A 255,780-nucleotide genomic window follows, 5' to 3' on the forward strand; every position below is an offset into this window, starting at 1 on the left:
TTGAGGGGTGGGCATGTGCCACTGCTCCCTACTTCTTGGCTGTTTAATAGGTTGTAATTTTCATAGCCTGGATCTCCTATACTTCTCAAGGGAAGCTGTTTTTTCTAGGAGTTCTCAATCTCTACTGCTGGAACTTGATTGAGGCAGACAGTGCTTGTAACCCAGCAGCATCCTGAAGTACAGTTACAGATTAAATAAAGGGGATGAAAGTTTTTTCTGGTATAGGTAGTACATCTGTGGTTGAAACATAGGGTTAATCCATGGAGTCAGAGAAGAGAAGTCACTGCAATTTTCTTACATGCTATGAAGTTGCACATCTTGGACCCTGCAGCACTTCAGTGATCAGGAGGAAATGTCTCTTGAGCACTGTTCCTAATGTTACAGCCAGCACAGCACAAAAGTAATGAAATCAGATACCTTACATTGTAACCTTCCAGTAATAGTAACTGTAGCTAAAGCAGTTATACACACAGAGCACCACTAGATCATTTCCACTTTCCCAGAACGCTTCCCTTTGGCTCCAACCTCACCACTACTGGCTCCAATGATGTCACTGGTAGTTTTCTTATCATAGAGGGAGTTATTTTCCTCTTAGCATGGCAAATTTGAGCATCATGATGAGTTATTGGCTTGTGTGGTGAAACAGACTTCACTCCATCTTTCACTCAAGGGGATAAGGTCTTGCAGAATGAATGGCCTGCCTGTACCTCTTCCTTTTAGATGTTTTGTCACTTAATGGGCAGAAATCTTTCTCTCCCATGGGGGAGGGCAGCCCCTTGGCCAGTTCCAGTTGGAATGGAAGCTGCATTTGGGTAACTGAATGATTCCACAGCTGGAAGAGAGAACGTTGTGTCCAATTTCAGGGAATTATCAGTGCAGAAAGTTGTCATAAGAGACTCTCAGATCACAGCTGAAACCATGAAGAATGAGAACCGCCTTTGTTTCTCCACTTCCACAGTCTCCTGTAACATCTAACATCCCCCCACCCATGAATATATGGTATAGTCCAATAAGTTTGCTGTGTAGTGTCTGAACTTTCTACTAAAACTCAATGATGCAAGTAGATGGATGAACATTTAATCCTTATTAATATGGACACCTCAATGGGGAATAGAAGTCTTGTGCCCTCTCCGGCCTGGAATGGTTTGAGACACTCACATTAGCAGGATTTTCAGGGGTCACGCTAAAGCTGGTGTTGTGACTGGTGTTGCTGATGGCACATTCTTGTCCAGTCATTAAGCAAGTCCATGTGTAACAGTGAGCTAAGTAACACTGAGATGTCCACTGGCTCTAGGTTCACAATGCCAATGGGAGGTTGTGAATACTGTTTATGTGTTACGCACTCCCAGAGACTGTTCCAGTTCCTGCCGGCGCTGTTGGATCTGAAAGAATAAAAATTATAGGTCTGTACAATTCTGCAGATTCACACATTATCAATCAGTAGGTGGTAAGATTCACTCTGCCCACGCCCAGTTAGCCAGAGTGCATGACACAAGCAGGCTAAGTTACATTTCCTCCTTACCTTGCAGTAGAAATATCTGCTCACAGCCTCCTGGGACCAGGGCTCATGATAAAATTCAGCTCTACGCTCCTCCTCAGGGTTCCCAACCACATCAGTCATCACCTGTGACAGAGATGCAACGATTCCTTACCACATCTCTTATAATCTGCATGTTAACCCTCTAACATACCTGGCATCAAAGTGTCCCAGCAATGGCTATGCGGCTCCCTCACCAGCATTAAATTGTCAGGATCTTAACTAAAAATCCTTACTACAGTGCTGTCCTTATCTAAAATCCATATCTCTCCTGACCCCACTCCATTTCCCAACAGGGAAAGAACTGCTATGGAGAAAGTCAGTCAATTAATAAATTAGGAAAGGGGAGAAAAACTGAAGGCTAAAAATTGGCCAGAAACTTGAGGTACTTTTTCAATATCTGCATGAAAATATAAAAAGATTTGAACAAATTATGAGGAAAGAAAAATCTTTAAATGGTTGAGATTTTCAAAGCAGTGCAGGGAACTTTAATTCATTAAAAGCAATGACCAAATCCCCTGCACTGCTTTGAAAAGCTGAGCAAATATAACTGTTGTTGCAGAATAAGGCAGGGGACATTTAGTGCATTGCACAGTCACAAATACACAGAATCCATGCTATGCCCTGGCTTGTAATAGTTCCCTAGGAGGACCCCTTCAGCGTGCAAAACCCCCAAGGGTTTACACTTTTCCACAAGGATACACTGTATGGCCTCAATGTCTCCTAGACTGTGCTTCCAGGCTCCAGCACTCCCGCTTCTCACCTTAAGCTTTGCCCAGCTAGTCTGGCAAAAGAGCACTCTTGTTAAGAGACTTTACACTCTTCAGAGATCAATGCACTTCAGCAAGTATCTGCTGCAGCTCCATGCAGCCTTCTCAAAAACAGAGTAGGGTTTATTAGTCAACACAGCATCAGGAAGTTCTTAAGTTAACACACAGAAGCAAAGGATAAGGCTATGTCCAGACTTTAAAAACTACAGTGTCACAGCTGCACTGCTGTATTTTTCAGTGTAGACACGTACTACAGCAATGGGAAAGGGGGGTCTTCCATCACTGTGGCTTTGGCTACACTTGCAGCTGTACAGCGCTGGGAGTTAAAGCTGTCTTCGTACAGCTGTGTAGGGAAAGCACTGCTGTGTGGCCACACTGACAGCTACCAGTGCTGCAGTGTGGCCACATTTGCAGCATTTGCAGCGGTGTTGGAAGTGGTGTATTATGGGCAGCTATCCCAGCGTTCAAGTGGCTGCAACGTGCTTTTCAAAAGAGGGGGGTGGGGTGGGGTGTGACAGGGAGCATGGGGGAGACAGAGAGAGTGGATTTTTGAAGCTGACACTGTGTCAGCTCCCTGCCTTGCAAGTTCTAAGGACTTGAAGATACACAGCACCAACCTTCAATCATTTTAAAAGTTTTGACCCCTTCCCCCACCCCTCTCTCATTCACTAAATGCAAACAGCCTTCAGACCAGATAAGCAGCTGCTCCAAAACGGACCCCCCGCCACCCCGGGCTGCTTCTCTCCTCAAGCAAACACTAGCTGTGGACATTCATCCCCCTGCCTGCCTCTGCTCAAGCAAACAGTAACTGTGTTTGTTTTTTAGATAAGCAGCTCCGGGAGCCCCGAGTTCACAACAAAACAAAGAGTGTTATCTTTACTTCAAAAGCATTATGGGAAGGTTCCAGAGGTCAGTTACAGCGTAGTAAGATTAATCACTGTTTACACTGGCACCCCAGCGCTGTTCTCTTTATTCCTCTCGTCGAGGTGGAGCCAGCGCTGTAGCCAGGGAGATACAGCACTGTATGTGCCTTGCCAGTGTGGACGGGGAATAAGTTACAGTGCTGTAAAGCCACCACTAGCGCTGTAACTCTCAAGTGTAGCCAAGCCCTGAATGTAATCCACCTCCCTGAGAGGTGTTAGCTAGGTCAATGGAAGAATTCTTCCATCAACCTAGTGCTCTCTACTCTGGGGATTAGGGTGTTTTAACTATGTCTCTCCCTCAGTGGTGTGGATTTTTCACACCCCTGAGAGACAGTTATGCTGGTGTAACTCTTCACTGTAGACCAGCCCTAGGACAGATTTTAGACTGGCCAACCTCAGGGTTCCCTTGAGCCATGATGATGTAGGAACCATTTGGCTTCCTTTCTCTGTCTCTGTTCCTTTGTCTTAGTCTCAGTTGAGAGCTCCTGTGTCTTTGTGAAGCCAGCTCTTAACACAGATACCTGACACCTCTTGTTTTTAAGAACATAAGAACGGCCACACTGGGTCAGACCAATGGTCCATCTAGCCCAGTATCCTGTCTTCCGACAGTGGCCAATACCAGGTGCCCCAGAGGAAATGAACAGAACAGGTAATCATCAAGTGATCCACCCCATCACCCAGTCCCAGTTTCTGCCAAACAGAGGCTAGGGACACCATCCCTGCCCATCCTGGCTAACAGTCATTGATGGACCTATCTTCCATAAACTCGTTCTTTTTTGAACTCTATTATAGACTTGGCTTTAACCACATCCTCTGGCAAAGAGTTCCACGGGCTGACTGTGCATTGTGTGAAAAAATACTTCCTTTTGTTTGTTTTAAATCTGCTGTGTATTAATTTCATTTAGTGGCCCTTAGTTCTTGTGTTATGAGAAGGAGTAAATAACACTTCCTTATTTATTTTCTCCACACCGGTCATGATTTTATAGACCTCTATCATATCCCCCCCTTGGTTGTCTCTTTTCCAAGCTGAAAAGTCCCAGTTTTATTAATCTCTCCTCATATGGCAGCTGTTCCATACCCCTTGTTATAAACAGATAAGGGTTAAGGTCTCTTTTACCTGTAAAGGGTTAACAAGCTCAGTAACCTGATGAACACCTGACCAGAGGACCAATCAAGGGACAGAATAATTTCAAATCTCCGTGGAGGGAAGTTTTTGTTTGTGTCCTTTGTTTGGATTGCCGTTCTCTCTTTGGATTTAAGAGAGACCAGACATATTCTTCAAGTTCTCGAAGATTTCCTGAAGTATTTTCTTCTATTCAGTATAGTGAGTATTAGAAGGCGGTTTAGTCTTATAATTGATTTCTACATTTGCAATTGTGTGTTTGCTGAAGAAATATCTTTATTTCTGTTTGCTGTTACTTTGATTATTCTGAGAAAGGAGTGGGGGGGAAGCCTCTCCAGGTTTATAAGTTAGACCCTGTATTTTTTCATCCTGATAATACAGAGACAGTGTACTTTTTTTTTCTTTCTTTAATAAAATCTTTTCTTTTTAGCACTTGATTGATTTCTTCCTTTGTTTGGATTTTCAGGGGAAGGGGAGGGGGGAAAAGTGAATCCCTCTTTGTTTTGATTCAAGGAGGTTGCATCTGTGTTGATCTCTCCTAACGGCTAGGGGAGGGGGAAAGAAGGTGGAGGGGAATAGTTTATTTCCCTTTGTGTTAAGATTCAAGGAGTTTGGATCTGTGTTCCCCAGGGAAAGTTTGGGGGAACAGGGAGTGTGCCAGACACTAAAAACTTGGCTGGTGGCAGCTTTTACCAGATCTAAACTAGAATTTAGTTTAGAGGAGTCCATGCAGGTCCCCATCTTGTGAACCCTAAAGTTCAAAGTGGGGAATAAACCCTTGACACCCCAATCATTTTTGTTACCATTTTCTGAACCTTTTCCAATTCCAATATATCTTTTTTGAGATGGGGCGACCACATCTGCATGCAGTATTCAAAATGTGGGCGTACCATTAATTTATATAGCGGCAATATGATATTTTCTGTCTTATTATCTATCCCTTTCTTAATGATTCTCAACATTCTGTTCGCTTTTTTGACTTCTGCTGCACATTGAGTGGATGTTTTCAGAGAACGATCCACAATGACTCCAAGATCTCTTTCTTGAGTGGTAACAAGTTAATTTAGACCCCATCATTGTATATGTATAGTTGGGATTATGTTTTCCAATATGCATTACTTTGCATTTATTAACACTGAATTTCATCTGCCATTTTGTTGCCCAGTCACCCAGTTTTGAGAGATCCTTTGGTAGCTCTTTGCAGTCTGCTTGGGACTTAACTATCTTGAGTAGTTTTGTATCATCTGCAAATTTTGCCACCTCACTGTTTGCCCCTTTGTCAAAGTTCCTTCCCCACTCTGGACTTTAGAGTACAGATATGAGGACCTGCATGTGAACCCCTAAACTGAATTACCAGCTTAGATCTGGTTTTGCTGCCACCACTCCCAAGTACTAACTCCCTTCCCTGGATAGTCTTGAGAGACTTCTTCATCAAGTTCCTGGTGAACACCGATCCAACCCTTGGATCTTAACACAAGGAGAATTTAACCATCCCCCCTCCTTTCCCCCACCAATTCCTGGTGCATCCAGATCCAATCCCCTTGGATCTTAAAACAAGGAAAAATCAATCAGGTTCTTAAAAAGAAAGAAAGAAAGAAAGAAAGAAAGAAAGAAAGAAAGAAAGAAAGAAAGAAAGAAAGAAAGAAAGAAAGAAAGATCATCTCTGTAAAATCAGGATGGAAAATAACTTTACAGGGTAATCAGATTCATAGAGCCCAGAGGAACCCCCTCTAGCCTTAGGTTCAAAGTTACAGCAAACAGAGGTAAATCCTCTTAGCCAAAAGGAACATTTACAAGTTGAGAAAAAAAATAAAACTAACACGCCTTGGCTGTTTGTTACTTACAAGTTTGAAATATGAGAGACTTGTTCAGAAAGATTTGGAGAGCATGGATTGATGTCTGGTCCCTCTTAGTCCCAAGAGGGAACAACCCCAAAACAAAGAGCACAAACAAAAGCCTCCCCCCCACCAAGATTTGAAAGTATCTTGTCCCCTTATTGGTCCTTTGGGTCAGGTGTCAGCCAGGTTACCTGAGCTTCTTAACCCTTTACAGGTAAAAGAATTTTGGTGTCTCTGGCCAGGAGGGATTTTATAGTATTGTACACAGGAGGGCTGTTTCCTTCCCTTTATAGTTATGACACCCTTCTTTCCAGATCATTTATGAGTATGTTGAATAGGACTGGTCCCGGTACAGACCCCTGAGGGACACCACTATTTACCTCTCTCCATTCTGAAAACTGACCATTTATTCCTATCCTTTGTTTCCTATCTTTTAACCAGTTACCAATCCATGAGAGGATCTTCCCTCTTATCCCATGACAGCTTACTTTGCTTAAGAGTCTTTGGTGAGGGATCTTGTCAAAGGCTTTCTGAAAATCTAAGTACACTGTATCCACTGGATCCCCCTTGTTCACATGCTTGTTGACCCCCTGTGACGTTATTGATATAAACTGGGACCATATAGAACATGGTTTGCAACCAAGGTCCTGTAGTGGCACCAAATCTTAGGTAAAGGGGGTCATATAAGCTGTCTAAGACCAGGTTATGGGTTGCTGGTTATGATTATGCTGTCTATATGTATGTATCATTTTGTAGTTGAAGTTATAAGTATTGGCTCTATACTGTCTGTATTTTGTATTTGTGCTCTGCTTCAGGGTGACATCCCAGACAAGTTGGTGTTAGCTCTGCCTAGCCTGCTTGATGGCCCATTAAGGACCATCAGCTACACAATTGACCCATGGAGAGAAGGCAGATACACCTTGTGACTCAGCAAAGTATGCAGGGACTGGCCCATGTGACTTCAGACTCCATGTTGCTGTAATTTTCCACAGTAAGGACAAAGAGGTTCTTACACCTGAAAAAGCCTATATAAGGCTGATGCCTCATCTCCATCTTGTCTTCAATCCTGCTTCTTACCTCTGGAGGGACTTTGCTACAAGCTGAAGCTCTACACAAGGGACTGATGACCCATCCCAGTGGGGGATGTTCTCCAGAGACTCGATTTGAACCTGCAGTTTATTCCATCACTGCTACAAGCCTGAACTAAGAACTTTGCCATTACTGTATGTAATTGATTCCATTTAACCAATTCTAGCTCTCATCTCTACCTTTTTCCCTTTATGAATAAACCTTTAGATTCTAAAGGATTGGCAACAGCGTGATTTGTGGGTAAGATCTGATGTGTATATTGACCTGGGTCTGGGGCTTGGTCCTTTGGGATCGAGAGAACCTTTTTCTTTTATTGGGGTGTTGGTTTTCATAACCATTCATCCCCAGGACGAGTGGCACTGATGGTGATACTGGGAGACTGGAGTGTCTAAGGAAATTGCTTGTGTGACTTGTGGTTAGCCAGTGGGGTGAAACCGAAGTCCTCTTTGTCTGGCTGGTTTGGTTTGCCTTAGAAGTGGAAAAAACCCAGCCTTGGGCTGTGACTGCCCTGTTTGAGCAATTGGTCCTGAATTGGCACTCTCAGTTGGGTCCCGCCAGAACCACATCGTCACAGTGGCGTGAGGCATGAGTTCCCTTTATAAAAGCCATGTTGACTTTTCCCCCCAACAAATTATGTTAATCTATGTGTCCGACAATTTTGTTCTTTACTATGGTTTCACCCAGTTTGCCCGGTGCCAGGATCACTTCTGTAGTGATGGCACCATCTGAAGACAAGGAGGTGCCTGTATAGACTGGAGGTGGCAAAGATACCACCAGTACTGTCAGAGTGGGGATGGCCAGAGGTTCTGTAAGACAGAGGGAGGGGCTGTGCATGACAGTTGGTGCTGTGAGCGAGATGGCATCCCGCGCTCATGGCAGGGGTTCCAGGCTGCCCAGTAGGGCCAGGCGTAGGGGTCACCAGGCAACAGCAGCACCTGCGGGCAGTAGAACCATGGGTTGGCCAGCGGAGCATACACCAGGGGATATGGTTGGCAAAAGGTGGGGTCTGGTAGGCTGGACCACTCGGAATCGGACGACAGGTCTGGTAGGGATAGAGTCATTCGGCCTGTCGGGGCAGGAAAGATGGGATCGTCCAGGAGCAACAGAGGTGCACCTGTGGAAAGGCCCGGGGGAGAAGTGTGGAGCGGAGTGAGAGGCTGGAGCAGGAGCAGTTCGTCCGTGGGAGATGGTAGGCAGAGAGCAACTGGAGGCGTGGAGTGGGCAGGGGAGCCTGCACAGAACAGCATGAGCTCAGCCATTGGTGAGAGGGAGGGACAAATGTCCCGGCATGCACAGCACCGCGCGGACAAATCCGGATGGGCACGGCGGAGTTGACAGAGGCAAGGGCGATGGCAGTGGGCCAGTCACCATGTCTGGTGGCGGCGCTGGTGGAGGGCGGTGCTTGAACTTGTGCTCAGAGTGGGACTTCTTCAGAGCAGGAACATCTGGGTCAACCAACTTCTCAGCTGACCTGGCACAGCTTGTGGCAGCAACACTGCATTTGGGGGCAGTCCCTGTCGGGGAGCCACTCTTGTGCCCACGAGTGTGCTTCTTATGCGCATGGTGGGCTTTTGGCGGGTGCATCAGTGCCGTCAGTGCCAGTCAGGAAGGGCGTGAGGAGGTGCTCACTGCCAGTGTTGAATGTCGTTCCAGAGGATCAGTGAGTCCCGAACCCAGGAGCGCATGTGCTTGCGGAGGCAGAGTTCTCTGGCCTCCCATGTGCGCGGCGGGAACGATCGGCAGATGGAGCAGTGGGCAGCGATGTGAGCCTCACCAAAGCAATAAAGACAACGTTGGTGCTTGTCACTCACAGAGAAGTAGCATGGGCACAAGCACAGTGTTTTAATCCTACTGCCAGGCCATAGTCCCCGGGCAGGGGGGGAGTCCCCAGAGGGGAGAAGTCCAACAGAAAACTAACTAACTGATGATGAACAAACAGACAAACAAACAACTAAAACTAGAAGAAAACTATGTACAACGAACAGAAGCAGTTCTCTTAGCAAGCTAAGAGCACTAAGGAACAGGGGTTGCGACTCTGGCCACGTTGCAGTAAGAGGGAACTGGAGTGACGTCGACTCGCACAGCCTCTTAAAGCCTCAGATGCGCCAAGCTGCGATGCACGATGTATGCGCAGGTCAATGGACACTACTATTAACAGTTCTTGCTCCAGCACATGGCATGCATGCTCACCCATGTTTAGAATCCACATAGGGACCATCACTTGAAGAAGAATTAGAGTCTCCATTTGTTTAATGCTCATTTTTAAATGTGCTGTTCTTGTCACATATTTCGTATAAGGGTTCTCATTTCTGTTTGGTCTAATTTTACACTGTAAATTCTTCAGCCATTGGGCTACTTCTTTTACACATTTAGTGAGGTGCATAGCAGTTTTGGGTGAGACAAATAATTATTGTTATTTATTGTAACCATATTAAATTTAATTTGAAGTTTTTTTTGAGGGAGCTATTAATGATAAGATAGTGGTTTACCATAGCATACAGTGTAATAATCTAACTAATAATTAAAAATCCTACCTAAGTACAATGTGGGAAGTTAGTATTACTCAAAAAAAAAAAGACTGAAATGTCTCAGTTACTGATTTTTGTATATTTAAACTGGCATCTTCAATATTGCAGTAATAGGGCTTGTCATTTAATCTCCTTTTTTTATTGTTTTAAGGAAATTAAAATCAAGCAAAAGTTATACTGAGACACTGTGGGATTGTGTGGCTGTGTTTTGTACAACTTCATAGGATTTAATTTCATAGCCAGAGGGCCCAGCTCAGCCCTACACCCCAAACTCATCATCTGCTCATAGCAGTTTAGTTATTAACTCCATGCAGACAACTCAAATATACATCTGCATTCAGGACTTCTGCGGGTAAGGGAAAGTGTCTTTACTTGTTTCTGTGAATCATTATTATTCATTATTGTACTGCAGTAAAACCTAGAGTTCCCAGTCAAGGATCAAAACTTCATTGTGTTGGATGCTATAGTCATGAAATAAAAGACAGTCCCTGGACCAAGGCGAAAACACAATAGGTGGACAAAATAAACAGTGTTTTTCATTAAAAACGGTAGTCAGACTTGCCCTCTAACTAGTCATTATCACCTGGCAGCTTTTTGTACACATCAAGGCAAAGGTGAGTCTTAAAGGGGGGTTTGTGTGGAAAAGCACCTACCATGCTCTGAAGTGCTCAAAATAGCAAATACTTTACCAATTTTTTAGTAAAGCTACATGGATCAGATCCGATCAAAAATATTTGTTGAAACCTTTGTGAACTACAAACACTTCTCTCACATGACAATTTTTCTAAAAGATCTGCTCTAGGAATTATTTTGGGGAAGTTCTATAGCCTGTGTTATATAGGAAGCCAAACTAGATGATCACAATGGTCCCTTCTGTCCTTGGAATCTATGAATCTGAAAATGCACAGCTCAAGCCCGTGCTCCACTGCCTCCTCTTCCCTCCCAGAACACCTGCTCACCTTGAGATCCCTGCTCTGGGATCGGAGAAGGTCTTGAATGTATCCTTTGGGATCTTTGGAAAAACTCAGCATGAAATCACGTTGTATCTTTAGCTGGTTTATAGATTCGATTGTCTCATGAATCTGAAAAGTAGAAGAAATAATATGGACGTTCTTGTATTTAAGTGTCCCTAAGCCACAGTGAGTCTGAGTTTATCCTCTTCAGCCCATCTGTAATTCATATGAAACACAGAACTGTCATTTTGACAAATAACAGTTATTAAGGATCCGAAGGCATCTTTCCCATGAATAAGCATGTTAACTATGATATCTTGGCCATGTTCTGCTTTCCTGACTACTCATACACTTCACCTAGTTACAGAATTCTTCTTCACATCCTGCCCTAAACTGTTGGATAGTGAGAGGCATGCACTGTCAAAGAGCTAATTTATTACACTAGAGGATGCAGTGATTCCTGTGTACACTGAGCAAGTTTGCTAAGTCGGTAAGATATTTTGGGATCTTTCTGGATGAAAGATGCTATATAAATATTTAATTAGAATTGTTTCTATTAAAACAAAGCAACAAATATAGGCACGGATGCAGGAAAACACTAAAGCACAAGGGGCCACAACAGTGGTACCCTTAACTCACCCAACAATATTGTTAATCTATCCAGCTATACTCTTAGCCTGGCAGAAGAGTCTGTCCTATCTTGGGGCCTCTCCTTCTGCCCCACCACCCCCACGAACATGATACAGTTCTGCAATGACCTAGAATCCTACTTTCGCCATCTCCGAATCAAGGAATATTTCCACCACACCGCTGAACAGCACACTAACCCACAGAAAAAAAAACAGTTACTCACCTTTTGTAACTGTTGTTCTTCGAGATGTGTTGTTCATGTCCATTCCAAGCAGGTGTGTGCGCGCTGCATGCACGCCAGCCGGAAGATTTTCCCTTAGCAGTGTCCGTGGGGTCGGCCCTGGCACTCCCTGGAGTGGTGCCTCCATGGTTCTCTATATAGGGGCCCGCCGACCCTCCACCTCCTCAGTTCCTTCTTGCCGGCACTCTGACAGAGGGGCAGGAAGGTGAGTATTGGAATGGACATGAACAACACATCTCGAAGAACAACAGTTACAAAAAGGTGAGTAACTGTTTTTTCTTCTTCGAGTGATTGTTCATGTGCATTCCAAGCAGGTGACTCACAAGCCTGAGTTTAGGTGGTGGGGTCGGAGTTCACTGCAGATTGGAGCACTGCCCTGACGAAGGCTGCATCGTTTCTGGCCTGGTGTGTGATAGCATAGTGCGATGTGAATGTGTGGATTGAGGACCAAGTGGCAGACCTGCGTATCTCCTGTGTCGAGACCTGAGCCAGGAACACCGCAGAGGAGGCCTGTGCCCTTCTGGAGTGGGCTGTGATTGGCGGGGCAGGCACCTTGGCCTGATTGTAGCATTTGCGGATGCAAGCCGTGCTCCATGAGGAGATACGCTGTTGGCCACAGCTACAAAGAGTTGGGTTGATTTCCTGAACGGTTTAGTTCATTCAGTATAGAATGCCAGGGCCCTGCGAACATACAGGAAATGCAGCCTATGCTCTGCATTGGAGGAGTGTGGTTTAGGGTAGAACACAGGGAGAAAAATGTTGTGACCCATGTGGAATTGGGAGACCACCTTAGGAAGGAACGCTGGGTGTGGCCTGAGTTGGACTTTGTCTTTGTGGAAGACTGCATATCTTGAGGAGTACCCTATGGACCATGGGGATCGGAGGGAAGGCGTAAAGCAGGCTGCCTTCCCACGAGAGGAGGAAGGCATCCGTTAGAGACCCTGGAGTGTGCCCCATGAGGGGGAAGAACCATTGACACTTATTGTTGTCCCTCGAGGCAAACAGGTCTATCTGGGAATAACCCCAGAGACGGAAGATTGAGTGTGCCACGTCTCGGTGAAGGGACAATGCATGACCATGGAACGAGCAGCTGAGGGCATCCGCCAGGCTGTTCTGCACTCCCAGAAGGTAGGATGCCGTTGGGTGAATTGCGTTCTGTATGCAAAAGTCCCATAATGCGAGGGCTTCCCGGCACAAGGGAAAGGAGCATTGTGACGTTATTGATATAAACTGGGACCATATAGAACATGGCTTGCAACCCAGGTCCTGTAGTGGCACCAAATCTTATGTAAAGGGGGTCATATAAGGTGCCTAAGACCAGGTTATGGGTTGCGGGTTATGATTATGTTGTCTGTATGTCTATACCATTTTGTAGTTGAAGTTATGAGTATTGGATCTATACTGTCTGTATTTCAAATTTGTGCTGTGTTTCTGGGAAACATCCCAGACAAGTTGGTGTTAGCTCTGCCTAGCCTGCTTGATGGCCCATTAAGGACCATCAGCGACACAATTGACCCATGGAGAGAAGGCAGATACGCCTTGTGACTCAGCAAAGTATGCAGGGACTTGCCCATGTGACTCCAGACTCCATTTTGCTGTAATTTTCCAAAGTAAGAACAAAGAGGTTCTTACACCTGGAAAAGCCTATATAAGGCTGATGTCTCATCTCCATCTTGTCTTCAATCCTGCTTCTTACCTCTGGAGGGACTTTGCTACAAACTGAAGCTCTGCACAAAGGACTGATGACCCATCCCAGCAGGGGATGTTCTCTAGAGACTTGATTTAAACCTGCAGTTTACTCCATCACTGCTACAAGCGTGAACTAAGAACTTTATCATTACTATATGTAATTGATTCAATTTAGCCAATTCTAGCTCTCATCTCTACCTTTTTCCCTTTATGAATAAACCTTTAGATTTTTGATTCTAAAGGATTGGCAACAGCGTGATTTGTGGGTAAGATCTGATGTGTATATTGACCTGGGTCTGGGGCTTGATTCTTTGGGATCGAGAGAACCTTTTTCTTTTATTGGGGGTGTTGGTTTTCATAACCATTCATCCCCAGGATGAGTGGGACTGGTGGTGATACTGGGAGACTGGAGTGTCTAAGGAAATTGCTTGTGTGAGCCTCCTGAGCCTCCACCTGTGCCTTAGAGTGGCCCTTGATGAGCCAATCGTCCAGGTAGGGAAACACCTGAATTCCGTGCTTGCACAGGAAAGCTGCCACAACTGCCATGCACTTTGTGAAGACCCTTGGGGCCACTGACAGGCCGAAAGGCAGGACTGTGAACTGGAGATGGGTGTTGCCCACTATGAACCTGAGATAACGTCTGTGCTGAAGGATTATTGCGATGTGGAAGTACGCATCCTTCAAGTCGAGGGTGGCGTACCAGTCTCCTGGATCCATGGAGGGGATGATGGAGGACATGGAGACCATACAGAACTTGAGCTTCTTTACAAACTTGTTCAGACGCCGCAAGTCCAGAATGGGTCTGAGGCCCCCTTTTGCCTTTGGTATTAGGAAATACCGGTAGTAAAAACTTCTGCCCCTGAGTTCCTGAGGAACTTCCTCCACTGCCCCTACTACGAGGAGGGACTACATTTCCTGAATTAGAAGTTGCTCATGAGAGGGGTCCCTGAAGCGGCACGGGGAGGGGGGTTGGTGGGGCGGGAGGGAGCAGAATTGGATAGAATATCCCCTCTCTACTGTGCGGAGCACCCAACTGTCCGATGTGATTCAGAGCCAGGCACGATAGAAGGGGGACAGACATGACAAAAAGGTAGGGTTGGTAGGATCCAGAGTCCTGACTGGTAGGTCGTCCTCGACCGCACCATCAAATTTGGGGTCTAGGCCCCGACGGAGGCCATGGCTGGCCGGACGACTGGCCGGAGGGCTGTTGTTGCCTTCTTCTGCTGTTTCTGCTTCGCCTATGTGAGGGCTCTGGGCGGTTCTGGGGCTGGTATGGCCGTGGAGCCAGCTGCGGCCTGAATTGCCTGCGTTGGGTGGCTGGGGTGTGCAGGCCTACCAAGCATAAGGTAGCTCTTTAGGCTACGGAGCCTCTTACCCGTCTTCTCGGAGAAGAGCATGGGCCCCTCGAAGGGGAGATCCTGGATGGTGTGTTGGACCTCATGTGGAAGGCCTGAGACCTGAAGCCAGGCTCCCCGCCGCATGAACAGCCCGGTTGCCAGCGTGCGGGAGGCTGCATCCACCGCATCCAGGGCCGCTTGGAAGGATGGCTGGGAAATTAGCTTCCCCTCCTCTACCAGAGCAGAAAATTCTGTTTGCAATTCCTGGGGAAGGAGTTCAGCTAACTTGGACAAGGCCGAGCACGTGTTATGGCTATACCGGCTCACTATAGCCTGTTGGTTGGCTATACGTAGTTGCAGACCCCCCGCTGAGTACACCTTTTTACCAAAGAGGTCCAACTTCTTGGCCTCTCTGTTCTTTGGTGTAGATCCTTGGAACCCATGACGCTCCCTTTGGTTGGCCGCATCCACAACCAGAGAGTCCAGGGGAGGGTGGGTATATAGGTGCTCATGGCCCTTGGAGAGTACAAAGTAGCGTCTCTCTGTCTTTTTGGCCGTAGGGGCCAATGAAGCTGGCGTCTGCCACAAGGTGCAGGACGTATCAGCTATCATTTTGATCAATGGTAGGGCAAACCTAGACGGGCCCGAGGGGGCCAGGATGTCCACTACTGGATCTAAATCCACCTCGATCTCCTCCGCTTGGATCGCCAGGCTCTGAGCGGCATGCTTAAGTAGCTGCTGAAGCACCCGGTTGTCCTCTAGGGCTGGTGCCGCTGACGTTCCCACAACCGCCACATCCGTCGAGGAAGAGGAGGAGATCACCTGCAAAGGACCTTCCTCTGTACCCGCAGCCGCCGCAGGGTTCTGTGGCACATGGTACTCTGGTTGTGTGGCTGGTGCGGATGTAGGATGCGGCACCGTGGCTGGTACCGGGGTCGATGCCGAACAATGAGGCGTGCTGGGCGGTGCCTGCGGCATTGGAAACATGGTCCCCATCAGTGCCGAATGTCTGACTAGGTGGTGCCAGGTTCTGTTGTGGCACGCTCCTGTCGGACAGCAGTGCCGGTGGTGGAGGCATTTGCGCCAGAGCTACCAACGTCGAGGAGACTGACGCAGACCTGGAGCATGGGCCGTGCGCCTGTCCTGCTGCTCAATCTAAGGGAGTGGTAGGATTCCGCCTCCAAATCCAAGGTCTCCGAATAGGAGGACCGAGGGGGAGCAGTACCCACTGTCACCGGGGAGCGGTGCCGCGAGGCCGGGGAGTGCTCTCTCTGCACCAGTGCTGCCAGAGCGGCACGGGGCGGGGACAGGGGTGACATCATGGCCGGCTTGCCCCTTGATTGGATCGGGGGTCGGGCTGTGTCTGGAGGCTCTTTCCACCAGCGCGTGGAGGCTGGCACCAGGAGGCTTAATATGTCAGAGGCCGCCTCGAACGCCTCCTGCATCGATGGGAGACGCACATCCTCGCTGAGGTCCGGGGATCTAGACCAGTCTGGACTCGACTGCACCCCCATTGGAGCAGGAGTCAATGGGACCTTGGGAGGATGCGGTTGTGGCTCGGCTTGTCCCACCGCCATCATGGATGCCGCCGGCCTTTTAAGGTCCTGGTGGGGTGATCGGTCCCTCACTGGCCTCTTCTTTTTCGTGGGTACTGGAGATGGTGATCGGTGCCGCATGGAAGCTGATTTTCTATGTCCTGATTCTCTCTGGTGCGGGGACTTAGAGGTCTTAGACTGGGCCTCCTGTCTTGTTAGCGGTGCTGGAGCACTGCGCACCGAGGATGAGGTGCTGAGTGCTGGATCGGCAGCCTCAGGGTCCGAGTGTGGCCGTAAGGCAGCCTCCATCAGGAACACTCTGAGTCTCTGCTCTCTGTCCTTAAGAGTCCTGGGACAGAATCCCCTGCAGATACTGCACCGGTCTCTTTGGTGGCTCTCCCTGAGGCACCTCAAGCAGGACGAGTGCGGATCACTCTATGGCATAAACTTCCCGCAGTCCATGCAGAGTTTAAACCCTGGGGACCTGGGCACGCCGGGGGGGAAGCCCCCCAACAACTATTAGCTATCTACAACTAACACTAACTCTAAACTATGAGAGAGGAAACAACTATATACATTTATATGAGACACTGCTAGGCTTGCTGCAAGAGCGAGCAAAGTTCCAGCTAGCCGTCACCAGCGGTAAGAAGGAACTGAGGGGAGGTGGAGGGTCGGCGGGCCCCTATATAGAGCGCCATGGAGGCGCCACTCCAGGGGACGCCAGGGCCAACCCTACAGACTCTGCTAAGGGAAAATCTTCCGGCTGGCGTGCATGCAGCGCGCACACACCTGCTTGGAATGCACATGAACAATCACTCGAAGAAGAACCTTCCTGCCAACGATACAAAAAGAAGGATTCTGTGTGGACTCCTCCTGAAGGTTGAAACAACAGACTGGACTTCTACATAGAGTGCTTCCCCTGATGTGCATGGGCTGAAATTGTGGAAAAGCAGCATGACTTGCCCCATAACCTCAGCCGTGAAGAACACAACACCATCCACAGCCTCAGAAACAACTCTGATATTATAATCAAAAAGGCTGACAAAGGAGGTACTGTAGTCATCATGAATAGGTCAGAATATGACCGAGAGGCTGCTAGGCAACTCTCAGGCCATTACCCTCTGATCCCACTGAAGGTTACCAAAAGAAACTGCACCATCTGCTGAAGAAACTCCCTGAAGAAGCGCAGGAACAAATCTACACAGACACACCACCCCTAGATTCGTGACCAGGGCTATTCTATTTGCTACCCAAGATCCACAAACCTGGGAATTCTGGATGGCCCATCATCTCAGGCATTGGCACCCTGACAGCAGGATTGTCTGGCTATGTGGACTCTCTCCTCAGGCCCTACGCTACTAGCACTCCTAGCTATCTTCAAGACACCACTGACTTCCTGAGGAAACTACAATCCACTGGTGATCTTCCAGAAAAAAAACATGCTAGCCATTATGGATGTAGAAGCTCTCTACACCAACATTCCACACAAAGATGGACTACAAGCTGTCAGGAACGGTATCCCCGATAATATTACGCCAAACCTGGTGGCTGAACTTTGTGACTTTGTCCTCACCCACACCTATTTCAGATTTGGGGACAATTTATAGCTTCAAGTCAGCGGCACTGCTATGGGTACCCGCATGGCCCCACACTATGCCAACATTTTTATGGCTGTCTTAGAACAACGCTTCCTCAGCTCTCGTCCCCTAGCGCTCCTCCTCTACTCGCGCTACATTGATGACATCTTCATCATCTGGACCCATGGGAAGGAGGCCCTTGAGGAATTCCACCAGGATTTCAACAATTTCCACCCCACCATCAACCTCAGCCTGGACCAGTCCACACAAAAGATCCACTTCCTGGACACTACAGTGCAAATAAGCAATGGTCACATAAACACCACCCTATACTGGAAACCTACTGATTGCTATACTTTCCTACATGCCTCCAGCTTCCATCCAGACCACATCACATGATCCATTGTCTACAGCCAAGCTCTAAGATACAACTGCATTTGCTCCAGTCTCTCAGACAGAGACAAACAACTACAGGATCTCTATCAAGTGTTCTTAAAACTACAATACCCACCTGGTGAAGTGAAGAAATAGATTGACAGAGCCAGAAGGGTACCCAGAAGTCACCTACTACAGGACAGGCCCTACAAAGAAAATAACAGAACGCCACTAGCCGTCACCTACAGCTCCCAAAACCTCTCCAGTTCATCATCAAGGATCTACAACCTATCCTGAAGGACGATCCCTCACTCTCACAGACCTTGGGAGACAGGCCAATCCTTGCTTACAGACAGCCCCCCCAACCTGAAGCAAATACTCACCAGCAACTGTAGCCTGATTCAAGACGAACTTTATCTTCTGATCACACATATTGGCGAGCCATACCCATATTATTAATATCTATTAATTATTATTAATATTATTAATTAATTAAAAAAATAATTATTAAATAAAACTAAATTAAGTGGATAAATTCCACTGTCCCTACTAACCCTCCCCAAATCAGGCTACAGGCTGGCGAGCCAGCCAGGAGGAGATTTGAGGAGTGTGTGACAGGAATTTCAGGAATTCCAGACGTTTCTGGACCTTTTAGAGAATTTTTCTTTGAAACGTAAGTAAATAGTTAATTTTAAGTGCTCTGAATACTCTGAGTATCTCTCTCTTAAACAGAGTCAGAGTCAACTTCCTGTGGTTATTGCTGCTGGCAGCACGCCCAGTATTTCCGTTTTGTATTATGGTTAAACATCCTACGGTTTTTACTTTCACTTTTGCCTAAAGGTTTTAACTGTATTGATAACTGAATATTGAAGTAATATTGTTTAAAAGTGATACGCGCACAGAAAGGGGTTTTATAAGTTGAAAATAAATGAATGGTACCGAATAAAATAATAGCAGCCGCACCTGGATCCGGTGACCCACACTAGTGGTGGTGGGGAGTTAATAAAGCAGGGTATTCATAGCTGCCAGAAAGGCCGCAATCAGTCAGAACTTGAATAGTTCAAAGATACCTTATCTTAGTCCCCTTAACTCTTCCGGACTGTACCTCTGATCTGTCTGCCTCAGTATTCCCCCGATATTTGGCAGGTCCTGACAGAGGGGAAAGACCTCTCGATCTGCTATAAGCCATCGAGAGAAGAGAGGGAACATATCCCCACTCCCTCTATTTACTTGGGACTTTTATGATATACAGTGTTAAACCGGTGTACAAGGGGTGTTATTCCTGTTGTTTCTGTAAAAGGGACGCCTTTTTGGATCAGAATTAAATCAACAGAGGATTGATTCTAGTGAAGATACTAGAAAAAAGAAAGAGATGAATTCTCTATTTCGTATTAAGAGTATTAAAAGTGAAGATAGAACAGGAATGGAGTCTATTGGAGTTGCTAGCAGTTTGGCTTTGGAAAACTTTGCTAGGAGATATATTCAGGAACACGGTGGTGGTTTGGAGCAGCTGAGAAATAGTGGAATGATTTCTGAGCAGAGAAACCCGTGGGGTTTTGTGAGTAATGTATTTGAGGAAGAAACAGAGCAGAAAAAGAAAAGAGCTAAAGTGGTGAAGGGAATAGCTGTTGAATGCTTGCTTGTAGCTTGTAGTTCATTGGGAAAGAAATTGGATAAAAAGATGGAGCTACTCAGGGAAGTTCAGCAGATGCTGGTAACCTACAGAGTAGACCGTGGTCGGTTGCTGGAAAAGATTAAAGAACTAGAAAAGGGAGAAAATATAGCAGAGGAGGTTGAAGAATTGATTCCCATCCCTATTGGTATGGTGGAACTGACAGAGGTAGAAAATCCTACTGGACCAGTGACTAGAAGTAAAACAAGAGAATTAGCTCAAGCAAACACAGTACCTTCAGAAGCGGAGTTGCAGATTGAATCTGTGGAGTCAGAGGAGGAAATTGGCAGTGCAGAGAAAACTGACAGTCTGCTGATAGAAGACGGAAACTCTGAGGTGGCAGTTCAGGAGGTGGAGACAAGTGTCACAAGTGAAGCAGCCAGTGAAGCAGGGAAAGAGAAAGAAATCTCTGCTTCTGTAGAGACAGTTTCTGTGAGTGAAGAAGCAGTGCCTTTAGAATCGGTCATTGTTCAAGGATTAGAAGAGGCCGTATCACAGGTAACACTTGTAGCTAATGCATGTGATATAGTGATCTCTAAGTTACAAAGAGAGCTACAACAAGAAGCAGGGAGTAGAATTCCTGCTCCTCCACCCAATTTTACATTAGCACCATATAGAGTAGAAGATCCAGTCCCTTCGGGTGGACATTTATTGGCATTTGGGCAATCAACATTGCCTAGACCCCAGGAATTTTGTGGGTCCTCTACACCCCCGTGGTATATGCTGGTATCACCTAGTGTATCGGTAGAACGCTCTACCACATCAGATTTTAGTGGACTAAGGGATGTCCTGCATCAGTGTGGAGACGCTCTGAATGTAAGCCATAGACATTTCATGGAAAATTATCCTAGATACCCAGGATTATCTCCAGTGGAAAGTTTTGATGGTTCAGATGAGGAAAATGTGAATCTAGGTAGAAGGAGTCAAGGAATAGAAATTGTAGATTTAAGTTCAGATGAAAGCTCAGATTCAGATCCAGAAGAAGGAACTGCAGGTTCCAATTCTGATTGTCCTGTAGCAGTTGTTACAGATATTAAAACCTTAGACCTGGTAGCTAAGCAAGTAGGAATGATGGAGGATTCTTCAGTTGCTATGCATGCACAACGTGTGCAGGAGACAGCAAAAGTGTTTGGCTTACCAAAGGAAGATTGGGTTAAAATCTTACAACTCACAGTGAATCGAGCATTGTGGAGTACTTTGCCACTTAAGTTTAGGGTAGGAGAGAAAACTTTTGAAGAGACAGTAGCCCTATTGGAACATAATCAGCACCCAGGGCAAGCTGGAGTAGCAATTCTGTCTAACTTAAAGCAGAAACCTAATGAAACTCCACATCAGTTTCATTTACGGTTAAGTGCAGCTTGGCAGAGTCATATCAAAGAAGAAACAGATGAACTGCCATACATCAGTTTGCTAGTTAATAATTCTCTCCCCCAGTTAAGAGAAATGGTTAATATGCATATCACTGATGATATTTCTTTAAAAAGAACATTAGCCTTGTTGGCTAAAGCATATGCACAGGGAGGCTCTAAATTAGGTTGGCGTGGAGCCCTGGTTGCAGTACTTCAGGAACCACAAACTAATCCTACGGTGAGGATTGAGGGACCTCGACCTCAGCCAGGATTAGGACGAGGAGTTCCTAAATTCCCTAAGTATCAACGTTGGCAAAATGACCCTAACCCACGTAATAACCCTGGACCTTCGAGTGGCCAGGCCCCTCGACAGGGTTATGCGTTTGGATCCTATGCAGGAGACCGGGATCGTGTTCCTTTCTTTTCAGATGCTGCACAGAACAGTTCACGTCTGCAGAGACCTAAATCACCGCCTTTGCACAAAACTGAGGACTCAGTTGTGAAAATGTTTAGAACAGTGCAAAAGACGCTTGAGGCTCAACAACGGGCTATCCGAGAACTTCATGCCCGTGTGAATGAGCTGATGATGATGGAAGGCCAAGGCTCAGCAACCTTGAACCGTCCAGTGGCCTCCGTTGATCCATCCCCTTTTCCCCAGTGGACAGCCACTCCTCCAGAATTGGCTGCCTCTGAGGAGATAGAGGAGGAACCCCTAGATTATCTGTCAGCATATGCTGCATGACTACAAACAACCCCGAGTGTAGTCATAACCCCTTTAGGCAGAGATACAAGTGGAAGACCCACAATATCTGCAGTGATAGAGGGACTCGACAGGAATCTCATTATAGATACTGGAGCAGCAATCAGTATTATTCATGTCGAGGATCCTAGATCCTCTCCTCTATCATCAGGATGTACCAAGACACTTGCAACTTTTGCAAGTAATCAGGTTACTACCACACTTTCTACACCCCTTGAAGTACAAATAGGTCACCTAAGAAAGAATCATACTTTTGCATTAATGAAGTTAGCAGACCCAAAGAATTCCTTATTGGGAACTGATTTCTTATACAAACAGGGATGTGTTCTTGATTTGTGTAATCAATTATTGTGTCTTTCAGTAGAACAGGAAAAGGATGTCTCTCCAGTAGTCATACCTGAGTGTGGCATGGTATCTCCAGTGGAGGACTTTGAACCTGAAGGGTATGATTTGGATAAAATAGTGGCTAAACATGCAGACCAACATGAGTTACAGGCTTTACTGTACAAACATGCAGATGCCTTTGCTAAACACAAACATGACTGTGGATGCATGGCCGTCACTATTGTTGTGGAAGGAGGAGAAATTTCAGCCCAAAAACAGTATCCTTACCCAGAACAAGCAAATCCATACATAGAAAAGACTATTAAGTCTTTGCTGACACAGGGAGTACTACGAAAATGTACTTCCACTGCAAATTCACCCATTTGGCCTGTCAAGAAACCGGATGGTTCGTGGCGTCTCACAATAGACTACAGACGCCTAAACCAGGTCACACCAACTTGTGCCCCCACAGTGGCCAAAATGCCAGATCTAATCAAATCCTTTGATCCAGAAGCTGTATGGTTTACTGTATTAGACATCAGTAACAGCTTTTGGACATTATCATTGGCACACATTTCACAGTACCGTTTTGCATTTAGTTTTCAGGGAGTGCAATATTCTTGGACACGTTTGCCCCAGGGATATAAAAACTCTCCAGTTTTATTCCATGCACAAATGAGACGGATACTGTCACCATTTTCTAAATCAAATGTTCTATTTCAATATGTAGATGATCTGTGTTTAGCAACACAGATGAAAAAGGAGCATTTAGAAAGACTTGACGAGCTTCTGCAAATTCTAAAAGAAGCAGGGTTAAAGTGCAATCCAGCCAAAGCCCAGCTAATGGCTAATTGTGTCTCTTTCTTGGGCCTCACCCTGAAAAAATGGGGTAGAACCCCAGCGCAACAGAAGGTGGATACAATCCAAACATTGCCTTTACCACAGGAACCTACGGCTTTAAGAGCTTTCCTAGGTTTAACTGGGTACCACAGGGATTTCATCCCTAATTTTGCTTCTATTGCAGGTCCTTTGTACCAACTACTAAAGAAAGGTGTACAGTGGGAATGGTCTGAGCAACACACGGAGGCAGTATCCCAGCTAAAACAGGCCATTATCAGGGCTCCGGTGTTGATCACACCAAATCCTGAAATACCCTATCATCTGGAGGTAGCGGTGAGTGTTAATGCGTTGGCGGCTGTGGCCTCACAAGAAAGGCATGGGAAAATCAGACCTGTGGCCTATGCCTCACGTTTAATGTCATCAATTGAACTCAAATATGACAATTGTGAAAAGTATCTATTGGCAACCAGTTGGGCCATACAACACTTTTCTTTTCTAATTGGCCTCAGCCCGATCATATTACACTCATCACACACTCCTCTTCAGTTTTTACTGTCCAACAGGGTAAAAGATGGGCAAGTTTCAAATGCTCGCCTTGCTCACTGGGCATTATTACTGCAAGGGAAAGATATCGCAGTCAAACCTATTAGGACACCATCCTTGTTACCAACCGCTCTATTGTATCAGGGAGAGCCACACAAGTGTCCCAACTTTGATCAATTGGATCTAAGGGGGGAGGAAAAACAAAAGCTCTTTCAACCTTTAATCCAGGAGACAGATTCCATTAATAGGTATAAATTCTTTGTTGATGGTTCTAGTTATTACCATCAAGGCAAACCCTATACTGGGTTCGGAATCTATGCAGTTCCCCCTGAGGGGAAAGGAGAGCCTTGGGAAAAGGCATATTCATGCATTCCACATTCGGCTCAATATGCAGAATTAGCTGCAGTGGCTTGTGTGTTGGAGTACTGTGTGCAGTTCTCCATCACCACCACATACCAAGATATCTGTCTGTTTTCAGACTCTGCATGGGTATGCAATTCTCTCACAGAGTTCCTACCATATTGGGAAACAAATGGTTTTACATCTTCTGATGGCACACCTATTAGGTATGCATCATTGATGAGATATATCCATTGGTTAACAGTAATAGTTACTGTTTCAGAGCGGCCAATCAAAATAAAAAAAGTAAAAGCTCACTGGAAATTAGACCCTTATGCTATGGAAAATGAGAAAGCTGATAAATTGGCCCGTGAAGGAGCCCGATCAGGAGAATTTTGGGAAGGTAAGGATCAGGAGTATTCTGTTATTACCCCTAATCCTAAATGTCCTATAGCTGCAACTAAATTGGTACAACCCAATATACCAGATCTAAAAGATATGCAAAAATTGGATAAGGACATAATAAAAGTAATTCTAGAGCTTTCCAAAATAGACAAAGAGGGATCACTAACAATAGACCCTTTGTATAAACGACATGAACAGCAGTTACAAGTCGTAGATGGAGTTCTCATGTATACAGGAGGTCCTTTCCCTGTGTGGGTAGTTCCAGCTCACCTACGGAGGGAAATGATGTATATGGTCCATGACACTCCTACAGGAGGACATCAGGGAGTGGACAAAACTGTCCAACGTCTTGCATCTGTAGGGTGGTGGCCACTTCTTAGGATGGATGTGCAACAATATTGTGAAAATTGTCTGGCATGTGCCCAAGCTAATCCTACTCCATCCAAAAGAAATGCGCCACTAAGATCCCAGGTGTATGAAGGTCCGTGGATGGCTTTGCAGATTGACTTTGTAGGTCCTTTGCCAAGGACCCAAAGAGGTAACCAATATTTATTGGTGATTATCGATCCTTTCTCAAAGTGGATAGAGGCATTTCCTCTTAAAGCCAATACTGCAAAAGCCACTGCCAAGTCTTGGTAGAACAAGTCTTCTCTCGCTGGGGGATCCCTGCAAAGGTAGAATCAGACCAGGGATCACATTTCACAGGACAGTTCTTTAGGGATTGTCTTAAATTGATGGGAGTCCCGCAGAGACTACACATCCCATACAGACCACAGTCATCTGGGATGGTGGAACGAACCAATCGGACTATAAAAGTGATGTTGAGGAAACTGGTTGATGCCAATGGACGTAACTGGGACACCCTCATGCCTTTAATTTTGATGGCATTGAGGGCGACACCGACTGCATCTACTGATAAAACACCTTTTGAAGTGATGACAGGCCGAACAATGAGGTTACCAGAACATTTAATTTGGCAAGCTAGTGGCACTCAATTAGAGGGAATAAAAATGGATACCTACCTGCAAAATCTGCAAAAACATTTAAATCACATTCACTTGCAGGTAGCTGCCAAATTGGGAAAATCCAGACGTAAGGCAAAGGCTTACTTTGACAAAAACCAGAGAGAGAATACTTGGGAGGTAGGAGATCAAGTAATGTTATTGTCATATAAGTCACCAGAACATGGGTTGTGTAATCGATGGATTGGACCTTTCCAAATCATTGATAAACTCAGTTCAGCAGTATATAAGATCAGAATAACAGGAGGAAAGCATGATAGAGACAAGATTTATCATGCTAACCAGTTAAAGCTGTATCGATCGTCCAGGTCTCAGGAGCAACTTCCTCCTCAGGACTTAAGTGATCAGACGAAATCGCAACAATTGGAGCCCAGCAGTTTGCAACCATGAAATTGACATTGACATTTTTGACTTATTACACCCTTATTGTTGCTCTAAGGGTAGGACTATGCCAAAATATTAAGTCTGAAACTGAACTACTGCAACCCCAGGAAACCAGATGACCGGATCGTACTCAGTTGTCTGAGCCCAAGCAACAGAACATACCAACAAAGAAGGAACGGACTATTATACTTAATCCAGAACTGGTCAACAACCCGATTCAACAGGTTAAGGGGATTTGGGGAAAGAAATTATATGTTCTGCATATGGGGAATATGTTGTAAGCACAATTACTGATGCATTACGATCCTTAAAACTAGGAGAAGTCCCTGACTTAATTAAGGATGAACAACTAATAAGTTGGTATTGTCCTAAATGTTTTCAAAAGCTGGAAAAGGAAAGATCCACTTGTTTGGATGCATGCCAGCATTTGTCAGTGGGTGCTATGAGAGAGATAGGATCTGTGACACCTCACCCCAACCGAGACAGTTGTTCTCTTACAAAAGATTGTATAATGGCACGATCTTTGTATGTTTCATTCACGGTCTCGTTACCAGTGTTTGACCCAGACAGAGATGTGTACAGGCAATTGGCTGCTATCCATTCTATAGGTCACCTCGAAGATGACATCTACAGGGAACGCGTTAATGCACCTCCCCTGGTAGTCTATCACACTCCAACTCAGACTTGGAAGGTACCACAGATGGCCTGTTGTTCTGAAAAAGGACCCCAGCATATCTGTAGGTGTAATGTGTTTGAAACAGACACTGTTTTGTGTGGACTACAGGGAGAGAAAGCACAGAATTCATCATCGTCATGCCTGGTGAGGCTGACCACATGGAAGACTCCGATGGAGAGGGTGACCTATGCTGGAAGGAACCAATTTTGCGTGGTTATCAACCAAAAGAGGTACCAGTATGGTCCCTTGGAGTGTCCTGTCACAGAGCCAAATTTCTGTTTTACCCCAAAGCAACCCACGGCAATAGGAAATCAAGTTATTTCCCCTATCCCTACTTTTGAGAACATTACCATTATTCAGTATAACCCTGATTACCAGAATTTAACTATTCAAAGCACACCCACTTTTCTGGCCTATATTCCACCATTAAGGTTGCAACTGAAATTGTTAATGACTCGTAAGGAGACTCACCTCATTCAAATTACTAATAATATGGATGAAGCCCAACAAGTTATTACCCAATTAATGAATGAAGGGAATGAGCCTGCAACAACTTCTAGAGAAAATTTCGGATTAGAAGTCTGGATGATTATCCAAGGAATTGGGATTGGGATTAATTTCCTTATTTTAGGTTATATGCTGTATACACGTAACCAACCCAAGCCAAAAACTAGGCAGAGAAAAAAACTAGCTAGCTGTAATAATTTGATAACAGGGGGAAGTTTAACCTTGTATAAGCTTGAATATGAGGACCAAGGGCGATATGAGGTGCTCATCATAGCTACCTTTCAAACCAAAACAGGAAACAAAAAAATATGTCCAGAATATGACATTTGAACTTAGAGTTCAGGACCCAGTTATTGACTATGATTTTGATCAGTCAAGAACAAATGATGTAAATTTGCCCAGGTATGAAACTAAAAAGGGTCCCACAGATATTAAGTCCTAGGTGACGGGGTTTCATTATGTAAACCACCCCGTCAAAGGGGGGCGTGTAGCCCTGAGGATTAATCTGTTGGTCTGTATAAAATGTCTTTTTGATAAAAGTGTGTAGGCTGCATAGATTAATAGAATTATTTACAATAAGCTGTAATGCAAGATACCTAGAAACTTCTAGGCCAGACATCCTGGCCAATTTCCTCTGTGACGCTGAAAGCAACCTTTAAGACCCTTACTCAGAAAAGTAATAATAGGAGACAAACCTACGCAAAATATCTAGGGACCTTTTGAATGTCTGCTAACCTTTCACCTAAATAGGGGGAAAACGGGGGAATTTCTGCCCACAAATTTCACACATATATACCGCAGATGCGTACATATCTGTCATCCATACGCACATACAAGGTCAACCTATGAAAACAGGTACCCTCACCTTTCCATGGGGGAAAGACAAATTTGGGCATAGGAGGAAGGATTTCTCCCTATAAAAAGGGTGACAATCCACCATTAGACAGGCGATACATCTTTCTATTCTCCATCGTCTCACCCTGCCTACACCTACGTAAGCTGTCAAACTACTGATATGTCGTAGTGTTCTGTCCTTTCACAGTTGTAAGTATGAAATAATTCTTATTTCTGCTAAAGCATCTAAACTATAAAGGGTTTAACTCATAACCAGTTTCTTTATAACTTCCTCTATCAAAGGTGTGAACAACACCCTATTTGCTACAGAGTGCATTTAGAACTGTGATATTTGTAACTTTGTAATCTCAAACTGCTTTTAACATTTTACATTTACTTATTGTTTCATTGATTTTAAATAAAAGGTCTTAATTGACTAATTTTGTCTCAGTGTAATTTCCTGTCATATTCCCCCAATCTCCTTGTATAAATTCTGTGAAGCCTGATTCAAGACGAACTTTATCTTCTGATCACACATATTGGCGAGCCATACCCATATTATTAATATCTATTAATTATTATTAATATTAATTAATTAGAAAATTAATTATTAAATAATGGATAAATTCCACTGTCCCTACTAACCCTCCCCAAATCAGGCTACACAACTACACACCACACAACAAAAACACTAACTCAGGAACCAATCCCTGCAACAAACCCCGTTGCCAACTCTCTCCGCATATCTATTCAAGGGACACCATCATAGGACCTAACCACATCATCCACACCATCAGGGGTTCAGTCACCTGCACATCTACCAATGTGATATATGCCATCATGTGCCAGCAATGCAATGCCCCTCTGCCATGTACCTTGGCCAAACCGGACAGTCTCTACACAAAAGAATAAATGGACACAAATCAGACATCAAGAATTGTAACATTCAAAAACCAGTAGGAGAGCACTTCAATCTCCCTAGACACTCAATAACAGACTTAAAAGTGGCAAAGTGCATGTATTCATCCATGAAAGCTCATGCTCCAATACGTCTGTTAGTCTATAAGGTGCCACAGGACTCTGCCGCTTTTACAGATCCAGACTAACACGGCTACCCCTCTGAGACTTAAAAGTGGCAATTCTTCAACAAAAATACTTCAAAAAAAGACTTCAACAAGAAACTCCAGAACTGGAATTAATTTGCAAACTAGACACCATCAAATTAGGCCTGAATAAAAACTGGGCTTATTTAGTCTGCAGAAGAGAAGAGCAAGGGGGGATTTGATAGCTGCTTTCAACTATCTGAAGGGGGGTTCCAAAGAGGGTGGAGCTTGTCTGTTCTCAGTGGTGGCAGATGACAGAACAAGAAGCAATGGTCTCAAGTTACAGTGGGGTAGGTCTAGGTTGGATATTAGGAAACACTATTTCACTAGGAGGATGGTGAAGCACTGGAATGGGTTACCCGGGGAGGTGGTGGAATCTCCATCCTTAGATGTTTTTAAGGCCTGGCTTGACAAAGCCTTGGCTGGGATGATTTATTTGGTGTTGGTCCTGCTTTGAGCAGGGGATTGGACTAGATGACCTCCTGAGGTCTCTTCTAACCCTAATATTCTATGATTCTATGATTGGGAGTGGCTGGGTCACTACAAAAAGCAATTTTCCCTCTGTTGATACTCACACCTTCTTGTCAACTGTTGAAAACAGGCCACTTCCACCTTGATTGCATTGGCCTTGTTAGCACTGACCCCCCACCCCCCACCACTTGGTAAGGCAACTCCCATCTTTTCATGTGCTGTAATATATATACTGCTTACTGTATTTTTCACTCCATGCATCTGATGAAGTGGGTTTTAGCCCACAAAAGCTTATGCCCAAATACATTTGTTAGTCTCTAAGGTGCCACAAGGATTCCTCGTTGTTTTTACTAAAGCAAATGTTAAACTTGAAGCATGACCTTGAGTGCCACTGACTTCAATGGATCTAAAGCATATGTTCAATTGTTTCCTGAATCAGGTCTACAGAGAGAAAAAAATTACATAAACATATATATGGGCCAATCCCTGCCTCTGTGCTTGTGTGGGCAGGCCTATTGACGCCAGCAAGACTATTCATATAAGAAGAGCAGGCTGTTGGAGAAAGGAGCAATCAGCAGCATTGGAAGTTTATGAAGAACTCATTGTATAAACATTGTTCAAAAACTAGATTGTTTTTCTGATCCAATTACAAAATTAGTAAAGGAAGAGAAAACAGTAACTGTGATACAGCAGAATTTCAGGAAGCATGATATATTCATTTAAAGTGGGCTTGGCTGGCCATAGGAAAGTGGCTGAAGAAACATAAATAACAGGTAATAAGGACACTGAATGCTGCTTTCCCTATTCTGGGCTACCAAATCACTGTCCTTTTGCACTTTTTTCATGATGCTCATCATATGCAAGTCACTGTGACATGAAAGAAACTCAAGTCTGGCTGCAGAATCTCTCTGTTATTTTGCAATACTACATTTGGAAGCAGAGGTAAAGTCTCGGTCTGGGAGCTGACAGGTTCAAGAGGTCTGGAAACCTAAAACGTCTCAGCCAGACTCAGGCTCTGAAGATCATCCTGTTTGACCTTGTAGAGCACTCTAGGAATCATAGGGAAAGGGGGTAGACATACACCGAAGCTCATGATCATGAGATTAGGAATACGTCAGGTAGGAAACCTCTGGAAGAGAACATTTGACACTTCTTGTTGTCTATCATGCAAAAGTCCACTAGAGGGCGGCCTCATATAAGAACATAAGAACATAAGAACAGCCGTACCGGGTCAGACCAAAGGTCCATCTAGCCCAGTGTCTGTCTACCGACAATGGCCAATGCCAGGTGCCCCAGAGGGAGTGAACCTAACAGGCAATGATCAAGTGATCTCTCTCCTGCCATTCATCTCCATCCTCTGACGAACAGAGGCTAGGGACACCATTCTTGACCCATCCTGGCTAATAGCCATTTATGGACTTAACCACCATGAATTTATCCAGTTCTCTTTTAAACACTGTTATAGTCCTAGCCTTCACAACCTCCTCAGGTAAGGAGTTCCACAAGTTGACTGTGCACTGTGTGAAGAAGAATTTCCTTTTATTTGTTTTAAACCTGCTGCCTATTAATTTCATTTGGTGACCCCTAGTTCTTGTATTATGGGAATAAGTAAATAACTTTTCCTTATCCACTTTCTCAACATCACTCATGATTTTATATACCTCTATCATATCCCCCCTTAGTCTCCTCTTTTCCAAGCTGAAGGGTCCTAGCCTCTTTAATCTTTCCTCATATGGGACCCTCTCCAAACCCCTAATCATTTTAATTGCCCTTTTCTGAACCTTTTCTAGTGCTAGAATATCTTTTTTGAGGTGAGGAGACCACATCTGTACACAGTATTCAAGATGTGGGTGTAGCATGGATTTATATAAGGGCAATAATATATTCTCCATCTTATTCTCTATCCCCTTTTTAATTATTCCTAACAACCTGTTTGCTTTTTTGACCGCCTCTGCACACTGCATGGACATCTTCAGAGAACTATCCACGATGACTCCAAGATCTTTTTCCTGACTCGTTGTAGCTAAATTAGCCCCCATCATGTTGTATGTATAGTTGGGGTTATTTTTTCCAATGTGCATTACTTTACATTTATTCACATTAAATTTCATTTGCCATTTTGTTGCCCAATCACTTAGTTTTGTGAGATCTTTTTGAAGTTCTTCACAATCTGCTTTGGTCTTAACTATCTTGAGTAGTTTAGTATCATCTGCAAACTTTACCCCTTTCTCCAGAACATTTATGAATAAATTGAATAGGCTTGGTCCTAGGACTGACCCTTGGGGAACACCACTAGCTACCCCGCTCCACTCTGAGAATTTACCATTTATTCCTATCCTTTGTTCCCTGTCTTTTAACCAGTTCTCAATCCATGAAAGGACCTTCCCTTTTATCCCATGACAACTTAATTTACGTAAGAGCCTTTGGTGAGGGACCTTGTCAAAAGCTTTCTGGAAATCTAAGTACACTATGTCCACTGGATCCCCCTTGTCCACATGTTTGTTGACCCCTTCAAAGAACTCTAATAAATTAGTAAGAACTCTAATAGATTAGAAGAAGATGTTCTGAGAAGATGTTCTGAAGAATGGTATTCTTGATTTCCCATTCACATTTGGGGGAGAAGTATCTGCTAAGATTGTGTGCTAAAGTGTTCTACATACTAAGTAAATGTACAGCTGATAGAAAGCTCTAATATCTGTTGCGCTAGTTCCAGTCTGATGGCTTCCTGGCAGAGAGGGGAAAAACCTCTTGCCGTCCTGCTTGTTGATGTAGACTATGGTGGTCATGTTTTCAGTCATTATTTGGATTGTCTATTCCTTGATTTATTGGAGAATGGACTTGAATGCTTTGAACACAGCTCTGAGTTCCAGAAGACTGATGTGCATTTTTGTTTTCATTGCAGTCCACAGGTCTTGTACACCAAGGTCTTCCATGCACATTTCCCAACCCAGAAGTGAAGCATCTGTTACTAAGGTCCTGGATGGGAGAAAGGGGTGGAAGGAGACCCCTCTGCAGGCATTTGTGAGGGCCTTCCATAATTTCAGGTATGACATGAGTAGAGGGAACTCACAGAGAGGCATGTCTAGATGACGTCTGGTGAGTTTGTAAACCTGTCTCAACCAACCTCACATGCAATTGAGGTGAATGTGTCACAAAGGTACAGGAGGCCACATGACCAAGTGTGGTGAGAGACATCTTTACACACCCGTATCTGGGTTTGATTCTAACTGTAGAACTGGCACCAGCTAGTTCTCAAACCTGTCCTGAGGGAGGTAGGGCATGGATCTTATGGAGTCCAGGATCACACTGATGAATCTGATTCACTGGACTGGGGGAGAAATGGGGCAGTGCCAAGTTCATTTTCTGCACATTGACTTTCATACCCAGGCTCTGGAACAGAGCCTGAAGCACACAGACTGAGGACTGATGAAAAGATCTTCCCCGCACCAGCCAGTCATGCAAGTGTGGCTTGTAGGTTATAAAGCCTGCTTGCTTGCATATATATCTTTTGTGTGAGTTTAATCGTTTGTTACATTATAGGTTTGTTATTTGTTATTATAATAGGTTTATCAATTTGTATTAGAGTATTTTAGCTGTCACAGAAGGAACCTATAGGTAACATTCTGTACGTTAAGCTAAGACAAGTTAACATACATCTATTCGAGACCTTTACCCTAGATAAGTGGTGATGAGCTAAAGCATACAGTATATATGTTTGTGACCTTTCACATAGATAAGTGAGCAAGTTGTTAGGTAAGGCCACACAAGTTCATGGCCTGTTTCAGATTTAACAGGTACACCACAAAAAACATGGAAATAACTGGTTAGGACAGAAATAACAGAGGTGAAGATGAGCTCATGGTCTCTAATAGTTACAAATATGTCATTAATACGCAGGAACATACCAGCCTATAGAGTAATTGTACCCTAACATTTTTGTGGGTGAGAAAGTTAAATTTGGACATGGAAGGAGGGTACTTAGGGTTCAGGCAATCCTATAATAGGGGCAACCCTCCATGTTGGGGAGGTTCCGCTTGTTTATTGTTAGTTTTAAGTAAACTCTAAGTTAGCTTCTATAGTCTTTTATAGCTTTTAACTCTAGCTTCTTCTAAGTTCTTCACCTCTCACTCAAGACTTGAGGAACCTGGACCATTAAACTCACTTGGCATGCCAGAGGCAAGGCTAATCCTGTGTCTCTTATCACCAGGTTACTAAGGAAGGGTGTGAGTATATTAAATAAAAAACTTTTATAGTATACAATACCACATGTACTGCTAGAACAATATCATTGCTTTTGTAATTGGTTGATTATTTGATTTCTCTTCTATTACTGTTCCACTTATCTCAGTAAAAGGCTTAAAGCTGCCTTTGGTTCTCAATGTGAGTTTCCTTGTCATACAGCCTGAGGGTCCCTGTAAATCTGTGTAGCCTGATTCTGGGACAAGAACCTTATTATATTCTGATCAGATTAACTGGTGAACCTATACCCATATTATCTAAACAATATACGGCGCGTAGCAAAGTGCGGCAGGGCCCCCTTTGGCTTCTACCTCTGCTAGGTTCACAGTCACACTGGGAAAATGGGTTTAGTAATTACTGGTGCACTTTATTCTCAGGCTTGTTCCCACCACCATTTCACCATGTACAAGTAACCCTTCACTGTCTGCAGGCAGAAGGGAGGGGAGAGCTACCTCTCTACTTCCATGCGCTGACTTTTTCCTTTTCTCCTGCTCTCCCCTGGCTTCCTTCCCCTGAGACTTTTATGCAGCCCCAAGCTAATTAGGTAGCAGCTGTCTCCGCTTCCCCAGTTAGGGCCAGGTTACCTCCAGCCCACTCTAACTGGTTCTCCTAATGAGGAGTGGGCATGGCAGAAGGCTGAATCTGCAACCCTTTGCCCAGCACCCTGTCACACACCTCCCCACTCTTCTCAAACTGCCAGCTTCACCACTCCACGTCCTTTCCTTCCTCTACCAGAGGGGCCTCTATGGGGGAGTCTTTTCCCCTCTTTCGGGTCAATCCCAGGGTTTTCCGTGTGGGTTTCCTTCATCCCTCACCCACAGAAATTACATTGTGTGGGGGATGGATGGCCCCACAGCTCCGCTGTGACCCACAGGTCCTCACACCATTGACAGCCCCTTGGGTGTTCCCCTGTTCCCCCCCCCTTTCTTTCCATCAGGGGTTCGGGGTTCATCCTGGCCCCCTGCTGGACACTCAGGGTTTCCTGTCCCCCAAGCTCATCCAACTGGGCCTGGGTCTCTTCCTTTGGGGGTTCGCTAAGAAGGGCCTCCACCAGGTCTTGCTCTCCAGTCAAGGACCCTGGGGCAGATGTCTCGCCCATAGCTTCCCTCTCCATTCTTGGGCTCTGTTGTCTAGAGGTTTTCTGCTCAGGGGTCTCTAGCCACGTCTTCGGGAAATCTCTCCTTTTCCCTGTCTTGGGCTTTTGTCCCTCTTCCCACTCCTGAGAAGGGGTCCCAGTCCGTACCCACTACCATGGGATAAGGTAGGCCCTTTATTACCCCAACCCGTTGCCACTTAAACCTGCCCCGAACCTCAAGGGGCACCTGGGCCATAGGATATTGCCTCCTATCCCCATGGACACATTCTAGGTCTATCTTCACACAGGGAGTCCACCAGTGTGGCCTCACCAGCTTTCTTTGTACCGGAGAGCAGGCTGAGGCCAAGTCCACCAGGCCTCTCTGGGCTTTCCTCCCCACCATCCCTGCCCTCCAGCATTTGCCTAGCCACAAAACTCCACCCACCCACAATCCATGTGGGGCAGTCCCCCTGCTTGTGTCCCAGTCATCCACACTGCCATCAGACCACCGGTCAGGACCCTGAGGGAGCCCCACGCCTGTCCTCCCGTTTGTTCTCCTGGCCCTTCCCAGGCGGGGTTTCTCTGGGCCTTCTCCCAGTCTCCAAGTCCCTGCTCAGCTGTCCCTCCTTCCTGGGGAAGTCCACCTCCATGTACTCCTTTGTAAGTTTTACAATTGCCTCAACCATATTCGGTTGGTGCCTCCTCACCCACACCTTTATGTTCTCAGGGAGGCCCTGTAAGAACTGCTCTAGGATGAGCACATCCATGATCTTCCCCCACTGTCTGGGTGTCCGGCCTCAGCCAGCGGGTGGCCCAGTCCGTTAACTTTTGGGTGAATGCCCAGGGCCGCAAACCCCCCACCCCCCCGTCCATCTCACTGCCCGGAACTTCTGCTGGTACTTCTGCACGGACAGCCCCACCCGATCCAGGATGGCTACCTTTACTACTTCATAATTCCTGGCCCGCTCTTCACTTAGGGCCATGTAGGCTGCTTGGGCTTCGCCGGCTAGGTAGGGAGCCAGTCGCAGGGCCCAGGTTGCCCTGTCCCATGCAGCCCCAGTGGCTACCCACTCAAATATGCCTAGGAAGGCGTCGGGGTCATCCTTCAGGCCCATTTTACATAGTCCTAAGCCTGGCGCCCGAACACCATCCCCTCCGATGGGATTCACCACTTTCTGCAGGAGCTGCTGTTGGATGTTGGCCTGCTCTCAAATGAAGTCCTGCAGGCTCTTCTGCTGTTCTGCCTGCCAGGTGAACAGGGGGCCGCACCCCAGTTAAAAGGGCACCGAGGTCCAGGGCGGGACACGGGGGCCAAACGGCAAGCAGATCACTGGTCTGCAGAGGGAGCTCCTGGGTCAAAGAGCTAATTGCCGAGGATGACCAGCAGGAGGCGCCGCAGGGGTGAATCCGCCAAGGTCCATGATGAGTTGCCAGCCTCCCTTTTTCTTTAGGCTAAGGAAACACTTGCTGTAGTACCCTTTTCATTGGCATTGAAGAGATGTACCTGAATTGTTTTGCTTTCTCATTTGTCACCATCAATACCAGGAATGAGATTATGGGGATGGAATAAAAGAATTCAGCACCCTTTAGAGGCACCTGGTATTTTCTGTCTACCAGCTGAGACATAGGAACTATCATGGTTGGTGTTTGCCACAGCACTCTGGTTAGGTTCATAGAGTCTCATTGACTGAGAGGACTATGTTCCTTGCTGACAAAGCCAGCAACATGTTCACTAATTTGTGGGACGCGCATCTCCTCAGCTGGGTTCTGGAGAGCGACTGCTACTGTCTTGGGAGCTCCTGTTACCCATCTGAATTGTCCATCTGTGGGGCAGTAGGGGGAACTACCATCTCACTGGGTGAGAATGACAAAAGGGCCACTGGTCCCAAAGGATCTCCCGGAGCTGCTGGTTCCTCTAGCTCTTCCTGAGGTTGGGTGCTCTAGGTGGCTGAGCCATCAGGGAAGTAGTCTTCAGGTATTATGATCTGTCTCACTGGCCTGCAGTGCTGTGATCCAACCAGCGCCCCAACAGGCCCACATTGGCATCGCAAGGCACAAGCAGTGACCAGGTTGCTGGGAACCATTGCTCATGGCCCTGAGGGCTTCAGGGTCTGTCCCTAGTGAAGTACCTGGGTCCTCTGTATGACACCAATGTCCATGGAAATTCCATATGTGTTGATGGTCAGGGTCCTCCATGCCATCAGACACCAATAAAGAGACTGAGAAGGTTTACTCCAGTTCCATGGACAGTGCTGTAGCCTTGGGCGAGGAGCTATTGTCACAGAAATACTCAGGACTGCACTGGGGGAGCGTCAGTACCAACAGTTGGGCTGAAGTCAAAAGCAGAGGAGATTCTGGTTCAAGCTGTATGGCCAGGTCCATCAGTGCCATGTACTTAGATGGTGCTGTAGGGCGCCAGGAAGGAGAAAAATAAGTCAGTATTGCTCCAGCCCCCAACAGTGCTGGAGCAATCATCAGGCTCCAAGATGGTGTCCCTTGCAATGTCAAGAGCTTGATGCCAAGGCAGACATCAGCACCAGAGCCAAAGAATTGACCATAGCTGGTGCCAAGCTCCTGGTCGAGGTTGGTGCTTTCTGTGCCAATCTAGACATGCCAGGTTCTAGCATTTTGGTGCCCTCAGATAAGTACCAGCATGAGAATGAGCTTTTGCAGGAAGCACGCAGGGCTGTGATGTCCCAGAGGATGTCTGGTGCTAAGGGTGAAACTTGTGCCTTGAGGAAGCCTTGGCAGGGGATCTTCCTCACAGGCATCTCACGCAGCTGACAATCTCTTCTTCACAGCAGAAGCCTAAGCAGCCAGTGCTGGGGCTTTGTTGGGTAGAGGCGACATTTGCACTAAGATTCCGAAGGCCCTTCTACAGGGGTATCTAGCAAACCAGTGTCAGAAGCTAGTCTCATTGACTGTGACATCAGGAAAACAGCATCCTGATGCAAGAGGCTCACCGGCAATGAGTTTCAGCTGGCCTGACCAATTCAGGTTACCCCAATTAATTAATGTCATAAACTGCATCTGATATGTGTCATGTAAAATATCACTGGAAAGTTAATAGCACACTGATCATTAATATTCTTGTGCTGTGTATGTACCGTAAACATCCAAGGGACCATACAACTATGAAGAAACTGTGGCACTAAAATGTGTTTACCAGACAAGCATGGGGAATGGGTACACAGTTTTCTCTCAGACAAAAGACAAGCCAGTGCCTCCAGCCAGGTGTCATCAGAGTCAATTAGCAATCACCTGTCAAGTGTTCATTTATTTGCATTGGAATGGGTAGGAACAGATCAATTTACATTCGAAGAAAGATCAGTAGGGGGAGAAACCAGCATGGAACTTCCTTCACTACGAGATTCTATGTCACCTTCCTCACAGCATGAATTGACTCTATTGGGGGGGGGGGAGGGAGGGTAATTAACTTTCAGAAGAATCCATTTCAAAAGTTTAATGAACTATAAAAGAAAGGGTCAAAGAATCCCAAGCTATCTTTTTCACCTGAGATGATAAATAAACTGAGCACTTTATCTTTGTGGAGAGATCCTGACTGGGGTCAGGATGGGGTTGGTCAGCCATCTTGCTGGAAGAAATCTTACCTGATACCTAGACAATAGCTTGTTAAAGTTTTAGCATTAGAAAGAGGAGGTTACTTACTGTAATTGGAAGTTCTTCAAGACGTATGGTCCCTATCTGGATTCCAAACATGGGGTGTGCATGCGCGCCATGCCCCGGAGCTGGAACTGTTCATAGTAGTGTCCATTGACCCATGCGTGCATCATGCGTCAGCCATGTGGTGCGTCCAAATCTTTAAGAGGCTGTGCAGTTCGACGCTGCTCCAGTTCCCTCTTACTCAGCAGCACAGAAGCCCAGAGCAGAGGGGAAGGAGGACAGGATTGGAAGCCAGATAGAGACCAAACATCTCAAAAGAACCTCCAGTTACAATAAGTGAAAAACAGTTACTCATCCCTTGTAACTGTTGTTCTTCGAAATGTGTTGCTCATATCCATTCCAATTAGGTGTGTGCATGCCGCATGCACGGCCGTTGGAAAGTTTTCCCCTAGCATCATCCGTTGGGTTGGCTGTGGAGCCTCCTGGAGTGGCACCTCCATGGCGCTAAATATATGACACTGCCGACCCGGCACCCCCTCAGTTCCTTCTTGCCGGCTACTCTGACAAAGGGGAAGGGGGGTGGATTTGGAATAGATATGAGCAACACATCTTGAAGAACAAGTTACAAGAGGTGAGTAACTGTTTTTCCTTCTTTGAGTGATTGCTCATATCCATTCCAATTAGGTGACTCCCAGGCCTTATCTAGGCGGTGGGGTCGGAGTTAAGGAATGCTGACTGTAGCACCACTCTACCGAAGGCTGCGTCATTTCTGGCATGCCGGATAATGGTGTAGTGAGAAGTGAAGGTATGCCCCAAGGACCAAGTCGCTGTCCTGCAGATTTCTTGGATCAGTACCTGGGCCAGGAACACTGTTGACGAGGCCTGGGCCCTAGTGGAGTGTGTGGTAAGAGCTGGGGTCAGCACCCCGGCCAGCTCATAGCAAGTGTGTATGCAAGACGTGATCCAGGAGGATATTCTTTGAAACGAGACTGGGAGGCCTTTCATCTGGTCTGCTACCGCTACAAATAGCTGGGTTGATTTTCTGAATGGCTTAGTGCGCTCTGCGGACATTGAGGGAATGCAGCCGTCGCTCCCGGGGACTAGCATGAGGTTTCGGGTAAAAGACGGGTAGGAAAATGTCCTGGCTGGTGTGAAAGTTTGACATCACCTTGGGGAGGAAGGCCAGGTGCAGTCTGAGTTGCACCTTATCCCTGTGGAAGACGGTTCTTATGTGAGGGCCTTCAGCTCAGAGATGCATCTTGCCGATGTAATGGTGACCAGGAAAGCTGTCTTCCAGGAAAGATACAGGAGGGAGCACATGGCCAGTGGTTCGAACGGAAGTCCCATGAGCCGCGAAAGGACCAGGTTAAGGTCCCACGTGGGGATAGGCTGATGGAACGGAGGGTATAAACGGTCCAGGCCCTTGAGAAAGTAACCAACCATAGGGTTGGCGAAGACAGAGTGGACAGACACACCCGGGTGGAAGGCCGAGATGGCAGCGAGGTGGCCCCTTACAGAAGATGCCACCAGGCCTTGTTGTTTCAGGTGCAGAAGGTACTCTAAAATGAGGGGTACCGGTGCCTGGAGTGGGGTGTGTGCAGCACTGGTCACACCAACATAAAAATCTTTTCCACTTCGCCAGACACAGAACTCTAATGGAGGGCTTCCTGCTGCCTAGCAGGACCTGTCTTACTTGGTCCAAACATAGGAGCTCCGTGGGTTTCAGCCCTGCAGCTTTCAAGCCATGAGGTGGAGGGACCGTAGGTCAGGATGACAGAGGCGACCGTGGTCCTGAGTGAGTAGGTCGGGGAGGAAAGGCAACGTGACTGGTACAGCCATCAACAGCTCCAGCAGCAGTTGGTGTACCAATGCTGGTGAGGCCACGCCGGAGCTATCACAATCACTTTTGCCCCCTCTCTATGGATTCTGAGCAGGACTTTGTGCATGAGAGGGAACAGAGGTAAGGAGTAGAGCAGGCGACCTGTCCAGGGTAGCAGGAATGCATCCGTGAGGGAGCCCGGGCTGCAACCCTGGAAGAAGCAGAACAACATGCACTTCTTGTTGCGTTGGGTGGCGAACAGGTCAACCTGGGGAAACTCCCCCCTTTGGAAGATGGGGTGTATGACATCCAGTCGGAGAGACCACTTGTGCGTGTGGCAGGACCTGCTGAGGCGGTCTGCCAGCGTGTTCTGGATTCCTGGAAGAAAGGACACTACCAAGTGAATGGAGTGGGCTATGCAGAATTCCCAGTCGAATGGCCTCCTGGCAGAGGGGGAAGGAATGGGGCTCCCCCCCGCCAACCTGTTGATGTAAAACATGGCTGTGGTGTTGTCCATTAGAACCGCAATGCAGCGACCTTGCAGTTGGGCCTGGAAGGCTTGGCAAGCAAGGCGCACCGCCATTAGCTCCCTGATGTTGATATGGAGGGAGAGCTCATTTTGTGACCACAGGCACTGAGTCTGAAGCTTCCCCAGATGTGCCCCCTACCCCATAGTTGATGCGTCCATACCCAGGGACAAGGAAGGCTGTGAGCTGTGGAAGGGGACTCCACCGCACACCGCTTGGGGGTCGAGCCACCAGTGAAGGGAGGCAAGGACCTGTCCCAGCACTCTGACCACTGAATTCAAGCTGTTGCACCCCGGACGGTAGGCTGAGATGAGCCATGCCTGCAACAGCCTGAGCTGGAGCCTGGCGTGCCGGGTCACATACGTGCAAGAAGCCATGCGGCCGAGGAGACTCATGCACCCTCTTGCTGTCGAGGTCGGGAATTGCTGAAGGCCTTGAATGATGCCCGCGATAGCTCAGAAACAGGACTCCAGCAAGGAGAGCCTCTGGGATAGACAGCCACTCTTCTCCTGCTTAGTTTAACATCTGTAGTATGCAAAGTCATGGAAAAAATCTTAAAAGAGAGAGTGGTTCCGGAGCATGAGGCAGATGGCAACTGGGATAGATTACAGCATGGATTTACGAAAGGTAGATCGTGCCAAACCAACCTGATCTCCTTCTTTGAGAAAGTAACAGATTTTTTAGACAAGGGAAATGCGGTGGATCTAATATATCTGGATTTCAGTAAGGCGTTTGATACAGTACCGCATGAAGAATTACTGGTTAAATTGGAAAAGATGGGGATCGAAATGAAAATCCAGAGGTGGATAAGGAGCTGGTTAAAGGGGAGACTGCAGAGGGTCGTATTGAAGGGGGAACTGTCAGGTTGGAGGGGGGTTACCAGTGGAGTTCCTCAAGGTTCGGTTTTGGGTCCAATTTTATTCAATCTATTTATTGCTGACCTGGGAACCAAGAGTAGGAGTGGGCTGATAAAGTTTGCGGATGACACCAAGTTGGGAGGTATTGCCAATTCGTAAAAGGATCGGGATATCCTCCAGGGAGATTTGGATGACCTAGTAAACTGGAGTATTAGTAACAGGATGAAATTCAATAGTGAGAAGTGTAAGGTTATGCATTTAGGGATGACTAACAAGAATTTTAGTTATAAGCTGGGGACGCACCAGTTGGAAGTAACGGAGGAGGAGAAGGACCTAGGAGTCCTGGTTGATCGTAGGATGACTATGAGTAGGCAATGTGATGTGGCCGTTAAAAAAGCTAATGCGGTCTTGGGATGCATTAGGCGAGGTATTTCTAGTAGGGATAAGGAGGTGCTAGTCCCGTTATATAAGGCGTTGGTGAGACCTCATTTGGAGTATTGTGTGCAGTTTTGGTCTCCCATGTTTAAGAAGGATTAAATCAAACTGGAACGGGTACAAAGAAGGGCCACTAGAATGATCCAAGGAATGGAAGGCCTGTCGTATGAAAGGAGACTTGAGGAGCTCGGTTTGTTTTTGTGGAGGCCAAGAATTAATTAATAGAGGTTTGGTTTGAGGGATAATAATGTTAGTTAGCTAATAGAGGTTAGATTAAGATGTTACCCTGTATCTGCAGTGAATTGTGTGAAAGTGAGTTTCTTGTTTGTGTTGCAGTTGTGTTTTTTTTCTGTTCTAGTATTGCAGACAAATAAGATAGATAATATGTATGTATAAATGCAAAAAAATACTTTTTACTTCTGCAACTGCTAGTATGCTAACCATGGTCTGCTAGAAAGGTATAAAGATTATGATTGTTTTGTTTACTAATTGAGAGAGATCCAAGGGGACAAAGGCAACCCAGTTTCTCTCCTCTCTCCTCTCTTACTAGTATATTATAATAATATATTTTGCTTTACCTTGCTGCAAACAAAGAACAAACTGTTTTCTTTTCATTTTTTTGGGCTCTCCGGGATGGCAGCATGGATGGACACGCACACGGACACACCTATTTCCCTGCTCCCCTCTCGCACCCCATAACCAAAAGAGAGGTAGAGACATTTTGAAATCTCTCTTGGGGTATCGGTGTCTGGGGTCTGTTGACTGTTGGGCTCTTGCCACTGCTGGGCTCATGAACATGTGTGCAGTGCTGAGCAGAGAGCAGGTGGTAGAGAGGCAATGAGGAGTAGGCCCCAATAAGTTTAAGCATAGCTGTGGAACTGCTGAGTTGTACACAGGTACATGCATATGGTAATGATGTAAGTAATGCATAAATGGTAATGCATGCACCGTGCTGAGGGGGTTTTGTTTTTGCTGTTCATACGTTCGCATAGGGTTAGTCATACCACTGGTAGTATAGGTCCGGACAGAAAAAAAAAAAAAAAAAAAAAAAAAAAAAAAAAAAAAAAAAAAAAAAAAAAAAAAAAAAAAAAAAAAAAAAAAAAAAAAAAAAAAAAAGAAGGTGTGTGTGTGTGTGTGTGTGTGTGGTGTGTGTGGTGTGTTCGTTGTGTGAAGATTGCCCCAGATCCTGCTGTGAGCGTTGCTAATGATCAGGAGTACGCAAACCCAGTAAAGCCCAGTAAGTTTTAGATAGGAGATCCGACCGTCTGGGGGCTGACAGCTTGGCATAGTCCGCGAGGAGGCTGCTTGGGGGGTGGAGTGTGGTGTGTTCCTCTTCCCCTCCCTTTCCTTTCTGTGTGGGCTAATGACATCCCTCCTGTCCCTAAGCAATTAGAGTATATATCTTTTTATCTCGGGTGTGGAGTCTTTAGCCGCTCTTTTTGCTGGGAGGTGGAGGAGTCGTCGTGTCTCTTCTGAGTTCTCCTCTTATGTATGATACTGTAGGAGAGTCTCCTCTGATTGTCCGCGAGCGTGGTGGACAGAACCTCTGAGTTTGTGTGATTGGAACATGGGGGGGGGGAGACAGTCTAAACTTTCCCCCCCCCTAAGGTACCCCCTGCATATAACGTATACCATATTGGTCTCAAACCTGCAGGTATTTTTAAATGATTGGACTAATGATTAAAATCTAAATTCATTTAAAATAAATTTATAGATGCCCTTGAATTAGATAACTATTAGATACTCAGAGAAACCTTAAAATCACACCTTGCTCCACTGCGCTGCTAGCGAGTTTCTGTCTTTTCAGGAGGACAGGGAGGGAAAGGAGGAGAGGAAGAGTCGAAAGGACTCCCTGAAGGAATTAAAAGGAAAAAAAAAAGAAGGACAGGAAAATGTAAAAAAAGTTATCCAAATGTCTTCCTGCTTCTTGTGCCCCAGTGCTGCTTCTCTTTATCCCCAGTTAGTTAATAGTGAGCAGTGACAGTGAGAAGAGAGAAGAGAAGACATAGTGGATTTTTAGCAGCACAGCCGCCCCACAGCCCCCTCCCCCCCCCCCCAGACCCTGTTCAGGCAGGTGCAGCAGCCAGCCGCATTAACAACAAGTGTTTGTGTTCATTCCTTCGAGGAATTATTCTTCTTTCTTGACTGACTTGAGTAGTTAACCCTTTAACCTGCTGCCTGCTGCACAATGCCGCCGGCTCTCTTCTTAGAAGAGCAGGCCAGGGCTCCTCAGGCCTAAGAGACTTGGAAGGAGCTGGAGCTGAGGGTTGGGTGTTTGCCCATGCCCATGGACACCTGGAGATGGAGATCTTAGAAACTTGAAAGAATAGAAAAAAAATCAGAGGGAGCTAGAGAGGAGAGAGAAGAGAAGAACAGTGATTTTTTCCTTAACCAAAAGAAGGATAAGAGGAGATATGATTGCACTCTTTAAATATATCAGAGGGATAAATACCAGGAAGGAGAGGAATTATTTCAGCTCAGTGCTAATGTGGACACGAGGACAAACGGATATAAATTGTCAGTCAGGAAATTCAGGCTTGAAATTAGACGAAGGTTTCTAACCATCAGGGGAGTGCAATACTGGAACAGCCTACCGAGGGAAACAGTGGGGGCGAAGGACCTCCATGACTTTAAGATTAAGCTAGATAAGTTTATGGAGGAGATGGTATGATAGGATAACGGGCTTAGTCAATAGGTCAATTAAGTGCCACACTGGTAAATAGTACAATGGGTCAATGATATGATATAACCTTTTTCAAGAGGGTATGGCTGGAGAGTCTTGCCCGCATGCTCGGGGTTCAGCTGACCGCCATATTTGGGGTTGGGAAGGAATTTTCCTCCAGGGAAGATTGGCAGTGGCCCTGGAGGTTTTTCGCCTTCCTCTGAAGCATGGGGCAGGGGTCGCTTGCTAAAGGAGTGGGTGGAGCGGCTTATGTGGCCTGCATCTTGCAGGGGGTCAGACTAGATGATCATAATGGTCCCTTCTGATCTTGAATTCTATGATTCTATGATTCTATGCTTCCGGTGCTGCTTTGGCGCCGGGGGGTGGGAGCAGTTCTGGGTAGATGCCGTCCATCCACAGTGCCGCTTCCACCATTGCTGCCAGTAAGAAGGAACTGAGTGGGCGCTGGGTCGGCAGAGTCATATGTATTGAGCACCACACCAGGGGGCTCCACAGCTGACCCAACGGATGCTGCTAGGGGAAAAACTTTCTGATGGCCGTGCACGCGACGCGCGCACACACCATGGAGGCGTCTGTGGTGAGGGTGGCAGTGGATGTGGGGGTGTGTGAATGGCAGGCATGCTAGGACCGTGTATGGGTTATGCCACCACGAGAGGGAGGTTTGCATGGAGGCAGTGAGGATCAGCAGTTTGGTGAGTGAGTCCAACTGCAGACCATAGACTGTGTGGAGCCAGTGTTGAAAGCAGCGCATACGGAGACGGGCATGTGGCTTAACAGCAATGCAGACCACCATGTGTCCTAGAAGGGAGAGGCATTGTAGGGCATGTGTGCGTGGCCGGCGTCGGAGCATGGCAATAAGGGAAAAAAGGGCAGCGAAGCTGTCCCTGGGGAGAAAAGTTTTGGCCGCAATTGAGTCCAAGTGTGCTCCCAGGCCGGCTGAGAGCAATTTCAGGCCCCAGGGCTAGGGTCATCTCTGTGGGGGGTGGGGCCTGGGGCGGAAGTGATGATTTGTCACTTCAGGGACACCATTACTTCTGGGACTGACCACGCTGGCCCACAGGGCCCCCCCAAAAGCATGGGGCCTGGAGCGGTCGCACGTGCCCGTGGGAGTGGTGATTTAAAAGGGCCCGGGGCTCCCGGCTGCCACTGCCGCTACCACAGCAGCAGCAGTGGGCCCCCAGGCCTTTTTAAATCTCCCGGGACCCTGGAAAATTGCCCCCTTTGTGCCCGCGCCCACCAGCAGGCCTCTATGCTCCTATAAAGGTAAGTGTCCAGATAGGGACAAGGATGGATTTGTCTTCGTTGATGCAGACTCCTAAATTGTGTAGGACGGTGTATGTGATGGCAAGGAGGCGGGAACGAGAGGGTGCTGCCAGAAGCCAGTTGTTCAGGTAAGAAAATAGGGTGTGGCCCAGTCGGTGCATGTGGGCTGCCACGACTGCAAAGACCTTCGTGAATATGTGGGAGGCTGTAGCGATCTCAAAGGAGAGGACACAGAATTGGTAATGGGCATTGCTGACTAAAAAGTGAAGGAACTTGTGATGAGCAGAGTGGATGTCTATTTGAAAGTATGTATCTTTTATATCGAGAGCTGTGAACCAGGCTCCATGGGGAACGGAAGAGATAATGAGATGAAGGGTGACCACCTGGAAGCAAAAGTTGCGGATGAATTTGTTCAAGGTGCGGAGGTCCAGGATGGAGTGCAGGCCACCTCCTTTTTTCAGAATGAGGAAATAGGGGGAATAGAAACCATGGCCATGGTGGCAGTATGGTACAAGTTCTATGGCACCCTTGTAGAGGAGGGCAGTGGCTTCGTTGTGGAGAAGATGGGTTTGGGAAGGATCTAGGGGGTTGCCCCCAGGTGGGCGATGAGGGGTAAAGGAAAGCAATTAAATCAGGTATCCTTGAAGGATGATGTCTAATACCCAACGGTCGGAGGTAATCGAGCCCCAATATTGGGCAAAGAGGGCAAGATGACCTCTGAAGACAATGTGTGGCATGACTGGAAGGGTTATGGGTGGTTCGCAGGTCTTGATGTGTGTCAAAACAATTGTTTGGATGGCCAGTGAGAAGTTGAGGTGGCAGAGACAGCTGAGGAGGTATGTCAGAGCTGTTGGGAGTGAGGGTGACAGCGAGGTGGTTCAAGGGGATATGGTTGATAGGCAGTGTGAGGGCAAAAGGGTGGATGCTGTTTTCAGTGGGTGTGGGCTGGGGTATAGATGCCCAGGGAGCAAAGGATGGCACGGGAGTCCTTAAGGGAATGAAGGGACTCGTCCATCTTGTCACTAAACAGCTTATTATTATCAAAGGGAAGGCCTTCAAGTGTCATCTGGACCTCTTTAGGAAGACTGCTGGACTGGAGCCAAAGTCGCGGTGAAGGACAACTCTGAACGCTAAGGAGACAGAGGCAGCAGGGAGGGATAGCTCAGTGGTTTGAGCATTGGTGTGCTAAACCCAGGGGTGTGAGTTCAATCCTTGAGGGGGCCACTTAGGGATCTGGGGCAAAATCAGTACTTGGTCCTGCTAGTGAAGGCAGGGGGCTGGCCTCAATGACCTTTCAGGGTCCCTTCCAATTCTATGAGAGAGGTATATCTCCATATATTATTTATACCAGCTTGCCCTCATCCAGCATGTGTTGGAAGTCCTGCTGTCGGTCAGAAGAGAGTCCTGGAATTCCACCAATTTGGAATAGGACAGGAAGTCATATTTGGCCAGAATGGCCTAGTAGCTGGCTATACAGAACAGTCATCCTGCTGATGAATAAACTTTTCTACCCAGCAAGTAGTTTCTTTCCATTGTGGTCTGGGGGAGTAGATTTGAAGTGCTGTTAGCAGGCACATTCAGTGACAGTGTTGATTACCAGGGAATTTGGTGGTGGGTGGGTGGGTGAATAGAAAATCTGTGCCATTGGAGGGGATGAAATAGTGGCGTTCTGCTCATTTTGGTGTAGGGGGCACACGAGGCTGGTGCGTGCCACACCGTTTGGGCTGGTTGCTCTATGGCAACATGGAAGGGTAGTGCTGTATGGGAGGGCCCCGGGGGTTGAAGACTGTCCAGGAATTGTCTTGGGGGTCCTGAACACCTCCATTGGGAGGTTGAGGGCAGTAGCCATGTGACAGAGGAGGGACTGATACTGCGTGTGGTCATCCGATGGTGAGAGGGAAGATGGAATAAGGGCATTGTCCAGAGACAATGACACACCTGTAGGAATGAGTGGCTCCAGCGGTGTGGTCGGGATCATTGGTGCCGATGGGGCTGGAGCATCCGAGGGTTCATCCTGGAGGGTGGCCCTATGGGTAGGAGATGCACGGTGCGGGCGATGGGTGCCATGATGATGCTAGGGGGTACCATGAGGGCCAATATGGCCATGAATAGGAGTTGCAGTGCATCAGCAGTGCCTGTAAGTACCGGGACATGGGGCTGGAGGTTAAGAGTGGTGCCGAGGGTCTGAACTGTAGGAGTGGGAAGGGAGAGAGAGCTTTGTGCGGGTTGGAAGACCAGTTGGACTCCAACAGTTCCAGGAAGGGAGGAACCGATGGTGCTGGTGGGACTGGTGGAATCAGGTGTGGTGCAGGAGGATGGTTGACCAGGAGAAGGGGCTCAGTCATCATCAGAGCCACCTGAGAGTGACAGAGAACAAGAGGCTCATTGGCTGGAGAAGGGAGCCTGGAGCCCAGTTGTGGTGTGGAACGTGGTGGAGTACTGGCAAAGGGTAACATAACATGTGTGGTGATGCTGCACTGGAGGGACTCGGTGAGGTGCTCACCAACAGTGACAGGTGTCATTCCGGTAGTTCCATCAGAGCTGTGCATGTGGGCGCATTGCCTCTTCCATTAAGAAACTGCGGAGCCAAAACTCACAAGCTGTTTGGGTCCGCGGTGGAAAGAAGCGGCAAATGGAGCAGTGGGAAACTATGTGGGTTCACCCAGACACTACAGGTAATGGGTGTGCTTGTTGCTCACTGAGAAGGAGCAAGGGCACTAGGCACAGTTTTTAAAACTGGCTTGACAGGGCATAGTCCCCGGGCTGGGATGGGTACAGAAATTCCCAAAGGGGAAAGTCCAATGAACAATCTAACTAACTAGAAAAAGGGAGAACTATATACAGTGAAGAAAGGGTTGAACACAGTATTCTTAGGTGACTAAGAGCATGGAGGAACAAGGGGGTTCCAACTCTAACCATGCGGCAGTAAGTGGGAACTGGAGCCGTGTCGAACTATGCAGCCTCTTAACGTCTCGGACATGCCATGAGACTGATGCATGACGCACACGCGGGTCAACAGACACTACTATCAACAGTTCTGGCTCCGGTGCATATGCGCACTCCATGTTTGGAATTCACATAGGGACCAACACGTGAAGAAAAAGCATATTTTACTTGTATTTGTTTGTAACCTTTTCCACCTTTATTACTTTATCCCTTCTATTTGGAAACACCTTTTGTTAATACATTGTTTTATTTTTAATCTAAGCCAAGCCAGTACTGTGTTTGAACTGAAGTGATTGTTAACTCCAGTTAAAGTGATAAGATGTGTATTTTGTCTCTTCAGAGGAGCAAATGATCCTTATTATTCCTCTGAATGGTCCAGGAAAGGCTGGACATCGTAGGACACATGGTTTTGGAAAAATCTGTGACTGGGGGTGGTGGTGGTAACCAAAGCCAGTGGATACCAGAGTGTAGCTGGGGTGTAAAAAGCAGCTGTTGGCATCAGAGTTGCTGAACCAGAGCTGATTAACACAGAGACACTCGGTGCTTACTTGTCTGCTGACTATTGGTATCCAGGCTGTGAGCCACAAGAGCAGAGCATTTAAGGCACCCTCGGGTTACAGGGCAGATGGTGATAAAACTCTTCACTGATATGTGTTGCACCGGAAAGTGACAGTGGGGCTCGCTGTGCTTCCTGGTTCTGGAGCTGAAGGACCTGCAGACTGTACATTTGTTGGGAAAGGGTATTTTCTCTCAGACAATAAAGGCCCTTTAAGTGTCTGTCATTTATGGGCATTGTTCTCACAGACGAGGGCAATACTTACAGCCAGAGGACCTAGAGGAGGCTATTTTGAATTAAAGTATGCAATAAAAAGGCTGCAACATGTAACCATCCAACTAACTTACTACTAATACTAGACATTTTTTTAAAAAACTATCACTAATGCTAAAATGGATAAGAACAAGAGAACTGCTGGTGTCTCATGGACAGCAAGCCACTCCATCTCAAAGCCAGGAGGCAGTAAGAGGAACTGAGTGGCAGTTGGACTCCACTCTTATGTTTCCTAAAGGTGAAGAATGACGACTGACAGGGCATATGGGCACTATATGGATACTGCTAACCAAAAGACTCTGAATTCGCGTGAATAAGGTGCATGTGCACCAATAGTGGACTGTGCTTATGACCAACACATCTTGAAGGAGAATGTACTAATACTGAACAACTGAATGGAGTGTGATCAAAGAAAGCAAGCTGCAGGGTCATTTGGGACTCTCGATACACCCTCCCCATCCCCCAACATGAGCAGCTCATAGCATTTCCAGATATCTGCAACTTTTTTGAGGAGGGTTAGAGCAGTAAGAGGGAATGTAGGGGGTGTTGGCGCAGTGATGGAGGTGTGAGAGTTAGGAGGGTACAGGGAAGGGAGGAATTTTACAAGAAATAGTGTGAGAAGGATTTGGATCTGCGACAAGAGGAGAGGGGGTAAATGGAGATGGGTAGTACGCAGTGATACACCATGACCATTTTAGTAAGGTATACAACTCACTTACATGCCTCAGGCAGTCCAAAATGGTGGCTCCCATGTGTTGTCAACTCACATGTACAGTGTGTGTGAGGTCACACTGTGAAGAGGATGCCATTTTGTTCTGCAAAACGGTGTTTTCCATGGGGGCCAGACAGAATCATCCCACAGGCCAGATCTCACCCATGGGCCGCTAGTTGGACAACGCATAGCTGGTTGGGCATGAAGTGCATGGAGTGCATGTCTTACACTCACAAACTGCATGCCAATGGTAGTAGAAGAAGGAGAGTTAGGGGGCTTGGGCCGGGGGATGGGGTGGAATGCTGGGAGGGAGGGACATAAGTGGCAGGAAGAGTGGGAGTAGTTAGAGGCAGGGTGGGGGCCTGTCAGTCCCAAATTCTCCCCTACCACTTGAAGCCACCCCCCACACTCCTTGTCCTACTGAGGTACATGCACCCCTAACAGCCCCACCACCTTCTCATGGCCCATTCATGGGGCAGGGAGTGGCAAGGCAGAGGCTACAACTGGTGAGCATATGGAGAGAAGGAGGGGACTCAAAATAGCATGTATGTATGTGGTGGGGAGAGAGAGGTGTCGGTGCACTGGTAGTGGGCATGAAGGGGGTTGAAAGCAATAGGCATGACGAAGGGAATGTTGTAGGAAATGAAGCAGTCAGAGCAGTGGTAAGGGAGTCAGCAGCTGGGGGCAATGCAGGGGTCAGAGAAGTGAGGGGGAGTGTTGGAACTGCTGCCCATTGACCCGACCTGATCTTGGAGGGTATATGTTTTTTGGTTAAATATAATCTATTTCTTAAGCATGAATGTAGAAATAATATTGGAAGGTACTAAAGTTATTACAGCATGTAGGAGAACTAAAATATATGTATTAAAAATAGGCTTGACTATAAGCTTTAAGTATTAAGTGTTAAGAGCTTAGACTGAGGCATACTAGAAGTTGGCAGTTGGCATAAGTTAACCTAAGTATTGTGTGCTTGGCCTAAGGTTATACAATTTAATTATATGTATTCTGCAATAACTTAGCAATGCGCTGTGTGATATATAAGTAAACCACAAATTACGTATTACGCAAATTAAGTTGTCATGGGATAAAAGGGAAAGTCCTTTCATGGATTGAGAACTAGTTAAAAGACAAGGAACAAAGGGTAGGAATTAATGGTAAATTCTCAGAATGGAGAGGGGTAAAAAACGGTTACTTACCTTTGTAACTGTTGTTCTTCGAGATGTGTTGCTCATATCCATTCCAGTTAGGTGTGCGCGCGCCGTGTGCACGTTCGTCGGAAGATTTTTACCCTAGCAACACTCAGTGGGTCGGCTGAGCGCCCCCTGGAGTGGCGCCACTACGGCACCGGATATATACCCCAGCCGACCCACCCGACCCTCAGTTCCTTCTTGCTGGCTACTCCGACAGTGGGGAAGGAGGGTGGGTGTGGAATGGATATGAGCAACACATCTCGAAGAACAACAGTTACAAAGGTAAGTAACCGTTTTTTCTTCTTCGAGTGCTTGCTCATATCCATTCCAGTTAGGTGATTCCCAAGCCTTACCTAGGCGGTGGGGTCGGAGAGAGATGTGGCGGAATGTAGGACCGCCGAGCCAAAGGCTGCATCATCTCTAGATTGCTGGACCAGAGCATAGTGAGAAGCGAAGGTATGAACCGATGACCAGGTTGCCGCACGACATATTTCTTGTATTGGAATGTGAGCCAGAAAGGTGGCTGATGAAGTCTGGGCTCTGGTAGAGTGGGATGGCCCAAGGGAACATGAGCTAAGTCATAGCAGGTGTGTATGCACGTTGTCAGCCACGAGGAGATCCGCTGCGATGAAACGGGAAGACCTCGCATCCGGTTGGCAACTGCAACGAACAGTTGGGGGGACTTGCGGAATGGTCTTGTCCGAGCTTTATAAAAAGCCAGCGCCCTACGAACATCGAGAGAGTGAAGCTGTTGCTCGCGTGAGGGTGCATGCGGCTTCGGAAAGAAAACCGGGAGGAAGATGTCTTGATTGTTGTGGAAAGCCGATACCACTTTCGGGAGGAACGCTGGATGCGGGCATAGCTGCACCTTGTCCTTATGAAAAACAGTATAGGGCGGGTCCACCGTGAGCGCTCGCAGTTCAGAGACCCGTCTAGCCGATGTGATGGCTACCAAAAAGACTGTCTTCCAGGACAGGTACAGCAGCGAACAGGAGGCCAATGGCTCAAAGGGTGGAGACATGAGCCTGTTGAGGACCAGGTTGAGGTCCCAGGTTGGAGTTGGGTGACATACTTGAGGGTAGAGGCGCTCAAGGCCCTTCCGGAATCTAGCGGTCAATGGATGAGAGAAAACTGTGTGCCCACCCTCGCCTGGGTGGAAAGCGGATATGGCCGCTAGGTGCACCTTCAGTGAGGACAATGCTAGGTCTTGCTGCTTCAGGGACCAAAGGTAGTCGAGGACAACTGGGATAGGGAGCTCCGAAGAGAAAGCGTTGTGCGCCCAGCAAGTGAAGCGCTTCCACTTGGCTAGGTAAGTAGAGCGAGTGGAAGGCTTTCTGCTGCTCAATAGGACATGTTGCACAGGAGCAGAGCAGCGCAACTCCGATTCGTCTAGCCACGCAGGAGCCACGCCGTGAGATGGAGGGCTGTCAGGTCTGGGTGACAGAGATTGCCGTGATCTTGGGTTATGAGATCCGGATGAAGCGGCAGAGGAATCGGACTGGCTATGGAGAAACGGAGCAGTGTGGTATACCAGTGCTGTCTGGGCCACGCTGGCGCAATCAAGATGAGATGTGCTCTGTCCTGGCGGAGCTTTATCAGGACTCTGTGGACTAGGGGGAATGGGGGAAATGCGTAGAGCAGATGACGATTCCACGGCAGGAGGAATGCGTCCGACAGGGATCCCGGTGACAGGCCTTGAAAGGAGCAAAAGTCCTGGCATTTCTGGTTCGCTCGAGAGGCGAATAGGTCTACCCGGGGAAACCTCCACTGTTGGAAAATTGCACGAGCAACGTCCGGTCTCAGCGACCATTCGTGACACAGAAAAGATCTGTTCAGGCGATCTGCTAAGGTGTTCTTCACGCCTAGGAGGAAAAACGCCACTAGATCTATCGAGTGGGCTATGCAGAATTCCCACAGTTGCATCGTCTCCTGACAGAGTGGAGAAGAGTGAGTTCCCCCTTGCTTGTTGATATAATACATGGCCGTTGTGTTGTCCGTAAAGACTGAGACACAACGTCCGTGGAGTTGGTTCTGGAACACCTGGCAGGCGAGGCGTACTGCGCATAGCTCTCTGACGTTGATGTGAAGCTTCAACTCCTGCAATGACCAGAGGCCCTGCGTGCGAAGGTGGCCGAGGTGAGCACCCCATCCGAGGGACGAGGCGTCCGTCGTCAGGGAAAGTGAGGGCTGAGGCGGATGGAATGGCACCCCCGCACACACCTGGGATGGGGCCAGCCACCAGTCCAGGGAGCGAAGGGTACTCTTTGGAACGGTGAGCAGGGTGTCTAGAGGATCCCTGTTTGGGCGATACACGGAGTTGAGCCACATCTGGAGGGGGCGAAGGCAGAGCCTGGCGTGCTTGGTTACGTAGGTACATGCCGCCATGTGACCCAGGAGGCGGAGGCAAGTACGGGCCGAGGTCATGCGGGAGGTCTGAAGCCCCTGAATGATCTGTGTGAGGGCCTGGAATCGAAGCTGAGGAAGGTAGGCCCTGGCTAGAGAAGAGTCCAGGGTAGCTCCTATGAAGTCTAGCCTCTGGGTGGGCGTTAAGATGGACTTCTCCACATTGAGCACCAGGCCCAGCCGCGTGAACAAGTCTCTGATCACGGCTACATGCTCCTGCACTTGGGTCTGTGAATCCCCCCGATGAGCCAGTCGTCTAGGTAGGGAAAAAACGCAGATGCCGCGCCGACGAAGGTGGGCGGTGACGACGGCCATACACTTCGTAAATACCCTTGGGGCCGTGGATAGGCCAAAGGAGAGGACCGCAAACTGGAAATGAAGGTGATTGAGTGTAAAACGGAGAAAACGCCTGTGCGGTGGGAAGATGGCGATGTGAAAATAAGCATCCTTCATATCAAGGGCGGCATACCAGTCTCCAGGATCCAAGGCCGGAATGATGGTCCCCAAGGAGACCATGCGGAACTTCAACTTTATCATATATTTGTTGAGGCCTCGCAGGTCTAGGATGGGCCTGAGGCCCCCTTTGGACTTGGGAATCAAGAAGTAGCGGGAATAAAACCCTCCGCCTCTTTCCATCTCTGGAACCTCCTCTATCGCTCCCATAGCGAGGAGCGTCTGCACCTCGAGTAAGAGGAGTTGCTCGTGAGAGGGGTCCCTGAAGAGGGACCGGGAAGGAGGGTGGGAAGGAGGAGGTGAAACGAATTGGAGGTGGTATCCACGTTCCACTGTGCGGAGGACCCAGGCATCAGAGGTCAGCCGAGTCCACGCTGGGAGGAAGTAGGATAGGCGGTTGGAAAAAGGAGGGAAAGGATCCTGAGTAGGAACTGGTAGGCCGTCCCTGGGCGCATCTTCAAAATGACGACTTTGGCCCCGCCGGTGGCTTAGAAGGAGCGCGGCCCTGGGACGGTTGGGGTCCAGGCTGCCGCCTACGTCCCCCTCGACCGCGTCGCTGACCAGAGTCTTGCCTGTATCTGGGCATAAAGTAAGGCCGGTTCAGCTGGGGGCGGAACGGACGTCGCTGGGTCACCGGGGTGTGCATCCCTAGGGTGCGCATAATGACCCTGTTATCCTTCAGGCTTTGGAGCCTGGGGTCTGTTTTCTCGGAGAACAACCCTTTGCCGTCGAAGGGCAGGTCCTTGATAGTATACTGCAATTCTGGGGGAAGATTTGAACTTTGCAGCCAGGAGATGCGGTGCATGGTGATGCCGGAGGCCAGAGTTCGGGCTCCTGAATCGGCCGCATCCAAGGAGGCTTGCAACGATGTACGAGCCACCTTTTTACCTTCCTCCAAGAAGGCCGCGAACTCCTGACGTGAGTCTTGAGGTAGCAGTTCCTGGAATTTTGCCACCTCCGACCAGGTGTCGTGGCAGTAACGGCTCAATAAGGCCTGCTGGTTAGCCACTCGCAGTTGTAGGGAGCCCGCAGAGTAGACTTTGCGGCCGAGCAAGTCCATCCCTCTTGCGTCTCTAGACTTAGGGGCCGGGGCTTGTTGCCCGTGACGCTCTCTGTCGTTGACCGATTGGACAACTAGCGATGAGGGGGGAGGGTGGACGTACAAGTACTCATACCCCCTAGAGGGGACCATATATTTGCGTTCCACCCCTTTGGCTGTGGGAGGGATGGAGGCGGGTGATTGCCAAAGGGTGTCAGCATTAGCTTGAATGGTCTTGATGAATGGCAGAGCCACCCTAGTTGGAGCGTCTGCCGATAAAATGGCAACAACAGGGTCCTCCACCTCTGGCACTTCCTCTGCTTGGAGGTCCATACTCAATGCCACCCTCTGAAGGAGGTCCTGATGGGCCCTTAAATCTATTCGAGGGGGCCCCGAGGAGGAGGACCCCACTACTGCTTCATCCGGGGAGGAGGATGAAGAGACCCCCGGGACGATCGTGTCCTGCCCAGCCTCTAGGTCCTGGGACGGCTCCTGCTCAAGAGGCTCCAGTGAAGACGGGAGGGGTGCTGGTGGTACCTCCGTCTCAGCCGAGGGACGGCTTACTGTAGCCTCCGGGATACACGGCTCTGGTGGAACTGCGTGGGCGGAAGGCAGTGGAGCACCTTGGGCCTGATGGTAAGCCCAAGGAGTCCAAAAACCCCATTGTTGAGAGGGTCTTGGTCTGTGTATCGGGTCTCCTGGAAGACTCCGAGGGCACCTGAGGGTCATGCTCGTCCACATAACTGTCGGCCTGTGATGAAACCGACGCATGCCTGGAGGGCCACGGAGGAGCGGAGAAGCCTTGCGCCAAGGTGCCAACTGATTTCGTTCCCCTGCGTTCTGGTGACCAGTGCCGGGAGGCAGCACGGCAGCGAGAGTGAGATCGGGACCTACGACCGGCCCGGTGCCGGGAGGTCGACCGTGATCTCCAGTCGCGGTGTCTAGAATGGCTCCGAGAGGCACAGTGTCCGTAGCGGTACCGGGATCTGGAACGGTGCCACGAGTGCCGAGTTGGGGAGCGAGAGAATGACTGGTGCCGCGAGTCTGACCGGCCCCGCATGGCAGAGCGGTGCCGGGACTGTGAGCAGCGTTGAGATCGACGCCGGGAAGGAGATCTTCGGCGGGACAGGGAGCGTCCGTGCGACCGGGAGCGGGAGCGGTGCCGGTCTGACTCGGTGCCAGCAGGTGGTTTGAGCAAGGACAGCTTGCCAATAGAATGGAGCGCCCGCACCGGCGGTGCCGGGGCGGAGGCACTGCCGAGTCCGTCAAGGCAATAAGGTCCTTTGCCGCTGCGAAGGCCTCTGGAGTCGACGGCATCGGGAGCTCTACCACGGCGGGTGCCAGGGAGGACACAGGTTCCGGACTCGACGGTCTCTGATGGACCGGAGTCGACGGTACCGGCAGAATGGTCAGTGCCGGAGTAAGCTGCGCCATGGCAGGTTTCGGTGCCGGGCAGTCTGATCGGGGCACACTCTGCGGTGTCGAAGCGGGCGGGGCCGAGGCAGCTGCGGCCTTCGCTTTTTTCTCCTTCGGCAAGAGGGAGCGTCTCGTGGCTGATTTTGGTGCCGACGGCGCTTGCGGTTTGTGCAGAGAAGAGTGGCCCGGTGCCGAGGAGGTGCTTCGAGAGTCCGACGGAGCGGCGGATGGTGCTGAAGCTGGAGGGGTTAAGGCTGCCTCCATGAGGAGCTGTTTGAGCCTGATGTCTCGCTCTCTCTTGGTGCACGGCTTGAAAGCCTTGCAAATGGGGCACTTAGTAGATAAGTGCGACTCTCCCAGGCACTTTAAACAGGAGTTGTGTGGATCTCCTGTTGGCATAGGCCTGTGGCAGGCCGAGCACGGCTTGAAACCCAGGGAGCCGGGCATGCGCTCCGGTCCTGGGCGCGGGAGAGGGGCTAATCCCCAAACCCGCTAACTAATATAACACTAAAACTACTAAATAACTAATAAAAACAAAGAACTGATAAGAAGATAACTAACTATGTACAATTTCACAAGAGAATAACTATGAGGAAGCTAGGGAAGTGGAGGTCAGCTAAGCCGCACTCCACTGTTCCAACGACCGACACGGGCGGTAAGAAGGAACTGAGGGTCGGGTGGGTTGGCTGGGGTATATATCCGGTGCCCTAATGGCACCACTCCAGGGGGCGCTCAGCCGACCCACTGAGTGTTGCTAGGGGAAAAATCTTCCGACGAACGTGCACGCGGCGCGCGCACACCGAACTGGAATGGATATGAGCAAGCACTCGAAGAAGAACTAGTGGTGTTCCCCAAGGGTCAGTCCTAGGACCAGTCCTATTCAACTTATTCATAAATGATCTGGAGAAAGGGGTAAAAAGTGAGGTGGCAAAGTTTGCAGATGATACTAAACTACTCAAGATAGTTAAGACCAAAGCAGATTGTGAAGAACTTCAAAAAGATCTCACAAAACTAAGTGATTGGGCAACAAAATGGCAAATGAAATTTAATGTGGATAAATGTAAAGTAATGCACATTGGAAAAAAAACCCCAACTATACAGACAATATGATAGGGGCCAATTTAGCTACAACAAATCAGGAAAAAGATCTTGGAGACATCATGGATAGTTCTCTGAAGATGTCCATGTAGTGTGCAGCAGCAGTCAAAAAAGCAAACAAGATGTTAGGAATCATTAAAAAGGGGATAGAGAATAAGATGGAGAATATATTATTGCCCTTATATAAATCAATGGTACGCCCACATCTTGAATACTGCGTACAGATGTGGTCTCCTCATCTCAAAAAAGATATACTGGCATTAGAAAAGGTTCAGAGAAGGGAACTAAAATGATTAGAGGTTTGGAACGGGTCCCATATGAGGAGAGATTAAAGAGGCTAGGACTTTTCAGCTTGGAAAAGAGGAGACTAAGGGGGGATATGATAGAGGTATATAAAATTATGAGTGATGTGGAGAAAGTAGATAAGGAAAAGTTATTTATTTATTCCCATAATATAAGAACTAGAAGTCACCAAATGAAACTAATAGGCAGCGGGTTTTAAACAAATAAAAGGAAATTCTTCTTCACACAGTGCACAGTCAACTTGTGGAACTCCTTACCTGAGGAGGTTGTGAAGGCTAGGACTATAACAGCGTTTAAAAGAGAACTGGATAAATTAATGGAGGTTAAGTCCATTAATGGCTATTAGCCAGGATGGGTAAGGAATGGTGTTCCTAGCCTCTGTTTGTCAGAGGGTGGAGATGGATGGCAGGAGAGAGATCACTTGATCATTACCTGTTAGGTTCACTCCCTCTGGAGCACCTGGCATTGGCCACTGTCGGTAGACAGAATACTGGGCTAGATGGACCTTTGGTCTGATCCAGTACGGCCGTTCTTATGTTCTTATGTTCTTAAATGAATATATGCCAGCATCTTAGGATACTTTTGCAATAAGATAACCATAGAGCTAGCTATTGGGACATCAACTGATGTAAGTGATGTGTTAATAGTCAGAAATTTAACTATGGTTAGCCAGAATACCACATATTGTTAGCTGGTACAAACCTAGGTAGGGGCCCAAACCTTATGCAATATGATCCTGGACATATGGGTTGAAAGGAAAAGGTATACAAAAGATGTAGTTATCCAACCTGTTATTGGGACACCAGGGAACAAGCAGGTAGGAAGCCTAGCCCATAGCTCTTCTCTGGGAATGATATCCACTTACTTTTCTTTCCATCTTTATTTTTAAATGGTCTCCATAAACTTGTAAGCATGCACAATGTCAGATTGTAAACATGAACAAAGCAGGAAATCACTTTACTGTACCTATCTTATTCTTATACTATGTATATTGATTTTTCCCATGATTTCAATTATATTTGCCTGCAGAAACTAAAGCTAATAAGGTATCTCTGTGTGTTTCACCAATTTCATTTTCTTAATTAATTCTAAAGTAGCTGCCTGAAAAAGAACCTATTTGTGACATGCGCATGTTACACCCTAATAAATAATTTTATAATTGCAATAATTGTTCAGGCTACAGAACAGTGCAGGGAAGAGTGGGTTGAAAAGGCAGGGAGCAGAGCTCTGCAGTGAAAAGTATTGGGGTGGTTTCTCCATCAATCACCCAATCACAGGTACATAGCCCCGCTCACTGTAGCATCTGAGTGCTTTACAGTCTTCAGAGTTGTTATCCTCATAACACCCCTTGGAGGTAGAGCAGTGCTGCCATCCCTGTTTTACAGACTGGGAACTCAGACACAGAGGCTAGTCTATTCTTGAAAGTTTCAGTAAAACTCTCCTATGTAGATGCAAAAAAGTGATTTTGCCAGTATACCTTATATTGAGTCAGTGGACAAAATAAGCTAAGCCAGCAAAAGCACTTTTATGCTAGTACAACTGCATCTACACTAGAACTTCTGATAGGACGAAAATGTCACCGAAAATCACACCCGTAACCAACATTGCTATGCTGGCAAAAGCTTGCAGTGTAGACCTGACCCAAATCATATGGTATAAACCCCTTTTTTGTTACTTTGTTACCACCTACACCTCCATCATATTGTGGTGATGATGTTCGTCCATCGTTATCGATGAAGACCTCAACAACTCATTTGTTCGATAACTGGGCTCTGTGTGTCCGAAGATGACTGATCAGTCCGATTCGGGCATGGAACGTCCTGTCACACGTCGGGCAGACATGTGATGGCACTGTCGATGATGTGCGGGCAGCTCTGGACTTGCGCAGCTCACGCTTTCTTTCAGCCTCAGCAGTACGCCTCGCCTCAGAGGTATTACTGCCTGTGTGAATGAGGCTGCGCCATGCTGGACGGTTCAGTGCGAGGGTTTCCCATGTGGCAGTGTTGATCTCGAGGGATTTCAAAGAGGTCTTCAGCGTGTCCTTGAACCGCTTCTTTTGTCCTCCATGGGAGCGCTTTCCCTGGGTGAGTTCTCCGTAGAAGAGCTGTTTAGGACTGCGCTCGTCTGACATTCTCACGACATGTCCGGCCCATCTGGTCTGGGCTTTCATCAGCAGTGTGTGAACTGAAGGCAGACTGGCTCTGGTAAGGACTTCAGTATCAGGCACTTTGTCCTGCCATCTGATTTTTAGAAGCTTTCGCAGACAGGAAATATGGAAGTGATTGAGCCTTCGTGCATGACTCCAATATATAGTCCACGTCTCGCAGGCGTACAGCAGAATTGGAAGCACCACTGCTCGGTAGACCTTCAGCTTCGTTGGTAGGCTGATCCCTCGACGTTCCCAAACGTTGGAGCGCAATTGGCCAAATGCAGAGCTGGCTTTAGCAATTCTGCAGTTTACTTCATCATCGATTGACACTGCTCGGGAAAGGGTACTGCCCAGGTACGGGAAGTGGTCCACTGCCTGAAGTCTCTGTCCATTTACAGTGATGGACGGTTCCGAGTACGGAGCGTGGGGAGCTGGCTGGTGCATGACCTTAGTCTTCTTGATGTTAATGGTGAGACCGAAGTTGTTGCATGCAGATAAAAACTTGTCCATACTGGCTTGCATTTCTGGCTCTGTACTAGCATTCAGAGCACAATCATCGGCAAAGAGAAAGTCTCGAAGTACAGTTTCCTTCACCTTGGTGATGGCACGCAGTCACCTCAGATTGAATAGTTTCCCATCAGTTCTGTACTTCAGGCCTAATCCTTCAGAGCAGTGTTGAAAGGCATCAGTCAGAGTGGCAGAGAATATCATGGTGAACAAAGTGGGTGCTAAAACACACCCTTGCTTGACGCCGTTGGTGACTGGGAAGGCCTCAGATGTTTCACCATCATCCAGGACACGAGCCATCATACCGTGATGAAATTGACGTACCATTTGTACGAATCTGTCTGGACAGCCGAATTTCGACATGATCCTCCACAGGCCCTGGCGACTGACAGAGTCGAACGCTTTCGTGAGGTCCACAAAAGTTGTGTAGAGTTCACGATTCTGCTCTTGACATTACTCCTATAGCTGACGCGCAGCGAAGATCATGTCAATAGTCCCACGTCCCTTGCGGAAGCCACACTGTGATTCTGGCAGTAAGCCCTGCTCCAGGTGAGTGATCAATCGGTTCAAGAGAACCCGTGCAAGAACTTTCCCCGCTGTAGAGAGCAGCGAGATTCCACGGTGATTGTCGCATACCTGGCGATTGCCCTTCCTCTTATAGAGGTGCATGATGGACGCGTCTCTAAATTCCTGTGGAATGGATCTCTGCTTCCAGAAGGACTGAAACAGCTCAGTGAATTTCCGTAGCAGCACGGGTCCACCGTCTTTGTACACCTCTGCTGGTATGGCATCTGACCCTGGGGCTTTGCCACTTGACAGCTGGTTGATGGCTTTCTTCACTTCGTCCTCTTCTGGTGAAGCATCCATGGAGTCATTGACTGCAACCTGGGGCATCTTGTCAATGGCCTCATCATTGATGACTGAGGGGCAGTTGAGAACTGCTTCAAAATGTTCAGCCCATCTCTGGAGAATCTGCGTCTTCTCTGTAAGGAGCACAGTGCCATCAGAGTTCAGGAGGGGAAAGCTCCCAGACGACTGTGGACCATAGAGTGTGTTGAGGGCTTCATCGAACTGCTTATTGTTCCTGTCCTGTCCGCATACGCCTGTATTTCATCTGCTTTGGCACTCAGCCACAAGTCCTGCATTTTGCGCAGTCGGTTCTGTACTGTTCTGCGAGCGTTGATAAAGGTGATCTTCTTTGCCGCTGAGGATGGGTCGTTCTGATATGCACGATGCAGGCGGTGCTTCTCAGCAAGTAAGGTCTGGATTGCGGCGTGAATCTGGAGTTGGCTTCGCCATCAAGAATCATCTTGTTCGGAAACTTGCCAGTCCCCCCAAGGATGTGAATGACCGACTCATGACAATGCAGCTTCCGCTCCAAAAAGGAAAACAAGCTACTTTGATCAGCGCATACGCTCCCACATTGACCAACCCAGAGGATGTGAAGGATAAATTCTACGAAGAACTAGATGCTCTGCTATCATCAGTGCACCGCACAGACAAGCTGATCCTGCTTGGTGATTTTAACGCAAGAGTCGGATGCGATGCCACAGACTGGGAAGGAGTCATTGGGAAAAATGGAGTGGGAAAGTGTAACAGCAATGGCCTGTTACTGCTGAAAACTTGTGCAGCACATGACCTTCTGATCACCAATATGGTCTTCTGCCTCCCTACCCGTAACAGGACTTTGTGGATGCATCCCCGTTCCAAGCACTGGCATCTGATCGACTATGTCATCATCAGGAGAAGGGACAGATAAGATGTCAGGGTTACAAAAGCTATGTGCGGCGCTGACTGTTGGACAGATCACAGGCTCATAGTATCCAAAATGAAGCTCCGTATCATGCCGAAGAGACGACCACAAGGCTGTAAGGCTCTCAAAAGGATCAACGTGTTGAAGCTGAAGAACAGCCGCATCACTGAAAATCTAGCGGAAGACCTAGAGAATGAGCTTGCTGATCTTCGTATTGAAGATGACGCTGAGAAAGACTGGGAGCGATTCCGCAACACTGTTCATACAGCTGCATCGAAGGTATTGGGGCCCTCCACATGCAGGCGGCAAGACTACCATGATATAACACTGTCCTTGGGAGCCAAAAAATCTTACTCTGTTATAGATGAAACCGCGTTATATTGAACTTGCTTTGATCCGCCGGAGGGCGCAGCCCCGCCCCCCGGGAGTGCTGCTTTACCGCGTTATATCCGAATTCATGTTATATTGGGTTGCGTTATATCGGGGTAGAGGAGTATTTAATTGAAATGACTAATAAATATTTTGGGAAAGGACTTTGTTGTTTAACATTCAACACCCCAACTGTTATAATCATTCAGTGAAAGTGGAAGGTATACACACAGTTTTTGTACCAATTTACCTATTTTGGTTAGGGGTGTGATTTTACACTGAAATAGCTAAATTGGTACATAGAATCATAAAATATCAGGGTTGGAAGAGACCTCGAGAGGTCATCTAGTCCAACCCCCTGCTCAAAGCAGGACCAATCCCCAACTAAATCATCCCAGCCAGGGCTCTGTCAAGCCTGACCTTAAAAACCTCTAAGGGCAGGTCTTCACTACCTGCCGGATCGGCAGGTAGGGATTAATCTGTCGGGGATCGATTTATCACGTCTCGTCTAGACGCGGATAAATTGATCCCCGAATGCACTCCCCGTCGACTCCGGAGCTCCAGCTTGCGAGAGGCAGAAGTGGAGTTGACGGGACAGTGGCAGCGGTCGACTTGCCACCAACCTCACGGCCAGGTAATTCAACCTAAGATACGCTGACTTCAGCTACGCTATTCACATAGCTGAAGTTGCGTATCTTAGGTCGACTCCCCTCCCCCTCCCCCAATGTAGACCAGGGCTAAGGAAGGAGATTCCACTACCTCCCTAGGTAACCCATTCCAGTGCTTCACCACCCTCCTAGTGAAAAAGTTTTTCCTAATATCCAACCGAAACCTACCCCACTGCAACTTGAGACCATTATTCCTTGTTCTGCAATCTGCTACCTCTGAGAACAGTTTAGAGCCATCCTCTTTGGAACCCCTTTTCAGGTAGTTGAAAGCAACTATCAAATCCCCCCTCATTCTTCTCTTCTGCAAACTAAACAATCCTAGTTCCCTCTGGCTCTTCCCATAAGTCATGTGCTCCAGCCTCCTAATCATTTTTGTTGCCCTCCACTGGACTCTTTCCAATTTTTCCACATCCTTCTTGTAGTGTGGGGCCCAAAACTGGACACAGTACTCCAGATGAGGCCTCACCAATGTCAAATAGAGGGGAATGATCACATCCCTCGATCTGCTGGCAATGCCGCTACTTATACAGCCCAAAATGCTATTAGCCTTCTTGGCAACAAGGGCACACTGTTGACTCATATCCAGCTTCTCATCCACTGTAACCCCTAGGTCCTTTTCTGCAGAACTGCTGCCTAGCCATTCGGTCCCTAGTCTATAGTAGTGCATGGGATTCTTCCGTCCTAAGTGCAGGACTCTCAGATTTCTTTTGGCTCAATCCTCTAATTTGTCTAGGTCCCTCTGTATCCTATGCCCACCCTCCAGCGTATCTACCACTCCTCCCAGTTTAGTGTCATCTGCAAACTGGCTGAGGGTGCAATCCACGCCATCCTGCAGATCACTAATGAAGATATTGAACAAAACTCTTGGGGCACTCCACTTGATACCGGCTGCCAACTAGACATGGAGCAATTGATCACTACCCGTTGAGCCCAACGATCTAGCCAGCTTTCTGTCCACCTTATAGTCCATTCATCCAGCCCATACTTCTTTAACTTGCTGGCAAGAATACTGTGGGAGACCGTATAAAAGCTTTGCTAAAGTCAAGGAATAACATGTCCACTGCTTTCCCCTCATCCACAGAGCCAGTTATCTCCTCATAGAAGGCAATTAGGTTAGTCAGGCATGACTTGCTCTTGGTGAATCCATGCTGACTGTTCCTGATCACTTTTCTCTCCTCTAAGTGCTTCAGAATTGATTCCGTGAGGACCTGCTCCATGATTTTTCCAGGGACTGAGCTAAGGCTGACTGGCCTGTAGTTCCCCAGATCCTCCTCCTTCTCTTTTTTAAAGATGGGTTCTACATTAGCCTTTTTCCAGTCATCCGGGACCTCTGCGATCACCATGCGTTTTCAAAGATAATGGCCAATGGCTCTGCAATCACATCCGCCAATTCCTTTAGCACTCTTGGATGCAGCGCATCCGGCCCCATGGACTTGTGTTCATCCAGCTTTTCTAAATAGTCCTGAACCATTTCTTTCTCCACAGAGGGCTGGTCACCTCCTCCCCATGCTGTGCTGCCCAGTGCAGTAGTCTGGGAGCTGACCTTGTTCGTGAAGACAGAGGCAAAAAAAGCATTACTTTACATTAGCTTTTTCCACATCCTCTGTCACTAGGTTAGAAGCAGCAAAGAATCCTGTGGCACCTTGCCTCCCTCATTCAGTAAGGGGCCCACACTTTCCTTGACTTTCTTCTTGTTGCTAACATACCTGAAGAAACCCTAGTGTGGCACAGTTTTCCTGGCATAAAGGTGCTTATTACACTGGAATAGTTTGTGAGAATTAGCACGTTTAGACTGATATAGCTGCATTCACCCTTTGCAGTTGTACAGCTGTAATTACACCAGTATAGTTAAAGAGGTACACTTTTTTATGTGTAGATAAGCCCTTAAACACCTCCTTTCCCCAGAAAGTCCTCCAGCAAAATCAAGAGAACTCTGACTTGAAATTCCTGATATTAAAGTTAAAAAACAAGCTGAGCCCTTACCTCTGTTCCGTATCTGGAAAGAAGCAGAATGATGTTCTCATATCACATAAGGATGATGAACTACTTTTCAGAGCATTAGTAACTAGGGAGGATGTTAAACAATATCTACTAGGAATAAACATTTTAAAATCAACTGGTATAGATCACTTGCACCCCAAAATCCTAAAAGAGTTGTCTGAGGATACCTCTGTCCCACTAATGTTAATTTCCAATAAAACTTGAAATATTGGGGAAATTCCAGAAGATTGCTGATATATCATGCCAATATTCAAAAATGCAAGTGGGATGACCCACGTAATTATAAGAGAGTTAGCCTGACATCAATCTCAGGCAAAATAATGGGAAAACTGATACAGGATTCAATCTATAAAAGATGGGAATATAATTAATGCCAATCAGCATGGTTTGGTAGAAAATAAGTCTTGCCAAACAACTCTGACTTCATTTTTGATGAAATTGCAAGTTGGTTGATAATGGTAACTGGATAGATGTAATATACTTAGACCTTTGTAAGGTGTTTGAGTTAGTACTGCACGATAGTCTGAGTAAAAAAACCTGCAGTATACAATATCAATAAAATCCACACTAAACAAATTAAGAACTCGCTAATAGACAGATCTCAAAAAGTAGGTGTCAATAAGCAATCATCATTGAATGGGAGTCTTTCTAGTGGGGTTCCACAACAATTGGTACTTGGACCAACGCTATTCAACATTTTTATCAATGATTTGGAAGTAAATATATTTATATTATTATTATTAATACTATTATTATTTTATAAAAGCACTGCTGATTAAAGTTGTAGATGACACAAAGACTGGCTGACTGGTAAATAATTACGATTATTTACAGTCATACAGGGCAGTCATACAGAGTGATCTGAATCATTTGGTAAGCTGGGCCCATTCATACAAAATGTATTCTACAGCAGTCATACGTAAGGTTATACAGGAACTCCTCACTTAACGTTGTAGTTATGTTCCTGAAAAATGTGACTTTAAGCAAAACGCTGTTAAGAGAATCCAATTTCCCCATAAGAATTAGTGTAAATGAGGGGGTTAGGTTCCAGGGAAATTTTTTTCACCAGACAAAAGACTATATTATATATGTATATGTACACATACACACACACACACACACACACACACACACACACACACAGTATAAGTTTTAAACAAACAATTTAATACTGGTACACAGTGATGATGATTGTGAGGCTTGGTTGAGGTGGAGGAGTCAGAGAGTGGGATATTTCCTAGGGAATGCCTTACTGCTAAATGAAGTAGCAATTGACTGAGCCCTCAAGGGTTAACTCTCACAACACTCTACAAGGCAGCAGGAAAGGAGGGAGGGCACGCACACCCTGTGTATGAGAGAAAAAATGAGCATTTCCCCTTTAAGTAGCTGACCCCAGGCTTAAGTACACTGCCTTGTTAATTAAATCAGCTTGCTGAGACCTGAGACTGCAGCTACTGCCTAGAAGCTCCCTCCCTCTGTCATGTGTCCCCCCTGCTCTATGGAAGACGGGATAAGCAGGGTGCAGGAGTGGGGGGAGGGGAAGACATCCTGACATTAGCCCCCTTCTTCCCCTGTACAGCAAGCAGGAGTCTCTGGGAGCAGCTCCAAGGCAGAGGGCAAGAGCAGCACATGGCAGTGGGGGGAGGGACAGCTGCTGCACAGGGAACTTAGGGGAGTGGGGAGCTGATAGGGGGCTGCTAGTCCACCCTGGTTCTAACCACCCACCAGCTAGCTGCAACGGGCTGCTCTTCCTGCAAGCAGTGGACAAAACAGGCGGCTGCCAAATGACGTTAGAAGGGAGCATTTCACAACTTTAAATGAGCATATTACCTAATTGATCAGCAACTTAACATCGAAACAACGTTAACTGGGATGACTTTAAGTGAGGCGTTCCTGTACATCTAGGAACCAAGAACACGGGCCATTCCTACAGAATGGGGGACTGTATTTTGGATAACAGTGACTGAAAAAGATCTAGGGATTATAATGGACAAATTCCTCAACATGAGTTCCTAATACAATACTGTGGAAAAAAGGACCAGTGCACTCCCTGGATGTATAAACAATGAGTAGTGAACTGAAGTAGGGAGGTGTAGCGGGGCAGATACCCCACTCTTGAGAGAAAAAGCTGGGCTGATTGGGGAAGCAGCCACAGCTGGGGCCATGCCCCAATCAGGCCATAGCTGGCCCTATAAAAGGGCTATGAGCCAGGAGCTAAGTCAATCTCTCTCTAGCTGTAGAGAGAGAAGAACCTGGCTGCCTGGGAGAGAAGGGGACCTGAGTAGAGTAGTGCTGGGGAAAGGCAAGAGGAGCTGGGGAGCTCCAGTCTCACAACTCGCCAGGCTGCAGGCCCTGTGCAAGGCCTACAGAGGTACTGGGGCTGCAGAGGTGTAGCCTGGGGTTAGGCAAAGGCAGCAGGTCCAAACCCCCTTGCCACTGATGAATGGTTTACAGACTGCAGTCTGCCCCAGTGAGCGAGCTGGGGGGGCTAGATGATGACTGGCAGTAGCCACTGAGGCAAGGTGGGGATAGAGGGTTGGGGGTTCCCCTGGGAGGGCAGACCCAGAGAGTGGGGATACTGCAGGGGCAGAACCCTGAGGTAAAGGGCACCGTGGTATGGGTGGGGCCCGAGCCAGGTGAGCCACCAGCCTGCACAGGGTGCTCCAGGCTGAAGTTGAGCTAATTCCCAGGATCACCAGCAGGAGGCGCCGCGCTGGTGAGTCTCACTGCTACAGGAGGTGATTACTGTATCCAGTTCTGGTATCCAATTTTTTTAAAAGATGTAAAATTGGAGAGGATACAGAAAAGAGCCACAAAAATTATTTGAGGACTGGGGAAAAAACGCTTTACATGAGCGATTTAAAGAGCTCGATCTGTTTATCTTATTAAAAAGAAGAACAAAAGTTGACTTGATTATGGTATATGAGTACCTTCATGGCGAGACAATACCAGGTAGTAAAGAGCTTTTTAGTCTAGTGCAGAAAGCAGAACAAGAATGAATGGCTGGAAGTTAAAGCCAGACAAAATCAAATTAGAAATAAGGCAAAAAAATTTCATAGGGAGAGTTATTAACTATTGTAACAAACCAGCAAGGGAAGTGGTGGATTCTCTATCTCTTGATGTCTTTAAATCAAGACTGGATGCCTTTCTAGAAGGTATTTTTCAGTCAAACACACATTATTGGTCTCAATATAAAGGTAACTGGGTGAAATTCTATGGCCCGTGTTAAATAGGAAGTCAAACTAGATAATCTAACAGTCCCTTCTGGCCTTAAAAAATCTATGAATATCCACTCCCATAGAGCATGCCCTGTGACAACGTACCCAGTTCAGACTGCATTCTCATAGAGTGTAGCATGTGACTTCATGCCCCTCATACTGCATATTCACATATACCATGCTCCGTGATACTTTAAATCCTTCACTCTTGTGCAAGTACCTTGTTGTCCAGTGCTGTGATCTCCTGCTGGTTGGCTGTTGAGAGGAGAAAGCTACTCATTTGTCCTTTTAAGGGATCTTCAACTTCCACATCAATATCATAACACGCTGTCTTTTTCTGGTCATTGGGGTCAACACTATGGAGAAGATAATAGAACCTTGAATTCCACTCTAAGTGTAAGGCCCACTTGAGTCCATGTTTTTAGCAGAATCTGCTGAGACTTCTTCCAGACCTAACTAGGAAGGAATGGGCATAACAGAGCTTCTTCTGTGGCACTCACAGATGTTACAGTCCCAGCATCTCCTAGTAGGAGGCACTGTAGGGAGCAGGGCAGGATGGGAGCTCCCAGCTACTCCAGTCTCTTCCCAGGAGTGCTGGCTTTGGGGAAAGCTCGGTATCCCAGCAGGATGTGTTGCAGGGGATAGTGAAAGGTACCTTTTTAGAAAGAACAGATGGTGCAGTGTTTAGGGTACTAGCCAAGGACTAGTGAGACACAGATTCAACTCCCTGCTCCACTATTCACATCTTCTTTGATTTTGGGAAAACACTTAGTCTTTCTGTACTTCAACTTCCCATCTGTAACATGGGGATAACAACATTTCCTAAGGGAAGGGAGGGGGTTGTGAGGATAAATACATGTAAGTTCATGAGGCACCTAGATACTAGAACAGGGGTTGGCAACCTATCAGAAGTGGTGTGCCGAGTATTCATTTATTCTCTCTAATTTAAGGTTTCGTGTGCCAGTAATACATTTTAACGTTTTTACAAGGTCTCTTTCTATAAGTCTATAATATGTCACTAAACTATTGTTGTATGTAAAATAAATAAGGCTTTTTAAAATGTTTAAGAAGCTTCATTTAAAATTAAATTGAAATGCAGAGCCCCCTGGACCAGTGGCTAGGACCCAGGCAGTGCGAGTGCCACTGAAAATCAGCTCGCGTGCCGCCTTCAGCACCCATGCCATAGGTTGCCTACCCCTGTACTAGAATAATGGGGTCTGTGGAAGTATCCCACATAAAAATAATCTATCAGGGTTTGACAGAAAATGGAGGACTGGTTAGCAACATCATCTGTGAGGCAAAGAGGGAAATGGTTCATACTTCCTTTGTGGTGGGAAACCCAGGCAGTGCTGGGCTGGCTGGCACACTTACCTGATGATGTGGTTTATAACTATGGGGTCTGGAGGCAGCAGCAGATTAGTGAGTCTCTGAGGAATTTCGGAAAATTTTAGCCGTGGACAGTCGAAGATCTAAATAAGGTGAAAGGTTTGTTAATATCCCTGGGAAAAAAAACTACCTTGCAATTGAACAGGAAGGTGAGAAATCAAGGGCTCAAAAGTCAGGAAATTCTGAAAGCTTATCTCTAGCTTTGCTCCCCTGGGCACTCTTTATAGTAATATTGCTTTCCTCAAATTCTGAAGTCACTTACCAGTCTGGCTGGATGCTGATGGGGTGGGCAGCATCCCTGCTTTAGTCTAGCAGCTGGAGCAAACAGCTCATTATAATGTTAGGTCAAGGTGTGACTAGATCACAGTCTATAATTATCTACATATGGAACAAATATTTGATAATGGGCTGATTAATCAAGCAAAGATATAACAAGATCCAATAGCTGGAACTTGAAACTAGACAAATTCAGACTGGAAATAAGGTGTACATTTTTAACAGTGAGGGTAATTAATCACTGGAAAAATCTACCCAAGGTTGTGGTAGATTCTCCATCACTGGCAATTTTTTAATCAAAGATTAGATGTTTTTCTAAAAGACCTCCTATAGTTCAAATAGGAATTATTTAGGGTAAGTTCTACGGCCTGTGTTATGCAATGGGGTTCAAAAAAGAATTAGATTAGTTCATGGAGAATAGGTCCATTAATGGCAATTAATCAACATGATCAGGGATGCAATTCCATGCTCATGGTGCCCTAAACCTCAGACTGGACAACAAGGGATGGATCACTTGATAATTGCCCTTTTCTTTTCATAATAATAACTGGAGATATACCTATCTCCTAGAACTGGAAGGGACCTTGAAAGGTTATTGAGTCCAGCCCCCTGCCTTCACTAGCAGGACCAATTTTTGCCCCGATTCCTAAGTGGCCCCCTCAAGGATTGAACTCACAATCCTGGGTTTAGCAGGCCAATGCTTGAACCACTGAGCTATCCCTCCTTTCTTTTTGAAACACCTGACATTGGCCACTGTCAGAAGACGAACTAGTGGCCTAGACAGACCATTGGTCTGACCCAGTATGGGCATTCTTATGTTCTTTTTCTTATGTAGCAGGTCAGACTAAATGATCAGAGTGGTCCCTTCTGGCCTTCGAATCTATGTCAATATAGTCCAGGGGTTCCCAAACTTGGTTCGCAGCTTGTTCAGGATAAGCCCTTGGCGGGCCGCAAGATACTTTGTTTACCTGAGCTTCCACAGGTATGGCTGCTCGCAGCTCCCAGTGGCCATGGTTCCCAGCCTGCACCACTTCCCGCAGCTCCCATACCCTTAATTGTTTCTCAGCACCTTTTCCAATTATAATATATCATTCTGGAGTTGGGGTATCCAGAACTGCACACAATATTCAACTTGTGGGTGTACAATGAATGTATATAGTGGCATTATGATATTTTCTGTTTTATTATCTGTTTCCTAATGATTTCTAACATATGGTTAGCTTTTTTGACTGCTGCTTCACATTGTTTTCAGAGAACTATCCATGATGCTGTCAAGATCTCTTTCATGAGTGGTAACAGCTAATTTAGATCTCACCATTTTGAATGTATAGCTGGGATTATTTTTTCCAATATGTATTACTTTGCATTTATCTACATTGAATTTAATCTTCCATAGTTCACAGCTCCTTGAATTCTGCCTTCCTCCAGCTCACAAAGTGGAACCACAAGGGCCCCTATATTCAGCTGCTGCCCAACATGCCCAAGAAGGGGTGTGTGTTAACATTTCCATCCATTATTATATATTATAATAACCAGAAACAGCAAGAGGTTTAAGAACGTTAAAAAAACAGAGGCCACTTAAGAACAGAAAAAAGTAGAAGATCTTTACAAAGTAATAAATATAAGAACATAAGAACGGCCGTACTGGGTCAGACCAAAGGTCCATCTAGCCCAGTATCTGTCTACCGACAGTGGCCAATGCCAGGTGCCCCAGAGGGAGTGAACCTAACAGGCAATGATCAAGTGATCTCTCTCCTGCCATCCATCTCCATCCTCTGACGAACAGAGGCTAGGGACACCATTCTTGACCCATCCTGGCTAATAGCCATTTATGGACTTAACCACCATGAATTTATCCAGTCCCCTTTTAAACATTGTTATAGTCCTAGCCTTCACAACCTCCTCAGGTAAGGAGTTCCACAAGTTGACTGTGCGCTGCGTGAAGAAGAACTTACTTTTATTTGTTTTAAACCTGCTGCCTATTAATTTCATTTGGTGACCCCTAGTTCTTGTATTATGGGAATAAGTAAATAACTTTTCCTTATCCACTTCCTCAACATCACTCATGATTTTATATACCTCTATTTTATCCCCCCTTAATCTTCTCTCTTCCAAGCTGAAGAGTCCTAGACTCTTTAATCTTTCCTCATATGGGACCCTCTCCAAACCCCTAATCATTTTAGTTGCCCTTTTCTGAACCTTTTCTAGTGCTAGAATATCTTTTTTGAGATGAGACCACATCTGTACACAGTATTCGAGATGTGGGCGTACTATGGATTTATATAAGGGCAATAATATATTCTCCGTCTTATTTTCTATCCCCTTTTTAATGATTCCTAACATCCTGTTTGCTTTTTTGACCGCCTCTGCACACTGCGTGGACATCTTCAGAGAACTATCCACGATGACTCCAAGATCTTTTTCCTGACTCGTTGTAGCTAAATTAGCCCCCATCATGTTGTATGTATAGTTGGGGTTATTTTTTCCAATGTGCATTACTTTACATTTATCCACATTAAATTTCATTTGCCATTTTGTTGCCCAATCACTTAGTTTTGTGAGATCTTTTTGAAGTTCTTCACAATCTGCATTGGTCTTAACTATCTTGAGCAGTTTAGTATCATCTGCAAACTTTGCCACCTCACTGTTTACCCCTTTCTCCAGATCATTTATGAATAAATTGAATAGGATTGGTCCTAGGACTGACCCCTGGGGAACACCACTAGTTACCCCTCTCCATTCTGAGAATTTACCATTAATTCCTACCCTTTGCTCCCTGTCCTTTAACCAGTTCTCAATCCATGAAAGGACCTTCCCTTTTATCCCATGACAGCTTAATTTACATAAGAGCCTTTGGTGAGGGACCTTGTCAAAGGCTTTCTGGAAATCTAAGTACACTACGTCCACCGGATCCCCCTTGTCCACATGTTTGTTGACCCCTTCAAAGAACTCTAATAGATTAGTAAGACACGATTTCCCGTTACAGAAACCACGTTGACTATTGCTCAACAGTTTATGTTTTTCTATGTGTCTGACAATTTTATTCTTAACTATTGTTTCAACTAATTTGCCCGGTACCGACGTTAGACTTACCAGTCTGTAATTGCCGGGATCACCCCTAGAGCCCTTTTTAAATATTGGCGTTACATTAGCTAACTTCCAGTCATTGGGTACCGAAGCCGATTTAAAGGACAGGTTACAAACCTTAGTTAATAGTTCCGCAACTTCACATTTGAGTTCTTTCAGAACTCTTGGGTGAATGCCATCTGGTCCCGGTGACTTGTTAATGTTGAGTTTATCAATTAATTTCAAAACCTCCTCTAGTGACACTTCAATCTGTGACAGTTCCTCAGATTTGTCACCTACAAAAGTCAGCTCAGGTTTGGGAATCTCCCTAACATCCTCAGCCGTGAAGACTGAAGCAAAGAATCCATTTAGTTTCTCCGCAATGACTTTATCGTCTTTAAGCGCTCCTTTTGTATTTTGATCGTCAAGGGGCCCCACTGGTTGTTTAGCAGGCTTCCTGCTTCTGATGTACTTAAAAAACATTTTGTTATTACCTTTAGAGTTTTTGGCTAGTCGTTCTTCAAACTCCTCTTTGGCTTTTCTTATTACACTCTTGTACTTAAGTTGGCAGTGTTTGTGTTCCTTTCCATTTGCCTCACTAGGATTTGACTTCCACCTTTTAAAGGAAGTCTTTTTATCTCTCACTGCTTCTTTTACATGGTTGTTAAGCCACGGTGGCTCTTTTTTAGTTCTTTTACTGTTTTTCTTAATTTGGGGTATACATTGAAGTTGGGCCTCTATTATGGTGTCTTTAAAAAGGGCCCATGCAACTTGCAGGGATTTCACTTTAGTCACTGTACCTTTTAACTTTTGTCTAACTAACCCCCTCATTTTTGTATAGTTCCCCCTTTTGAAATTAAATGCCACAGTGTTGGGCAGTTGAGGTGTTCTTCCCACCACAGGGATGTTGAATGTTATTGTATTATGGTCACTATTTCCAAGCGGTCCTGCTATAGTTACCTCTTGGACCAGCTCCTGCGCTCCACTCAGGATTAAATCTAGAGTCGCCTCTCCCCTTGTGGGTTCCCGTACCAGCTGCTCCATGAAGCAGTCATTTAAAGTATCGAGAAATTTTATCTCTGCATTTCGTCCTGAAGTGAAATGTTCCCAGTCAATATGGGGATAATTGAAATCCCCCACTATTATTGGGTTCTTATCCTAATATCCTAATCCTAATAATTGGAGATATACCAATCTCCTAGAACTGGAAGGGACCTTGAAAGCCAATGCTCAAACCACTGAGCTATCCCTCCCCCCTTAATTATGATAGCCTCTCTAATTTCCCTTAGCATTTCATCATCACTATTACTGTCCTGGTCAGGTGGTCGATAATAGATCCCTAATGTTATATTTTTACTAGAGCATGAAATTTCTATCCATAGAGATTCTATGGAACATGTGGCTTTGCTTAAGATTTTTACTTCATTTGAATCTACACTTTCTTTCACATATAGTGCCACTCCTCCCCCTGCACGACCTGTTCTGTCCTTCCGATATATTTTGTACCCCAGAATGATTGTGTCCTATTGATTGCTCTCAGTCCACCAGGTTTCTCTGATGCCTATTATATCAATATCCTCCTTTATCACAAGGCACTCTAGTTCACCCATCTTATTATTTAGACTTCTGGCATTTGTGTACAAGCACTTTAAAAACTTGTCCCTGTTTATTAGCCTGCCTTTTTCTGATGTGCCAGATTCTTTTTTATGTGACTGTTTATCATCTGATCCGGCCCTTACATTATACTCTTCAGTCCTCTGCTCCTGACTATAACCTGGAGATTCTCTATCATCAGACTCTCCCCTAAGAAAAGTCTGTGTCCGATCCACACGCTCCTCTGCAGCGGTCGGCTTTCCCCCATCTCCTAGTTTAAAAACTGCTCTACATGGTTTGGAATATTCCACTTATTCATGTTGCCACCTTGCAAACCACCTGATTCCATCACATCCTCTCTTCTATCATTTGTCACATTGCTTGTTCAATCTTGTTTTTAACTATCTTTTGTGCCCTTTGGAGCAGGGACCATTTCTCCTCATACACTGAACTCTTCTAGAAGTTGTAATAATCAGTGGCTATTCAGCAAACTGAACTTATACATTAAGAATTTTGAAGAAAGTATCTTCCCCTGGATTGTTAATCTGGTCTGTAGCCTTGGGATCCTCTCAGACTCTGCATGGCACCTAGATACCCAAATAGCCACAGTCGCAAAAAAACATCAGCTTCCATCTGCAGCTGGCCAGATGATTTGCCCTATCCCATCAGATTGTGATCCACCCTTTGTAACTTCTAGACTTAACTACTGTAATTCTCTATGTCTAGGAATGAAGCCCTACGGTTTTAGGAAGCTTCAACTGATCAGAATGCAGCAGCCCAGATGCTCAGTGACATTCTCAGCAGCACAGAGCACCCCCAACAGCACTTTCCTCTGCACTGACTCCTCACTGATCCAATTCCAGGTGTCTACCTTGATATTCAAAGCTGTACATGGGACTGGCCCTGGCTCCCTGAGACACCGCTCTTTCGCCATGACCCCAAATTCACACCACTGCTACCTTTCGACAAGACTATAGAACCGCAGATTATTAGGGGAAGACTCATGACTATAAGAGACAGAACCATCCCAGGAACCCGACCAAAAATATGGAACTCACTGCCATATGAAATAAGAATGGCCGCCAATCCCACCTCTTCATTCATGCTGCTTTCCTGCAATAACACCTTCCTCAAACTAACACTTCTATGTTACCACAGTTCAAAACAAACCCTAAATCCCCTTGTTGCTAGCAAGAAAAGGAGAGAGGGAGACTGAGATAGATCAATGTTGTTATTCTTACTCTCACTCACATACTATGATGATGGGTGCCAATACAAGAACCTGGATAGATTAAGGGCACTGATGGGTTAAGTATTTTCCTTCACAATGTCTGCTCACTGAACATGCTACTGCTGCTCTCTTAAACAATGTCTCAGAAAGTCAGATGAGAAAGATTGACTTTGCATGCAACCAGCTCCCAAATGTGCAGGCTCATGGGCTTGCATCTCATTTACACCAAGGCCACTAAACACGGCTCTGGCAATATAAAGAGGTCTTCAAGGGGGCACAAATGTAAATTTACAAGTCAATGTAATTACTCACTTTAAGGTCCCTTTACACTTTAAGAGTGGTGTAAAGAGGCCATAGTGTAAATGAAAATTATGTCCTCAGATCTTTAAAAATACAGAACCACGTTAAGAAATTTATCTTTAGCCTTAGATCAAAATAAGAGGTAAAATTTTCAAAAGTGACCTAGGTACTTAGGAGGAAGTTCCACTGAGTTTCAGTGGGATTCAGGCTTCAAGTACTCAAGTCACTTTTAAAAATGGGACTTAAGTGCTATTGGAAATTTTACCCAATATCTCTTAAAAAGGGTAAGTTCAAAGTGTCTAAACATTTACTGTATATACTCGATCATAAGCTGGTTAGTTTATAAGCCGACCCCCGCCCCCAAGATGGATACGTAAAAACGGAAAATTTTTATAACCCATTCATAAGCCAACTCTATAATTCAGGGGTCGGCAAACTTTGGTTCCCGGGACATCGAGCGTCCGCAGGCACAGAGATAAACCTCAATAAACAAAGTGTCCCGGTGCGCCAGCTGCTTACCCTGACTGGCTGGCACAGCAAAAGGTGGGGAAATTTTTGGGGGGGGAAAAGCTGGGAGTCAGGGGAGTAACCCCTGTGACCACCTCCTCATGACCCCACCCCTAGCCTGGGACCCCCACACTCTCCCCATCCCATCCCTTCCCATCTTATCTGGGGAGGGCCAGGGGAGGATGTCTCTGACCTGGCTGGAGCTGCTCCGGCAGGCTGGGCAGTGCGGCCGCAGCCTGCTCCGGCGGGCCACAGCATGTTCCAGTGGGCTGGGCCGGGCGGCGCAGCCACAGCCTGCTCTGGGGGGCGGCATGGCTGGAGCCTGCCAGCCCTGGAGCTGCAGCTGCTTCGGAGGCTGGGGGGAGAGCAGCGTGGCAGAAGCAGAGACACTTTGGCCCCGCCTCTTCCCTTCTGGCTGTGCTGCCTCTCCTTGCTCCCTGTGTTGGGGGGAGGCGCTGTGTCCCACCTCTCCCTCTCTATACCCGTTCATAAGCTGACCCCCTTCTCTGGTGTTTCCCTTTTTTACTAAAAAAATTCGGCTTATGAACGAGTATATATGGTAAGTTTGGGGGTTACAGAAATATTACATTTCTGATTGGGATATAGTGGGACAAAGACAAATGTGCCTTTCATGTTCAAATAATTTTAATAATAGCTGAAACAATTTTGTTCAAACTTTCAAAAAACAAAAAGTCCTCTTTGGGCTGAGTCATTTCAACTGGAAAAAGAATGATGAGCAACTCAAAATGGAGAGTTAGAAAGGAAGCTAAGAATAAACCTTTAATTACCAAATATTCATAATTTATTTCTCCCATAACTGAAAGATGAAATGATCCTCCCCTGAGGTGCTTACAAACTAAGTTAGACAAACAAAGAGGGCAGGGGGAATTGGAGTTAACACCCATAAAACAACATTACTCAATGAGGGCACTGCATGGTATGATGGAGAGAAGAGGGTGAGGATTCTTTTTAATGGATGGCTTGGTTGGTTAATATCAGGTGGGTGTCATAGCAGAAATGGGTCTTGAGGAGATAACTGTTCAAGTCATTACATAGAGATCACAAGTGAAATCTTACAACTTACTGCAAATCTAGAAAAAAAATTGCCTTTCAAGAGACATATGGCATGTCCTTCCACTCCTGACAGACTGGAGGAGTCTGCGTATAACCAACCTGAAGAAGAGCTGTGTAGATCGAACACTTGTCTCTTTCACCAACAGAAGTTGGACCAATAAAAAATACTACCTTGTCCCTATAATCAACCATTCAGAATTAGCAGGTTATATGGTAAGACTGATATAAAATGGTAATTAGAAAAACTTTGATTCATAAGTCAGAGCTGTGCAAAGCAATTAATACAGAATACAGAAAAGCAAGACAAATTCCTTCCAGCACTGTGAAGTAGAAGGAAGAACTACGTGGGTATGTGACTCTGGGGGCTTTGTCTACACTGCAAAATAAAGATATGTGAAGAGTGTTTGTCTCATTGGTGGTAATGCCTGCTGACAGCCATGTGGAACTGAAGAAATTCAGAGAATTATAAAAGGAAACTTTTATTCAGTACCTCCTGCCCATTCAAGAAACAGCCAGGTGCTAGTCCCAAGCTCTGAAGATATCTTTCTACCAATAGGGAGTTACCTGCTGGAAGTATTTGTCACAGTTGATGTATTCCTTATCATGGGAGTCTTGCAGTTTGTTTGTTTTGACGTACTGCCAGAGGGCCTGGATAATTGCTGATCGGGTCTGTGTATGTATTCCCAACAAACGGGCCAGTCGTGGGTCCAGTTTAAACTGTGGAGGCTGCAGCAGAGAGAGAGAGAGAAAGAGAGAGAGAGAGAGAAACAGACAGACAGAAAGATGCATAGGGTTGAGGTGAGTTTTGTTTTTAATTTTTTAGTGAATTTGTTCCTTATAAAAGGTGGCAGACTCAAGTAATCAAGGCAGCAAAAGTGCAAGCTGCCCAGGAAGTGTGCCTCAACCCTGCCCTGGAAGAACAATATTTAAGGGTGACAGGAAAGTTCAGTCCCTGTGGAACTCTTGGCCGATGTGTTGAGCCTACCGACAAGGGGACCAATCAGTACCAATTTTGATCATGGCTTTTGTATTGTGGAGACAAGAAATTGGACTGAGAACTACCAATATTAATTCATATAAGCAGGCCACTAAACAGCCATCAGAGGGTAACAACTTTTCATCGCTACTGATCCAGCCCAAATTTGAATCAGTGATCTACAATCTAGAAAGTCCCATTAGCAGTCATCTAAGATATCCAGTCTCCTAGCTAAAATGAGTTATAAATAGACCAGGGCAAACAACTGATTTTTTGGTTCAGCTAGCAATCCCAAAAAAAAAAAAACCACCAGAATATTCGCCTCATCTTCAAAAATTTTCAGAATTTGTCAGCAAATTGGAAGTGTGTGTCTGTCCATCCCTTATAAACGTTAGTCCAGTGTTAGGGCATTTGCATAGGATCTTGGAGACCCACATTTGAATCCCCACTCTGCAACAGGAACTTAAATTCAACTCTCCCTGCCTTCCAGGTGAGCATCCCAACAACCAGACTAAAGGCTATTCTGTTCTCACTCATGCCTTGTCCACTTTGTATAAATACTTAAATATTCTTTAGGGCAGAGACTTGAACTCAGCTCTCCTTCCTCCCAGGTGAGTGATCCAACCACCAGGATCAAAGACAGAGAGAGAGAGAGAGAGAGAGAGAGAATGAGTCTATGACCTGGTGAGTAATACACTCATCTGAGAGGTAAGAGATGTGGATTCAAATTCCTCCTCTGAATCAGGCAGAGAGAAATCTCAATATGCAAATATACTTTGAATTGTCCCCTCTCATATCCAGCCCCTGACACAGGCTACTCACATAATTTCCAGAGCCTCTGCACCCAAAGGTACAGCGTACCCCTGTTTGCCAGTTTTACCTTAAACCATAGCTCCTGTAAACCACATAGCACTTGTGAGCACTTATAACAAAAGAAGGTTTATTTAAGAAAGAATAAAGATTTAACTAGAAACAAGAGTGAGTGGTGGAAAAAAACCAGTTACTCACCTTCTCATAACCGTTGTTCTTCGAGATGTGTTGTTCATGTCCATTCCAATCAGGTGTGTGCGTGCTGCAGGCACGCCAGCCAGAAGATTTTTCCCCGAGCAACAACCGTAGGGTTGGCTTGGGCGCCCCCTGGAGTCGCGCCTTCATAGCATCCAATATAGGGTCCTGCCGACCCTACACCCCCTCAGCCCCTTCTTGCCGGCTGCTCCGACAGAGGGATAGGAGGGTGGGTATTGGAATGGACATGAACAACACATCTGGAAGAACAACAGTTACGAGAAGGTGAGTAATCGTTTTTTTCCACAACTCACTCTCGAGTGCTTGTTCATGTCAATTCATATCATGTGACTCACAAGCCCAAGTTCAGGAGGTGGGGTCAGAGTCGTCCACTGATTGGAGCACTGCTCATCCGAAGGCGGCATCATCTCTGGCCTGCTGCGTAATCGCACAGCGCGTGGTAAAAGTGTGGATGGGGGACCGTGTCACCACCCTGCAGATTTCCTGAGTGGGAATCTGAGCCAGGAATGCTGTTGATGGTGGAGTGTGCAGTGATTGGGGGTGCAGGAACCCCTGCCAGGCTGTAGCACTCGCGGATGCAGGATGTAATCCACGATGAAATGCATTGTGACGACATGGGTAGGCCTTTCCATTCTGTCTGCCACCGCCATGAACAGCTGGACCGATTTTCTGCTTCGTTCTCTCAATGTAGAAAGCTAGCATACAGTGGAGTGCTCCCTGCTCCTAGAATGTGGCTTAGGGTAGAACACCGGGAGAAAGCTCTCCTGGTTAATGTGAAACTGTGATACCACCTTTGGGAAGAAAGCAGGAGGAGATCTGCGCTGCACCTTATCCTTATAGAACACAGTATAAGGGGGCTCTGAGGTTAGGGCCTTGAGTTCAGGCACCCTCCTGGCCAAGGTTATCGCCACCAGGATCACCACCCTGTAAGAGAGGTACAGCAGGGAGCACATCGCCAAGGGCTCAAAGGGGAATCCCGTGAGTCTAGACAGGACCAGGTTGAGGTCCCAGACCAGGACACGCTGATGGATATTAGGGTAGAGCCTGTCGAGCCCTTTTAAGAACAGGCTGACTGTCAGGTTAGCAAACACAGAAAGGCCCTTCTCGCCTGGGTGAAAGGCCGAAATGGCAGCTAAGTGCACCCTTATTGACGATAACAAAAGCCCCTGCTGCTTCAGATGTAGGAGGTAGTCCAAAATAAGCTGCACTGAAGCTAGTGTCGGGCACAAATGATGCTGTGCTGACCAGATTGAAAATCTCACCCACTTGGCAAGGTATGTGTCTCTCTTAGATGGTTTTCTGCTGCCAAGGAGGACCTGTCAAACTTGGTCTGAACAGGAAAGCTCCATTGGGTTCAACCATGGAGCTTCCACACTGTGAGGTGAAACAACTCAAGGTTCGGATGTTGAAGACGACCATGATCTTGTGTTAGAAGGTCCGGGAAGAGTGGCCGGGTGATCGGGGCTTCCACGGACATGTCTAGGAGAGATGTGTACAAGTGCTGACAGGGCCAAGCTGGTGGTATTAATATGACCTGAGCGCATTCCCTCCGGATCTTGAGGAGCACCTTGTGAATGAGCAGTATTGGCAGAAAGGCGTATAGGAGACAACATCCCCAATGGAGGAGGAACGCGTCCGCGCTGGAGCCCGGGCTGTGATTTTGGAAGGAGCAGAACTGCTGGCACTTCATTGTATCACTTGGCGAATAGGTCTATCTGGGGAAATCCCCACCTCTAATGATTACGTGCAGCCAGACACCAGGGCAGTTAGAAGAGCACAGGAGGGCACGCTGCGCATCAGAGAAGCTTTGAAAACCAGTTTCATGACTGGCCAGGCTACGGTATGAAAGTTCTGTTTGTTTATCCTTGATCACCCCCCAACCCCCCTTGGTTCACTCTACTTCCCTGTAAGCTAACCACCCTCCTCTCTCCCCTTTGATCATCGCTTGCAGAGGCAATAAAGTCATTGTTGCTTCACATTCATGCATTCTTTATTAATTCATCACACAAATAGAGGGATAACTGCCAAGGTAGCCCGGGAGGGGTGGGGGAGGAGGGAAGCACTGGGTGGGGTGAGGGAGGAGGGAAGGACAAGGCCTGTGCTCCTACTGCCTTTCCTGCAGCTCAACCATATGCTGGAGCATATGAGTTTGATACTCCAGCAGCCTGAGCATTGACTCCTGCCTTCTGTCAGCAAGCTGACACCACCTATCATCTTCAGCCCGCCACTTACTCTCTTCAGCCCGCCACTTACTCTCTTCAGCCCGCCACCTCTCCTCGCTTTCATATTGTGCTTTCCTGCACTCTGACACTGTCTGCCTCCACGCATTTTGCTGTGCTCTGTCAGTGTGGGAGGACAGCATGAGCTCAGAGAACATTTCATCCCAAGTGTGTTTTTTTCGCCTTCTAATTTTCACTAGCCTCTGGGAAGGAGAAACATATGCAGCTGGTGGAGTCAAAAAAAAGGGAGAGTGGTAGTTAAAAAGACACATTTTATAGAACAATGAGTATACTCTTGCTGTTAACATTACATAGCACATGTGCTTTCATTACAAGGTCGCATTTTGATGGCTTCACCCCTCCCCAGACACGTGGCTAACAGTGGGGAACATTTCTGTTCAGCCACAGGCAAACAGCCCAGCAGGAATGGGCACCTCTGAATGTCCGCTTAATAAAACCACCCTATTTCAATCAGGTGACCATGAATGACATCACTCTCCTGAGGATAACACAGAGAGATAAAGAACGGATGTTGTTTGAATGCCAGCAAACACCGGGACCATATGCTGCAATACTTTGTTCTGCAATGATTCCCGACTAGGTGCTGCTGGCCTGGTGTGGTAAAGTGTCCTACCATGGAAGACGGAATAAGGCTGCCCTCCCCAGAAACCTTTTGCAAAGGCTTTGGGAGTACATCCAGGAGAGCTTTATGGAGATGTGCCTGAAGGATTTCCGCTCCATCCCCAGACACTTTAACAGACTTTTCCAGTAGCTGTACTGGCTGTGAATGCCAGTGCAAATTAATCATTAAACACACTTGCTTTTAAATCATGTCTAATAGTTACAAAGGTACACTCACCAGAGGTCCCTTCTCCGCCTGGCGGGTCCGGGAGGCAGCTTTGGGTGGGTTCGGGTGTTACTGGCTCCAGGTCCAGGGTGAGAAACAGATTCTGGCTGTTGGAGAAACCAATTTCTCCACTTCCTTGCTGTGAGCTATCTTCAACCTCCTCCTCCTCCTTCTCATCTTCCTTGTCCCCAAAACCCGCTTCCATGTTGCGTCCTACTCCATTGATGGAATCAAAGCACAGGGTTGGGGTACTGGTGGCTGCACCCCCTGTGACGATGCGGTTCTGGCGGGACCCAACTGAGAGTGCCAATTCAGGACCAATTGCTTAAACAGGGCAGTTACAGCCCAAGGCTGGGGGTTTTCCGCCTCTAAGGCAAACCAAACCAGCCAGAAAAAGAGGACTTTGGTCTCACCCCACTGGCTAACCACAAGTCACACTAGCAATTCCCTTAGACACTCCAGTTTCCCAGTATCACTGCCAGTGCCACTCATCCTGGGGATGAATGGTTATGAAAACCAACATCCCAATAAAAGAAAAAGGTTCTCTCGATCCCAAAGAATCAAGCCCCAGAACCAGGTCAATATATAAACCAGATCTTACCCACAAATCACGCTGTTGCCAATCCTTTAGAATCTAAAATCTAAAGGTTTATTCACAAAAGGAAAAAGATATAGATGAGAGCTAGAATTGCTTAAATGGAATCAATTACATACAGTGATGGCAAAGTTCTTAGTTCAGGCATGTAGCAGTGATGGAGTAAACTGCAGGTTCAAATCAAGTCTCTGGAGTACAGTACATCCACAACTGGGATGGGTCATTCAGTCCTTTGATCAGAGCTTCAGTTTGTAGCAAAGTCCCTCCAGAAGTAAGAAGCAGGATTGAAGACAAGATGGAGATGAGGCATCAGCCTTTTATATTTTTTTCCAGGTGTAAGAACACTTCTTTGTCCTTACTGTGGAAAATTACAGCAAAATGGAGTCTGGAGTCACATGGGCAAGTCCCTGCATACTTTGCTGAGTTACAAGGCGTATCTGCCTTCTCTCAATGGGTCAATTGTGTAGCTGATGGTCCTTAATGGGCCATCAAGCAGGCTAGGCAGAGCTAACACCAACTTGTCTGGGGTGTCACCCAGATGCACAGCACAAATTTGAAATACAGACAGTATAGAGCCAATACTCATAACTTCAACTACAAAATGATGCATACATATAGACAGTATGTTGCATCCGACGAAGTGGATATTCACCTACAAAAGCTCATGCTCCAAAACGTCTGTTAGTCTATAAGGTGCCACAGGACTCTTTGCTGCTTTTACATATAGACAGCATAATCATAACCAGTAACACATAACCTGGTCTTAGACACCTTATATGACACCCGTTACATAAGATTTAGTGCCACTACAGGACCTTGGTTGCAACCATGTTCTATATGGTCCCAGCTTATATCAATAACGTCACACCCCCTAGAATGGCATGCAGCTCATCATAGAAGAAGCATGTTTGGGGCTGTGACCCAGAGCGGTCGTTTGCCTCTCTGTTTTTTTGGTAGGCTTGCCTGAGCTCCTTAATTTTCATGCAGCACTGCCGCGAGTCCCTGTTATAGCCTCTGTCCTTCATGCCCTTGGAGACTTTTTCAAATGTTTTGGCATTTCGCTTACTGGAACAGAGTTCAGCTAGCATGGATTCATCTCCCCATACAGCGATCAGATCCTATACCTCCTGTTCAGTCCATGCTGGAGCTCTTTTGCGATTCTGGGACTCCATGGTCACCTCTCTGCTGATGAGATCTGCATGGTCACCTGTACTGATCAGCTCGCTACGCTGGCCAAACAGGAAATGAAATTCAAAAGTTTGCGGGGCTTTTCCTCTCTACCTGGCCAGTGCATCTGAGTTGAGAGTGCTGTCCAGAGCGGTCACAATGGAGCACTCTGGGATAGCTCCCGGAGGCCAATACTGTCGAATTGCATCCACACTACCCCAAATTCGACCCGGCAAGGCCGATTTCAGCGCTAATCCCCTCATCAGAGGTGGAGTAAAGAAATCAATTTAAAGAGCCCTTTAAGTCGAAAAAAAGGGCTTCGTCATGTGGACGGGTCCAGGGTTAAATCAAGGTAACGCTGCTAAATTCGACCTAAAATCATTGTGTAGACCAGGCCTAGGGAAGGGTGACATCTCCTTCTTGCTTGAATGGGTAATCAAAAAGACACATTATCTCCTGGCGACTGATTTCTACTCCAAGTCCATAAAGCATACTTTCAATGTGAATACATTATTCCTTAATTATTATCCATACACACATCTTGCAATCATAGAATCATAGGACTGAAAGGGACCTCGAGAGGTCATCTAGTCCAGGCCCTTGCACTCATGGCAAGACTAAGTATTATCTAGACCATTCCTGACAGGTGTTTGTCTAACCTGCTCTTAAAAATCTCCAATAATGGAGATTCCACAACATCCTTGGGTAATTTATTCTAGTGCTTAACCACCCTAACAGTTAGGAAATTTTTCCTAGTGTCCAAACTAAACTGCCCTTGTACAATTTAAGCCCATTGCTTCTTGTCCTATCTTCAGAGGTTAAGAAAAACAATTTTTCTCCCTCCTCCTTTTAAGAACCTTTTACGTACTTGAAAACTGTTATATCCCCGCTCAGTCTTCTCTTTTCCAGCCTAAACAAACCCAATTTTTTCAATTTCCCTCACAGGTCATGTTTTCTAGGCCTTTAATCATTTTTGTTGCTCTTCTCTGGACTTTTTCCAATTTGTCCACATCCTTCCTGAAATGTGGTGCCCAGAACTGGACACAATACCCCAATGAAGTAAATACTAATGGGAATTGTGTGATCATGGGAGACTTTAACTTCCCAGATATAGACTGGAGGACAAGTGCTAGTAATAATAATAGGACTCAGATTTTCCTAGATGCGATAGCTGATGGATTCCTTCACCAAGTAGTTGCTGAACCAACAAGAGGGGATGCCATTTTAGATTTGGTTTTGGTGAGTAGTGAGGACCTCACAGAAGAAATGGTTGTCGGGGACAACCTTGGTTCAAGCGATCATGAGCTAATTCAGTTTAAACTAAATGGAAGGATAAACAAAATAGATCTGTGACTAGGGTTTTTTATTTCAAAAGGGCTAACTTTAAAGAATTAAGGAAATTAGTTAGGGAAGTGGATTGGACTGAAGAACTTGGGGAACTAAAGGTGGAGGAATCCTGGAATTACTTCAAGTCAAAGTTGCAGAAACTATCAGAAGCCTGCATCCCAAGAAAGGGGAAAAAATTCATATGCAGGAGTTGTAGACCAAGCTGGATGAGCAAGCATCTCAGAGAGGTGATTAAGAAAAAGCAGAAAGCCTACAAGGAATGGAAGATGGGAGTGATCTGCAAAGAAAGCTACCTTATTGAGGTCAGAACATGTAGGGATAAAGTTAGAAAGGCCAAAAGCCATGTAGAATTGGACCTTGCAAAGGGAATTAAAACAAATAGTAAAAGGTTCTATAGCCATATAAATAAGAAGAAAAGAAAGAAAGTGGGACCGCTAAACACTGCGGATGGAGTAGAGGTTAAAGATAGTCTTGGCATAGCCCAATATCTAAACAAATACTTTGCCTCAGTCTTTAATGAGGCTAATGAGGAGCTTAGGGATAATGGTAGGATGACAAATAGGAATGAGGATATGGAGGTAGATATTACCACATCCAAGGTAGAAGCCAAACTCGAACAGCTTAATGGGACAAGAATATTAAAGGAACTGGCACATGAAATTGCAAGCCCATTAGCAAGAATTTTTAATGAATCTGTAAACTCAGGAATGGTACCATATGACTGGAGAATTGCTAACATAGTTCCTATCATTAAGAAAGGGGAAAAAAGTGATCCGGGCAACTACAGGTCTGTCAGTTTGACATCTGTAGTATGCAAGGTCTTGGAAAAAAAAATTTGAAGGAAAAAGTAGTCAACGACATTGAGGTCAATGGTAATTGGGACAAAATACAACACATTTTTACAAAAGGTAGATCGTGCTAAACCAACCTGATCTCCTTCTTTGAGAAGGTAACAGATTTTTTAGACAAAGGAAATGCAGTTGATCTAATTTACCTTGATTTCAGTAAGGCATTTGATACAGTTCCACATGGGGAATTATTAGCTAAATTGGAAAAGGTGGGGATCAATATGAAAATTGAAAGGTGGATAAGGAACTGGTTAAAGGGGAGACTACAACGGGTCGTACTGAAAGGTGAATTGTCAGGCTGGAGGGAGGTTACTAGTGGAGTTCCTCAGGGATCGGTTTTGGGACCAATCTTATTTAATCTTTTATTACTGACCTTGGCACAAAAAGTGAGAATGTGCTAATAAAGTTTGCAGATGACACAAAGCTGGGAGGTATTGCCAATACAGAGAAGGACCAGGATATCATACAGGAAGATCTGGATGACCTTGTACACTGGAGTAACAGTAATAGGATGAAATTTAATAGTGAAAAGTGTAAGGTCATGCATTTAGGGATTAATAACAAGAACTATTGTTATAAGATGGGGACGCATCAGTTGGAAGTAACAGAGGAGGAGAAGGACCTCAGAGTATTGGTTGACCACAGGATGACTATGAGCCGCCAATATGATATGGCTGTGAAAAAAGCTAATGCGGTTGTAACAGGGGCGGTACTCACCCTGCGCGCCTCTGCTGGGTGGGGCAGGATGTGAATGTCCCCGGCCTGGGCTGGGCCCCCGGCAGGCTGGGTGACCTGTCTGCCCTCTGGCCCTCCCTGCCCCCTCCCCCCCCCGCCCCCCTATGGTTGGTCCCCCCCCCCCCCACCCCCCCCCCCGCCTCCCCCTTGCCCCAGTAGTGGTGGCAGTCGCTGTCTAGCCACACACCCTGGCAGACTGCAGCAGACAGCCTACATCATCACAGGCACAGGGGGTAGGGGTTTGGACCTGCTGCCCCTACCCCCCTACTGCCTCTGCCCCCCCAGTAGCCCAAAGCCCAAAGCCAAGCTAGGGCCAGGGCTGGGCTGGGCTGAGCTCCCCTCCCTCAGCTGTTCAGCCTGTTCCCAGCCCCAGCCCAGCCTCAGCCTCCTCAGCCTCAGCCTGGGCCTGTCCCAGCACCACCTGTGTCCATTTTGTCCCTGGACACGTTGCTCCTGGCCCCCCCTCTTGTTGACAGGCGGGGATGATCTGGGTCCAGTTCCTCCACCAGCGGGGCCATCTGTCTTGGGAGGGCCATTGCACTCCTGCTGCAGTCTGTGGGTCTCCAGCCCCTTCCTGGGCGCTGCCTCAAAACCCCCCCCCCACAACACACCTGTCTCTGTCTCTGCCAGACCCCACCCAGTCCATTTCATTTCCATTTCTCCCCTCACCTCCTTCCTTTCCCTCTACGCGGTCTTGGGATGCATCAGGTGAGGTATTTCCAGTAGAGATAAGGAGGTGTTAGTACCGTTATACAAGGCACTGGTGAGACCTCATCTGGAACACTGTGTGCAGTTCTGGTCTTTCATGTTTAAGAAGGATGAATTCAAACTGGAACAGATTCAGAGAAGTGCTACTAGGATGATCCGAGGAATGGAAAACCTGTCATATGAAAGGAGACTCAAAGAGCTTGGCTTGTTTACCCTAACCAAAAGAAGGCTGAGGGGAGATATGATTGTTCTCTATAAATATATCAGAGGAATAAATACCAGGGAGGGAGAGGAATTATTTAAGCTCAGTAGCAATGTGGACACAAGAACAAATGGATATAAACTGGCTCTCAGGAAGTTTAGATTTGAAATTAGACGAAGGTTTCTAACCATTAGAGAAGTGAAGTTCTGGACCAGCCTTCCAAGGGGAGTAGTGGGGGAAAAAGACATATCTGGCTTCAAGACTAAGCTTGATAAGTTTATGGAGGGGATGGTATAATGGGATAGCCTAATTTTGGCAATTAATTCGTCTTTGACTGCTTGTGATGGGATGTTAGATGGGGTGGGATCTGAGTTACTACAGAGAATTCTTTCCTGGGTATCTGGCTGGTGAGTCTTGCCCACACACTCAGGGTTTAGCTGATCGCCAGAAGCCCTGGATATTTTTTTTGCCTTCCTCTGCAGCGTGGAGCACAGGTCACTTGCTGGAAGGTTCTCTGCACCTTGAAGTCTTTAAACCATGATTTGAGGACTTCAATGGCTCAGACACAGGTTTGATACAGGAGTGGGTGGGTGAGATTCTGTGGCCTCCATTGTGCAGGAGGTCAGACTAGATCATAATGGTCCCTTCTGACCTTAAAGTCTATGAGTCTATGAGAATTGAGGTTTAATCAGCATGGAGTAGAGCAGAAGAATTACTCCTCATGTCTTGCTTACAACACTACTGCTAATACATCCCAGAATGTTTGCTTTTTTTTGCAACAGTGTTACACTGTTGACTCATACTTAGCTTGTGATCCACTATGACCACTAGATCCCTTTCTGAGTACTCCTTTCTAGGCAGTCATTTCCCATTTTGTATGTCTGCAACTGACTGTTCCTTCCTAAGTGGAGTACTTTGCATCCGACAAAGTGGGTATTCACCCACGAAAGCTCATGCTGCAAAACGTCTGTTAGTCTATAAGGTGCCACAGGATTCTTTGCTGCTTTTACAGATCCAGACTAACACTAACACGGCTACCCCTCTGATACTTTTCATTTGTCCTTATTGAATTTCATCCTATTTACTTCAGACTATTTCTCCAGTTTGTCCAGATCATTTTGAATTTTAATTCATTCTCAAAAGTACTTGCAACCCCTCCCATCTTGGTATTATCTGCAATGATTATGTTTTGACAGGTTATGAGCTTTCTGTAGATATCTTACATGATATTCTTTACGGACAAATAGCCTGTAAGACATGTTTGGTGTAATGAGTTTTTCAGGTCTGAAGTGAACTCTTTGCAAACAACAGGGGACCCTTTGCCAAGGGGTCTCTGTGTCACGTGTCACACATCACCTCCATATTGGTGCATATAACAAAGTTTATTCCGCACATGGGTGGGAAAAGTTAGAGGGAATACTGATTTTGAGTAGGAGTAGAGAGATTATTTTACCTCTGTATTTGGCATTGGTGCAACTGCTGCTGGAATAGCATGTCTAGTTCTGGTGTCCATAATTCAATGAGGATGTTGATAAATTGGTAAGGGTTCAAAGAAGAGCCATGACAATAATTAAAGGATTAGAAAACATACTTTATAGTGACAGACTCAAGGAGCTCCATCTGTTTAGCTTAACAAAGAGAAGGTTAAGGGGTAACTTTATCATAGTCTATAAGTACCTACATAGGGAACAAATATTTGATAGTAGCTCTTCAGTCTAGCAAATAAAATTATAATACGATGGCTGGATGTTGGAGCTAGACAAATTCGGACTGGAAATAAGGCATCCACTTTTAACAGTGAGGGTAATTAACAAGTGGAACAATTTACCAGTGATTCTGTGGATTCTGCATCACTGGCAATTTTAAAATCAAGATTGGATTTTTTTTTTATATAAAAGACAGGCTACAGATTAAACAGGAATTAATTCAAAGTCCTATGGCCTGTCTTATACAGGAGATCAGAATAGATGATCCCAGTGGTCCCTTCTGGCCTTATAATCTATGAATCTAGGAATATAGCCCATGATATTGTACATTTATGACAATTTACCTCCTCTACCAATTGAAAAAGGAATACAGCAAAAGCTGTCCTTTATAAAAATTCCATCACTCAGAATCACAGAAATGACAACTGGAAATGATTTCTTGGTGTATGCGACAGGGTGACTCTCTTGTGATATAGTGTATCCTGATGTTTGTGTTCTGTGTCAGCAACAACCTCGCCAAGCGCAATGCACTGACCTGGTAATCCAACATGAGGAGAAGTGTGCATCGCACACTCACATCACCAGGCCTCTTCACCTGGAAGCCATCAGTCTCCTGGGTAGTGGGAGTTCTATGCCACTGCCAGAGGAGAAACAGAATAGGAAGAAGGTCAGTCCCAGTTTGCCCCTGTCTGACCTGGGAGATTGTGTGGTTGTGGGTGTGTATATATAGTTTTCATGCAAAAATTATCATTAGTTCAACAGTAAGATTCTGAAATCACACCCTCCGAACAGTATTGCCAGGTGTTCAGTTTTTGACTGGAATGCCTGGTCGAAAAGGGACCCTGGCAGCTCCAGTAAGCACCTCTGACGAGGCCATTAAAATTCTGGTCAGCGGCACAGGGGGGCTAAGGCAGATTCCCTGCCTGCCCTGGCTCCATGTAGCTCCCAGAAGCAGCAGCATGTCCCTCCGGCTCCTAGGCGCAAGGGCAGCCAGTGAGACTCGGTACGCTGCCCCTGCCCCAAGCGCTGGCCCTGCAGCTCCCATTGGCTGGGAACTGCAGCCAATGGGAGCTGCGGGGGCTGTGCTTGTGGGCGAAGGCAGTGCACGGAGCCCCTGGCTGCTCCAGTGCCTTGGAGCCACAGGGACATATTGGACATTTCCAGGAGCTGCCTGAGGTAAGCGTCGCCCGGAACCCGCACACCAACCCTCTGCCCCAGCTTGAGACCCCTCCCGAACCCCAAACCCCTCATCCCCAGCCCCACACCAGAGCCGACACTCCCCAGCCGGAACCCTCACCCTCCCACACCCCACACCCCACCCCACTGCCCCAGCCCAGAGACTCCTCCTACGCTCCAAACCCTTCTGCTGCAACCCCCAACCCAAAGCCCCCTCCTGCACCCCAAATTCCTCATCCCTAGCCTCATCCTAGAGCCCACACCCCCAGCTAGAACCCTCACTCCCCCTGCACTCCAACCCCCCTGCCCCAGCCCTGAGCCCCCTCACACACCCTGAACCCCTCATTTCTGGTCCCACCCTACAGCCCACACCCCCTGCCCCAGCCTGGTGAAAATGAGCAAGTGAGTGAGGGTGGGGGAGAGCAAACAATGGAGGAAGGGGGAATGGAGTGAGCAGGGGGCAAGGCCTCAGAGAAGGGGCAGGGCAGAGATGGGGCCTCAGGGAAGGGGCGGGGTATGGGTGGGGCAAGAGAGTTCAGGTTTGTACGATTAGACATTTGGCAACCCTACCTCCGAAGTTAGAAAATTCCAGCTCTCCCCTTTGCGCATATGCCTTAAAATACAATCTCTCTTTATATCAGGGTATGTTATTTGTTGGATAATACAATATATACTGCAAATTGGATTTTTTTATACAACCTGTGATAGGGTGTATAAAGGGTGTATAAGGTGCCACCAGACTCCTTGTTGTTTTTGTGGATACAGACTCACATGGCTACCTCCTGATACTTAACACCATGCAAGGCACTAAATTTAGCCGTATGGAGTGGAAATTCATCAACCTCAACAAAAAACTTATACAGATACAGACAGATATCTTCCTCTCCAAGTGCAAACAGATGGACATCATACCAAATGGACTGAAGGTAAAAAAATCCATTGCAATCAACATACTACACTGACTATGGTGAGAGACTGTGCCACACACTCTCAAAGAAACTGAGGAACCACCTGATCAGCATCCTGTACAGCAGACAGGAGAAGATCAAGAATGAGCGCTCAAAACTGGAGACTCTCATATAAAACCAATCTTCCACACAAACTTCCATGTGGCTGGACTTTATGAAAATGACACAAGCCATTTATAACACACACTTCACTTCTCCACAGAGGAAAAAGGACAGTAAACTATCTAAACTACAGTAAACCACATGCCACAGGGGGCTACAACAGTGGTACCCTCAGCTCATCTAACAATACTGTTAATCTATCCAACCACACACTTAGCCCGGCGGAAGAGTCTGTCCTATCTGACACCACTGAGAACAGCCTAGCTCCATCCTCTTTGGAACCCCTTTTCAGGTAGTTGAAAGCAGCTATCAAATCCCACTTCGCTCTTCTCTTCTGCAGACTAAATAATTCCAGTTCCCTCAGCTTCTCCTCATCTTCACATCCTGCCCTAAACTGTTGGATAGTGTGAGGCATGCACTGTCAAAGAGAAAACTTATTACACTGGAGGATGCAGTGATTCCTGTGTACACTGAGCAAGTTTGCTAAGTCTGTAAGATATGTTGGGATCTTTCTGAATGAAAGTTGCTATATAAATACATAATTAGAATTGTTTCTATTAAAACAAAGCAACAAATATAGGCACTGATGCACGAAAACACTAAAGCACATGCTGGAGCTCTTTTGCAATTCTGGGACTGCATGGTCACCTGTGCTGATCAGCTCACCACACTAGCCAAACAGGAAATGAAATTCAAAAGTTTGTGAGGCTTTTCCTCTCTACCTGGCCAGAGCATCAGAGTTAAGAGTGCTGTCCAGAGCGGTCACAATGGAGCACTCTGGGATAGCTCCCAGAGGCCAATACCATCTAATTGAATCCACACTACCCCAAATTCGACACAACAAGGTTGATTTCAGCGCAAATCCCCTCATCGGGGAGGAGTACCGAAATCAATTTTAAGAGCCCTTTAAGTCGACAAAAATGGCTTCATCATGTGGACGGGTGCAGGGTTAAATTGATCTAACGCTGCTACACGAAACTCGTAGTGTAGACCAGGGCTGTGACAAACAAATTTATTTACATTTACAGGAGATACTGCTGCCTGCTTCTTATTTACTTCACCTGAAAGTGAGAACAGGCATTCGCATGGCACTTTTGTAGTTGGCGTTGCAAGGTATTTATGTGCCAAATATGCTAAACATTCGTATGCCCTTTCATGCTTCGGCCACCATTCCAGAGGACATGCTTCCATGCTGATGATGCTTGTTACAAAAATAATGCGTTAATTAAATCTGTGACTGAACTCCTTGGGGGAGAACTGAATGTCTCCTGTTCTGTTTTACCCACATTCTGCCGTATATTTCATGTTCATAGAATATAGAATAATAGAATCATAGAATATCAGGGTTGGAAGGGACCTCAGCCTAGCTCCATCTGCTTTGGAACCCCCCTTCAGGTAGTTGGGGGCTGCTATCAAATCCCCCCTCCCTCTTCTCTTCTGCAGACTAAATAATCCCAGTTCCCTCAGCTTCTCCTCATAAGTCATGTGCTCCAGCCCCCTAATAATTTTTGTTGCCCTGCGCTGGACTCTTTCTAATTTTTCTACATCCTTCTTATAGTGTGGGGCCCAAAACTGGACACAGTACTCCAGATGAGGCCGATCAGCCAGCTCTCCTGGACTCCTTTGCCCCTCATGTTATTCTCCCAGGGGATCCTGCCCATCAGTTCCCTGAGGGAGTCAAAGTCTGCTTTTCTGAAGTCCAGGAGCTGTATTCTGCTGCTCTCCTTTCTTCCTCGTGTCAGGATCCTGAACTCGACCATCTCATGGTCACTGCCTCCCAGGTTCCCATCCACTTTTGCTTCCCCTACTAATTCTTCCTGGTTTGTGAGCAGCAGGTCAAGAAGAGCTCTGCCCCTAGTTGGTTCCTCCAGCACTTGCACCAGGAAATTGTCCCCTACACTTTCCAAAAACTTCCTGGATTGTCTGTGCACTGCTGTATTGCTCTCCCAGCAGATATCAGGGTGATTAAAGTCTCCCATGAGAACCAGGGCCTGCAATCTAGTAACTTCTATTAGTTGCCGGAAGAAAGCCTCGTCCACCTCATCCCTCTGCTCTGGTGGTCTATAGCAGACTCCTACCACGACATCACCCTTGTTGCTCACACTTCTAAACTTAATCCAGAGACTCTCAGGTTCTTCTGCAGTTTCATACCAGAGCTCTGAGCAATCATACTGCTCTCTTACATACAATGCAACTCCTCCACCTTTTCTGCCCTGCCTGTCCTTCCTGAACAGTTTATATCCATCCATGACAGTACTCCAGTCATGTGAGTTATCCATCAAGTCTCTGTTATTCCAATCACATCATAATTCATTGACTGTGCCAGGACTTCCAGTCCTCCCTGCTTGTTTCCCAGGCTTCTTGCATTTGTGTACAGGCACTTAAGATAACTTGCTGATCGTCCTGCTTTCTCAGTATGAGGCAGGAGTCCTACCCTCTTGTGCTCTCCTGCTCATGCTTCCTCCCAGTATCCCACTTACCTCAGGGCTTTGGTCTCCTTCCCCCGGTGAGCCTAGTTTAAAGCCCTCCTCACTAGGTTAGCCAGCCTGCTTGCAAAGAAGCTTTTCCCTCTCTTCGTTAGGTGGAGCCTGTTTCTGCCTAGCAATCCTTTTTCTTGGAACACCATCCCATGGTCAAAGAAACCAAAGCCTTCTCTCCGACACAACCTGCGTAACCATTCATTGACTTCCACGGTCTCTACCTGGGCCTTTTCCTTCCACAGGGAGGATGTACGAGAACACCACTTGCACCTCAAACTCCTTTATCCTTCTTCCCAGAGCCACGTAGTCCGCAGTGATCTGCTCAAGGTCATTCTTGGCAGTATCATTGGTGCCCACATGGAGAAGCAGGAAGGGGTAGCGATCCGAGGGCTTGATGAGTCTCGGCAGTCTCTCCGTCACATCGTGAATCCTAGCTCCTGGTAAGCAGCACACTTCTCGGTTTTCCCAGACAGAACAGCAGATAGATGAGTCAGTCCCCCTTAGGAGGGAGTCCACAACCACCACCACCTGCCTCCTTCTCTTGGGAGTGGTGGTCGTGGAACACCCATCCCCCACCCCATGTTACAGCAGTCTTGGATGATGACCCAGCACATGTTTGTTTTAAGAACACTTTCACAGCAGATTTGACAAAACGCAAAGAACATACCAATGTGAGATTTCTAAAAATAGCTCCAGCACAGGACCCAAGATTTAAGAATCTGAAGTGCTGTCAAAAAATCTGAGCGGGACGAGGTGTGGAGAATGCTTTCAGAAGCCTTAAAAGAGCAACACCACAATGTGGAAACTACAGAACCTGAACCACCAAAAAAAGAAAATCAACCTTCTGCTGGTGGCATCTGACTCAGATGATGAAAATGAACACACATCAGTCTGCTCTGCTTTGGATTGTTATCAAGTAGAACCCGTGATCAGCATGGACGCATGTCCTCTGGAATGGTGGTTGAAACATGAATGGACATATGAATCTTTAGTGCATCTGGCACGTAAATATCTTGCGACGCCAGCTACAACAGTGCCATGCTGTTCTCACTTTCTGCTGACATTGTAAACAACAAGCGGCCAGCGTATCTCCTGCAAATTGCAACCAAACTTGTTTGTCTGAGCAATTGGTTGAAGTAGGACTGACATACTTGTTTTATTTTTGAATGCAGTTATTTTTTTGTACATAATTCTAAACTTGTAAGTTCAACTTCCACGATAAAGAGATTGCACTACAGTACTTGCAATGGGGGAATTGAAAACCTGGGGCCGGTTTTGTTCAACACCTTTATTAATGATCTGAATGATGGGATTCCTTGCACCCTCAGCAAGTTTGCAGATGACATTAAGCTGGGGGGAGAGGTAGATATGCTGGAGCATAGGGATAGGGTCCAGACTGACCTAGACAAATTGGAGGATTGGGCCAAAAGAAATCTGATGAGGTTCAACAAGGACAAGTGCAGAGTCCTGCACTTAGGACAGAAGAATCCCATGTAGTGCTACATGCTGGAGACCGACTGGCTAAGCAGCAGTTCTGCAGAAAAGGACCTGGGGATTACAGTGGATGAGAAGCTGGATATGAGTCAGCAGTGTGCCCTTGTTGCCAAGAAGGCCAACAGCATATTGGTCTGCATTAGTAGGAGCATTGCCAGCAGATCGAGGGAAGTGATTATTCGACACTGGTGAGGCCACACCTGGAGTATTACATCCAGTTTTGGTCCCCCCAGTACAGAAGGGATGTGGACAAATTGGAAAGAGTCCAGCGGAGGGCAACGAAAATGATTAGGGGGCTGGGGCACATGACTTATGAGGAGAGGCTGAGGGAACTGCGGTTATTTAGTCTGCAGAAGAGAAGAGGGCGGGGGGATTTGATAGCAACCTTCAACCACCTGAAGGGGGGTTCCAAAGAGGATGGAGCTCGGCTGTTCTCAGTGGTACCAGATGACAGAACAAGGAGTAATTTTCTCAAGTTGCAGTGGGGGAGGTCTAGGTTGGATATTAGGAAACACTATTTCACTAGGAGGGTGGTGAAGAACTGGAATGGGTTACCTAGGGAGGGGGTGGAATCTCCTTCCTTAGAGGTTTTTAAGGCCTGGCTTGACAAAGCCCTGGCTGGGATGATTTAGTTGGTGTTGGTCCTGCGTTGAGCAGGGAATTGGACTAGATGACCTCCTGAGGTCTCTTCCAATGTGTAACCGGGTCCTTTCCTCGGCCCCGCCCCTGCTGGGCTTTTTCTCTCTCAATAAAGCACTGTGAGGCTTTTCTTGCTGCAGCACCCGTGGCTTTTATTTACACACAGTTCCCACCACCAGCGATACTATTTACAAACTCACAGGTCTTCCTATCACCTCTTTTACAGGGAGTCTCCCTTCAGCCTGGAGACTGCCCCCTTCCCTGGCCCTCCTCCCTTGCACTGGCTGCCAGCCAGCCTTTATAGCTCTTCTACTAGCAGGCCCACAGGTGCAGCCAGTTCCAGAGGCCAGGCACCAGACTTCTCCCCAGCCCCAATCTATTTCTCCTGATTGGGGCTGGTTGAGCAGGGGCTAATCAGGTGCCTTTGCACCAGCACCCTGCTACACAACCCTAATATTCTATGATTCTAGATTATTATTTCTTTTGTTTTTTACAGTGGAAATATCAAAAATAAATATAAAGTGAGCACTGTACATTTTGTATTCTGTGTTATAATTAAAATCAATATATTTAAAAATGTAGAAAACATCAAAAATATTTAAATAAATGGTATTCTATTATTAACAGCACGATTAATTGTGATTTTTTTCAATCATGCAATTAATCACAATTAACTTTTTTAATCACTTGACAGTCCTAGTCACTACATGTATGTTTCATGAACAAAGTTTATTTTCAATTGAATTTAAAAAAAAAATAATAATCTGATCAGCAAATTAGCTGGTTCTACCTGGGGAGCCAATGTGGAGACACTAAGAAACTCTGTGCTTGCCTTGTGCTATTCTGTAGCACAGTATTGCTCCCCAGTGTGGCCCAGCTCTTTTCACAGAGGACTAGCAGACACTCATTTGAATGAAACTATGCATATAACAAGGAGACCAACCAACGAACCAGGCCTGGCTGTTCGTCCTGTTCAACACTGCCCCATGACATCAGATGATAAATCACCTTGCGAAATCTGTTCCTTAAGGTGCAAGACATACTACATGTACCCCCACTGGAAAATGTATTTAATCCTCAATAAAAAGAACAGGAGTATTTGTGGCACCTTAGAGTCTAACAAATTTATTTCAGCATAAGCTTTCGTGGGCTACAGCTCACCTCTTCGGATGCATAGACTGGAACACATGGACAGGAGATATGTATGCATACAGAGAACATGAAAAAGTGGAAGTATGCATACCAACTGGAAGAGTCCAATCAATTGAGATGAGCTATTGTCAGCAGGAGGAAAAAAAACCTTTGAAGTGATAATTGAGATGACCCATCTACGAGAACTTAACATATGGCTCATCTCAATTATCACTTCAAAGGTTTTTTTTCTCCTGCTGACAATAGCTCATCTCAATTGATTGGACTCTTCCAGTTGGTATGCATACTTCCACCTTTTCACTTCTCTGTATGCATAAATATCTCCTGTCCCTGTGTTCCATTCTATGCATCCGAAGAGGTGAGCTGTAGCCCACGAAAGCTTATGCTGAAAAAAATTTGTTAGGCTATGGCTACACTTGCACTTCAAAGTGCTGCCGCGGCAGCGCTTTGAAGCGCTAAGTGTAGTCAAAGCACCAGCGCTGGGAGAGAGCTCTCCCAGCGCTGTCCATACTCCACCTCCCTGTGGGGAATAACGTACAGCGCGCTCCCAGCACTGGGGCTTTGACCACACTGGCGCTTTGCAACGCCGCAATTTGCAGCGCTGGAGAGGGTGTGGAGAGGGTTTGCAAATTTGCAAGTGTAGCCATGGCCTTCGTCTCTAAGGTGCCACAAGTACTCCTGTTCTTTTTGCGGATACCAACTAACACGGCTGCTATTCTGAAATTAATCCTCAATATCACCTCCAGGTGGCATACTAGATGGCTAGAACAAGCTTCATATATTGTCAGTGCCTATCTCATGACAGATCCAATAGTACAGCCACTGGTTTTGACCTTGTTTGCCATCTTTGAATAAAGCTCAATAATTTCAGATGCAAAGTGCTCAGATGTGCTGCCTTTGTGACTCTCCTTTTTGCTGCTGTGGCCAGTTGAAAGATATAGGCTATACATATACTTGTAGGCTGCACCCAGCATCACGGACTGCCTAATTCCCTCATGGACTTGCATAATGCCCTTCCCTCAGCTACTGAATGTAGATGCAATCGCAAATATAACAGAATTTATATATTCATAAACCAAACTAATATTTAAAACTGGAACCATAACTTGGTCATTAAAATTGCTACACAAACTTTTTCACACACGCACACACACACTTTTTTTTTTCTAGGAAGGACTTCACACAGTGTTGAGTTTAAAAATAAAACATGGCACTTACAATACTATCATTTTGAAATGGATGCTTATTCACAACTTTTTAAGTTCTTATCTTCATTAGCCAATACATCATGTAAGTTCCTTGATCCAGAACTCACAGTAAAGATGAAAGATCTGCACCGACTGGCTCCTCATAAAAGAGAATCAGCCTCAGCACCAGTAAAATTCCAACACCAAAGTCTTCTTTCTCAAAGCCATGGCTTTGTTGCTTATGATGCCTGAATGAAGATTATTTAAGCACTACAGTCATAAATACTACGTATGGCAAATCTCTTTTATATCCCTAAAAGAGAACATATGCCATCACCCCTTACTCACTGTGCCTAGCTTGGTAGCCACTTGAAAGGCCACTAACATCCCAGAAGAAAGAGTCAATGAAAGTAAACATGGGAGGAGGAATTAAGAGCGTACATAGTTGTTGAGTTGCAGTAGAAGCAGAGTTGTGTGTCAGGGTTGCATGAGCCTCCTACCTCCACCAAATGATTGTCAGGTCCATAAAGATCTTTGTCCAGCTCAATGACCAAACTTTTAAAGAAGGAGGAAAATTTCCGCTTCTGTTTGCTGAGCTGTAAAATCAGAAAACAGAGAAATGTCAAAGAACACACCTCATCTTGGGTTTACTGCTAACTTTGTGTGGCCTTCTCCTCTGGAACATGAATTCCCAGACTGGATTGGATCCAAGGTCCATCTAGTCCAGTCTCTGTCTCTGAGAATGGCCAGTACCAGCTATTTCTGAAGAAGGTGCAAGAAACCTGATAGTGGGCAATTGTGGAATTACCTGCACATGGGAGAAGATTTCCCCTAACCCTGTCAGAAAACTTTGGCTTGTACCCTGGAGTAAGACAGTTTATCCTATCTATTTTAAGTATGGATATTCTTTTTTTTTTAATCTGAAAAAGCACAAGGCCTCAATTATATCTTGTGGCAGTGAACTCCACAGGTTAATCATGCACAGTACAAAAAATATTTCCTTTTGTCAGATTCAAATGTTGCTTTGCTATTTCATTGGTGTCAGCATGTCGAAGTCTCACCCTGTCCCTCCCAGAAACATACCATGGTTTGACAGTTACTGTGCAGCATTTGCTGCTTATTACACTAATCGTGATTGGTTCACTATTATCTTCTCCTCCATACATTTGCTTGTGTTTCCCACCTGTTGCCTCTCATCACCTACTTAGACTGTAAGCTCTTTAGGGACAGGGACAGTGTGACCGAAAGCACCCCATTTTATTCACAACCTACACACTATTGTAATAATCTTTGTACAAAATATGTCTTGAGAGGTATTATTTGAAAACTAATAACTTGCTGGTAATACCATGGTGAAATGTATATAGCAACATTATATGTAAAGTTATGAAATCCCCCTGCATGACGTTAATAGCACATTTTCAAAACCACATTGTCCTGACTAGGTAAAAGTTGTTAAACTGGTCTATCCTAAACAGAGGACTGTGTGTTTATCTCAATTTATATATACATAATAAACAGGATGCTGAGGACAGCAAGGGGGGAAATGGCAGGGAGACAAGGCAAATCAGCATTTCAGCAAACACAGGTAAGAAGAAAGAGCATGGAGCCTCCTTCACCAGCAGACTCCATGTCACCTTCTTTACTGTTTGAATAAGCTTTGCTTGGAGGGGTAATCTTCAGAAGGATCCAATTTAAAGGGTAACTTGACTATAAAAGTGAGGGGCAAAAATATCCCAAATCATCTCTCTTCTACCTACGAAGAAAAAAGGAACCAGCCCTTTGACTTTGGAGGGAAATCCTGACCTGAAAAATTGGTCAGCCATGTTGCTGGGAATATGTGGTAAGGATGTTACCTTGAACCAAGTCTAGCTTGTTGAGTTTTAGATACCAAAAAGCGTTATTTGTTTCTCTTGTAACCATTCCTGACTTTAATACCCGATACCTGAATTCACTCAAAAGCACATCTTTTTTTATTTATAAACTTGTTTTATTTTTTAATTTAAACCAATCCAGTGTTGTGTTTAAACTGAACTGTTTGGTAATGCCAATTAAAGTAGCAAACTGTTGAATATTGACTCTTTAAAGGGGAAATGGACCTTTAACATCTGAACTGTCGAGGAAAGGGCTGGACAACGCAGAACACACATTTGGAGAAAATTCAAGACTGGGAGTGTGCTGGGGTCACCCTGCAAGTAGTAACCAAGGCTGGTGGAAGCCAGCGTGTGACTGGGGTGGTCTGGCAGGCTGCTGAGGTTAGAGCTGCTGGACCAGGGCTGCAGCTATACTTAGACACTCAGGGTGTGACATGTATGCTGTTAGGCTGTTTGTAAGTACCCCGAACAACAATAAAACACTGAGAGGCACCCAAGCTTGCAACCCCTCACTGGTCTGGATTCACCCCAGAATATGACCGACTGCCTTTGCTATATGTATGTTCTGCACTTAACAGAAGAAAACTAAAACCTTGATTGGGACCTTTAGGCACTACTGCTATAAAAAAATAATAATAATCCTCTTCTAACCTGGCCCTGACCCCCTATGTATGCTCTCTTACGTTTCCTATGAACACAAACCACCCTACATCCTCTTCTTGCCCCTCTAGCCTACCCCTCACAATGGAGCCTGTCCTGCTCATGTCATACCACCTAGCAACACTGCCTTCCCCAGACATGACCTATCCCACAAGGTACGGCCCAAATCCAGCCTACATCTACAAATGGAATGAATTTCCCCCAGTGAAGTCCTCTTCTCCCCTTCTATGTTTGGGTCTCTCCCTTTCTTTCCTCTGTCAGTATCATGCTCCCTCCCCTCCCCTCCCTTTTCACCCACATGCCACAGAATTATGTCTGTACTGCTGCTTCTGCTGGACATATGCTTTCACAGAAGTAGTGGCCCTTCCACTCCTATATGGAGATATCCTTTCTAAACACTGGCATTCTCTGTGACAGTCCAGCATCCTACAGAACACAACAGGAACTTCCAGCCTCTTCTCAACCATAGTGGAGAGAGATATGCAGCAAAGTCTTACATCATCCAGGAGCTTCCCTTCCACTCGCAGCTCCCAGGATGCAATGCTGCCATCAGAGTCATCAGCATCAGATTTTGCAGGGTTAAAGGTGTTGGAGATGTAAAGCCTCAGTTTCCGTTTTTGCTGTTAAACAAAACAGAAATAAGAAAATTACACACACAGTGCACATTCAGGGCATCAGGCAGCCCTGGGATACAGATGTATCTAAGTATTTATATGGCCCCCTATCACTGTAGAATCTGAGTGCTCACTGGAGCTGCACCAGCTTACTTCTGCATTTGCCCCTGGGTATGTAACAAAACTTACTGAAATGCTGGATCTTAAAATTCCATTCAGAAAGCATCCAGCAGTGAGGAAGAGCAGAGAATGGGCCATACACCAAGGAAGAAAGAAGGGTACCATGCACACCTCACAGCCCTGGAAGCTAATGTCCTACTGGTTTTACAAACCTTTTGAAAACTATTTAGTGTAAAAAGATTAAATAATACTGATACTTTAAAACAATCTCATTCTTCCTTTCTCAATTCCAGCCAGTGTTGATGAGGATTGTCATAAATATAAAGGAAAGAGTAGCATAAAATCCCTCCTTGGCAGCTGTACTAAATTGCCTTACTGGCAGGGCCGGCTCCAGACCCCATCGCGCCAAGCGCGCGCTTGGGGCGGCATGCCGCGGGAGGGCAGCAGGTGGCTCCGGTGGACCTCCCGCAGGCATGCTTGCGGAGGGTCCGCTGGTCCCGTGGCTCCGGTGGACCTCCCACAGACATGCCTGCGGAGGGTCCGCTGGTCCCGCGGTTTCGGTGGAGCATCCGCAGGCGTGCCTGCGGGAAGTCCACCGGAGCCGTGGGACCAGCGGACCCTCCGCAGGCATGTCTGCAGGAGGTGCACCGGAGCCACGGGACCGGCGACCGCCAGAGCGCCCCCCACGGCGTGCTGCCCTGCTTGGGGCGGTGCAATTCCTAGAGCCGCCCCTGCTTACCGGTAAGGGGTTAAGCAGTTCAATAACCTAGTTGGCACCTGACCAGAAGGACCAATGAGGAAAGAAGATACTTTCAAATCTGGGGGAGGGGGAGGTTTTGTTTGTGCTCTCTTTGTTGTTCTCTCTCCAGATGGAGGGAGACACCAAGCAGGTACAACATCTCCTGAAAATATACCTGGAATAATCCATCTAAAATTACAGAAATTGTAAGTAAGGAAAGGAAATGCATCAGGTTATCTTTTGTTTTTAGCTTGGGAATTTTCCTATGCTACAAAGATAGTTTTATTCCTGTTTTTGTAATTGTGAAGCTGAGTAAAGAGGGGGAGTCCTCTGTGTTTTAAATCTTTTTATTACCCTGTAAAGTTACCTTCCATCCTGATTTTGCAGGTGTGATTCTTTTACTTCTTTCTTTATAATAAAGTTCTTCTTTTAAGAACCTGATTGATTTTAGTGTCCTGAAGATAAAGGGTCTGGTCTCTACTCACATTGCTAACCAATTGGTTGGTATATTATTCTCAAGCCTTCCCAGGAAAGGGGATGAAAGGGGGATATTTTGGGGAAATAGGGATTCCAAGTGACCCTTTCTTGAATTTTTGTGTCTATCACTTGGTGGTGGCAGCAATACCATCCAAGGACAAGGAAAGGAATTTGTTCCTTGGGGAAGTTTTTAACCTAAGCTAGTAGAATATAAGTTTAGGGGGTCTTTCATGTGGGTCCCCACATCTGTACCCCAGAGTTCAGAGTGGGGGAGGAACCCTGACAAGGACGATGATGAGCCATAACAGCAAAGCTCTTGTCATATGAATGTCTTTCATGGATGATTCAATCCAGATTTTTATATTGCAGGGGTGGCCAAACCGCGGCTTGCAAGCCACATGCAGCGATTTTACAGCTAAAATGTTGCTTGTGGAGCCCCACACAGCGCCCTGCCCCCATTCTCCACCTACAGACTGTGGGAGGGAGCTCAGGTCTTCTGCCAGAGACAACTAATGCCTGCTGACAGTGGGGAGGAGCACAATTTAAAGGTTTCAGCTCCCCCAACAGCTTGAGTCACGTACCCCCAGGCACACATACCCCATACTCTCAGCAGTTCTCCCTGCAGCTCCCAGCTGTTTGCTGCAGCCTCTCCCCACGGCCACAGCTCACAGCTTGCCAATTCCAGCAGCTGCTGTGCAGGGAGGGGGCCCAGTGGCACCACATGATGGAGTGGGGCCAGCAAATCCTGGCAAAAATCTGGGGGAGCATGTGACCCCATGAGTCCCCACCTCTGTCGCCTCTGGCTCTGCCCAGCAGGAGTGGGGTCTCAGGGCTTCAATATTGCAGGGCGTGCCTGCCAGGCAGGAGTGGGGCTGAAACCCCGAGACTCCCCCTTCCTGCAATGCTGAAGCCCCAAACCTCATCAGCTGCCTCCCACGGGGCTGAAGCCCTGAGATCCCCCTTCTCTGCAGGGCAGAAGCCCCTAACTCCACCACCCTGCCGCAGAGCTCAAGCCTCAAGCCCCGACAGGCACACCTTGGCTCTTGAACTTCTGAAGATTGTTGTATGCAGCTTGGGGGGTCTGTAAATTTGGCCACCCCTCTTATACTGGCACCCATTTTTGTAGTATATGAACTTGCAAAACTAGATACACTAGCAGTTCCATCCCCCTCACCATATTTCCCTATCCTGCAGAGCTTTACCTGTAATGTTCACCACACACTGCTGTACCTCCTGCACAACTCTGCTGCCACCCCAATTGCCCCCTATAACACATGCACTCTAGGCTTCCCCAGTAGCTATTTATCCCATCACATTCCTCCATTCCCAGGGAATGCCTTACTGCTAAATGATGAATTAGCAATCGGCTGAGCCCTCAAGGGTTAACCCACTGTTGTTAATGTAGCCTCACACTCTACAAGGCAGCATGAATGGAGGGAGGGGAGACAGCATGGCAGACAGAGACACACATCGTGTGTGAGAGAGAGAGAGAGAGAGATGTGCATTGACCCTTTAAGTATGCTGACTCCACTCTAAGTACACTGCCTTTTTAAGTAGATCAGCAAGTTGAGACAGCAGCTGCTGCCAGCAAGCTCCCTCCATCCTGAGCCCTGTCGTGTCCCCCCCACCCGCTCTATGGAGATGGGGTAAGCAGGGGGCAGGAGTAGGGGGAAGGGAGACACCCTGACATTAGCACCCCTCTTCCCCCCGCCCCCCGCACAGCAAGCAGGAGGCTCCAGGGCAGGGGCAGGAGCAGCACATGCAGTGGGGGGAGGGACAGCTGAACTGCCCGGCAACTGATAGCCTGCTGGGCAGCTGCCGCACAGGGAATTTAGGGGAGTGGGGAGCTGATGGGGGGCTGCCAGGCCACCCTGGTTCCAAGCCTCCACCAGCTAGTTCCAAGGGGCTGCTCTTCCTGCAAGCAATGGGCAAAGCAGACGGCTGCCAAATCATGTGAGAAGGAACATTGCACAACTTTAAATGAGCATGTTCTCTAATTGATCCGCAATGTAACAACAAAACAACGTTAACCGGGATGACTTTAAGTGAGGAGTTACTGTACATATTCATGATCTGGGAATAAAATAAGAAAAGAGGTGGCAAAATCTGCAGATGAAATAAAGTTATTTAGGTTATTCAAGCCCAGAGAAGACTGAACTTTAGGGTTGACTGTGCACTGTGTGAAGAAATACTTACTTTTGTTTCTTTTAAACCTGTTGCCTATTAATTTCATTTGGTGACCCCTTAGCATTTAGTTATGAGAAGGAGTAAATAATAGTTCCTTATTTACTTTCTCCACAGCAGCCATGATTTTATAGACCTCTATCATATCCCCCCTTAGTCTCCTCTCTTCCAAGCTGAAAAGTCCCAGGGTAATTGTGATTTGCTGGAAGTAGCTCAGTGTAGTGAGAAGAGCAGCAGTTTATTTGTTTGGAGTGGCAATGTGCCTGGTAAAAAAGCTGCCCCACTCTTCCAGTATTTGTCTGTAACCTGCCCTGTGTGCTGGGACAAGGGAGAGGAGGGGAGTTTGCCTAAAAGGGGATTAGGTAGGAATCCACCTGATGGGCCAGAGGTGATTCTGGATGTAAGTGAAACTCAGGAGTTAGTAGTGCCTTAGTAATAAAGGAACTCCAGCTTTTGGGCTGTGATTGCCCTGCTCTAAGCAATTTGTCCTGAATTGATACTCTTAGTTGTGTCCTGCCAGAGGCAGCATCGTTAGACCTGTTTTCTGACAGTGGCCTGTGCCTGATGCTTCAGAGGAAAAGAATAGAACAGGGCGATTTCAAGTGATCCCTCACCTGTTGTCCTATCCCAGTTTCTTGCAGTTGGAGGTTTAAGGACACACAGAGCATGGTGTTGTGTTCCTGACCATCTTGGCTAATAGCCATTGATGGAACTATCCTCCATGAACTCACCTAATTCTTTTTTGAACCCAGATATATTTTTGGCCTTCACCATATCCCATAACAACAAGTTCCACAGCTTGACTGTGCATTGTACTCCTTTTGTTCATTTTAAGTCTGCTGTTTATTAATTTTATCAGGTGACATCTAGCTCCTGTGTTAGGTGAAGGGATTAATAACATTCCCTATTCACTTTCTCCACACCATTCATGATTTTATAGACCTCTCTTATATCCCCCCTTAGTCATCTCATTTCTAAACTGAACAGTCTCAGTCTTTTTCATTTCTCCTCATATGGAAGCTGTCCCAGACCCCTAATAATTTTTGTTGCCCTTCTCAGCACTTTTTCCCATTCTAATACATCTTTTTTGAGATGAGGCAACCAGAACTGCACACAGTATTCAAGGTGTGGGCGTACCATGGATTTATATAGTGGCATCATCATATTTTCTATCTTATTTCTATCCCTTTCCTAATGGTTCCTAACGTTCTGTTCGCTTTTTTGACTGCTGCTGCACATTCAGTGGATGGTTTCAGGGAATTATCCATGATGACTCCAAGATCTTTTCTTTAGTGGTAACAGCTAATTTAGACCCCATCGTTTTGTATTGTGATGGAGCAAGGCCAGATGGCTACAGGAAAGTACTGAGGAACAGGTATGTTGGTCCCAGGCTAAGCAAATCCCTAGTACCATGGGAACCAAAATGGCAGTTGCTCCAGGGTAATCAAGGCACCTGGGGCCAATTAAGAACTTTCTAGAAGGCACCAGAGAGAGCTACACTGATTGGAGCACCTGCAGCCAATCAGGGCAGGCTAATCAGGGCACCTGGTATAAAAAGGGGAGCTCACTCCAGTCAAGGGAGGAGGAGCCAGAGGAAGGAAGTGCGTATGAGGAGCTGGGAGTCAGAGACACAAGGAACTAAGAACTGAGAGGGTGTACTACTGGAGGATTGAGGAAACACCATACAATCAAGCAGTATCAGACATCAGGAGGATCCTATGGTGAGGATAAAGAAGGTGTTTGAAGGAGGCTATGGGGAAGTAGCCCAGGGAGTTGTAGCTGTCAAGCAGTGGTTACAAGTAGCACTATAGAGACTGCTGCAATTCACAGGGCCCTGGGCTGGAACCCGGAGTAGAGGGCGGGCCCAGGTTCCCCTCAAGCCTCGCTACTCCTAATCAGACATAGGAGAGTTGATCCAGACTGTGGGTTTCATCCAAGGGGAAGACCACTGAGGGGAGGAAATCCGCCAATAAGCGCAGGACCTACTAGAGGAGAGGAGGAACTTTGCCACAACTGGTGTGAGGAGTGGGATATTTGGTGTGCACAGCGCGGCGGAAGAAGGAGGGTGATCTAAAAACACACACACACAAAAAAAAAGGGGGGTTACAATTTGTTACCACAATGGATGATGTAGTACAAGCACTGATACAAGCCACGGCGGCACAGCAGGAGGCTACCCGTGTCCAGGCAGCTGCCCAGCAAGAAGCAGTGCGGCTGCAGCAAGAAACTAACCGCCTGCTGATGGACCAAGCTGTTCAAGACCGAGCTATGTTGCAGGAACTGGTAAGCCAGGTAAAGACCCTTACAGAAATGAACCGTGGGCATGATGGGACACGACTCATACGGGCTAGCCATTGGCTGCAGAAAATGACAAGGGAAGATGAGGTAGAGGCATACCTTCTGGCCTTTGAGAGGACAGCCCTACGGGAGGCCTGGCCTCGAGATCAGTGGTCTAGCATCCTTGCCCCATTCCTGTGTGGGGAGGCCCAGAAGGCCTACCATGATCTGCCTGAAGAAGCTGCAGCAGACTACTCCCAGCTGAAGGCAGAGAACTTGGCCGGATCTGGGGTAACATCCGCAGTACGGGCTCAGTGGTATCATGAGTGGAGGTACCAGGAAGACAAAACCCCGCGATCCCAATTATATGACCTCATCGATCTCACACAAAAATGGTTGCAAGCAGAATTCCGGAGTCCGGAAGAGGTACTGGAGGTTCTGGTCATCGACCGGTACACGAGGGCACTGCCACCAGATCTCTGCAAATGGGTAGGCCAGAACGATCCATGCACCTATGATGAGATGATCACGCTGGTAGAAAGACGCATGACAGCCAGAGAATTGACCCAACTACGCAAGGAAAACCCCTTCCGTAGCAAACACCCAACCCCAACCCGGGAAGAAGGGACAGCCAAACCCCTGGGGAGTCCTAGGTGGAGGAAGAGGGGGGCTGAAAACCCACAGAGATTCCAGAAGGAAGGGATTGGCCTGAGTGGAGGGAACCCTGGGACTAAACCCCCTAGCCCACATGATGGGAGACTGACTAGAAACAGTTATAGATGTTATGCATGTGGGGAGTGGGGACACATAGCAGCACAGTGTCCCAGCACCGAAGAACCTATGCAATGCAACTTGGGGGATTGGGAGGTCCCATGCTCCCTTATCCACCTTGCGGGCGTTGCATTAGCCCCACATAACTACACCACATAACTTATCATCAGGCCAGTGAAGATAAATGGAACAGAGACTACAGCACTGGTGGACTCAGGGAGTGCTATCACCCTTATATCGGGTAAGCTAGTAAAAAGTAGCCAGCTGCTACAAGCCAAACGTGTAGCAGTGACATGTGTGCATGGGGCCATGAGCCAATACCCCACCATCCCAGTGGAGATAGAGGTTCAGGGGAACCCCATTGAGGTGACAGTGAGCGTTGTTCCTAAACTCCCATATCCTGTAGTTATTGGGAGAGACTATCCAGGGTTTGATAATTTACTTCCCCCTGAGAGGCTGCAGGGAAGTGGAGACCCTGTTGGCAGCGACTCATCATTGGGGGAATGTCAACCTCCCATGTTTTCTGAGTTTTCTCAGGATCTATTCTCAGCCCCCCAAAAGGCCCAGAAGACAAAAAAAGAAAGGAAGGCCGCAAAGGCTTTGGGAACCCAGATCCTGACCCAGGGCCAGAAGACTGCGCTAGTAGGCAGATGGGCACAAGCAGCCAACAGAGAAACTACCAACATGGAAGGTGAGCCAGAGGCTGGCCCCAGCCATGATGGCGACAGGCCATTGGAAGAAGCAGAAGCCGGCCCCTGGGAGCTCAGGCAGGGTAGTCCTGGGAGAGAGACATTCGGACGGGACCAGGCAGAGGACCCCAGATATGATAACGTCAGGAAAGAGGTGGCTGAGATAGATGGGATAGCAGTGGAAGGGAAGGTCCGAGGTCCAGTACCCTACTTTATAGTGAAGAAAGATCTCCTGTACCGTGTGGTGCAAATGTAGGAGCAGGAGATACATCAACTTCTGGTGCCCCGAAAACATCAAAAAGCCATATTGAGCCTCGCCCACAGTCACCTGTTTGGAGGACACTTAGGGGTAGAGAAAACCCAGGCCAGGATCCTGCGGAGGTTCTTCTGGCCAGGAGTACATGAAGATGTCAGGCGATACTGCACCTCTTGTCCAGAGTGTCAGCTACATAGCCCTCGCCCACACTTATGGGCCCCTTTGATACCTCTTCCAATAATAGAGGTACCATAGCCATGGATCTGATTGGGCCCCTAGAGAAGACAGCTCGGGGTCACCAACATGTGCTGGTTGTACTAGACTATGCAACCTGATACCCGGAAGCTGTCCTCCTACGCAACACAGCTTCCAAGACAATAGCTAAGGAGCTAGTAGATATTTTCCCTGACTGATCAAGGGACACCTTTCGTGTCTAAGTTGATGAAAGATCTCTGTTCGTTGCTCCATGTACAAGCCCTATGGACCTCTGTATACCACCCACAAACAGACGGCCTTGTGGAAAGGTTCAATAGGACCCTCAAGGCCATGATCAGAAAAGTGGTGAGCCGGGATGGGATGACTGGGATACCCTATTGCCTTACCTCATGTTTGCCATCCAGGAAGTTCCACAAGCCTCCACAGGTTTCTCTCCATTCAAACTACTATATGGGCGCCACCCCCGAGGCATACTGGATATAGCCAGAGATGCCTGGGAAGAGGAGCCAAATCCCAGAAGGAACATAGTTGAGCATGTACTACAGATGAGGGATCGGATAGACCAAGTTACACCCATTGTACGAGAACACTTGGAAAAAGCTCAGGAAACCCAATGGACCCATTATAACCACCAAGCAAAGCTTCGACGGTTCCAACCAGGGGACCGAGTAATGGTCCTTGTGCCCACAGCAGAAAGCAAGCTGTTGGCCCAATGGCAGGGACCCTATGAAGTGATTGAAGCCGTGGGAGAGGTAAACTATAAGGTACGGCAGCCGGGCCGCAGGAAACTGGAGCAAATTTACCACATCAATCTTCTAAAACCTTGGCATGATCGAGAGGCATGCTTAGTCACCCGGGAGACTCTTCCCCAGGAGGATAACGTACATGAGCAAGTGAAGATATCACCCGACTTGACGCCAATCCGAAAGATCGAGGCAGCTGACATGATTAATCGTAACCAAGATGTATTCTCTACAAAACCGGGGCGGACGACTGAGACCTATCACCATATCCACACGATCCCCGGAGCCAAAATAACACTGAGACCCTACCGAATCCCAGCAGCCAAAAGAGAAGAAATCAAGGCCGAAGTAAAGAAAATGTTAGAATTAGGCGTTATCAAAGAATCCTACAGTCAGTGGTGCAGTCCAGTCGTTCTAGTGCCCAAACCTGATGGTACCACGAGATTCTGTAATGACTTTCGCCGACTGAACGAAGTATCCCAGTTTGATGCATACCCCATACCACGCATCGATGAACTGGTTGACTGACTGGGTAGCGCCCGTTTCTTGACTACACTGGATCTGACAAAAGGGTATTGGCAGATTCCCCTGACCAAAGACGCGAAAGAAAAGACAGCGTTCTCCACCCCTGACGGGCTATTCCAGTACACTGTCCTCCCCCCTAGCTATCTGGTACAGAGGCTGATTTAAGTGATAGGTTACATACCATAGTTACTAATTCTGTAATTTCATATATGAGTACCTTCACAACACTTGCATAAATACCATCTGGTCCTGGTGATTTATCACAGTTTAATTTATTGATTTGTTCCAAAACCTCCTCTACTGACACCTCAACCTGGGACAGTTCCTCATACTTGTCACTTAAAAAGAATGGCTTGAGTGTGAGGATCTCCCCCATATCCTCTGCAGTGAAGACAGGTACAGAGAATTCATTCAGTTCTGTGCAAAAACCTTGTTTTCCTTCAGCGTTCCTTTAACACCTTAATTGTCCAGTGGAGTCACTGCCTGTTTGGCAGGCTTCCTAATTCTGATGTACTTAAAAAAATTGTTAGTTTCTGTGTAATTAGTTTCTCTTCAAATTCTTTCTTGGCCTGCCTTATTATACTTTTACACTTGACTTGTCAGCAGTTCATCTCCTTTATATTTCCCCCAGTAGGATTTGACATCCACTTTTTAAATTATGCCTTTTTTCCTCTAACTGCCTCTTTTACTCTCTTGTTTAGCCTTGGTGGCATTTTTTGGTCCTCTTATTGGTGTTCTTTTTGGGGGGTATACATTTAGTTTGAGCCTCTATTATGGCATTTTGAAAGGAATCTCCATGCAGTTTGTAGGCATTTCACCCTTGTGACTGTTCCTTTTAATTTCTATTTAACTAGCTTCCTCATTTTTGTGTAGTTGCCTTTTTTTAAGTTAAATTCTACTGAGTAGGTTTCTTTGATATTTTTCCTCTTACAAGGATGTTAAATTTAATTACATTACAGTCGCTATTACTGAATGGTTCAGCTATATTCACCTCTTGAACCAGATCCTGTACTCCACTTAGATCAGGAATTCCATCTCCCATTGTGGGTTTCAAGACAAGCTGGTCCAAGAAGCAGTCATTTATGGTGCAAGACATTTTATATCTGCATCCCTTCCAGAGGTGACAGATATCCAATCAACATGAGAATAGTTGAAATCAATGTTCCCTCTAATTTTTTCCATCCATGTGCGGAATAAATTTTGTTATGTGCACCGAAGTCTGTGGGGATGTGGGCCACCAGTAGAAACAAAAAACCTAGATATAATATATATTTTAAAAAAGTTACCATAGGGATAATTACTCCAGTCAAGACAGGTGAGGAATTTTAGAACTCACTACTCAAAGAATTAAATGTAAGTGTAAGAGAGAAATAAAAATTATGAAATGCATAGACCGGTCAAAAAACTAAAATTACACACTTTGAAAGAATAAAATTACAGAGAATATATGTGCATTGCAGGAAGTACCAAAAAGTAACAACAATAATAATAATACAAGTACATGTTGGGAGGTGAGTGTGAAAGAGACTGTGTGACAGTGTGTCTGTGTGACAAAGACAGTGTGTGTGTGTGTGTGTGCTGGCTGCTGGGGAAAACCGTGCGCTGTCTCTTTAAGACACTCACTGAACGCTCTCCTGCTCTGTCCTGAACCCTGTTGTCTCTCCTCCCCTGCTCTGCGGAGATGGGGTACATGGGCAAGGGGAAGGGAAGAGAGAGAGTGTGTGTATGAGAGTGAGAGAGACAGAGACTGTGTGAGCTGGCTGCTGGAGAAATCTCAGAAAGAGTGCACTGTCTCTTTAAGACAGGCACTCAGCTACTCACCATTCAGACTGCAGCTTCAAGTCCTCCTGGGCCAGGCTGTCCCTTCTTCCCTGCTCTGGGGAGATGGGGTACAGGGATGGGGGGAGGGGTCACCCTGACATCAGCACCCTACCCCCTGCACACACCCCGCTCTGCATAGCCAGCAGGAGGGTCCCGGGAGCAGCTGCAGGATGGAGCAATGGGTGGGGGGGCACCTGAACACACGCTGCTAGCTGTTCGTGCTCTGCTAATCAGCTGCGTGGCATTTGAATCTCTCCTGCATGGCTGCCCAAGCTCACAGCTTACAGGGAACACAGGTTGAAATACCAATTTATTATTGGATTTTCTGCCTCTGTAGCCTCTGTAATGTCCCTGTGCATTTCACAATCACTATCACCATCCAGGTCACATGGTCGGTAGTATATTCCTACTGCTATACTTTTACTGTTCAAGCATGGAATTTTTATCCATACAGATTCTATGGTACGGCTTGATTCATTTAATATTTTTACTTTGAGTCTATATTTTTTTCCACACATAATGCCACTCCCCGACCAGCATAACCTCTTCAGTTATTCCTATATATTTTGTACCCTTGTATTACCATGTCCCATCAATTATCCTTATTCCATCAAGTTCCTGCAATTCCTATTACATCAATATCCTCATTTAATGCCAGGCACTCCTCTAGCTCACCCACCTTAGTATTTAGACTTCTAGCACAGTGTTTCTCAAATGTGGCCATCAGGGGCTTTCCTTGTGGCCACAGCCTCCTGGGCCACAATGACTGGAGGGGGGCAAAGCAGTGGACCCTGCCCCCTCTAGAGCCACAAATGCCAAAGGAGCAGGCAGCCAGTGAGTTCCCCACCTTCCCAGGGGCAGTGAGGGTCAGGCTTCAGCCCGGGGGTGGCGGGCTCTGGCCCTGGATGCCGGCCCTTGGCTCACCACCATCCCGCATTGCCCTGACCTCTGCTGCCTCCCCAGCCCCAACCCCATCTATCCCCTCATCATCCCTGGCCCCCATTGTCTCCCTACCCACCTCCCCATCCAGGGCTTAATTTGTCCTCTGGCTTGCCAGGGATGAGGAAGTCTGCTGTGAAAAAAGTGATATTAACAAACATACAAATATTACTTTTCGCAGCAGCAGACTTACTAGCTAGCAAGTCTTAAAAAAATAACAACCTTCAACCCTGCCTACAGCTGACCTTCCTGTTGCACACAGTTTTAGAGAGGTACGGTGCTCCTAGACACGTGCCTTCTGTGCCTAACTGGAAATCCAGCCCTGGCTATTATAGGCATGCTAGAATGCACACATGCACCCGGAGGCCCAAGGCACTGTGACAGCTATACTGGTTGTTTACAAAAGAACTAAAACAGAGGTGGCCTTCCATGAATGTTGGCCTGCAAGATGAGGCACTGTTGACACCATGGTGATGGACATGGTATAGCAATGCACTAATGCAGAGAGAGCAAGAGACAGAAAAAGAGATGACAGGAGGCAGGATAAGGGCCGGAGAAGGCAACAGCTGATTGGGGTTGCTGCCAGCAGTAGAGTGAGCTGGCAGGTGGCTCAATGCTTGCATTCCCCGACTCCCAACCCAAGGCCTTGCCCCTGCCATTTGAGCTACCCCCATAGATGCCATTTTTTTCAGCACTACAGCTGCTCACAAAGGCCAAAGCATTTTTAATGGAGTAAATGTATGTTTTCCAGTCTCCACTCATTCAAAAATGGTTGAACCATTTTCCTTAAAACTTCTAAATAATTCACCTTCAGGCAGACAAGATCTGGAAAATGGCAGCTCCTACAGTGAATATTTCAGGGTTACAAGTAACTTGGAGCAGCATTTAGGATAGAAATGCTGGGGCACCCTTCAATATAGCTGTTGCCAGTGCTCCAGCAATAATGTAAATAAATAAGAATACTCCAAACCAAGCAAAAATTGCCTGATCTCAGGCCTTGGCTACACATGAGAGTTACAGCGCAATAAAGCCACCAACAGCGCTGTAACTCACTCCCTGTCCACATTGGCAAGGCACGTATAGCTCTATATCTCCGTGGTTACAGCGCGGCTTGTAATCCACCTCCCCGAGAGGAATAAAGAGTATTGCGCTGCTGCACTGCTGCGCCAGTGTGGCCACCCAATGCACTCTGATTGGCCTCCAGAAGTATTCGGCAGTATCCCACAATGCCTGTTCTAGCAACTCTGCTCATCAGTTCGAACTCTACTGCCCTGGCCTCAGGTGAACAACTGTCAGACCTGCCCTTTAAATTCCCCGGGGATTTTAAAAATCCCCTTCCTGTTTGCTCAGCCAGGTGTGGAGTGCTATCAGTGAATCTTTCCAGGTGACCATGCCTCCACGCGCCAAATGAGGCCCAGCATGGAGAAATGGCGAGTTGCTGGACCTCATCAGTGTTTTGGGGGAGGAAGCTGTCCAGTCCCAGCTGCGCTCCAGCCGTAGAAATTACGATACCTTCGGGCAGATATCAAGGGCCATGATGGAAAGGGGCCATGACCGGGATGCACTGCAGTGCAGGATTAAAGTGAAGGATCTGTGGAATGCCTACCTCAAAGCCTGCGAGGCAAACTGCTGCTCCGGCGCTGCCCCCACAACCTGCCATTTCTACAAAGAGCTGGATGCGATACTTGGGGGTGACCCCACCTCCACTCCGAGCACCACCATGGACACTTCAGAGCAGGGGGAGGAGGAGGAGGAGAAAAGCGGGAGTGAGGGTGCTGGGGTGGGGAGAGACACCCCGGAATCCCTGGAGGCATGCAGTCAGGAGCTCTTCTCAAGCCAGGAGGAAGACAGCCAGTCGAAGCAGCCAGTACTTGCTCGAGGACAAACAGAAGAGCAGGTTCCCGGTAAGCAGCTTTTATTTTCAGGATGGAAATTTTTCGGGAGAGGAGGGTTAGGGCTGCATGCATGCATCCCTAGATGTGGAATAGTGCATTGATGTGGTCTATCAGATTGCAGTAATCGGCCTCGGTAATCTCTTCGCAAATCTCATCCAGAACGTGGGTAATGCGCTTGTGCAGGTTTATTGGGAGAGCCACCGTGGTCCTTGTCCCAGTCAGGCTAACGTGTCCGCGCCACTGTGCCGCAAGGCGCAGGGGGACCATTGCTGCACACAGGCAAGCTGCATATGGGCCAGGGCGGAAGCCGCATTGCAGTAGAAGACCCTCCCTTGCTTCCCAGGTCACTCTCAGCAGCGAGATATCTTCCAGGATAAACTCTTGCGGAAAATGTTGGGACAGTGTTCAGTGCAGGTGCCCCCTGCAGCTACTGGCTCTCCCCAAGGCACAGAAACCCAGAGGACAGTAAAGCCGTGAAACAATCAGTCCCCCTTACTCACCATTTTGGGGCTCCTGTGGGTTATGTGCGCTCTCTTTGGGATGGGAAAATTATGCTATTGTGTAGACTGTGTGTGCCCTCCTTAAGTGCAGGGGAATCATTACTCTGTCTGGTATAAACAATGCTGCCTCTGTTAAGTGTTGCATTTTGCCTTTACAGATACAACCTTGAGATCTCAGCTGTCCATGTTATCACTGGCTGAGAGATTGCAAAAACTCCGGAAGAGACCACGAAAAAGCAAAGATGACATGCTGCACGAAGTGATGCATTAATCTCTTACAGAGAATCAAAAAGCGCAGGAGTGGAGAGAGAGAGAAAGCAGGATCCGCAAGGAAAACGCAGTGCACCGGAAGCAAAGTACGGAGCGGCTGATAAGCATCCTGGAGGGCCAAGCGGACTCTATCCAGGCACTCGTAGCCATGCAGGCGGAGCACTACCGCACCCACCCCCCCTGCAGCCCTTGTCCCAAAACTCTTTCCCTTGTGCCCCCATGTCACCTCCAACCCACTTTCCCCAACATCCGGGTTCTTACCACCACCAGCTGCCTCCAACACCCGTATCTTCACCAACCAGCCCTGAGAACTACGACCCTTACCCTCTGCACTCAACCCCCATCACCATGCAGTATAGCCATCCTGAAGTGCAGCACTCATTGCACAGCACTCCAGACAGAACATACACAAATCTGTGATTGTACCGTTCCCCACCCCACCTCCTTGCCCTTTCTGATTCCCAAACAGTTGTGTTTCTTTCAATAAATGAATTTTCTTTTCAATAAATGGATTTTTTGGCTTTGAAAACATTCTTCATTATTGCATAAAGTAAAAGATACCTTAGCCCAGGAAAGAAACAGGCACTGCAAATCAGCTTAGCAAACACAGATTCCTACTAACATTGTAACCACTGCACTTCTCTCCCGTGCAGGGCACCAAACATTACTGTTCGTTTTCAGCCTTAAATTGCTCCCTCAAGACATCGCTAATCCTTGCAGCCCTGTGCTGGGCCCCTCTAAATAGCCCTGCTCTCTGGCTGTGCAACTTCAGCCTCCAGGCATTGAACCTCGGAGGTCCATGCCTGACTGAATCTTTCACCCTTCCCTTCACAAATATTATGGAAGGTACAGCATGCGGATATAACCGCGGGGATGCTGTTTTCGCCCAAGTCCAGCTTCCCATACAGAGATCGCCAGCGGCCCTTTAAACAGCCAAAAGCACACTCCACAGTCATTCGGCACGAGCTCAGTCTGTAGTTGAACCATTCCTTGCTGCTGTCAAGGCTCCCTGTGTAGGGTTTCATGAGCCAAGGCAGTAACGGGTAAGCGGGGTCTCCAAGGATCACAATGGGCATTTTGACGTCCCCTACTGTGATCTTCCACTCTGGGAAAAAAGTCCCGGTCTGCAGCTTCCTGAACAGGCCAGTGTTCCGAAAGATGCGTGCATCATGCACCTTTCTGGGCCAGCCTGCGTTAATGTCAATGAAATGTCCACGGTGATCCACAAGCACCTGGAGAACCATAGAGAAATACCCCTTCTGATTAACATACTCGGATGCTAGGTGGGGTGGTGCCAGAATAGGAACATGCGTCCCATCTATCGCCCCTCCACAGTTAGGGAAAACCATTTGTGCAAAGCCATCCACAATGTCCTGCACATTCCCCAGAGTTGCAGTTCTTCTTAGCAGGATGCGATTAATGGCCCTGCAAACTTGCATCAACACAATTCCAACGGTCGACTTTCCCACTCCAAACTGGTTCGCGACCGATCGGTAGCTGTCTGGAGTTGCCAGCTTCCAGACTGCAATAGCCACCCGCTTCTCCACTGGCAGGGCAGCTCTCAATCTCGTGTCCTTGCGCCGCAGGATGGGGGCGAGCTCCTCACACAGTCCCATGAAAGTGGCTTTTCTCATCCGAAAGTTCTGCAGCCACTGCTCATCATCCCAGACTTGCATGACGATGTGATCCCACCACTCAGTGCTTGTTTCCCGAGCCCAAAAGCGGCGTTCCACGGTGCTGAGCATGTCCGTGAATGAGACAAGCAATTTCATGTTGTATGCGTTACGTGACTCGATATCATCATCAGACTCCTCACTGTCACTTTGGATCTTAAGGAATAGCTCAACTGCCAAACGCGATGTGCTGGCGAGACTCGTCAGCATACTCCTCAGCAGTTCGGGCTCCATTTCCCGCAGACCATAACGGAACACAGATTACGCTGCACAGAAACCATTAAAAGAGGGCGCCAAATGTGGACAGAAACACAGGGATTGCTGGGATGTGAAACCATGCATCATGGGGTGTTGGGACAGGACCCAGAATGCCCCGCCCCCCTCGCCCCCTTCCCACAATTCACGGCACCAGAATGGGAAGAGGTGCTCTCTGGGATAGCTGCCCATAATGCACCGCTCCCAATGCCACTGCAAGTGCCTCAAATGTGGCCACGACAGTGCGCTGGCAGCTGTCAGTGTGGACAGACTGCAGCGCTTTCCCTACTCAGCTGTACGAAGACAGGTTTAATTAACAGCGCTGTACAGCTGCAAGTGTAGCCATACCCTCAGTTTTGTTTTGACAGATTTTGAATGTCATGACTGCTGCATTTGAGCAATCATTCATGAGTTTGGAGGTAAATTAGAAAAGTCTGTTTGATGATTCTTTTGAAATGAAATCTAACTGCAACTACATGAGCAAACAGGGATTAACAGAATGTTTCCTGAAACCTCAAAGTTCTAGTTTTTATGTACTTTCCCAATCCAGATCCTATAAAGTTCTGCTAGAAAGCTTTCAATATTGCTCAGTTTCATGGTTGAGAAATTTGCCACAAAATCCACCCTTTATTGCATATTTGTCAAAGAGAATCTATACTTTTATTTTTTTTAAATGGATCCTATTGTGGTGTAAAATGGCATAGCTTCGTTGATGTCAATGAAGCTATGCTAATTTACACTAACAGACAATTTAGCTCACTATGTGCAAAGAATCTTAAAAACTTACTGCCTATAAACTTGTAAACCACTAAAATGTTGCCTTCCTAAATCTGCAAAGAGCCTGAAACAGCAGCAATGAGAGGTGTTAAACTCTCATCACTGGGCTTCACATTAATTGTCAACATTTCTAAATGTTTCATGGATGATGTGAGGAAGGGTGGGCCTGTGGTTAAGCCAGTGGACTCAGTTTCAGGAGAACTAGGCTCAATTCTTGGCTTTGCCACAGATTTCTTGTGTGACTCTGTGCAAGGGTATGTCTAGACTACAGTGACACAGATGCATCTTACATTGTTGGAAGGGGGTTTCCATCCACATAGGTAATTCACCTCTCCGAGACAGAATTCTTCTGTTGACCTAAATGCATCTACAGTGGGGATCAGACTGACCTAACTACATTGCACAGGGGGTGGATTTTTTTCATAGCCCTGAGCAATGTAGCTAGGTTGACCTAAGATTTAGGAGTAGACCAGGCCTTAGTCATTTAACCTCTGTCTCATTTCCCATTTTTAAAATAAGAATAATAGTACTTCCTTCTACCCACCTTTTGTCTGCCTCAAGTATTTAAATTGTATAAAAAAAATGTATAATGTGTCTACACAGTGCCTAGCATTGACCTCAGCTGGGCCTCTGGACATATTATAATGCAGATAATAATAATTATTTTACATCATGACAGACCTATAGATGTAAGAATCTTCATACTAAGAGATTTGGAATTTGAATGAGGTATGGGCAAACAGCAGCTGAAGTGGCCAAAAGAAGTACCCTATGGAGCTGGAAATCAACAAGCAAATTATGCATTGCAGAATTATATAATGAACAGAGTGACCTGGCAAATGCAGGAAAAAATAACGCATAACACAAGAGCAGTCCCTGAGGATTTGGAGAAGAACGGTCTTATCTTTGGGTCTGATCCTGCAAACAATTTTCAACATGCTTAACTTTGCTCACATGAGTAGTCCAATGTGGAACTAAGTATGTGTTCAAGTTTTTGCAGGATCAGGGCCCACAAGATTATTTATTTTCTGACTAACATTTTTCATTATTTTATTTCCTATTTTCTCCAATCTTAAACTGAACTCTTAACAGTATATTTAATGTGTATCTAGGGTAGCACCTCTACTGTCTTATCTCCATTTCCTCTTCTTTTTTTCTTAAAAACCTCAAAGAATAATATTTGTAAATGAAAGAGAGGGTTATTTCCTATAGTAAAGACTCTCATAAATTAGAGATGGGCGAGAGCTACTGAACTGAGTCAGTCAGTTTGTCCTCCTCCAAGGAAGGGTGTTTCCCCACCATGTATTCTTAAGTGCCTTGGTCATCCTACTCTATCAGTGGAGCTTCTACTAGTTCTCCAGTGAGATGGCTCCACAGCCCAGTACATCACACTGAGGATGTTTTTCCTGATTCAGCCAATTGTACCATTTCCCATGTCATACCTTCATCGGTCTCTTCAGGGCTTCCTGAATGTCCACCCGCTTCCTCATAATGGTCTGGTCCAGTTTGCGTTCAAAGGCTAACAGGTCCATGTAGGCCTGGGACTCAGGAACCAACTCCCGGATCTGAGGAGGAAGCAGGGAATATCCAAACACTGGAGGCAAGGAATTCATCATATTCCAGGAACAGTAATACTTATATCTGTCCAGACCTTAGAGAGAGGGTTTGCTTAGCAGAAGTGATTGCCTCTAGGCAATACAAACCATTTTAGATTTGTCTTTGTTTAAACTAGGGTCTCGCTACACTAGAAGAAAAGCATTTTTAAAAACAACTGTGTTTTTAAACCTTACACTTTTTAAAACCTTAGTATACACCAAGTTGTATGTTAACATGTTAGCCAGCTGAGATGAAGCCTAGGCTCCCCCAGAGGCTTCAATGTGACCAGCTAACAAGTGTTAACATGCAACTTGCCCTGCCTATACTATGGCTAGCTATACTAGCTAACACATTTTTTAAAACATCCCTTTTCCTAGTCTAGAAAAGCTCTAAGAGGAGCTGGCAAGGAGTAGGGCATGACGAGAGGGAGACAGGAAAGAGGGAAACAGGAAAAGAGAGAGAGATTTGAACAAATGAGCTGGATGCTTGGCAGCGATCCTCCCCTTAGGCTGCAGAGCCGATGACTGGAACTGGTTCCACATGTCCTTCAGCAGAACCCTTGTAGCAGTTCCCCACTCTCTGCCTGCATATGGTCCCCATTCCATGCTACTGCACAGGCAATGATTTGCCTCCTGGGATATGTTCTACACTGGGAAAATGCATCATCAGAAAATGTGTAAGCTAACATGCTGTTAAACATGACTTAGCACCTAGTATAGACAAGGAAGAGTCGTGTTTTAAAATTTGCAAAGAGTCCTGTGGCACCTTATAGACTAACAGACGTATTGGAGCATGAGCTTTCGTGGGTGAATACGACGAAGTGGATATTCACCCACGAAAGCTCATGCTCCAATACGTCTGTTAGTCTATAAGGTGCCACAGGACTCTTTGCTGCTTTTACAGATCCAGACTAACACGGCTACCCCTCTGATACATTTTAAAATTTGTTCACTGGACCCTATGATTAACCATGACCAGCAAATATGTTTTTAAACTTGACTAGCCCTTCCTATACTAGATGTTAAGTTGTGTTTAACATCACATTAGTCAGCACATTTTCTAATGTGATGTATTTTCCCAGTGTAGAAATACTTTTAGAGCTTGGAGATTGGTCACAGACTATCTACTCCTGGCAATACCTGATTTGTGGATAATTGTGAGGCAGGTAGCGTTTTAAGACTTGTCTACACCTGGAGTTGTTCCTGATTAGTTTAACCCAAGTGGTCAGGCACAGTTAAACAGGAACAAGGCACTCTTATTCTTGAATTCGTGTGTCCAGACATGGAGTTAATTAGGAACAATTATTCAGGAACAACTCCATATGCAGACAAGCCCAAAGAGGAAATGGGTTTCAAACAATTCCTAGCCTAGTCTCTCTTGAATCTCCTTGTCCATTTCTAATACTCACCCCAGCTCTCAACTAAGCAGCAAAAATATTTAACAGCTAAAATATTTCTGTACTACAGCAGTAAAAGTAACTTGACCATATTTGCCACCTGTTATTGTTTATAATCTGGGGTATACAGTTTGGATTTAGTACACTGCACAAATAGAGGGGAAATGGATAGCATGGGCCTAGAAGGCATTACTACCAGGCCAACTTCCTCAGGGATGTACACATTACTGCACTTTCTGACAGGTGTTTCAGCATTCAACATATCTGGTACAAACAGGTTCATTCACAGGAAGTAACTCCTGCCTTTGCCTGGTTCAGGCCTCCAATCAATTGCTGTTACAGAAACACCATAGCAAAGACCAGACTGTACCATTAACCATGCCCAAATCTTTATTTCTGCCATTCCTCTAGTTCCAGGCCAGCTCATCATTACAGGTCTTGCAAAAGCAGGAAAACACTCATTAATTCAGGCATTCAAGTCATATGTTCCACAAACCCTGGCATCCCCTCATCCAGCCTGTGCCCATTGTTTGTTTGGGGCTGAGCCCTGAGTCCCCTAATTCATTCCTTTGCAGTATATATGATGTGGGGCAGAGTCCCATGACTTGCTAGTAAGGCCTGAAGCCAAAGAAGTACCTTTTCTTTGTCCCATTAAACTCTATTCATATTTAGCTGTGATATAAACTACTTAAAACTGTCATTTCTCTTATCTGACATTCTTCAGGGAAATGTTAGCAACACGCAAATAATAACTGAAGATGAACATTCTGATGAGCCAAACCCACTCCACCACAGCAGCAGCACACACTGCACTGGGAACACCCAAGAGTTTCATCAATGATTTAGATAATGACATGGAGAGTACACTTATAAAGTCTGTGGATGATACCAAGCTGGGACGGGTTGCAAGTGCTTTGGAGAATACAAAAAGATCTATGAGAGAAGATTGAAAAAACAGGGTTTGCTTAGTCTGGAGAAGAGAAGACTGTGAGGGGACATGATAACAGTTTTCATGCACATAAAAGGTTGTTACAAGGAGGAGGCGAAAAAATTGTTCTCCTTAATCTCTGAGGCATAGGCAATGCCAGGGGGATTCGGGGTCCGGAGGAGGCAGCAGGGGCCAGGTGTGAAGGGAAGGAGTGGGGATCTAGGCTGCCGTGATCAAGAGAGTGTTGCTGGATGGTGCCTTGGCAGTCACCAGGAAGTTGACCGTGACTGTGGTGGCGAGGGGGGAGGCTGCCATTGTGCCTCCTCCATCAGCAGTTACCAGTCGCCTACACGCTGAGGACAGGACAAGAAGCAATAGGCTTAAATTGCAGCAAAGGTGGTTTAGGTTGGACATTAGGAAAAAAAACTGGGGGGCCCCTGGGGCGGGGTTCTTCACTTGCTCCGGGGGCCCCAGAAAACTCTCACGGGGCCCAGGCCCCTGGAGCTTCTTCCGCTCCGGGTCTTTGGCAGCAATTCGGTGGCTGCAGCGTCCTTCCACTCCGGGACCCGCCGCCAAAGTGCCCCAAAGACCCGCGGTGGGGGGTCCTTCTGCCCCGGGACCCGCTGCCGAAGTGCCGGGTCTTCAGCAGCAATTCGGCGGCGGAGGGCTCCCACTGCGGGTCTTCGGGGCACTTCGGCAGTGGGTCCCAGAGCGGAAGGACCCGCAGCCGAATTACCGCCGAAGTGGGGGCCCCTCGCTGCCGAAGACTCCAGGCCCCCTGAATCCTCTGGGCAGCCCTGGATGGTGTCCCCTGAATAGATATGTGGACAGAGTTGGCAACGGGCTTTGTTGCAAGGATAGGTTCCTGGGTTAGTGTTTTTGTTGTGTAGTCTATGGTTGCTGGTGAGTATTTGCTTCAGGTTGGGGGGTGCTGTCTTTAAGCAAGGACTGGCCTGTCTCCCAAAGTTTTTGCAGATACAGACTAACATGGCTGCTACTCTGAAACCTAGAATATTTAGCATCTCCTGGTACAATATGGGATTTTGAAAAAAAAAAAAGTATAGGGAAGTTAACAGATTTTAATGGAAGTCTTGAGCAGGAATTTAGGAGGTAGATGCAATATTATGTTCACCCCGCAAAGGAGTATCCACCATCAGGATTTATAATTCACTGTCTCTGCCATACGCTTCACAAGGAAGTGGACCAGGAAGTATGCTCTAGATCGGATCTCCATAAGCTGATTCCAGAAGTTTTGTGGGCACACAATTTGAGCTCAAAGGCGATGGAAGCTTATAAACAGATGAAAATACATGCAAGATTTCTTAAAAATCTTTTTACCATTGGGTATGCAAAAACTGAAGCTCTGGGAATAGAAGCATGATGAGGTGGTATAAGACAGCTGCCAGATTAACTTTAGTAATACAGTACCACCAAATCTCTTCTTAAAACTCTCCTTTGCCATGATAACTACAAAACAGCTTGACAACGGTTAGGAAGCTGATCTGCTGAGACCACATCCTATCAAGCTGATCAATAATGCCTCATTGTAGCCTTGTGCTCCTCATCTGTCTGTATCCATCTGCTGTCTCTTGTCTTAAGAGTGTAAGCTCTCTGGAACAGGGACCAGCTCTCTGTTCTATGCTTGATCAGGGTAGTGGTCAAGGACTGGGACTCCTTAGCATGACCATATCAAGTACTCAAAATAGATCCAGATTCTTTTAGAATCAAACAACAGACCAGAGTATTGGGGACTATAGCAGCCAAAGACTAAACACTTTTGACAGAGATTCATGTGGAAAAATCTTTTCCACATCACTGTAAAGTTTTCCATGTTGAATGCTTTCAGCTTTCCAGTTAAATTCAATGGACCGCTCAAGAAAATCATTATTAGAATTGAACAAAGTGCAATCATCCAAACTGTCAGGGTCAGAGAGCTCAGATCTGAAGGCAAGATTTGTCTCTGGCAATGTGAGAGGAGATCTGTAGGAAATGGCAGATGAACTGGAGGCTCTAATGCCAATGCCAAAAGATCTGAGCCCAAGGCTGCAGCTTTTAATATTATGAGCTCTGTCCCTTTTTAAAATCATGACACTCTTGGGATAAGTGACACTGGAAGAAAGACACGTAGGAATCTCTGCTCTCACCCAGAAGAAAGGCATCAGTCAGGGCCCCATACTCTGAGCACCCCAGGAATAGATTAGAGAACACTGAATTTTCCCTCACTGCAAACCGGTAAACCTTTGGTTTCCCTCGCTTGTGTAAAAATATAGCCATTATCTCAGTCTTCAGAGACCACAAGTGCTGGGAAGTGCATTTTGGCTTGGATTGCCTCCTCAAGTATTGTTCTTCACTTGGTGATGCTTGGCCATTGGCAACCCCGGATGAAGGATGCTTCACTCCCTAACTGTCTCCTGATATGTCAGATGAGAGTGACCTCCTCCTTGTCAACACCTGAATATTAGGATATGTTTGTTGATGGTAGAACTCATTTTCCCACATGTAGAAGGATGTTTCAGAGCTAACCTAATGTCTCTTAAATCCAACACATTTATATGCAATTTGGCCTGCCTGGGATTCCACAGAACTTGAATAATGAGTTGGTCCTGGTTTGCTCCTCAACCTATGTCTGAAGTGCGTACCACACTTTCACTTTCAATGGGGAGGGAATAGTGAGGAACACCACTTTGCACTCATTTTCTGGGATTATCCGCCACTAGAAAGCTTTGAATCTGAATGGTAAATTACCAAATGGAAGTTAAACATAAGAACAGCCATACTGGGTCAGACCAAAGGTCCATCCAGCCCAGTACCCTGTCTACCGACAATGGCCAATGCCAGGTACCACAGAGGGAGTGAACCTAACAGGTAATGATCTCTCTCCTGCCATACATCTCCACTCTCTGACAAACAGAGGCTAGGGACACCATTCCTTACCCATCCTGGCTAATAGCCATTAATGGACTTAACCTCCATTAATTTATCTAGTTCTCTTTTAAACGCTGTTATAGTCCTAGCCTTCACAACCTCTTCAGGCAAGGAGTTCCATAGCTTGACTGTGCACTGTGTGAAGAATTTCCTTTTATTTGTTTTAAACCTGCTGCCCATTAATTTCATTTCATGGCCCCTAGTTCTTATATTGTGGGAACAAGTAAATAACTTATCCTTATTCAGTTTCTCCACACCACTCATTCTTTTATATACCTCTATCATATCCCCCATTAGTCTCCTCTTTTCCAAGCTGAAAAGTCCTAGCCTCTTTAATCTCTCCTCATATGGGACCCTCTCCAAACCCCTAATCATTTTAGTTGACCTTCTCTGAACCTTTTCTAATGCCAGTATATCTTTTTTTAGATGAGGAGACCACATCTGCATGCAGTATTCAAGATGTGGGAGTAGCATGGATTTACATAAGGGCAATAAGATATTCTTCTCCTTATTCTCTATCCCTTTTTGAATGATTCCTAACATCCTGTTTGCTTTTTTGACTGGCACTGCACACTGCGTGGACGTCTTCAGAGAACTATCCACCATGACTCCAAGATCTCTTTCCTGATTAGTTGTAGCTAAATTAGCCCCCATCACAGTGTATGTATAGTTGGGGTTATTTTTTCCCATGTGCATTACTTTACATTTATAAACATCAAATTTTATTTGCCATTTTGTTGCCCAATCACTTAGTTTTGTGAGATCTTTTTGAAGTTCTTCAAAGTCTGCTTTGGTCTTAACTATCTTGAGCAGTTTAGGATCATCTGCAAACTTTGCCACCTCACTGTTTACCCCTTTCTCCAGATCATTTATGAATAAGTTGAATAGGACTGGTCCTAGGACTGACCCTTGGGGAACACCACTGGTTACCCCTCTCCATTCTGAAAATTTACCGTTTATTCCTAACCTTTGTTCCCTGTCTTTTATCCAGGTCTCAATCCATGAAAGGATCTTCTCTCTTATCCCACGACAACTTAATTTACATAAGAGACTTTGGTGAGGGACATTGTCAAAGGCTTTCTGGAAATCTAAGTACACTATGTCCACTGGATCCCCCTTGTCCAGGTTTGTTGACCCCTTCAAAGAACTCTAACAGATTAGTAAGACATGAGTTCCCTTTACAGAAACCATGTTGACTTTTGCCCAACAATATATGTTCTTCTCAGTGTCTGACAATTTTATTCTTTACTATTGTTTCAACTAATTTGCCCGATACTGACATTAGACTTACTGGTCTGTAATTGCCGGGATCACCTCTAGAGCCCTTTTAAAATATTGTTGTTACATTAGCATCTTCCAGTCATTGGGTACTGAAGCTGATTTAAAGGACAGGTTACAACCCATAGTTAATAGTTCTGCAGTTTCATATATGAGTTCTTTCAGAAGTTGGTGCTTGATGCACAGGTCTCAAATTTGTAGAGGTTTTACTCAAGATCTAGTAAATGAAGTGACCTGGGTACACAATTCCCTGAACTCTAGAAATTTGAAGTAATAGCTCATGGTTTGATAAAACAAAAATCTAACCAGATTGATTGTTCTTGAAATCTGTCTGGATTTGCAGATTGAGCCATGAACAGCCTTTAGAAAGGAGAGTCTCAGTGGTGTAAAAATAAACTTGTTCCAGCAAATCATAGGACTCAACAACTGGAACAGAGAGCAGATTTACTGAACAGCTAGTCATACATTCTGAGCACTGAACCCTTATAATGATTAAGAAATGATTAAACATATATTCCTGGCTGCTACTGCTAGGTACTTTGGGAAGACTCCTGAACATAAGAATGGCCAAACTGGGTCAGACCAATGGCCCATCTAGCCCAGTATCCTGTCTTCCCTCTGAAACATCTGGCACTGTCCAGTATTAGAATGAACAGAACAGGTCAAGTTTGAGTGATCCATCCCCTCTCATCCATTGCCAGCTTCTGGCAATTGGAGGTTTAGGGACACCTGAAGCATGGGGCTGAGTCCCTGACCACCTTGGCTGATAGCCATTGATAGACTATCCTCCATTAACTCACCTAATTCTTTTTTGAACCAAGTTATACTGGTGGCCTTCACAGCATCCTCTGGCAAGGAGTTCCTCAGATTTACTCTGTGTTTTCTGAAGAAGTACTTCCTTATGTTTGTTTTAAATCTGCTTCCTATTAAGTTCAATGGGTGACCCCTGGTTCTTGTGTTATGTTAAGGGATAAATAATACTTCTTTGTTCACTTTCTCCACGAGTCATGATTTTTTAGACCTCTATCATATCCCCCCCTCCATCATGTCTTTTCCACGATGAACAGTCCCAGTCTTTTTTAATTCTCTTTGTATGGAATCTGTTCCAAACCCCTAATAATGTTTGTTGCACTTCTCTATACTTTTTTGATTTCTAATATATATTTTTTGAGATGGGGTGACCATAACTGCACGCAGTATTCAAGGTGTGGACATACCAGGGATTTATACAGTGGCGTTATAATATTTTCTGTCTTATTATCTATCCCTTTTCTAATGGTTCCTAACATTGTTAGCTTTTTTTGACTGCCGCTGCACATTGAGTGGATGTTTTCAGAGAATTATCCACAATGACTCCAAGATCGCTTTCTTCAGTGATAACAGCTAATTTAAAGACTTTCATTTTGTATGTATAGTTGGGATTATGTTTCTCAATATCCATTACTTGGCACTTAGTAGCACTGAATTTCATCTGCCATTTTGTTGCCCAGTTTTGTGAGATCCTTTTGTAACTCTTTGCAGTCTGCTTTGGACTTAACTACCTTGAGTAATTTTGTATCGTCTTCAAATTTTGCCACTCCACTGTTTATTCCTCCATCACCCTTGTCCACATGTTTGTTATCCCTTCAAAGAATTCTAACAGATTGGTGAGAGATGATTTCCCTTTACAAAAGTTGTGTTGAGTCTTCCCCAACAAACTGTGTTCTTCTATGTGTCTGATAATTCTGTTCTTTACCAATGTTTCAACCATTTTACCTGGTACTGAAGTTAGGCTTACTGTCATGTAATTGCCAGGATTGTCTCTGGAGCCTTTTTCAAAAAGCAGCATCACTTTAGCTATTTACCAGTTGTCTGGTACATAGTCTGATTTAAGTGATAGGTTACATATCAGAGTGAGTAGTTCTGCTGGTTTAAATTTGGGTTCCTTCAGAACTCCCGAGGAATACCATCTTGTACTTGTGACATGTTACTGTTTAATTTATCAATTTGTTCCAAAACCTCCTCTACTGACACCTCAATCTGGGACAGTTCCTCAGATCTGTCACCAAAACAGAATGGCTTGGGTCTGGGAATCTCCATCACATCCTCTGCAGTAAAGATCGATGCAAAGAATTCTTTTAGCTTCTCTGTAACAGCATTGCCTTCCTTGAGTGCTCCTTGAAAACCTTGATCATCCATCCACTGGTCCTACCAACAGTTTGGCAGTGTTCCTGATTCTGAGGTACTTACAAAAACTAACAGCAAATTTTTTTTTAATGTCTTCTGCTAGTTGCTCTTCAAATTCTTTTTTGGACTGTCTAATTATACTTTTACACTTGACTTGCCAGAACTTATACTCCTTTCTATTTTCCTCAGTAGGCTCTGACTTCCACTTTTTAAAGGATGCCTTTTTGCCTCCAACTGCTTGTACTCTCTTGTTAAACAAATGTGGCATTTTTTGTCCTTCCCCGACACTCCTCCCCACTTGAGGGTATACATTTAGTTTGAGCCTCTATTATGGTGTTTTAAAATCGTTTCCATGCAGCTGGCAGGCATTTCACTCTAGTGACTGTTCCTTTTAATTTCCGTTTAACTAGCTTCTTCATTTTTGTGTAGTTCCCCTTTTTAAAGTTAAATGCTACTGTGTTCAGTTTCTTTGGCATTTCCCCCCTTACAAGGATGTTAAATTTAATTTAGGGCTGTCAAGCAACTAAAAAAATTAATCATGATTAATCGCACTGTTAAACAACAATAGAATGCCATTTATTTAAATATTTTTGGATGTTTTCTACATTTTCAAATATATTGATTTCAATTACAACACAGAATACAAAGTGTACAGTGCTCACTTTATATTTATTTTTATTACAAATATTTGCACTGTAAAAAACAAAAGAAATAGTATTTCAATTCACCTAATACAAGTACTGTAGTGCAACCTCTTTATAATGAAAGTTGAACTTACAAATGTAGAATTATGTACAAAAAATAACTGCTATCAAAAATAAAACAATGTAAAACTTTAGAACCTACAAGTCCACTCAGTCATACTTCAGCTCATTCAAACAAGTTTGGTTACAATTTGCAGGAGATAATATTGCCCAAGTCTTGTTTACAAAGTCATCCTGAAAGTGAGAACAGACGTTCGCGTGGCACTGTTGTTGCCGGCATCGCAAGATAATTACTTGCCAGATGAGCTAAAAATTTATATGTCCATTCATGCTTCAACCACCATTCCAGAAGACGTGCATCCATGCTAATGCTGGGTTCTGCTCGATAATGAGCCAAAGCAGAGTGGACCGACACATGTTCATTTTATCATCATGAGTCAGATACCACCAGCAGGACTTGTAAGCTTTAAAGAAGTGGTTCTCAAACTTTTTTTTCGTGGACCACTTGAAAATTGCTGAGGGTCTCGGCGGACCACTTAATGATCTTTCCAAATGTTGTTTGTACTGTTAGCTAACTATTGTAAATCACTTTGGATAAGCTTTGGATAATTTTTTTGGTCTACAAATAAAAGCCCACAACTCATATTTTAATATCAGTAGTTTTACCTTTCTAATGCGACGGATGTGCCCTCTCTCCCACGCAGCAGCAGCCCCCGAGCTGGGGCTGGGAAGGGGGGGGGGTCTCTCCCTTTCTCCCCCACCGCGGCAGTCCCTGAGCTGGGGCTGGGAAGGAGGGGGAGGGTCTCTCCCCCCACCACAGAAGCCACAGAGCTGAGGCTGGGAAGGAGGGCCATCTCTCCCTGGCAGCTGCAGCCCTTGAGCTGGGGAAATCACCTCTTTCTCTGGCCACCACAGCCCTGCACATCCCAAATCCTCCCACCCCGTCTTCTCACCCACTGACCTCTCCCACCTACCCCCTATTCCCCTGAAGGCCACCACCTCACTTTACATGTGCGTCTTCTCCAGGGTCCAGGCACCTAATTAGTAGAGCCAGGCCTGCACAGCTCCACTAATTAGGTGGGTAGCCCTTCATTCTCACGTGTGTAGCCGCCCAGGCGTGCACGTTAGAGGGAACTATCTGCAGACCCCCTGAATGGAGATGACGGACCACAGTTTGAGAGCCTCTGCTCTAAAGTTTTACATAACTGCACTCAAAAACAAAACAATGTAACAAAAGCAAATAAAAATCTACATTTGTACATTACACTTTCACAATAAAAAGAGATTGCACTACAGTATTTGTATGAGGTGAACTGAAAAATACTATTTCCTTTGTTTACCGTTTTTACAGTGCAAATATTTCTAATAAAAAATATAAAGTGAGCACTGTACACTTTGTATTCTGTGCTGTAATAGAAATCAATATATTTGAAAATGTAGAAAAACATCCAAAAATATTTAATAAATTTCAATTGGTATTCTATTGTTTAACAGGGCAATTAATTGCGATTAATTTTTTTAAACACAGTTAATTTTTTTGAGTTAATCGCATGAGTTAACTGCGATTAATCAACAGCCCTAATTTAATTATATTATTGTTGTTATTACGGAGCAGTTCAGGTGAAATTATAGGAAGGACAAATGAAATAACTTAGTTCTGGAAATTATCTGAACACACATAACCAGGGCTGCTTCTTATGTGTCAGACAGATACAAGGAATGACGGATCCTTTAAGTCACAGAATCATAGAATATCAGGGTTGGAAGGGACCTCAGGAGGTATCTAGTCCAACCCCCTGCTCAAAGTCAAGAGGGCTGGACAAGTCCTGTGGCAACAACAAGAAGGAATTACAGAGAATATACAGATCTTTATTCCACACCCATCACCATGCTAGCTGAAGTTAAGGTCACTATACAGAATGTGAACCTTGGGATGTATTTGTTCTGTTTTCTTAAACCTTGTATGGAATGAAGGACACCTTTAACTTTTTGTAACGAGGAAATATTGGGAATAAAACCCTTTTCCATGGCATCATTTAAACAGTTCTACTTTGGAGAAGGGAGACCACTTCATCTCTCAGTACTCTCTTATGAGGGAGATTTGGGAAGTAGCATGGAGTATTATTAAAGCTACGTTTTAGTCTTGGGTATTTTTAGTAAAAGTCATGGACAGGTCACGGGCAGTAAACAAAAATACACAGCCCATGACATGTACCATATACCCCTGACTAAATCATGGGGAGGGGGCAGCCCAGAGGTACCGCAGGTGCTGGGGGTGGGGAGAGGAAGAGGTGACTCAGGGGCGCCAAGGTTGCTGGGGGAGGCGGGCCGGGAATTCTGCTGGTGCTGGGGGCAGGTGGTGTTGGCAGGGCTGGAAGGCTCCCTACCTGGCACCGCGCCTCCCTGGAAGCAGTGACATCCCCCCTCCCTCAGCTCCTAGGCAGAGGAATGGTGAGGCAGCTCTGTGCAATGCCTCCACCCCAAGCACTGGCTCCGCAGCTCCCATTGGCCGGGAACCACAGCCAATGGGAGCTGCGAGGGCGCTGCCTGTGCCTGCAGGCAGCACACAGAGTCCCCTGACTTCACCTCCACCTAGGAGCCCAGGGACACGTCACCACTTCCGGGGAGCCCCCCCGAGGTAAGCACAGCCCAGAGCCCTCACCCCTCCCACATCCCAACCCCCAGCCCTGAGCTCCCTCCCATACCCAAACTCCTGCTGCTGCTGGGGGAGAGGGACATGGTGGACCAAGACTGCCCTAGCAGCACCCAGTGTGGCTGGCCCAGGGTCTGCCTGAGCTGCTCAGGTGGCCCCCAGGCCAGCTGCTGTAGAAGTCATGGAGGTCCCAGAAAATTACGGAATCCATGACTTCTGTGACAAACTCTCAGCCTTAAGTATAATTGGATGGTGCACCTTTTCTATGTGACTGAAGTTATTCTCCTCCAGACCAGAAAATAAGATAAAAGATGGACTGGATACATGGACTGGGATTGAGAAGTTAAAAGGTTTGCCACAGATGCCGCAATAAGATTCTCCAGCATCTCGTAAAAAAACCCTCAAAACTTAATTATTGTGTCAGTGTTGAAGTAGTAACACTATCAATAAGGGGGCTGAGGAACCAGGCATCTATTTGTGATGTCTTCATCTCTTTGAGAAAGATTTCTCTGAAGTGATCTCTGGAAGCGTCATTACTGAGGTTCTGTATGATTCTAACCAGACTCCCTTCAATAACACAATGAAGATGATCTTTGCTGGAAGGCTGGTTGAGAGAAACCCAAAAACTGAGCTTTTTCAAAGTATTATCAATTTTTGAACTAAAAAGATTCAATCCTTCCACTGGAAGATCTTCGACATTAGACTTGACATTAAGTAGCAACCTGGAGCTCTTCAGCCAGACATTCTTTCTCAAAGTGAACACACCCCACTGTGAATGAGAAGTCATATCCACCACTCACTGAGTGAGTGATTTAACTCTTGCACACTCTCAAATAACCTTGGTTTCCTTCCTGAACTGCTCTAGAAGGTGTTCAAGCAAAGATGTTATGTTCAAGGGACAGAACCCATACCAGGCAAGACAACAGTTGATAACTAGCTATCCTTATCTGAATGGTAACCTAGGAGTATGCGTTGCAGCCAAGGATTTCCCTCTTCCTCATATCTTGTCTGGAGTACCTATTTTGAAGCTCTACAAGGCTCCTTCTGTGACTGCAGCTACCACAATGCTTCTGGAGCTGTGATGGAACTTGGTAAGTCTTGGCAACATCTGCACAATTACTGGAGTAAGCCAGAAATCCTCTGCTGGCTCAGAGAGACCATTTTGTTGACTGATATGGCCCACCTTATCCCTGGAGCAAGTCGTGAAGATGTCATTCTCAAAAGCCTCTGTAATTCTGCAGATCAGGACCTAGAAGTTCTTAAAATGGTCAAAAGGCAAAGATTATGTGGATGCCACTATGTCATCATCTTTATTTGACTCATCAGTCTCCTCTGAATTCAGTTATTCTTCATCTGAAGATGGGAAAGATGCAGACTATGAAGGCTCCTTCTCAGAGGGCACAGGGGCAGGTATCACAGAGGTTAGGCCCAACAGGCTGATAAGTCCTAGGTGTCTTATTCCTTTGTGACACTGTGATGGTGGTTGTCACCATGGTCAACATTACCATGGTGTATAAGCAACAAAAGCACAGGGAGGCATTCAGCTACCCAAAGGGGCTGGAGAAAACTGCTACCTAAAAGCCAGATGCTCATGGATTGTTCCAGATCAGAGACCACTCAGAAAGAGCCTCACACTGCATCTGGTATCATGGTGCAGATGCTATGGTAATGGGAGCTATACAAGTACCTAGATAGATCCTTGATGGCAATGGGGCCGCCACTGTGGGATCACCAATCTGGGAGTTTGTATCCTAGTTTAACTCTCTTGGTGCAGAAGACTCAGGAGGAATAAATACATGAAGGCTGTTTAGACACAGCAGAGGAAGGAAAGAAAACATGGAGGAAAGCTAGCTTTTCCCTGGCAAGAATTCTGACCCACTTAAAGCTTTCATATGATCTGGTGCTAAAGCATACCCAGCTGTCTCACTAATGCTAAAACTACACTCTAGAGCCTCAACATTAATTAGGTCTGAAAGGTTTGGTGCTGAAAAAAACCTTCCCAGCCATCAAGATTCCTCATATCTAGGGAGACTCTTGGCACCAACTCACTACAGGATTTGTGACGCCAGTCTTCCTCAGAGTGAGAGGAAGGAAAGAAAGTGGAATCATGGATCCCTTCCCCTCTGCTTCTTCTCCAGAGATGCCGGAGGGCTTGAACTCAATGGGTCAACTGACCTCAAACTTCTGAGAGTAATTCAGAACCAAACAAATATTGGTTTCATTCTTTTATTTACTCTTGAGTTTCTGCACTGAGGGCATTGAGGATCTACTGGGCACACATTCAGCCTGTTCCTCAGAATAAGATTAGTTGATTTTTAATATCTCTTCAAAAAGGAATAGACAGAGCCAAGACCCCCAATTCTAGCAAGCCTGAGTAGGAAGCTGGTTCACATCTACCACTTGTGAGTAAATGAACCTGTCTTAGACATTTCAGATAGTGCACATATTATTCAAAAAGCCAAAATTTTTGCATTACAAGAGGCACAGCACTTGAAGTCCAACTTCTTGTCAGCCATTGAACTGACTGAAACCAGCAAATTGCAACTAGGTCAGTATACTCAATACTACTGCAAGTATCGGGGTAGCCGTGTTAGTCTGTACCCACAGAAACAACAAGGAGTCTGGTGGCACCTTAAAGACTAACAGATTTATTTGGGCATAAGCTTCGTGGATGAAAAAACCTCACTTCTTCAGATATCACTGCAGTGATCAAATGGAATGGAAGTGTACTTGGGTTCAATGCTTCTCAGATACCTTTGTTCCTATATTCTAATAAGCAAGGGAGTAGGCATGTGTAATCGACACTACTTCAAAGAGGGCTCTGTGCTTGACACATCCCAGAAATGTCCCAAATAGAAAGTCCCATAAACATGGTAGATGCAATTAATGGTGGGCACTCATGATTACTGATCAATACCATTCAGACAAGCCTTGACCCTGTGAAAGGCAATGTGATATTGGTTGCAGGAGTTATACAAGAGTCCACCACTCAGTCAGAGTAATCAATCAGCCATGAGTAATTCGTCCTAACATGGGCAAATCTCAGCAACACCTTACCCAGGATCTTAGTACCAGCTAAAAAAAATCTACCCTGTTTATGATTTTGTTTATGTTTATGATAACTAAGTAAAAGCAGGCTTTAGATCATAGGTCTATAAAGCAGGACCACAGGAAGAGTACTAGATCATTAATCATTAGTAGCTCTTGACAGAAGGACTAATGAGGGCGATCCTGTAGGTCCTTTTCAATCAAGCACGTTTCTTCACTGACAGCGCAGCACCAATGAGCCAAGCCATCTCTGTAGTACATATCCATGACTCACTTGGGAGTCCAGGGCCTTGACCAAGTTAAAACTCATCAACGATAGAATACAGTCAGCTCCAAGGAAGGCTGCATTTTCTTCACCCCACTTTGAATGTGAATTATTTCTCAATCTGCTTGTCTCTGAGAAGCAATGTATTCAGTGCGGGAAGTCAAGATTCCTGGCCTGACTTTGGCACTGATTCACTGTGAGGCCTCTGACTCATATTACTGACTCATCATGGAGAGAGACAGGATTTGAGAATGTCAGCACCAGGTGTAGACTATGCAGTATGAGAAGGGTTGGAGAAATGTGTTAAAGCAGTAGTAGCAACAAAGTTCATTGAGCCACCACAAAACCAACAACAGAAGTGAGAGAGCGCTGTGACACTAGCAACAACGGGACTACATTGGAATCCAAAAAAAGTGATAAAATCTGGCATAATGTTAATAAGCGCGATAGCTGCAGCACTTCCAGAGGCTGAATAGAAATCAGTTTTTCACACCGACTGGACAAGGGAATAGAAATGAGATACACCTGCTTCCTAATGAACACAGATTGTAGACATACTTGTCTGAGATCATCTGGCCTTATTCAGTGGCTCCTCTGGCTTACTGGGCTCAAACGTTTTATCAGAATGATTGCTTTAGCACAGCTAGTAAGTAAAATAAGTCTCTTGTGCTGCCACCATTGTTCCCTCATATCCGTATTTATTATTAATTATTATTATTACTACTACTACTTAACATTTATAATGCAGTACTCAGTAGAAACCAGGTGGGGTTCTAGAAACATATAATAAATGACCGTCTCTGCCCCAAACAGCTTGTAACCTAAAAGACAAGGCTTAATAAGACAAGGAAGTGACAAGTGGGCTGGGGCAGAGGGGGTAACAAATATGAGAGGATAAGCACAATTCTTAGGGAATCAATAGCAGTGATCACAGCTTGTTGTCAGGTTGCAGTTGCTACAGGCATTACAGAAGAGATGAGTTTTGATGATGTAATTGGAGGAGATGGTAGTTAAAGTTATGCTTATGGAAAGGCTCCCCCAAAAAGATGATGTACACGGAGAAAAAGAGGGCCAGGACAGAGCCCTAAGGAATGCCCATCAAAAGAGGGAGAGATGAGGAAGAGGACCTACTCAACAAGACATTGAAGGAGTGATTTGAAAGGCAGAAGGAGAACCATGAGAGAACAGTCATGAAAGCCAGGGGATGACATGATTTTGAGAAGAAAAGGATTGACTGTATTGTCAAAGTAGCTGATTGGTCAAGAAGGATGAGTATGAAATTTGATCAGAAAGAAGTCAGAGACTTTAGCGAGATCAATGCATACAGTAGAACCTCAGAGTTATAAACATCAGAGATACAAACTGATTAGTCAACCGTGCAACTCATTTGGAACCAGAAGTTCACAATCAGGCAAGCAGCAGAGGAAAAAAAAAAGCAAATACAGTACTGTGTTAAACATAAACGGAACGTTTTAAAAAAAAGATTTGACAAGGTAAGGAAACTGTTTCTGTGCTTGTTTCATTTAATTTAAGATGGTTAAAAGCAGCAATTTTCTTCTGCATAGTAAAGTTTCAAAGCTGTATTAAGTCAATGTTCAGTTGTAAACTTTTGAAAGAACAACCCATAACATTTTGTTCAGAGTTATGAACATAGTCACCATTCCCAAGGTGGTCATAACTCTGATGTTCTACTGTATTTGTACTTTGAGGAGAGGAACCTGAACGAAGTGGGAGGGGAGGGCAGGATGAGAAAAGTCAAGAAATGGGAGGGAATGGGGGTTACTGAGGCAGGTGGAGGGGTTAGAGGAGGAGAGCAGGGAAATAGAGTCTGTGACAGGCAAGAGGAGGAAGAAGAGAGTGTGATGGGGAGGGAAGAGGTCACATCAGGCTTCACAGATTCAGAAGGGCCTGTAAGAACCATTATGATTATTTCGCTTGACCTCCTGCATAACACAGGCCTGATAATCTCATCCAATGATTCCTTTATCCAGTCCATCACTTCCAGTTGAGCTAGAGTGTGTCTGTCAGAAAGAGATGCCCAGGTATGATTTTCAGGTTCCAAATAACTGAGAATCTACCTTATCCATAGGTCAGTTTTTCCATGGTAGTTCTCACTGATATTAAAATGTATGTCTTATTTTTAGTCTGAATCTGTCTAGCTTTAGCTTCCAGCCAGTGGCTCTCATTCTGTTTTTGTCCCTTGGATCAGAGAGCACTCTACTATCAAAAACTTTCTCCTCATTTAGAATTTATAGAGGGTGATAAAGTCAAGTCTTAATCTTCTCTTAATTAAACTAAATAGACTGAGGTTTTGTTGACTTTTTCTTTGCAGAAATTGGCAAGATTCTGCATGGACACCAAGGAGAAGAAGGGCTTTAAGAGGGAGTCAAAAGTGGCAAAGAGGATTGGGAGTATGACAGTCCATCAGTATGGAGAAGGAGAGTTTGGTCAGGAAGATAGAAGATCTAAAGGAGGAGAGAACAATTTTGTAGCAGAGGAAGTCAGCATGATCCATGGGACTTCCATCAGAAAACTCAGCAATATGGCAGCAGGAGCAGAGGAAGTAGATGACAGGGACAGGGGTTGCCAGGACAGACTTTGTGGCGTATGAGTGAGGCAACCAAGTCAAGAGTGGTGGCTAGTGCAAACTGGAGGGGATCATGGATTGAAGTCAGGAGAGCAAGGGAAGGAGAAAAGTAATTCTCCTAGAAGTCCCAGAAGGAGTGGGGAGATAATGATATTGAAAGAGATGAGCCAGTGATTGTAGAGGATGAACTCGGTGATAAAGAGATCAGAAGGCTGTGCTTGGTGAAGAGCAAGTCAAGTGAGTGGTGATTATGGTGAGCAAGTCAAGGTAAAGGAGAGGAGACAGGTGCCTAATGTATCTGATAGGTTGTCAATATGGAATATTAAGTCAACATGGATGGATGTGGCAAACTGTGACAGGAAGAAGGAGAGACAGGAATCAGAGTCAGAGAAGAAGGTGGATGTGGGAGGAGCTGGGTGGGCGGGGAAGGGGAGAAGACAGATGAGTCAGATGAGTGCTGCTCAGGGGAGAAGGTATTAAGGGCTGGAGGCAGAGGAGGGGAACATGACACCCACCACGTTCCTTTCGGGACAATTCAAGGAAGGGACTTGGAGAGAAGTGGCCACCATATGAGAGAGAGGCTACAGAGTCTGTTGTCAGATGGGGTATCCAGGTCTTGAGAGCCAAGAGACTACAGAGAACAGAGGATGAAGTGGTGATGGATGGCTGTGATCTTTTTTGAGATGGAACTGGCATTCAGAGAGAACAGGAGAAGACAAGGAGGGCATGGGAGCAAGTGGGGTGGGTATAAGGTTTGAAAAAGACCATGAGGTGGAGGTGATGTGAGGGAAAGAGTGGGGGAAGAGGAAGGAACAGATTTGAAGTTAATGTTGGTGAATATAACCCACTAAACTCTCAGCCTTGTAATTCTGCAACATGTCTGTCTGTGTGTCACACTAGGCTGAGCTGGCTGTGTACAATTAAATATATGCAAAATTAAGCACAACTCAAGCAGATAACAATGGTAGCAGCTGTGCTGGCTCTCAGCAAAGAGTAGCACCAAGTTCCAGCACTGACTAGCTGCAGTGCAGGCTTAATCAGAGCATGTGTGTGTCCAGGTGGGTGTGATCTGTTTGCCCATTCTCCAGCCTCTCTGTCAAGGCCACTGCTGGAACCAGCAGCCTACACTGAGGAAACCACTCATTCTCACTACTTTTCCCTACTCCTTACTCAGAAAACAAGTTTTTAAGAGGGAGTAAAATTTGTTTTGAGACTTTCCTTCAACCTCCAGGAAGCACTAGGAGAAAGGCAACAAAAAGGCTGAGGAATGACTGAAAAATATTTATCACATACTATAGGTCACATGGGGGAGTGTGGTGTGTGTGGGGGGGTCTATATCCAGCCATTGATTGGATAGAAAGCTCTCATGAGACTTGGAAGCATGAATTGTGCATGCTCCCAATAACCACAGCTAGAGATCTTCCAGTTAATGGAAAAGGTGACATTTATCCTATTCACCACAGAATGGAGTTATAGGGAAGAGGAGAGAGGAAGTCTGGGAAAGATAAAATTACACAGTTAGTTTGAGATTACACCCCGTTGGTGCTATCACCAGCTCAACTGCACCAGTGGAAAACCTACTGTAGATGAGATTCTGGCAACTTCCAGGGCTTTTATCACTATATCAGTGATTTAGCTGGCAGTGATTAAAAACAGTAAAAGCCACACTTTGTATACACTAAGGCTCCCTTTGGTGCTACCACCAGTGCAGTTTTTGGGCAAAATTCCCTAGTGTTGAAAAGGCCTCAAACATCACTGAGTTACCAGTAATTGAATAAAGACGTCTTTTGCTGCCAGTGGAGTCAGTTCCATTTGCGGGAGCTATGCGCTTTTGTTTTGGGAAGGGGGAAAACTGCAGCCTTTAACAAACATGGGACTAACTTCCATTCTCACCACATAAGGTAGAAGGGTCTCTCTCAAAGATCTTTGTATTTGGCAGTGGTGCAATTGCTTTTAGAATACTGTGTCCAGTTCTGTGGTCCAGGTAGATGTTGATAAATTGGAATGAGTTCAGAGAAAAGCCATTAGAATGACGAAAGGATTGGAAAACCTGCCTTATAGTGAAAGATTCAAGGAGCTCAGTCTGTTTAGTTTATCGAAGAGAAGGTGAAGGGGTGACTTGATCACAGTCTACAAGTACCTACATAGGAAACAGACATTTGATAACAAAAGGCTCTTCAGTTTAGCAGACAAAGGTATAACAAGAGCCAAAGGCTGGAAATTGAAGCTACACAAATTCTGACTAGAAATAAAACAAGTTTTTAACAGTGAGGGTAATTAACCACTGGAACAATTTACTAAGGGGTGTGGTGGATTTTCTCTCACCTGACATTTTTAAATCAAGGTTGGATGTTTTTTCTAAAAGATCTGTTGTAGTTCATATGGGAATTAATTCAGGAAAATTCTATGGCCAGGACTAGATGACTACAATGGTCCCTTCTGACTTTGTGATCTATCAGTCTAAGATGGGTAGGTGCCACACGGGACCAGTGTGCGAAAGAGACATAACACTGAAAGAATATAGAGCCTGAACTCCCATTCTGGGAAAGGACAGGCTCCCTGTGGAGCAGAGATACAGCTCTAAAATGAAAAAATTAGGAGAATGTGAGTATCATGAAGTTCCTGGGTTTAATTGCAACCCAATTCCTAAAGCAGCAACACCTGGAAACTGGGTATGTTCTAAGGACTAGAAGATTAGGCCTGGGTCTTTCAGAGAGGGAGGCTGCAGAGAAAGGGTTCACAGTTGTGGGACAAGACACCTGCATCTCACAGGGGCCAAGAGAGAATTAATGTGTTGGAATGGTTGGGCCCATGTACTTATGGGGGATAAAGGAAGAGCTTGCAAGCTGGGAATAAATGCTAGCAAAGGGAAGTGAGGCTGACTGATGAGTTGTGGAAGGGTTCTGAGTGCCTGTGAAAGGGGCGTTGGCATCTGGAGTGAGGAATGGCAGTGGAAGACAGGCTAGTCAAGTGATTGATATAAAGTTGCTTGTCGTGAAGGCTACAGTTTGTCTTTTGGGAACAGATGGTTGCTGGGGGAGGGGTGAACAGGAGGGTATTGGGAGGACAATCAGGACTGAGGTGATGTGAGGGTTTTGCTCCAAGGGAAGGTGGGGGCAATTCAGGTCAGGGCACTTGTTATGGGGTTTGCATGCCAGCTTAAAAGTAAGAGGATGCCAGCAGAGAGGAGGAGTTTGAGGGCTTGCGAAAGAAAGTTAGAGAGTTTAAGCAGTGGGGAAGTAGTCAGACAGATGTAGAGGGCCACACGAGTTAATTCTCTGGACAATCTAGACCCTGTTAGCCCTGTTGTAGACATTGATTAAGCCAATTTACTTACAAGAGAATACAGTTGAAAATGAGGAGCTGAATGAACTGCTGGGCCACTGTAATGTAAGGAGGAGCCCATCTCCTGCAAGCAGGTGTTGAACTCTGAACCTGCTTTTGGCTACCCACAGAAACATTGATTTAAAACCCCTTCAAAATCCAGAGGGCACAAGTGCCTAATTGTGTCCTTTGCAGCCCAGCCCCGTGGCCCTCCCTGCATGCAGCAGTGTCAGCAAGGCTAACCCTTTGCACAAGGAGGACACAGGCCGAGCTCTGCTCCACACTCCCAGCCCCAGCATTGGCCTCACTCTTTAGACTTTCACCCAGCAGGCTACTTACTTTTTAATTAGATATCTTTAAACAAAAAGTGAAAGTATTTGTTAAAATCCATCTGAATAAACAAAGGTGCTGAGCGGACTGTGAAGTGAATAGGAAATGAAAGTGACTCACCCTCTGAGGGAGAATTTTGTCAGCCATCTTCCTCCTCTTGGCACTGTACATTTTTTAAAGAAAAAAACACGTTACCATGGTGACAGATCTAGGAGTAACGAGGCCACCTGCTAAATTATCCTGACATCTCCACATGCTGGTGCACAGCTGTGTATGTATTGGCAAAAGGGTCTCACCCATACCAAGTACTTAGGACCCCCTCTCTCAGCTGCTTCGAGGGGTGGGGGTAACTAAGAAAAAATCAGGGCTTTGTCACAGATCTTGGGAAAAAAGTCTTCAAGTTCTGTGATCACAGGGCCCTCTATAGTATGGGGCAGCAGTGTTTGTGTGTGAGAGAGTAAGTGAGTGAGACATAGATCTATGAATACATTATGAATGTGAGAGTCTGTGCAAGAGCATATACACCTCTACCCCGATATAACGTGACTCGATATAACACGAATTTGGATATAACGTGGTAAAGCAGTGCTCCGGGGGGGGCAGGGCTGCGCACTCTGGCGGATCAAAGCAAGTTCGATATAACGCGGTTTCACCTATAATGCAGTAAGATTTTTTGGCTACCGAGGTCAGCGTTATATCGGGGTAGAGGAATGTGTGTAGCCATATGTAGATATGTATACATACACATACATTTGTGTGTATATACATATGTGCATACTTGATAGTGCATATGTCTGTTGATTGATTGTTCAAACAGATATGCTAATGTGTGTCCATGCATGCCCATGGGAGGGTGTGTGTGTGCGTGACTGTACACACATGGTATGCATATGTACACATGTGATTTACACAAGCATGTGTGGAAATGTATATCTGCGTGCGCACGCGCGTGTATATCAATATGTGCACATACATATATTATGCATCTCCATTCCAAGCACACGTATGTGTGTGTGTATATACACACACCTCTCTATATGGGGCACCTGTGTGTGTTTGTGTGTGCATAAGGCACGCTAATGAAATAGGAATCAAGCAAAGGCAGCGTCCCTGGATTTTGACTTTAAACTGCACACACTGTTGGTGCCCATCAAGCTGTTTCCTCGCAGCCCCAGCAGTTCAGAGAGAGGAGAAACTTGCCCCCCACCCTGCTCAGGGGAGTGACACCTCCATCCCTGGAGCAGGGGATCAATCAGTCCATCTCTGGGAGGCGAATGAGGAAGAAGGAACCCCTCCCCACCCCACCAGGCCCTGGGGCTGCTCCTGCCTCTTCTCCCTCATTCCCATTTCTCCTGAGAGGCCCCCTTAGTTTCTGTCTCCCCAGGACCAATGTTTTTACCTTTTTCCAGGAGTGGTGCATGCCCTTCCCACACTCACTAGCGATGTGCACCTTCCTCCTGAGTGGGGCCTGGGACACCAGTTTCTCTGCTCTTCTTGGGGACAGACTCAAGGCACTGTTTGGGGGGGTAGGAATGTAAACTGACCCTCCCTCAGGCCAAGCCCTCTGGATTTGGCCCAGGGTATTTACACACCCATCCGCTGGCCACATAGACAGGATGCCCTCTTGGGACAGTGGGCCTCGTAGGAAGTGAGGAACGCTGGAGCCGAAACATTCCATGGCAGTTTATGGGGGAGGGGCTGGGACCTGACCTGACCTAGGGGGAGAGGTCAGGGGAGGGGCAAGGGAGGAGCTAGTGCCTCTGGCCTGGCCATGGAGGGAGGGGCTAGTGACTCTCACCAGACCTAGGGAACAGCTGGAGAAGGAAAAATAACACCCCAGAAATGACAATTAAGGAGGTGATGCCACAATAATTGCAGGAGAGAAACAGTGACTGGGTGAGCTAGAGCTTAAAGGAAATGGGAGTGTGCACCTGGAGCACCCAGTAAAACTGAAGGAGAGTTACACCACATCCATTCCCCCAGAGTCTGATAGAGGGAAGGGAATTTATCCCCTTTCTGCCTACACTGAGCCTCCCATGGCAAGGATATTTACCTCTCCCCTAAGCCTGCCAGAGATGGTAGGGGAGTTAGTGTGGGGAAAGCAGATGAACTTCTGAGAAAGGGACAGGAAAGGGGAAGAAAACCAGGGTAAAGAATACAATAAACTCCATGGAGAGGAGATATGATCGAGGAAACATAGGGAGCCTTTTGGTGCCTCCTGGAAGGCTTCAGGTGAGCAGAGCTCACTCACTATAACAGGGTTTCAAACTGCAAGAAAATGTGAGGATCAGAAGGTGTTCTCTTCTGCAGTGGGGCCATGAAACAGACTAATTCCCATATGACAATCCTTGGGAACTGCACTCACTCTTAATCCACTAACATTCTTGCTGCTAGGGCCTTTCTAGGGTGCATCCCAGATACATGGACATTCTCAGGACACATTCTTAAAGCTCGCGAGATGCTCCAGTGTAAATACCCCAGACTCACAGGAGCTCCCAGCACACTGAACCTAAAGAAGTAGGTATTATATGCAACCAGAGTTACTGACACCACTATTACACTGCCTGAGCCTGCAAGTACCCATAATGTTTGCACGACAGATGTGCAATTTCTGCAGGTGAATGTGCCTCAAGCATTTATCAGCCATAAATCTAGGCTTGAGGGATTGGCTCATACTCTGCAAATTCAGAATCTGATGAGTTCTAACCATTTCTGCTTTTTAAATAGCAATTATAACTATTATTTAATTGCCAACAGTGCACTGGGTGTTGTACGAGATTAAAGATGGGCAAATTCTGCCAGAAAAGTACATACACATCAAAAATGCCCCCCTCCAACTCTAGTTAGTTACTTTCTGTACATTTCATTAGTGAATTTCACCAGTGAATGTTTGTAGACAATGAAAAACTCAATACTTATGCAAATGCATTTTGCACTAGTGCTCATGGTATAAGTATTCACACCACCAGCTAAAATCTCTGATTTACCAGCTCCTGTTTATAAAATACTCAGTTAACCAATCAAGGAGCAGAAGTATTATTATGCAAAATAGGTGACCAATCATACACCACAAACAACAAAGAGTTGAAGACAAAGTCAAAATACGTAGTTAGCAAACACTCTATAGATTGAATACAACTAGGCCCGATAGCCTGAAACATGCACCAAACATTCTAATAACACAAAATAACAAGAAAATTAATAGAAATCAAGGTCTGTTAAGAGACAATTCACAAATGAAAAACTATTCAGTGAATTTTGCATTGTCACAGTCCCTGCTCCAAACAGCATATAACCTATAAATAAGGCTGCGAGTTTGTCAAAGAGGTCACGGAAGTCATGGATTCCGTGACTTTCCGTGACCCCCGTGACTTCTGCAGCGGCCGGTGCACCTGGCTCAGGGACAACTCAGGCAGCCCCTGAGCCAGACACACCGGCTGCTGCTGGGGCAGTCTCGAGCCACACACACACACACACACAGAGAGCAGAGTTTGGGTGTGGGAGGGGGCAAGGGGTTGGGGCATAGGATGGGGTGAGGTGGGCTCTGGGCAGCACTCACCTGGGGGGCTCTCCAGAAGCAGTGACATCCCCTCGCCCAGCTGCTAGGTGGAGGCATGGCCAGGCAGCTCTGCGTGCCTGCCTCTGCCCAGAGCACTGGCTTCACAGCTCCCATTGACCGGGAACCACGGAAGCCAATGGGAACTGTGGGGGCAGTGCCTGCAGGCTGAGGCAGCCCGCAGAGCTGCCTGGCCACGCCTCTGCCTAGCAGCTGAATGGGGGGGGGGATGTTGCCACTTCTGGGGAGCCCCCATGTAAGTGCCGCCCAGAGCCTGCCTCACCCTTGTCCCGTGCCCCACCCCCGTCTCCTCCCACACCCAAACTCTGCTGCTGCTGTGGAGGGGAGGTGCGGAGCCAAGTAGGGAGCCTACCGGCCCCACCAACCCCCCACCCCCCAGCATCAGTGGGGGTCCCAGGCCACGCGCTGCCGCCCATGCCCCCCCAGCACCCACAGGGCCCCTGGGCAGCACCCCCCTCCAAGTTTTAGTCACAGGTATTTTTAGTAAAATTCATGGACAGGTCACAGGCCATGAATTTTTATTTGCTGCCCGTGACCTGTCCCTGACTTTTACTAAAAATACCCGTGACTAAAACGTAGCCTTTCCTATAAATCCATTGATTTGTTGCCTATATGTTTAAGATTGTCACACAATTGCAAAGGAGGCTGGTTCTTCTCTTTCAGTGCACTCACCTCCGGGTTCGGGTCTGAGTTGCTTGCTGCTGCTGTTGCACCTGCTGTTGCACCTGCTGTTGCTGTACCTGCTGAGGTGCTGTGCGTTTTCGTGTTGGTTCCATCACTGTTTGGGGCATTCCAGGGCGCACTGAGGGGCTTCCAACATATGGTGAGCCTGGGGGACCCATTGGAGCCCCCTGATGGGGCATTCGAGCACCTGATGGCATCCCAGGGCGCTAGGGAGGAAGCAAAACAGATATAAATGTCTGTTTGGTCACAGTTACTGCAACAGCAAAGGGGTTGGAATGAAGGCAGCAACTAGCTCCAAGGTAGAGACCAGCAAGTTTCCAAGCTTTGACCATTCTAATAAGCACCAGTGCAACAAGACAAAGTGATGGAGCCAGGCCTGGCACTCCCTGGTCATTAGAGGAACCTGATAAGAGTAGGCTGGAGGGTAGTAAGGAAAAAGGTTGGGGTCAGCAAGACGTTGAGCGGGTGGGTGAGCAGTTTTGTTTGATAAAATTAGATATTGAGTGGATGGTTGACAGATCCAGGCCAAATTACTGCAGCATTCTCTCTTGGGCTGACCGTGAAGGTCATGTAGAAGCTACATCTGGGCCAACATGCTGTGGTCTACATGCTAATCAAAACTGAGGATGACACCATATCACACCAGTGATCCTCACTTTATGCTGATTGGGCTACTGTGATCAACAGGGACATTATAGCTGGCAGTCAAAGGTGAAACTTTAAAGCCTTGGGGCAGAGAGTTCTCCATAAAGGCCTTCCACTTCAGGATACACTATCACCAGGGATCAGAATGAGCCTATAAAGTGAGAAGATGTGACTACAGAAAAGAGTCATCTCTTTGATCAGGCATTCCCCGATAACAGGGGAACACGAGAGCTTGATAATATTTCCTTAAGAATGCTAAAATTTCCTGACATCTCCATTGACTTCAGTGGCTTTGGATCAGACCATGAGATCAGTGCTGTACAAGAACAGCATAAAGTCAGTCCTAGCCCTAAAGAGCTTATAGCCCTCCAGGGAATCAAACCACCAAGATGAATCTCGTTTTAAAAATCAAAGCCCAACTCTTGGACACATCAAACTGTTACCCTTATTTATTATGATTTCAATGGCATGATCACTCTTGACAGAGCATGGTGTATGCACCAATGAGTTCTCTGATGGCTGCTGAGTCCGATGTGCAAGTGATATATAGATCAGCTAACAAAGCACCTGCTCCAGCCACAGGTAGTGGGCAAGTGTTTAACATAAAAGTCCAGGTGAACACCAGCAAAGCCAGCATCTTAGTCCACGCCTCCAGACTAGCTAGCCAGCATACTATACTACCCCACCCACCAACACCAAACCTCACCAGGCTCCCTGCTTCTCATAAGCCTTAGAACATAGCTGTTCCTTAGATTCCAAGGGGCTGGTTGCATTACAGAGATGGCAGAATGTTAGAGTAAAGGTGGAGGAGGTGTGGATAGTAACAGAAAATTACAGGAGGGCTTAGGGGCAGAGGCACAGACAAGCTTTGCTTGCCCTGTTAATGGGAGGGAGATAGAGCAGAGACCAGCTCAGAAGACAGAGTCGGCATGGCTAGCAGGGCCAGCTCTTGGTTTTTTGCAGCCCCGAGCAAAACAAAACAAAACAAAAAAGCTGGAGTGCCACCCCCAAAGCAACGGTGCCGCCCCAAAGGGCCAGAATGCCACCCCTTGAGAAGTGCCTCCCCAAGCACTCGCTTGGGATGCTGTTGCCTAGAGCCAACCCTGATGGCTAGTGAGTGCAGATGATAGGGCTGGTATGGGAGACTGACTGTGGGAGCTGCAACTGGGTAAAGGAGAGGGAGGGGGCAGTAAACCAGTAAAAGAGAAGGCTTTGTATAGAGCTGAGAACTTCACCTGTCCCAGCTTGTACCATTGGCTGAGCCGCAAACACTGTTATGACAACTCTTTGGAAACTATGTCTCTCTCCTCCACCACACTCCCAACCCCCCAAACCCAGCAGTCAGCAAAAGGAAATGGCTTAAAAATACTTCACACTAAATCTTGTATTTAGAATCTCCTGTTGCCTGTCAATCCACAAACTGTGGCTGCCTTCCAGCAAGGAGAAACCAAACTGTGGGCCCTGCTGTTGCTTGTCAATCACCCCAGCTCTGCTGCCCCATGTCCATCCCCTTGGAAACTGCCTGGCCAGGAGAGACAAGATTGTGGGCCCAGCTATCTGCGTCTGGAAAGGACAAATTATGGCCAGAACTGCAAAGTTGGGTGGGCCAACCTAGTTACTGGCCTATATCCTACTTCTCTGAACTTCTTGTTGGCTCCCCTTCTTCTTGTTGGGCATTAAAACAGTGAGGGTACCAAACAAACAGTGCCCGGGACAGAGGAAAAGCAGGAAAAATGGTTAGTTCCATCCTGGCTGACATTTTCCATTTAAATTCTTATGCCCCCCCGCCCACACACACTTTGTCCACCCCCTGCTTTGCCTAATTACTTTCCTTCTCCCACCTCCACCTCTGTATCTTCTTCTATGCTGACCTTAGATGTGGAACAAACTCCTAATCCCAGTACATGAGGCCCCACCCTTCTCCCCATTGCAATACCTTCAAAAGCCCCACAAACCACCTAGGTAAAATGCCTTCTCAACCCAATATTATCAGAGAGGAGAGGAGAGGAGAGGACAACAAGGAGGCAACACCTAATCTAACATCCTCCTCGGGGTGTCCTAGTGCATCTGGTCTTCTCTGTGCTCCTGGGGGGAAGGCCTGTCTGTACTGTGTCTTGTGCAGAGCTGAGCACATTGTCAGTGCTGGAGGCCCCTCCAGACAGGTGGCAGCAGCAGCATGCTCTGCACTGCCCTGCCCTGAGGTGCTGCCTCTCTCCTTCATCCTTTCCAGTCTCTCCTTTCTTCTATTTTACAGCTTGTCCTGTCCTTTGTTTCTCACTCTCCTCCCTTCCAATTCAATCCTCTCACCTCCTCAGTGTCTCTCCTCCTCCCCTTTTCTCAAGCAGTTTCCTCCTGTCATATAGTACAGATGAAAGACGGCACAAGACTGCACGTCTCCTGGTTTTAATACGGATTGTGCTTCTCTTTGCATTCTTACCGCAGACACAAGAGTCCTGTTACAAGAACTTCAACAACAGAGTACCTAAAAGGCTGAAATGACAAAATGAGACTCAGGCTGAATCTGCGCAGCTGCAGAAAACTAATCTGAAATGCGGACAGGCAACAAGAGAAAGAAATGAGGAGAGCAGCAATGCCTGAAATAGTCCAGCAAGTTAGATGGCAGTTTACAATGCAATATGGCTGTAAAAAAGCTAGTTCAGTTTTAGGTTGCATATGAAGAGCCCAAGGTTGAGTACTGTATTCCAACTGGAGTCCTCCTGGAGCCCAAAAGAGAGGTACCATGCCTCCCTGCTCCAGGGGGACTCCACCTGGAATGCAGCCCTCAACCCTGGGCTCTTCAATAATGTAAGCAGAGTCAGGATGAGCTCTACTCTGACATCTGGTGGTGAATTGTGGCGAGTGTGGAAAAGAACTTCAGGGGCTGATCTTGTTTGCATAGGCACACCCACCCCGCCTAGCATGAGCCCACAGCTGCCTAAATGGTCACTTTGGCTGCTGTGGGATCCCCAGTTTCTCTGTTATTGGGGTAAGAAGAATAAAGTGTTGTTATCCTGATTATGTGACTCAAGACCAGTGGAACTGTTTTATGACAGAGGGACTCACCATCAACTAAGTAGCACTCGCTAGACAAGGGACATGGGTTCCAAAATGCAGTGAATTGAGAGAGGCTGGGGATAGCTGTTTATACCTCATGGTATAGGTGCCTTTTGAGGGCCTGAAACACCAACACCTCCTCCTCCTCCTCCTCTGTTGAACAGCAGAACTAATTTTGATTCTATTAAGGGTCTAGTTACAGGCTGCTATGCTGAATTCACTTTGGGCTAATGGTGCACCAGCACTGGGGCTCCCCTACAACAAGCAGAATGCACTATGAGCTGAAATCACTAAAGAGATAAGGTTGCTGGGAGCTGAGATCACTGAGTGCTATGTTGACTACTGGGGGAGCCTGAAGATATATTGCTAAGCGGCTGGCAGAGCAGAGCAGTTTGTGAGATGGTTGGAGTGGCCCATGGGATGGTGAGCGGAGCGGAACTGAGCAGCGCAGTTTGCGGGATGGTTAGAGCGGCCCATGGGATGGTGAGTGGAGTGAAGCGGAGCAGTTCGTGGTGAAGGCTGCAGCAGAACCACATGGAGAGGTGGGGCAGTCAGCCTTGGACCATTAAGGTGCCCCTTAACACACTGTGTGCCTCTTTCTTCCCCTCCACTCCCATTTCCACCCAGCTGGGGGAGGAGTGTAGAACTCTGCAGGTAAAGTTTTGAGACAGAGACTCTTGGGGTGTTGGACTTTTGGGGTGATCTTTTGGGTGGTTGGACTTAAGACCCTGAGGGGAAAAGGACACTGCCAAACTAGCTTGGGAGTGGGTCTTGTGCTCATGGTTTGTGTTATGAATCCTGTTTGTGGTGTTTCCCCAACATACTGCCGCATTGTTTCCCTCCTTTATTAAAAGGATTTTGCTACACTCAGACTCCGTGCTTGCGAGAGGGGAAGTATTGCCTCCTAGAGGTGCCCGGGGGGTGGTATGTAATTGTCCTAGGTCACTGGGTGGGGGCTCGAGCCGGTTTTGCATTGCATTATTGAAACAGAACCCCTAGATACTGAACCCAGCCCTTGTTGCTGCCAACTCAGACGGGCAGAAGGGTTACAATAATGTAAAGAGATTGACAAATGAGAAGTTTTAAAAAGAACCAAAATGACCAAGTGTCTAGAAAGTATAAAAGAGCACAATACAGAGTGACTGGGCAACAGCATCCAAGGTGCTGGCAGGACATGATGGCAGCTACTAATAGCTGACAGGTGTGAACAACCACTAGGGTGATATGTAGTGGTAGCACTCAGAGTAATAGGAGGAAATTAAGACTGTATATTAGGAAACCCTGCCTTTTGGTAAGATATATCTGTAGTGCAATAGTCTCCCAAGGAAGTGGTGAAAGCCCAATTGACAGCAATATTTAAAATTGAACTGGAACAAGTATAGGAAAAATGGCTGTAAATAATCCTTCACAGCCTCTCCTCTCCTCTCCTTCTAGGACGACTATAAAAGTGACCTAATAGACACTGCCTTCTCTAATGTCTATGACAGAGTTACCAAATAGAAATTTCAGTGCTTCAATTCCTACTCCTTAGAATATCTCACTTCACTTATTTCCAGCAAGCATTCTAGTACTCCAGTTCCCTGCACTATCCCGTGCCCTATAATCAGGGACCAAGTATTCCAGGATTCCACAGCTGTGGCATTTGCTACAGACTCCACCCATCACTGCATATTGGGCAGCACAAGCTAAAATCTTTCATGCACAAACACTGTTTCTAGGATTGTAAGCCGATACCTAGACCATAAGCTTTTTGAGGCAGTGGTCATCTTTTTGTGACATGAGGGTGTACAGTGCCTAACGCAATGGGACCCCAAATCTTTACTGGAGGCTTCTAGGTGATACAACCATTCAAATACATAAATAATAGCTCTTATAGTTACAAAGAAAATCAATTAACATTCTGCCAACTAAGGAAGACATCAGACATAAGAGCTCCATGCATCTCACTGTGGCTAATTACAAAAAATAATGTCAGATTAAACTGCAATGTTGTTGAACTACTGCTTTGCTGAGAATTACAACAGAACTATCCACATAGCCCATGTCCCCATAATTGGAGGGCCCAACACCAACTCTACTTCTCAATTTCATTCATAGATTCATACAATTTACGGCCAGAAAGGACCAACAAATCATCTGGTCTGACCTCCTGTATGTCACAGACCATTAAATTTCACCCAGTTACCTCTTTATTAATACCAGTAACTTGCGTTTGACTAAATCATCTCTTCAGAGAGACTTTCAGTCTGTACTTTAAGACACAAAAAGATGGAGATATACCACCTTCATTGGTAGTGTGTTCCAGTGGTTAATCACCCTCACTGTGAAAAATGTGTATTGTATTTCTAATTTGAATTTGTCTGGCTTCAGCTTCCAGCCTTGGGTCCTGTTAGGCCTTTTTCTGCTAGATTACAGAGTCTTTTAGTGCTCAGTCTTCTCACCCCATAAAAGGTACTTATACTCTGTAATCAAGTCTCAGGCCTGGTCTACACTAGGCGTTTAAATCGGTTTAGAGCTTTAAACCGATTTTAACGCAAAACAAACCCACACTAGGAGGCACTTATATCGATTTTTATGGCTTAAACTGTTTCTGTACTCTCCTCCTACCGGAGTAGGACGAGTATCGTATTAATATATTATATCGGATTAGTTAGTGGTGTGTGCTGATCGGCTTCTTGGCCTCCGCTCTCCCACAGTGCACCACTGACCAGTGCACCACGCAATCTGAAACCTCGGATGCAGGTCAGTAAACAGGAAAAAAAAACGCAAACTTTTGAATTTTTCCTTTGTTTGCCCGCGCGTGGAGCTCCGATGGCCGATCAGCACGATGGCAAAAAAAAATCAAAAAAAAAAAGAAAAATGTGGATGCATGGATATGGATGGCAGGTCCAGGCAGGCAAATCAGTTCTATCGCTCCGTTACCAGAAGATGAAATTCAGAATCCTTTTTAAAAAATCAGACAGACGCCATATAGCAGGGACTCAGCGCACTGCAGCGTGACAAGTGTAAGAAAGCCAAAGAATCAAATGGGACTGGATGGACTGGAGGACTGGCTAATCCACAGTTCCCTGCAGCTCTGAAAAAAATTTTGCATTCTTGGCTGAGCTCCAAATGCTTCTAGGGTCAAACACAGTGTCCCGCGGGTCATGGCATAGCTTGGCAATCTACACCCCCACCCCCCCCCCCCCCAGAAGCGAAAGGTAAAACAATGACTCTTTACATGTCACCCTATCTTTACTGAATGCTGCAGAGAGACGATAGTGCAGCAGTCAACACCAACATCCTTGCTCCCCCCCATGGGCGGGCGATACAATATGATGATGGAAATCCTCATCATCCATCATCATCAGCTGATCATGCAAAAAAAAAAAAAAAATCCATCCATCAGCTCAGCTTCAGCTGAAAGGGACTGAACCGTCCTCGTCACATCCCTCAGCCTATTGGTTTTCTGGTGGATGGATGGTGCAATATGGCTGGTAACCATCCTCATCATAGCAACAGGGGCTGAGCTCCATCAGCCCCCCCCCTTCATGTAAAAAAAAAAGATTCAGTTGGGATGCTGGGCTTCTCTCCTACACACTGCTTAATGTCCTGTCTGGATCATCAGCAGCAGCTGCTGCCTTCCACCACTTTCTCACTAACAGTGTGTCTTGTGTGTGCATTTCTTTCTTTATTAATTCATCACACAAGTAGAAAGGCTGGGGAAGAACGGAATCAACAGGTGGGGTGTTACAGGGCACCCCCCTGAATAGCATACAGATAATTTCTGGGCTCTGACACAGAGCAGGTGGTTCTCTAGCACACTTGCCTATATTAGGCAGCACAGATTCTATTTTTAGATACTAAAAGGGAGGATTGACTCAGGAGTCATTCCCAATTTTTTTTTTGGCGCCCCTGGCTGATCAGGGGGCACTATATGAGCAGCCAATGGTACAAAACGATGGAAGGTGCAATATGGCTAGCAACCACTCTTGCTTTTGCACCCTAGGACTGGTAGCCATGATCATCCTCAGTTCCAATCTCTGCTGTCATGCAAAAGCAAAAGATGCTTCTGTGTGCGCTGCTGAATCGCCTCTGTGAGCGGCATCTAGTACATCACATAGAGTGAAGTCAAAAAAAAACAAAACAAGCTCATGCCATGCTATGGCATCTGCAGGGCCATCCAGGGAAAAAAAAAAAAATGCCGCTGCTTCCCAGACAGGACGGAGACTGACTGACATTTACCCCACCACCACCCACAATGATTTTTGCCCCATCAGGCACTGGGATCTCAACCCGAAGTTCCAAAGGGGGGGGGGCTGCGGGAACTATGGGATAGCTAGGAAATAGCTACCCAGCAAACAACGCCAGAGAAATCGCCTCGCCTCGACCGACCGGACCACACCACCGATTTAATGTGTTTAGTGTGGTCGCGCGCACTCGATTTTATAAAATCTGTTTTACAAAACCGGTTTATGCAAATTCGGAATAGTCCCGTAGTGTAGACGTACCCTCAATCTTCTTTTTGATAAACAGATTGAATGCCTTAAGTCTCTCACTGAAAGGCATTTTCTCCAGCCCTCAAATAATTTGTCTCTCTCTTTTCTGCACCCCCTCCAATTTTTCAATACCCTTTTTTCATAAATTCATAGATTCCAAGGCCAGACGGGGTAGTCAGTTGTTTTTTAATCAAGGTCCAAATTTCTTGGTCAAAGTATAGTCAAGGTCCAGACTTCAGAGAAAATAGTAAAAAATAACAATAACGATAACAATAAGTAAATAAAAAGATTTCGGGGTCCATTCAAAAGCGTCTGGCGGTCCAGACTTGGCCCACAGTCCATCTACTGACTACCCCAATCTAGTCTGACCTCCTGAATAACACAGGCCAAAGAACTTACCCAAAATAATTCCAGTTTGAACTACAGCATGTCTTTCAGAGAAACACAGTCCTTATCAGCACTTTATCAGATCATTGATTAAAATGTTGAATAGTATCAGAACCAGTAATGATTCCTGCAGAACCCCACTAGAAACACCCCCATTTGAATACAATTCCTTATTCATGATTACTTTTTGAGAGCTATATGTTAGCTAGGTCTTTCTAGTTAGTGTGTGTTTTATTAATTTTATATTATGCAAATATTTTAATCAGAATGGCTTGAGATACTAAGTTAAACATCTTACAGAAGCCAAGTGTATGTCATCTCCACACTTAACTTTATCAAATTTATAATCTCAACATAAAATGAAACTGGTTTTTTTTACAAGACTTATTTTCCATAAAATCAGGTTGATTGACATTAATTTTGTTCCCTTCCTTCAGTCTTTACTGATTGAATCGTGTATCTGCTTTTCCATTATTTTCCCCACAATCCTACTTGCCCTTTTAAAATATTGGCAGAACACCAGTTTCAGAGTGGTAGCCGGGTTAGTCTGTATCAGCAAAAACAATGAGGAGTCCTTGTGGCACCTTAGAGACTAACAAATTTATTTAGACATAAGCATTCGTGGGCTAAAACCCACTTCATCAGATGCATGCATCAGAACACCAGCACTTTTTCAGTCTTCTGGAATTTCCCCAGTATTCCAAGATTTATTAAGAACTAATATCAGCAGCCCAGAAGTCTCCTCAGCCAGCTCTTTTACAATTCTTAAGTGCAAGTTTGATTATTTAACAATGTTTATCCCTAGCAGATGTTGTTTAACATCCTCCTCAGTTACTGATGGGCTGGAAAGTACTTCATTTTCCTTATATGACAGAAGTGCGTCATTCTGTTTCTTTCCAAATGCAGAATATTTTTGAACACTTCTGCCTTTTCTGCATCATTATTTACAAATTTACCCTCTCCATCTACTAATGGGTATATACAGTTGCTTGGATTTCTTTTGTTCCTAATACATTTTAAAAACTCCTTTTTATTGTCCTTAACCCTGCCAGCAAGGGATTTTTCCCTGATGCCCTCATCTTCATCAATTATACTTGATGACTTCTGGCGATCGTTATCTATTTACCTCTTGTCCCCATTTGTAATCTACATTTTTTAAATTTCTAATTACTGCCTTCAATTCCCCATTGAACCAGAATGGGCTTTTAGACAAAGTTGTTCTCTTTCTTTCTTTCTTGTGGACTCATGGGATTTTGGCCATCTACTAATCTCTTCTTAAAGAGCTGCCCATTTTCATTCACATTTTTCTGCCAACATTTTTTCTCCCAATCATAGAGTCATAGAAGATTAGAGTTGGAAGAGACCTCAGGAGGTCATCTAGTCCAGCCCCCTGATCAAAGCAGGACCAACCCCAACTAAATCATCCCAGTCAGGGCTCTGTCAAGCCAGGCCTTAAAAACCTCTAAGGATGGAGATTCCACCACTTCCCGAGGGAACCCATTCCAGTGCTTCACCACCCTCCTAGTGAAATAGTTTTTCCTAATATCCAACCTAGACCTCCACCACTGCAACGTGAGACCATTGCTCCTTGTTCTGTCATCTGCCACCACTGAGAACAGCCTAGCTCCATCCTCTTTGGAACCTCCCTTCAGGTAGTTGAAGGCTGCTATCAAATCCCCCTTCACTCTTCTCTTCTGCAGACTAAATAAGCCCAGTTCCCTCAGCTTCTCCTCATAAGTCATGTGCCCCAGCCCACTAATCATTTTCGTTGCCCTCCGCTGGACTCTCTCCAATTTGTCCACATCCTTTCTTAGTGGGAGCCCCAAAACTGGAGGCAATACTACAGATGTGGCCTCACCAGTGTTGAATAGAGGGGAATAATCTCACTTCCCTCGATCTGCTGGCAATGCTCCTACTAATGCAGACCAATATGCCATTAGCCTTCTTGGCAACAAGGGCATACTGTTAACTCATATCCAGCTTCTCGTCCTCTGTAATCCTCAGATCCTTTTCTGCAGAACTACTGCTTAGCCAGTTGGTCCCCAGCCTGTAGCAGTGCATGGGATTCTTCTGTCCTAAGTGCAGGACTCTGCACTTGTCCTTGCTGAACCTCATCAGATTTCTTTTGGCCCAGTCCTCCAATTTGTCTAGGTCACTCTGGACCCTATCCCTACCCTCCAGCATATCTCCCCTCCCCCCCCATTTTAGTGTCATCTGCGAACTTGCTGAGGGTGCAATCCATACCATCCTCCAGATTATTAATGAAGATGCTGAACAAAACTGGCCCCAGGACCAACCCCTGAGGCACTCCGCTTGATACCGGCTGCCAACTAGTCATCAAGCCGTTGATTACTACCCACTGAGTCCAATGATCTAGCCAGCTTTCTATCCATCTTATAGTTCATTCATCCAATCCATACTTTTTTAACTAGCTGGCAAGAATACTGTAGGAGACCGTATCAAAAGCTTTGCTAAAATCAAGGTATATCATGTCCACTGCTTTCCCCGAATCCACAGAGCCAGTTATCTCATCATAGAAGGCAATCGGGTTGGTCAGGCATAACTTGCCCTTGGTGAATCCATGTTGACTGTTCCTGATCACATTCCTCTCCTCCAGTCAGTTTTGCTCAAAATTTTTCTCAATTTGTCTAGCACATAATCTGAGTTTCTGTTAGTCTAATAACTCAGCACATGAACTGCCATAAACAGCAAAGCAGTGATCCATCATCTCCAATATCCTGTCTCTGAGAATGGCCAAGACCTGATGTTTCAGGGAAGGTGCAACGAGTCCTGCATTAGAGATATGGAATAACTTATCCAAAGGAGAAGTATCTTCATAGCCTCTGTGAGTTTCAGGTTGGCTTATGTTCCAAAGCAAAATGTATATCCCTTTAAAAAAAATACCCGTTTGAATGTAATTTTATATTCTCATTAACTGCATAACTGTTTAATCCTTTTTAACCTACTATGCTCTTGGGCTCAATGACATACTGTGGCAGTGAGTTCCACAGGCTAGTTACATGCTGGGAAAAATCATTTACTTTTATCAGTTTTAAACTTATTATCTTTCAGTTCTGTTGAATGTGCCCTTGTACTTATGCACCTCTACCCCGATATAACACGGGTTTGCATATAACACAGTAAATCTCTGACACCCTGCTCTGAGCAGCGTGTTAAGGGTGCCGGACCAGGCCAGGGCCAAGGGGTTTGATAAGGGGCAGAGGGTCTTGGGGGCGGTCAGGGGCTTTCCCCCCTCCCAGGGTCTGGGGGACAGGAGCTGTGGGATGGCACTTTTGGGGACCCCGCAGTCCCAGAGTGGCCCAGGAGATTAGTGGGGGGCCAGGAGCAGCCCACTCTGCTTCCCTCACCCCAGCCCCAGCCGTGTCACTCGGGGGAGGAGGCTTGGGGAAAGGGATCCCCCCCGCACTCACCAGCAGTGGCGGAAGCGGAGCAGCCCGGCCCCAGCCCGCTCCACTCCACCAGCTCCCAGCCGCAGCGCTCTGCTTCCCACCGCAGGTGAGTACGGGGGGTGTCCTTTCCCCAACCTCCCCGCACTCACCTGCGGCGGGAAGCGGAGTGCCGCAGCTGGGAGCTGGCAGAGTGGAGCGGGCTGGGGACGCCTCACTCCGCTTCCCACCGCCAGTGAGTGTGGAGGGCGTCCTTTCCCCAACTTCCCCACACTCACCGACGGCGGGAAGCGGAGCGCCACAGCTGGGAGCTGGTGGAGTGGAGCAGGCTGGGGCCACACTGCTCTGCTTCACGCTGCTGCCGGTGAGTGCCTGTCAGGGGGTGGAGGGCTGGATAGGGGTCGGAGCAGTCAGGGGACGGGGGGTTGGGTCTCTGGAGGGGGCGGTCAGGGAACAAGGAACGGGGGGGCGCAAAGCAAGTTTGATGTAACGCGGTCTCACCTATAACGCAGTGAGATTTTTTGTCTCCCGAGGACCGCATTATATCGGGGTAGAGGTGTATTATGAGAAAAGGTAAGAAGCTTGCCTGATTTCCTTCTCTATACCATTTGTTATCGTTCAGGGGACTGGACTAGATGACCTACTGAGGGCCCTTTCAGTCATTCACTTCTATGATTTTATATCACTGTTTTGTCCCCTCTATTTCATTTCCTGCATAAATTAAATAGTCCTCATCTTTTCATTCTCTGTGAACAGAGAAGTTTCTTCAGGCTTCTAATTGATGATAATAATCTCTGAGCTGCCTCTCTTTCTGCTCTAGCAGAAGCAGCAAAGAATCCTGTGGCACCTTATAGACTAACAGACGTTTTGCAGCATGAGCTTTCGTGGGTGAATACCCACTTCTTCGGATGCAAGCTCTAACTTTCTGCTCTAACTTTTTTTGTAGCTAGGATGACCAAAACCAAACACCATATTCCAGGTGAGAGCATGCCATTGATTCAAATTGGAATATTTTCTAGATTATTCTCCATCCCATGTTTTACATATGCTAATATTTTGCTATCTTTCTTGGCGGCTGCTGCATATTAGACAGGCCACTGTGATGTCCAGGCCTTTCTCCTGAATGGTTCCCTCAGTTAATCTATAACCCAACCATGTATGAAGAGTTTTGTGGCAAAATCTGCAGATTAAAAATTAGGGCTCAACTCCTTTTCCAGATAACTATATTAACCACCACCACTCCTTGTATGGATTCTTCTGGCACCACGCTCCATTGTTAGCCTTTAGCCAAAAGGAACACTGACCACTTATCCCCCTTATCACTTATTTATATTGTGGTAGTGCCTACAGACTCCAGTCCATTGTGCTAGCTACTGTACAAATGAATGAATGAAAGAAACAAAGAGTCCTTGCCCCAGAGCACTCAAAGTCTAATTTTATGACCAGGTTGATAAGCAGACAAATGTGGTGTGGAGGTTGGGTCAAGGGGACAAAGTAACAGATGGGTATGTTTGCATAAATTAGCAGTCTCAGTATCTAGCCAATACTAGACACTAGGAATGATTAGTAGGCATCATGGCAAAAATTAATTGTAAAGAGGGATTTAAAAGAGGAGTAGGTGGTGGATTTACGAATTTTAACATGCACAACAGACTGGGTGGGGAAAAGCGCAAAGATACTTATGGGAAAAGCAGGTAATCCAAGCTGGTATCAAAAACATTGCAGGAAGAAATTTGATTTGATAGGGAGGGAGGGGACAAATGAGGGACGGGCTTACACAAGAAGACATCATTTGCATTGATGCTGACAAAAACTTGACAAAAGTTAGCTGTTGGTGTGTCGTGGCCACTGCCTATCACCAATATTATTCATTGTTTCCTTGTACCCCCCCGTCTATCTGCATCCATCCTTTGTCTTAGGCTGACATTATAAACTCCTTGGGGCAGGGACCATCCTGTTGTACTGAGTTGTGCAGCACATAGCACAGTAGGGGGCCTGGCAAATGACTAGGATTCCTCGGCACTACAGTTATGCAAATAATAGTCAGAAGACGGTTGTGTTTGAAAAAGTGGAGAAGGGGAACCAGTGAAGGGACACAAAAAGGAGGGTGAATAGGTCAGAAGCACAGGTCAGGAAGATAAACCTCTCAGCAGCATTTTGAATTAACATAATGAGGCCTGGGATGGCAGTGTCAAGGCCAGAAAGGAAGAGATTACAGGAATCAAAGTGCAATGTGACAGTTGCTTTGACAAAAGCTTTGGCAGGATGTACCAGCAAAAAAAAGCTGGATCTTTGAGAGGCTGTACAAGAAGAAGTGGCTAGATTTAGATACTGCCTGTATACATGGGTTGAAGGAGAGGGTGGAGTCAAAGATGACATGCAGACCAGAGCTGAGTGAGAGGGAGGACTGTGGTGGTGTCCACAGACAGAAAAAGGGAGAATGGGGAAAGATTATTATTAGCTCAGTTTTGGCCAAGCTGAGCTTAAATAATGGCTGGACACCTTACAAGGAGATGTCAGAAAGATAGCCTGAGAGGCAGGATTGGATAGAGGCAGAGAGTTTATCAACAGACAAGTAGATCAGCACAAAGATGGTAATTAAAGCCATGCTTTTGCATAAGAGCACCTAGCAATAGTGTGCAGACAGAAGAAAGGAGAGGAACAAGGATAAAACCTTGGGAAATGCACACAGAGAAGGGAAGAGGAGGACTCACCAAATAAGACATTGAAGAAGATATGAGGGAGAGAGAACCATAAGAGGATAGGAGACAAAGTTTGAGAGGGATCCAATTTAAAGAAGCAGGGTGTGATCATCCATGTCAATGACCACCAAGAAGTTAAGGAAGATGAAGATGGAGTACATGCCTTGAGATTTGGCTGAGAAGAGGTAATTAGTGAAAGTAATTTGGGTGGAGCGAACAGGGTAGAAACCAAACTGTGTGAAAGATGGAAACAAAGCTTTCTCGTTTGAGAGGATCTGGCCATGGAGCATATTTTCGGAGAAGATCAGGTGAACAGAGTCTGACAGTCTTCAGGAAACACTGCAAAACTTTCCTCTTCAAAAAAGTCTTTCCACCATAGCAAGAATGGTGCCAAATATCAGAGGGGTAGCCGTGTTTGTTTTTGTGGATACAGACTAACACGGCTACCCCTCTGATACTTCGCACCAGGCAAGGCACTGAATTTAGCCATATGAAGTGCGGTGATCTAGAAGCCTATTTTCGCCGTCTATGACTCAAGGAATATTTTTCAACACACCACTGAACAGCGCACTGACCCACAGGAACCCTTCTACCATCACTACAAGAAGAAGAACTCTGCATGGACTCCTCCTGATGGTTGAAATGACAGACTGGACTTCTACATAGAGTGCTTCTGCAGACGTGCACAGGCTGAAACTGTGAACAAAGAGCATCACTTGCCCCATAACCTCAGCCGTACAGAACGTATGGTCATCCACAGCCTCAGAAACAACTCTGACATTATAATCAAAGGGGAAGACAAAGGAGGTGCTATAGTCATCATGAACAGGTCGGATTATGAACAGGAAGCTGTCAGGCAACTATCCAACACCACATTCTACAGGCCACTATTCTCTGATCCCACTGAAGAGTACCAAAAGAAACTACACCATCTGCTCAAGAAACTCCCTGCTACAGCACAGGAACAAATGTACACAGACACACCCCTAGAGCCCTGACCAGGGGTATTCTATCTGCTACTCAAGATCCATAAACCTGGGAATCCTGGACGCCCCATCATCTCAGGCACTGGCACTCTTACAGCAGGATTATCTGGCTATTTGGACTCTCTCCTCAGACCCTACGGTACGAGCACTCCCAGCTATCTTCGAGACACCACTGACTTCCTGAGGAAACGACAATGCATTGGTGATCTTCCTGAAAACACCATCCTGGCCACCTTGGATGCAGAAGCTCTTTACACCAATATTCCACACAAGGACGGATTACAAGCTGTCAGGAACAGTATCCCTAATGAGGCCATGGCACACCTGGTGGCTAAACTTTGTGACTTTGTCCTCACCCACAACTATTTCAGATTTGGGGACAACTTATACTTTCAAGTCAATGGCACTGCTATGGGTACCCGCATGGCCCCACAGTATGCCAACATTTTTATGGCTGACTTAGAACAACGCTTCCTCAGCTCTCATTCCCTAGCACCCCTCCTCTACTTGTGCTACATTGATGACATCTTCATCATATGGACCCACGGGAAGGAGGCCCTTGAAGAATTCCACCTGGATTTCAACAATTTCCCACCCTACCATCAACCTCAGCCTGGACCAGTCCACACAAGAGATCCACTTCCTGGACACTACAGTGCAAATAAGCGATAGTCACATAAACATCACCCTATACCGGAAATCTATTGACCGCTATACTTACCTACATGCCTCCAGCTTCTATCCAGGACACATCACACGATCCATTGTCTACAGCCAAGCCCTAAGATATAACCACATTTGCTCCAATCCCTCAGACAGAGACAAACACCTACAAGATCTTTATCAAGCATTCTTAAAACTACATTACCCACCTGGGGAAGTGAGGAAACAGATTGACAGAGCAAGACAGGTACCCAGAAGTCACCTACTACAGGACAGGCCCAACAAGGAAAATAATAGAACATCATTGGCCATCACGTACTACCCCCAGCTAAAACCTCTCCAGCACATCAACAACCATATACAACCTATCCTGGAAAACGATCCCTCACTCTCACAGACCTTGGGAGGCAAGCCAGTCCCCGCTTACAGACAGCCCCCGAACCTGAAGCAAATACTCACCAGCAACTACACACCACACCACAGAAACATTAACCCAGGAACCAATCCCTGTAACAACCACATCAGCCACACCATCAGGGGCTCATTCACCTGCACATTTACTAATGTGATATATGCCATCATGTGCCAGCAATGCCCCTCTGCCATGTACATTGGCCAAACCGGACAGTCTCTACGTAAAAGAATAAATGGACACAAATCAGACATCAGGAATGGTAACATACAAAAGCCAGTAGGAGAACAATTCAATCTCCCTGTACATTCAATAACAGATTTAAAAGTAGCCATCCTTCAACAAAAAAACCTTCAAAAACAGACTTCAAAATGAAACTGCAGAGCTACAATTCATTTGCAAACTTAACACCATTAATTTGGGCTTGAATAGGGACTGGGAGTGGCTGGCTCACTACAAAAGTTTTCCCTCTCTTGGTATTGACACCTCCTCCTCAATTATTGAGAGCGGACCACATCCACCCTGACTGAACTAGCCTCGTCAACACCAGTTCTCCACTTGTAAGGTAACTCCCGTCTCTTCATGTGCCAGTATATTTATGCCGGTATCTGTAATTTTCACTCCATGCATCTGAAGAAGGGTTTTTTTTACCCACAAAAGTTTATGCCCAAATAAATCTGTTAGTCTTTAATGTGCCACTGGACTCCTCATAGCAAGAATGACATTCAGGGTGTTGGTACCCCCACATACCTCAAACACCACCACCCCCCACTAACAAACCAACCAACCAAAATAAATGAAAACACTACCCCAGCAAGAGCTTTTATCCCAAACAGAGAGGAGAGCCACAGACTTCAATAAATCCATTTGGGACTTTCTTACTGCCGTTGATTTTACATGAATGGGACTCAGATACTATGGTGATGATCAATCGCTCAGATAGAGATCAAGACAACAACTGCAAATGGCACGTTCAATTATGTTGGAGGAGGAAGGGAGATGGGACAGTAGTTGAGGAGGCAGGTAGAGTCAAGGGTTACTTTTTATGATAGGGAAGACTAATCTGTGCTTATATTGTAAAGGGAAGAAGCCCGGGGAAAGCGAGAGATTCAAGAGAAGGGCAAGGGAGGAGATGAGAGTGGAGGTAAGGGAGATAAGCAAGCAGGAAGCAATTGGGTCACTGGGGCAGGTGTACAGGTTAGAGGAGAACAGGCAAGAAGCCTCAACTTCATCGATGGAGAGGAGTTAAAGGGGTGAATGGGGCAGAGGAGGTCCTGTGAGATCTTGAAACCAGGGAAAAGCTGCACTAAAGCAAGTCATGGTGCAAAAGTGTCTACACCAGGGGCTTGCACAACTATAGTTACACAGTCTTATGGCTGAAATCCCAGTGCAGACAAGGAAATAATTTCCTTATATCCTTCTTTGACAAACTACATCAAAGGCTCTTTGAAAGTCCTAATAAACAATGGAAACCAGCTCCCTTGTAACCACCATTTTGTCAACACCCTCAAAAATTTCAAACATTGTGGAGACCTGATTCTCCTTTACAGAAGCTAATTTTTCTCTATCACGCCATGTCCATATAGGTGTTTTACAATAACCATTTCAGCCAAACAGGTATCCCTAATCCTCTGACTGAGGGAAGCTGGGACTGTACAACAGTGGATGGAACACTGGACAATTGCCCTGTTCTGTTCATTCCCTCTGAAACCTCTGGCACCAGCCACTGTCAGAGACAGAATACTGGGCTAGATGGACCATTGGTCTGACCCAGTGTGGCCATTCTTATGTTCTTTATCTTCCTAGTACCATAGAAAAGTTAATTAGTCTGGAATTACCAAAAAAACCTTGGAAACTGTAAAAAAAGACACCCCACATGTCCGTCCACCCATCTGCCTTCCACCAGACCATCTCTGCATGCTCATCCACACCCAGATGCACACCCATCCACCACCAGGCCACCCTGCCATACGCTACTAAGTCACACCCATGTGCACATCCACACAGCCATCTGCTGCCAGGCCACTCCTGAGTGACAGACTGTGAGCTCACCAAGCTGCCCCCACATGCCAATGCACCTGCCACCAGGCCACCCCATATGCCTGCTTACCCCAGGCTGCCCCCATCTGCTGCCAGGCTGCTCCCACATGTCCCACATGTCCACCCACCCCACATATTCCCACTCACCCACCACCAGGCCACACCTGCATAACTGCCAATTGCCATACCGCCCCCGCATGCCTGTGCATCTGAAACCCAGATGCCCCTACCCACATGCCCGCTCATGCCCCCACCAGGCCACACCCGCACGTCCACCCACATATGCACTGCCAGGCCAGTCCACAGGCCAGCCCTATATATCAGGTGTATTCTCACAATATATTCCTTAACTAGTTCTGAAGGACACAAGTACAATGGTCATCATCTCTCAGTTCTCACACAAACAGTATACCACTTCAATGTCCCTAGCCTTGCAGATCTCACTGTATCTAATGTTTGTAAATTACAAGTTACACTCTAAGCAGCCGGGATTGGCATGTCCTGAATTATGGAGACACTTAGGGAATCTGAAAAGTGAGCCCTTAAGATTCCTGTGATCTTGATATAGAAGCTCTCAGCTGATGTCTTGGAAATGTCATAGCAGGAAGCTCTCAAAAGAGAAAGTACACATGATCACTGAAATTCATTCAGCATTTGTACTCCTAGGACTTTCCAGTACTCTGATGTTTGCTAAATTTAAAGTCTCCTTAAGAAATCCCAATGTCATAAGCTGTGATTGTTCTCAATCACTGGCAGGAGCATCTAAAGAACGTGTTCTCCAATAAAGGTGGGATAGGAGAACATCAAGCTCATAAATGGGGAGCTTGAGTGTCAGGAGGTCTCCAAACACTGCAGTAATCTTAAAAAGATTTAATGATTCCTTAAAGCATAGCACCCAGACCATCTAAGATTCCCTAACCAATGAGTGCCCACGGACTGCTAAGGATCTGCAGAGTTAATCTCTTAGAACCCCTCAAAGCCACCTGTTAGGCAGCCCGAAGATACAGGAGAGCTCCGTTTAAGACAAGTACCAGAGGCAGCACCATTCAAGGTTTCACTGGGTTTTCATCTGAATTAAAAAACAAACACCACACAAAAGTTTGACAACAGAACCGAGTGTCCAATGAGCCCATTAGGGTCAGATCCAGTTCAGAGCCTGCACTGTGCTCAGGTTCAAAAGCAAACCATTCACCATTCATGGAAAGTCAAGAGCAGAAATTGCAGCACACATTCCCCCAAACACAACCCTGCATTACCAGTGACTCAGTGCATGTTCTGGGGGCTTCACAGATCCCTGTGTCCTAGCTATACGGCATTTTGACGAAGCCCCCAGAAGATACTGTAGGGGCTGCTTTCAGCCCAGCACAGAGCCTCTAGTCTCCACTCACTCCTCTATTCAGACCAAGCCAGCTCACTAACTTTCCCGACTCACCACCCCATGGACCAGAAACTCAAAAAGTTTGCTTTTCGTAGCTTTGCGAGCCCCTCCTGTAACTTCATCTGTAGCCATCAGGGTCTGCTCAGCCTCTCTCACTCTCTCTCTTCCTCTTTCTTTCCCTTTTCTGCCTTTTTCTCCAACTCTCCCCTCTGAGTCCTGCTGGGCTCTCACACTTCTAATAGAGCTGAGTGAGGAGGGGGCCCCTTCAGGGCTTTCCTGACGGCCCACTCACGCTAATCCTCAGCTGCTGCATTCCTCAACTGATAAGCCAGAAATAGTTTGTGCTGCCGGGTTCTCTGTGTTTACTCTGCAGGGACAGAAAATCCAGCTTTTTAAACCTCTCTGTCCAAACAACAGAGATAAGCAGGAGGCAAATTGAAAACACGTCTGAGCTTTTTAGTAGAAGTACGGCAACCTTTCCTCCTCAGCATGAGGGGATGGCGAATACTGAGCAATGGGATGGGGGGGCAGGGCTTAGGCAATGACATGAAACTCACTGCCTCACAGAGAGATTTTTCCAGTTGGAAAATGCACCAGGCAAGCAGTGAGAAACAATGGCTTTCCCCTGCTCCCACTACTCCTCCTGTACTGTATTTCCAGGCCTTTTCCCCAGAGACCTGGCAGGCAGCACACACAAACATTCACTGGCAGCATTTCCAGCAAATGAGACTGCGAACTAAGCCCTTTGGACAAGAAAGAGAAATAGCAGGAGAGAGAGAGCTGGGAAAAGAGAGAGAGAGAGAGAGAGTATGTGTGTGTGTGTACGTACAGAAAAAGGACACAGAGAAGGGGAGTCTGTGAAAAAAGGAGTCAGTGTAGCATAGAGCTGGTGACTGGAGCATGCTGCTTGGTTTGCTACTCCCCTTTTACAATACCCCCATAACCTTGCCAGGGTGACCTGCCCTTATTCTTACATACTAGAGTGACAGACACCTCAAAGGTGATTGATAGGCACAAACAATAACACAGTGGGTGCCATTAGGCATAAATATCAAGCCAGATGTAACAAAAAGCCTAATGTATACAAGAAAACATGTCTTGCCCAGGAAATAAAATCTGCATCCCATGGGGAACATGGAGTATACCTGCCACGCCCAGTTAAGTGAAAGAGAAAGAGGAGATGGGTAAAGTAAAGAGACACTGACTATGGATTTTACATATGTATGCAGTGTTGTTGTAGCTATGTCAGTCCCAGGGCATTAGAGTAACAAGGTGGGTGAGGTAATATAGATTTTACAGCCCATTTCATACTGCAGATGCCCTAAGACTTCACCAGCAAATGTGTTGGACACTGGCAATTCAGTGACTGTAGACAAATATAGCAGCCATTCCCTACTCAGCAGGGCTGGCTCTTCCATAATGGTAGAATGGACAGTGGTGGCCTGGGACAGCAATCCGCTTACTGACAGCTTCTTGGTGTCTGCAGCTTGTGAGGGGTTGACATTTCACTGTTTGCCTACCACAGCAATACAGGAGATGTTGCCAGGTTACAAGAGGGGTTTATCCTATTCTTCTGCTGGAGATTCTTGTTTAGGGGCTAAGAATTGTCTAAATAACTGGATCTCAAATATGTCACTGCCTAGACCATTGTACTGAGAAACAAACCCACAGAAGAAATACTGAATAAGCTGGAACTTAGCAGCAAGTCACAGGCATCTCTGGGTTAATGTATCAATCCCCCAAATCCTTCAACCCCTCACATACAGGGGAAACAGGACTTCTTAACCCTTCAGCGTGGCTCTAACCCAAGCACTAGTATCCAGGGATCCCTGCAGGAATACCAGAAATGCTAGGAAGATGGGAGCTTCTGTCAACTAGCTCTCTCAGAAGGAACCTGCCCAGCAGACCAACATGTCTCATCCAGCAGATCACCCATCTGTGGCTTGGACAAAACAAAACTGTGATCTGGTTCCAGACAACTGTGTGTCTCCTCCATTTTTGGTAAGGCAGCATCTGGCTTGTATCTCTTCACTCTCATCTCCCTTTCAGGTCCCAAAAGCATACTGAAATGCATGGGCCATCCTTTCTAGCCCTTTGTCCTGCTTTTAGCATAGCAAACACTAACAAGTTCTCATCAGAAAACACATCCATCTCTGGTTGCTGCCATCTTTGGGGAAAACACCAACTTCAGTGGCAATAGGATTATTGAAACATCTTTCTCTAAAGGTATTCCTACTATTTCTAATGTGGATCCCAATCAGTGCCCATTTTATTAATCTCTATACCAATAACTAACACAGAGTTAATTAACCAAATCCAGACTGGATGCCTTCCTGGAAGATACGTTAGCCAACAAGTGGCTCGTCTCGATGCAGGGTGAAATATAATGATCTGTGCTATCGAGGAGATCAGACTATATGATCTAACGGTTCTTTATGGCCTTAAACTCTATGAATCTATGAACATTTCCAGCCTCAGAGAGATCACAATATAAAATAGATATAAAAATCTCCCTAATTAATTCCCATCTTCTGTATGATTGGATGAGAGCTATAATAAATAATCCTTCTAATATAGTCTCCTCCTTATATAATCAAATATATCTACACACAAAAGATAAATACATCATTTACACAGACATACACACAAATATACAGGCAGATACAAAGGCTCAACACACACACAAAGGATATTAAAACTGCTGTCACTCAGCCAAACGGTGAGACATGAGGTTGCAAAGGCACAGTTCTCCAGAACCAGCCTAGCTGATGTAAGAAAAGAAATTTATTGTCTAGCTCCTATGTTTCAGGTGTTTATAGCACTCCCATAAGTTTATGGATACACCTTCACCCAATGCCACAAAAAGCAGAACCTCATCCAAATCTATTTATCATAAATCCACCCCCATCCCTACTCAGCTCCCCTCACTGTAGTATTTGAGCAATGAAAGTGTGAAAGGAGTGTCTTGTGGTGTAGGGCTACGCCTTGCCTCAGCCAGTGCTGGCTGCTGCAGCAGTCAAAACAGGAATCCCCCTTTATGTCCCCCCATCTCTCCTTCAGTCACTGAAGCACCAACAGCACCAAATGGCAACGGCTCTTCTCCCAGCAGTGCAGGCAGGGAGAGCCAGGGAGCAGGAGCTAGTGGTCCCACAGCTGGAGCACAAAGGCAGCCTGGGCCCCTGACCTGTGGTAAGCCTGGAGCCGGGATGTGCTGTATACATTCCTTCCCAGCAGGACGCTGCCTGTGAGCACAGAGGTCCCTGGAGCAGATGAGAGACAGCAGAAGGAAGTGAGCATGCTCAGTGAGCAAACTCCCTGTGAAGGTCAGCCCCTGGCCTAGCTGCAGGACTCAAAAGGCAGCAGCTGGAGGGAGGGAGAAAAGGAGGGTGAGGAAGGATGGACTAGGAAGGTTAACTCCTTCTGTCCCGGAAAACATGGCTCGTGCACCTCACAATGACCTACTCTCATTGCACACACCAGCCCCCTGAGAATGCCCCAATTCCCACAGAGTGGACCTGAAGGAGGCAGCACAGGGTCTCAGTGCCCAGGAACAAGGAAACCATTCACGCTCAGACAGAAGCTGGAGACCTGGAGTGTTCTCTGTGGAGGCCTTGAGAGAAACAGAGAGAAAGCTGCAGTATTCTGGGCAGGAGAAGGACCTCACAGCCTTATTTAAGGGTGGGGGAGTAAGGAGATCCCCGTAGCATACTCTAAACGGGGGAAGAGACCCTCCTCCCCCAGTGTTCTCTGTGGGATACAGGGAGAGACCTGTCTTGCCTGGGGGACACCCGGAGACCAAACAAGCTTTGCACCCACCTTGTTTTCCTGCTCCTTTTACTAATCGCTTTTTGGCCCCATGTGAAAGCATTTTAGTAGTTTGAGGAGCAGTAACAGAGACACCTCATTCCCTCCGTCCTGCTTCCCTGGGCCCAGTCTTTCCTAGAGTCGAAGTCCCCAGACCTGGGCTTCTCTTATCTAAAATACAGTCTCTAAAGCAGAATCTGGGATATTTTAAGGACATTTTGACACACTTATTTAGAACTGGATGTGACAAATCCACTCAGGAGGACTCTGAGAAACACTCACTACAGAATTTAAGCTTTCGTTAAAAACAAAACAAAAGTTTAGCCCTTATCCAGAAGGTTCTTTCACAACCATGTGACCACAATGCAACACTGTCTGACTGAGTCTGCAGACAGGAACACAGGACATGCAGTATCAGATCAGACTGGTGGCACGTGTAATTCAATATTCTATTTCCACCAGTGGCCAGTCTCAGATGCTTCAGAGGAAGGTATCCATTATGGCTTTTGTTTTGGGATTTTGTTTGTGGTTATGGAATAATCTCACAAATTAAATTTGTTCTTAATCCAGTTTGTGGTTGGTTTATTTATTATGCCCTGAAGCAGAAGGGGATTATATCTCTATATACATTTTTACTCTAATTTAACTGAAATTATTCTCATTAATTCGAGTAATCACCAAAAAAAAAATTTAAAAGAAAGTCAAACACTCAAAAGTTAGGGAACACCATAATAATGGCCATACTGGGTCAGACCAATGATCCATCTAGCCCAATATCTTGTCTTCTCACTGTGGCCAATGGCAGGTGCTTCAGAAGGAATTAACAGACCAGACAATCATGGAGTGATCCATCTCCTGTTGTCCACTCCCAGCTTCTGGAAGTCAAAGACTAGGGTGACCAGACAGCAAATGTGAAAAATCGGGATGGGAAGTAATAGAAGCCTATATAAGAAAAAGACCCCAAAATTGGGACTGTCCCTATAAAATCGGGACATCTGGTCACCCTACTAGAGACACCCAGAGGATGGGGTTGCATCCCTGACCATTTAAGCTAATAGCTATTGATGGACCTATCATCCATGAATTTATCTAATTCTTTTTTAACCCCATTATAGTTTTGGCCCTCACAACATCCCCAGGCAATGAGTTCCACAGGTTGAATGTGCGTTGTGTAAAGAAATACTTCCTTTTGTTTTAAACCTGCTGCCTATTAATTTCATTTGGTGACCCCTAGTTCTTGCGTTACGAGAAGAAGTAAATAACACTTCCTTAAGTCACTTTCTCCGCACCATTCAAGTTTTTATAGATATCTATCATATTCCCCCTTTAGTCATCCCTTTTCTAAACTGAAAAATCCCAATCTTTTAAATCTCCCCATATGGAAGCTGTTTCATACCCTTAATCATTTTTGTTGTCCTTCTCTTGTATCTTTTTTAATTCTAATACATCTTTTTTTGAGATGGGGCGACCAGAACTGCATGCAGTATTCAAGGTTGGAAGGGACCTCAGAAGGTCATCTAGTCCAACCCCCTTCCAACCCAGACAGGACAGCAAGAATGGACATGGACATACAGGGAGAACAGGGGTTTAAAAAGCCAGCTCCTAAGCAACCACAGGAACTAGCGAACAGGAGCAGCTAACGGGAGTTTTGTAAGGGAGTTCAGAAAGGGTATGGGAGTGTTAGATACACCTGATTAACATTCTCTAAACTTAGAGCAATAAAGCCCCCCACCCCCAGGGGGAAAAAATCAACAAACAAACCCCAACCAAAAAAGCTGCAGGAGTACAGAGAATGTAGGTGGAAGTCCAGCAGTAGAATGGCCCCACAATATGCCAACATTTTTATGGCTGACCTGGAACAACGCTTCCTCAGCTCTTGTCCACTCACGCCCCTTCTCTACCTATGCTACATTGATGACATCTTCATCATCTGGACCCATGGGAAGGAGACTCTGGAAAAATCCCACCACAATTTCAACAGCTTCCACCCCACCATCAAACTCAGCCTGGCCTGACCAATCTACGTGGGAGGTCCACTTCCTAGACACCATGATGCAAATAAGTGACGGTCACGTTAACACCACCCTATATTGAAAACCCACCGACCGCTATGCCTACCTTCATGCCTCCAGCTTCCATCCTGAACACACCACAGGATCCATTGTCTACAGCCAAGCACTGAGGTACAACCGCATCTGCTCCAACCCCTCAGACAGAGACCAATACCTAAAAAATCTTCACCAAGCATTCTCAGAACTACGATACCCACATGAGAAAATAAGGAAACAGATCAACAGAGCCAGATGTGTACCCAGAAGCCTCCTACTGCAAGACAAGCCCAAGAAAGAAACCAACAGAACTCCACTGGCCATCACATACAGTCCCCAGCTAAAACCTCTCCAACGCATCATCAGGGATCTACAACCCATCCTGGACAATGATCCCACACTTTCACAGGCCTTGGGTGGCAGGCCAGTCCTCGCCCACAGACAACCTGCCAACCTGAAGCATATTCTCACCAGTAACTACACACTGCACCATAGTAACTCTAACTCAAGAACCAATCCATGCAACAAACCTCGATGCCAACTCTGCCCACATATCTACACCAGCAACACCATCACAGGACCTAACCAGATCAGCCACACCATCACTGGTTCATTCACCTGCACGTCCACCAATGTTATATACGCCATCATGTGCCAGCAATGCCCCTCTGCTATGTACATCGGCCAAACTGGACAATCCCTACATAAAAGGATAAATGGACACAAGTCAGATATTAGGAGTGGCAATATACAAAAACCTGTAGGAGAACACTTCAGTCTCCCTGGACACACAAGAGCAGATTTAAAGGTAGCCATCCTCCAGCAAAAAAACTTCAGGACTAGACTTCAAAGAGAAACTGCTGAGCTTCAGTTCACCTGCAAATTTGACACCATCAGCTCAGGATTAAACAAAGACTGTGAATGCTTGCCAACTACAAAAGCAGTTTCTCCTTCCTTGATGTTCACACCTCAGCTGCTAGAAGAAGGCCTCATCCTCCCTGATTGAACTAACCTCGTTATCTCTAGCCTGATTCTTGCTTGCATATTTATACCTGCCTCTGGAAATTTCGACTACATGCACCTGACGAAGTGGGTATTCACCCATGAAAGCTCATGCTCCAATACAGTCTATAAGGTGCCACAGGACTCTTTGCTGCTTTTATAGATAACACTGTGTGACAGCAGACATTTTGTCTTTTCTTCATTCTTGACAAAAACACTGGTGAAGCCATATTCAAGACAAGCTTCATCATACTGGCAAATGCATTTCCTGCATTCTTTTTTTTCTTTTTTTTGCTCATAACTACATCATTAGACTCACTGCTGGTGGTTGTACCAGATGCTCTGCATAGAAATTAGTCCATTGTGCCTCTTCTACCACAAATCAGAATGCACAATTCACTGTTAAGCAAATAAGATCAGGAGTTAAGAAGGCCATGTGTGGTGATACCAGGGCAGCACAGAGTCAGTAGCTTACACTGATTCTTTATTGAGTGCCAACAGGATGCTCAGGATGGCATAGAAAAAGATATGGGCCCTTACAAGCCACTACAGAGTCCCATCTCAGAAAATGCTAGCACAGGCTCCTACCAGCTCAAGCATAGAGGATGCTTTCTTAACAAGGTTGCTGCTCCCAGATTATAAGGAACTTCTGGGTTCAAGTCTCAGCTGATCCTTGCACAGCCAGGATGGTGTGTATAGTGCAAACAGAAAAATGGCCTCCACATAGCCATGCAGAGGCTGCCATTTTGTAGAGCAAAAAGGCTGATGATCAGCGGTGACTCTCACCAACTCATAGCAGGTCTGAATGCAAGCAGTGATCCAGTTAGAAATCCTCTGACACCAGGAGGCCCTTCATCCTATCAGCTGTAGAGATGAAAAGCTGAGTCGACTTATAGAAAGGCTTTGTCCGATCTAGGTAGAAAGCCAGGGCCCTTCTTACATCCAAAGCATGAAGGTGCCTCTCTTCACCTGTCCCATGGAGCTTGGAGCTGAAGACTGGAAGGAAGAAGTCCTGGCTCATGTGGAAAGTAGACACCACCTTGGGAAGGAAGGCCGTGTGGGGCCGGAGCTAGACCTTGTCCTTATAGAGGACCATGTATGGCAGTTCTGAGACTCACCAGTGAGCCTGGACAGAACCAAGTTGAGATCCCACTGAGGGGCTGGGGATCAAACTTGAAGAAAAAGTCTTGAGAACTCTGAGGAACCTGACTATCATGTCATGGGAGAACACTGTCGCCCCTGGATTGGTGGATGAAAGGCAGAAATGGCCACCAGATGCACCCTGATAGAGGAGTGTGCCAGGCCCTGGTTCCTCAAATGAAGCAGGTAGTCTAAGATTGACTGCACCAAAGAATGCGAAAGGGAGATGCCCCATTCAGCCACCCAGTGGGAGAACCTTGTCCACTTTGCCGGGTAAGTCTATCTAGTTGAGGGCTTTCTACTCTCAAGAAGGACCTTCTGGATTCCTTCCGAAGAGGCCTGTTCCTCAGGGTTCAGCCACACAACATCCATGCCGTGAGGTGGAGGGATGTGAGGTTGGGGTGCAAGAGTTGACTGTGATCCTGTGAGAGCAGGTCCGGTCAGTTCGGCAGGGGTCACAGAGGGATCACAGACAAGCTCGATAGCGTCCCGAACCAGTGCTGGTGAGGCCACACTGGGGCGATCATGATAACCTGAGCCTTGTCTCTCTTGATTTTCTCTAGGACTTTGCTAATGAGCGGAATCGGAGGGAACACGTACATTAGGCTTCCTGTGCACGGTAGAAGGAATGCATCAGAGAGGGGGCCCTTGCCCAGACCCTGTCTGGAGCAAAACCTGTGGCACCTCCTGTTCTGCCTGGTGGCAAACAAATCCACTTGGGGAGTTCCCCACCTCTGGAAGATTGTGCTGGCTACCTCTGGGTGGAGCACTCACTCGTGGTGAGAGGTAAAGTCCCTGCTTAGGTGACCCGCTAACATATTCTTGGCATCTGGAAGGTGACATGCTTCTAGGTGGATTCCGTGGTCAATGCAGAAGTCCCAGAGACGGAGTGCCTCTTGGCAGAGGGCCGAGGATTGCGCTCCCCCATGTCTGTTGATGTAGAACATCGAGGCTGTGTTGTCTGTCAGGACTTTGACCACTCTGCCTGACAGGTGAGGTAGGAAGACCGCACATGCTTTGAGCACCGCCCTGAGCTTTTTGACATGTATGTGTAGCGTCGTTTCCTCGGGGGACCACATACCCTGGGTCTGGAAGGTGCCGAGGTGTGCCCCCCAGCCAAGGTCCAAGGCGTCTGAAACCAACTCGACTGAGTGAGGAGTGCTGATGAAGGGAACTCCTTCCAGGACTTTCCCGGGGCCGCTTCACCATCACAGTGAGGTAAGTACCGTTGCGGGGATGGTAACGATCATTTCCAGGTGGTCCCTGGACTGGGAGTAGACTGTCACCAGCCATTGCTGCAGGGGTCGCATCCGGAGCCTGGCGTGGGGCACCACATATGTGCATGCTGCCATGTGACCGAGGAGGCGCAGGCAAACCCTGGTCGTAGTCAGGAGAAACACAGAGACTTCTGTGATGAGGTCCGTCAGTGCCCTGAATCTCTCCAGCGGCAGGAATGCCCTGGTGCAGGTTGAGTCGAGCACCGCTCCGATGAACTCTATCCTCTATACCAAAACTAATGTGGATTTTTTGTCGTTTACCAACAGGCCAAGGCAACAGCACATGGCTAGCAGCATCGCGACATCTCTTTGGATCTGGGACCTGGAGCTGCCCTTGACTAGCCAATCGTTGAGGGTACCGGTAGATCTGGAAACCCCAACGTCTGAGGTAAGTGGCCACCACCAACAAGCAGGCAGCCTGGGAGGGCAGCGTAAACCCCCACAGGTTCCATGGGTGCCACGACACCAGCCACTGTGCCTGAGGCCACAGGGCCAGTTTTGGTGCCAACAATGTAGCCAGTACCGCTGGTACCAGAGCTTGTCCTGCCGTCAGGGAACCTCACTCCAAACCAGGTCTGGATCCTGGGCAGTCGCTCTCAGGTGATCAGGACAAAGTGGAACGGTGACTCTGTCCCGACCGGTGCCAGTCACTCCGCCTGGAGTCTGATCTGGAGTGGGGTCTTAGGAACCGGTGGCGCTCGACAGATCCGCGATAGCTTGGATCTGGCGATTTATGTCTCGCACTTGACGAATGGTACTAGGATGAGGAGCGGGACTGGGTGTTGGAAGAGGCCCGGTGCCAGGAAGCACCCATACCCGGTGATGCCCTCCTAGGGGATCAACGACAGTCTGAAGAATGGTAACGTTGATCCCTCGACGGGTCCCTGGAGCAGTACCATGGTCTCGGAGATAACGGGTGCTGGGACCGGTACTCCTGCCGGGGGGCGCATGCCTCTAAAGGTCTGCGCCTGGTAGCTAGCAAGCTGTGCCTTGAGCCTCTCTGCCCGTGCCCAAGATCCGGGGACTGAATAGGGCTGCGCTGCGTCTGCCTTTCGCGGTCAGAAGCATGGCGGCTACAGGAGGGCAAGCGCTGGTGGGACATCCCCTGCGATGGGGAATGGTGCTGCTGAGGTGGGGACTGAAGCAGTCCAAACGTGGGTTTATCCCATGACTGGGGAACTGCAGGAGCCGGTGTGGGTGGCACCGGGAGGGACATGATCTTCTGCGCTGCCTACAGGGCCTCTGGGGTTGACAGTACCTGGAGCTGACAGAGGCCTCTGTCACTATCCGGGGTAGCCGGTGCGGAGCAGGTTGGGATACATCGCTCCACCAGAGCTTGGGCCCGAGATCCCGACGGGGTGAAGAGTTGCCCAGCAGGGGACCTTGCTCAGACCCAGTCTTATCCTTTCCCTTGCAGGAGGTTGGAGACCAACCTCGCATCATCTTCTTGGGCTTCTTGATTGGAGCCACAGATGGGGACCAGTGCCGGCCAGTGGACGGTCCCTGTGGGGCACTGTATACTGAGGTCATGGTGCTCAGCACCGAGTCAGAGCGCTGCTCTGATGCTGGGGTGAGGGCCAACTCAATAAACGAATATTGTGCTCCTTCTTAGTCCTTGGCTTGAAGGACTTGCAAATTTTGCACTTTTCACTAATGTGCCCTTTGCCCAAGCAACGCAAACAACTGCTGTGTGGATCACTAACGGGCACGGGCCTCTTGCAGCAATCACAAGTCTTAAAGCCTGGGGACTGGGGCATGCACTGTCCCAAGGCAAAGTTCCATTCGGGACCTACGAAGTCTCTAACTATAGCTAAGAGATATACAAACACTAACAGAAAAACTGTATACACTCTAATACAAGAATTAACTAGTTCATACAAACGGGCAGCAACAGCACTAGCTGAAGCAGCAATAGTTCCAGCACCGTCACTGGTGGCAAGAAGGAACTGAGAGTGGGGGGAACCGGCAGCTCCCTACATACCACGGCATATGTGCAACACTCCCAGGGGCTCTGGAACTGGTCCTCTACGGATACTGCTGAGGGAAAAACTTCCAGCACCAGTACATGTGGCAAGCACACACACCTAGTTGAATGGACATGAGCAAGCACTTGAAGAAGAAATGTAGGTTCCATCTCCAAAGGTAGTGATGTTGGAACTGTGGATGAGGAAATAACCCAACTAGCAGAGGGAACAGGAGACTGGCTTCTTTCATAATGTTTGTGGACCGATGGTGTCATGATCTCCCTTGTAAGAATCATATTTCATAGAATATCAGGGTTGGAAGGGACCTCAAGAGGTCATCTAGTCCAACCCCCTGCTCAAAGCAGGACCAATCCCCAACTAAACCCCCAAATCACCCCCTCAAGGATTGAACTCACAACCCTGGGTTTAACAGGCCAATGCTCAAACCACTGAGCTAAAATTCTGATAAGATAGGAGATTCTGGATCCAGCAGGATGGTTATGTCCCCCAAAGTGCTCTATTTGCCACCATGAGTCTTCTCCCTGTGAACCTTTGGTGTCAGCTCAAAGTGACAGTGATGACTGTGTATGGGATGATCATCTGTCCTTCGCCAGTCTAGGCTCATGCTTCTTTTTACTCAGTACTGATGGGCCTGTTACGAGAGAGCTGGACTCGACATAACCACAGCCATTTTGTATACTCTGCCACCAATAGTTGAAAATGAGAATACCATATAGTTAGAAATAATTTGCCCTTTGCCTAAGTAAAGCATACAAATGGCTGCACAGCTGCAGCTTTGTAAGGATTTATTAAAATGAAAGAGTGTGGATAACTGACTTTGGATCTGTGCGTCTTTCTGTTATGACTCAGAGTTGCTTTGCTGATAAGTAGCATTATCAGGTTTTTTGCTTTTGCTATGAAAATTGTTAGCTTATTAGAGGTTGAAAGTGTTCAATTTGAAACAGTTTGAGGAGGATTTCTAAGAGCTAGCAGACTGACATCTTACTCCCCAGCAACTGGAAGGATGGCTGATCACCAAAAACCTGCTGTTGCCCACTCAACACCACCTCAGACTTTGGGTAACTATATTTGGGGTGCTCTAGACTATTGCTGTTGCATATGTGTGTGTGCTTACAACTAAGTGAAAGGACTCTTGTTTGTACCAATCATTTATCAGACAGAGGAGTTGTGTCCCCACTGATTTATTTCCTGCCACCACCTGGAAAACAAGAATTAATTACTATAGTTTTCAGTTCAAATAACCCCAGGTGTAACCATCCCACTGCCACCGATGATGCCGAAGTGGAGGCAGTCAGTCTTTTCAGCCTGGGCCAGTACCATGACATCAATGGGTTTTCAAGCTTCTGAGAGTCACCCAACCTCAAGGGTATAAGTGAATCAGCCCTCTCTTAGAAGTGGATCTGGAGGGGGAATTTTCTCTCAGGTTTAGAGAGGGTTTCTTGCCTTAGCATGGAGCCTGAGACAAGGAGCCCTTGGCTCTACTTTTGCCTGCATCTGTGTCTGATGTGTAATGCTTGGCATTGCTGTCCTTGATGCCTCAAGCCCACTGTACGGCGGGGGTCTCCCCAGCCCAGATCCAACAGAGGCCTCATAGCCTGCTCCATGAGGTGTTTCTTAAATCTGAACTCCTGGGCTTGATGGGTTCAAGTCACAAAGGAGCAACCGATACTGCACTTAGCGGAGATATGACCTTCTCCCAAGGCAGTAAAGGAACCTGTGGTGCTCTTCATGGACTGGAAAGGAACAGGGACAAGAGAGGCAGTTCTTGAAGCCCAGACTCCTGGGCATAATTGGAATCCCATACCAGGAAGTGGGGGCTCCACAGACATGTCCCTGAAATCTAACTATCTAATAAACTAACTGAGAAATTTTATTCACAATATTTACAGTTTATAATATTTACAGGTTTGATGTACGTGGATCAGCTCCAGGGACAGAAGGATTCTGTCTCAGACCATGTGGCAGTAAAAAGGAAGTGGAGAGGCAGTCAGTCCGCACCACCCCCACCAGCACTTGAAGAAGCAGCAGGAATTCTGAAAGTGTTTTTTTGGGGGGGAACGTGAGGTGGATAATCAGCTGAACAGGAGCTCCCAATGTGAAGCTGTGGCCAAAAGAGCAAATGCAATCCTTGGATGCATAAATAGAGGTACCTCGAGTAGGAACAGAGAGGTTCTTTTACCTCTTTATTTGGCACTGATGCAACCGCTGCTGGAATATTATGTCCAGTTCTGATGTCCACAATTCAAGAAGGATGTTGATACATTGGAGTGGGTTCACAGAAAAGCCAGGAGAATGATTAAAGGATTGAAAAACCTGCCTTACAGTGATAAGCTAAATAGATTGAGCTCCTTGAGTCTAACAAAGACAAGGTTAAAAGGTAACTTGATCACAGTCTTTAAGCACCTACATGAGTAACAAATATTTGATAATGAGTTCTAGTAGAGAAAGGTCTAACATGATCCAATGGCTAGAAGTTGAACCTAGACAATTTATGACTAGAAATAAGGCATAAATTTTTAAATATGAAGGTAATAAACTGATGAACAATTTACCAAGGGTTGTAGTGGATTCTCCAGCACTTGCATTTTTTAAATCAAGATTTTTTTAAAATATAGAGAGAAGCTAGGGCTGTGGAGGTCAAAGGAGCACTCCACTGTTCCAACTGCCGTCACGGGCGGAAAGAAGGAACTGAGGAGCGGACGGGCCGGCTGGGGTATATATCCAGCGCTATAGCGGCGCCACTCCAGGGGGCGCCCAGCCGGCCCGCCGGAGTTGCTAGGGTAAAAATGTTCTGAAGAGCCGTGCACGCGCGGCGCGCACACCTAACTGGAATCCATAGGAGCAATCACTCGAAGAAGAAGGAATTATTTTGGGGCTGTTCTATGGCCTGTGGTATGCAGGAGGTATGCATTGGAATCTATGAGTGAGATTTAGAGGAATTGGACATGTGCATTGTGAGAAGCGAAAGGAAGTCTGCTGTTGAGGTAAAGAGTCCATGTATTGAACTCTTGTACTATTGTAGGGGTGACAAGGCATGTGAGTTTTTTAAGGCCCGGCTTGATAAACCCCTGGCTGGGATGATTTAGTTGGTGTTGGTCCTGCTTTGAGCAGGGGACTGGACTAGATACCTCCTGAGGTTTCTTCCAACCCTGATATTCTATGATTCTATGTGAGCTGAACTTGCCCTGGATGTTAATGTAGATTTCACCAAGGGGTTCAATTATTTTTAGTGACTGCATGGATAAGAAACGAACTTGAGCAAACAGCTCTAAAGTTTTTGTGGGGGAATCTCCTTGTGATTCTAAGAAGTGGGAGCTAGTGCTGGAAGAAGAGGTATAAGGAATATTGGGAAGCAAGAGATGACAACAAGGGTTGGGGGCAGGGAAGAGTGCTGGCAGTGGTCATGCTCAAGAGAGGGGCAGCAGAGGATCATCGATATAGCTACTGGGTGAGAAGAGTTATGGGACTTATAGGGACAAAAGGGTGCAGGATTTTGGGAGAGCAAGAAGTGATATCAGGCTATGGGGTACAGAAGAGTTAGCAGAGCCATGGAGAGGGCATGGGAGATGAGTCCAGATGAGAGCTGGCTGTATTTTAAAGAATCCTTATTGAGGTTGCAGGAACAAACCATCCCAACGTGTAGAAAGAATAGTAAATATGGCAGGCAACCTCCTGGCTTAACAGTGAAATCCTTGCTGATCTTAAACACAATAAAGAAGCTTACAAGAAATGGAAGCTTGGACAAATGACCAGGGAGGAGTATAAGGCATGCAGGAGTGAAATCAGGAAGGCCAAATCACAACTGGAGTTAAAGCTAGCAAGGAATATTAAGAGTAACAAGAAGGTATGTTATGTTAGCAACAAGAAGGTAGTCAGGGAAAGTGTGGGCCCCTTACTGAATGGGGAAGGCAACCTAGTGACAGAGGATGTGGAAAAAGCTAATGTACTCAATGATTTTTTTGCCTCTGTCTTCACGAACAAGGTCAACTCCCAGACTACTGCACTGGGCAGCACAGTATGGGGAGGAGGTGACCAGCCCTCTGTGGAGAAAGAAGTGGTTCAGGACTATTTAGAAAAGCTGGACAAGCACAAGTCCATGGGTCCGGATGCGCTGCATCCAAGGGTGCTAAAGGAGTTGGCGGATGTGATTGCAGAGCCATTGGCCATTATCTTTGAAAACTCATGGCAATTGGGGGAGGTCCCAGATGACTGGAAAAAGGCTAATGTAGTGCCCATCTTTTAAAAAGGGAAGGAGGAGGATCCAGGGAACTACAGGCCAGTCAGCCTCACCTCAGTCCCTGGAAAAATCATGGAGCAGGTCCCCAAGGAAGTACTTCGAGGAGAGGAAAGTGATCAGGAACAGTCAGCATGGATTCACCAAGGGCAAGTCATGCCTGACTAATCTAATTGCCTTCTATGAGGAGATAACTGGCTCTGTGGATGAGGGGAAAGCAGTGGACGTGTTATTCCTTGACTTTAGCAAAGCTTTTGATACGGTCTCCCACAGTATTCTTGCCAGCAAGTTAAAGAAGTATGGGCTGGATGAATGAACTATAAGGTGGATAGAAAGCTGGCTAGATCATCGGGCTCAACAGGTAGTGATCAATTGCTCCATGTCTAGTTGGCAGCCGGTATCAAGCAGAGTGCCCCAAGGGTCGGTCCTGGGGCCAGTTTTGTTCAATATCTTCATTAATGATCTGGAGGATGGCGTGGATTGCACCCTCAGCAAGTTTTCAGATGACACTAAACTAGGAGGAGTGGTAGATATGCTGGAGGGTAGGGACAGAATACAGAGGGACCTAGACAAATTAGAGGATTGGGCCAAAAGAAATGTGAGGAGGTTCAACAAGGACAAGTGCAGAGTCCTGCATTTAGGACGGATGAATCCCATGCACTGCTACAGACTAGGGACCGAATGGCTAGGCAGCAGTTCTTCAGAAAAGGACCTAGGGGTTACAGTGGACGAGAAGCTGGATATGAGTCAACAGTGTGCCCTTGTTGCCAAGAAGGTTAACGGCATTTTGGGCTATATAAGTAGGAGCATTGTCAGCAGATCGAGGGACGTGATCATTCCCCTCTATTCAGTATGGGTGAGGCCTCATCTGGAGTACTGTGTCCAGTTTTGGGCCCCACACTACAAGAAGGATGTGGAAAAATTGGAAAAAGTCCAGCGGAGGGCAAGAAAAATGTTTAGGGGGTTGGAGTACATGACTTATGAAGAGAGGCTGAGGGAACTGGGCTTATTTAGTCTGCAGAAGAGAAGAAAGAGGTGGGATTTGATAGCTGCTTTCAACTACCTGAAAGGGGGTTCCAAAGAGGATGGATCTAGGCTGTTCTCAGTGGTACCAGATGACAGAACAAGGAATAATGGTCTCAAGTTGCAGTGGCAGAGGTTTAGGTTGAATATTAGGAAAAACTTTTTCACTAGGAGGGTGGTGAAGCACTGGAATGGGTTCCCTCGGGAGGTGGTGGAATCTCCTTCCTTAGAGGTTTTTAAGGTCAAGCTTGACAAAGCCCTGGCTGGGATGATTTAGTTGGAGATTGGTCCTGCTTTGAGCAGGGGGTTGGACTAGATGACCTCCTGAGGTCCCTCCCACCCCTCATATTCTATGAGTGAATTGGGCTGTGGGGGACAAGCAAGAATGAGGGGGGCATGGGAGCAAGGAGATCCTGGTGGGGTGCAGGCAGGAGGACAAAGTAAGGGAAATGTAGCACGTCTTTCCCTTCTTCACCTGATGGACTTGCACTGGCTTGGGTCCACTTGAGGCACGGGTTCATCAGGCAGAGACGGCAAGACATTTCTAGTGCTGCCCTGCCCCTACCTCCTCCTGCTGCACTTTCTCTTTCCCCAAACACCAGAAGTATCTGCAGCTGCAGACTGATCCCTAAGGATGGCAGACTTGCAAGGACCAGTTATTCATCAGGCTGTGGAGAAACAGAACCATTTCAGCATTCCTGCTATGACTTAAATCAAAGTAACCCTCCCACTTCCAGCAAACTAAAGCAGGTCAGGTAGAGAAGGCAGGAAAGGGTTAACACTCCCTTTCCCTTACCCATTCACCCCCTACCAAGATGGCTGCTCATGCCTCCCTGCCCCCAATGCCTACTCCATTGTTCTAGTAAGCCCTCCTGCTCCCCCACATTCCTGCTTCCTCCCCCTGTAACTGTGCCTTAGTGGGTCACAACTGAGGATGCCAAATTCAGGACAGTCTGTTGAGAAATAGGGCAAACACAGCCCAAAACTGGTGGTTATTCTTTTATAAGATATACCAAACCAGCCACAAAAGTAAACTCCTGTTTCATCACACTGGCTAACAGGAAGTCATAAAAGCAGTTTCCTTGGGCATTCCAGTTCTTACATCACCACCAAAAACACTGGATTCAGAGATGAGTGGTTCTTTACAACCAGTCTCATCAAATTAAAGGTTCTTCTGATCCCAAAGGACCAGCCACACACCCAGGTCAATATATAACTTAGATCTTACCCAGAAATCATGCTGTTGCCAATCCTTTAGTATCTAAAATCTAAAGGTTTATTCATAAAAAGGAAGAAAGGTAAGAATTAAAATTGGTTATAAGAATCAAATACATACAGTAATTGCAAAGTTCTTGGTTCAGGCTTGTAGCAGTGATGGAATAAACTGCTGGCTTAAATCGAGTCTCTGGATACATCCACAGCTTGGATGAGTCATTCAGTCTTTTGTTCAGAGCTTCAGTTTGTAGCAAAGTTCCTCCAGAGGTTAGAAGCAGGATTGAAGACAAAATGGAGATGTTTCCAGGGCCTTTTATAGCTTCTGCCATGTGGAGGGCATCCCATTGTTCTTACTGTGGAAAATTACAGCAACAAGATGGAGTTTGGAGTCACATGTTCATGCCCAATTTTGCTCAGTCATTGCAGGAAGCCATTATCTACACTCCAGACAGCACGTTTAACATGACAGTCCACACAGTTTAGATGGGTGTCTCCCATGGTCCATTGTCAATCAAGTGTTTCTTGATGAGCCACTTAATTTAAACAGTCCCTCCAACATGTGCTGGCTAGCTACCTTGTGGGTGGTACCCCAGGAGCAAACATTTGAACTCCAGGTATAGAGCCAATACATAACTTCAAATACAAAAATGATACATGCATACAAATCATAACCTTTTCATAGACACCTCACTTGACAACCTTTGTACAAGATTTTCTGCAAATATATAACAGTGGTTGCAACAATGATCTATATGGTCATATTTTAATCAGATAACATCACACCTCCATCCCCAAAAAGGACACTCATCAGTCTCATGATCTGTACCAGAGCATGGAATCAATGACAGTTCTAATGACCTATAGGTTCCTTTGCTTACAGTAAATTATAGCAATTGTTTTATAACTTTAATATTTCAGGTTCCACACCTTAGCCTGTGCCTGAGATATTGAAAAGATGAGTTACTTGGTGAAATCTTAAGCCTGTGTAAATTTATGTTTTACAATAGAGGAATCCAAAGAAATGTGAATAAAACAGTAAATTTTCAAAAGAAGCATTTTTAAAGTATTTCCTTTGCAAAAGTTACAAAATCTTTTTCTAAAACAATACACAATATTCTATTGCCCGCTATAGAACTGTGTGTCAAATCTGAGAAGAAATTCAACATTTAAATTGCAAAGCAGATATTTTAGTCCTGCTTTAAGTAAAAGTCTGAAAGTAACTTTCACTAAAACCAATCATAGGTCTCGCATTTTCCTTGATGACCAGGTCAGCAGGCCATGCGCTCTGAATGATCGCCTATCACAGGGGCCTGTCCTAGCGCCAATCTTGTTTAATATTTCACATGAGCAACCTTCCCCAGACTTCATCATGGAAATTTGTCTATGCATTGTTGATGACATTGTTTTGAGTGCACAGGCACAGAATCTGTCTATCATAGAATACAGCCTAATCAAGAACCTTAAAACTATGGATGAATATTTCTTATACTAGCAGCTAAAACCAAACCCTACTGGAACTATTGTGTCAGCATTCCATCTAAACAATTGAAAGGCCTAAGCAGAACTGCACGTGCATAGACTTCTGTGGCTAGAAGAAAAGACACAATCCCATCCCATCCCAATATATCTCAGTGTGACATTAGACTGAAGACAAAAACAGCAGAGTGGCCAGTGTGTGATCACTAATAGTGACTGGCTAACAATTTCACATATCCTACCATATGCTACCCTAGTCTGCCTGTTTTACCCCAGGGGCAATTCTGCACCAAAAAAATAAAAATTCTGCACACAGTATTTGAAATTTCTGCAAAATTCTGCATATTTTATTTGTCAAAATAACACAATATAATCATGCCAGTTTCAATTATTTTGGTAATTTATTTCAAAATATCTGTCAGCAAGTATGTCTGTAACAATACAGACCAAAAAAAATGATTCTGGTAGTTTATTTTTTTTACAAATAGATTCCTTACTAGGCATAGTAGTACAGAACTTTGAGTAATACATTTAAATGACACTACAGAACTGTATTTCCTGCACCTGTCAAGAAGCAGTGCAAAGGCTTGGGGGAGTCAGGGGTAATGGAGGAGCTGAGGGAGAGGGAAGGAGTCTAGGAGTGAACCTGGAGAGTGTTGGGTTGGGTGGGATTCTTAGGGAGTTGGGAAGCCTCCCTCATGCAGACCCTGGCTGACTCCAAGTCTCTCTCATTCAGTCAGGCACAGCTGTCCCTGTCCCCACAGCCCCCATCCCCATGGGTCTCTGCAGCCCCCCTTCCCTGTCCCCAGGCTCAATGCTGTCAGCCCACTAGCTCCTGAGCCTATGCCCCACTCTGTCCCCCCCTGGCCATTCTGAACCTATCTGTGACTCCCCAGCAGCCCTGTGTACCCCACTCTGCCCTAACCTGGCTCTGTGGGCAGGGTGCTGTGATGAACTTCTACTCCTGGGGAAATTCTGCAGAAATGGGCACAGAATTTTTTTTCCCCATAGAAAAGACATTCTTCCCCAGAAGTGCTGCAGTTTTGCCTTTTGCCCACCAGAGGCTGCTATGGTGCCAGAACAGCAAGTTGTGTTCCTGCAGCTGGCTATTCTGGCACCATAGCAGCCTCTAGTGGGCAAAAGAAGGAACTACAGCACTAATTAGGCAAAATGTATTTTAGGTGGGGAAAATATAAAATGATGCCAGAGGATTCTGCACAGTACTGTTTGTCTCGTTCCCCTGTTAGGCCTTGTCTTTTAGATTGTAAACTTGTTGGGGCAGGGACTGTCATTTACTGCATGTTTGTACAGCAACTGCCACAACAGGGTCCTGACCTGGTTGAGTTCCTTATCCACTACTGCAACACAGGTGTTAAATAAAAAGGGTGGTGCTTGGCTAAAGAAGTGGAATATCAGATTACAGGTTTCACAGTGGCAGCGTGTTAGTCTGTATCAGCAAAAAGAATGAGGAGTACTTGTGGCACCTTAGAGACTAACAAATTTATTTGGGCATAAGCTTTCATGGGCTAAAACCCACTTCATCAGATACATGGAGTAGAAAATACAGTAGGAATATATGTATATATATACACACACACATAGAGAACATGAAAAGATGGGGGTTGCCATACCAACTCTAACAAGACTAATCAATTAAGGTGGGCTAGTTTGTAGTGATAATCAAGATGGCCCATTTCAAATAGTTGACAAGAAGGTGTGAGTAACAGTAGGGGGAAAATTAGCATGGGGAAATAGTTTTTAGTCTGTGTAATATGACCCATCTACTCCCAGTCTTTATTCAAGCCTAATTTAATGGTGTCCAGTTTGCAAATTAATTTCAGTTCTGCAGTTTCTCATTGAAGTCTGTTTCTGAAGCTTTTTTGTTGGAGTATTGCAACTTTTAGGTCTGTAATTGAGTGTCCAGGGAGATTGAAGTGTTCTCCTACTGGGTTTTGAATGTTATAATTCTTGACATCTGATTTGTGTCCATTTATTCTTTTGCATAGAGACTGTCTGGTTTGGCCAATCTACATGGCAGAGGGGCATTGCTGGCACATGATGGCATATATCACATTGGTAGATGTGCAGGTGAACAAGACCCTGATAGTGTGGCTGATGTGATTAGATCCTATGATGGTGTCCCTTGAATAGATATGTGGACAGAGTTGGCAACGGGCTTTGTTGCATGGATAGGTTCCTGGGTTCGTGTTTTTGTTGTGTGGTGTGGGGTTGCTGGTGAGTATTTGCTTCAGGTTGGGGGGCTGTCTGCAAGCGAGGACTGGCCTGTCTCCCAAGGTCTGTGAGAGTGAGGGATCATCCTTCAGGATAGGTTGTAGATCCTTGATGATGCGCTGGAGAGATTTTAGTTGGGGGCTGAAGGTGATGGCTAGTGGTGTTACAGTATTACAGTAACATTTTTTATTTTATTCTTCCCTTTAAATTGGAAATATATATTATTCCCAATTATGGCTATGACTTAAGGTGTCATTGTGTAAGCATCACTGCAGAGTCTGATTGGAAGTAGTATTAACATGCACCAGTATGGAGGAAGTGAGAAACAATCATGGAAAGCACTAGTGAGGAAGCACTAGAAGACTGGAGAAAAGTACATCTTCAAACAAAGGAGAGAAATCTTGGCAATAACTATTTGATAAATCCACTTCCTATCCCTTGTAAAATGGAACAAATATTAAGGAGAAAAAAATCACTACAGATCTAGAACATAATGTAATTTTGAGCAAGCAATATTGGGGGTCAGAAAGAACAAGTTTACCAGACTATCTTTATTGCCCTTTTTTAAAAAAATGCTTTATTTTGCAGAATAAGTACAACAATTACACAGAGGATGAAAGAAAATAAATGAAAAAAAGACAAGCTCAAACAACACATAAGACTAAAAAAATTGTCAATTTTTGGTTCAAATTTGTACCAGTTAGTTACCACTTTCATGCGGTCAGTTCAAGTACCATAAACAAACAAACAAAAATGGATTCACAGCATTTGTTCGAAAACAGAAATGAAAAAACACAAAAAACATGCAAATAGATTACTAGAGCATCTGTGTAATTCAAAGCAGTCTCTGCTTATTGCTGTTTGCACATCTTCATTTGAAATAAAACATTTTAGACATTGAGGGTCTCTAGGACAGAGGTGTGGGGGCCCTCAGGGCAGAGTGGGGGGGTACAGCACTTAAAGTCTTGTTTTGCTGAGTTGGCATCTGAGTACTGTACCCTCCAAAAGGAGCTGGATACCCAGCCCCATTCCTCGAGTTCCCAGGCTGGGGTAAGGGGGTAGGAGGGATGAGCCCCTGTTCAGAGACAAGTGGAGGCCCTGTGGGGGGCTCATGTTGTATCATGTTGTCCTCAAGCATGGCTGGGCAGCCACAGAAAGTGAACTCTTCAAAGTCACACGGAAGCCGCTGCTGCTTGGCAGGTCCGGTCTGCAGCACCTGGCAGAGACGAAACTGCACCTGGGTGAAGTGTGAGGCCAGCACCAGCAGGGTCTAAGGCAGGCAGCAGGGGTCAGCACAGAGCCAGGGCAGCAAGCAGGATAAGCTCTCGAGGGAAGCCTGGCCCTGACCACACAAGTCCCCAGCCATGGCAACCTCTTCGTCCAACCCCACCATGTGCACCAGGTTGCAATGCCACTCACTCAACTTTGGCCCAGCCAGAGCAGCAGGGCCAAATTTGACTGACTGGCATTGCGAAAAAGTTGCAGTGTGTGTTGAAAGTCAAGGTCTGTGCAACAAAGTCATGGCCTGTCATTTTCTTACAGCCTTAACAATCCATAATTACAGCAAACAAGGCCTGGAACAAACATCAATGACCCTTTGGAAATTACCAGCCCTTGGGAAGGCCATTAGTGTCCAATGTAATTTAAATACATTTTAGTAAAACATCTGATACAGTGCCTCACAAATTCTCAGCATGAATTCAACTAGGATAGAACACTATCAGGTGGAGTGAAAACTAATGGAAGGTCTATAATCAAATGTCAATGTACCAAGTTGGGGGTAAGTGTATAATGGGATCTGCGGGGATGGGGTTTACATCCAGTCTTATTTACCATCTTCATTAATGATCTGAATGAGGGGACTAAATGGCACGTTAATTAAATCCTCAAATTATACTAATTTGGAGAGGGTCACACTGCAAGTGAGGACAGAGAAATAATCCAAAGGGACTTGAATAGATAAGACACAGGATTCTGGTTGGAAAACACACAGGTAACACAATGGGTGATACAAAGCTGGGGAGCAAGAATGGCTGAGAGAGACCAAAGGTGGAAGTGGACAGTGAATTAACCAGGAGACTGAAGTATGACATGTCTGCAGGAGAGGCCAATGAGGTTTTGGACTGTATACACAAAAGTACCATGTCAGGGGAGCTGGGAGGCACCCAAAATAACAGATCTAAATCAGTGGGGACACAAATGATGGCACAAGTTACATTTTGGGTGCAAAAGGATCACACAATGTGTGTAAGGGGTAAAAATAGTATTGGTTGCATCTGCTGAGAGAGTGAGGGGGATGTAGCAGGAAGGTCAAGAAGATGTAGGGGGGAGAGAGAAAGTGCATGTATGTTTGAGGACGGGAGAGGATTGTGCCGCATCTTACACCCTACTATGAGTGACATTTTTACTATTTTTATTTATTACTGATATTAGTTGTGCTTAGAGACCCCAGCCATGAATTAGATGCCCACTATGCTCGGTGCTGAACAGATACATAGCACAAAGATGATCCTTTCCCGGTAAAGCTTGCAATCTGAGAATATAAAAGCAGCAAAGAGTCCTGTGGCACCTTATAGACTAACAGACATTTTAGAGCATAAGCTTTCGTGGGTGAATACCCACTTCGTCGGATGCATCCGACGAAGTGGGTATTCACCCACGAAAGCTTATGCTCCAAAACGTCTGTTAGTCTATAAGGTGCCACAGGACTCTTTGCTGCTTTTACAGATCCAGACTAACACGGCTACCCCTCTGATACTTGACAATCTTGTTTACACTGCAAAAAAGGGGGGGGGAGGTGTTCTTTATTTGGTTTAGCTGACTCAATTTATCTATTTCACGTTAAAACAGCAGTGAAAACACAGCAACTCGGCTCTTAACTTCAGTTACCAGCATGAGTTCAACGTACTGTTTTACAGGCTTTAACTTGTGCTGCTAATCCAAGTTAAAAGCAGAGTTTGTGTCTTCACTAGTATTTTAACTTGAGTTTGCTAACCCAAGTAAAAAACACACTTTTTTGGCAACACCCTCAGACAAGAGACAACAGGTGTATAAATAGATGGAGGGAGTACAATCAATGGACAACCCCGGTCAGCATGACAGGAACCTGCCTAACCACACTTGTACTATGGATATTGGACACCCACTGAATGCTAAATCAGAGCAACTTACACAATTTTACCCCTTTTACACCTGTTTTCTGACCAGCTTACACCCAATGTGTAACTTGAAACCAAAGAAACAATATACTCATGAGGGATCTGAATTACCCAGATGCAGCCAGCATGCTTCATTCCTCAAAAAGTGACAAAGAGTCCTGTGGCACCTTATAGACTAACAGACGTATTGGAGCATAAGCTTTTGTGGGTGAATACCTACTTTGTCAGATGCATGTAGTGGAAGTTGCATCTGACGAAGTGGGTATTCACTCACGAAAGCTTATGCTCCAATACGTCTGTTAGTCTATAAGATGCCACAGGACTGTCGCTTTTTACAGATCCAGACTAACACGGCTACCCCTCTGATACTTCATTCCTCAAAGAAATTCCCCAGTTTCCACATGCCACACCCAAACTGGCTCCATAATATAGGAAGGCTTAACGCTAGTTATAAATGTGTCATCAGAGATTATTAATAAGGCATCACAGTCTCCTCCACAGTTACATAAAGGAAATCTTATTGACACTAAGGCCTTGACTCAATTCTATAGGTGCTGGTGCGGAGTTTCTTTTCCTCCTACATCTATGAGAATAGCTGTATCCAAGGGGGCAAGTTGTCTGCGGGGAAGGCACTAACCTCCTCCACTAAGGGAGAGCAGATTTAATTTAGCTAGGGCTCCTCAGGTGACTTGCTGGCTGGCAGAGGCTGCCTAAGCGAAGGACCACACTTACTCCCCAGCTAGCTGGGCCCTTTCTGGGAGCTATGCCAGCAAGCTGCATGTGCAGTACAGTTTGTGGGTGGCAGGCACAGCAGTGATCCCTATTCTCAGGGATTTTCTGCCTCTGGTGTCTGCACCCTGTGATCCACCAGCAGGAATTCACTAGTGAAACAGGCCCTAATGCAGAATTACTGTGCTTTTGCTGAGGAACTGCATCCTGGAGGCTGGCTGTAAAACTAGAAGCCATGAAAGAAACTGGCATCAAAGGAGGACAAATACACTAAAGCGATATAAAATGTGAGGCAAGTTCATGGCCTCCTTGGAGCTTGACAAACTGAGATTAACATTAGCAATATCACAAGCAAACTGACAGTCAGATGACAGTGTGCCCTGGGGGCACATCTGGGGAGGAGTGGAAGTTCTAAGGCCCCACAGGGCTGCTCTACCTGGCACTGGGCTGGTTCAAAGCTGGTGTAGATGGCTTTATGGCAGCCCAGGCCACCATCACACCTGGGAAGTCTAGAGCCTTTTTACGGTTGGTTTCCGGAGCTTTAGCAGGGTCTGCTTCTCACTGAGTGCAAGGAACCAATTAATTAAGTGAAGAACAGAGAAGCTTGGAACCCATGTTTGAAAGAGTACGTGGGATTTCACCCAATGCAGAAATATGAGGGGATCACGTTTCAAGGAAGCAAATCCTGAGGAATTAAGAGATCTAATGAGCAAAGTGCAATGGAAAGAAAGATTAAAATCCATACAGCAAAATCCTAAATGATTAAGAAGCAACATATATTGACTCTTCTGAAAAAGAATGCAAGGGAAAAAGGCCTCTCTTACTCCACAAGCGATTGAGCGTAAAAGGCAAAATCTGTACTAGAAATGGAGAAGTGAGGGGGTAACCAAACAAGAATATTCTGCCAGATAAGGATGCAGAGGAAAGATAACACAGCAAAATGGCACAATGGGTTAATGGTGCCAAAATGGCTACAGGATAAGAAGGGCACTTCCAAACCTAAAATGGAAGAGACTAATTGGGGAGAAAGTAGGTCTGTTAACAAATTTGGGGAGTGATTAAATTAATATGATTCCAAAATTCTTGAGCTGTTGAATCTCTTTTAATCAGTATTTTACAACAAAAATAAAGACTGGAAGTTTGGAAAATTAAAAAGAAAACTCTTATAAAATAGTTACTGATGGGGAGCAGATAAGGAAATACATGAGAAATCTGAAAATATACAAACCCTGTGGTTTGTATGATATGAATCCCAGGGTGCTATCTTATTAACTCTAGTTTGTTGAGGGATTTGGCTAAACCTAGAGAACAAGACATTCGGTGGAAAGTGGCATAACATGAGTGTTAACTAAACCTAAAGTGTTAAAATAACTTACTAAAGCTAGGGTACTAAAGATATTAAGAGAAAGTTACTCACCTTACAGTAACTGAAGTTCTTTGAGATGTGTGTCCCTGTGGGTGCTCCACTCTAGGTGTCAGTGCGTCCCGGCGCCGTTGATCGGAGATTTTCGGTAGCAGTGCCTGGTCAGGACGCAGGCATTCAAATGGTATCTCCTGCCTCATTGGAATCTTCCTGAGCACCAGCATCCCACACCCCCCTCAGTTCCTTCTCTACCATGGAGTAATTTTACTAGTACTCCAAAGTAGAGGGGAGGAGGGCGGGGAATGGAGCACCCACAGGGACACACATCTCGAAGAACTTCAGTTACTGCAAGGTGAGTAACTTTCTCTTCTTCTTCGAGTACTGTCCCTGTGGTGCTCCACTCTAGGTGAATGTGTAGCAGTACCCACTATGGTTGATGGGACTTTGGAGATGTGGCAGTGAGTACTGTAGATAGTACTGTATGGCCTACTATGGTGTCTGCCATGGTATCTTGCGTGAGAGCATAGTGTTTTGCAAACATGCATTCAGATGACCATGTTGCTGCTTTGCAGATGTCAGGAATGGGAACATTGTGTAGGAAGGCAATGCATGTTGCCATAGCTCGAGTGGAATGAGTTCTAATGCCTTTGGGCGGTTGAAGATTTTGCATGCGGTAACAGGATCTGATGCAGTCCACTTGGACATATGTTGTTTAGAGATAGCCATACTCTTTGATCTTTCGGTAATGGAAAAAGACGGTTACTCACCTTTGTAACTGTTGTTCTTCAAGATGTGTTGCTCATATCCATTCCAATTAGGTGTGCGCGCGCCGCGTGCACGTTTGTTGGAAGATTTTTACCCTAGCAACACTTGGTGGGTCAGCTGGGCGCCCCCTGGAGTGGCGCCGCTATGGCGCCGGATATATACCCCTGCCGACCCGACCGACCCTAAGTTCCTTCTTGCCGGCTACTCCGACAGTGGGGAAGGAGGGCGGGTTTTGAATGGATATGAGCAACACATCTTGAAGAACAACACAGTTACAAAGGTGAGTAACCATCTTTTCTTCTTCGAGTGCTTGCTCATATCAATTCCAATTAGGTGATTCCCAAGCCTTACCTAGGCGGTGGGGTCGGAGCGAGACGTTGTGGAATGTAGGACCGCTGAGCCAAAGGCGGCATCATCTCTAGACTGTTGGACCAATGCGTAGTGTGATGCAAAGGTCTGGATGGAAGACCAGGTAGCCGCACGACAAATTTCCTGGATGGGTACATGGGCCAGGAAGGCGGCAGATGAGGCTTGAGCCCGAGTGGAATGGGCGGTGAGATGTCCAGCCGGAACATGCGCCAAGTCATAGCATGCCCGGATACAGGATGTCACACAAGAAGAAATTCATTGGGAGGAGACCAGCATGCCTTTCATCTGGTCTGCGACCGCTACAAAGAGCTGAGGCGAACGTCGGAAGGGTTTGGTTCTCTCAATATAAAAGGCGAGAGCCCTACAGACATCCAAAGTATGCAGTTGTTGTTCCCGAATCTATGAGTGCGGCTTCGGGAAAAAAACTGGGAGGAAGACATCTTGATTAACGTGGAAGGCAGAGCCCACCTTAGGGAGGAATGCCGGGTGCGGTCGGAGCTGTACCTTGTTCTTATGGAATACCGTATACGGGGGCTCCGCGGTCAAAGCGTGGAGTTCTGACACTCGCCTAGCCGAGGTGATAGCGACGAGGAAGGCTGTCTTCCAGGAAAGGTACAGCAGCGAACATGTGGCTAAAGGCTCAAAGGGGGGAACCCATGAGCTTAGCTAACACCAGGTTTAAATCCCAGGTAGGGGTTGGGCGTCTGACGTGAGGGTATAGCCGCTCCAAGCCTCTAAGGAACCTGGAAACTATGGGGTCAGAAAAGACTGAACTGCCAGCCTCGCCCGGGTGGAAGGCGGAAATAGCTGCAAGATGTACCCTGATAGACGAGATTGCCAGGTCTTGCTCCTTGAGGGACCATAAGTAGTCCAAGATAGTGGGGATAGATACATGACCAGGGAGAAAGCCACACTGAGCGCACCAATGGGAGAAGCGCTTCCACTTGGCGAGATATGTCGTTCGCGTGGAAGGTTTTCTGCTTCCCAATAGCACTTGTTGTACTGCGGTGGAACAACGCAACTCAGATTGGCTTAACCAGAGAGCAGCCATGCTGTCAGATGAAGGGACTGCAGGTCCGGGTGGTGAAGCCTGCCGAAGTCCTGAGATATGAGGTCTGGGCAGAGTGGCAAGGGGATCGGGTCTGCCACGGAGAGGTCGAGCAACAGGGTGTACCAATGCTGTCTTGGCCACACTGGAGCGATCAGGATTAGGTGGGTTCTGTCCCTGCGGAGCTTGAGGAGGACTCTGTGGACGAGTGGAAATGGAGGGAAGGCATAAAATAGGTGCCCGTTCCACGGAATTAGGAATACATCCGAGAGGGAGCCCGGAGAGTGACCTCGCAGGGAGCAGAACACCTGGCATTTCCTGTTCTCTCGGGAGGCGAAGAGGTCTATGTGGGGAAACCCTCACTTCCGGAAGACAGAATGGAGAACGTCCGGACGGATGGACCACTCGTGAGACAGGAAGGATCTGCTCAGTTGATCTGCCAGAGTGTTCCGGACTCCTGGGAGAAAGGACGCTACCACGTCTATTGAGTGGGCTATGCAAAAGTCCCGTAGTTGAATCGCCTCCTGACAAAGGGGGGAGGATCGTGTCCCGCTCTGCTTGTTTATATAATACATGGCCGTTGTGTTGTCTGTGAAGACTGAGACACAACAACCTTGCAGATGGCTCTGGAATGCTTGACACGCCAGGCGGACTGCTCTCAGTTCTCAGACATTTATGTGTAACGCTAACTCCCGAGATGACCAAAGGCCTTGAGTGCGAAAGTGCCCTAGGTGAGCACCCAAGCCGAGAGATGACGTGTCCGTTGTCAGGGACGCAGAGGGCTGTGGTGGATGGAACGGCAGGCCTGCACACACCAGGGACGGCGTCCGCCACCAGTCGAGGGAGCCTAAGATGCTCGGTGAGATGGTGAGTACCATGTCTATGGCGTCCCTGCCTGGGCGGTAGGTTGAGGCGAGCCAAGTTTGAAGGGGACGCATGCGCAGTCTGGCGTGCTTTGTCATGAATGTGCATGCTGCCAAATGGCCGAGGAGGCCGAGGCACGTACGGGCCGAGGTTGTTGGGAAGTTTTGAAGTGTTTGTATAAGCGATACGATTGCCTCAAAACGAGGTAAAGGCAAACTGGCCATTGCAAGAGTGGAGTCTAGAGTGGCCCCGATGAAGTCTATTCTTTGTGTAGGCACTAGAGTAGATTTCTCCAGATTGATCATCAGGCCTAGACGCATGAATAGGTCCTTGATGATGTGCACATGCCTGGTGACTTCTGCCTCGGAGGTCCCTCAAATAAGCCAGTCGTCGAGGTATGGGAAGACATGTATTCGACGACGACGGAGGGAGGCTGAGACTACCGCCATGCACTTCATGAAAAACCGAGGGGCCGTGGAGAGGCCAAAGAGAAGGACTGTGAACTGAAAGTGTTGGCGGTTCACCACAAACCGCAGATATCGTCTGTGTGGAGGGTAAACTGCAATGTGGAAATACGCGTCCTTCATATCGAGAGCGGCGTACCAATCTCCGGGATCCAAGGAAGGGATGATAGTCCCCAGGGATACCATGCGGAACTTGAACTTTTTCATGAACTTGTTCAGTCGTCACAGGTCTAGGATAGGCCGAAGGCCACCTTTTGCCTTGGGAATTAGGAAATATCGGGAATAAAACCCCTTGCCCCGTGATTGTTCCAGTACCTCCTCTATAGCTCCGATCGCAAGGAGCCTGCGGACCTCTTGTAGGAGGAATTGCTCGTGAGAGGGGTCCCTGAAGAGGGACAAGGAGGGGGGTTGGGAGGGAGGGGGTGAAATAAACTGCAGGTGGTATCCACACTCCACCGTGCGAAGGACCCAACGATCCGAGGTTAGTTGGGACCACGCAGGGAGGAACAGGGAAAGGTGGTTGTAGAACTGAAAAGGATTCAGGGAGACAATTGGTACACTGCTCTCGGGCGCACCCTCAAAAGTTTGATTTGGGTCCCGTAGATGGCTTGGTGGGACCGGTATTGTTACCCCCTTGAGGTCCAGACTGGCGTCTGCGGTTGGTACGACCTCGTCGTCTGGCAAAGTCCTGTCTTGGCCTAGGTGGGGGGTAGGGGCGCTGAGGTTGAGAGCGGAAGGACCTTCTTTGAGTCTGTGGCGTATGCATTCCGAGCGAACACATGATTACGCGATTGTCTTTCAGACTCTGTAGCCTGGGGTCTGTCTTTTGTGAGAATAGGCCCTGGCCATCAAATGGTAAGTCCTGTATAGTGTACTGAAGTTCAGGTGGCAAGCCTGACACCTGAAGCCATGAGATACGTCACATGGCGATGCCAGAGGCGACTGTTCTAGCTGCCGAATCGGCGGCGTCTAGCGAGGCCTGTAGAGAGGTCCGCGCTACTTTCTTGCCTTCCTCCAACAATGCTGTAAATTCCTGACAGGAGTCCTGTGGGAGCAGCTCTGTAAACTTCCCTACTGCCTCCCAGGTATTGTAATTATACCTACTAAGCAGGGCTTGTTGGTTCGCTACCCTGAGTTGGAGGCCTCCCGCAGAATAGATTTTTCGTCCCAACAAATCCATTCGTCTGACCTCCTTTGATTTTGGGGCGGGGGCTTGTTGGCCGTGGCGTTCCCGTTCATTAACGGACTGTACAACCAATGAACAGGGAGGGGGGTGCACATATAAGTACTCATACACCTTGGAGGGCACCATGTACTTCCGTTCGACCCCTCTGGCTGTCGGCGGGATAGATGCCAGATGGTATCTGCCCTAGCTTGGATCGAACGAATGAAGGGTAGGGCTACTCGGGTTGGTGCCTCCGCCGATAATATATCTATCACGAGGTCCTCAACCTCTGGAACCTCCTCTCCTGGCAAGTTGATATTTTGGGCGACACATCGCAGAAGGTCCTGGTGTGACCTGAGGTCAATGGGAGGAGGGCCTGTTGATGATGTCCCCGCTACCGCCTCGTCCGGGGAAGAGGAGGAAGAAAGTCCCGGGACGAGCAGGTCCTGAAGTGACTCCTGATCCTGGTGGACATCCAGAGCCAGGGGAGCCTGGGGGTCCGGTGCGGGGGCAGGAGCTTCCTCTGTACCAGCAGGGGGAGGTCTGCTGATCGTGGCTTCTGGCACGCGGTGTTCTGAAGTAACAGAGTGTGATGTCACGCGGGTTCACCTTGGGCTTGGTGATATGCCCAAGGCATCCAAAAGGACCACTGTTGCAGTCCTTGATCCGGGCCGTGGGCTCCTTGGGTGGCCCTGCTGTGAGTATCCGAATCTCCATAGGAGACACTGTCCGCGTGGGATGAAACGGATGCATGCCGTGACGGCCATGGAGGAGCTGAGACCGTTTGGGGAGGGCCTCTGCATCTAGTGGATCCGTCTCCACGCGGCACCGGAGAACGGTACCGGGAGTCGTACTGGTACCGGGAAGGAGATCAGGACCTGCTACCGGCGCGGTGCCGGGAGGTCGACCAGAGTCTCGAATCCCTACGTCTCGATCGGCTGCGAGAGGTACGGTGCCGTGATCGGTGCCGGGACCTGGATCGGTGCCGAGAGTATCGGGTCGGCGATTGGGATCTCGACCGGTGCCGCGAGTACGACCGGTACCTAGATGGAGAGCGGTACCGGGACTGCGAGCGGTGCCGAGACCGGGATCGATGACGGGACCGAGAACGTCTGCGGGATCTGGATCGTGATCGACGACGTTCGGTGGTACCAGGTGAGGGTGGTCTCAGCAGGGCAGGCTTGCCTATTGAGTGAACAGCCCGCACCGGCGGTGCCGGGGGGTTGAGGCAGCCCGGGGTCCATCAAGGCAATCAACTCCCTTGCCGTAGAGAACGTCTCCGGCGTGGAGGGCACGATAAGCTCAACCACGGCGTGCGCCGGAGAGCTGGTAGGCACCGGACTCGACGGCTCGTGCAAGGCCGGAATCAACGGTGCAGCAGGTGTCGGTGCCACGGCAGTTGACGGTGCGGGGCGGTCCGACTTAGATGAGAGCTCCGACTGCGGCGCAGGCACGGGAGCCGCAGGAGTCTTATGCTTCTTGACCCTTGGGGAGATTGAGCGGTGCCGGGCAGGAGCCTGGGCTGGTGATGGCTGGTGTCGAGGAGCCTTCACGGTGCCAGTGTGCTCCGGTGCGGAAGAGGCACTCGTCCCCGGTGCCATGGTCGGTGCCGAAGATGGGGGAGTGAAAGCTGCCTCCATCAGAAGCTGCTTGAGTCGAATGTCCCGCTCCTTTTTCGTCCGGGGCTTGAATGCTTTACAGATACGGCAATTGTCTGCGAGGTGGGATTCGCCCAAGCACTTGAGACAGGAGTCGTGAGGGTCTCCTGTGGGCTTCGGCCTATGACAGGTCGAGCATGGTTTAAAGCCCGGTGAACCGGGCATGGGCCCCGGTATCGGGTGAGGGGAAGGGGCTAAGCCCCGATCCCTCTAACTATATACACTAAGTACTACTAAAACTAATAAAACTAGCTAGAAATATAAAATACTGAACTATATACACAATAACTATGAGAAACGAGCGAATAGCTAGGGAGGTGGAGGTCAGCTAAGCCGCGCTCCACTGTTCCAACGACCGACACGGGCAGTAATAAGAAGGAACTGAGGGTCGGTCGGGTCGGCTGGGGTATATATCCGGCGCCATAGCGGCGCCACTCCAGGGGGCGCCCAGCCAACCCACCGAGTGTTGCTAGGGTAAAAATCTTCCGACGAACGTGCACGCGGCGCGCGCACACCTAATTGGAATCGATATGAGCAAGCACTCGAAGAAGAACAAAGAGTCGTGGGGACTTACAAAATGGTTTAGTCCTGTCTAAATAAAAAGTGATTGCTCGCCTGACGTCGAGAGTATGCAGGGTTGCCTCTTGCAGAGTCTTGTGAGGTTTGAGACAGAAAGTAGGAAAGTATATAGGTTGGTTGAGGTGGACGGTAGATACCACCTTAGGAAGAAATTTAGGGTGTGTTCTCGAAGTGACTTTGTCTTTGGAGAAGATTGTGTAGAGAGGATGGGCCATCAGGGCACTCATTTCACCTACTCTCCTTGCTGATGTTATGGCAACTAAGAAAGCCACCTTCATGGACATATGGAGATGAGAGGAGGTAGCCAACGGCTCGAATGGAGGTTTCATGAGAGCGTGTAGAACGAGGTTAAGATTCCATAAAGCAGCCGTTGGGTAAATTTCAGGGTAGACGTTTTGCAGGCTCGTGAAAAATCATTTTATGGTGGGGTGGGTAAAGAGTGAATAATCTTCTAAGAGGTCATGGAAGGTGATAAGCGCCGCCAGGTGCACTTTGATGGAGCTGAGCGAAAGTCCGTCTTATTTTAGTTTCAAGAGGTAGTCTAGAATGTTAGGGAGGGTCACTGTATTGGGCACTAAGTGATTACGTGAGCGCCAGAGGGCGAAACGCTTCCACGTCTGCAGGTAGGTTTTACGAGTGGAGTCTTTCCTACTGTGCAGGAGGACATATCGGACTTGCTCGGAACAGGCTAGTTCATGGGTTTGGAACCATGAAGGAACCACACTGTGAGGTGGAGCTTTTGAAGCTAGGGGTGAAGAACCAGTCCATTGTTCTGGAAAAGGAGTTCTGACCTGTTGGGGAGAGCCTATGGGTGATGGGAGGACATAAGGAGTAGGTGGGGATACCACGTCTGTCTCGGCCAAGCCGGGGCAATAAGTATGACCTGGGCCTTGTCGTCTACAATCTTCCAAAGAACCCTGTGTAGCAGAGGGTTGGTGGGAAGGCGTACAGGAGAGAGTTGTTCCATGGGATGAGGAACGCATCTCCTAGGGATGCAGTTCCGAGTCCCGCTCTGGAGCAAAACCAGGGACATTTTCGATTCTGGGTTGTGGCAAAGAGGTCTATTGACGAGGTGCCCCAGAGAGAGAAGAGCTGTTGAAGTATTGTGGCATGCAGTTCCCATTCGTGTTGTGTCAAGACGTGCCTGCTGAGTGCATCAGCAGTAGTGTTGTGGCAGCCTGGTAGGTAGGAAGCGGTGATCTGTATTTGATGTTGTACACATCAATTCCATAGTCGGATGGCTTCCATGCAAAGAGAATGTGATCGGGGCTCCCCCTTGTCTGTTGAAGTAGTACATACATGCTATGTTGTCTGTTAAGACCCAAATAGATTTGTTCCTTATGAGGGGAAGAAAGTGAAGGCACGCTCGTCTCACTGCTCTGAGCTCTAAGAGATTTATGTGTAGGTGCATCTCTGATGCGGACCACTGGCCTTGTGCCCTGTGTCCCCCTAGATGCGCTCCCCAACCGATTAGGGAAGCGTCCGTGGTGAGCATGAGCGTTGGGGATCATTGCTGGAAGGAAACCCAGTGCCGAGGTTCTCTGGTCTTGTCCACCAATGTAGGGAAGCTAGAACGTTGGGAGGAGGAGTTAACAGCATCCCTGTTGGGTTTGAAATTGGAATTGAGCCAGCCCTGAATACATCTCATGTGCAGCCTGGCGTACTGGACCACGAAGGTGGTGGCTGCCATGTGACCAAGGAGCCATAGGCAGAGTCTTGCCTGTGTCCTTGGACGAATAGCGAGCGTGCGTATGAGCTGCATGATAGCGAGGAATCTGTGATATGGGAGCGAGGCTCTGCTCTGGATTGAGTCGAGATGAGATCCGATGAACTCGATCTGTTGTGTAGGTGTCAGGGTGGATTTTTGGGAGTTTATTTGGAGGCCTAGGCTGTGAAAGAGGGAGATGGCGAAACAGGTAGCTTGGAGTGTCTCGCCATAGGCGTTGCCCTTGATGAGGCAATCGTCCAGGTACGGGAAAAGCATGATCCCATGTTTGCGGAGGTGAGCCACGACCACAGCTAGAGTTTTGGAAAAGACTCTCAGTGCTGTGTAGAGGCTGAAAGGAAGAACTCTGTATTGAAAATGGTTGTGACCGATTGTGAAGCGTAGAAAGCGTCTGTGAGCTGAATGAATTGATATATGAAAATAGGCATCTTGTAGGTCGAGGGCTGTAAACCAGTTCCCTTGATCCAGTGCAGGAATTATTGTGCCCAGTATGACCATTTTGAATTTTTGTATCCTAACTAATTTGTTCAGTCAGCGTAAGTTTAGTATAGGCCTCCATCCCCCGGTCTTTTTCTGGGTCAGGAAGTAATGGGAGTAGAAACCTTTCCCTCAATGTTGCATCGGCACAGGCTCCACTGCACCTAGCTTTAGAAGGTAAGCCACTTCTGCGCGAAGCAGGTGCTCGTGAGAGGGGTCCCTGAAGAGGGACGGGGAAGGGTAAGAGGATAGGATATGAATGGGATAGAGTAACCGGACTGAACTATCTCGAGAACCCAACGGTCCTGTGTAATTTGCTGCCAGGCATGTTGGAAACTGGAGGCAGTGGCCAAATGGGCAAGTAGGCTGTGGAATCAAGGGGTGGTCACACAGACCCTCGACCAACCTTTCAAAATTGTTGTTTATTTCCGGATGGATGGGAAGTGATTGCTTGAACTTGATTTTGTCTGCACTTAGGGGGTCTAGCGCGACTCCTATTTACGTTGTATGGTTTGGGTTGAGGCCGATAATATTGTTGTGTACGTGGTCTTTGGTAGGGTTGGTATCGTTGTTCCCTGGGAAGAGATGGGTGAATGCCCAGGGTGTGCAGTGTCACTCTAGAATCTTTCATTGTGTGAAGTAGTTCATCAGTTTTTTTAGAAAACAGTTTCTCTTTATCAAAGGGGAAGTCCTCCACTTTGTTCTGCAGGTCTTTAGGGATGCCAGATGCAGAAAGCCATGAAGATCTGCGCATAACCACAGCTGTTGCAGTCATACGGGCCGCTGTGTCCACCTTGTCTAAAGAGGCTTGTAGGGCCGTTCTGGAAATCAATTGGCCCTCACTCAGAATTGATTTAAAGTCCATTCTCCTGTCCTCTGGAATGTAAGAGGCAAATTGGGGGGCAGGGATAACTCAGTGGTTTGAGCATTAGCCTGCTAAACCCAGGGGTGTGAGTTCAATCCTTGAGGGGGCCACTTAGGGATCTGGGGCAAAAATCAGTACTTGGTCCTGCTAGTGAAGGCGGGGGGTGGACTCAATGACCTTTCAAGGTCCCTTCCAGTTCTAGGAGATTGAATAATAAAAATATAATAATTGGAAATATACCAAAAAGTTTATTGTAGTTATCAAAGTCGTAGCTGGCAAGGAGTGCAGAGTAGTTTGCAATCCTGAATTGTAAAGTGGAGGATGTATAAACCTTGCAACCCAGGGCGTTTAAGGTCCTTGCCTTGCAGGGTGGGCCGATATTGTGGCTGTTTCATTCTTTGTGCGACTGCATCGATGACAAGAGAGTTGGTTGTGGGTGAGAAAATAGGAAGTCAGAGTCCTTAGCCGGAACATAGTGTTTACGTTTGGCTTTTCTGTGGGTTGGTAATAAAGAAGCTGGAGTTTGCCAGAGAGCATCAGCTGGTTATTTTATTTTATATATTTATTTATGGTTCCAGGAGTGCCTCATTTATAGGGATCGCGATCTCTGAGGGCGCAGAGGGTTGAAGGATTCTGAGGAGTTTATGTTGTGTCTCCTGAACCTCTTCTAGGTGGATGTCCTGAGTGCCACCCTCTTGAAAAGTTCTTGAAATTGTTTACAGTCGTCCACATTCTGTGGGAGTGGGGGAGAGAGGGCTCCGTCTGGAGCAGATGGAGAGTTAGGGTTCAGTAAGTCCAGATATGGTTCATAACTCATGTTCTCAAGATGGGGTTCAAGTACTCTAGAAGTTGACAGAGCTGGAGATTGAGGCACAGAAGCAGGCAGTCGTTTCCTGGAAGAGGTCTGATGATGAGTGGTAGGAGGATGTAGCCAAGAGTACCACTGAGGCCAAGGCATAGGGTAGGAAAACCCAGGTGCCGCCCATGGAGGGGCGAAGTAAGGAAACTGAGGCTGGTGGCTCCGGACCGTAGCCTGAGGTGGAAAAGGCTCCGGTGGGGGAGGAGAGGGAGGTGCATAGTACTCTGTTTGCTGTTGTAGATCAGGTTCACTCTCAGTGAAGGTAGCCAGTTCAGGTGGTGAGAGCAGCTGTTCGAAGAGTAAGCCCTGTATATCTAGGAGCGGAGAGTTAGGCTCAGGTGGCACCGAGAGGTCACTTTGAGTGAAGAAGTGTTGCTCCTGCTCCCTGGGCTGTGCTGAGCCTGGACTGTGCTCTATCATGTTAAGAAGCGAAAGTGAAAGTGTGAACAATGCCGTGGGTCGGTTGGAGGTGCCCTGCAGGAGGTCCGCTGCTGGTGCGGGGGCGGGTTGCAGGCTCAGTGCCGACGTTCTTCCCGGCACCGGAGCAGAGCATGCTGTCGGCACCGCGGCTATTTTTAGCCCTGAGGCATGCGGCGCCGACATCTTTGTCGGCACCGGGGCAGAGCGCGCAGCCGGCTTCACGGTTATTTTTAGCGCTGAGGCGCTCTGTGCCGCGGAATCTTTCTGTGTCCGGGAGGTTGAATTTCTGCCTCTACGGTCTGTGGGAGCCGTAGTTGAGGCATGAGCCGGGGCTGAGGCACCTGCCTCTGGCGCTGTCAGCACAGAGGGTAGGGATCTCGCAGGAGACCCCTTACCCTTGTTAAAGTCTCTCCTATGAGACTGCTCTGCTTCTTGCCTCTGCTGCAGAGAGGGTGAAGCAACGCTCCCCACCGGTTCAGATCTGGCTGGGGAGGATGTGGGAGCAGGTTTAACTTTCCCCGTCTCCAAAAGCGGCTGCAGGGATTTTTCCATAAGAAGCATTTTAAGCCGCAGGTCCCTGTCGCGCCGAGCCCTTGACTTGAGGCTCACACAGTGGAGGCACTTTGCGGGAATGTGGGCTTTCCCGAGGCACTTCACACAATCTGAGTGCCCATCCGACCTTGGCATGGAGTCCTGACAGGAAACACACCTTTTGAATCCTGAAGCCCCTGGCATTGTGAATTAGAAATGGCAGGGGAGAGTGAATCAGCAAGAGACAAGTGTGAAAGTGATTATTTTTTTTAAACTAAGTCACTATGTAACTACACTAAAGGAAGGAAAACAACTGGGATGTAACTAATAACTATTTCTATATTCTTTGTTACTTTGTTCCTACAGAGACCAGGGAAGAGAAGCAGCACTGGCCCGAATCCCGTCTTCAGCCGAGGATGGTTGAGAAGGAACTGAGGGGGGTGCGGGATGCAGGTGCTCAGGAAGATTCCAACGAGGCGGGAGATACCATCTGAGCGCCTGCGTCCCGACCAGGCACTGCTACCGAAAATCTCTGATCAACGGCGCCGGGATGCACCGATACCTAGAGTGGAGCACCCACAGGGACAGCACTCGTAGAAGAACTAATGAATTTACTTCATTATTTAATGTAACTATTATTCCAGTCATGGGAGACATTGGGACCTGGGGACCTGGAGAAAAGCTTGCCAAAGTTCTATTCTTTTTTTACTTCCCTGTTTATGACTCATCTGATTCCTTTGCCTCCCACCTCCTTGTCCTCACCAACTCATCTGACCTGCAATCAATGGGTCAACTCTCCCATCCACCTGATCCAGCTTTCAGCCATCCCTACTCCTTCTCTGATCTCTCTATCACTGAGTTCCCCCTCTCCACCCCCTGTTCCACTTCTATCAACATTGCCCACCTGCTCCCTGCCCTACTAGTCAGTCCTTCCATGACTTCTCTTCCTGCCCTCTCCTCCACTGACTAAGGCCTGGTCTGCACTACACGGTGAGGTCGATGTAGGCTGCGTTGTGTCAACCTAACAATGAATGTGTCTACACTACTAGGTCCATTCCACTGACGTAACTTGCCTACTATGTCGACTTAATTACTTCACCTCCACAAGAGGCATGGCGCTTAATTAGATGTTGTTAGGTCAATGTAGAGGCAGTGTAGACACTGCATTGCTTATGTCGATCTAACTGGCCTCCAGGAGGTGTCCCACAATGCTCTGCTGTGACTGCTCTGGTAAACATTTTTAACTCTGCTGCACAACAGGCAGATACACAGGAAATAGCCCCTCTCCTGTTAAAGGACCAGGAACTTTTGAATGTCTATTTCCTATTTTTTCGGTGGGAAGAGCTCACCTGCACAGCTGATCATGACAGCTCCATGCTCCAAACGCACTCCACACTGGAGTACACAGGAGGTGGTGGATCTTCTTGGTGTGTGGGGAGAAGAGGCTGTGCAGGCATAGCTCCAATCCAGCCGTAGAAATGTACACATCTACAAGCAGATCACATGGGGAATAGGGGCAAAGGACTACACTAGAGACACACAGCAGTCCCACATGAAAAATCAAGGGACTGTGGCAGGCATACCACAAGGCAAGGGAGGCAAACAGTCACTCTGGTGCAGCACCACCAGTGCTTAATTTATAATGAAAGAGGTACCGAGGCTCAAGCAATTTTTTTTTCATTCATAACTGATGCAGCAAGTCCAGGGGTGCTAGGGCTATTAACTGCAAAGAAGCACTGAACACCACAGACAAGGAGCTGCATGCGATTCTCAGTGGCAATCCCATTCCTCCAACCCACAAGAGCAGCATGGATACCGCTGAGGAGTCAGAGTCCTGGGCCAGCACAGGCAACACTGAGGTGGTGGTCTTGGACAAGGAAGAGGAGGAGGAGAATGGGAGACAGGTGAGTGGGGAATCCATCCTCCTGGAGCAGTGCAGCCAGTCGCAGAACAGCATTGTGGGGGAAAGGAGAACATGATGAGAAAAGGAGTCCAGGAGAGCTGGCTGTATTTTAAAGAATCCTTATTGAGGTTACAGGAACAAACCATCCCGATGTGTAGAAAGAATAGTAAATATGGCAGGCAACCACCTTGGCTTAACAGTGAAATCCTTGCTGATCTTAAACACAAAAAAGAAGCTTACAGGAAGTGGAAGCTTAGACAAATGACCAAGGAGGAGTATAAAAATATTGCTCAGGCATGCAGGAGTGAAATCAGGAAGGCCAAATCACAATTGGAGTTGCAGCTAACAAGGGACGTTAAGAGTAACAAGAAGGGTTTCTATAGGTATGTTAGCAACAAGAAGGTGGTCAGGAAAAGTGTAGGCCCCTTACCGAATAGGGAGGCAACCTCGTGACAGAGGATATGGAAAAAGCTAATGTACTCAATGCTTTTTTTGCCTCTGTCTTCATGAACAAGGGCAGCTCCCAGACTACTGCACTGGGCAGCACAGTATGGGGAGGAGGTGACCAGCCCTCTGTGGAGAAAGAAGTGGTTCGGGACTATTTAGAAAAGCTGAACGAGCACAAAAGTCCATGGGGCCGGATGCACCGCATCCGAGGATGCTAAAGGAGTTGGCTCATGTGATTGCAGCGCCATTGGCCATTATCTTTGAAAACTCATGGTGATCGGGGGAGGTCCCAGATTACTGGAAAAAAGGCTAATGTAGTGCCCATCTTTAAAAAAGGGAAGGAGGAGGAAGTACTTCGAGGAGAGGAAAGTGATCAGGAACAGTCAGCATGGATTCACCAAGGGCAAGTCATGCCTGACTAACCTAATTGCCTTCTATGAGGAGATAACTGGCTCTGTGGATGAGGGGAAAGCAGTGGACAGATTATTCCTTGACTTTAGCAAAGTTTTTGATACGGTCTCCCACAGTATTCTTGCCAGCAAGTTAAAGTAGTATGGGCTGGATGAATGGACTATAAGGTGGATAGAAAGCTGGCTAGATCGTCGGGCTCAACGGGTAGCAATCAATGGCTCCATGTCTAGTTGGCAGCCGATATCAAGTGGAGTACCCCAAGGGTCGGTCCTGGGGCCGGTTTTGTTCAATATCTTCATTAATGAACTGGAGGATGGCGTGGACTGCACCCTCAGCAAGTTTGCAGATGACACTAAATTGGGAGGAGTGGTAGATACTCTGGGGGGTAGGGATAGGATACAGAGAGATGTAGACAAATTAGAGGATTGGGCCAAAAGAAATCTGAGGAGGTTCAACAAGTGCAGAGTCCTGCACTTAGGATGGAAGAATCCCATGCTCTGCTACATAGAATCGTAGACTTTAAGGTCAGAAGGGACCATTATGATGGAGGCCACAGAATGCACAATGGAGGCCACAGAATCTCATCCACCCACTCCTGTATCAAACCTGTGTCTGAGCCATTGAAGTCCTCAAATCATTTTGGTTTAAAGACTTCAAGGTGCAGAGAACCTTCCAGCGAGTGACCCGTGCCCCATGCTGCAGAGGAAGGCGAAAAACCCCCATAAGGCTTTTGCCAATCTGCCCTGGAGGAAAATGCCTTCCCGACCCCAAATATGGCGATCAGCCAAACCCTGAGCGTGTGGGCAAGACTCACCAGCCAGACACCCAGGAAAGAATTCGCTGTAGTAACTCAGATCCCACCCCATCTAACATCCCATCACAAGCCATTGGGCATACTTACCGCTAGCAGTCAAAGACGAATTAATTGCCAAAATTAGGCTATCACATTATACCATCCCCTCCATAAACTTATCAAGCTTAGTCTTGAAGCCAGATGTGTCTTTTGCCCCCACTACTCCCCTTGGAAGGCTGTTCCAGAACTTCACTCCTCTAATGGTTAGAAACCTTCATCTAATTTCAAGTCTAAACCCACAAGAGGAGAGGCAATTCTTCATTTAGTCCTAATTGGAGCACAGGATCTGGTCCAAGAGGTGAATATAGCTGAACCGCTTGGTAATAGTGACCATAATATAATTAAATTTAACATCCCTGTGGCAGGGAAAACACCACAAGAGCCCACCACGGTGGCATTTAATTTCAGCAAAGGGAACTACACAAAAATGAGAAAGTTAGTTAAACAGAAATTAAAAGGTACAATGCCAAAAGTGAAATCCCTGAAAGCAGCATGGAAACTTTTTAAAGACACCATAATAGAGGCTCAACTTAAATGTACACCCCCAAATTAAAAAACACAGTAAGAGAACCAAAAAAGAGCCACCGTGGCTAAACAACAGAGTAAAAGAAGCAGTGAGAGGCAAAAAGGCATCCTTTAAAAAGTGGAAGTTAAATCCTATTGAGGAAAATAGAAAGGAGCATAAACACTGGCAAATGAAGTGTAAAAATATAATTAGCAAGGCCAAAAAAGAATTTCAGCAGGTTTAAAACAAACAAAAGAAAGTATTTCTTCACACAAAGGATAGTCAACCTATGGAACTCTTTGCCAAGGATGTTGTGAAGGCCAAGACTGTAACAGGGTTCAAAAAAAGAACTACTGTATATACTCGATCATAAGCCAGTTCATTTATAAGCCGACCCCTCTCAAGATGGATAAGTAAAAATGGAAATTTTTTATGACTCATTCATAAGCCAACCCTATAATTCAGGGGTCGGCAAACTTTGGCTTCCGGGCCATCAGGATAAGCCTCTGGAGGGCGGAGACATTTTGTTTATCTCAAGTGTCGGCAGGCACGGAGGTAAACTTAAGTAAACAAAGTGTCCCGGCCTGCCAGAGGCTTACCCTGGCAGGCCGGGACAGCAACTGGTGGGGAAATTTCAGGGAGAGGGGGAGGAAGAGAAGCTGGGGTCAGGGGAGTAACCCCTGTGACCACCCCCCACATGACCCCACCCCTAGCCCAGGACCCCCACACTCTCCCCATCCCATCCCTTCCCATTTTAGCTGGGACGGGCCAGGGGAGGATGTCTCTGGCCTGGCCGTAGCTTGCTCCGGTGGGCAGGGCCGGGCGGCACAGCCACAGCCTGCCAGCCCCAGAGCTGCAGCTGCTTCGGAGGCTGGGGGGGAGAGCAGCGTGGCCAGAGAGACTCTGCCCCCCAACCCCCTTTCCCTTCTGGCTCTGCTGCCTCTCCTTGCCCCCTCTGTTGGGGGGAGGGGCTGTGTCCCACCTCTCTATATATACCTGTTCATAAGCCAACCCCCTTCTCTGATGCTTCCCTTTTTTACTAAAAAAAATTGGCTTATGAACGAGTATGTACAATAGATAAATTCATGGAGGATAAGTCCATGAATGGCTATTAGCCAGGATGGACAGGAATTGTGACCCTAGTCTCTGTTTGCCAGAAGCTGGGAGACAGGGGATGGATCACTTGATGATTCCCTGTTCTGTTCATTCCCTCTGGGGCACCTGGCATTGGCCACTGTTGGAAGACAGGATACTGGGCTAGATGGATCTTTGGTCTGATCCAGTATGGCCGTTCTTATGTTCTTAGCAGGTCACTCACTCACTCACTCTCTCTCTCCCTCTCTCACACACTCACACTCACACACACACACACACTCTCACTCTCTCTCTCTCCCCCTCCCTCCCTCCTGCCGGCTGTGGAGCAGTGAAGTGCACCCGCGGGGCTTGAGATGCAGTATGCTCCAGCACCTCCTAGGCATCCCTTATTCCTGTCCCCAGTGCACCCCAGAAGGCTGCAGGAAACTTTTGGGGCTGGTTTCCACTCACCACCCTGATAGTCCATGCAGCCTGAGTGCCCTTCCACGTGCAGCCCCTGGGCGCCAGGGAGCAATGACCATAGAACAGAGCAGGACCAAGTGCTGCCCTGCAGAAAGGGGGAGCAGCAGAGCTCCTGGCTCAGCCCAGCCCAGAGATGGATGACCCCCAACATTCTGGCAGCCAGGAGCCACCTCCCACCTTGCAACTTTGCTCCCTGCTCTGGGCAAGCTCCACACAGCAGTGAGGAGGAGCAGGAGACGGAGTCACCGCTGCCACAGGAGGATCAGGAAGGTGAGGCATGCTCAGCCACGCAGTAACTGTGATTCCAACCAGTTGCACTGGCTGCCTGCAGCACGGCTACTCTGCCATCAGAAACTGTGGGATGGGAGCCAGGAGCCTTCCAGATGTGAGTCAAGCCGGGGACACGTGTACACAGGAAACCAATAGGACCCTAAGTCCTTGCTTAACATGCGCTCGGACCCTCCAGCCCTGCAGGGTCATGGGTCCCTGTGTCCGAGCGCTAGGTTAGCCACCACTGCAGTGTGGATGTAAGGGGGGGTGGGGAGTTCAATTGCTGTACAGACATGCCCTGAATTAATCAGAAAAAGGGTAGGAGATGAGAGGTGCCACCCAGCAGGTGACTCCTGGGAGAAGGCTGAAGGCAGGAGAGCAGAAAGAGGCGTTTCCTGGCTGGCACTCCCAAGCCAGAGAGCCAGGGCTGAAGGCAGGTGGAGCAGCAGCAGAGGGAGATGTCTGCTGGCTCTAAGCCAGACAGCTGAAATCAAGGGCCTGAGAGGGCTGAAGACAGAGGAAACAGAGGAGTTAACTCGCTGATGTCACCTTGCTGCACAACTGGACTCTGAAAAACAGCGAGAGGAGCAGGGGCATGAGGGATGCTCCGAGCAGAGAGGAGTTCCCTCTGGGAAACAGCAGGGTCACACCCCACAAGGAAAGGCTGCAGTGGCTGGCCTGACAGAGGAGGACTGATGGAGTCTGGGTGTGGGGGAAGACACTGGTATGTGTTATGTCAATGGCCAAGAAGGTGAAGATTTGCATTAGGGTGATACATTTTATGCTTTGGAAATTCTGCACTATGTTCTGTTAATAAACTATGGTGATGGATTAGAGGATAAACTTCCATGGAGTTATTAGTGACAAAGAAAATGGAGAAGAGGGGCTATGTGAGGGCTGCCACACAGGGGTGCCTGGGAAGAGGCCGCTCATTTATAGGGGCTCAGATCCCCTAGAGCAGGGGTGGGCAAACTATGGGCCAGATCCAGCCCATCAGGGCTTTGGATCCGGCCCACAGGATTACCACCCGCGGGCCCCGCACCACTCCTGGAAGCAGCCAGCACCTGGGGGAGGGGACGGGGGGGCAGAGGGCTCCGTGCGGCCCCTGGGGAAGGGAGAGCAGAGGGCTCCGTGTGCTGCCCTCGCCTGCAGGCATCAGCCCCCAAAGCTCCCATTAGCCAGGAACAGGGAACCGTGGCCAATGAGAGCTTCGGGGGAGGTACCCACAGGCGAGGGCAGCAAATGGAGCCCTCTGGCCCCCCTCCCCCTGGGGCTGCAGGGACATGGTGCCAGCTGCTTCCGGGAGCAGCGCAGCACAGGGCAGGCAGGGAGCCTATCTTAGCCCTGCTGCGTGCCGCTGCCACCCCGGAGCCGCTCCAAGTAAGTGGCGCCAGGCCGGAGCCTGCACCCCAACTCCCTGAGCCCGCACCCCTCCTGCACCCTGACCCCCTGCTGCACCCCACATCCTCCTGCACCCCAACCCCCTGCCGAGTCCCAAAACCCTGCCCTGATCACACTCGTACACCCCACACCCTCCCCGTGTCCCAACCCCTTGCCCTGAGCTCCTTCCTTCACACCAGAACCTCTCCCACACCCCGCACTCCCTCCTGCACCCCAACCCCCTGCCCCAGCCCTACATTCATGGTCCTGCATCCAACTTCCCCACCCAGATGTGGTCCTCAGGCCAAAAAGTTTGCTCACTCCTGCCTGAGAGGGACCAGGCCCCGTTCAGATCCCAGCACACATGCAAAGTTAGGGAGACTGGCTCACACTCCCTGGGAGAACCCCCCGAGATCCTGGAATACACATGGGAGGGAGAATGTGAGGTTCATAGATTCTTCCCTAGTTGCCCTGCCTTTCACCTCCATGTCCCCTTTCCCAGTGCCCCAACCCTCCAACTTTTTACAAGCTGGTACACGCTACTCTTCCTTACTCTGTGCAGTTAATACCAAATGCATTGTTGTTAACAAGAACAAAGATAATACTCCACAATATAATGTGTCATTTCAGAGAAGAATCAACTTTTCCTGTCCTTGGCTGTACATAAGAATGTAAGATGAACTGTCAGGCTGGAGAGAGGCTATGAGCAGAGTTCCTCAGGGATTAGTCTTGGGACCTGTCTTATTTAACACTTTTATTACTGACTTTGGCACAAAAAGTGGGAGCGTGCTAATAAAATTGCAGGATGACACAAAATTGGGAGGTATGGTCGATACAGAGGAGGACCAGAATATCATACAAGAAGATCTGGATGACCTTGTTAACTGGAGTAGTAGAAATGGGATGAAATTTAATAGTGCAAAGTCATGCATTTAGGGACTAACGACAAGAAATTTTTGCTATAAGCTGGGGACATATCAGTTGGAAGTGACAGAGGAGGATCAAAACTTGAGTGTATTGGTTGATCACAGGATGACTATGAGCTGCCATTGTGAGGTGGCTGTGAAAAAGGCTAATGTGGTCCTAAGATGCATCAGTAAAGTGTTGGTACCATTAGACCTTATCTGGAACATTGTGTGCAATTCTGGGCACCATTGCTGCCCATCCTGGGTAACAGCCATTGATGGACCTATCCTCTACGAAATTATCTAGTTCTTTTTTGAACCCTGTTATAGTCTTGGTCTTCACAACATCCTCCGGCAAAGAGTTCTGCAGGCTGACTGTGCGTTGTGTGAAGAAATACTTCCTTTAGTTTGTTTTAAACCTGCTGCCTATTAATTTCCTTTGGTGACCCCTAGTTCTTGTGTTATGAGGAGGAGTAAATAACACTTCCTTATTTACTGTCTCCATACCAATCATGATCTTATAGACTTGTATCATATCCTCCCTTAGTCATCTCTGTTCCAAGATGAAAATTCCCAATCTTATTAATCTCTCCTCCTACGGAATGTGTCCCATACCCCTAATCATTTTTATTTCCCTTTTCTGAACCTTTCCCAATTCCAATATATCTTTTTTGAGATGGGGCAACCTCATCTGCACGCAGTATTCAAGATATGGGCGTACTGTGGATTTATATAGCGGCAATGTTATATTTTCTGTCTTCTTATCTATCCCTTTCCTAATGATTCCCAACATTCTGTTAGGGGGGAGGGATAGCTCAGTGGTTTGAGCATTGGCCTGCTAAACCCAGGGTTGTGAGTTCAATCCTTGAGGAGGCCACTTAGGGATCTGGGGCAAAAATTGGTCCTGCTAGTGAAGGCAGGGGGCTGGACTAGATGACCTTTCAAGGTCCCTTCCAGCTCTAGGAGATTGGTATATCTCCAATTATTACCTAGCTTTTTTGACTGCTGCTGCACATTGAGCAGATGTTTTCAGAGAATTATCCACAATGACTCCAAGATCTCTTTCTTGAGTGGTAACAACTAATTTAGACCTCATCATTTCATATGTATAGTTGGGATTATGTTTTCTCATGTGCATTACTTTGCATTTATTAACATTGAATTTCATCTGCTATTGTGTTGCCCAGTCACCCATTTTTGAGAGATCCTTTTGTAGCTCTTCGCAGTCTGCTTTGGACTTAAATATATTAAGTAGTTTTTTATCATCTGCAGATTTTGCCACCTCACTATTTATCCCTTTTTCCAGATAATTTATGAATGGGTTGAACAGCACTGGTCCCAGAACAGATTCTTGTGGGGGGTACCACTACATACTTCTCTCCACTGTGAAAACTGACCATTTATTCATACCCTTGGTTTCCTATCTTTTAACCAGTTACTGATCCAAGAGAGGACCTTCCCTCTTACCCCATGACAGCTTACTTTGCTTAAGAGCCTAATTGCCGGGATTGCCTCTGGAGCCCTTTTTAAAACTTGGCGTTGCATTAGCTACCCTCCAGTTATCTGGTACAGAAGCTGATTTAAATGATAGATTTTGTATCACACTTAATTGTTCTGCAATTTCATATTTGAATTCCTTCAGAACTTGTAGCTGAATACCATCTGATCCTGGTGACTTATTACTGTGTAATTTATCAGTTTGTTCCAAAGTCTTCTCTATTGATACCTCAGTCCGGGACAGTTCCTCAGCTTTGTCACCTAAAAAGAATGGCTTGGGTACAGGACTCTCCCTCGCATCCTTGGCAGTGAAGACTGATGCAAAGAATTCTTTTAGCTTCTCCACAATGGCCTGATCTTCCTTGAGTGCCCCTTTAGCACCTTGATTGTCCAGTGGCCCTACTGATTGGCTGGCTTGCTGCTGATGTATTTAAAAAAAATTTGGTGTTAGTTTGAGTCTTTTGCTAGTTGCTCTTCAAATTCTTTTTTAGCCTGCCTAATTATACTTTTACACTTGCCTTGCCAGTGTTTATGCTCCTTTCTATTTTCCTCAGTAGGATTTGACTTTCAGTTTTTAAAGGATGCCTTTTTGCCTCTAACTGCTCCTTTTACTTTGTTGCTTAGCATGGTGGCACTTTTTTGGTCCTCTTACTATGTTTTAAATTTGGGGTATACATTTAATCTGAGCCTCTATTATGATGTTTTTTTAAAAAGTTTTTATGCACCTTGCAGGCATTTCACTTTTGTGACTGTACCTTTTAAATTCTGTTTAAGTACCTTCCTCATTTTTGTGCAGTCCTCTTTCTGAAGTTAAATGCTACTGTAGTCAGCTACTCTGGTGTCCCCACCCCACCAGGATGTTAAATTTAATTATATTATGGTCGCTATTACCAAGCGCTTCAGCTATATTCACCTCTTGGGACCACGCCCTGTGCTCCACTTAGGACTAAATCAAGAATTGCCTCTTCTCTTGGACTCAGGACTCGCTGCTCCAAGAAGCAGTCAGTTATGTTGTCAAGAAACTTTTTATATGCATCCTGTCCTGAAGTGACACATGTCCTGTCAATATGGGGATAGTTGAAATCTCCCATTATTATTGAGTTTTCTATTTTTATAGCCTTTGTAATCTCCCAGAGCCTTTCATAATTACCACCACCACCCTGGTCAGGTGGTCGGTAATATATCCCTACTGCTATATTCTTATTATTCAAGCATGGAAATTCTATCCAGAGAGATTCTATGGCCCAGTTTGATTCATTTAAGATTTTTCTTTATTTAACTCTATGCTCTCTTTCACATATAGTGCCACTCCCCTACCAGCACAACTTACTCTGTAATTCCTGTATATTCTGTACCCTGGTATTACCACAGCCCATTAAGTATCATCGTTCTATCAAGTTTCTGTGATCCCTATTATAGCAATATTCTCATTTAATACCAGGCACTCACGGTCACCCATCTCAGTATTTAGACTTCTAGTATTTGTATACATGCACTATAAAACATATCCCTTTTTCGCTGTCTGCCTTCATGTGACCTATGTAAGGCCCTACAGGTCTAGAACTCAGGCCTGCAAAGCTACCAAGCAGTTCAACTCCAAGCTGCCACACAGCAGCAGCTCTAACTAACCTGTGCTCCACTTGCCATGGTCTGTGTCCACAGCAGGTGATGGGAAGTTCTGCCTCAGGGTTTGACAGGCAGCAGCCCCATGGCTCCTGATTGGCTCCCTGTCCTATATAAACCCAAAGGGTGTTCCAGGAAGGGTCCAGGCAACAGCACGGATCTTCTGTAGCGGCCATGACCGGTCTCTTGAACTCCTGGCTTGATCTCAGCTTGCTTTGGACGTCACCTCCTGATTTGGACTCTGAAACCTGACTTGCACTCTGACCCTCAGTATTGTCCCTGGCCTGGAACTGACTATGAACTCTTTGGCTACTCCTCACCTCAGGTTTGCCCCTGTTTTGACACTTGGCACTGGCTGCTCTTGTTTGGATCCTGACAATGTAATTGAATGGAATTCTTTTTCATTTGACTGTTTCTCTTCAGCTCCCACCTGTACTTATCAACTTCCATTCTCTCCTCCTTCCTAGGATATAAGGAATCGCCATTAACTGATCCTCCACAAGGGAGGTCTCTGTCTGAACCACATGCTCCTTCACACCTGTCGGCTTTCCCCCAGCCCTTAGTTTAAAAACTCCTCTCTAACTTTTAACAGCAATCTGGTTCCATTTTAGTTTAGGTGGAGCCCATCCTTCCTGTATAGGTTCCTCCTTTCCCAAAAGGTTCCTCAGTTCCTAATAAATCTAGCCCCCTCCTCCCTACACTATTGCGTCATCCATGCATTGAGACCCTACAGTTCTACCTGTCTAACTGGCCCTGTGCATGGAACTTGAAGCATTTCAGATAATGCTACGATGGAGGTCCTGCACTTCAAGCGCTTACCTAGCAGCCTAAATTTGGCCTCCAAGGCCTCTCTCCTAGCTTTCTGTATGTCACTGGTAACTATATGTACCACGACCACCAGCTCCTCCCCGGCACTGCACATAAGCCTGTCCAGATGTCTCAAGAGATCGGCAGCCTTAGCCCCTGACAGGCAATTCACCATGCGGGTCTCCCAGTCCTAACGAACCCAGCTATCGATATTTCTAATGATCGATTCAGCTGCTACTATTACCTGTCTCTTCCTAATAACTGGGATTCCCTCCTCCAGAGAAATATCCTCAGTGCGAGTTTACTCCTGGGAGAATTCTGCATCAAGAAATTAAAAATTCTGTGCCAAAAAAATTAAAAATTCTGCCACCAATATTTTAAAATTCTGCAAAATTCTGCATATTTTATTTGTCAAAATAACACAATTGTCATAGGTCTCACCCCCACTTGTAACTGTTGGGCTCCAATGTGGGGACCTGACTTGGTTTCCCTCTAAACTAAAATCCTAGTTTAGATCTAGTAAGCTGCCACCACTCAATCAGATATGTGGATTGAGACACAGTCCTTCCCCAAATCCTAGGGGATTCCAAGAGCCCCAAATCCATGGAGTTCTTACACCCAGGAGAAATAAACCATTCCCCCTGCTTCCTCCCCCCTCCCTTTTCCTAGGAGAGCTACCGGGATCTAACTACAGAGGGATACCTCCCTGTAGCGAGTCGGTGTGGCTCCCCTCCGGTCCAGCAGGGGGAGCTCCTTGCCAGACGCCCAAGTGGGCTGAGACACCACTTCCTGTCCCCGCCCCCCGGAAGTCAAGGGGCGGGACAGGAAGTATAAAAGGAAGACGCCAGAGCTCAGTCAGGAGCCAGCAGCCGCCGGGAGCAGACGTGCCGGCGGGAGCTCCTGACCGGGAGCCGTCTACGAACCAAGGCAGCTGTCCAGACTGGCCTCCGCTTCCCCGCGCCCACTACGAGGAGGAGGAGCCGCCCGAGCCGCCCCGTGACAGGTACTGGGACCACCCGCCGGACCGCCCCTGCGCCCCCCCCGAAGAGGAGCCGCCGGGGCTTCCCCGGCCCTGCTTCCCGGAGGAACCGCCGGAGCAGGCCTGGCCGGACTTTCCGGAGGCACTACCAGACCTCCCCCCAAGCCCAGACCCGGAGGAGCCGAGGACCTTTGGCTGGCCCGAACCGGATACAAGTGTGCAGGTAGGCCCCGAGGGGGATATGGAGTGTAGCCCGGGGATAGCCGACCCTGGTCAGGCTACGGACAGTGAGGTACCCATGTCGGTGTGTTTCGGTCTGGACCCCACCGACCAGCGGCCGTGAGAGCCGCTAATAGGGCCCCGGGCTGGAACACAGTGGAGTGGGCGGGCCTGTGTTCCCCCTGCCACCCCATTCACGGGTGGCAGTCTCCCCCTCACCCCAGCGCTCAGGCTTAAGCCTACCTGAACTACTGCTCAGCCCTGCCTAAGGGTCTGAGCCCTCTGTTTGTTGTTGCCCCGCCCTGAACTAGGGCCTGGGCTTATAAACTGAACTGCTGCTCCGCCCTGCCTAAGGGTCTGAGCCCTCTGCGTGTTGCTGCCCAGCCCCTGCTCCAGAGGCCTGGGCTCATATTGACTTTGTTGCTGCCCAGCCCCTGCTCCAGAGGCCTGGGCCTATATTGACTTTGTTGCTGCCCAGCCCCTGCTCCAGAGGCCTGGGCCTATATTGACTTTGTTGCTGCCCAGCCCCTGCTCCAGAGGCCTGGGCCTATATTGACTTTGTTGCTGCCCAGCCCCTGCTCCAGAGGCCTGGGCCTATATTGACTCTGCTGTAGCCCAGCCCCTGCTCCAGAGGCCTGGGCCTATATTGACTCTGCTGTAGCCCAGCCCCTGCTCCAGAGGCCTGGGCCTATATTGACTCTGCTGTAGCCCAGCCCCTGCTCCAGAGGCCTGGGCTCATATTGACTTTGTTGCTGCCCAGCCCCTGCTCCAGAGGCCTGGGCCTATATTGACTTTGTTGCTGCCCAGCCCCTGCTCCAGAGGCCTGGGCCTATATTGACTTTATTGCTGCCCAGCCCCTGCTCCAGAGGCCTGGGCTCTATTGACTTTGTTGCTGCCCAGCCCCTGTTCCAGAGGCCTGGGCCTATATTGACTTTGTTGCTGCCCAGCCCCTGCTCCAGAGGCCTGGGCCTATATTGACTTTGTTGCTGCCCAGCCCCTGCTCCAGAGGCCTGGGCCTATATTGACTTTGTTGCTGCCCAGCCCCTGCTCCAGAGGCCTGGGCCTATATTGACTTTGTTGCTGCCCAGCCCCTGCTCCTGAGGCCTGGGCCTATATTGACTCTGCTGTAGCCCCGCCCCTGCTCCAGAGGCCGGGGCTTACATTGCCCATGCGATTGTCCAGCCCCTGCTAGAAGGGTCTGGGCCCAAGGACGGCTGTCCTGCTGCCTGCCCTGATCGAGGGTCGGGGCGTATACTTATTGACTGTGTGCCTTGAGGTCAGCCCCCGCCTGAGGGTCTGAACCCCTGCGACCTTCGCGAGACTGATTGCCGCCCGGCCCCTGCTCTGGGGGGCCCGAGGCGTAGGGTTGAGCCCCGACTCGCCAGATTACACTCCCCCTTCTCCTTCCCTGAGAATCCACCCAAGGAAAGACCAAACAAGTCCTTAATAGAAAAGAATTTATTAAAAAATAAAAAGAAAGTAACTTGTCTCTGTAATCCAAGATAGAACAATACAGGGTCTAAACTTATTAATCTCTGGAGAGAATTCCCCCTCCCCCCTTTCTCAGTAAAAGCAATATCAGCAAACAGAAATAAAGAATTTCCTTTAGCAATCACACAATTGCAAATGTAGAAAACAACTCAAAAGACTAATTCGCCTTTCTAATTAATACTCACTATTAATTAGTAGAAACTATTCCAGGAGAACTTGGAGACATGACTGTTCTTTCTTAAATCCAAAAAAGCACTCTGAGCAAAACAGGGAACACAGACAAAGGCTTCCCTCCACAGAGATTTGAAAATAATCTGTTCCTTGATTGGTCCTCTGGTCAGGTGGTCATCAGGTACTGCATGTTAACCCTTTACAGGTAAAAGAGACCTTAACCCTGATTTGTTTATTTATGACACGCCCCCCAAATCGCAGACAGTGGGAACCACTGGCGGTGATTTTCTTCTAGACCTTTAAAATAAACAGATTAACAAAACACATGCACTATTACATATACTACTAAGTATGTAAACAACAAGGTATTTGACATTGAAGAACAGTTTTTATGCATTTGACCGGACATACTTGGCAACATCCTTGCCCATTCCCTCCCAGTGGAAGGACTTCCCCAACCTGTCCTTGGTTATGTTTACCCCAGAATGACCACTGGGATGTCGTGGCCCAAGCTTAAGAGCTTGTACCGGTACTTAGTTGGAACTACCAACTGTTTTTGAGGATGCTGGCCTTTCTGGTGTCCACCAGAAAGAATCTTGTTATATAAAAGTTCTTGTTTTACAACAAACTGGGATTGATCCACCATGTCATAGGTCTCACCCCCACCTGGAACTGTTGGGCTCCAATGTGGGGACCTGACTTGGTTTCCCTCTAAACTAAAATCCTAGTTTAGATCTAGTAAGCTGCCACCACTCAATCAGATATGTGGATTGAGACACAGTCCTTCCCCAAATCCTAGGGGATTCCAAGAGCCCCAAATCCATGGAGTTCTTACACCCAGGAGAAATAAACCATTCCCCCTGCTTTCTCCCCCCTCCCTTTTCCTAGGAGAGCTACCGGGATCTAACTACAGAGGGATACCTCCCCCTTCTCCTTCCCTGAGAATCCACCCAAGGAAAGACCAAACAAGTCCTTAATAGAAAAGAATTTATTAAAAAATAAAAAGAAAGTAACTTGTCTCTGTAATCCAAGATAGAACAATACAGGGTCTAAACTTATTAATCTCTGGAGAGAATTCCCCCTCCCCCCTTTCTCAGTAAAAGCAATATCAGCAAACAGAAATAAAGAATTTCCTTTAGCAAACACACAATTGCAAATGTAGAAAACAACTCAAAAGACTAATTCGCCTTTCTAATTAATACTCACTATTAATTAGTAGAAACTATTCCAGGAGAACTTGGAGACATGACTGTTCTTTCTTAAATCCAAAAAAGCACTCTGAGCAAAACAGGGAACACAGACAAAGGCTTCCCTCCACAGAGATTTGAAAATAATCTGTTCCTTGATTGGTCCTCTGGTCAGGTGGTCATCAGGTACTGCATGTTAACCCTTTACAGGTAAAAGAGACCTTAACCCTGATTTGTTTATTTATGACAACAATATAATCACACCAGTTTCAATTATTTTAATAGAATCATAGAATATCAGGGTTGGAAGGGACCTCAGGAGGTCATCTAGTCCAACTCCCTGCTCAAAGCAGGACCAATCCCCAACTAAATCATCCCAGCCAGGGCTTTGTCAAGCCTGACCTTAAAAACCTCTAAGGAAGGAGATTCCACCACCTCCCTAGGTAACCCATTCCAGTGCTTCGCCACCCTCCTAGTGAAAAAGTTTTTCGTAATATTCAACCTAAACCTCTGCCACTGCAACTTGACCCCATTACTCCTTGTTCTGTCATCATCTACCACTGAGAACAGTCTAGATCCATCCTCTTTGGAACCCCCTTTCAGGTAGTTGAAAGCAGCTATCAAATCCCCCCTCCTCCTTCTCTTCTGCAGACTAAACAATCCCAGTTCCCTCAGCCTCTCCTCCTAAGTCATGTGCTCCAGCCCCCTAATCATTTTTGTTGCCCTCCACTGGACTCTTTCCAATTTTTCCACATCCTTCTTGTAGTGTAGGGCCCAAAACTGGACACAGTACTCCAGATGAGGCCTCACCAACGTCGAATAGAGGGGAATGGTCATGTCCCTCGATCTGCTGGCAATGCCCCTACTTATACAGCCCAAAATGCTGTTAGCTTCTTGGCAACAAGGGCACACTGTCGGCTCATATCCAGCTTCTCATCCACTGTAACCCCTAGGTCCTTTTCTGAAGAACTGCTGCCTAGCCACTCGGTCCCTAGTCTGTAGCAGTGAATGGGATTCTTCCATCTTAAGTGCAGGACTCTGCACTTGTCCTTGTTGAACCTCATCAGGTTTCTTTTGGCCCAGTCCTCTAATTTGTCTAGGTCCCTCTGTATCCTATCCCTACCCTCCAGAGTATCTACCACTCCTCCCAGTTTAGTGTCATCTGCAGACTTGCTGAGGGTGCAGCCCACGCCATCCTCCAGATCATTAATGAAGATATTGAACAAAACCAGCCCCAGGACCAATCCTTGGGACCGGCTGCCAACTAGACATGGAGCCACTGATCACTACCCATTGAGCCCGACGATCTAGCCAGCTTTCTATCCACCATACAGTCCATTCATCCAGCCCATACTTCTTCAACTTGCCGGCAAGAATACTGTGGGAGACTGTATCAAAAGCTTTGCTAAAGTCAAAGAATAACACTGCTTTCCCCTCATCCACAGACCCATTTGTATGCAGGGGTGTATGCAGTTCTGGTCACCCCGTCTCTGAAAATATTCAACAGAGCTACAGCATTCAGAAAAGAATCAAAATAGGATTAGAAGTTGGAGAGACTTCTGTCTGAGGAGGGATTGAAAAGATTGGGATTGTTTAAATTAGAAAGGAGATAAATAAGAGGGGGTAGAAGAATACAAGATAATGAAAGGGATAAAGAAGGAGGGATAGCTCAGTGGTTTGAGCATTTGCCTGCTAAACCCAGGGTTGTGAGCTCAATCCTTGAGGGGGCCACTTAGGGATCTGGGGCAAAAATCGGTCCTGCTAGTGAAGGCAGGGGGCTGGACTTGATGACCTTTCAAGGTCCCTTCCAGTTCTAGGAGATTGGTATATCTCCAATTATTACCTTATTACCTTTATCAAGCATTTCTATTTACTCTCTTATAACAGAGGAACAAGGTGATAGCCAATGAAATTAAAAAGACAGCCCACTCAGAAGTGATAAAAGGACTTTAAAAAACACTGCACGATTAGCCATCTGCTCTCCGAACTCCTCTACAATCACATCATCATCCTGCAGACAGTACAAAGTGCTGGTGTTAATATCACCTGCCTTGTCCTTTGTTTTGACTGCACCGTGCCCTTTTTCAATCCCGCCACCAGCTTCTCCTTTCTCCACCACTTCAGAATAGAAAAAAACATGCTCATCTCCCAGATCTACTCACTGCTCTCTAGGTCTAGTTTTGCTCACTGTGAGCTTCAGATCTGGGAAATGTATTCCACTTTGCTTTTCTACTGTATTATCAAACTGTCTCATTAGCTGGGATGTAATGTGTGCACAGAAACATTTCTTCCTTCTAACAGAGAAAAGGACGCCACTGAACTACAAATTCCCTGCTTATCCCTCAGGTGCTTCCCTGACTCTCAACCTAGCAGAGGTATCACCTTCCTTACAGAAGCTGCAACCAGGCATGTCTACACAACAGTAATGAGGTCTGAGATTGCTGCATATGTAGCCACCCCCATATTAGCTTTAATCTAGCTTGCACAGGTACCAAAAACAGTGAAGCCGCAGTAGCATGGTCTAGCCACCGAGTACATAACCTGACTACATAGAATATCAGGGTTGGAAGGGACCTCAGGAGGTATCTAGTCCAACCCCCTGCTCAAAGCAGGACCAATCCCCAAATTTTTTTTTTAACCCCAGTTCCCTAAATGGCCCCCTCAAGGATTGAACTCACAACCCTGGGTTTAGCAGGCCAATGCTCAAACCACTGAGCTATCCCTCCCCCGACATAATTGGGCAGCTAGCCCATGCTGCCACAGCTTCACTACTATTGGTATCTGAGCTAGCTAAATCCAAACTATCTTGGGTATGTCTACACGAGCCGCAATTGCACCTCTGATTTCAGCAGATGGACAGACCCTCACTCATTGAAGCAGAAGCTCCTGAGATGGGAATGTACTGCAACACTAATTTCTTACAGATAAAGCCAAGTGCAGCACCACAATTCACTTCTCCCTGTCACTGGCAGGGTCTGAGCATTTGAGGTATGTCCACACTGCAATTAAACACCCACGGCTGGCCTGTGTCAGGTGACTCGGGCTCTGGGATTGTTTAATTGCAGTGCAGATGTTTGAGCTGACGGGGAGGATCCCAGAGCTTGGGGTCCAGACTGAGCCCGAACATCTACACTACAGTGAAATAGCCCCATGGCCCAAGTCAGCTGACAAGCCAGCCTTAGGTGTTTAATTGCACCACAGACATACCCAGAGCGTACAAAGTCCTTAGATTCAGGCAGGTCAAACAAAGAGCTTGGGCTGTCAGCTTCCACACAGAGGTTTCCCATTGGAGTGCTTCTCACAAGTCTGTTCCCATGGAAATACAGCACCTTTCCCGTTGCCGAGGAGATGCTGTCATTGCTTTCTAAGGCCAGGGAACAATGTCCTGAGAACATTTCAGGGTATTGAGGACCTCAGAGTGCCTAAAGCCTGGAAGGGATTTTGCATAACAGATCAAAGCCCCATAACTATACAGGCAGGATACCCTCATCCCCATTCCTGTTCTTCAGATCCAATTTTGGGCAGTTTACTAAACATGCCAGATTATTCCCTACAGCTATTTTTGATATCTAAATTTAAAGAGAGAGAGACTTAATTTAAAAAACACGTCTGAAAATCTTTCCTGCTACTGTCCTGGTATTGTCTTCCATTCCCTCTCCAACTAACCAAAATTGTAGAAAATTTGGCATTAGCCTGCATTTTGTGTAGAGCTGGTTGGTTGGCCAGGTGTCCCCTACCCTAGGCAGAGCCAGTTAGCAAATCAGTCACTCACTCTCTTGTGCAGTAACAGAGGGAAAATATTTTTTTTAAATAGGATGGAAAAGCCACAAAAAGTGGTGGTGGTGGTGGGTGTGTGTGTGTGTGGGGGGGGTGTTGCATATTTCCCAACCACAAGTCTTGTTCCTTCATGCTTTTCATGTCACAGCTTATCCCTGAACCATGGAGACCTCGGGGGTGGGAATGGAGCAGGCACATTGGTGCCTGAGGGTCAGTGGCTGTGGTTACTGAGCAATCTTAGTAGCTCACTAGATCACCTATTTCCTGGCCTGTTTCAGGAACTGAGGAGGTTACCAGTATATCTGACCAGTCCAGAAGCTCCCAGGGATGCTGTTTATCTGTAAATGAGGATTTTCAAACTAGAAGGGACCATTATGATTATCTAATCAGACATGCTGCATAACACAGGCCAAACATCCTTACCCAGTAGTTTCTGCATCAAGCCCATAACTTCAGTTTAAGATATAGCATCTCATTTAGAAAGAGATCCAGACTTGATATACAAATTTCAAGTAATGGAGAATCTACCACATCCTTCAGTAAACTGTTCCATTAATTACCATTCCGGTAAAGAATGCATACCTTATTTCTAATCCAAATTTGTCTAACTTCAGCATCCGCCCATTGGAGCTCATTCTGCCTTTTTCTGTTGGATTCAAGGCCATCTATTATCAAAATCTCTTCCCTATGGATACTTACAGAATGTGACCAATTCACTGTCAACCTTCTCTTGGATAAACTAAATAGATTGAACTTCTTTAGTCTCTCACTATTAAGATTGGTTTTCCAGACCTTAAATCATCCTTGTTGCTATTTTCTGAACCCTTTCTAATTTTTCAATATCCTTTTTGAAGTGCGGACACCAGAACTGGATGCACTATTCAGTAATGGTCTCACTAATGCCATATACAGAGGTATTATTACAAACCTTGCTTATACATCAAAGGATTGCATTTGCCCTCTTAGTGACAGCATGACACTGGGAGCTCAGGTTAGTTGATTATCTACCATGACACCTAAATTCTTCTGTTGCTGCACTGCAGGACACAGCACGCCATCCTGTAAGTGTGATATTCATTCTTTGTTTCTAAATGTATGATGTTGTAGATTGCTGTATTAAAATGCACAGTGTTCAAATGGCACATTTTGCCAAACAATCCAGACTGATCTGTATAACTGACCTATCCCCACCATTATTTGCCACTCCACCACCTGCATATTTTGTTGGCAGTGATTTTATATTTTCTTCCCATCCCAGTTTGGAGAAGAGCATCGGTCCAGAATAGGGAACTGTTTCTTGTGTTCCCTATATCCACACCCAGTCTGAAATTAGGTCCAGAGTGTGAATGGCAATGTGGCAAGGTCAAGAGACAACCTGTAGGAAAGAGAGAGTAGATGGAGATCTCATACTATTGCATCAATAACAGGGGACTGGATGTGACAATCCAGGAGGCCCCTTCCAGTCCCATGTTCCTATCAGAGGTGGTATTAGCATGGATGTTGAAGATACTTAGTGTGTGACGAAGTCGGTATTCACCCATGAAAGCTTATACTCCAATACATTTATTAATCTAGAACAGGGGTAGGCAACCTATGGCACGCGTGCCGAAGACGGCACGCAAGCTGATTTTCAGTGGCACTCACACTGCCCGGATCCTGGCCACCAGTCTGGGGGGGATCTGCATTTTAATTTAATTTTAAATGAAACTTCTTAAAAAATTTTAAAACCTTATTTACTTTACATACAACAATAGTTTAGTTATATATTATAGACTTATTGAAAGAGACCTTCTAAAAATGTTAAAATATATTACTGGCACGCGAAACCTTAAATTAGAATGAATAAATGAAGACTCGGCACACCAATTCTGAAAGGTTGGCAACCTCTGGTCTAGAAGGTGCTGCAGGACTCTGATACTTAGGGCAGTAAATCCTGAACCACCATGTCACACCACATCCCTCTCATCTCCTCCAAGAGATTGGTCTTGAACGTCTCTCAGGTCTCACAGGGCTCTGGAGGTGTGTAGATTAGCAGGATGCACATCTGGGATTTTTGGTAATTTACAGAGGACTTCCTCAAGATGCTCCAGACAAGACTGAAATGATGCTGGTTCTAAAGGAGAAATGCTTCAAAGAACTGGCCAAGATGACTCCACCTTCAACTGATGACATATAGCCCCCAATCATCAAAATGATATGAAGCATCATGGTTGTGTTTGATTTCATAGATTCCAAGGCCAAAAGAGATCAATGTGGTCATCTAGTCTGACCTCCAGTATAACACTTCCTACCAAACTTCAGCGTCAACTCTAGGCTTCACTTTTTAAAAATGTGAGATTTATACACAAATGAATAAGAGGACCTCTATCCATGGCCCTTGACATCTATCCGTGGCAAAAGTGAGGATCAATGTTGTGATAACAGGATGGATAGACAGGGCAGGGCTAAGTTATGAAAGGCCTTGAAGGTAAGGACAGGAAGTTTATATCTGATACATTGGAGGAGGAGCTAGCGGACGGACTAAAAAGAAGGGTGACATAATCAAAGCGACAGGCCAGGAAGATCATAGAATCTCAGGGTTGGAAGGGACCTCAGGAGGTCATCTAGTCCAACCCCCTGCTCAAAGCAGGACCAATCCCCAACTAAATCATCCCAGCCAGGGCTTTGTCAAGCCTGACCTTAAAAACCCCTAAGGAAGGAGATTCCACCACCTCCCTAGGTAACCCATTCCAGTGCTTCACCACCCTACTAGTGAAAAAGTTTTTCCTAATGTCCAACCTAAACCTCCCCCTCTGCAACTTGAGACCATTACTCCTTGTTCTGTCATCTTCTACCACTGAGAACAGTCTAGATCCATCCTCTTTGGAACCCCCTTTCAGGTAGTTGAAAGCAGCTATCAAATCCCCCCTCATTCTTCTCTTCTGCAGGCTAAACAATCTCAGTTCCCTCAGCCTCTCCTCGTAAGTCATGTGCTCCAGCCCCCTAATCATTTTTGTTGCCCTCCGCTGGACTCTCCAATTTATCCACATCCTTCTTGAAGTGTGGGGCCCAAAACTGGACACAGTCTCCAGATGAGGCCTCACCAGTGCTGAATAGAGGGGAATGATCACATCCCTCGATCTGCTGGAAATGCCCCTACTTATACAACCCAAAATGCCATTAGCCTTCTTGGCAACAAGGGCACACTGACTCATATTCAACTTTTCGTCCACAGTAACCCCTAGGTCCCTTTCTGCAGAACTGCTGCCCAGCCATTCGGTCCCTAGTCTATAGCAGTGCGAAGATGATCTTCGCAGAACTATAGTAACTCCTCACTTAACGTTGTAGTTCTGTTCCTGAAAAATGCGACTTTATGGAAATGATCTTAAGTGAATCCAATTTCCCCATAAGAATTAATGTAAATGGGGGGGTTAGATTCCAGGGAAAAAATTTTCACCAGAGAAAAGACATTATATACAGTATAAGTTTTAAACAATTTTAAACAAACAGTGTAACATTGTACACACCAATGAATGATTGTGAAGCTTGGTTGAGGTGATGGAGTAAGAGGGTGGAATATTTCCCAGGGAATGCCTTGCTGCTAAATGATGAACTAGCACTCAGCTGAGCCCTCAAGGGTTAATATGCTGTTGTCACACTTTACAAGGCAGCATGGACTGAGGCAGGAGGGAGGAAACACAATAGATGCATGGCAGTAGCTGCAAACACTTCCCCGCAAAAACTGAACATGATAATGAGGCCACGCTATCCAGCTGGAGCACACCACTCCCTCCTCCTGACAGCACATGCAAGGCTGCACAGGTGCTGACTTTCCAAAGTGCTGAGGGTGCAGGCATGTGTGTGTGTGAGAGAGAGAGAGAGAGAGAGAGAGAGAGAGAGTGCGAGACAGACAGACAGACATGCATTGACCCTTTCGGTATGCTGACCACACTTCAAGTACATTGCCCTTTTAAGCAGATCAGCCAGTTCAGACAGGAAGCAACAGCTTCCAGGCAGCTCCCGCCATTCTGTCCCCCCAGCCCTGTCCCCCCTCCTCCACTTTGTGGATAGGGGGTACAGAACAGGAGGGGTGGCAGGAGCAGGGGGGCATCCTGATATCAGCACCCCCTCCCCCCAAAGCAGGAAGCTCCCAGGAGCAGCTCTACGGCAGAGGGCAGGGCAGGAGCAGGACAGCAGTGGGGGAAGGGACAGCTGAACAACTGCTGGGCAGCTATGGAACCACATATCTTACAGGGAATTTAGGGGAGCTGATGGAGGGGGCTCACTGCCCCCGCCCCAGGTTCTAATCCCCACAAGGAGGGGCTGCTCTTCCAGTGAATCCTGCAAACAGTGGACAAAGCAGGCAGCTGCCAAACAACATTATAAGGGAGCATTGCACAACTTTAAATGAGCTTGTTCTATAATAGATCAGCAATGTAACAATGTTAAGTGAGGAGTTACAAATCTATTTAGTATTCAGTAAGGGGCAAGGTTGACAGTTGTCAAGGCCAGAGAGGTCATAGTATGAAATGACCTTCTTCTGCCACCACTCTGACCACATCACCCAATTTCCTGAATCCCTTCATTAGTACTGTCATTGCACACTGTCATTTATACTTAGAACTGCCTCACACTTCTTATCCAACAAGCATCCTTGATCTCTTCCTTGAAACTCAAGGGACACTTATCCACTATATAAAGTGCTAGTCCTGTTTCCCTGTGTTAAGTTGCTAAATACCAAACATACTTGCCCACAGCATACTGTGCTGGAAGCAGTTAATTAACCCATCTGAGGACATTTTTGAGCAATACACATTGTGAGATGAGAACATCTAGTAGTCACTATATATGGCATGAATACATTCTGGTGAATGTAATACAAATACGTGTTAGTATGAGCTACACAGACATGTATGTCTATTTTAGTTATTTACATTTGTCTAAAAGTAATTAACTATGCAGGATTATGGCACCGCTACACAACTTAAATACATACAAAGAGAGCTATCCATAAAAGATTTTGAATCCTTCCCATCTCAAAATATGAGCCCTTCCAGAAAACCCTAGGAAAAGAGTTGAGTCTTACAACATGCCCTTAACGTTATAACTAAGACCCTACTTCATTTGCAATACTGTGGAAGTTGCAGATCCCACAACATTAGGCTTCCACCGCTATTTGGATTTTAATTGGCTTACTTTGCACAGTCTGTAATTTTGCATACATTTTGAGTATGCAATTAGTACTGCACTAACATACGATCCCTGTAAAATTTTAAAAGCAAAAGTGACTGGACTCGATTTCTACAGCAGTTATGTTTTCTAAATTTTATATTGTATCTGTCATTTGTTTTTAAATGAATGTAATATAGTTGCAGCAAAATGTCTGGTTATCAAAAAAATTAGAGGCATAACATAATACTTGAGTGTTTATATCGTTCCAGCAAATTTTTCTTAAACAAATAGGTCTACTCTGGCTTTTCCAAATTACCGCTATTAATAAAGGTACATTATTACTTTTCCGTGATTTTCCATGTCTTGTCTGCAACTCAGCCGCAATTATTTGAAGATCATCCCACGATTCAAGTAGGGTCTTAGTTATAATGGTCCAAGCTTTGCTGGACAGGGTTTGGGAAATTAGCCAGGTCCAGAGTCAGAGGGTCCCTTAAAAAAAAATACCCTGCCTCCAGCCAGAGGTGAAAGTAAACCGGTACGGCGTACCGACAAAAGCCAAAACGTCGTGCCGGACCACACCGGCTTCCATGGCGGGAATTTAAAGGGCTCTGGGCTCCCTGTCAGGCCAGGATTTAAAGGGCTCAGAGCTTCTGCGGCTGCGGGGAGCCCAGAGCCCTTTAAATCCCCCCCCCGCATCTCCGGCAACCATGCTGGGGCCAATTCCCCCCCGCAGCTCCGGCAGCCGCACTGGGGCTGAGATTTAAAGGGCTCAGAGCTCCCACGGCTGCAGGGACCCAAAGCCCTTTAAATCCCCCCCACACAGCTCCGGCAGCCGCGCTGGGGATGGGATTTAAAGGGCTCAGAGCTTCCGCGGCTGCGGGGAGCCCAGAGCCCTTTAAATTCCCCCCCGCAGCTCAGCGCCCGGGCTGGGGCCGGGATTTAAAGGGCTCGGAGATTCCGTGGCTGCCCCAGCCAGGGTTTAAAGGGCTCAGGGCTCCGCAGCAGCCAGAGCCCCGAGCCCTTTAATTTGCCCTGGAGCTCCCAGCCACCTCTGCAGCTGGGAGCCCTGGGTTGATTTAAAGGCCCTGGGGCTCCCAGTCACAGCCAGTGCCCCAGGGCCTTTAAATCTTGAAAGGCCCCGCCTCTTCCAGTTGAGGCCATGTGTCATAGGTCTCACCCCCACTTAGAGCTGTTGGGTTCCAAAATGGGGACCTGCATGGACTCCCCTAAACTAAAATCCTAGTTTAGATCTGGTAAAAGCTGCCACCACCCAATAATGTACGTGTATTGGGACACAGTCCTTCCCCAAAATCTTTGGGGATCCCAAGAGCCCCAAATCCATAGAGTTCTTACACCTAGGAGAAATAAACCATTCCCCCCTGCTTCCTCTCCCCTCCCTTTTCCTATGAGAGATACCGGGATCCAACTACAGAGGGATGCCGTCCTCCTCCCTCCTCCCCTTTCCCTGAGAATTCACACAAGGAAAGATCAACCAAGTCCTTAACAGAAAAGATTTATTAAAGAATAAAAAGAAAGTAACTGTCTCTGTAATACCAAGATGGAACAATACACAGGGTCTAAACTTATCAATCTCTGGAGAGAATCCCCCCTCCTTTCTTTCTCAGTAAAAGCAATAACAGTACAGAATTAAAGAAATTCTATAGCAAAACACAGAATTGCAAATACAGAAATAAAAGTATAGGAATACTAGTTCCTTGCTAATACTCACTAGCTTGAATGGAAGAATTTATTGCAGAAACCTGGGAGGACTTGATTAAGATGTCTGGACTCCCTTAACTCCCAAGAGAGACTCTCTAAAAACAAAAGATACAGGAAAAAAAAACTTCCCTCCACAGGGATTTGAAAATCTCTTGTCCCTGATTGGTCCTCTGGTCAGGTGTTCACAGGTAGTGCTTGTTAACCCTTTACAGGTAGAAAAAAACCTTAACCCTTAACTAACTGTTTATGACACCATGCCTCTTCCAGATGAGGCCACGCCCCCTCAGGACTCTGGCAGTACCGGTAAGTTACTTTCACCCCTGCCTCCAGCTCTCTTCTGTTTAAAGCATCAGGCTGTTACCTTGAGATCTCTCACTGAACACCACTATAGCAACTTCACATTGGGAAAGAGGCAGGTCCCAAAACTTTTAGAGCTTTGTAGGTCAAAACCAACACCTTAAATTCCATCCCAAACTCAGACTCTCGAACACCAACACAATATGCTCTCTGTATGAAACAAATTGGCAGACAAACTCATTCAGCAGTAACTTCAGCTGCCAGATGACCTTAAGGTGTAAACCAATGTAGAGCACACTGCAATTGTCTAATATTGAGGTGACTACGACAGGGACAACTGTAATGATGTCTCAGAATTGGAAAGCAAATGTTGCACCCTCCTTGCCAAGCGCAGATGGGAAAAAGCAATTTGGCTACAGCTGCTACTGGGGCATCCAGCGGCTGCCTAAGACCTAACACAGTCCCTAAATGGCAAACAAGAGTGATAAATGGCAGGTGCACTCCTTCGACCAAGCAGGCTGATAATCACTACCATTCTTTCCCATTGCTTCCCCCAACATTCCAGCATTACCTTGTTCTTATCCGAGTCAAGCCTCTGCCAGCCAGCTTTCATCCATGCCACAATCTTTGCCAGATATTGAGCAAGAGTCCTTCATGAGGAGTCTATAAGTCAAGACTGTATGCCTTTCTAAAAGGCACGCTCTTGGGCTGGACGCAGGAATTCACTAGGTGTAATTCTCTGACCTGTCTTATGCAGTAGGTCAGACTAGATGATAATAATGGTCCCTTCTGGCTTTAAAAATCCATGAAGTGGTTCAGCTACACCAACTGGACTGGAAAAGATGAGGTATTAAGTTTTCAGTCATCAAGATCCAGTAACTGGAAGCAGAAGTTAGACAAATTCAAACTAGAAATAAGGAACAAATTTTTACCAGTGAGGGTAATTAACCATCAGAACAACTTACCTGGGCCACAGTGTATTCTCCATCACTTGGAATCTATAAAGCAAGACTGGGTGTCTTTCACTCAACGACACACTCTAGCTCAACCAGAAGTGATGAACTTGATGCAGGAATCACTAGGAGAGATTCTCTGGCCAGTGTTGCACAGGCAGCCAAATTGGCTGATCATAATGATATAATCATAAGCTATAAAATTGTTACCTTCACTAGGGTAACACTGTGTTCTTCCACTACTCTTATTACCAATGACCTCTGAAGCGAACTTTGCAAGTCGCAAAGTTCCAACCCGGAACTGATCCAACCCGGAAAAGAGAAAACCAGTTAGAGAAACTGTAAAGAAGTGACCGAGCAACAGGAGGCTGTATGGCTCATCTGGAAATGCTCCAGTGGAAGTGACAAGAGGCAGAGGAATTGATACTAAAGATGAAAGAATTGAACTGGAGATTCCAGTATGTTGGTGTAAATGTAGAGTTAACCAATGGATAACCATGGAGGCCAGGAAGGGAGGAATAGCAAGCAGAGGAGAATTTACTGTGTGATGCTACATGAAGGAAATGAGAACTCAAAAAAATGTTGGTTTAGGTATGGTGCAAAGATAAGCATGACACCTATGCAAGTCAGTGACAGCCTGGCAAGCATCAATCACCCTTAGTCAATGGAGGAAGAGTTACTGTAAATGAACACCTTAAGCTCCTCCTCTTCCCTTCTCCCCCACAACAGGGGTTCATTTGCTCTCTCAGCAGCTGCCTCTCCTTCTCCAAGCCAATCTCCCTGCTTTGCCCATGTCAGTTTCCTCTCTACCAGCCATGATGGGAAATCAACTCCTCCATTCCAGCTTATCTACCCCAGTATATTTGGATCTTAACTAACCAGATCACCAGCTAAGATATCCAGTACTGAAGGGGCACCTCGGTCTAGGACTGACTCCAGGCAACAGTCCTAACATGCCCAAGATCTCCAACCCCAGTCATTTTCCCTACCTCCCATGCAAACCATATACATTCTCCTTCCCACTAGGAACAATCCACTTTCCAAAGGGTTAAACCTACCTGTACCAGACTAGGTGGATGATGAAGGCCTTGAGTCACATGTGCTTGGAACAATGCGAAACAAGAAGCTTATCCAACTGTGCAGTGGGAGGTGGCTGGTTGGTTATGTCATGATGAATTAGCAGGGAAGGTTCTGATCTAACTGAAGCAGGAACTGCTGTAATGCAGCAAACCCAGGACACATTCGAATCCAGCTCTGAAAGGAGAAGGTAGGCAGTGAGTGGGAGGGAAGAGATGAACACAACACATCAGTGTGAACTTGCTGGGTCAGCACTGACCTGAGACGTACCTTTGCAACCTGTGAAAAGAAAAAGATAGAGAGGCTATCAGCCCCAGATGTTGAAGAAAGAGTGGAGAGTGTTTACTACTCTGAAACGTTTACTGATATTGCTGTTCCAGGTTATATTCCCACCGTTGGGCACAGCTAGACTGCAGCTATTGGGAAAGTGAGCTAGTTCAGGAGCTGTAACAGTGTCAGTTTGCTGGTGTATAAAGAAAGGCTACAAAAGACAGACAGCAGAGTATGATATTTTAGCAGAGACACTGTTACCTCACCTGTACCAGGACATGGAAGGTGCGGAACTAGCCGTGCTAAGGCAAGTGAGGAGATGTAAATTCAGATGTATAAGGAGGGTAGGGTAATATCCAAATATCCAGGGGTAGGTAGGCTGGAATGGAGCTGTTGATCCAGTTGTTTCTAGGGCTCATGGGCAACATGAGTGGGTGCAGAGTCATCTCTGCCAGGCCAAGTCCAAAGCAGATCCTGCCATTCCTGGGGAAGGGGAAGCAGATCCAGCTCTGTCTATGGAAAAGAGGATGTCAATACAGCTGCTCCTTGGGAAGAGTGTGATGATCAAGCTATGCCTGTGGAGGAGGGGTGGCACATAACAAACTCTGCAAGCCAGGGAATAAGGGGAGGCCGTATCACAGCAAGTGGAGAGAGGAAAACACAGCTGTGCTCATAGGGATGTACAGGGAGGATAGTTTAATACCCAGCTGTTGTTGAGGCGAGCAGGGCGCTCGCTGCTGATCCAGATGTTCCAAGAGCAGATGGACCAAGAGGAGAGGATGTTCATGTAGCAGTACTAAGTCAGATGAGCAGAGCAGTGGTGTTCAGCCTGCTCTGTCATGGCAAAGGGGCAGCACCAACTCTGCCAGGGCTGAAGAGCAGGGCATGGGTCCAGATCCAGCAGCGCAAAAACAAGGCATGGGCAAACAGGCAGAAATGGAGGTGGACAGGTGGAAAATGAACAGCACCAAAGCAGACAGTGCAAGAGACCAAGGTATGTACCATTCAGTGAGCAGTGCCATTCTGAAATAAGTGAGCAGCAATATCAGGTCAGAGGCACAATGTGCCAAAGCAGCTGCTGAGCAGAGCCAAGCAGGGGAAAGTGGACAGGGGGTATGGGACAGTGTGGGCAGATGGACTTGTTAACAGTGCCCAGCAGGAGGGCCAGGAATAATTAGGAGGAGCTGGGCAGTACCACATAGTGGACTGTGGCATGAACTGAAGCAGGATCCTTTCATGGATTGAGAACTGGTTAAAAGACAGGGAACAAAGGGTAGGAATGAATGGTAAATTCTCAGAATGGAGAGGGGTAACTAGTGGTGTTCCCCAAGGGTCAGTCCTAGGACCAATCCTATTCAATTTATTCATAAATGATCTGGAGAAAGGGGTAAACAGTGAGGTGGCAAAGTTTGCAGATGATCCTAAACTGCTCAAGATAGTTAAGACCAAAGCAGACTGTGAAGAACTTCAAAAAGATCTCACAAAACTAAGTGATTGGGCAACAAAATGGCAAATGAAATTTAATGTGGATAAATGTAAAGTAATGCACGTTGGAAAAAATAACCCCAACTATACATACAATATGATGGGGGCTAATTTAGCTACAACAAGTCAGGAAAAAGATCTTGGAGTCATCGTGGATAGTTCTCTGAAGATGTCTACGCAGTGTGCAGAGGCGGTCAAAAAAGCAAACAGGATGTTAGGAATCATTAAAAAGGGGATAGAGAATAAGGTGGAGAATATATTATTGCCCTTATATAAATCCATGGTATGCCCACATCTCGAATACTGTGTACAGATGTGGTCTCCTCATCTCAAAAAAGATATACTAGCACTAGAAAAGGTTCAGAGAAGGGCAACTAAAATGATTAGGGGTTTGGAGAGGGTCCCATATGAGGAGAGATTAAAGAGGCTAGGACTCTTCATCTTGGAAAAGAGGAGACTAAGGGAGGATATGATAGAGGTATATAAAATCATGAGTGATGTGGAGAAAGTGGATAAGGAACAGTTATTTACTTATTCCCATAATACAAGAACTAGGGGTCACCAAATGAAATGAACAGGCAGCAGGTTTAAAACAAATAAAAGGAAGTTCTTCACGCAGCGCACAGTCAACTTGTGGAACTCCTTACCTGAGGAGGTTGTGAAGGCTAGGACTATAACAGTGTTTAAAAGAGAACTGGATAAATTCATGGAGGTTAAGTCCATAAATGGCTATTAGCCAGGATGGGTAAGGAATGGTGTCCCTAGCCTCTGTCAGAGGATGGAGATGGATGGCAGGAGAGAGATCACTTGATCATTGCCTATTAGGTTCACTCTCTCTGGGGCACCTAGCATTGGCCACTGTTGGTAGACAGATACTGGGCTAGATGGACCTTTGGTCTGACCCGGTACGGCCATTCTTATGTTTTTAGGAGGCAGGGCCATGCAAGGCCAGGTGAACAATGCCAAGGCAGAGATAAGTGAAAGTGCCAGGCCTGGAAGGCAGAGAGCAGGGCTTGTAAGGTGGAGGCATGTAGTGACAACCTGCAGACTGAAGGGCAGTGCCAGGCAAGGTGGGGGGGACGGGAGCCAAGGCAGAAAGAACAGGAAACAGTGCAAAGAGTGTCTTTTGGAAGGCAGGAGTGAGTGCCAGGCTGAGGGCACAGCAGAGATACAGTGCTGGATTGAGGGTAGGGCTAAGGGTCTCTCCCAAGGGAGGGGGCAGTGCCCAGCTTAAGGCAATACTAGGGGGGGATCTGACTGCTAGGGCCAGAGGGCAGTGCCAAGCTGAGAGCAATTCCAAGCAGGGAGTCTCTCCCCAAGTGAAGGGGGGGCAGTGCTGGACAGAGAGACGTGCAGGGGACGGAAATAGGGGGAAAGAGTCTCTCACCCCCAGGACAGGTGGGGGTAGTACCAGGTATGTCTCTCTTCCAGGGCAGATGGGAGCAGTACCACTGCCAGACTGAGCAGGGGCAGGAGAATTAATCTATCTCAAGGCAAAGATAGACCCAGCCCCCAGTGTATGTCTCACTGGCAGGGAATAGTGCCATGTAGGAGATGATATATCACAGAAACAGGGGTCTCTCCCAGAGGCGCTGCTGGGGCTGTGAGGAAGTGGTGTTGGATCTCTCCTAATACCAGGGGAGCAAGGATTGGGACTGGTCTCTCCTGGGCAAGGGGGCAGTTCAGTGTGGGGGGAGGTCAATCTTTCCTAGCAGGGGACAGTTCATTTGTCCCAGGAGGAGCCAGTAGGTAGCAGTTGGTTTCACCTGAGGGAAGTAGGACACAGTGCCTGGGGTTGTGGGGGGTTGGTCTCCCCCAGTAGGGGGCAGGGGAGGGGGCAGTACCCAGGACTGGATACAAGGGAAGGGGCTGGGGGGGCCATCCCCAGCCCCCCTCACCAGAGGAAGGGGCTGGGATGGTCTCCCTGGCAGGGGAATCAGCTGGAGAGTCAGTCTCCCTCGGCAGGGAGCAGAGGGAGGGGCTGGGGGTCGGTCTCCCCCTACCAGAGAAAGGGGTTGAGGGATCGGTATCACCCAGCAGGGGAAGGAGTTGGGGGGGGTCAGTCTCCCCTGTCAGGGTAAGGGGGCAATACCCAGGGTTAGGAGGTCAGTCTTCCCAACAGGGAGCAGAGGAAGGGACAGTACCCAGGGCTGGGGGCAAGGGAATGGGCTCGTGCGGGGGAGGGGGGGTCGGTCTCCCCCTGCCAGGGGAAGAGGGTGGAGGCGGGGCTGGTCTCCCCAGCAGGGGGCAGGGAAGGAGTTGGGTAGGCCTTTCTCCCCCAACAAGGGAGGGGACAGTACCCGGGGCTGGGGACAAGGGGAAGGAGCTGGGGCTCGGTGTCCCTTGTAGGGGGCTGGGGATTTGGTCTCCCCTTGCCAGGGGAGGGGGCAGTACCCGGGGCTGGGGGCAAGGGAAGGAGCCAGGCGGTCGGTCTCCCCCTGCCAGGGGAAGGGGCTGGGGGGTCAGTCTCCCCCGATGGGGCGCAGGGGAGGGGCAGCACCCGGGGCTGGGGGCCGGCCCCCCCGACGGGGAGCAGGGGAGGGGGCAGGGAAGCAGCTGGGGGTCGGTCCCCCCAACGGGGCACAGGGAGGCAGCACCGGGCCTGGGGGTCGCTCTCCCAACAGGGTGCAGGGAGGGCAGCACCGGGCCTGGGTCACCTCCCGACGGGGCGCAGGGGAGGGGCAGCACCCGGGGCTGGGGTCGCTCCCGACGGGCGCAGGAGAGGCAGCACCCGGGCTGGGGTCGCTCTCCCGGGGCGCAGGGGAGGCAGCACCCGGGGCTGGGGTCGCTCTCCCGACGGGACGCAGGGGAGGGCAGCACCGGGGCTGGGATCACTCCCGACGGCGCAGGGGAGGGGGCAAGGGAAGGAGTGGTGGGTTGGTCCCCCCGACAGGGCGCAGGGAGGGGCAGCACCCGGGGCTGGGGGTTGGTCCCCCCAATGGGGCACAGGGGAGGGGGCAGGGAAGCAGCTGGGGGTCGGTCCCCCCAACAGGGCGCAGGGAGGGGCAGCACCCGGGGCTGGGGGTCAGTCTCCCCCGACGGGGCGCAGGGGAGGGGGCAGGGAAGGAGCTGGGGGTCGGTCCCCCCGACGGGGCGCAGGGAGGGGCAGCACCCGGGGCTGGGGGGGGGGTCTCTCTCCCCCGACGGGGCGCAGGGGAGGGGGCAGGGAAGGAGCTGGGGGTCGGTCCCCCCGACGGGGCGCAGGGAGGGGCAGCACCCGGGGCTGGGGGGGGTCGCTCTCCCCCGACGGGGCGCAGGGGAGGGGACAAGGGAAGGAGCGGGGGGTCGGTCCCCCCGACGGGGCGCAGGGGAGGGGCAGCACCCGGGGCTGGGGGTGGCTCTCCCCCGACGGGGCGCAGAGGAGGGGCAGCACCCGGGGCTGGGGGTCGCTCCCCGGGGGCACAGGGAGGGGCAGCACCCGGGGCTGGGGTCGGTCCCACGGCGGGCGCAAGGAGGGGCAGCACCCGGGGCTGGGGGGGGGTCGGTCCCCCCGCCGGGGCGTAGGGAGGGGCAGCACCCGGGGCTGGGGTCGCGGTCCCGACGGGCGCAGAGGAGGGGCAGCACCGGGCTGGGTGGCTCTCGACGGGGCGCAGAGGAGGGGCAGCACCGGGGCTGGGGTGGCTCTCCCGACGGGCGCAGAGGAGGGCAGCACCCGGGGCTGGGGTCGGTCCCCGACGGGCGTAGGAGGGGCAGCACCCGGGCTGGGGTGGCTCTTCGACGGGCGCAGAGGAGGGGCAGCACCCGGGGCTGGGGGGGTCGCTCTCCCCCGACGGGGAGCAGGGAGGGGCAGCCCCCGGGGCGGGGGGTGGCTCTCCCCCGACGGGCGCAGGAGGGGCAGCACCGCGCAGGGGAGGGCAGCACCGGGGCTGGGGTGGGGAGGGGCAGGGAAGGAGCGGGGTCGGTCCCCCGACGGGCGCAGAGGAGGGCAGCACCCGGGCTGGGGTGGCTCTCGACGGGCGCAGAGGAGGGGCAGCACCCGGGCTGGGGTGGCTCTCCCCCGACGGGGCGCAGAGGAGGGGAAGCACCCGGGGCTGGGGGGGGTCGGTCCCCCCGACGGGGCGTAGGGAGGGGCAGCACCCGGGGCTGGGGGTGGCTCTTCCCCGACGGGGCGCAGAGGAGGGGCAGCACCCGGGGCTGGGGGTCGCTCCCCCCAACGGGGTGCAGGGGAGGAGCTGGGGGTCGGTCCCCCCGACGGGGCGCAGGGAGGGGCAGCACCCGGGGCTGGGGGTCGCTCCCCCCAACGGGGCGCAGAGGAGGGGCAGCACCCGGACCTGGGGGTCGGTCCCCCCGACGGGGCGCAGGGAGGCAGCACCCGGGGCTGGGGTCAGTCCCCCGACGGGGCGCAGGGGAGGGCGCAGGGGAGGAGCTGGGGGTCGGTCCCCCCAATGGGGCGCAGGGGCGGGGACAAGGGAAGGAGCGGGGGGTCGGTCCCCCCGACGGGGCGCAGAGGAGGGGCAGCACCCGGGGCTGGGGGTCGGTCCCCCCGACGGGGCGCAGGGGAGGGGGCAGGGAAGGAGCGGGGGGTCGGTCCCCCCGACGGGGCGCAGAGAAGGGGCAGCACCCGGGACAGGGGCTGGGGGCGGGGCCGGGCCAAGCTCCTCTCGCCGGGCGGGGGCAGCGGGACCCGCGGCGCCGCGCTCACCCTCATGTCCACGCTCCAGCCCGCCGGTCCCGGACTCTCCCGCTCGCGGGGCCGCGGCTCCGCTCCCGGCGCGTGCGGGGCGCCTGCGCGGCGATGCGGAGAACGGCGGCCGGCAGGGAGCGTCTGCAAAGTGCGGCCGTTAGGGACCGGGGCAAAGAGCCTCCCCCGCCACGGAGCGCGAGCGCGAGCCGGGGAAACTCCCGCCCCGGGAGGGCACCGGCCAAGACACCCCGCCGGGCACCCGCAGCCCCGCCCCCCTCAGCCGGGCACTGACACCCCTCCCCCCACCCCCGCCCCTCTCAGCCGGGCACCGACACCCCTCCCCCAACCCCTCAGCTAGGCGATCACACCCCTCCCCCCACCTCCTGTCCCCGTCAGCCGGGCACTTTCACCCTCCCCACCCGCTGTGCCCCCCTCAGCCGGGCACCGACACCCCTCCCCGCCCTCCGCCCGCCTCAGCTGGGCACTGACACCCCACCCCCCGCCCCCCTCAGCCGGGCGCCGACACCCCTCCTCGCCCCCCGCCCCCCTCAGCTGGGCACCAACACCCCTCCCCACCCCTCAGCTGTGCTATCACACCCTCCCCACCCGCTGTGCCCCTCAGCCGGGCACCAACACCCTCCCCACCCCTCAGCTGTGCTATCACACCCTCCCCACCCCCGCTGTGCCCCCTCTACGCTCTAGTCATTTACAGATCTTCCTAATCAGTCTAAAGTTCGGCCATGGGTCAGGTCCATCTGTGAGTTAATTAACTCTTTCTGGCCCTGTCAGTCACCTTTCAATGAGATATTATATTACACTTATAACGTCGCACCTCCTCAGCTGGTCACTGACACCCCTCCCCCAGCCCTGCCCCCCCTTAGCTGTGCACTGACTCCCCACCTCCCTCAGGAGGGCAATTACACCCCTTCCCCACCCACAGCCCTGTCCCCCTCAGCCAGGCACTGACACTGCACCCGCTGTTTCCCCCCCAGCTGGGCACTGATGCCCATCTGCACCCACTGTGCCCCCCTTAGATGGGCACTGACAACCCTGCCCCTCTCAGCAGGGCAATTAAACCCCTCCCCTCCCCATAGCCCTGCCCCCCTCAGCCAGGCACTGACACCCCTCCCCCACCCGCTGTGCCCCCCTCAGCCAGGCACTGACACCCCTCCCCCACCCGCTGTGCCCGCGTCAGCTGGGCACTGACACCCCTCCTCCCCACACCCCCTGCACCCCTCAGCCAGGCACTGACACCCCTCCTCCCCACACCCCCTGCACCCCTCAGCCAGGCACTGACACACCTCCCACACCCCCTTCCCCTCAGCTGGGCAATTACATCCCTTACCCCCCCGCACACCCTGCCCCCCTCAGCCGAACACTGACACCCCTGCCCCACCCACAGGCCTGCCCCACTCAGCTGGGCACTGACACCCATCCCCAACTCAGATCCACTGTGCCCCCTTCAGCCAGGCACTGACATCCCTCTGGCACCTAACATCCTCTCTGCCCCTCTTAGCCAGGGGCTGGGCATTGACAACCCTCCCTCACTCGCACCACCCCCATCCCTCACACCAGGGACCAGGCCCTGACAAGTCTTCCTTCCCTCACATATCCTCCCTGTCCCCCAGGGACTGGGCACCACCACACACCCTTGCCACTCCCTGTTCCCCTCCCCTCCAGGGACTGAGCATCAAAACCCCTCCCCTGATACTCCCAGGCCCCCTGCCAGGGACCAGGCTCTAACATCACCCCCACCCCCACCCCCAACATTGTCCAGGTGCCAGGGGCAGCTCTAAGGATTTTGCCACCCCAAGCACAGCAAGCAGGCTGCCTCCCATGGTTTGCCTGCGGAGGGTCCGCTGGTCCCACGGCTTCGGCGGACCTCCCCGTGCCTGCGGAGGTCTGCCAAAGCCGCGGGACCAGCAGACCCTCCGCAGGCAAGCCACGGAAGGCAGCCTGCCTGCTGCCCTCGTGGCACCGGCAGAGCGCCCCCCATGGCTTGCCGCCCCAAGCACGCGCTTGGCGTGCTGGGGCCTGGAGCCGCCCCTGCCAGGTGCCCACACACACACACACACCCCTGCCAGGGACCAGGGACTGACATGCCTACACCAGCCCTCTCCCCCTGACCACCAAGCAGGCACCAATTCCTCCCCACCCCGTCACAGATATACAGGATTTGTGATATGCCCCAGCTTTTACACAGTTCCTTGGAGGACCCCCTCAGTGTGCCAGACCCCACTCTCACTTAAGGGTAGGCCATGAGGCCTCAATATCTCCAAGGCTGAGGCCTGGTCTACAGTACAGAGTTGGGTCAACACAAGGCAGCTTATGTAGACCTAATTATTCAGTGTCTGCACTAGAATGCAGCTTCTGCCCTGTTACCCTGTCCCCTGCTACACCGACATCATAACTCCACCTCCATGAGAGACATAACACTTATGTCACAGTAGTTAGGGTGACACAGTATCTGTGTAGACACTGCGTTACTTACTCAGTCTGTTGGCTGCCAGCCCCCAGTGAAGCTGACAGCTGGAGCCCTCCCTTCTGCCCCAGCACCGATGGGAGGTGGGGGGCAGCTGTGAGCCCAGGCCCAGCTGAAGCTCGGGTTGTCAGTGCTGTGGGGGTGGGGGCAGCAGTGAGTCCTGTGCCAGGCTGACAGCTTGGGTTGTCAGTGCTGGGATGGGGGATCTGCTGTGAGCCTGCATCTGGCTGACAGTTGGGCTATCAGTGCTGCGGTAGCTGTGAGCCTCATGCAGAGCTGCTGGGCTCCTGCTGTCAGTGTCCCACAATACCCCACCTCAGTTGGTGAAAGTGCTCCTGGTGAGGACATGCACCACCGACAGAAGGAGCAAGTGTGGATAAGAACCATCCCTTTAATTGCTGTGGTGGCTGTATGTTGACTTAAGTCAACTTAATTTTGTAGTGTAGACCAGTCCTGAGCCTCTGGGTTCCAGCAGTTCTATTTCACACTGTGAGCTCTGCCCTGCAAGTCCAACTGAGGTAGACTCATATTCAGCGACTTTTACACTCTTCAGGGATCAATGTACTTCAGCAAGTATTTGAAGTGACACCAGACAGCCTTTTCCAAACAGAGCAGGGTTTATTAGTCAACTGGAATGCAGCAATGGGAAATCCTTGGGTTAGCACAGATAAGCAAAGATAGAGACATAGTCCATCTTACCCAAGCCAGCACTCCACACAGCTGCTGTGGACTCTTTGTTGTCTCTTTCCTTTTGTCTCCATGTCAGTCTCAATTAAGAGTAAACAAAAGGATTCCACAGTCAGGAGCAACTTAAGCCTGGTCTACACTAGGCGTTTAAATCGGTTTTAGGAGCGTAAAACCAATTTAACGCCACAACCGTCCACACTAGGAGGCACCTTATATCGATTTTAATGGCTCTTTAAATCGGTTTCTGTACTCCTCCCCGACGAGAGGAGTAGCGCTAATATCGGTATTAACATATCGGAATAGGGTTAGTGTGGCCGCAAATCGACGGTATTGGCCTCCAGGCGGTATCCCACAGTGCACCACTGACCGCTCTGGACAGCATTCTCAACTCGGATGCACTGGCCAGGTAGACAGGAAAAGCCCCGCGAACTTTTGAAATTAATTTCCTGCTTCCCCAGCGTGGAGAGCTCATCATCACAGGTGACCACGCACAGCTCATCAGCACAGTTAACAATGCAGTCTCCTGAGAATCGAAAAAGAGCCCCAGCATGGACCGCTCGGGAGGTACTGGATCTGATCGCTATATGGGGAGAGGATTCAGTGCTAACAGAACTGCGTTCCAAAAGACGAAATGAAAAAGTATTTGAAAGAATTTCTAAGGCTATGACGGATAAAGGCCACAGCAGGGACTCAGTGCAGTGCAGAGTGAAAGTTAAGGAGCTCAGACAAGCCTACCAGAAAACCAAAGAAGCAAACGGAAGGTCCGGGGCAGGTCGAAAAACATGCCGCTTCTATGCTGAGCTGCATGCAATTTTAGGGGGCTGCGCCACAAGTACCCCACCCCTGACCGTGGATTCCGAGGTGGGGGTTGTAATCTCTGCCATGTCTGAGGATTATGCAGACGGGGAAGATGAAGAAGAGGAAGACCTAGCAGAGAGCACACAGCACTCCGTGACCCCCAGCAGCCAGGAGCTTTTTATCACCCTGACGGAATTACCCTGCTCCCAGCCCTCACAAGCAACTATTCCAGACAATGACGCCATGGAAGGGAGCTCTGGTGAGTGTACCTTTGCAAATAGCAAACATTGTTTTTTAAGCAAGCCTTTTTTAATGATTGATTTGCCCTGAGGACTTGGGATGCATTCGCAGACAGTATAGTTACTTAGAAAAGTTTGTTAACATGTCCGGGATTGAGAGGAAATCCTCCAGGGACATCTCGATGAAGCGCTCCTGTAGGTACTCCAGAAGCCTTTGCAGAAGGTTTCTGGGCAAGGCATCCTTGTTCCGCCCACCATGGTAGGACACTTTACCATGCCATGCATGTAGCAAGTAATCAGGTATCATTGCGTGGCAAAGCATAGCAGCGTATGGTCCCGGTGACTGCTGGCATTCAAGAAGCATCTGCTCTTTATCTTGTTCTGTTATCCTCAGCAAAGTGATATAGTTCAGGATAACCTGGTTAAAAATCAGGAATTTAAGTAAGGGGGGTGGCCATTTTTCTACTGGGTTCGTGGAATGCAGCAGCTTAAAAAAAAACACTTTCCTGCACGTAGCGAAGCGGGGGGAGGGGAGGAGTGAAATGCCGATGATCTTTTCTGTGTTTGGTCACCGGCGATCTTCCCCAAGCTACCAGACACGCAGTGGGGAAGGTTGTTGATTAGCAGGGAGCTAGCGTGGTATTAGCCATGCGTTGGGGGGGGGAGGGGTAAATCACTGCAGAAGCCGAAAGACAGTGGCTTACCATGGCCGCATGCAAGCTGAATTCTGATGCCTGGACCTGTGTCTGTGAGATCTGTAACTCCAGAGCTGCAAGCACTCACTATTAAGATGAAAAATGCAACCTTGTAGGGAAATCACATGTGCTAGGTGAATAGTGCTGTTCACTGTGAAACAGTATAACCATTGTTCTGTAAAATGTATCTTTCTAAATATTTATCTCCCTCATGCAGCTGCAAATTTTTCAACCATCCCTCCTCCATCCCAAAGGCTAGCACAGATAAGGCGGAGGAAAAAGAAGACGCGAGATGAGATATTCTCGGATATTATGGAAGTTACACGCAATGAAAGAGCTCATCTGAATGAGTGGAAGGACGTGGTTTCAAATTACAGGAAAGAGGCCAGTGAACGTGAGGACAGGAGGAACAACCGAGATGAGAGGTGGCGGCAGGAAGACTGGCAGGAAAATCAGCGGTTGCGGCAGGAAGATCAGCGGTGGCGGGATGCAACTCTGGGGCTGCTGCGTGATCAAACTGACATGCTCCGGCGTCTTGTGGAGCTTCAGGAACGGCAGCAGGATCACAGAGTGCCGCTGCAGCCCCTGTATAACCACCCTCAACCCTCACCATGTTCCACATCCTCCTCACCCAGACGTGTAAGAACGCGTGGGGGGAGGCTCCGTGCACCCGCCCACTCCACCCCCGTGGACAGCCCAACCAGAAGGATGTCGTTACTCTGAATTTTTTTTTAATGGCCTTCTCCATCCCTCCTATCCTCCTCTCAAAGCACACCCTTACTTCTCTCCCTCTTTTTATAATGAATCAATAAAGAATTCATGCTTTTTAAATGAGAGTGACTTTATTTGCATAAGTAAGCTGTACTTGAAGGGGGAGGGGGAGTTGCTTACAGGGACTGAGTTAATCAAGGGGGTTGGGTGTTCATCAACAAACACAGCAGTCACACTGTACCCTGGCCATTGATGAAGCTCGTTTTCAAAGCTTCTCTGATGCGCACCGCTTCCTGGTGTGCTCTTCTAATCTCCCTGGTGTCTGGCTGCGCGTAATCAGCGGCCAGGTGATTTGCCTCAGCCTCCAACCCCGCCATAAAGGTCTCCCCCTTACTCTCACAGAGATTGTGGAGAATACAGCAAGCAGCAATAACATAGGGGACATTGGTTTGGCTGAGGTCTGAGCGAGTCAGTAATGTGCGCCAGCGTGCCTTTAAACGGCCAAATGCACATTCCACCACCATTCTGCACTTGCTCAGCCTGTAATTGAACAGATCCTGACCACTGTCCAGGCTGCCTGTGTATGGCTTCATGAGCCATGGCATCAAGGGGTAGGCTGGATCCCCCAGGATAACGACAGGCATTTCAACATCCCCAACTGTTATTTTCTGGTCTGGGAAGTAATTCCCTTGCTGCAGCCGTTTAAACAGAGTAGTGCTTCTGAATACGCGAGCGTCATGAACCCTCCCTGGCCATCCCACGTGGATGTTTGTGAAACGTCCCTTGTGATCCACCAGTGCTTGCAGCACCATTGAAAAGTACCCCTTCCGGTTTACGTACTGGGTGCCCTGGTGCTGCGGTGCCAAGATAGATGGAACCCATATCCCTATCGCCCCCCCACAGTTAGGGAATCCCAGTGCAGCAAAGCCATCCACTATGGCCTGCACGTTTCCCAGAGTCACAACCTTTCGTAGCAGCAGCTTAGTGATTGCTTTGGCTACTTGCATCACAGCAGCCCCCACAGTAGATTTTCCAACTCCAAATTGATTCCCGACTGACCAGTAGCTGTCTGGCGTTGCAAGCTTCCACAGGGCTATCGCCACTCGCTTCTCTACTGTGAGGGCTGCTCTCATCTTGGTATTATAGCGTTTCAGGGCAGGGGCAAGCAAGTCACAAAGTTCCATGAAAGTGCCCTTACGCATGCGAAAGTTTCGCAGCCACTGGGAATCGTCCCACACCTGCAACACAATGCGGTCCCACCAGTCAGTGCTTGTTTCCCGGGCCCAAAATCGGCGTTCAATGGATAGAATCTGCCCCATTACCATCAGGATCTCCAAAGCACCGGGGCCCGTGGTTTGAGAGAATTCTGTGTCTACGTCCTCATCACTGTCATCGCCGCGCTGCCGTATCCGCCTCCTCCTAGCCTCGGTTCGAAGGTCCTGGTTCAGCATATACTGCACGAGAGTGCGTGAGGTGTTTAAAACATCCACGATTGCGGTATTGAGCTGAGCAGGGTCCATGCTTGCTGTGCTATGGCGTCTGCACAGTTCACCAAGCAAAAAAGGCGCGAAACGGTTGTCTGCCGCTTTCAGGGAGGGAGGGAGGGGTGAGGCTGTACCCAGAACCACCCGCGAAAATGATTTTTGCCCCATCAGGCACTGGGATCTCAACCCGGAAATGCCAAGGGGCGGGGGAGGCTGCGGGAACTATGGGATAGCTACGGGATAGCTACCCACAGTGCAATGCTCTAGAAATCGACGCTAGCCTCGGACCATGGACGCACACCACGGATTTAATGTGTTTAGTGTGGCCGCGCGCACTCGATTTTATAAAATCTGTTTTACAAAACCGGTTTATGCAAATGCGGAATAGTCCCGTAGTGTAGACGTACCCAGAGATTAGTGGACTGTGAAAGGGAGTGAGCTGACACAGGAGCCAGTAAAAACATAAAGGAAGAGCAGCAAAAGCACCAGGTAGAAGAGTGGGAAAATCATGAAAAGCACCATCAGCGTGAACTGCAAATGGAGAGAAGCAGAGCAGGATAAGTAGGGTGAGACCATGGGAAGCCAATTCTGCAGGGAGCCTCGATATCAAATTGTTGCCCCAGTGTAAAGAGCTATAGGGAGGGATATAGGTGACTTTAAAAGGCTTGTGATTTGAGTAAGGTTGATCCTGCAGACCAGCTCCATTGTCTCACTTCCTGACACGGTCCCAAAATGATAAGAGGTGTATAGCCAGATGGACAGAGTTGATACAGGGGACTATGAACAGTTAAAAAGACTACTGCTTAAGTTTGAAGTGACACTTGAGGCTTATAGGAAAAGGTTTCAGGGTGTGCAAAAGAACTAGGATGTGATGTATATGGAAGCTATCACCCCGATGGGAGAATATCTCCACAAATGAGGTAGCAGTGTGCTGGAAGGTTTATATGACCTGGTCAGATTAAAGCAATTCTATGAGACTTTTTCCATAAGGGATCGGTCTATGCATGGGTCCTGGAAATGGCATTAGTGTAGATGCCCCAAATTGGAGGGAGCAGCCAACCACAGTAGACCCTGCTGAGGGATCTCAGGGTATGTCTACACAGCCTCTGGTAGTAAGCCTCCCATCCTGGGTCAAGAGACTTGGGTTCACAATTAATAGCTGTGAAGACATTGTGACTTGGGCTCTGAAGTCTAGAGAAGAGGCTGGTGGGTTCCGGGAAGAGAAGAGGCTGGTGTAGTGGGGTGGTTACCTGCTCCAGCCCTGACAGGGTTAAAACCAGCCCTGGGAAAGGGCTGGAGGGCTGGGAGAACAGCCCAGGCTGAGTGGGAAGCGGGCTCAGCTGGGGTCATGCCCCAATTAGGGCCCAGTTGGCCCTATAAAGGCTTGAGCCAGGCACTCAAGTGAACAGTCTTTCTCTGGCTGTAGGGGGAGATGGGTCTAGCTGCAGGGAGCTAGAGACAGGGTACCTGAGTGGAGCAGGGCTGTGGAAAGGCTGGGGAGCTCCAGCCTGGAAAGCCCCAGGCTGTGGCCTAGCATTGGGCTAATAGGTATTGGGGGTTGCAGAGGACAGCCCAGGAGTAGGCAAAGGCAGCAGGACAAAACCCAACCTTGCCAGTGATGAGTAGGCTGATACTGCAGTCTGCCCCAGGGCACAGGGGTTAGATAATGACTGGTAGTAGCCATATACTGAGGTGAGGTGGGAATAGTGGGGGGTGGTTCCCTGGGGAGGGGAGACCCTAAGACTGAGGGGCTATTGCCAGGGGGCAGTGCCCCAGATAACAGGGCACCGGGTCTGGGAGGGACACAGTGGCCAAGCGATAGCGGGACACTGGCCTGCAGAGGGCACTCCAATAGCTGGAGAGCTAATTCCCTGAGACGATCAGCAGGAGGTGCCATAGGGCTGAGTCCACACCCTTACAGCTGGACTTCAGAGTCTGAACTCCAGACCAAGCCACAACTTCAAAATGCTGTCTACACTCTGTCGAGCTGGGCTGGGAGGCTTGCTGCCACTGGCTGTGTAGATACACCTCAAAGATCTGAGGTGTAGTATCTGTAAGAAAACACAGCATAAGTGGGTGTACTGCCCAAGGCTTGAGACCATTTGTCTGGGACCGAGGGACTCACCCATCCTCTGTCCAGCCAAGAAGGCAGCCTGCAGCTCAACCTTATTAAGTGAACTATGTGACTAAAAGTGGTATACAGACAGCTCCTTTGCAGCTTGGGATACACTGCCAGATGAGCTTGCACCACAGGCATTTGTGTACATGTCTTGTGGTACTGTTGTGGGCTGGTTCTTCTTATCCCCAGTGGAAGGTGGTAATTACTGGGGGAAAGAATCTAAAGCCTGAAGCGACCATTGTGATCATCTTCTCTGACCCCCTGTATAACACAAGCCATAGAACTTCCCCAAATTAATATCTAGAGCATATCTTCTAGAAAAAACATCCAATCTTGATTTTAAAATGGTCAGTGATGGTGACTCCACTATGACCCTTGGTAAATTGTTCCAATTGTTAATTACGCTCATGGTTAAAAAATAACACCGTGTTTCCCATCTGAATTTGTCTAGCTTCAACTTCCAGCCACTGGATCGTGTTATTCCTTTTGCAGCCCTATAATTATCCAGATCATCCTGTTTACCCTTTTTAAAAATTGGCATATTAGCTTTCTTCCAGTCCTGTGAGCTCCTGAGCCAGCTCTTTTAAAATTCTTAAATGTAAGTTATCTGGAGCTACTGATATAAAAATGTCTGTCTTTAGTAGCTGCTGTTTAACATCCTCCAGAGATAGAGGAATGGAAAAAGCATTATCACTATATGATGAGACTGTATCATCTTTTTCTTCAGAACACTATTATTGAACTCAAATTATTATTATTGAACACTTCAGCCTTTAGTGCATTATAATTGATAATTCTACCATTTCTATCTAGTAATGGACCAAGATCATAGGATTATTTTTGTTCCTTAGATAGAGATTATATCTATCTTATTGTCCTTAACATAGTTTTCTCCTTGTGTCCTTTGATTCCCTTTTCAATTCACTACAATTCCTAACTTCTGATTTATATTCATTACTATCAACTTTCCCTTTCTTCCATTTGTTATCTATTTTATAGTTTCCTTCACTTCCCCTCTAACCCAGGTTGGTGTTTTAACTAGTATGGCCATTTTCCTCTATTGTGGCTTTTTGGGCATCTAGTAAGCTATTCTTAAATGATTCCAAATTATCCTTTACATTTTTCTGATTAAATTCTTCTTTCCCACTGGTCTGGCTCATATTTTTTTCAGTTTTGTGAAATTGGTCCTATTAATGGAGAGAGAGAGTGTGAGTGTGAGTATATTGTGGCAGAGCTCTGATCTTGCTCCTGTGGGTCCTGCGTTTCTAGGCAGTTTATGCTAGCCTCAGTGGCTCACTGTGACCTCCACGTAGCCCTTCTCTCTCTAGGGCCAGGGTTACAGTCTACTGAGCCCTTTTCATCATAGGCTGCAAGGAGGTTGGGGAGAGATCTCCCACAGTCTCTGTTCAGCCTCCTGTCCTGACAGGGACCTGACTTCCCCTTCCAGGAGCTGTTCCTGTAGTGGTGGGTTGGGGGGAACCCAGGCCCACCCTCTACTCCAGGTTCCAACCCAGGGACCCTAATGGTAGCAGTTGTTGGCAGCCAACCTTTCACTGCCAGAATTGCTACATTTCCCTGGGCCACTTCCCCACAGCTCTCGTGCTTCTCCCTTACCTTAGGGCTTCTTTAACGATGGTTTGAGGGTGTCTTCAGTAACCAGCCCTTCAGCTGCATTGCCTCTCCCCTGACTCTCCTCTGCCTGACTGGAGTGAGCCCTTTTTAAAGTATCAGCAGGGCCTTAATTAGAGTCAGGTGATCACATTAACTGAATGCCCTCACCTGACTCTTTTCAGCTTAATTAGAGTCAGGTGTTCTCATTAGCCTGGAGCAGCCCCTGCTCTGGTCAGTCAGGGAACGAAAACTGTTAATCCAGTGGCCAGTATATCTGCCTTCTGCTATTCTGCTGTACCCACCTGGCCTGGGTCTATCACAATATATATATATACACACACACACTCACACTGATATTATATATATATATATTACCCTCACTGATAAATTATGCCTTATTTCTAATTTGAACTTGTCAGGCTTGTTTCAAGACATTGTTTCTTGTTCTGCTTTTCTCTACTAAAGTACACAGTCTTTCCTCCCTCTGGAGGTACTTGAACACTGTAATCAAGTCATCTCTCAATTGTCTTTTTCATAAACTAAACAGATTGAGCTCATTAAGTGTGTCAGTATAGGGCATGTTCTCCAGCCCTTATACTACACCTCTCCCCAATATAACACGGTCGTGGGGAGCCAAAAATCCCTACCGCATTATATGTGAAATGCTGTTATACTGGGGTAGCAGTGGCAGGGCTGCAGTGGTTATTTAAAGAGCCTAGGGATCCGGCTGTGGGGAGCCCCAGGCCCTTTAAATCGCTGGCAGAGTCCCGCTGCTGCAGCCCTGGGGTAGCGGCAGCAGGGCTCCAGCGGTGATTTAAAGGGCCTGGGGCTCCCTGCAGCAGCCAGAGCCCCGGGCCCTTTAAATTGCCGGCAAGCCCCACTGCCGCAGCCCTGGGGTAGCAGCAGCAGGGCTCTGGCAGTGATTTAAAGAGCTCCGGGCTCCGGCCACTGCAGGGAGCCTGGACCCTTTAAATTGCCACCCGAGCCCCGCTGCTGCAGCTCTGGGGTAGCGGTGGCAGGGGTCCAGCGGTGATATAAAGGGCTGCCCAAGCCCCGCTGCTGCAGCCGCGGGGTAGCGGCGGCAGGGCTCCAGCAGTGATTTAAAGGGCCCTGGGCTCCCCACAGCAGCCGGAGCCCCACTGCTACTGCGCTAAATGCAAACTCGTGTTATATCGGGTTGCGTTATAGCAGGGTAGAGGTGTATTTCTGTGGTTCTTTTCTGCAGCTGCTTAGATTTTTCAACATCCTTCTAAATCTGTGGCTACCAGCACTGTATGGAGTATTCTAGTATTGATCTCATTAGCAGTGTACACAAAGGTAAACTCACCTCCTTGCTCCAACTCATCACTCCCTCTTTATGCATTCAAGGATTGCATTAGCATTTTTTGTCACCGGATAACACTGGGAGCTCCTGTTCTGTTGCTTGTCCACGGTGGCCCCTAAATCCTGTTTTGTCACTACTTTCCAGGAAACAGTCCTCCACTCTGTAGGTATGCCTGCATTTTATTTGAATGGACCTAGTTTACTAAGTGATCCAGATCACTGTGTGACTGTCCTGTCTTCATCTACCACTATGCCAATCTTTTTGCCATCCACAAATTTTATCAGCCATTGGGTAACTGAAGCTTGAGCATGCATAATGTACGGGTTACCTAAAATCCAAAGGACTGATATGCTACAACCCAATCAGATCAAGATTAAGTAGAAATGTATAAAAGACCTAGGTGAACCTGGGCCCAAACTGGATATACACTGGAGCAGAAACTGAAGAATGGGACTGAAGGACCAGACCAAGGGATCAGAGAAGGTGACAACTATCATGTAAGATGGAAGTACTTCCTAATACCGCAGAATGTGGTAACTTGGGCCCATTTACCAATTCTGTCTTGTCTGTTACTGTCTGACATAAATGTATGGCCAGATACTATAAGTGCCAATAATTCTGTCTAAAATTGTATAGAGGTGAAAATTGATTTAAGACTAAATTGTGAAAATAGGGGTTTGTGTGCAGTCTATTGCCCCACTGCTGTTTGAGAAACCTATTGCTGCAAATCCATCCACTATGTTCTGCCCATTGCTGAGAGTCACAGTCCTGCATAGCAGACGATTAGTGGTCCTGCACACTTGCACAACGACATAACTTGTGTCGGCCAGTTTGTAGTGTAGACATGGCCTTATGTGCCTCATGCTGGCATGGCTATGCTAGTCAGGGGTGTGAAAAAATACACCTGCAGCAACACAGCTAACTAACTTAGGTGGCTGTACACCAGCTTCACTAGCTCAGTATATTTTGTTATTCCCTAGCCCAGTTCAGAATGTTCACTTTAGAGCCCATACAGGAGAAAGAATTGCCAGCTGCCTTCACCATAGAGTAACCCTACCCCTGTAGTGTTGTGTCATGAGTGCAGTGTGCACAGCAGCAGAGCTGCCATGGCAGCTATGCATCCTGCAGAGGAACCAGTCATGCCCCTCCCTCCAACCCCGCCCCATGATCTGAAGGAGCAGGGCATCATCCCTGCAGATGGCTCTTTTCCCAGATGAGCGAACAGCCTAGCTAGCAAGGTTAACAATCAAGTCAAAGGTCTGGAGCATCTGAGGTATAATATTCTAACACAGGGGTTCTCAAACTGGGGGTCGGGACCCCCCAGGGGGTCACAAGGTTCTTACATGGGGGCATCATAAGCTGTCAGCCTCCACACCAAACCCGCTTTTCCTCCAGCATTTATAATGATGTTATAAATTAAAAACATTTAAGGCAGAGTCTGACTCAGAGGCTTGCTGTGTGAAAGGGGTCACCAGTACGAAAGTTTGAGAACTGCTGTTCTAACAGGTCTCTATGGGTATGGTGAAGCTCACATAAGCCCCAGTATTAGCTGACAGTCTCAGCAGCTGGGCATCCCATTTACAGTGGATGAGGAGTTACCATCTATAACCACCACTGGATGAGTGAGGGGGGCTTGCTCTTGACAGCTATAGAGAAGGAGCAGAGTGGCAAGTGCATACCCCCTCATGTCAGGAAAAGGCCCAAGGAAAGGATCTTTCCAACTGGAGAAGGGGTAAAGAGCAGGAACAGCA

The 255,780-nt window shown here is 47.3% G+C and overlaps 1 protein-coding gene across 7 annotated transcripts; it reads right to left on the minus strand.

The window, feature by feature from the left end:
* Nucleotides 1-1,055: 1,055 nt before the first annotated feature.
* SMARCD3 (SWI/SNF related, matrix associated, actin dependent regulator of chromatin, subfamily d, member 3) lies at nucleotides 1,056-241,976 on the minus strand. Of its 7 annotated transcripts, XM_039524742.1 has the most exons (14): nucleotides 241,898-241,976; nucleotides 235,482-235,677; nucleotides 147,682-147,899; nucleotides 143,553-143,595; nucleotides 121,675-121,797; nucleotides 102,989-103,111; nucleotides 100,458-100,553; nucleotides 91,295-91,396; nucleotides 78,948-79,109; nucleotides 70,322-70,419; nucleotides 69,171-69,306; nucleotides 10,768-10,890; nucleotides 1,523-1,624; nucleotides 1,056-1,382 (listed from the first exon to the last, which is right to left on the minus strand). In XM_039524742.1, the coding sequence occupies exons 3-14, from the start codon at nucleotides 147,888-147,890 to the stop codon at nucleotides 1,329-1,331; spliced, it is 1,371 nt and encodes a 456-aa protein (XP_039380676.1). In that variant the 5' UTR covers nucleotides 147,891-147,899; nucleotides 235,482-235,677; nucleotides 241,898-241,976; the 3' UTR covers nucleotides 1,056-1,328. The 7 variants fall into 7 exon arrangements, with proteins under 7 accessions (XP_039380676.1, XP_039380677.1, XP_039380675.1 ...); XM_039524743.1 differs by lacking the exons at nucleotides 235,482-235,677; nucleotides 241,898-241,976 and adding an exon at nucleotides 171,030-171,099; XM_039524741.1 differs by lacking the exons at nucleotides 235,482-235,677; nucleotides 241,898-241,976 and adding an exon at nucleotides 168,138-168,195.
* Between the last annotated feature and the right edge of the window lie 13,804 nt (nucleotides 241,977-255,780).

This window comes from Mauremys reevesii, linkage group 2 (genome assembly GCF_016161935.1).
Source record: "Mauremys reevesii isolate NIE-2019 linkage group 2, ASM1616193v1, whole genome shotgun sequence".
NCBI classification, from domain to species: domain Eukaryota; kingdom Metazoa; phylum Chordata; order Testudines; family Geoemydidae; genus Mauremys; species Mauremys reevesii.

What these genes read in the sequence shown, in the direction of transcription:
- SMARCD3 (XM_039524740.1), bottom strand. Translation starts at nt 167,977, where the DNA reads ATGGCTACAGATGAAGTTACAGGAGGGGCTCGCAAAGCTACGAAAAGC. An exon ending in GTGACAAATACTTCCAGCAG is followed by an intron (nt 70,420 to 78,947) that starts GTAACTCCCTAT and finishes CACCTTATTTAG; the next exon opens with ATCTTCGACTGTCCACGGCT. An exon ending in TCACAGCACTGGACAACAAG is followed by an intron (nt 10,891 to 69,170) that starts GTACTTGCACAA and finishes TCTACTTTTCAG; the next exon opens with ATTCATGAGACAATCGAATC.